At 31.2% G+C, this 242326-nt stretch overlaps 26 protein-coding genes, 4 non-coding genes and 1 pseudogene across 59 annotated transcripts; 17 read left to right on the top strand and 14 right to left on the bottom strand.

The window, feature by feature from the left end:
* Nucleotides 1-1691: 1691 nt before the first annotated feature.
* Nucleotides 1692-4484, top strand: LOC140667651 (chymotrypsin-2-like; annotated as a pseudogene).
* Nucleotides 4485-6658: 2174 nt separating this feature from the next.
* LOC140667807 (chymotrypsin-1-like) lies at nucleotides 6659-9298 on the top strand. Its single transcript, XM_072896070.1, has 4 exons — nucleotides 6659-6788; nucleotides 7869-8182; nucleotides 8298-8549; nucleotides 9098-9298. Exons 1-4 carry the CDS (start codon nucleotides 6746-6748, stop codon nucleotides 9245-9247), a joined length of 759 nt encoding a protein of 252 aa, XP_072752171.1. The 5' UTR covers nucleotides 6659-6745; the 3' UTR covers nucleotides 9248-9298.
* Nucleotides 9299-12548: 3250 nt separating this feature from the next.
* On the top strand, nucleotides 12549-19683 carry LOC140667792 (odorant receptor Or2-like). The gene is made up of 7 exons (XM_072896052.1): nucleotides 12549-12835; nucleotides 13094-13363; nucleotides 16066-16534; nucleotides 16666-16765; nucleotides 18674-18793; nucleotides 18906-19061; nucleotides 19579-19683. Exons 1-7 carry the CDS (start codon nucleotides 12718-12720, stop codon nucleotides 19639-19641), a joined length of 1296 nt encoding a protein of 431 aa, XP_072752153.1. The 5' UTR covers nucleotides 12549-12717; the 3' UTR covers nucleotides 19642-19683.
* On the bottom strand, nucleotides 14420-14491 carry Trnaa-ggc (transfer RNA alanine (anticodon GGC)). The gene has a single exon. It is a non-coding gene; the product is annotated as a tRNA-Ala (tRNA).
* On the top strand, nucleotides 14720-14791 carry Trnaa-ggc (transfer RNA alanine (anticodon GGC)). Its single transcript has one exon. It is a non-coding gene; the product is annotated as a tRNA-Ala (tRNA).
* A 1612-nt stretch (nucleotides 19684-21295) lies between the features above and the next one.
* Nucleotides 21296-26527, top strand: LOC140667650 (odorant receptor 10-like). The gene is made up of 7 exons (XM_072895787.1): nucleotides 21296-21611; nucleotides 21870-22139; nucleotides 22991-23459; nucleotides 23563-23662; nucleotides 25578-25697; nucleotides 25810-25965; nucleotides 26465-26527. Exons 1-7 carry the CDS (start codon nucleotides 21587-21589, stop codon nucleotides 26525-26527), a joined length of 1203 nt encoding a protein of 400 aa, XP_072751888.1. The 5' UTR covers nucleotides 21296-21586.
* A 2434-nt stretch (nucleotides 26528-28961) lies between these two features.
* Nucleotides 28962-32276, top strand: LOC140667804 (odorant receptor 10-like). Its single transcript, XM_072896066.1, has 7 exons — nucleotides 28962-29127; nucleotides 29980-30448; nucleotides 30552-30651; nucleotides 30738-30788; nucleotides 31240-31359; nucleotides 31472-31627; nucleotides 32127-32276. Exons 1-7 carry the CDS (start codon nucleotides 28962-28964, stop codon nucleotides 32187-32189), a joined length of 1125 nt encoding a protein of 374 aa, XP_072752167.1. The 3' UTR covers nucleotides 32190-32276.
* Nucleotides 32277-41007: 8731 nt separating this feature from the next.
* Nucleotides 41008-44712, top strand: LOC140667811 (odorant receptor 49b-like). The gene is made up of 6 exons (XM_072896075.1): nucleotides 41008-41270; nucleotides 42010-42478; nucleotides 42599-42698; nucleotides 43045-43164; nucleotides 43723-43878; nucleotides 44585-44712. The coding sequence occupies exons 1-6, from the start codon at nucleotides 41183-41185 to the stop codon at nucleotides 44639-44641; spliced, it is 990 nt and encodes a 329-aa protein (XP_072752176.1). The 5' UTR covers nucleotides 41008-41182; the 3' UTR covers nucleotides 44642-44712.
* Nucleotides 44713-46345: 1633 nt separating this feature from the next.
* On the top strand, nucleotides 46346-57419 carry LOC140667648 (uncharacterized). The gene is made up of 13 exons (XM_072895786.1): nucleotides 46346-46456; nucleotides 48067-48336; nucleotides 48651-49119; nucleotides 49239-49338; nucleotides 50195-50314; nucleotides 51236-51391; nucleotides 52186-52229; nucleotides 54395-54543; nucleotides 55520-55988; nucleotides 56229-56328; nucleotides 56710-56829; nucleotides 56912-57067; nucleotides 57334-57419. The coding sequence occupies exons 1-13, from the start codon at nucleotides 46414-46416 to the stop codon at nucleotides 57385-57387; spliced, it is 2250 nt and encodes a 749-aa protein (XP_072751887.1). The 5' UTR covers nucleotides 46346-46413; the 3' UTR covers nucleotides 57388-57419.
* Nucleotides 57420-58691: 1272 nt separating this feature from the next.
* LOC140667806 (chymotrypsin-2-like) lies at nucleotides 58692-63988 on the bottom strand. 2 transcript variants are annotated; one of them, XM_072896068.1, is made up of 6 exons: nucleotides 63697-63988; nucleotides 63317-63489; nucleotides 62123-62196; nucleotides 61630-61943; nucleotides 60123-60377; nucleotides 58692-59660 (listed from the first exon to the last, which is right to left on the bottom strand). In XM_072896068.1, the coding sequence occupies exons 3-6, from the start codon at nucleotides 62184-62186 to the stop codon at nucleotides 59472-59474; spliced, it is 822 nt and encodes a 273-aa protein (XP_072752169.1). In that variant the 5' UTR covers nucleotides 62187-62196; nucleotides 63317-63489; nucleotides 63697-63988; the 3' UTR covers nucleotides 58692-59471. The 2 variants fall into 2 exon arrangements, with proteins under 2 accessions (XP_072752169.1, XP_072752170.1); XM_072896069.1 differs by lacking the exon at nucleotides 63317-63489.
* A 165-nt stretch (nucleotides 63989-64153) lies between these two features.
* Nucleotides 64154-69469, top strand: LOC140667791 (uncharacterized). Of its 3 annotated transcripts, none has more exons than XM_072896048.1 (4): nucleotides 64154-64474; nucleotides 64882-64959; nucleotides 65045-65194; nucleotides 65274-69469. In XM_072896048.1, the coding sequence occupies exons 2-4, from the start codon at nucleotides 64897-64899 to the stop codon at nucleotides 66783-66785; spliced, it is 1725 nt and encodes a 574-aa protein (XP_072752149.1). In that variant the 5' UTR covers nucleotides 64154-64474; nucleotides 64882-64896; the 3' UTR covers nucleotides 66786-69469. The 3 variants fall into 3 exon arrangements, with proteins under 3 accessions (XP_072752149.1, XP_072752151.1, XP_072752150.1); XM_072896050.1 differs by having other exon boundaries at nucleotides 64882-64988; XM_072896049.1 differs by lacking the exon at nucleotides 64882-64959 and having other exon boundaries at nucleotides 64155-64474.
* An 84-nt stretch (nucleotides 69470-69553) lies between these two features.
* On the bottom strand, nucleotides 69554-78353 carry LOC140667786 (uncharacterized). The gene is made up of 10 exons (XM_072896034.1): nucleotides 78195-78353; nucleotides 77400-77435; nucleotides 75526-76668; nucleotides 74813-74995; nucleotides 72499-74619; nucleotides 72249-72317; nucleotides 71367-71846; nucleotides 71064-71276; nucleotides 69834-69971; nucleotides 69554-69675 (listed from the first exon to the last, which is right to left on the bottom strand). Exons 1-10 carry the CDS (start codon nucleotides 78274-78276, stop codon nucleotides 69638-69640), a joined length of 4503 nt encoding a protein of 1500 aa, XP_072752135.1. The 5' UTR covers nucleotides 78277-78353; the 3' UTR covers nucleotides 69554-69637.
* A 2495-nt stretch (nucleotides 78354-80848) lies between these two features.
* On the top strand, nucleotides 80849-88939 carry Ars2 (arsenic resistance protein 2). 5 transcript variants are annotated; one of them, XM_072896039.1, is made up of 16 exons: nucleotides 80849-80985; nucleotides 81432-81577; nucleotides 81687-81980; nucleotides 82423-82617; nucleotides 83901-83967; nucleotides 84044-84291; nucleotides 84376-84551; nucleotides 84617-84742; nucleotides 84872-85113; nucleotides 85255-85395; nucleotides 85482-85727; nucleotides 85820-85990; nucleotides 86088-86350; nucleotides 86455-86730; nucleotides 86921-87043; nucleotides 88191-88939. In XM_072896039.1, exons 2-16 carry the CDS (start codon nucleotides 81459-81461, stop codon nucleotides 88267-88269), a joined length of 2766 nt encoding a protein of 921 aa, XP_072752140.1. In that variant the 5' UTR covers nucleotides 80849-80985; nucleotides 81432-81458; the 3' UTR covers nucleotides 88270-88939. The 5 variants fall into 5 exon arrangements, with proteins under 5 accessions (XP_072752140.1, XP_072752142.1, XP_072752141.1 ...); XM_072896041.1 differs by having other exon boundaries at nucleotides 81684-81980; nucleotides 84629-84742; XM_072896040.1 differs by having other exon boundaries at nucleotides 81684-81980; nucleotides 84620-84742.
* Nucleotides 88940-89052: 113 nt separating this feature from the next.
* Nucleotides 89053-118776, bottom strand: LOC140667788 (uncharacterized). Of its 2 annotated transcripts, XM_072896042.1 has the most exons (9): nucleotides 118415-118775; nucleotides 99602-100636; nucleotides 94993-95236; nucleotides 92654-93089; nucleotides 92108-92235; nucleotides 90897-91016; nucleotides 90354-90371; nucleotides 89700-89847; nucleotides 89053-89263 (listed from the first exon to the last, which is right to left on the bottom strand). In XM_072896042.1, exons 2-9 carry the CDS (start codon nucleotides 100628-100630, stop codon nucleotides 89167-89169), a joined length of 2220 nt encoding a protein of 739 aa, XP_072752143.1. In that variant the 5' UTR covers nucleotides 100631-100636; nucleotides 118415-118775; the 3' UTR covers nucleotides 89053-89166. The 2 variants fall into 2 exon arrangements, with proteins under 2 accessions (XP_072752143.1, XP_072752144.1); XM_072896043.1 differs by lacking the exon at nucleotides 90354-90371 and having other exon boundaries at nucleotides 118415-118776.
* Nucleotides 98135-98298, bottom strand: LOC140668263 (U1 spliceosomal RNA). Its single transcript, XR_012047149.1, has one exon. It is a non-coding gene; the product is annotated as a U1 spliceosomal RNA (small nuclear RNA).
* Trnaa-ugc (transfer RNA alanine (anticodon UGC)) lies at nucleotides 108586-108657 on the top strand. The gene has a single exon. It is a non-coding gene; the product is annotated as a tRNA-Ala (tRNA).
* A 3705-nt stretch (nucleotides 118777-122481) lies between the features above and the next one.
* LOC140667808 (ras-related protein Rab-39B-like) lies at nucleotides 122482-126111 on the top strand. The gene is made up of 3 exons (XM_072896071.1): nucleotides 122482-122917; nucleotides 123559-123668; nucleotides 123813-126111. Exons 1-3 carry the CDS (start codon nucleotides 122810-122812, stop codon nucleotides 124249-124251), a joined length of 657 nt encoding a protein of 218 aa, XP_072752172.1. The 5' UTR covers nucleotides 122482-122809; the 3' UTR covers nucleotides 124252-126111.
* A 2312-nt stretch (nucleotides 126112-128423) lies between these two features.
* On the bottom strand, nucleotides 128424-131470 carry LOC140667920 (uncharacterized). The gene is made up of 5 exons (XM_072896295.1): nucleotides 131245-131470; nucleotides 130190-131014; nucleotides 129708-130071; nucleotides 129297-129600; nucleotides 128424-129039 (listed from the first exon to the last, which is right to left on the bottom strand). Exons 1-5 carry the CDS (start codon nucleotides 131370-131372, stop codon nucleotides 128918-128920), a joined length of 1743 nt encoding a protein of 580 aa, XP_072752396.1. The 5' UTR covers nucleotides 131373-131470; the 3' UTR covers nucleotides 128424-128917.
* Nucleotides 131471-131869: 399 nt separating this feature from the next.
* Spel1 (DNA mismatch repair protein spel1) lies at nucleotides 131870-146920 on the bottom strand. Of its 2 annotated transcripts, XM_072896005.1 has the most exons (15): nucleotides 146153-146920; nucleotides 146020-146069; nucleotides 137072-137195; nucleotides 136510-136766; nucleotides 135909-136076; nucleotides 135636-135824; nucleotides 134907-135301; nucleotides 134240-134454; nucleotides 133726-134043; nucleotides 133408-133629; nucleotides 133049-133281; nucleotides 132870-132961; nucleotides 132568-132790; nucleotides 132379-132471; nucleotides 131872-132207 (listed from the first exon to the last, which is right to left on the bottom strand). In XM_072896005.1, the coding sequence occupies exons 1-15, from the start codon at nucleotides 146184-146186 to the stop codon at nucleotides 132046-132048; spliced, it is 2775 nt and encodes a 924-aa protein (XP_072752106.1). In that variant the 5' UTR covers nucleotides 146187-146920; the 3' UTR covers nucleotides 131872-132045. The 2 variants fall into 2 exon arrangements, with proteins under 2 accessions (XP_072752105.1, XP_072752106.1); XM_072896004.1 differs by lacking the exons at nucleotides 146020-146069; nucleotides 146153-146920 and adding an exon at nucleotides 137904-138062 and having other exon boundaries at nucleotides 131870-132207.
* LOC140667771 (uncharacterized) lies at nucleotides 139490-145325 on the top strand. Its single transcript, XM_072896003.1, has 2 exons — nucleotides 139490-139645; nucleotides 140678-145325. Exon 2 carries the CDS (start codon nucleotides 140685-140687, stop codon nucleotides 144738-144740), a length of 4056 nt encoding a protein of 1351 aa, XP_072752104.1. The 5' UTR covers nucleotides 139490-139645; nucleotides 140678-140684; the 3' UTR covers nucleotides 144741-145325.
* Nucleotides 146921-148090: 1170 nt separating the features above from the next.
* LOC140667770 (uncharacterized) lies at nucleotides 148091-156230 on the bottom strand. 4 transcript variants are annotated; one of them, XM_072896001.1, is made up of 15 exons: nucleotides 156101-156230; nucleotides 155038-155221; nucleotides 154752-154956; nucleotides 154480-154676; nucleotides 154161-154389; nucleotides 153929-154085; nucleotides 153604-153835; nucleotides 152714-153452; nucleotides 151672-152585; nucleotides 151409-151587; nucleotides 150764-151222; nucleotides 150482-150657; nucleotides 150148-150395; nucleotides 149487-149750; nucleotides 148091-149374 (listed from the first exon to the last, which is right to left on the bottom strand). In XM_072896001.1, exons 2-15 carry the CDS (start codon nucleotides 155175-155177, stop codon nucleotides 149200-149202), a joined length of 4314 nt encoding a protein of 1437 aa, XP_072752102.1. In that variant the 5' UTR covers nucleotides 155178-155221; nucleotides 156101-156230; the 3' UTR covers nucleotides 148091-149199. The 4 variants fall into 4 exon arrangements, with proteins under 4 accessions (XP_072752102.1, XP_072752100.1, XP_072752101.1 ...); XM_072895999.1 differs by lacking the exon at nucleotides 156101-156230 and adding an exon at nucleotides 155860-155990; XM_072896000.1 differs by lacking the exon at nucleotides 156101-156230 and adding an exon at nucleotides 155335-155784.
* Nucleotides 156119-162389, top strand: Pex6 (peroxisomal biogenesis factor 6). 2 transcript variants are annotated; one of them, XM_072896007.1, is made up of 7 exons: nucleotides 156119-156257; nucleotides 157201-157726; nucleotides 157916-158341; nucleotides 158577-158803; nucleotides 158883-159285; nucleotides 159553-159852; nucleotides 159954-162389. In XM_072896007.1, the coding sequence occupies exons 2-7, from the start codon at nucleotides 157270-157272 to the stop codon at nucleotides 160553-160555; spliced, it is 2415 nt and encodes an 804-aa protein (XP_072752108.1). In that variant the 5' UTR covers nucleotides 156119-156257; nucleotides 157201-157269; the 3' UTR covers nucleotides 160556-162389. The 2 variants fall into 2 exon arrangements, with proteins under 2 accessions (XP_072752108.1, XP_072752107.1); XM_072896006.1 differs by having other exon boundaries at nucleotides 156169-156305.
* An 88-nt stretch (nucleotides 162390-162477) lies between these two features.
* Cbl (E3 ubiquitin-protein ligase CBL) lies at nucleotides 162478-193313 on the bottom strand. Of its 4 annotated transcripts, none has more exons than XM_072896008.1 (8): nucleotides 192044-193313; nucleotides 170914-171060; nucleotides 170563-170835; nucleotides 170262-170481; nucleotides 169228-169392; nucleotides 165012-165288; nucleotides 163816-164481; nucleotides 162478-163357 (listed from the first exon to the last, which is right to left on the bottom strand). In XM_072896008.1, exons 1-7 carry the CDS (start codon nucleotides 192592-192594, stop codon nucleotides 163820-163822), a joined length of 2295 nt encoding a protein of 764 aa, XP_072752109.1. In that variant the 5' UTR covers nucleotides 192595-193313; the 3' UTR covers nucleotides 162478-163357; nucleotides 163816-163819. The 4 variants fall into 4 exon arrangements, 3 of the variants coding, with proteins under 3 accessions (XP_072752109.1, XP_072752110.1, XP_072752112.1); XM_072896009.1 differs by having other exon boundaries at nucleotides 162479-163357; nucleotides 163816-164472; XR_012047072.1 differs by lacking the exons at nucleotides 162478-163357; nucleotides 163816-164481 and adding an exon at nucleotides 166586-166724 and having other exon boundaries at nucleotides 165150-165288; nucleotides 192044-193312.
* LOC140667594 (glutathione peroxidase-like 1) lies at nucleotides 171985-175911 on the top strand. Of its 2 annotated transcripts, XM_072895682.1 has the most exons (6): nucleotides 171991-172096; nucleotides 174138-174221; nucleotides 174991-175090; nucleotides 175170-175279; nucleotides 175379-175470; nucleotides 175628-175911. In XM_072895682.1, exons 1-6 carry the CDS (start codon nucleotides 172000-172002, stop codon nucleotides 175841-175843), a joined length of 699 nt encoding a protein of 232 aa, XP_072751783.1. In that variant the 5' UTR covers nucleotides 171991-171999; the 3' UTR covers nucleotides 175844-175911. The 2 variants fall into 2 exon arrangements, with proteins under 2 accessions (XP_072751784.1, XP_072751783.1); XM_072895683.1 differs by lacking the exon at nucleotides 174138-174221 and having other exon boundaries at nucleotides 171985-172096.
* An 870-nt stretch (nucleotides 193314-194183) lies between the features above and the next one.
* Nucleotides 194184-205127, bottom strand: LOC140667777 (glycerol kinase 3). Of its 2 annotated transcripts, none has more exons than XM_072896013.1 (12): nucleotides 204857-205127; nucleotides 202512-202688; nucleotides 198468-198547; nucleotides 197703-197961; nucleotides 197294-197511; nucleotides 196749-196961; nucleotides 196548-196658; nucleotides 196178-196434; nucleotides 195741-195946; nucleotides 195461-195604; nucleotides 195235-195321; nucleotides 194184-194824 (listed from the first exon to the last, which is right to left on the bottom strand). In XM_072896013.1, the coding sequence occupies exons 2-12, from the start codon at nucleotides 202669-202671 to the stop codon at nucleotides 194727-194729; spliced, it is 1833 nt and encodes a 610-aa protein (XP_072752114.1). In that variant the 5' UTR covers nucleotides 202672-202688; nucleotides 204857-205127; the 3' UTR covers nucleotides 194184-194726. The 2 variants fall into 2 exon arrangements, with proteins under 2 accessions (XP_072752114.1, XP_072752115.1); XM_072896014.1 differs by having other exon boundaries at nucleotides 204899-205127.
* A 713-nt stretch (nucleotides 205128-205840) lies between these two features.
* LOC140667778 (lysophosphatidylserine lipase ABHD12) lies at nucleotides 205841-212066 on the bottom strand. Of its 11 annotated transcripts, none has more exons than XM_072896015.1 (11): nucleotides 211763-212066; nucleotides 210761-210908; nucleotides 210534-210678; nucleotides 208296-208414; nucleotides 208002-208107; nucleotides 207680-207879; nucleotides 207423-207558; nucleotides 207212-207329; nucleotides 206964-207125; nucleotides 206755-206882; nucleotides 205841-206674 (listed from the first exon to the last, which is right to left on the bottom strand). In XM_072896015.1, exons 3-11 carry the CDS (start codon nucleotides 210602-210604, stop codon nucleotides 206635-206637), a joined length of 1080 nt encoding a protein of 359 aa, XP_072752116.1. In that variant the 5' UTR covers nucleotides 210605-210678; nucleotides 210761-210908; nucleotides 211763-212066; the 3' UTR covers nucleotides 205841-206634. The 11 variants fall into 11 exon arrangements, with proteins under 11 accessions (XP_072752116.1, XP_072752117.1, XP_072752119.1 ...); XM_072896016.1 differs by having other exon boundaries at nucleotides 210534-210679; nucleotides 210798-210908; XM_072896018.1 differs by having other exon boundaries at nucleotides 211780-212066.
* A 1348-nt stretch (nucleotides 212067-213414) lies between these two features.
* LOC140667948 (U6 snRNA-associated Sm-like protein LSm6) lies at nucleotides 213415-214170 on the top strand. Its single transcript, XM_072896370.1, has 3 exons — nucleotides 213415-213574; nucleotides 213732-213822; nucleotides 214022-214170. Exons 2-3 carry the CDS (start codon nucleotides 213732-213734, stop codon nucleotides 214168-214170), a joined length of 240 nt encoding a protein of 79 aa, XP_072752471.1. The 5' UTR covers nucleotides 213415-213574.
* Nucleotides 214171-214360: 190 nt separating this feature from the next.
* LOC140667947 (TIMELESS-interacting protein) lies at nucleotides 214361-215884 on the bottom strand. The gene is made up of 2 exons (XM_072896369.1): nucleotides 215744-215884; nucleotides 214361-215424 (listed from the first exon to the last, which is right to left on the bottom strand). Exon 2 carries the CDS (start codon nucleotides 215379-215381, stop codon nucleotides 214416-214418), a length of 966 nt encoding a protein of 321 aa, XP_072752470.1. The 5' UTR covers nucleotides 215382-215424; nucleotides 215744-215884; the 3' UTR covers nucleotides 214361-214415.
* Nucleotides 215885-221471: 5587 nt separating this feature from the next.
* On the top strand, nucleotides 221472-228355 carry Tpnci (troponin C type I). Of its 2 annotated transcripts, none has more exons than XM_072896027.1 (6): nucleotides 221472-221690; nucleotides 222887-222917; nucleotides 225096-225239; nucleotides 225490-225609; nucleotides 226636-226767; nucleotides 227989-228355. In XM_072896027.1, the coding sequence occupies exons 1-6, from the start codon at nucleotides 221667-221669 to the stop codon at nucleotides 228015-228017; spliced, it is 480 nt and encodes a 159-aa protein (XP_072752128.1). In that variant the 5' UTR covers nucleotides 221472-221666; the 3' UTR covers nucleotides 228018-228355. The 2 variants fall into 2 exon arrangements, with proteins under 2 accessions (XP_072752128.1, XP_072752129.1); XM_072896028.1 differs by having other exon boundaries at nucleotides 221476-221669.
* Nucleotides 228356-228780: 425 nt separating this feature from the next.
* Nucleotides 228781-232881, bottom strand: LOC140667776 (NCK-interacting protein with SH3 domain). The gene is made up of 9 exons (XM_072896012.1): nucleotides 232653-232881; nucleotides 232348-232541; nucleotides 231340-232272; nucleotides 230872-231074; nucleotides 230694-230797; nucleotides 230399-230617; nucleotides 230153-230325; nucleotides 229960-230057; nucleotides 228781-229872 (listed from the first exon to the last, which is right to left on the bottom strand). Exons 1-9 carry the CDS (start codon nucleotides 232675-232677, stop codon nucleotides 229782-229784), a joined length of 2040 nt encoding a protein of 679 aa, XP_072752113.1. The 5' UTR covers nucleotides 232678-232881; the 3' UTR covers nucleotides 228781-229781.
* Nucleotides 232882-233280: 399 nt separating this feature from the next.
* Taf5 (TATA-box binding protein associated factor 5) lies at nucleotides 233281-236661 on the bottom strand. The gene is made up of 11 exons (XM_072895615.1): nucleotides 236434-236661; nucleotides 236100-236285; nucleotides 235708-235910; nucleotides 235434-235630; nucleotides 235138-235342; nucleotides 234950-235069; nucleotides 234713-234858; nucleotides 234501-234638; nucleotides 234038-234231; nucleotides 233666-233957; nucleotides 233281-233594 (listed from the first exon to the last, which is right to left on the bottom strand). Exons 1-11 carry the CDS (start codon nucleotides 236494-236496, stop codon nucleotides 233380-233382), a joined length of 1959 nt encoding a protein of 652 aa, XP_072751716.1. The 5' UTR covers nucleotides 236497-236661; the 3' UTR covers nucleotides 233281-233379.
* Nucleotides 236662-242326: the final 5665 nt, after the last annotated feature.

The following is a 242326-nucleotide window of genomic DNA, read 5'->3' as shown; positions in this document are numbered from 1 at the left end:
TTTTATAAATCGGTTGCTCACAATATGTTCTGTGTAAAATATTATAAGGATATGATGGTCAAAAATTTTAGGTTTATGAAATATGTTATATTTTGATTCAACATGATTTTACGTAAATCAATCAATATTATCTTATTTTAATACTTTTATGCACAGAATAATGGAATCAATTGATAAAAAAACATGTAGTTATCTTAAAGAAAAAATATGTAATTTCTCGTTGCAAATGAATATTTTTTCTTTAAAACAACTATGTCTTTTCCATATCCATAGCTTGTCTATATTCGAATATGCAATTTCGCCGAGACGATGAAAAAACAATTGTTTATAGAAGTTGAAGGAGGGTCAGTTTGGAAAACTTTTACATCCCTTGTGTTTCGCAGTTTCAATTGAATTATTAACGAGAGGCACACTGCAGGATCGGTTTCACAAATTTCTATGGAAACGTCCCAAGAAAATCTCGTTAAAAAAATCTACCATCAAAAAAGGCATTGCATGCACACAAGCAATGTTCAAAATATGACGATAAAACGCAACTAAATAATTATTGATATAATAAATCGAGCCTTTAGAATCATAATTCTATTATATATATTTATATTTTTTTATCGCATTTTATATCTTTTACAATCTATAATTAACAAATACATAGTACGCAATTTAATCATGATTTTACATCTAACTTTAAACTATAATTTCCAGTTCGCAAGTTTTGTTTTCGCGAGCGACCCTGCATCTATACTTGTCGTTCACATTCATACTATTAAATTTCTTATGGGAACTGCGTGGGGCTATAAACATCTTCTTGTTACGAGTATTGCATTATTGATGTGCGATATGTACATCTGTAAAATATGACATTAAGTGCAGCGCATTCGTTGCACTCAATGAGATCTGTCGCCACCCTAACGAGGGTGAGAGAGCTCTCGATATCTTAGATACCGATATGAATACATCGAAACATACAGCTCTCTTAAGCTGGCAGGACCAAATCAGCAAAATCAAATGGGACTTAATGTAATAATTATTTAGTACTTATTTTGTACTATTTTGTACCACCAAAAATAATTTTGTACCCCATGCCAATTCAGAAAAAATCGTGGCGCTGCTAACTTAATATTAAGCTAGCAGGATCAAAAGAAAAAATTAAAAAAATAAATAAAATTAAACAGATACAATTAGTACTGAATTTGTACTAATTTGTACCACCGAAAATTTAATATTATTAACTATTAATTTTATTATTTTATTACGGGCGATACATATGTCTCTAATCATAATCTTTAAATATACCTTAGATGCTTTTTCGCACTTTGAATTTTTCGCGGATTGAGATGATGTAATATATTAATCATTTTCAGATTGAGATAATACGAATCGCAGGATCAAATGATGAAGCGAAAAATTGTAATACACTCATTTATTAATTGAAATTAATTTGAAACTCGAGAACGAAAGGTGTTGTAAGTAAAACTAGTTTTACAAAAGAATCAGATAGATCGTATATCGAAAGCTACTGACAATGAGGTAGAAAAACTTTATTCATATAAACGACATATATATATCGAATACGTACTTGTTAACTCTCGAGCGTTGGCTGAACAATAATAATTTTTTCGTCTCTCTGCTTTTTGCGCGGCGGTCCTTGCTCCCACTTGCCTTCCCCCACTATGTCCTATGCCGTGTCTTCCTACGTCACGCATACCAAAGATACAAACAAGGACGCGTCACTATTTTTTACAAAGGATATTCGGCATACCTACGTATATTATTTTATAGGCATAAGGAATTTGTTATCTTACATCGTCACACAGTATTCGGCGCTCGACCTTTACAGACGTAGCGCGCTGTTGCTCTTGTCATATGTACGACGACATTCGAAGGAATAGGTATGCGTACTTTTGTATATACCGTATTATTCTTTAAAATACGATTAGCTAATTATAATCTTTACAATTAGCAATCGTTAACATAATTGATTAACTCTTATGATAAACTACACGTAAGAATATCAGCTCTCTTAAGCTGGCAGGACCAAATCAGCAAAATCAAATGGGATCTAATGGATTATTTAGTACTGAATTTGTACTAATTTGTACCACCGAAAATAATTTTGTACCCCGTGCCGATTAAAAAAAAATTGTGGTCCTGCTAACTTAATATTCAACTATCGTAATAAAAACGCCTAACAAATAAAAAATATTTTTTTTTAATTGACACGGGGTACAAATTTATTTTCGGTGGTACAAATTAGTACAAATTCAGTACTAATCAGATCAATTTTTATTTTTCATTTTTTAATGATTTTTATTACGATAGTTGAATGTTAAGTTAGCAGGACCACATATTAAATAAATATTATTAAATATTATTAAATAAATATAGAAATATTACATTAATATTTTCATTAATTCAATATTAATAACTGTAATCTCCGCAATAATTTCATCATTGATGCAATCGTAACTTTCACACAATGATCTCATTATCAACGCAAAGATTAGAATTAAATGGCATTATTAATACTAATAAATAATATATATGCAGCTGTGTACATAGTTTGACGTACATATAAATTGTGCCGTATGTAACATTGACCGTTACTGTGCTTTTCGAAGTTTAGACGCGGTCAAGATTAAAGAGTACGCATGATGAGGTTGCTAGCGTGTATCCTGATCGCTTTGGCGATCGTTGGTAAGTCAAATAACGCATATGCAATCTCGAAATAATTACTCTCCGTATATTTTTATTTATACTAACAATAAAAATAAAAGAATTCTCTCTTATTATTAATTCTCTCTTATATGTGTCGCGAAAAAGGTGTGAGATTAGATAAATTTTGAAATGTAAAAATCATTTCTAAGATTTCTGAACGAAATAATAAAATATTAAAATTACTAATTAAACAAGTATAAGATTTTTACGTATTATTACAATTTTGTTTTGCAGGTTGCTTTGTTTGAAGATTTTTTTCGAAACTATTATTAATGTTTAAAAATTAATTTTTAATAATAATTTATTAACTATTTATTAATTTAATTACTAATTAATTTTTGTTCCGTAGGAGTCTATGCGGATGAACCAGAGCGGATGGTGAATGGAATACCCACCTCCATCGAGCAATATCCTCATGCTGTCTCCATCAGAGTCAACGGAGACCATTTCTGCGGTGGTAGCATAATTAGCCCCCGTCACATCCTTACAGCTGCGCATTGCGTAGAATCTTTAGTCAGCAACCCCGGATAAAACATAGTCGTTGTTAGTGGCACGACTCTGCTCAGTTCAGGCGGACAGGGTCACAGAGTGTCAAGAATGTGGTAGCATGAGTATTACAATCCAAATCCGATAAAAAATGACATCGGTTTGCTTGAGGTGACTTGAGAGAAATCTCGTTACGTCCGTTTTATTTATGCATATATTTTGTGATTTTGCTATAAATAAGACAAAATAACGATCAATATTCCGACTCATTTGTATTTGAAAAATATATTTCAGCTGCGCCCATGATCTTCAACGCCAGGCAACAGCCAATCAGGCTCCCAACGTATGATGTAGTGAAGGGTGAACCCGTCACGATTGTAGCTTGGGGTCAAACGGGTGTCAAGCAACCCGCACACGATAATTTGCAAAAATTGAACGCAGGATTAATGCTCCAGGACGAGTGTCAGATGCGTCATCAGAATTCTATGCAAGTTGACCCGAAGGAATTCTGTACTCTCATCAGCTACGAAATTGAAACTTGCCACGTATGTAATTACGTGTATAATCCTATAATATATAGAAGTATCTGCTACTTCTATATACCTATTATTTTAGTGTTCCATTGCTTTTATTTTTAGAGATTTAATATTTTCTATCTGTAAAATATTGTGTAATTATATATGCTTTAATACGCACTTAATTACATCAGAATATTATATGACTTGAGGTACTATTATCTTGTCTAACAATAAGATAATATTTATTATTTTGTTTTTTAAAATAGAATTCTTATATATATATATATATATATATATATATAAACAAAATTTCTTTTAAAAACTGAAAGTCCTATTACTTAACTTTAATTGCAACAAAAATTATTCAAACCGAGGATATAATAAAAATATAATAATATACGTTTAAATAGTTCTTCTTATCATTTTAATCGTAAATTTCTTCAAATTATGATATGATGGAATAATTTAAAAGTAGCAAGTAACGTCAAGAAACTACTTCATATGACTGATATGTATATACCTTTTCCTGTGTTCAAAAAAAAGTTATTCCTTAAACTTTATTATCAATTCTAATTACAAGAAACGAAGAAAATAACCTTTATTTTATTATAGGCTGACAGCGGTAGTGGAGTTGTCCGCTCCAGGGACAATACACTTATCGGTCTGGTCTCCCGGGGATATCCATGTACTCTAGGTTATCCAGATATATTTACCAACGTTGCGAGGTTCATCCCTTGAATCAATCAGATAATCTCATATACATAATAACAACAATCCTTTCCAGGTATTGCTATATCCTTAATAAAGATTATTCAGCAAATGTATTAATTGAAGCTTTCTCGTCAAATATTTAATGTACAGAAAAGTTCAAAAAACAATATTTCATATATAAATTATATTAAAAAAAATAATGTTTATGTTTTCTATTTTTCCTATAGTTTAAATTTTAATTTTTAAAAAGTTAGAAATAAATATTAACTTTTAATTTTAAATATTATTCTCAATATTATATTATTTATAGTTAATTTATTTGATAAATAAATAATAACTCTTGTATGTATATACATCTCTTCTTTCAATAATATATACATGAAAATGTTATAAATGTGTTAATAATATTATATAATAACAACAATTTTAATATAACATAAATGAGTAAAATAAAAATTAATATAATTAACGTTATTAACATCTTATTAACCTCGAGAAGAAATACATTTTTCAAGATCTTATTAACTTATAATTGAAGCGATCAATTTTTTACATTCAGGGGAAAGAGAAAGATATATAATAAAGATTAATTATATGGTAAGTTTTCATTCATCATTTAAATATTAAATTCAAGGTCGCGATACGATTCTCTTGCTCTCAATACTATATTTAATTTACGTCATGACGATATCTAATATGTTTGCACATACGTATTTCTTTTGTACCATAGAGTAAAATATAACTCATTATTGACTTATTACGTAGGCGGCAGAATTGTATTGCTAATTAGTATTATCTGACGTTAAAGATCTTAATTTATTTAACATGCAATGTTTTGTATGACTGTTTTATTTATCAAGTGTGAAGAAGTTTACGAGATCGCATGTGAGTACAAATAATATGCTAAAGTTGAAGAAAGCAAGAAACTTACCGATCATAATCTGCACCAATATCGCTGTATTTTTCAGGGAAAGCTGATCTTTATGACAGTGACTATTTTATAACATAAACAAATTAATGCAAATACACGAGTTTGAACTCGACGTAAAAAAAGATATTGCTATAAAAATAAAATTACTGTAATGACAATATTTTTTCTACAAAACATAGATCTGTAATAATCTTATATTTTATGATCTTAAAATTCTGCATTTATGCAAGACAAATATTTAAAAAATACTATAATTGCAGCAAATTGTAATATTGAAAATATTAATTATTATACACGAATTAACGTTAAAAACATGAGATATATTAAATGATGATTTAATCATCGAAATATGTATCTTAAAATTAATAATATAAAATAAGCAGAAATAATTTTAATCATCATTATTAAAGACTTCTAATATTTGTCATAAATATTGTGTTTATTTCAATTTTTTAAGATATTAGTTATATATAAAACATAGACGTGACGAGAATAATAAATTTATGTATATAATTCACATTTAATATTTAATAATTCACATTTGTGATAAATATTATTCTTACTTATAACATTGTCATATGCATTGTTACAAACCTATCAGTATGCATTCTAATGTTGTATTCATTTTCTCTCTCTCTTTTTTTTTTAGGAAAAGGTGTGCTATTTATCCATGATAAATTGATAAATCTGTTAAGTGATAACAAATATGTATATATATATATATATATATATATATATATATATATACCATAAAAATATTACGCTTTTCTTGCAAGTATTTAATGAAATAGCTCTGACATATAAGGGGAATTGCAAAAGATAAAAAAACTTTCTTATATAAACTCTTTTAAAATATAAAATTTTTTAAATTTCTTTTATTCTAATTTTTAGTAATTAAAATTAACGCTTTTGATTCTGTCACACATTAAAAAATTTGCATATATCCCTGAAATTTAACTCAAATTTAATTTAAATGATATTCTACACTGTATGACAAATGACAATCAATTTATTTGTTATTACTTTATTCATATTGTATAAAACTTGAGGTCCCATGAGAATTTATCTTATGCAATGTTACTCAAAAAAATATATTGAATATAATAAAATACAAAAGTAATTAGAGTATCATATTCATCTTCTTTATTCAGCTTTAAATAATTAGAATAAAATTCCACGATAATTTCATTATTAACGCAATCGCGATCTTTACAAGATAATATCATTATTAACGCAAAAATTAAAATTAAATGGCATAATTAATGCTAATATATATGCAGCTGTGTACATAGTTTGACGTGTATATAAATTGTGCCGTATGTAACATTGGCCGTTACTGTGCTTTTCGAAGTTTGCGTAGCATCAAGATTAAAAAGTACGCATTATGAGGCAGCTAACGTGCATCCTAATCGCTTTGGCGGTGGTTGGTAAGTCAAATATCGAAAACTTAATAATAATACATATGCGACGTAACAAATTTTTTTCCTTTATAAAATATAGTTTTTTGTGTAAAAAAAAAACAAGTGTTTTGGTTTTTCTTTTTTTTCAAATATTTAACATCTTTATATTTTAATTATTATAAGTTAATTTTTCATTAGTTTTAACTTTTTAGATAAAAGATCTGAACTAACCACCACTATTTTAAATATAGATGCATTCCAATTGGCTATATAGTTATGAAATTATTATTTTTAATTAGACAAATTCTCCAAAAACAAATCAAAATTAAACGAATTTTCTTTATTATAACAGATATAAAAACATAGTTTATAATTTTTTAAAATGTACTTTAGCCACTATATTATAATATAATAAACTAAAACTTAAGTTCTTACATTTTTAATTTTTTAAAAATAATTGTAATAAATTAATAAGATTTCTACAATTAAAAAATAATACTAAACACAACATAATTTGAATAATTTTTAATTAAATTCGTAATAAAAATTTCTATAGTTATGTATTTAACTCAAAATTATCCGAATAATATTGCGTTTCGTGCAATTTGCCCCAAAAATCTTGTTAAGCTATTAAAATATATTTTACAAAAAAGATAAATTAAAAGTATAAGAACTTTAGCTTTTTTATTACATAATATTAACAAACAAATAAAAAAAAACAAATTCGTTTCCAATGAAACAAATTTTACAAAAATTTTGTTTTCTATTAGAAAATAGTAGATTTTTACATGTTTAGCTCCGTATACTTTAATTTTTATGAATATAGAAGAATTTAGCATATTTTTATAAAAATTAATTTTTTCTTATGTGTATCATTGCGAATGAGGTATGAGATTAAATAAACTTTGAAATGTATTTTTCTTCTAGGATCGCTGAGCGAAATAATAAAAAATTGAAATTAAACAATACTAACATTTTTGCGTCCTACAATTTGCGTATTTTTTTTTTTTTTTTATGGATTAACATCGCGTTTTAAAGTTTTTTCGACACGATATTATGGACGGTTAAAAATAATTTTGTGCATCATACACATTTGACGTTCCGTAGGTGTCTATGCGGATGAACCGGAAAGAATAGTAAACGGAATACCGACCGCCATCGAGCACCATCCTCATGCTGTCTCTCTCAGGACCGATGGCCAACATATATGCGGCGGTAGCATAATTAATTCCCGTTATATCCTCACAGCCGCGCATTGTGTACAACCTTTAGTTAATGACGCCAGAAAGAGACAAGCCTTAACCGTTGTCACTGGCACAACTCTGTTGAACCAGGGCGGACAGGTTCACAAGGTGTCGAGAATGTGGTATCACGAAAACTTCGATATGAAACATCTCAATTCCGACATTGGCTTGCTTGAGGTATGATGATCTTGCTTCTTTGTTAGATTCTCGATGCATATATTCTGTGATTTCGATTAATGACGAAATAATCGATCGATACCGGCTTTCATTTGTGTGTGAAAAATATTTTCAGTTGACGGCGCCTATTGTTTTTAACAACAAACAGCAGCCAATCAGGCTGCCAACAACAGGCTTACAAAAGAATGAAGACCTTACGCTCGTAGCCTGGGGTGCTACAAATTTCTTGCAATCCGTACACAACGATTTGCGAAAATTGAATGTGAGATACATGCCGGCGAGTGATTGCCAGAGGTTTCATAGATCGCTTCGCATTAATCCAGACGAGTTCTGTACTCTCGCCTCCACCGGAAGAGGAGCTTGCAACGTATGTATTATGTCTTTAAAATTCGATATTTATATAATTTTATCATTCGTCTTTATTTTTAGAGATTCAGTATTTTTTACTTGTAGGATATCAATTATATATCCTTTTTAAGTATGCTTTACACAATGTAAATTTAAATCATGCTTAAATTACATTAAATTTACCTTAAGATATTATTATCATCTTGTCTGAGATAATATTTGGCACTTTGTATCTCACACACACAAAACAGAATGTTTATATAAAACTATAAATATATTAGGACTTAATATTTAACCGTAATCAATACAATTTTTTTTTAATTCACAGTCTTAATGCTTAATTTTAAAATAAATTAAATAGTTCTTTTTGTAACTTTTAATTGTAAATTTCTAAAAAAACTATGACGCGATAGAACATTTTAGAAGCCCGAATCGATATAAAAAAAAATAATTTAAAATAATTATTCTTTTTCTTGTATACAAAAAAGTATTTCTTATTAAACTGTATTATCAATTTTATTTACGTACCAGGAACGAAGACAGTAATCTTTGCTCATTTTATTACAGGGTGACAGCGGTAGTGGAGTTATCCGCAACAGTGACGGAACGATTGTCGGTCTCGTCTCTCGCGGAATTCCTTGCGCCCGAGGTTTCCCGGATGTATTCACCTACGTTGTGAAGTTCCTTTCTTGGATACAACAGAAAATGGCACAATAAATACGAACCTCTTTATGTATTAATATATCCTTATAACATTTAATAAGAATCACTCAACACTTTATTTAAAGGCTCCTTCTCAAATATTTGCATATAATAGTTCAACGAACATTCACGAAAAAAAAAAAAAAAAAAAAAAAAAAGAAAATTTCAAATAAATTTTTAAATAATTACGACAAAAAAAATACACGTCACTTTCGCGTACAAAACGGCACTTTTATTGTTTGAAATCGATCTGAATTCAGGCAGCGATCAGCTGGCTGGTAGCACGACCTTATTACGTCTTGCTCATTATTCGATGAAGTGTCATATTGTGTGGCATGGCACTTGACGTAAACACACACTGTTGGACACAACATGACAGATGTAAACAGCAAGATTGCACGCCGCACTGTTAAATCTTATTTATGTCAGAGATCGAACTCGTAATTAGTTAAGAGCTTGATTAGAAACAGATTAAGATTAGTTGGGAATTAAAAATCAAAAATATTAGGATCAAACTCTGACAGTGCCACGTTGTCACCACCGACGCGCGCGAGACACTGTCGCGCGTATGGATCGTGTCAGAGGTCGAAGCCCCCATCCCTGCATAACACGCATGCTCCACAGTATATCGTCGATAGGAGGGATACGGTATGTGTGTCGTGTATCTGTATATACACTGTGTATGTGTGAATAATTCCAAACTATTTTCGAGGCGAGAGAGAACTCTTTGCGTGTCGAACACAATTTTGTAAAGTATAAAGGTCAGGGACGCACCTTCATATTACGATGCTCGAGGGAAAAGAGAAAAGCGTCGTAATTTTTTTTTACAAAATTGAGTCATAAATTGTTATGGTCAATCTTGATCATAATAAAGTATTTTTATTTAAAAAAAAAATCGTCAAGTATCGCGTTAGAATAATTCTCTTCTCTTTTACTATCGATCGACTTGATTTTACTTTACAACAGTAAATTAATTCACGTCGCGTAAAATATAGTTTTACTACTACTGTGATCGACATCTTTTGATATGAAATTTATTCGACGCGTAAATATAAAATATCTCGTAAAACAATATAAATGTAAACGACGTTTATAACTGCGGCCCTATCGCTTTTTGTGTCGTTTACCCTTTCTATAGTCTTTCTGAGGGTGTTACACTCGACGATTACGAATTGTGTACGCGATATTCATATATACGGATCTCTATACCTTGTAGAACACTTACAGAATTTACATGAATTCTTAATAAGATGTCACGCAACATTTAACCCTTTCACATAAGTCTATATTGCTCATGCGGAAGAAATAAAACGTTAATTCAATCTTTACATGACACTCTGTATATACAAACTACTCACAAAAATTAGAGGAACTTCTTGAAAAAATTCAGCCAGCTGTAAATTTAATTAAAAATAAAAATATAAAATTTAAATCCAAATAAAGAGTTTTGAAGTTTAAAATCTTAAAACCGCACAATTATTTTCTGGATCAAACTAACAAAAGTAAAAATATTTAAATTATATGTTATTTTCATCCATTTTATATTTAGATGTTTTAAAAACAATTTCACAATTATATTGTTCGATAAAACAAAGTTTCAGCTTTAAGAATCTTTCTCTTGAATTGTGATAATTTTTAACGGAGCTATAAGTAATCAAAGTCAACATGCTTATTTTTTATTTAATCTGTAATAACTCCGTGATAATATTATTAATGTTTTTTAGTATGCCATTAATTGTTTTTTTTATTTTGAATATTTTTAACATCTTACTTTACAGATTTAAAGTTAAAATAACTACTAATTAATTATTTTTAAGCATAACTTTCTAATAATATCGTGTAAAAAAAGGAAAATTGTATTAATTAGTGTACTTAAAAAATATGCTTCCATTAAAAAAAGAAAGAGGATAATTGTGTTTTGTAACTACATCTATGCATAAAATATATAAAAGTAACACAAAAATATACAGCATTTAAAGTTATTTAAAATTAAAATAAATATACAATATTAATCTCACCGTTCAAAAACATAATTTAAAATATTTTCTCTTTAAATTAAAATATTTTCAAAGAATGTTGAAAATCATTGCTCATAATATTAAGAAACATAACACAAATGAAAATTAAAATAATAATTAATAAATTTGTTGTCAGATATATTGTCAATGATACATAATATTTTTTATCTAATGGTAGTACTAAATTTTATTGTGCTTATAAATTATATTATGCTTATATGTGTCACTGGCGCTCGAATCGATCGACAGTCATTGATCAATAAGTAAAAGAAGTCTGCTTCTCACATATCAATTCTTTGTTTCTACAAATAGTATAAAACAAAGTGAGTTAACCAAAACCTCATAAACCTATAGTTTTATCTGTTATTTTAGTCCTTTCTTTGGCTCGCACAGAAATGTACAATCTTTTCGCTTACCTTCATGGCGTTATAAAAATTAAAAAACTGTAATATTTTCCCCCACAAAACTCTTCATCTCATGAACGTAACAGCACTCTCCATAGTAAAAGATGTCATGTTATAACAGTATTTGTGTAAAGCATTTAATCACTTTCTTTATAATACAAGGAAATATCATTTACAAAACTTTAGCTATATATGTCCCAGTGCAACACAATGTAAAACACTTGTCATCAATATAAGACTATAACGTATCCCTACAAATGTATCGTCTATAGGCTATACTGTCGTTTATACTGCACGCATGGGAAGCCGAAAGATCTCTAAGACAAGCACTGGAAGGTATATGTCAAACGCGCATGCTTCATCATTGTTCGAATAGAAGGGGTATGGAATAAGAGAGAGAACTTATTAAAATTTTAAAGCGCACGGTCACCCTAATGTGAAAACCTCTTCATTAGAAAATATGTTACATAAAACGTATAATTTCAAACTTTATAAACTAGAAATACGTGAAGAACAGGGACGTACATTGATTTCTATAGACGAAAAAGAATCGCGACAGAGAACTCTCAAAAAAAAATTAACACTCAAAATAATTTTACTGTTTTGAAAAATTTAATAATTGTAAGTATACTTTGAAAACACAAAGAAATATTATAATTAAGTATACTTTGAAAAATTTAATAATTGTAAGTATACTTTGAAAACACAAAAAAATATTATAATTAAAAATTGTCAAAATATTTTTCTATAATTAAATATTTTCTCGCTAATTAATATAATTAAATTTATATTTAATACAGAATAATATATTTGTTATAACAAAAATCAATTATAATTATTGTGTGATGTATTAAAATAATTAAAAACATTATTAAACAAAAATACAACATAATTGCTGTACGTTGACATATTGCGGCCCTGCCATGTGTCATGTTCTTTTTATTTCAGCCTCTCTACTTTCATTCTGTTATAAGAATGAGCACCTAACAATTATGACACATGCAATATTTATTAAAATTGCTACATCTTGCAAAACGACCTACGATCAAGTTTAAGAACTTCGATGCAAAACAGATATCGTTCCTTGAAGTTTACAAAATATTTTCTTGCACGGAAAAAAAAACTTCATAAGTTTTATTTGTATCTTATAATTAGTATGGATACTGTCACCAAAAGAAAAGGTCTTTGCAAAAATAACATTAGTGCTTCCGCGAACTAAAATACATGCTTCTGCATGGCATATTGAAACATATGTATACATATATATAAAATAATCTAAAAAAAATTGTGTTAGAAATAAAAATTATTTAAATTAATAAATTTAAATAATTCTGAAAACAATTAACACATATAAAATATTTTTTTGATATTATACAATTGCCTTATCTACAAACATAACGTGATTCACGCGTATAATGAGATTAATTTCATTTATATAGATTTCGAATGGGAAACTAAGCTCAATCGTGTCACGTTAAACATCATCGGCATATGGCCTACAGCTTATAGAAACGCTTACGATAAATTTTTATCGGATTTACGCATGATATTCAGTTTTCTCGTGATCGCCTTCGTCGGTGTGATTCCCTCGATACATTCACTAGTGAGAACATGGGGTGACATGTTAGTGTTAATCGACAATCTGATATTCAGTTTGCCGTTATTGACATCGGCAATAAAGCTAGTAATCATACAATGGAAAAAATCTGGTAATGACTATTTAGAGATTTAATTAAAATAATCGACTTTTCTTACTATCGAAAACGATTTTTATTCGTGACATCAATTAACTCGAACGTAAATTTGATCGACATGATATGATGTGTGAATATTTCAAAATATAATACATGTTAACAAGAACCTTACTTATATTGTTAAATATTTTTCGTCATTTGTCGCTATATTTTTAATTATGCTTAATTATGTATAAATAACACGATGTAAAAGAAAAATATAATATAAACAACTTCTAGCAAAAGATATCATACACGTTTATTTTAGAGAAAGGCTATAGCCAGTGCAGCATACTAAAAGTACCCTCAACGAGTTTTCACAAAAAACATTTGGCCTCTCATGTCCTCACTGTAAAAAAAAATTCCCTCAAAATTCCAGCTCCCTAACTCTATTATTTCCTGAGTTATCGAGAAAAACGTCATTTTCAGTTTTTATTTTTCTTTTCTGTAAATATTTGAGATAATCTCATATGAATTTTTTCTGAATAATTATCAACAAAAAACAGAAAAAAATATTTTTTTATTAATCTCGAATAAAACTCACTTCTAATTTTCACAAATACATCTTTTAAACAAACTTTTAATTAGTAAATAATAAAGAGGCAACAGGAGCGAGGAGATGTGAATATAAAATTATAAGTTTTATATATAGATGATATGTCGCAATTGTATTGATATTAAGTACATTAGTAACATTCTATAGAATGACGGAAATTACAATAAAGATTTGAACGTTTCGATTCATGTTTTGAATCCTCTTCAGTATAATATATAAATTAAATAAATGAATTAGAAATAAAAACGAAATTAATGATAAAACAAACATGATAAGTTATACTCGGCGATGTGAGCCCATGCGCCGATGTTGATGCGTAAAGAAACTGCGTAAAGAAATTAATTCTTTTCACGAAAGAATTTTTAATTAATACCCAGAGTTACATATTTTTCTAGATTCTTATTTTTGAGACTCCTAAAAAACCCGCTCTACAACCCCCCAAAGAGGTGTAGACGAGAAAAAATATCGGGGCGAAGTCGCTGAATCGGGAATTGAACCCGAGTCTTTCGCTTGCCGGGCGACTGCTCTTACCACTGAGCTATTCAGCCTCACACCGATACTTCACTCGTCTATTTGTTTATATAAACCTCCTGATAGATAAATCGAAGACCGTGCATAGGCTCACATCGCCGAGTATAACTTATCATGTTTGTAAATATTGGAGCCGAATATAATTTCAAATCATTTGAAATCACGCGGGGCTGAAAAATCGCGGTCTTCGATTTATCTATCAGGAGGTTTATATAAATAAATAGACGAGTGAAGTATCGGTGTGGGGCTGAATAGCTCAGTGGTAAGAGCAGTCGCCTGGCAAGCGAAAGACTCGGGTTCAATTCCCGATTCAGCGACTTTGCCCCGATATTTTTTCTCGTCTACATCTCTTTGGGGGGTTATAGAGCGGGTTTTTTAGAGGTCTCAAAAATGAGAATCTAGAAAATATGTGCTCTGGGTATTAATTAAAAATTCTTTCGTGAAAAGAATTAATTTCTTTACGCAGTTTCTTTACGCATCAACATCCGCGCATGGACTCACATCGCCGAATATAACTTATCATGTTTCTTTTAAACAAACTTTTAAATTAGTAAATAATAAAGAGGCAACAGGAGCGAGGAGATGTGAATATAAAATTGTAAGTTTTTTATATATAGATGATGTTGCAATTGTATTGACATTAAGTACATTAGTAACATTCTATAGAATGACGGAAATTACAATAAAGATTTGAACGTTTCGATTCATGTTATGAATCCTCTTCAGCATAATATATAAATTAAATAAATGAATTATAAATAAAAACAAAATTAATGATAAAACATCGCATAATAAAGGCGTAAGACATGTGTTAACATAAAATCCGTGATCGGATTCGCATGATTAAAAGGATCACTGCCTCAGAACCGATGTACATATTTATCACATGTTAGTTGTATAAATTATATATATATAAAACAATCCAACTTATTCGGCTCTTTTTTTTCTATTTTTTTTTCTTTTTTTTTTTTGTATGGCTTTTAAATTGTTTTTGCATAAAAAATATTTCTATCTTGCAGTATAATTATAATTATTACAATTATTACAATTACTATTATAATTATTGCAAAAAAATAAATAAGTATCCGTTCTATTATCAAAAAATAATTAAAAAAAAGATTATCCATTTTTTTCATGTTACATCAACTCAAAAAAATTGAAAAAATTGAGTATTGAAACATACAAGAAAAATATTTTCTAAATGTTTGATGATTTTAAACCTCGGAAAAACATGTTAAATAGGCCATTTCTTAATTTTTATCTTTTTAAAAAAATCGAGTTTTTATTAAGATTAATGAAAAAAAATTTTTTTTGTGTTTTTCGTTGATAAGTATTTAGAAACAATTCGATATGGGATCATCTCAAATATTTACAGAAAAGAAAATTAAAAATTTAAAATGACATTTTTCTCGATAACTCGGGAAATAATAAAGTTAGAAGCTAAAATTTTGAAGAATTTTTTTTACAATGAGAAAATGGCAGGCCAAGTATTATTTGAAACTTCGTCGGGGGCACTTTTTGTATGTTTATCCGGTTATAGTTTTTTTAATAAAGTTTTGAAACTAGAATATAATTTCCAATGTTGTTAAAGATCTTATCCTGGCGTTGAATATGATCAGCAACGATTGGCTGAAAGCCAAGAGCGAGAAAGAGCAGCGTGTGATGATAAAATATGCACGAAGAGCGCGAGCCATCCTCATCTTCGGATACATCCTTATGACTATAGCAATCTGTTTATTCGTGTTTCCACCTTGCTTCGGATTATCGTTGAGATACGTAACGAATATCACCGATCCGGTCAAAATCCTGCCGCTGCAAACATATTATCTTTATGACAAAGATCAGAGTCCGTACTACGAGCTCACTTTCATGGCACAAGTTTTGCTACTAATAATCTCAGCTCTATCTTACACCGGCGTGGGTAATCTACTCGGACTACTGGTATTCCACTTGTGCGGTCAAATGGAAAATTTGAAAGGACGATTGATCAACATGAGACAACGCAAAACATTTTACGATGATCTCACTTTCATCGTCATGGATCATATACGGCTAATCAAGTTTCGTGTTGAATTTTAGTAGCAGCGCAAGTTATAGAATTTAATGTGTTCATCTTTTTACACATCTTTCATGAGATCTCAGATATTCACTAGATTTGATAGATCATCTAATCCATATATTCCTCTTTCAGATATTTCAACATTATTGAAAATACATTCACTTTTTTGCTATTTACATTGCTGCTTTATTTTGGCACTCTATTCTGTCTATATGGATTTTTCATCGTCACGGTAAGTCGTAAGAGTAAAAATTCTAGTCTGTTTCTCTCAGATAAAATAATAAATTGCAACATAAAAAAGACAAACTAGTGTTTTAAAGACTTTGTAGAATACAAGTCCAGTTGCAAAACGTAAAATCTCAGAGAAAGTAAATTTTAATTACATTTTATATTAAAAATTTTTCTATTAAGCATAAAATAATATATTCAACGTTTCTTCAAATTTTTATTTCTAATAGCACATTATGTTTGAAATATTGTTATATAACCTATTTTATATAAAATTAGCAAAAAATAGGAAAGCACTGGTAAACATGATAGAAACGCTTAAAAGATTCTGGGAAAGTAGGTGATATTAGGTACAGATAAAACAAAAATTCTAGTATTTAATAATGACAGGAAAAAAGAGAGAAGAATATGGAAATGGAGAAAAAAGAGGATTGAAGAGGTAGAGAATTTTAAATATTTAGGATTCATATTTAATAGGAAAGGAACATATAATGAATACATCAAAGAATTATATCGGAAAGATAAAATAGCGGTAGGTAAACTTTGGAATTTAGGCGAAAGAATTTGTAAAGATGATTTCAGCAGAAGATGGATGCTATATAGATATTTACAAAGTGTAATGTCTTACGGAGTTCAAATATGGGGATGCCAAGAAAAAAAGGAATTAGAAAAGATTATGTTAGATTATATGAAATGGATATTTAAATTAGATTTCTGCATATCAAGGTACTTAATTCAAAGAGAATTAGGATTAGATGAACTAAAAATAGAATGGGATATAAGAGCAAAAAGATTTGAGGAAAAGATAAGGGAAAAGGAAGAGGATAGACTAGTTAAATTTTGCTGGATAGAAAAGAAAAACATGAAGGAGAAAAAGTTATATAGTCAGGAAAGAGAAAGATATTATAATAATTTACGGTGGGGTTTAATGGCTATAGAAAATATGAGAAATAATAGGATAAACATAGATGAAAAGATTAAAAAGAGGAAAAAGGATGTTCAATTGCAAACAGAAAATGCTAGGATAAGAGATGCGAAATACAATAAGAAATATAAAGAAATAGGAAGAATAGTTTTAGCATTCCAAGTTATCTAAATAGGGAAATTTTAGAAAGAGACAGATATGGAGATAAGGTACTTGGGTTACTTAAAATAAGATGTGGGAAAATATTAAATATTTGAAAGAAGAAGAATTTAAATGGTGTAGATTCTGTAAAACAGGCAAAGACAACTTGGAACACTATGTAATAGAATGTTGTGTAGTTAAAGATTAGTTTCGTGATTTAAGTAATAATGGAGAGGAAATATTAGCTAAGATATGAAACGAAGAATTGTATAAGAGAAAGGAGAGATATTGAAAAAACTGTGGAAAGAAAAAGAAAAGAGGAAAGAAAAAGATATAAATAACTATGATTAGATAGCTGTTAAGTTAAGCTGCAGATGTTATGTTTTATGTTATATGATATATTATATTAGATTTAATTATTGTAAAAGATATGAACGGGTATGGATGGATGAATGAAAATTTTTGTAACCACCAACCACACACAAGTCCCTCCTTGGCATAAGCTGAAGAAATAAAGAGATACCTATTTTATAAAAAAATTTTATATAAACTATTTTATTATATACACGGAATCCATAAAGATCAGAACAAAATTTATATAATGTGTTACATAATGTCGAGTAGGTAAAAAAATTCATATAAATTAATACTTTATTAAAGCCGAAAAGTCTTTATTAAAAAGTTATCAAGTTTCGAAATAAAGATGTTCTGTAACATCAAATTATAAACTTGAAATGATATATGAATATTCTTTTAATGTTTAATGAAAAAAGTAATGCAATAATTAATTAAATATCTGACCAAAATAATACCATACTTTGTATTATTATTTCTGATATTGCGTAGGTACTCACGGAAGGAAGAGAAATGTCAATGATACGTTTGTTATTTCTTTTATCTGCAGTGTTAAACACTAGCGGCCATATGTGCTTGTATTGCGTAGTAGGCGAGATTTTGGTAACACAAGTAAGTAAATTAATATGACAGTAATGAAAATGTAGAGCAAAAAAAGAAACAGATGATAATGAGCAGACGCGATATGTGATTGCATGTATTATCTATTATTATTTATGAAAAGTGCGAAAACATATATTACGCAGCGTATGATTACAAATGGTACACATTGGAGCCGGAAAAAGCAAGAACTCTGATCCTGATAATGATACGGGCCAACAAACCCCTGCATATTACAGCTGGAAAAATATTTCCTATGACAATGTCAATGTTTTGCAACGTAAGCATCCCTTTTTAAATTTTACTTTAGTATTCATATTTTTTAGTATGTTGTTACTTTGTTTTTCTGTTCTTTTGGATGTTTCTAACATTATACGGTCTTATTTTGTACAGATTTAAAGTTAAATAAATTAATTTAAAGTAAAATAATTTCTAAATTAATAATTTTTAAGCAACATGCTAGTAATTTTATGTAGAAAAAGAAAAGTTGCACAATATATCTATATGAACATAGAGTTCCATTATACAAAAATGACAATTGCAATTGCACATTCATGCATAAAAATATATAAAGTAACATAAAAGTGTTTAAAATCATTAAATTTTGCTCTATAACATTTTTTTATATCTCTAATTATTTTAAAAATATAGCTCTGTACGGGACATTATGTACATATATATGACGACATAATATTTTAAATATATTAATAAACACTTATTGTATGTGTATTGTATATTCTAACAATAATGACACATGCAATATGTTATAAAATAAATATATTCTTTGTAAATTTCAGTTAATAAAAACTTCGAGCGGCTACATATCAGTTCTTCTCGCTAGGCAAGGTTTACAAAACTAATTCAAAGTATGCAAAAAAGTCATAGATTATTATATATTTAAATAAGTAGAGAGAGTATATATATTCAACATAGTAGAAAGAGAAACATAATGTAACGTGATACATGCTGTAAGCATGTAATATAATATGTAGTCTATTACATATATAAGATTATAATAAAAACTCAAAATACATATATAATGTTATTTTTATCGGAAAAAGTTGTCATATTAAAATATTTTCTCTAAAAATGAAGCTTTTTTAATTTTTTTAAATCACATATGATACACATAATATTAACAAGTATAACATATATAAATGGAAATTAAACTAATAAATTAATAAAGTCTTGTTCTTATATACTATTAGTGATATACGATACATGTGTCTAACGGCAGGAATGACCGTACTGTGTCACTGATGAACAAATTTAGCGACAGCTTAACTGCTATTTACTAACAAATAAGCATCTGTTTTGCAAAGCAATTCTTTATTGTATCAATAACAGAAGAAATTAAACAATAATCCCGCTAATATTTCCGAAAATCAAAATTCTCACCATCTATAAACATTCATAAATTCAGTTCTTCGTTTGGGTTGTCCAGAGAGTTTGGCTTGTATAATTCTTCCCGAATCCCCATTGCATTAAGTAATTTACAAAGTTACAAAAGTGCAACATTATTTTCTACAACACAAACGTTCTTCATCTCACGAATGTAACACTACCCTTAACAATAAAAATCTACGTATTATAACCATAGACCTAAAGTATAGATTGCGCTATCCCTATTTTAGCCGTAGGTGAGACTGACTCCACAAAAAGAGCGAGATAGCAAGTGGCCGCGAATTATTTCTGTCTCCATCTATCATATGTTTTGATGTTAACTAAAGAAAACAGATATTGACCGCAAATTCGTACTGTCCTTTTTCCACACTAGAACTCACTTTTGAATTGCATTGCGCAGTCTATTACTTTAGGTCTATAGTTATAACTCTATTTGCATATAGCATTAATCACCTTGTTAACACAAGAAAATATCATTTACAAAACTTTAGCTATATATATGCCAGTGCAACACAATGTAAAATACTTGTCACCAAAATAAGGCTATAACGTATGCCTACAAATGTATCGTCTATAGTGTCGTTTTATACTGCACGCATGGGAAGCCGAAAGATCTCTAACACGAGCACTGGAATGTATATGTCAAACGCGCATGCTTCACCATTGTTCGAATAAAAGGGATATGATATGAGAAAGAGAGAGAAGATCTCATTAAAATTTTAAAGCGCGCTGCCACCCTAATGTGAAAACCACTTTATTATGGGATATTACATGGGACGTATAATTTCAAACTTTATAAACTAGAAATACGTAAAGAACAGGGACGTACATTGATTTCTATAGACGAGAAAGAATTGCGTGAGAGAACTCTCAAAAAAAATTAACACTCAAAATAATTTTGCTAATATTTTGAAAAATTTAATAATTATAATTATACTTTGAAAACACAAAAAAATATTATAATTAAGAATTCTGGAAATATTTTTCTATAATTAAATTATATTTTCTCACTAATTAATATAATTAAGTTTATATTTAATACAGAATAATATATTTGTTATAGCAAATTCAATTATAATTATTGTGTTGATGTGTTGAAATAATTAAAAACATTATTAAACAAAAATACAACATAATTGCTGTAACATTGACATATTGCGGCCCTGCCATGTGTCATGTTCTATTTATTTCAGCCTCTCTACTTTCATTCTGTTATAAGAATGAGCACCTAACAATTATGACACATGCAATATTTACTAAAATTGCTACATCTTGCAAAACGACCTACGATCAAGTTTAACAACTTCGATGCAAAACAGATATCGTTCCTCAAAGTTTACAAAATATTTTCTTGCACGGAAAGAAAAACGTCATAAGTTTTAGTTGTATCTTACAATTAGTATGGATACTGTCATCAAAAGAAAAGGTCTTTGCAAAAATAACATTAGTGCTTCCGCGAACTAAAATACATGCTTCTGCATGGCATATTGAAACATATGTATACATATATATAAAATAATCTAAAAAAAATTGTGTTAGAAATAAAAAATATATAAATTAATAAATTTAAATAATTCTGAAAACAATTAACACATATAAAATACTTTTTTGATATTATACAATTGCCTTATCTACAAACATAACGTGATTCACGCGTATAATGAGATTAAATTCATTTATATAGATTTCGAATGGGAAACTAAGCTCAATCGTGTCACGCTAAACATCGTCGGCATATGGCCTAGAGCTTATAGAAACGCCTACGATAAATTTTTATCGGATTTACGCATGATATTCAGTTTTCTCGTGATCGCCTTCGTCGGTGTGATTCCCTCGATACATTCGCTAGTGAGAACATGGGGTGACATGTTAGCGTTAATCGACAATCTGCAATTCAGTTTACCGTTATTGACATCGGCAATAAAGCTAGTGATCATACAATGGAAAAAATCTGGTAATGACTATTTGGAGATTTAATTAAAATAATCGACTTTTCTTACTATCGAAAACGATTTTTATTCGTGACATCGTTAACCCGAACGTAAATTTGATCGACATGATGTGATGTGTAAATATTTCAAAATATAGTACATGTCAACAAGAACCTTACTTATATTATTAAATATTTTTCGTCATTTGTCGCTATATTTTTAATTATGCTGTATAAATAACACAATGTAAAAGAAAAATATAATATAAACAACTTCTAGCAAAAGATATCGTAGACGTTTATTTTAGAGAAAGGCTATAGCCAGCGAAGCATATTAAAAGTATCTTCAAGGAGTTTTCACAAAAAACATTTGGCCTGTCATGTCCTTGATAGACTTTTATTTTTTTTTCACCGTGTTGCACCAACTCAAAAAAAATTGAAAAAATTTGAGAGTATTGAGACATACGAAAAAAATTTTCTCTAAATGTTTGATGAATTTGAACCTCGAAAAAAACACATGTTAAAAAGGCCATTTCCTAATTTTTATCTTTTCTAAAAAATCGAGTTTTTATTAAAATTATTAAAAAATATTTTTTTTGTGTTTCTCATTGATAGTATTCAAAAAAAATGGATATGGGATCATCTTAAATATTTACAGAAAAGAAAATTAAAAACTAAAAATGATATTTTTCTCGATAACTCAGGAAGTAATAAAGTTAAGAAGTTGAAATTTTGAGAAATTTTTTTTACCATGAGAAAATAACAAGCCAAGTATTATTTGAAAATTCGTCGGGGGCACTTTTTGTATGCTTATTCGGTTATAGATTTTTTAATAAAGTTTTAAAACTAGAATATAATTTCCAATGTTGTTAAAGATCTTATCCTGGCGTTGAATATGATCAGCAACGATTGGCTGAAAGCCAAGAGCGAGAAAGAGCAGCGTGTGATGATAAAATATGCACGAAGAGCGCGAGCCATCCTCATCTTCGGATACATCTTTATGACTATAGGAATCTGTTTATTCGTGTTTCCACCTTGGTTCGGATTATCGTTGAGATACATAACGAATATCACCGATCCGGTCAAAATCCTGCCGCTGCAAACATATTATCTTTATGACAAAGATCAGAGTCCGTACTACGAGCTCACTTTCATGGCACAAGTTTTGCTACTAATAATCTCAGCTCTATCTTACACCGGCGTGGGTAATCTACTCGGATTACTGGTATTCCACTTGTGCGGTCAAATGGAAAATTTGAAAGGACGATTGATCAACATGAGACAACGCAAAACATTTTACGATGATCTCACCTTCATCGTCGTGGATCATATACGGCTAATCAAGTTTTGTGTTGAATTTTAATAGCAGCGCAAATTATAGAATTTAATGTGTTCATCTTCTTATATATTTTTCATGAGATCTCTAATCTATATATTCTTCTTTCAGATATTACAACATTATTGAAGATACATTCACTTTTTTGCTATTTACATTGCTGCTTTATTTTGGCACTCTATTCTGTTTACAAGGATTTTTAATCGTCACGGTAAGACGTAAGAATAAAAATTCTAGTCTGTTTCTCTCAGATAAAATAATAAATTGCAACATAAAAAAGACGAACTAGTGTTTTAGAAACTTTGTAGAATACAAGTCCAGTTGCAAAACGTAAAATCTCAGAAAAAGTAAGTTTTAATTACATTTTTTTATTAAAAATTTTTCTATTAAGCATAAAATAATATCTCCAACGTTTCTTCAAATTTTTATTTCTAATAGCACATTATGTTTAAAATATTGTTATATAACCTATTTTATATAAAATTAGCAAAAAATAGGAAAGCACTGGTAAACATAGTGGGAACGCTTAAAAGATTCTGGGAAAGTAGGGATATGATATTAGGTACAGATACAACGAAAATTCTAGTATTTAATAATGACAGGAAAAAAGAGAGGAGAATATGGAAATGGAGAAAAGAGAGGATTGAAGAGGTAGAGAAATTTTAAATATTTAGGATTCATATTTAATAGGAAAGGAAATTATAATGAACACATCAAAGAATTATATCGGAAAGGTAAAATAGCGGTAGATAAAGTTTGGGGATTAGGCAAAAGAATTTGTAAAGATGATTTCGGCAGAAGATGGATGCTATATAGATATTTACAAAGTGTAATGTCTTACGGGATTGAAATATGAGGATGCCAAGAAAAAAAGAAATTAGAAAAGATTATGTTAGATTATATGAGATAAATATTTAGATTAGATTTCTGCATACCAAGGTACTTAATTCAAAGAGAATTAGAATTAGATAAACTAAAAATAGAATGGGATATAAGAGCAAAAAGATTTGAAGAAAAGATAAGGGAAAAGGAAGAGGATAGACTAGTTAAATTTTGCTGGATAGAAAAGAAAAACATGAAGGAGAAAAAGTTATATAGTCAGGAAAAAGTAAGATATTATAATAATTTAGGGTGGGGTTTAATGGCTATAGAAAATATGAGAAATAATGGGATAAACATAGATAAAAAGATTAGGGAGAGGAAAAAGGATGTTCAATTGCAAACAGAAAATGCTAGGATAAGAGATGCGAAATACAATAAGAAATATAAAGAAATAGGAAGAATAGTTTTAGCATTCCAAGTTATCTAAATAGGGAAATTTTAGAAAGAGACAGATATGGAGATGAGGTACTTGGGTTACTTAAAATAAGATGTGGGAAAATATTAAATATTTGAAAGAAGAAGAATCTAAATGGTGTAGATTCTTCAAAGTAAAACAGGCAAAGACAACTTGGAACACTATGTAATAGAATGTTGTGTAGTTAAAGATTAGTTTCGTGATTTAAGTAATAATGGAGAGGAAAAATTAGCTAAGATATGGAACGAAGAATTGTATAAGAGAAAGGAGAGATATTGAAAAGGCTGTGGAAAGAAAAAAAAAGAGGAGAGGAAAAGATATTAATAACTATGATTAGATAGCTGTTAAGTTAAGCTGCAGATGTTATGTTTTATGTTATATGATATATTATATTAGATTTAATTATTGTAAAAGATATGAACGGGTATGGATGGATGAATGAAAATTTTTGTAACCACCAACCAAGTCCCTCCTTGGCAGAAGCTGAAGAAATAAAGAGATATCTATTTTATAAAAAAATTTTATATAAACTATTTTATTATATACACGGAATCCATAAAGATCAGAACAAAATTTATATAATGTGTTACATAATGTCGAGTAGGTAAAAAAATTCATATAAATTAATACTTTATTAAAGCCGAAAAGTTTTTATTAAAAAGTTATCAGGGTTCGAAATAAAGATGTTCTGTATCAACATCAAATTATAAACTCGAAATGATATATGAATATTCTTTTAATGTTTAATAAAAAAAGTAATGCAATAATTAATTAAATATCTGACCAAAATAATACCATACTTTGTATTATTATTTCTGATATTGCGTAGGTACTCACGGAAAAAAAAGAAATGTCAATGACACGTTTGTTATTTCTCTTATCTGCAGTGTTAAACACTAGCGGCCATATGTGCTTGTTTTGCGTAGTAGGCGAGATTTTGGTAACACAAGTAAGTAAATTAATATGACAGTAATGAAAATGTAGAACAAAAAAAGAAACAGATGATAATGAGCAGACGCGATATGTGATCGCGTGTATTATTTATTATTATTTATGAAAAGTGCGAAAACATATATTACGCAGCGTATGATTACAAATGGTACACATTGGAGCCGGAAAAAGCAAGAACTCTGATCCTGATAATGATACGGGCCAACAAACCCCTGCATATTACAGCTGGAAAAATATTTCCTATGACACTGTCAATGTTTTGCAACGTAAGCATCCCTCTCAAATTTTACTTTAGTATTCATATTTTTTAGTATGTTGTTAATTTGTTTTTCTATTCTTTTAAATGTCTCTCACATTATGCGGTCTTATTTTGTACAGATTTAAAGTTAAATAAATTAATTTAAAGTAAAATAATTTCTAAACTAATAATTTTTAAGCAACATTCTAAGTAATTTTATGTAGAGAAAGAAAAGTTGCAGAATATACCTATATGAACATAAACTTTCATTAAAAAAAGGTGACAATTACAATTGCACATTCATGCATAAAAATATATAAAGTAACATAAAAGTGTTTAAAATCATTAAATTTTGCTCTATAACATTTTTTATATCTCTAATTATTTTAAAGATATAGCTCTGTATGGGACATTATGTACATATATATGACGACATAATATTTTAAAAATATTAATAAACAATTATTGTATGTGTATTGTATATTCTAACAAGAATGACACACAGAATGTATTATTGTTAATTTCAGTTAATAAAAACTTCGAGTGGCTACATATCAGTTCTTCTCGCCAGGCAAAGTTTACAAAACTAATTCAAAGTTTGCAAAAAAGTCATCGATTATTATATATTTCAAGAACTAGAGAAAGTATATATATTGAACATAGTAGAAAGAGAAACATGTAACGTGATACATGCTGTAGACATGTAATATAATATGTACTGTACTACATATGTAAGATTAAAATAAAAACTCAAAATACATATATAATGTTATTTTTATCGGAAAAAGTTGTCATATTAAAATATTTTCTCTAAAAATGAAGCTTTTTTAATTTTTTTAAATCACATATGATACACATAATATTAACAAGTTATAATATATATAAATGCAAAATTAAACTAATAAATTAATAAATTCTTGTTCTTATATATTATCAATGATATACGATACATGTGTCTAACGGCAGGAATGACCGTACTGTGTCACTAATGAATAAATTTAGCGACACCTTAACTGCTATTTACTAACAAATAAGCATCTGTTTTACAGAACAATTCTTTATTGTATCAATAACAGAAGAAATTAAACAATAATCCCGCTAATATTTCCGAAAATCAAAATTTTCACCATCTATAAACATTCATGAATTCAGTTTTCTTCGTTTAGCTTGTCCAAAGAGTTTGGCTTGTACAATTCTTTTTCCGTATCTCCATTGCATTAAGTAATTTACAAAGTTACAAAAATGCAAGGTAAATATTCACATAAGGTCACTCCTTTCAGAAGTCAATGACCTTGACAACATATGTCATTGACTTTTGAAAGGGGTAACCTTATGTGAATATTTACCAAATGCAACATTATTTTCTACAACACAAGCGTTCTTCATCTCACGAATGTAACACTACCCTTAACAATAAAAATCTACATATTATAACCATAGACCTAAAGTATAGACTGCGGTATCCCTATTAGCCGTAAGTGAGACTGACTCCACAAAAAGAGCGAGATAGCAAGTGGCCGCGAATTATTTCTGTCTCCATCTATCATATGTTTTGATGTTGACTAAAAAAAAACAGATATTGACCGCAAATTCGTACTGTCTTTTTTCCACACTAGGACTCACTTTTGAATTGCATCGCGCAGTCTATTACTTTAGGTCTATAGTTATAACTCTATTTGCATATAGCATTAATCATCTTCTTAACACAAGAAAATATCATTTATAAAACTTTAGCTATATATATGCCAGTGCAACACAATGTAAAATACTTGTCACCAAAATAAGGCTATAACGTATCCCTACAAATGTATCGTCTATAGTGTCGTTTATGCTGCACGCATGGGAAGCCGAAAGATCTCTAACACGAGCACTGGAATGTATATGTCAAACGCGCATGCTTCACCATTGTTCGAATAAAAGGGATATGATATGAGAAAGAGCGAGAAGATCTCATTAAAATTTTAAAGCGCGCTGCCACCCTAATGTGAAAACCACTTTATTATGGTATAGTACATGGGACGTATAATTTCAAACTTTATAAACTAGAAATGCGTGAAGAACAGGGACGTACATTGATTTCTATAGACAAGAAAGAATCGCGTGAGAGAATTCTCAAAAAAAAATTAACACTCAAAATAATTTTGCTAATATTTAATAATTATATTTATACTTTGAAAACACAAAAAAATATTATAATTAAGAATTCTGGAAATATTTTTCTATAATTAAATTATATTTTCTCACTAATTAATATAATTAAGTTTATATTTAATACAGAATAATATATTTGTTATAGCAAATTCAATTATAATTATTGTGTTGATGTGTTGAAATAATTAAAAACATTATTAAACAAAAATACAACATAATTGCTGTAACGTTGACATATTGCGGCCCTGCCATGTGTCATGTTCTTTTTATTTCAGCCTCTCTATTTTCATTCTGTTATAAGAATGAGCACCTAACAATTATGACACATGCAATATTTACTAAAATTGCTACATCTTGCAAAACGACTATGCTCAAGTTTAACAACTTCGATGCAAAACAGATATCGTTCCTCGAAGTTTTCAAAATATTTTCTTGCACAGAAAGAAAAACGTCATAAGTTTTATTTATATCTTACAATTAGTATGGATACTGTCACTAAAAGAAAAGGTCTTTGCAAAAATAACATTAGTGCTTCCGCGAACTAAAATACATGCTTCTGCATGGCATATTCAAACATATGTATACATATATATATATAAAATAATATAAAAAAAATTGTGTTAGAAATAAAAATTATATAAATTAATAAATTTAAATAATTCTGAAAACAATTAACACATATAAAATACTTTTTTGATATTATACAATTGCCTTATCTACAAACATAACGTGATTCACGCGTATAATGAGATTAAATTCATTTATATAGATTTCGAATGGGAAACTAAGCTCAATCGTGTCGCGCTAAACATCGTCGGCATATGGCCTAGAGCTTATAGAAACGCCTACGATAAATTTTTATCGGATTTACGCATGATATTCAGTTTTCTCGTGATCGCCTTCGTCGGTGTGATTCCCTCGATATATTCGCTAGTGAGAACATGGGGTGACATGTTAGCGTTAATCGACAATCTGCAATTCAGCTTGCCATTATTGTCGGCGACAATAAAACTGGTGGTCATACAATGGAAAAAACCTGGTAATAACTATTTAGAGATTTAATTAAAACAATCGAATTTTCTTACGATTAAAAACGATTTTTTATTCGTGAGATCGTTAACTCGAACGTAAATTTGATCGACATGATGTGATGTGTAAATATTTCAAAATATAGTACATGTCAACAAGAACCTTACTTATATTATTAAATATTTTACGTCACTTGTCGCTATATTTTTAATTATGCTATATAAATAACATGATGTAAAAGAAAAAATAAAATATGAACAACTTCTAGCCAAAGCTATCGTAGATGTTTATTTTAGAGAAAGACTATAACCGGATAAGCATACTAAAAGTACCCTTGACGATTTTTCAAATAACAATTGGTCTGTCATGTCCTTGATAGACTTTTATTTTTTTTTCACCGTGTTGCACCAACTCAAAAAAAATTGAAAAAGTTTGAGAGTATTGAGACATACGAAAAAAATATTCTCTAAATGTTTGATGATTTTGAACCTCGAAAAAAACATGTTAAAAAGGCCATTTCTTAATTTTTATCTTTTCTAAAAAATCGAGTTTTTATTAAAATTAATAAAAAATATTTTTTTTGTGTTTCTCATTGATAAGTATTCAGAAAAAATTGATATGGGATCATCTTAAATATTTACAGAAAAGAAAATTAAAAACTAAAAATGACATTTTTCTCGATAACTCAGGAAATAATAAAGTTAAGAAGCCGAAATTTTGGAGAATTTTTTTTTACAATGAGAAAATGGCAGGCCAAGTATTATTTGAGAACTCGTCAGGGGCACTTTTTGTATGCTTATCCGGCTATAGCTTTTTTGATAAAGTTTTTGAAACTAGAATATAATTCGCAATGTTGTTAAAGATCTTACCCTGGCGTTGAACATGATCAGCAACGATTGGCTAAAAGCCAAGAGCGAGAAAGAACAGCGTGTGATGATAAAATACGCACGAAGAGCGCGAACCATCCTCATCTTCGGATACGTCTTTATGATTATAGCAGACTGTTTACTCATATTTCCACCTTGCTTCGGATTATCGTTGAGATACATAACGAATATCACCGATCCGGACAAAATCCTACCGCTACAAACATATTATCTTTATGACAAGGATCAGAGTCCGTACTACGAGCTCACTTTCACGGCACAAGCTTTGCTATCAATAATCTCAGCTCTATGTTACACCGGCGTGAGTAATCTACTCGGATTACTTGTATTCCACTTGTGCGGTCAAATGGAAAATTTGAAAGAACGATTGATCAACATGAGACAACGTAAAACCTTTTACGACGATCTCACCTTCATCGTTGAGGATCATATACGGCTAATCAAGTTTCGTGTTGAATTTTAGTAGTAGCGCAAATTATAGAATTTAATGTGTTCATCTTCTTATATATTTTTCATAAGATCTCTGATCTATATATTCTTCTTTCAGATATTACAACATTATTGAAGATACATTCACTTTTTTGCTATTTACATTGCTGCTTTATTTTGGCACTCTATTCTGTTTACAAGGATTTTTAATCGTCACGGTAAGACGTAAGAATAAAAATTCTAGTCTGTTTCTCTCAGATAAAATAATAAATTGCAACATAAAAAAGATGACCTAGTGTTTTAGAAACTTTGTATAATACAAGTCCAATTGCAAAACAGTAGAATCTCAGAAAAAGTAAGTTTTAATTACATTTTCTATTAAAAATTTTTCTATTAAACATAAAATAATATATTCAACGTTTCTCTAAATTTTTATTTCTAATAGCATATTATGTTTGAAATATTTTTATATAACCGATTTTTTATAAATATTTTACATAAGCTATTTTATTACACATATACATGGAACCCAGAAAGATCAGAACAAAATTTATATAATGTGTTACATAAAGTCAAGTAGGTAAAAAAAATTCATATAAATCAATACTTTATTAAAGCCGAAAAGATTATTAAAGAGTTATCAGCGTTTAAAATGAAGATGTTCTGTATCAACATCAAATTATAAACTCGAAATTATATGTGAATATTCTTTTAACGTTTAATGAAAAAAGTAATGCAATAAATAATTAAATTTTTTACCAAAATAATACCATATTTTATATCATTATTTCTGATATTGCGTATAGGTACTCACGGAAGGAAGAGAAATGTCAATGATTCGTTTGATATTTCTCATATGTATAGTGTTAAATGTTAGCGGACATATGTGCTTGCATTGCCTAGTAGGCGAGATTTTGGTAGCACAAGTAAGTAAATTAATATGACAGTAAGAAAAATATAGGACAGAAAAAGAAACAGATGATAATGAGCAGACGCGATATGTGATCGCATGTATTATCTTTTATTATTTATGAAAAGTGCGACAACATATATTACGCAGCGTATGATTACAAATGGTACACATTGGAGCCGGAAAAAGCAAGAACTCTGATCCTGATAATGATACGAGCCAACAAACCCCTGCATATTACAGCTGGAAAAATATTTCCTATGACAATGGCAATGTTTTGCAACGTAAGCATCCCTCTTAAATTTTACTTTAGTATTCATATTTTTTAGTATGTTGTTACTTTGTTTTTCTATTCTTTTAAATGTCTCTCACATTATGCGGTCTTATTTTGTACAGATTTAAAGTTAAATAAATTAATTTAAAGTAAAATAATTTCTAAACTAATAATTTTTAAGCAACATTCTAAGTAATTTTATGTAGAGAAAGAAAAGTTGCATAATATACCTATATGAACATAAAGTTTCATTAAAAAAAGGTGACAATTACAATTGCACATTCATGCATAAAAATATATAAAGTAACATAAAAGGGTTTAAAATCATTAAATTTTGCTCTATAACATTTTTTATATCTCTAATTATTTTAAAGATATAGCTCTATACGGGACATTATGTACATATATATGACGACATAATATTTTAAATATATTAATAAACAATTATTGTATGTGTATTGTATATTCTAACAAGAATGACACACACAATGTGTTATTGTTAATTTCAGTTAATAAAAACTTCGAGTGGCTACATATCAGTTCTTCTCGCCAGGCAAAGTTTACAAAACTAATTCAAAGTTTGCAAAAAAGTCATTCATTATTATATATTTAAAGAACTAGAGAGAGTATATATATTCAACATAGTAGAAAGAGAAACATGTAACGTGATACATGCTGTAAGCATGTAATATAGTATGTATTGTACTACATATGTAAGATTATAATAAAAACTCAAAATACATATATAATGTTATTTTTATCGGAAAAAGTTGTCATTTAAAATATTTTTCTAAAAATGAAGCTTTTTTAATTTTTTTAAATCACATATGATACACATAATATTAACAAGTATAACATATATAAATGGAAATTAAACTAATAAATTAATAAAGTCTTGTTCTTATATACTATCAGTGATATGCGATACAGGTGTCTAACGGCAGGAATGACCGTACTGTGTCACTGATAAACAAATTTAGCGACAGCTTAACTGCTATTTACTAACAAATAAGCATCTGTTTTGCAGAGCAATTCTTTATTGTATCAATAACAGAATAAATTAAACAATAATCCTGCTAATATTTCCGAAAATCAAAATTCTCACCATCTATAAACATTCATGAATTCAGTTTTCTTCGTTTAGCTTGTCCAGAGAGTTTGGCTTGTACAATTCTTTTTCCGTATCTCCATTGCATTAAGTAATTTACAAAGTTACAAAAGTGCAACATTATTTTCTACAACACAAACGTTCTTCATCTCACGAATGTAACACTACTCTTAACCATAAAAATCTACATATTATAACCATAGACCTAAAGTATAGACTGTGCTATCTCTATTTTAGCCGTAGGTGAAACTGACTCTATAAAAAGAGCGAGATAGCAAGTGGCCGCGAATTATTTCTGTTTTCATCTATCATATGTTTTGATGTTGACTAAAAAAAAACAGGTAATGACGGCAAATTCGTACTGTCCTTTTTCCACACTGGGACTCACTTTTTAATTGCATCGCGCAGTCCATTACTTTAGGTCTATAGTTATAACTCTATTCGCGTATAGCATTAATTACCTTCTTAACACAAGAAAATATCATTTATTATAAGACGAGCACTGGAATGTATATGTCAAATGCGCATGCTTCATCATTGTTCGAATAGAAGGGGTATGGAATAAGAGAGAGAGATCTCGTTAAAATTTTAAAGCGCGCTGTCACCCTAATGTAAAAACCTCTTTATTAGGGGATATATTACAGGGGACGTATAATTTCAAACTTTATAAACTAGAAATATGTAAAGAACAGGGGCGCACATTAATTTCTATAGACGAGAAAGAACCGCGCGAGAGCTCTCAAAAAAAAAAAAAAAAAAAAAAATTACATTCAAGATAATTTCGTTAATATTTTTAAAAACCTAAAAATTGCAATTATACTTTGGAAACACAAAGAAGTATTATAATTAAGAATATTTTTCTATAACTTATATTTTCTCATTAATTAATATAATTTAGTTTATATTTATTACAGAATAATATATTTCTTGTAACAAAAAATCAATTATAATCATCGTGTTGATGAGTTTAAATCGTAATTAAAAACATTATTAAATAGAAACACAATATAATGGTCACGTACTGCGACCCTATCATATGTTATACGTTGCTATATTCGTTTCAACCATTCTTCTTTCAGTTTGCAGTGAGAATGAACACCTGACAATTATGCGTACAATATTCATACAGAATTTCTATATCTTGTACAACGACCTATCAAATAAAAACTTTGATGCACAATAGATACTATTCCTGGGAGTTTACAAAATACATTTTTTGTGCGACAAGATAAAACGTCACTAGGTTTATGTGTGTCTCAGTATGGATACTACCATGACTAAAAGATACACAGGTCTTTGCCTGTAATAATAATATCAGTGACAAATCACGCGCTATAATATATATGCATGCCTCAGCGTGGCATGCATATTGAAATTATTGAAGCACAATATCTATATACATTCATAATTTACTTTTATTTTTAATTAATAAAATAGAAGTTTCGATTTTTTTTGTATTCATTTGATTAAAATAAATGTTGTAATAGCATTCAAAATTTGGCGACAGTTTTGGAAAAAAAATTAAATAAAAATTTTCAGATAATATATAATATGTATATAAGATTATTTATATACACAGTCTATCTAAACTTTGGTGCAACTGATATAGGAAAAAATGTAAAACGTCAAATATTTGTTTTTATTTATTTATTTTTTTTTATTTAAAATACACTTTTTTTGAGTTATTACAACACTGGAAGCGATTAAAATATTTTTTGCAGTAGTCATTGTGTACTCCATTTTCGGAATTATTTTAAAAACCACAGTGAAAACCTTTTTAGATAATATGCGCAACCAATAATTAGAAAAGTGCGCTACAGGAAAAACTCTTTAAAAATCAGTTGTAAATCAAATTATGGACAGACTATATATGCGTATACATATATATGAACTATTTCTTTAGATAGAAATATTAAGTTAATATAATAGAATATCCATCAATAATAATATATTACAAAACTGTTAAAAATTTAAATTATTTTAATCAATAAATTTCTCAAAACAATTAACACAAACAAAATATATTTTTCTGATATATATTTACTATATGCACAAACTTATGGCCGAGAGTTTACGAAAAAACCTATGACAGATTTTTATCGGATTTACGCATTACATTCATCTTACTCTTGATTATTTATATCGGTTTAATTCCTCTGATACACTCGCTATTGGAAACATGGGATGACATGTTAGCGACAACCGACAATCTGCAATTCCTTCTCCCATTATTGTCGATAATACTGAAACTGGTAATGACTGTTTAGAGATTTAATTAAACCATTCGATCTCCGGAAACAATTCTTATGTGCGACATCGATACGTGAATTTGATTGACATGATGTAAAGAATAGTTCAAAAAATAAAACATCGCGACGAAAATTTATATCATTATATATTTTTCTCGTCATTTGCCGTTATATTTTTAATTATCCTGTATAAATAACACGATGTAAAAAAAAAATAAAATACAAACAACTTCTAGCAAAATGATATAGTAGATATTCATTTTAGAGAAAGTTTTGATAAGTTTTTGATGCTAGAATATAAAAAAAATTTTACGACAATCTCACCTTCATCATCAAGGATCATATACGGTTAAATAAGTTTTGGGTTGAATTTTAGCAGCGCAAATTATAGAATTAAATGTGTCCACCTTTTACTCTATTTTTCATGTAATTTCAGATATATTTGACGAATCGCTCTACCTACATTTTTCTTTCAGACATTTTGACATTATCGAAGGTACACTCACTCTATTACTACTTGCTACTTTATTTCGGCATTGAATTTTGTCTAAACGACTTTATAATTGTCACAATAAGTCTTATAAGAAGGAAAATTCTAGTCTGTTAATTTGTGTCTAGTCTAATTTGAAAATGTTCTGTCTCTCTCACAATAATAATACAATAATACAATAATACAATAAAATACAATAATAAAATGAAATACAAAGAAATGTGTGGATTGTATACTCGAGACTTCATAGAATTCAAATTCAGTTACAAAACGTAGAACTTTAGAAAGTGATATTTTTAATATGTAATTTTATTTTATTTACAAAAATATATATATTTGACGCTTTTATAGTTTTTTATTTTTATTATTAGTAACAATTTATATATAAAATATATATGCACATATATATACATATATATATATATATATATATATATATATATATATATATATACATATATATGTATATTCATTCATTTATTTGTGTTCAAATGCTCTTTTGCTAGGCAAACAGCATTTGTCTGAACACTATTTAGAAAAATAGAAATATAGATTATTTTATAAAGCAAAAATAGTAGAAAGATTCGGTTATTTTGATTTAATAGGATTAATAAGATAATTAACTGAAATATATTGAAAACCAATTCAGAATCTGCAAGTTTATAGAGACATGCTATAGATATTATTATCAATGTGAGCTTATGGGGATCAAATGTTATATATGAGCCTAATCAATCCAGTCGCTAGTAAAGTAATTATTGTTGTGTAATGTTCTTAAAATAGATATTTTAAAAAATGTCAAAATTCTGTATTTTTCAAGAGCATTATTCTTTCTAATCAGTTAATTGATGAAACAAAAAATCTTAATATAAAAAAGCATAAAGGGAAAATTTTTGCAATAAAACATATTTATCATAAACTGTCGCTCGCTTTTTAAATTTGTTATTAATTTATATTGTGAGGTGTTTATTTTTTTTATATATTATGCATTTTAAAACAAGACTGTGTATTAGTGTATTGTTTGCATAAGAGTAAAAAATATCAATGTAGTATATTTTTAAACATGCTAAATTTTTATTTTTAAATATCCATTATTTTTGCTTTACAAAATAATTTTTATTTCTATTTTCCTAAATAGTGTTCAGACAAATGCTGTTTAGGAAAATAGCACAATTTAACACAAATAAACGAATGAAATCTATTGGACCAGCCAAATAGCATTTGCCTAGTCAAAAGCTACTTTCTTAAAATAACCGTTTGCTTATTACAGATAAATATATATATATATGTATATATTATTCTATTATAGATATCAAATTATATAATGTTTAAAGAACAAAGCAGTGTAAAATTAACTAAACATTGGTCAAAATAATGCCACATTTCACGCCATTACTTTTGAATATTGTTTATCCTAGGTACTCGCGGAAGGAAAAGAAATGTCAGTGGTACGTTTGATATATCTAACATCTGTAATGATAAACATTGGTGGTCACATGTGCTTATATTACGTAGTAGGAGAGATTCTAATAGTACAAGTAAGTAACGAAATCAATATAAAAATGCGACAAAAAAATGTAAATTTTATAAATGTATGAGCGTGATGGATGATCCTATATATGGGCGTAGTCAGTGTAGAGCATTATCCCTTTCAGCAGGGGCGTTTATCCTCTCTGGCACAGACAAGAAATTTAATAAAAGTAAAAAATGTACCTCATATAATGCAAGCTACTAAATTCACAACAAATAAAGTTAGAGTTAAGTATACATTTGCAACGAGCAGCTACATATTTTGTTCTTTAAGACAACTGTGTTTTCTTTATATCAATTGATCCCTCTCATTAGTCTGTACATAAGTATTAAGATAAGATTTTTTATTATTAACAATTATATAAATATTCCAGTCAGAAATCTGCTCACTTCCTCTCCCCGATTTTCTAAATGATGTCCTTCCGAACTTGTATAACACTCGTGATCACACACACACACACACACACTAAACCGAATTCAAAATTTTGTTTATAGTTAATATTAGTTTTAATCATTCACAAATGGTGTAATTTTCTAAAGTTTTTTTTATATATTCTTTCTCATTTTTAAAAATAAATGCATAAATTTAAACTTATCACTTCTGTTAATTAAAAATTGACTTTTCTCATACCGTTCCTGATTCCTAAATCTTACAACGTCCCGTTCCGCGTAATAGATATTAAATTCCCTTATCGAAAAGAAATCACCGAACGAACTACCTAGCCCTACTGACCTAGTAAGAGCGACTGTCAAGGTCGTTGACAGGTCTTGAGCCTTGCACAGTTCGTTCGAGTCGGAAGCGCTCGGATAATAAGCGTAATAAGCGTGTTTCGATAAAGGTAGATACCGTCCTTCCGTCGACTCATCCTTTCTCGAGTCTGGACGTAACAAAATGCTTTGCAACAATTTTGCAAATCATTGTCTATAATATAAGTTTATAGTATAAGTTTATAATATAAGTAGAAATAACATATAAAAATAAAAATTAGATTATAATTAAAAATTCCTTGTCACCTATCTATGATACGCGATACATTTGTGTCTAACAGTGATAACATTAATGATGGACGTTGACAAATATACTAACTATATATGTGTCACTGGCGAACTAACTTACCGATTGCTCGACTGCTATTGACCAACAAGTAAAAAAAGGTAAAAATTTCTTATCGTTAAAATTTCTAAAATTAAAAATTCTCACCGTACATTAAGATTCATCGATGATTTTAGCTGTTCGTTTAGCTCGTCCAGAAATGTTAAATCTTTCGCTTATCTCAATTGTATTGTCAAAATTACAATACTGCAATATTGTCATTCATGACATTCTTTCCACAAACATAACAGCACTATTAACACAATAAAGATGTATATGTTAACTATATTTGTGAATAGCATTAATCACTTTCTTCTTAATACAAGGAAACATCATTACGAAACTTTAGCGAAATATATCCCAGTGCAACACAATGTAAAACACTTGTCACGATATAACAATGCAATAACATATTACTACAAATGTATTGTCTGTACTGCACGCATGGAAAGTCGAATGATCTCTAAGAGGACACTGGAATGTACATGTCAAACGCGCATGCTTTACCATTGTTCGAATAGAAGGGATATGCTATGAGAGAAAGAGATCTCTCTCATTAAAATTTTAAAGCGCGCTGTCACCCTAATGTAAAAACCTCTTTATTAGGGGATATATTACAGGGGACGTATAATTTCAAACTTTATAAACTAGAAATATGTAAAGAACACAGGGGCGCATATTAATTTCTATAGACAAGAAAGAACCGCGCGAGAGGAGCTCTCAAAAAAAAAAAAAAAAAAAAAAAAAAAAAAAATTACATTCAAAATAATTTCATTATTATTTTGAAAAACCTAAACATTGCAATTATAATTTGGAAACACAAAGAAGTATTATAATTAAGAATTCTCAAAATATTTTTCTATAACTTATATTTTCTCATTAATTAATATAATTAAGTTTATATTTATTACAGAATAATATATTTGTTGTAACATAAAATCAATCATAATCATCGTATTGATAAATTTAAATCGCTAACTTAAAACATTATTAAACAAAAATACAATATAGTTTGTACAACGTTCACATACTGCGCCCCTGTTATGTGTTATACGTTGCTATACTCATTTCCGCCTCTCTACCTCTATTTTGTTATGAGAATGAACACCTGACAATTATGACGCGTGCAACATTTACTACAATATTTCAACATCTTTTCATACGACACCCTATCAAACTTAGAAACTTTGATGCAGAACAGATATCATTCCTAGAAGTTTAAAAAATATATTTTTTGTGCAAAATACTGCCAGTAGTTTTATGTGTCTCAGTATGGATACTACCATAGCCAAAAGATACGCAGGTCTTCACAATAATATCAGTGACAATCACAAGCTATAATACATGTCTCTTTATAATGAAATTCTTGAAACACATTATGTATATATATTTATAATTTATTTTTATTTTTAATTAATAAAATTACAGACATTTCAATTTTGCCTGTACTTGTTTGATTAAAATAGTAGTAGTAGTAAAGTTTATAGTTCCCCTTGGGGTTACAATCATATACATGCAATACACAATATTAACAACACCACAACCAAAAATCCACACCATATATATATATATATATACAATGTATTAATTACCCAACAAAAATTATGAGTCAATTCGTAAATCAAAATAAACTATAAATAAAGATATAAATGCAAATAAAAATACAATAAAATAAAATAAAATAGAAAAATTAAAAAATAAAAAAATGCCAATACAGAAATTCCTTGAAGAATTTCTGTTTGGTTAAAATAAATATTGTAGTAGCATTCATAAATTTGGCGACGTTATTGGAAAAAAATTAAATAAAAATTTTCAGATAATATGTAATATGTTTAAAATTATTAATATACACAGTCTGTTCAAACTCTGGTGCGACTAGTATTTACAAAATTCAAAACGTCAATTATTTAATTTTTTTTTAAATTTGAAATCACTCCTGAGTCTATACAACGCTAGAAGCGAGTAAAAAATTTTTTTAAGAAGTTACTGTGTGTATTTCATTTTCGGATTTACTTTAAAAGCATGATCAAACTTTTGGATGTCCTGAATGGTGTCGTAACGCTTTCCTTTCATTGTTAACTTGACTTTTAAGAATAGAGAGAAGTCACACAGAGCCAAATCAGGTGAATACAAGAATATTTAAGCATTTTGAAGCCTTTTCTGAAGTGATCAAGACTCTTGCTTTCGATATTCAATTGAACTCGTAGAATTCTATTCTACAAATGATTCAGAACATCTTAATAATAATAAGTATTCACTGTTTGTGATTTTTCCATATAAATTTCTTGTGAATGTTTTTTTTCGAATCGAAGAAAACCATGGACAAAGCTTGATTCAGCTCCCTTTTGCATACGCACCTTCTTCGGTCCACTTAAAAATGTTGAAACGATCTAAACAATCACTATCATTTACACTTTTTATCATTTCGTATGTTTCGCCACCTGTTTTTCCCAGCTTATAACAAAATTTAATGTTATTCCGCAATATTTTTTCGACGAGAACCAATAAAATACTACCATATTTAATCTTAAAACAAATGTGCTAGAGCTTTAAAACTTTTAAGTGATTATAGCTGAAATTTCAAGTTTTATAACGCAACAAGTAATTACGGGAGTGCAGTACAGGAAAAAATTTAAAAAAAAAGTTGCACCAAATTCTGAACAGACTGTGTGTATGTACATATATACTTAACTAAAATATTTCTTTAGATATGCAAATATTTCGTTAATAGAATATGTATTAATAATAACAAAAGTGTTAAAAATTTAAATTACATTAATTAATAAATTTTTCAAAACAAACACATATAAAATATGTTTTTTTGATATTATATATTTACTATATCTACAAACTTAGCTTGATTTACGCTTATAACAAAAAATTAAATTTATTTATATATATATATATATATAGATTTAGAGTGGGCAATTAAACTAAATCGCTTTGCGTTGAACATCTTTGGCTTATGGCCAAGAGTTTACGAAAATGCCTGCGACAGATTTTTATCAGATTTACGTACGACAATCACATTCCTATGGTTCGTTTTCATCGGTTTAATTCCTTCGATAAACTCATTAACGAGAATATGGAGTGACATGTTAGCGATAACCGACAATCTGATAGTCACTCTTTCATTATTGACGATAATAACAAAACTGGTGATCGTACGATGGAAACAAACTGGTAATGACTGTCAGAGATTTAATTAACGCATTCGATTTTCGAGAACAATTCTTATGTGCGACATCGATTAACTCGATACGTGAATTCGATGGATGTGATGTAAAGAATAGTTCAAAAAATAGAACATATTGACGAAAACGTTACTGATATTATTAAATATTTTTCACCAATTGCCGGTGTATTTTTAATTATGCTCTATAAATAACACGACGTACACTGAGAAAAATAAATGGTTGTATTTACTATAACTTAACTAAATTTATAGTCATTTTTGGAAGCAACAATATTTTTATAGTTATATTAACAATGCGAATTATAGTTAACTATATTATTGTTATCATAGCCTTATTTTTATATGTTCATGCAACCATATATATAATTATACGTATCATAATTGTGATATATGATAAGATATAATAAGAGATGCAATAAATATGATAATAACGACCATAATTATATAATAACTATATGTATATGATTATTTTTATTAACACTATAGCAATAATAATAATAAAAATGAGAATAGTAACTATAATTAATTTACTATGCAATTATAGTTACAAATATCAGATACTTTTTTCTCAGTGTAAAAAAATACAATACAAACAACTTTTAACAAAACGATCGTGAATGTCCATTTTAGAGAAATTTTGATAATGTTTTGAAAAACTAGTATATATATATATATAATATAAAAAAACTGATATATACATATATATAATTCACAATTTTGTTAAAGATCTTACCCTGGCGTTGAATATGATCACCGACGATTGGCTGAAGATTAAGAGCGACAAAGAACAGCGAGTGATGGTAAAATATGCACAAAGAGCGCGAGCCATCCTCATCTTCGGATACATTATCATGATTGTAGCACTCAATTTAATTATTTTTCTACCTTACTTCGGAATATCGTTGAGATTCATAACAAACATCACCGATTCGGAGAAAATCCTACCAATGGAAACATATGACTTCTATGACAAAGATCAGAGTCCGTACTATGAGCTCACTTTCACGGCACAGGCTCTGCTGGCAATAATGGCAGCTCTATCTTACACCGGCGTGGATAATCTACTTGGGTTACTGGTATTCCACTTGTGTGGCCAAATGAAAAATTTGAAAGAACGATTGATCAATATCAGGCAATATAAAACCTTTTGCAACGATCTCACCTTCGTCGTCGAGGATCATATACGGCTAATCAAGTTTCGTGTTGAATTTTAGCAGCTTAAATTATAGAATTAAATGTGTCCACCTTTTTACATATTTTTCATGTGATCTCAGATATATTTGATGAAATCGCTCTAACTACATTGTTCTTTCAGATATTTCAACATTGTGGAAGGTACATTTACTTTATTGCTACTCGAATTGCTACTTTATTTCGCCATTCTATTCTGTGTATTCGGCTTTTTGATTGTCGAAGTATGTTTTAAAAGACGGAACATTCTAGTCTGTCAATACTGTCTAGTCTGTCTAGTTTCAAGATCTTGTCTGTTTCTCACAATAATGATACAATTATACAATAATAAATGAGACCACAAAAAAATATGGACTCATATTCTTGAATTCTACTCTGTAGAATACAAATTCATTTATAAAACGTAGAAATTATATTATATGTATATAAGCTCGAAATCATAAATTAACATTCTCTTAATTTTGAATAATCAAAGTAGTGTGATAAATTAAATATCTTGTCAAAATAACGCCATTATTTGTAATAATATATTGATAATATATTTGTGATAATATATTGATTTGATCCTAGGTACTCACGGAAGGAAAGGAAATGTCAATGTTCCGTTTGATGTATCTGATATCTGTAGGGTTAGACATTTTTGGCCACATGTGCTTATATTGCGTGGTAGGGGAGATTCTAATAGCTCACGTAAGTAATTAAGTCAATATGACAATAAAGAAAAAGTGCGGAAAAAAATAATAAATGTAAGCGATAAATGAATCTATCTATGGACGTAGCTAGATTGGGTTAAAAGGGGAGGCGCTTGTCCTTTCGTCCGACACAGAAAAGTAATTTACATTTACATAAAGTAAAGAAATATACCTGATGCATGTAGTACAATCTACAAAATAAACAAATAAAATTAGAGTTGAGTATATATTTTGTATAAAACGGAAAGAAAAGATTTGCAATGTTTCATGAAAATAAATATAAAAACGTTAGGAACTTTTGGAATTTTATTAACTCATTAAGATCTCACAATTTATTGCCAGCTTAAAGCCACCAGCTTAGAGAATTAATCTGTTTACCATGTTTTTTCCCGTTTAATAATAAAAAAAATTTTTTTAATAATAATAATAATATAAATAGTAGTAGTAAATTTTTATTGTTTTATAAATTTTTATCCCTTCCCCTTTTACCCCCAAATAAAATTCTGGCTACGTCCATGATTCTTTCTATTATCTATGAATTATTATTTATGATAAGAGCGAAGGCGTATATCAAGGAGTGTATGAATGCGAATGGTACACGTTGGAGCCAGAACAGGCGAGGACTCTGATTTTGATAATGATACAGGCCAACAAGCCTCTGTATATTACAGCCGGAAATATGTTTCCTATGACACTATCGATGTTTTGCGACGTAAGCGTCATTTATCTGTTAATATTTTAATCCTTTATACAACCAATCTCTCTCGGCAAGCAATTTTTATCGCATACACCTATATGCACACCCGTTACACTAAAATATTTTATAGATTACATATATTTTTATATAAAATCTCTAATATTATACCGTTTAAAATATTTTTCTACTATAAATACATTTTTATATTATACAATTTTTATGCATAATATAGTTCTTTATATAAATGTTTGTATATAATCTATATTTAGAAAAAAATTGCACTACTATCATAGATATGCAGATTATAAGCTTCTCATTGCAATATTGTTTATAAAGAATGTAAACAAAATTTCACAAAATACATATTACACATTATATGAAATATTATAATGGAATATTAGAAAATAATAAAGCAAAGATATTTTATATAAAATTATTTAATTTAATTAATCAAGAGAATATTTATCTAATATTCAAAAACGTCTTCTCTTAAAATTAGAAAATATATATAATAAAAAATATTTTTTTTAAATAATATATATTAATAGATTATATACATACATATATACACACACACACACACATACACACATACACACACATATATATATATATATATATATATATATATAATAGACATTTACTTTATTCTCTTATAATTGTCGAAATACACACATCATATGTTATAAAATAAATTCATTATTTTGTTAATTTTTTTCAGTTAATAAAAACTTCATGTGGCTATTTATCAATTCTACTTAAAAGGCAAAATTCATAAAACTGTAATTTTAGAGTTTGCAAGAAAAAGATATCACATATTATTATATATTCATCGGAATACAAAAAGAGGAAAGTAGAGAACAATGTATATTACATACAAAATTATATAGCAATTAATCGACATATATAACATTATTCTTCTCGTGATAAAAACTGGTTATTTAAAATATTATTTCTTAATAAAAGGTTTTGTAACAATTTTCCAAAGCATTGTTTATAATGTAAGTTTATAGTATAAATTTATTATATAACATAAATAAATTGATAATATAAATAGATGTAATATATATAAATAAAAATTAAACTATAATTAACAAATTTATTGCCACCTATCCATGATACGCGATACATTTGTGTCTGACAGTGATAACGTTAATGATGAACGTTGACGAACATACTACGCATGTACATGTGTGTCACTGACGATCGAACTTATCGATTACCTCGACCGCTATTGACCAACAAGTAAAAAAAGGTGTTGGTTTTTCATACATCAAATCTTTGTTTGTACTAGTAGTGTATACCAAAACGAATTAAACAATTATCCCGTAACATAACGAATTAATAATACTCGTTAAAATTTCTAAAATTCAAAATTCTCACCGTACATTAAGATTCATCAATGATTTTAGCTGTTTGTTTAGCTCGTCCAGAAATGTAAAATCTTTCGCTTATCTCAATTGTATTATCAAAATTACAATACTGCAATATTATCATTCATGACACTCTTTCCACAAACATAACAGCACTATTAACACAATAAAGATGTATATGTTAACTATATTTGTAAATAGCATTAATCACTTTCTTCTTAATACAAGGAAACATCATTACGAAACTTTAGCTAAATATGTCCCAGTGCAACACAATATAAAACACTTGTCACCAATATAACAATGCAATAACGTATTACTACAAATGTATTGTCTGTACTGCACGCATGGAAAGTCGAATGATCTCTAAAAGGACACTGGAATGTATATGTCAAACGCGCATGCTCCACCATTGTTCGAATAGAAGGGATATGCTATGAGAGAAAGGATCTCATTAAAATTTTAAAGCGCGCTGTCACCCTAATGTAAAAACCTCTTTATTAGGGGATATATTACAAGGGACGTATAATTTCAAACTTTATAAACTAGAAATATGTAAAGAACACAGGGGCGCATATTAATTTCTATAGACGAGAAAGAACCGCGTGAGAGGAGCTCTCAAAAAAAAAAAAAAAAAAAAAAAAAAAAAAAAAAAAAAAAAAAAAAAAAAATTACATTCAAAATAATTTCATTAATATTTTGAAAAACCTAAACATTGCAATTACTTTGAAAACACAAAGACGTATTATAATTAAGAATTCTCAAAATATTTTTCTATAAATTATATATTTTCTCATTAATTAATATAATTAAGTTTATATTTATTACAGAATAATATATTTGTTGTAACATAAAATCTATCATAATCATCGTGTTGATAAATTTAAATCGCTAACTTAAAACATTATTAAACAAAAATACAATATAGTTTGTACAACATTCACATATTGCGGCCCTGCTATGTGTTATACGTTGCTATACTCATTTCTGCTTCTCTACTTGTATTTTGTTATAAGAATGAACACCTGACAATTATGACGCGTGCAACATTTACTACAATATTTCAACATCTTTTCATACGACACCCTATCAAACTTAGAAACTTTGATGCAGAACAGATATCATTCCTAGAAGTTTAAAAAATATATTTTTTGTGCAAAATACTGCCAGTAGTTTTATGTGTCTCAGTATGGATACTACTATAGCCAAAAAATACGCAGGTCCTCACAATAATATCAGTGACAATCACAAGCTATAATACATGTCTCTTTATAATGAAATTCTTGAAACACATTATGTATATATATTTATAATTTATTTTTATTTTTAATTAATAAAATTACAGACATTTCAATTTTTCCTGTACTTGTTTGATTAAAATAATAGCAGTAGTAAAGTTTATAGTTTCCCTTGGGGTTACAATCATATACATACAATACACAATATTAACAACACCACAACCAAAAATCCACACCATATATATATATATATATATATATATATATACAATGTATTAATTACCCAACAAAAATTATAAGTCAATTCGTAAAAATAAATAAACTTTAAATAAAGATATAAATGCAAATAAAAATACAATAAAATAAAATAAAATAGAAAAATTAAAAAATAAAAAAATGCCAATACAGAAATTCCTTGAAGAATTTCTGTTTGGTTAAAATAAATATTGTAGTAGCATTCATAAATTTGGCGACGTTATTGGAAAAAAATTAAATAAAAATTTTCAGATAATATGTAATATGTATAAAATTATTAATATACACAGTCTGTTCAAACTCTGGTGCGACTAGTATTTACAAAATTCAAAACGTCAATTAATTAATTTTTTTTTTAATTTGAAATCACTCCTGAGTCTATACAACGCTAGAAGCGAGTAAAAAATTTTTTTAAGAAGTTACTGTGTGTATTTCATTTTCGGATTTACTTTAAAAGCATGATCAAACTTTTGGATGTCCTGAATGGTGTCGTAACGCTTTCCTTTCATTGTTAACTTGACTTTTAAGAATAGAGAGAAGTCACACAGAGCCAAATCATGTGAATACAAGAATATTTAAGCATTTTGAAGCCTTTTCTGAAGTGATCAAGACTCTTGCTTTCGATATTTAATTGAACTCGTAAAATTCTATTCTACAAATGATTCAGAACATCTTAATAATAATAAGTATTCACTGTTTGATCTTTCCATATAAATTTCTTGTGAATGTTTTTTTTCGAATCGAAGAAAACCATGGACAAAGCTTGATTCAGCTCCCTTTTGCATACGCACCTTCTTCGGTCCACTTAAAAATGTTGAAACGATCTAAACAATCACTATCATTTACACTTTTTATCATTTCGTATGTTTCGTCACCTGTTTTTCCCAGCTTATAACAAAATTTAATGTTATTCCGCAGTATTTTTTCGACAAGAACCAATAAAATACTGCCACATTTAATCTTAAAACAAATGTGCTAGAGCTTTAAAACTTTTAAGTGATTATAGCTAAAATTTCAAGTTTCATAACGCAACCAGTAATTGCGGGAGTGCAATATAGGAAAAAATTTAAAAAGAAAGTTGCAGCAAATTTTGAACAGACTGTGTGTATGTACATATATACTTAACTAAAATATTTCTTTAGATATGCAAATATTTCGTTAATAGAATATGTATTAATAATAACAAAAGTGTTAAAAATTTAAATTACATTAATTAATAAATTTTTCAAAACAAATACATTCGAAATATATTTTTCTGATATTATGTATTTACCGTATCTACAAACTTAGCATAATGTATGCTTATAATAAAAAATTAAATTTACTTATATATACAGATTTAGAATGGGCAATTAATCTGAATCGCTTTGCGCTGAACATGATTGGCTTATGGCCAAGAGATTACGAAAATGCCTACGACAGATTTTTATCGAATTCACGCATTATATTCTCCTTCTTCTTGCTCGTTTTCGTCGGTGTGATTCCCTCGATGCAGTCGATAGTGAAAAATTGGGGTAACATGTTAACAATAATTGACTGTCTCACAATCAGTCTAGGGATGTTCTCGACGACAATAAAACTGATAATCATACGATGGAAAAAGGCTGGTAATGACTGTTTAGAAATTTAATTAACACATTCCATCTCCGACACACAATTCTTATGTTCGATATCGATTAACCCGATACGTGAATTCGATTGACGTCAAGTGAAGAATAATCCCAAAAATATAACATATCAATGAAAACGTTATTTGTATTCTCGTCGTTGCCTATATTTTTAATTATGCTGTACAAATAACACGACATAAACAAAAAATAAAATCCAAACAACCTAGCAAAACGATATCGTTAATATTCATTTTGGAAACATTTTTGATAAAGTTTTTGAAACTAGAATATAATTTGCAATTTTATTAAAGATCTTACCCTGGCGTTGAACATGATCACCAACGATTGGCTGAAAGCCAAGAGCGAGAAAGAGCAGCGTGTGATGATAAAATACGCACGAAGAGCGCGAACCATCCTCATCGTCGGATACGTCTTCATGATCTTAGGATTCAATTTTCTCATTACTCTACCTTACTTCGGAATATCATTGAGATACATACCGCACATCACTGATTCGGCTAAAATCCTACCGTTCGAAACATATTACTTCTATGACAAAGATCGGAGTCCGTATTACGAGCTCACTTTTATGACACAAACTGTGCTACTAATAATCACAGTTCTATGTTACACTGGCGTGGATAATCTACTCGGGTTATTGGTATTCCACTTGTGTGGTCAAATGGAAAATTTGAGAAAACGATTGATCAAGATGAAGCAATATAAAACCTTTTACGACGATCTCACTTTCATCGTCGAGGATCATATACGGCTAATCGAGTTTTGTGTTGAATTTTAGCAGCAAAAATTATAAAATTAAATATGTCTATCTTTTTACAAATTTTTCATGTGATCTCAAATATATTTGAGAAATCGCTCTAACTACATTCTTCTTTCAGATATTTCGACATTATCAAAAGTATATTCACTCTATTGCTACTCGTATTGGTACTTTATTTCGCCATTCTATTCTGTCTAATAGGCTTTTTGACTGTCATAGTAAGTCTTAAAAAAAATTCCTTTGTCAATTATTATTTAATCTATCCAGTTTGAAAATCTCTGTCTCTCACTAATAATTATACAATAATAAATTACAATATTAAAATAAAACAAAAAATGTGTGAATTATATTTTGGAAACTTCGTAGAATACAAATTTATTTACAAAACAAAGAACTTTTTAAATTGTTATTTTTAAAATGCATAATTTTATTTTATTAAAAGAAAATAATATTCAGTGTTTTTTCAATTCTTTATTTTTATTTTTACTATATAGCATATAATAATTTATGTTTAAAAAAAAAAAAAAATATATATATATATATATACTAGGTCTTTTTACTATTATACTCTTATGACTTTTTACACAAAATATTGCGAGAAATTAATAATTTATATAAAAAAATTTCTACATTTAAAAAATGAAAATGACCTTCATAACTCGAAAAGATGACGAGTAAAATAAATTTTTGTTAGGCACTTCGTAGCAGACGCAAAGTTGTGCAAATTTTTTTATTAAATCTTTTTGTAATTTTATTTAATTGCAAAATATTTACTCGGACATTTATAAACAGTAAACCTTTACGTATATGCAGGGTGTAATTTCCAGATATTATATAATTACCAGGTACCCTTTATATAGGTAGATCCCTATATATAATATATTTTATTATTATTATTATATTTTATTATACACGGATATCAAATTATACATATATATATATATATAAGCTCGAAATCATAAATCAATAGTCTCTTAATGTTTAACGAACAACGCAGTGTAATAATTAATTAAATTTCTTCTCAAAATAATGTTATGTTTCACGCATTATTTGTGACAGTATTATTTATCTTAGGTATTCACGAAAGAAACGAAAATTTCAATGATCCGTGTGATATACTTAACATCTACGACGTTTAACATTACCGGCCACATGTGCTTATATTGCTTCGTAGGAGAAATGCTAATAACACAAGTAAGTAACCAAATAAATATAACAATAAGAAAAAAATACGAATAAAATGAATAATAACACGAATGTACGCGATGGGGATGATTCTATCAATGGACATAGCCAGGGTAGAACAGGAGAGTAAGGAAGGTGCTTGTCCTTCCCTCTGGCACAAAAAAGTAATTTACAAAAAGTAAACAAATGTGCCTGATGCATGTAATGCAATCTATAAAATTCAACAAAAAGTTAGAGTTGACTATATATTTTGTATAATCAAAAAATATTTTTTCTATTCTTCTCAAATTTTATTTTGTTAATTTAACTTCTTTAAACTTTAAAGGACGGGCATATTTTTTTGTAAAGTTTTGTAATTTAAAGTAAGAATTTTTATATCATTATTATAGTGTTGTACTATGAAAAATAAGCGACCCTTATAGAGCCAATATATTGGCTTCCATCCGGTACGATAACAAAAATAGAAAAATTCCACAGAACTATTATAAAATTATAATTATCAGAGTTCATTTTATCTTAGTTCCGAATAAGAAAAATAGCCAAAAAATATATATTCATTAAAATATATATGAGTATATCGTCAACAGATGTAACCTGTAAAAACTTAAATTTTTAAATAAAATTTGAATTTGAATTAGCAAAAAGATCCTTATGTAAAATATTTAAAGTGAAAATAGTTTTAAGCCAAAATATTAGCTTCCTGTCCTCTAAAGGTTAATGTTTATTATATTTGTATCTACTGATGTATTCTTCTTCTTTTATACTAAAGAGGGGTTTTCTTCTGTTTAATAATAGCAATAATAACAATAATAAAAATAATAATATTAGTAAATTTTTATTATTTAATACATTTTTATCCCCTTTTCCGAATAAAATCCTGGCTACGCCCATGATTCTATTTATTATCTATGAATTATTATTTATGATAAGTGCGAAAGTATGTATCAAGGAGTGTATAATTACGAATGGTACACATTGGAACCGCAAAAGGCGAGAACTCTGATCCTGATAATGATACGGGCCAGCAAGCCTCTGTATATTACAGCCGGCAATATGTTCCCTATGACACTGTCGATGTTTTGTAACGTAAGCGTCATTTATCTGTTAATATTTTAATCCTTGTACAACAATGACAAACGAATCTCTCTCGGCAAACTTATCGCATACACACATACATATATGTCTGGTACACAAACAAAAAATATAGATTACATATATTTTTATAAGATTCAACAATAATTTTAGCTCTACGTTTAGAAATTTACAATATTTTCGCTTACCTTCATTATATAAAAAATTATAGACCTCGCGAGCATAATAGCACTTATAACAATAAAGATTCTGTTACTATATTGTTTAAGACACTTTTCTACTACGAATCAGTACGTTATTATATTATAACATTACATTATAATATTATTATATTATTAACATTGTACGCAATTGTTTATCCATAAAATAAAATAATTCTTTACATAAATGTATATAATGTGCATTTAGAAAAAAACACTATCATAGCTGTGCAAATTATATGACAGATTATATGTCTCTCATTGCAATACTGTTTATACATAAAACATGTAAATAAAATTTCATTAAACACATATTACACATTATATGAAATATTGTAATAGAATGTTAGGAGGTAGTAAAACAAAGATAATTTTTTATATCAAATTATTTAATTTAATTAATCTCGAGAATATTTATATAATACATTCAAAAACATCACACTTTAATTACAAATTAGAAAATATATATATGACAAAAAAGTATTTTTTTTAATAAAACATAATTAATATTTACTATATACTCTAATCTAACAATATCGAGATACACATATATGTTATAAAATAAATATATTATTTTGTAAATTTTAGTTAATAAAAACTTCATGCGGCTATATATCGGTTCTACTCGCCAGGCAAGGTTAATAAAATTATGTAATTTTAGTGTTTAGTTTAAAAAAAGCAAAATATTATAAGTTATCGAAATACAAAAAAGAGAAAAATAGAGGAATGTGTATATTATAAAATTATAGCAAATAATCAATATTGTACTTCTCATGAAAACTGGTTATTTAAAATATTTTGTAACGATTTTGCAAATCATTGCTCATTATATAAGTAGATATAACATACATACAAATAAATAAAAAATTAGATTATAATTAACAAATTCATTGCCACTTGTGTTGTCTATAATACGCGATATATTTGTATCTAATGATAACGTTAATAGTTATAAACGTTGTACTACGCATATGTGTCATTGGCGATCAAACTTATCAATTGCTCGACCGCTATTGACCAACACGTAAAAAAAGAACGTCTATTTTTCACATAATACTTTATACCAATAGATTTTATAACAATACTAACTTTTAAAATGAAAAATAATTCTCACAGTATATTAAGATTCAACAATAATTTTAGCTCTACGTTTAGAAATTTACAATATTTTCGCTTACCTTTATTGTATAAAAAATTATAGACCCCTCCCTGAGCATAATAGCACTTATAACAATAAAGATTATGATCTATGTTATATTAATCGCCTTGTTCTTTACACAAGTAAACATTATTTATAAAACTCTAGTTATATATGGCCTTGCACAACACAAAATATAAAGTACTTGTCACCGATATACATATATGAGCTGCTATGACATATTACTACAAATGTATTGTCTACACTACCCTCCATCGAAGAATGTCCAAGACGGACAATAGAAGATATGTAAAACGCGCATGCTTCATCGTTACTCGAATAGAAGGGGTATGTTATGACAGAGGGAAGGTCTCATTAAAATTTTAAAACTGTCACCCCAATAAAAAACCATTTTTTATTACAAGCTGTATGTTACACGTAACGTATAATTTAAAACTCTGTAAACTTGAAAAACGCGAACAGGGACGTACATTGTTTTCTATAGATTAAAAGGAATCAAAAGAACTCTCAAAAAAAATATTAAAAATAATCTCGCTAATATTTTGAAAAACCTAAACATTACTTTAAAAACCTAAAGAAGTTTTATAAATTAATAATTCTCGAAATATTTTACTATAACTCTTTTCTCATTAATTAATACAATTAAGTTTATATATATTGTAGAGTAACATATTTGTTGTAATAATAAATCAATTGTAATCGGTGTCGATAAATTTAAATTGGTAATTAGAAATATTATTATTTAACATGAAATATAATTTTAAACAACGTTCGCACGTTTGCGGCCCTGACGTATCATACGTTGCTATATATTTCAGCCACCCTTCTTTCACTTTGCTATGAGAATGTAGCATCTGACAATTACGACGTATGCAACGTTTATGAATTTCTACATTTTGTAGAACGCCATGTAAAGTTTTCAAACTTTGTCACAGAAGTCATCTCAACTCCCGGAAGTTTTTTTGGAATACATCTTTCGTGTCGGAATGTAAAACAACATTAGTTTCACGTATGTCTCAAAGTATGGACACTGTCAAAGCCAAAAGATACGCAGGTCTATACAGTAATAATCAGTAATAATGGCAAACCATAATACGTGCTTGCGTCTATTGAAATTATTGAAATCTTATACATATGTATACATTTATAATTTATTAGTATTTTTAACTATTAAAACAGAAATCTGGATTTTTTTATAATTGTTTAATTAAAAAAGACATATTAAAATAACATTCAAATTTGTATATTAATAAAAAGAAATTTAAATATAAATCTTCAAATTATATGAATATAAGATCAGTTAATAATTATTTTCTTAAAAATGTGAATGTTTTATTAATATAATCTATAATAATTATAAAAACTTTGTAAACAAATAATTATGATTTTGTTCAATTAACTTTATAAGACAATTAAAAACATCACACATATAAATTATACTTTTTTGATATTATTATATATATTTTTCTTTTTCACAAATTTGTCGTAATTAACAATAAAAAATTAAATTTACCTATCTATAGAATGGGCAACTTATTTGATTCGCCTCATGTTGAATCCCTTCGGTATATGGCCGGAAAATTACAAAAGTGTCTACGATAAATTTTTGGCGGACCTACGTGCAATTTTCACTTTTAGTTTTCTTATTTTTGTTGGTGCCGTTCCATCGATACATTCGCTGGTGAAAGTTTGGAGTGACATGCTATTGATGATAGACAATTTACAATTTACTTTGCCATTATTAACATCAATAATAAAGTTAGTTGTTATATGGTGGAAAAAAGCAGGTAATTAAATAACATTGTGAACTAGTGAGAAAAATATCTCTACACATATAATATAATTATCAAAAGAAATAAAATAAATAAATTGTAAGAATAGAAAATTTATTTGTATATATTTATTTAAATAATAATAAATGATATTAATATTATTTAAATTCTTTCTATTAAATTGCCTATACATTTAAAATTTTACATCATATATATATATATATATATATATATATATATACACTGACTCATAGATAAATTATAATTTGAAGCAAATAACATATGCATTTATTTATCCTTTCTATAATTATTGACAATTATTAGTTAAAAGTGTACTATCTGATTAATAATTTTTTCAAACATACTATTTGTATTTGTGATGATATGAATAATTCTACTGAAACTTTGGCATGATTTAGGTATAAACAGATAAAATTAAAAAATGCAATAGTGTTCGTGTTAATTCGAAAGAAACTTTTTTGTTCTACTTTGTTTTGTTTTATTTTATTCGTTATATTTTTAATTTTTTATACTTTTAATTTGTTTTAAAATAAAAACAAAATATTAATTTAGAGAAAAATACATTTAAACGGTACGCAAAATTCATAAAAACTTAAATAAATTGTGTAATAAAAAAACACATATAATTAAGCTTTTTCATTATTTTGCTTCACTAATTAAATATCTGTTTAAGTTTAAAGCTTTATTTTAAATTATCACAAATATTAATACAATAAATATAATTAAAATTAATTACAATATATATTATGTAATTAAAATAATCATTTTCTTCTTTTTTTAAAACGTTGGAATAAGTACATATAAGAATAATCATCAAAATTGTGAAAGTAATCACAAGAAAAACTTCATGAAAGTATTTTCTAGTACATATTTCTAGTACATAGTTTCATATGATTTTTGTTCTTTTGCTCATATGTTTCAATTTTACATATTCTATCAATAATATAATACTTCATTACCCTTTTGAAAGATCTTGCAGCGGTCATAAATATGATTTTTGAAGATTGGAAGAAAGTCAAAACTGATAAAGAGCTGCACGTCATGATAAAGCGAGCCCGTAGTGTTCGAATTCTTACGATGATCGGATACACCTGCGTGTTTTTTGGAGTCGGATTACTCATAACTTTACCTTGTTTTGGAATATCTGTGAGATATACAACAAACGTCACCGACTCAGACAAAAGCTTACCTTTACAAACCCATTACTTCTACGATAAAAATCGAAGTCCATATTTCGAGTGCACGTACGTAGCACAGATTTTTATGATGTTCATAACTGCATTATGTTACAGTGGTGTGGATAACTTATTAGGATTATTCGTATTTCATTTGTGTGGACAAATGGAGAATCTTAAAGAAAAGCTGATTAATATTGGACAATTTAATAGCTTTAACGACGATCTCATGTTCATCGTGAAGGATCACGTACGGATAATCAAGTTAATTTCAGCATCTTGACATTAAATATCTAATCTGATGTTTTAATGTTACGTTTAAATTTATATTTTCTTCAAAATTGTATTATTATTTTTCCAATTTTTCAAAAGTGTAACATTGCAAATTTCGTATAAAAAATCTAGTATATTTAAACAGCTGCAAGATTTCACACAATAAAATTGTTTATTAATCTTAAAGAAATAAATTCATATACATATTTGTTGAAACTTTTTTTCTTATAGATGTTTCAATATAATTGAAAGAACTTTTACTCTGCTGCTGCTCGGACTATTACTTTATTTCAGCACTTTGTTTTGTTTATATGGATTTCTAATCATAACAGTAAGTTATTAGAAAAACAGAAAATTCTTGAAACTTCTTATTTCACAGAAAAAAATTTAAATAAAGTTATCAATTAAAATATTTTCTTAATAATTTAATTTAAGTATCTTCAAATAAATAATTCAAATAAATAATTTAATTTAAGTAATATCTTCAAACCTCAAAACTTTCTAAAATAAAATAAAATGTAGGATGATCAAACAAACCTGACGTTTTCAAAAGAAAATGTAACTTAAATATGTATTTCTTGTTAGATAATGATAGAATATGAAATGTCATTTAATATATTATTTGATTTTATTCATTTTTTCTTAATTTTAAAAAAATTTTTCACATATAATACGCAACATTTTTATTGATAATATTGATCTTGCTTATCAGGTATTTACAGAAGGAAAGGAAATGTCAGTGTTTCGTGCTATATATCTCGTATCGACTGCGATAAGCGTTGGTGGCCACATGTGCCTGTTTTGTGCAGTGGGTGAAATTTTAGTAACACAAGTATGTGTCAATGATTTATTGTAATGCATTGCAAAAAAAAGAAGAGCCCATTCCATATTCTACTATAATATTATTTATAAAGTGCAAAGGTATACATCAAGCGGCATACGAGTATGAATGGTATAACTTGATGCCAAAACAGGCTAAAATTTGTATCCTGATAATGATACGAGCTAACAGGCCTCTTTACATTACGGCTGGGAAAATGTTTCCTATGACAATGTCAATGTTTTGTAACGTAAGTAATTTAATTATTTATTACACATCTTCTAATTGTTTATTCTTTATTAATCTTATTATTATAAAGGAACAACTCTTATTGTTGGAGCAAATTTTTCTCAATAAATTAAATACGTTATTAAAAACATATTACAACAATAAAAAATTAAAAGCTATTTAAGTAAAATATGATATACTGACAGAGATTCATATCTTCGTAGCAATAATAACGTTACATTACATCCCCATTATATTGATATCATTTTAAACATTTATTTATTTCAGTTAATCAAAACATCAGCCGGTTACATGTCGGTTCTATTGGCCATGCAAAGTTAAAAGAAATAAATTATATATTTATCTAACTAAAGGAAGAAAAGGAGAGAGAGAGAGAGAGAGAGAGAGAGAAAAAAAGAGAGAGAAGATTATAAAAAAATTATATAATTATTTTATGTATATTATATTGTATATTGAAAAAAAAACTTATATACAGGTCTCGCAAATAAACCGACAAATTTCTAGAATGTCTTCTAGAGTTCATTCTAAGCATAAAAGTTTATATACACTATATAGATTAATTTCACTCAATTATTGAAATATAGACAATTTTATTAATATAGTAATAAAAAATACCACACATTCACCCAATTTTTATGTACATTAAATATTATTCTTTTAATCATATTAAATGTTCAAAATGTCCATCTTCTGTTTGCAAACATACTGCTGTAATTCGTTGCACAATAGACCGCTGTCAATTAATTTCGTTTAATGCAAACAATATATAGTTATGTGTGGTAGCTTACCTAACCACTATTGTTTCAATGTCAATCTAATATCTGTGGTGACACACTGCGTATCTAATGGAAATTGGGGGGCTACTTTGAACGAGGTCGCTGTCAAAATTTTGCGTTGACAAGAATTAAATTTTTCATACCTCGATAATTGAGCCGAATTGATCTATAATGTAAACTTTTTTGCTTATACCAGTATTGTATATATTATCTTACATATAAATGCTGAATATATTTTTTCAAACATCCTTTGTATACATATAACTATTCAGCATTCATATGGTAGATAGTACACACAATGCTGAAAATCAAAATAAAAAAGTCTTTGTAAATATAAAAATAGAAATTCAAAGTGAAGTAAAAATTAATCGTGTATTAATATCTTTAGCTACAAAATTAATAAACTACTTTACATTAATAAAAAAAAATCGTATCGTGTGTCGTTGGCTTTAAAATATGAAAACATTTGTGAGTATATTTTTCTCTGTTACAATGTCATAGGACAGAACATGTCTCGTATTTTTACTGCTACGTATTATCACAAGTATATAATATGAATATACTGATAGAGGATAAGAGTAGATTAAAAATATCTAGAGATTTTAAATTATTTGTATTTTTACACAATTTCGTGAAATATTTTTCATATTTTTCAGATATGTATGTAAGAAAGTAAAAATCTCCTTAAAAATTCTAACTTTGCTTTGTTTAAATGAAATATTAAGAAATTAAAAACTTACATATATATAAGAACAAATTATTAATTAAGTATTATTATTTAAGTACATGCAATATATATTGTATATATATATATATATATATATATATATATATATATGTATAAACCATGCACATAAGAAAAAGAGACATTGAAAAATATTTAAAACAAAATAACTAAATTAGAGGCTCTAAATATTATTGAATAATACATTAAGGAAATAGGCAATAAAGAGCCAATGTAGATGTAGAGCGTAAAGTATTTTCAACCAATGATTCAGTTTATGCTTTATTAGTAATCCATATGTTTCAGACTCCTTTCGAGCCTTCTTCAGTGACTTTATAAAACAATAAAACAAACTTATAAGAAAAGAAATAAAATGAAAAGCTGACAACCGATTAATATATCTACATTGTACATATATGTACATTAAATGGGTATTACTTGACATATCTCAACCGATCCTTCATAAACGTCTAAAATAAGAAGCCTCCTAAACGGTGCACATAGTGTAAGGAGAGATGCACTAATCAGACAAAAAACATATTTACCTAAACTGTCAACCAACTAAAATGTAAAATTTATAAAACAGAGGCAACTCACTCAGACGTAGAAGAACAGCAGAAATAAGATGAACAACCGTCATACAAATGATAAAATTTGTAACATTAATTGGAATAAACAATCAATGTCAAGAAAACATAACAGCGAAAATATTTGCTTCCAATGGTCCAAAGACATATACCAAAACAAAATCATATCTTATTGTTAGATAGATTATTAACAAACAAGACTCTTTATTGCTTATTTATTTCCTTAATGTATTACTCACAATCAGTGAAAAATATTTTTTTTCTTTAAAAGAACATTTTCAAAAATGTTTATTATATAATCAAATTAATTATATTTTACTATTTTACTAGATTACTTTGATTTATTGTTTGATCGTACTGATCAAGATCTAGCATCGCTTGCGCAATAAAATCCGTGAAGTCGCTAATTCTAGTAAAAACATCAGGAAAACCAATTGCGCATGGTTTCGTCCACGAGAATATACCTATTAATATGTTGTTGTATACTAATGGATCACCACTGTCACCCTGCGAATATAATGCAAATAACATTTTCTTTCACAATCGACAATAAAAAATCACAATTTAAAAAACAAGTTTTTACTTAAAAAATTGCATAGCATCAAACTTCTATCAAAAAATAGTTTACGCAAAAAATTAACTAAGAATTCTATTTTTTAAGTAAATTTATAATTAAAAATTACAATATCTATTAAATTTTTCAGATTTTTCGAAATTTTTGTAAATGATAATTCGTGAACGATAGGAACACATTTTTATTATATTTGAATCTTTCGATGCAACAAAATTAAAGATAAAGAACTTTAAACATGTCAAAATTATTTATACACGTTCAGAAATAATACTATTAATAAATGATTAAAATAGTTTGATAAAGGTGTAAAAAGGATCAAGTTTCCGGCGTCCACAAGAAAATCAACTTTCGTGCAAAGTTTAATAATTTCAAAAATAATTTCTTCGCACGTTTACCTTACAGGCACCGACACCTTTCCCCTCCAATGTGCAAATTTGCGAATTAAAAATAGTAGTGTTTTTGTAGTGCTCTTGACACACTTCATTATCGATAATCGACACCGAAAGCTTCCGCAAATTTTGTGACAACCAACCGAACGGATGAGTTCTGCCCCACCCGCTAACAATGGCACGTTCTCCGATAGTTGTGTTACAAGTTGCCAAGGAAATTGGCTCAACATGAGAAAATGATAGGTGAACTTTCTTAGCAAGCTGAAAGCATCAGTCACTTTTACTTAAGCGTCTGCGTCATTTTATACAATATAAATATATATATGTGTGTGTGTGTGTGTGTGTGTGTAAAACGGAGTTTGTTTCTGATAAGAGTTGTCAAATCTCTTTCATAATCTTATCACTTGTTAACGATAGTTTTAATTTAACTGTACTGTGTGTCCCAATAATTAAAAAAATTACTGTAATACTTATTTCTCAATTTTTTAAAGGCATTTACTGTATTGGATATTTTACACTTTATTATTCGCATATCGCATCAAATATTATTTGTAAAACTGTTACAATAATAACATTTCTTAATAAAATAATACGTCACAATAAATATGTATATAATAATATATAAAACTTTCAACAGAAATCAATCTCAAAATTTTGAAATATATTGCTGTGATTCATTGAAAAATAATAAAAATTGTAAATAATTAAAAAAAAATCTGCAAAAAAATGTATATCAGATTAACAAATTAAAATGATTAATTAATAATAATATTAAGACTTATTATTAATTAATCATTTTAATTTATTAATCTGATATACATTTTTTTGCAGATTTTTTTTAATTATTTACAATTTTTATTATTTTTCAATGAATCATAGCAATATATTTCAAAATTTCGAGATTGATTTCTATTGAAAGTTTTATATATTATTATATACATATTTATTGTGACGTATTATTTTATTGAGAAACGTTATTATTGTAACAGTTTTACAAATAATATTTGATGCGATATGCGAATAATAAAGTGTAAAATATTCAATACAGTAAATGCCTTTAAAAAATTCAGAATTCTACAAAATAAATTATCAACATATTTTTCAGTTAATTTCATAGTTAATCTTTTTAGATACTTGTTCGAAATAAATATAATTCAATTTACAAAGTAAAACCCGTACTTAGATATAACAATTGTTACGTATATTGATTAAATCAAATAAATACTAAATAAATAGTAGATTTATGCTACAAGTTAACTTAACACAAAATAAATAATAATACTTTCTAAAAAGTGCCCATTATTAATGTGATTTATATTATATTAGCTATGTTATTAAACAAATATTTCTAACAAAATAATGCTAATAATATAAAAAAAATGTTTTAAAAATCTTAAATCATACCTTTTTAGAAATATATTATAATATAATCAAATCAGTAAGAATTTACGCTGAAAACGTATGGTGTTTTCATCTTTTCTCTCGATTTTAATTTATATAAAAAAAAGCTCACCATAATTACGACTAGATCGGCTATCCAAGAGCTGTCAGGCCCGTATACATAATCAGGGTGGCATTTGACACTCTTGACGGCATACGTTTCGCCCTTTTTGAAATCAACGCTTCCAATGCGTACCCCGAATTCCTCAGTAGGCTCGTCTATCAGGCCGCATACGCAATGCGCCGCGCTCAAAACGTATCTGTCATTAATAAGCACACCGCTGCAGATGTGCACGTTGTAGTATCTTAAGGATACCTGATAAGGAAACTCGGATTCCCCGGCGGCTACTCCGCCGATTAGACGTCGTACACGATGTGCTCCTACTCCTGGGATTCGGGAAATGATTCGCACGACATATTTATTTTATTAGAGAAATAAAAGATTATTTATATCCGTTTATATCTTTGCTTTTAATTTTTTGTATCGCAGTAAAAATATTCGTGCTAAAAATAAGTGTGCTATCTTTTTCTCCACAGATTGATAGTAGATTTACGTTCTCACTTACCAAAGCTGATAACGTCCAATATTAAAGTAATTAATAAACACAGGACGATGGGGTTCATCATCATTTTTTAGACGCTGTGAAAGAACAAAAAAATATTGTCAACAATAAAAATAATTTTTGCAAAATTTTTATACGATTCTCGGCCTCTTGAATCGCATCTAATTTAACTGAAGCTAATTTAATATGAAATAATCCAATCAATTATATATTATTTCTATTTCAGATACGTTTAATGCATCAGTGTATTTAATGTTCAATTAATTTTTTTATTATCATCATACGCAATTTTTATTTACGCTAAAAATAAAATATCATAAATTCATATTGGATATGTATAAGATTCGTGTTATAATTCATTTTTTTCCATTGTCGAAATTATAACCTGTCTGTGTATTACAAAGAAAAATTCCTCCATTATACATATATATACGAATTATTACTTCGAGTCTCGCGTGTATCATCGCAAATAACTGTACTATACTTACTCATGCCAACAATCTCATGTATCAAACAGTCTACAATTACGTTAACGTATTCATTTAATGGGTTTAGTTAGAAGGAAAATTCATAGAAACATTGATATTGTCATTTAGTTCACTAAAATACAAGCAATTTAGCTTAAAAGAAGATAATGTAATAAAATAATTTTAGTAAGTGCAAAGTAAGTCTGGAATTATTAAAAAATTTTATAATCTTGGGTATATATAACGTTATTTAAATGAACATTCTTCCAAAAGTATAATACAATTTAAATTGATGAAAGATTCTATAAGAATTATTTATCACCCGAGATAAAGTTCACTATCATTGATAAAGAAATGACCAAAATGTTTGCTTATATCAGAAAAGAAATATTCCGTCTAAGATTAATAAATAATTATACATTTTATTATCTTTTTCTGTCATATTTGATAGTTGCGTCATATGACGAAATAGTGGAAAGATATTTTATTTTATATATATAAAACAACTGTATGTGTGATAGCTAAAGATAGTAAATAGATAACACGACTACGAATTATGACGGAACAAGATCGATGAGAATTTAAATCGCACAATTATTTATATAAGTTAATAATTGTGGGATCTATTTCGTTATCTTATAACGAGAATTGTTTTACATTTTATGAGAGATTAATTGTCCATATATAATATGTCTATATAATCGATTGTAAAAGTAAAATTATACGGTACCAATTATTTTTCCTCTCATTCAATGGATTCATTCATGGATTCAATATTCAATACCAGAGTCACAATATACAATGCATTGATAAAAGAGAGCAGAAAGAATTTTAAATTAAAGTCAGCTGATTTTCCCTTTCGTTTCTCGACTCGCATCAAAAATTTCTCGCGCGATCAAAGATCTATCCAAGAAATATAAATAATAAAATTATTAAAAAAATGAAAATATTTTTATTTATATCATTAATTTCAAAAATTAATATTTCATATTAAACTACAATACTTAAATATAAAAATTTATAAAAAAAATTAATCAAACAGAGTGACACTTCTCGCATTTTACAACATTATTTTAAAAAATACTCTCGACATGTTTCTATCACTCTTACCTGACAGAAATGTCAATTTTCAGCGGAGCCTAACACCTTCTTCCAGTCCGTCCTCCTGGATATGAGGCAAGACAATGACGAATCACTGAAGACACCTGCTTCGAGAGAGAGAGCATTTATGGATGGCTGTAATAATTGTCACGCGTGCGTATATAAACATATATAATATAAAGGTGCGCACAGCGCCCTTGTGACGACGTGTGCGTACGCGCCGCGCGTGACGTATGTCGTACATGCACACGTGCACACATACATGACGTATGACGCCATGATACGTGCGCGCACACACACACACACACACACACACACACACACACACACACACACACACACACACACACACACACACACACACACACACACACACACACACACACACACACACACACACACACACACACACACACACACACACACACACACACACATGAAGCACGTATATAGGCACGTACGCACGCACGCGCGCGAGCGCGCGCGTTTGTACGACACATTATCCGCCGTATCTGTTCTGTACGCCAACGCGTAGGTAGTGCATCCCGTCGTCGACTTCCCTGGCCTTTGGCACATTCGCCATCTGCGGAGAATTCCCGATATCCAGGAGGGAAACGACTCGCCCGCGCGCTCGAGATCGAGAAATAATTATATTGTCCGGAGCGACGCGACGCGCGTGAAACAGGTTGAAAGGAACGGAAAGGCTCTCTCTCTCTTTCTCGACACACGCACAGACACCGCAACCTATATTTTTGTACCTCCATGAAAGGGCCATGTAACCTATGTCGTGAGTATCGACGAACGATCGGCTCGTCCTGTCCGACCCGGCGCGGCAACAGGTTCGCGATTCCTAGTGCGAGGCCTAACCTCTGGCCTTCGGATGTGACTTGCGGTCACACGGACCGAAAGAGTCACCAGGTGACGTCGCGTTTCGAACCTGTTACCGCGTTTGAGGTTATGAGAGGAGATACGGTTCTTTTTTTTTTTTTTAATATTAATATTATTATTATTATTGTTATTATTATGATTATGATTATTATGTAAAATTTCTGGCTGCACCCATCGTGTACAACGCTTTTTCCTTGTCTCTTTTTATCCGGGATTTGTTTTTTCTTTTTGGAATATAACTTCGTCTTGATCTACTTTCGTGGTACAATGTACATACGTAAGCGAATAAATTGATTTCACTTTCAGAGTGAAGTGTAACAAATGGAAGGTTTTAAGGTGAAAGATGAACCGATGGATGCATTAGCCATAGACAGTCAGGTTATGGTAAACCATTTGTATGAAAACGGCAGCAGGTATATAACATACCGCTGGCGTTGTCCAGAGAGTCTAACGTAACGATTACTTTAAGGATGAGAACATTGTGAGCGTCGTGCTTAAGGAGGAACCTGGTGACAGATTTGATCCCGACTACATGGAGGATATTTGCTCCGGCACTTTCGAGAAGGGCACTTTATTCCTGCCTATCGAAAACAATGAGGTGGATTTCTCCAACGAGATGGTAAATATATAATTGTAGTCACTAATTTGTTATTCACGAGTTACGCTTACTTTTCTAAATACTATGTAAATTCTTGCAGGTAAAGTTAGAGTTGGAAGGAGAATCTACTAGCCACCAGAATTGGGCAGCGCAAATAGCGAGTGCAAATTTGTGTGACAAGGAGGATGGTGTGATGCAACGATGTTTGGCTAATACAAATTTTATACAAACACAGGACCCTGATAAGCATGGATTCTGTCAAAATGGTCAGCAGACGAAATTTTATAAAATACAATGCTCAATTTGCAAGAAATGGTTTCTGAACAATGATTCCATGGTGACGCACCTGAGAATGCACTGTAGCGGAAATCAATGTGAGGTTTGCCAGCAAAGTTTTTCTGACAACTCTAGCCTGCACGCCCACATGTTAACACACGTTGGAATGAGTCCGTTGGAATGTCACATCTGCCAAAAGAGATTCGCATACAAGTGGAGCTTGAGAAGTCACATGCAATTACACGTATTGGACAAACCGTACGATTGTGACGCGCTGCAGCAGGCTTTCATGAAGCGAGCGGGCTTAAACGATCAAATGATGGACGAGAGATACTTTGAATGTGACGTATGTCACATGACGTTCAAGGAGAAACTCAATTTAAATCGACACATGTCCAGTCACGCGACGGACAGGCCCTACAAATGCGCGGTCTGCTTCGAGGCGTTTAAGGAGAAGGCAAAACTGAACATGCATCTGCCGCTTCACGCGGTGAACAAACATTTCAAATGCACGCTCTGTCATAGATCCTTCGCTCAGAAAACGGCGCTCAGCAATCACATGCTGGCTCACAGTGGCGAGAAACCGCACGCCTGTAACATCTGCGAGAAAACGTACAAAAGGAAATCGGAATTGATCAGGCATACCATGGTACATACCGGTGAGAGACCTTACGAGTGCAAGGAATGCCTGATGACCTTCCGCGAGAAGGCCAAATTAAATTCGCACATGCTCGTTCACACAGGCGAGAAGCCGCACGAGTGTCAGATCTGTCACAAGGCGTGCGCGCGAAAATCGGATCTGAACAGTCACATGCTAATCCACACCGGCGGTCAGTACGACTGCAAGGTCTGCGACAAGATCTTCACGAGGAAGTCGGATCTGAACAGACACACCCTGATACACACCGGCGAGAAGCCGTTCGCGTGCAATATGTGCGACATGGCGTTCCGGGAGAAGACGAGATTGAATTCGCACATGCTTTTACATACGGGCGACAAGCGGCACGCCTGTCACATCTGCCAGAAGACGTTCAAGGAGAAATCGTCGTTGAGGAAACACATGTTAAGTCACACCGGCGACCGACCGTACGAGTGCTACGTGTGTCACAAGGCCTTCACGCAGAAAACTACTTTGAACAGCCACATTTTGGTCCATGCTGGCGAGAGACCCTTCGATTGTAGTACTTGTCAGAAAATATTCAAGGACAAAGCAGCGCTGAAAAAGCACCTGTTGATGCACGTTAACGAGAAAACACACGAATGTCTTATTTGTATGAAGAAGTTCACTCATAAAGCAGCATTAAATAGTCACCTATCCACGAATCACATATCCTAACTACACGGATCTAGTCTATTACGGCTTTCTGTTTCTTTACATTGAGCACCGTACGTTTGTAGTTGTATAGCATATTTCCATGATTACATTTACCTGTATCTCTGTTTTATATGCCAATAGGTCCGATAAAGTCGTATTTTTTCCTGTGTATGGAGAAATAATAAATTAATTTCTAAGTAATATCTCTGACCAATACTACATACACATTTTACGCTCCTACCTGAAAGATGAGTGAAATCTTCTAGAACGTTTATAATGTATTAAATTACATGTATTAAATGTAATCCGAAAACGGATATATAAAACAAATATCTTTTTCTTTTTTTCAAAAATTGAAAATTTTAATAATTTTTTTAGAAAAAGGAAGAAATAAAATACGAATCGACCGTGCAGATGGAAATATGATACAAAAAAATATGCCTATATAATCGTAGAAAGACACATCAAACACGAAAATATCTTTTTCTAAATTTTTTTCAATCTGTGAAACTGAAATTACTACTAGTTTAAAAGTTTAGAGTATCTTTTACAATTAGTAATATTCATTACTGCTTATTTTATATTAATAGCATCACATTTTTCGTATCTTTTAGATCGAAAAAAATTTGGAAAAAGTTGAAATATTTTTATATTACATTTGATATATGCTTTTTTATTTATATACAATAGATATCTTTTTGCATCATATTTTCATCTACGCATTCAATTTGTATCTTATTTTTTTCCTTTTTCTAGAAAAATAACTAAAATTATCAATTTTTAAAAAAAATTAGATATTCAATGTATTAAATGTGGAATAACAGTGATGAACTAAATTTTTTATAAAATAAATTGTATTATATAATATTAAAGAATAATTATTATATCATCTCATATATTCGAAAAAGATAAGGACAACAAGTATCACAGATAGAAATAACATTGCATATCATTTATTTGATCCATATTTTAAGAGACATGATCAATATTATTATATTTAGATAGACCGATAACATATTTGTTTAGATAGATAATTAACTGGGTCTGTTCATGTTTCTTGATAGAGAGTTGAAGATCCTGACTACCCTGAAATATACAATGAAATTATTGTACATGTATATATATATATAATCTGAAATTATTTCTTTTTTCTTACACAAGATACATTTATTAAATTAAAAATTGAAGAAACAATTGAAATTATTGAGCATAGAATTATCAGATGATAATTATATTGATATTAGCTAATTGTAAAAAAAATTGCAATATTTTTAATATATATATTTTTATGAAAACTTTTTGCTTCAAACATCAAACTGCGATTGTTTATACGTGAACGGTGATAAGTAAAACGTCTCTATTCAAACATTTTGATAATAAGTTTAATTATAATCACACACAGAAATTTAAAAATCAAGAATTTTCTTTTTGTACTACTTTTATTTTGTAAAAAATTTTATACTAATCTCAAGCAAAAGTCGCGCAAACGACTCTAAACATTTTAATACATACATTGGTAACCAGTAGAAAATCCCCCTCTATTGTAGTTTTCACCACTATAGGGTCTATATCTATTATCCTGGTTTCTTTGAAGTTGGCCTCTATTTATATTACCTCTCATAGGCATTTCATTCCCAGGCGATATCAGTACATCTAGGACTTGTGTAATTAAAATAAATTAAAAATTTATTATACACTATTAAAATGTCCAACTTATAAAATTCACAATATAAACACAAATGATACAAGTTAAAATTTGATATAACATATCAAAAAGAAAGACCTGGATTCTCTCTTAATTGAATTAAAAATTGAATCAGTTTTAAATATTATATTTAACTACTAATGCATATCAAGCATCTTGAAATATGAGATAAAATTGAAATATAAAAGATAATTGTAATTTATACATAATATATAATATTTCAAACAAATAGCGAAGGTTTACCAAAAGCACAAGTTTCATTATTTAACAAATCGTGCGAAATTATATAAAATAAATAAATATTATAATGGTTACCAATAAATATAATAAACAAGGCTTACATTGCGCGTTATACAGTTGAATCAATAATATTAATACGATTGAAATTAGTATAATCTTCATGATGATTGTAACAGAGGATTCTTTCTAGCAGACTCACGACAAGCCTTAAAAACGACTAATCCTATACGCATCTAACAGATCTTTTTATATATTACTTAATGATCTATAATTACTTGGGTGTTATAAGAATATTTACGAATAATAACTCTTTTTATACATACCTGGTGGACAATATATTGTTTATTCATAAATTCGAAATTTTAACCAAGTATCATTGCTTGTGCTTTGGAATTTAGATTCTTTATTTTGTATCGCTCGAATAATATATTTAACTAGAAATATATTTCGCTTAAAACAAAATTAATATCTTAAAAATAATATTAATTAATATCTTTTTTAACAGGCCATCCTATAGAGTTATCATGGAATAATACTACAAATTGATATGTATAGTCAATTATCGATCATAACGGGTAATTAGTGTTTACGTAAACAATTATTCGCGTGATTCTTCGAAGTCTGTTTATTCATCGCCAATCAAAGAAAAAATGTACAAATAGACATGTAAACATAAATGAAAAAATTTCCTAGCGGAAAAATTCTATTCATCATCGTATATCGCAACGAATGCAATATTATATATATATATATATATATATATATATATATATATATATATATATATACAGATATAAGAAAAATCAAGAAAATATTTTATAATTATTAAGTAACAAGACATCAACTAAATGTATATTATATTTTACAATTAGAATTATATTGTCAACATATCTGTGCATTTATTCCATTTTGCATCTTCTGATTGAAATTAACCCTTTACGTCCATAGGATAATGCCCTGACCAGCCTGTAATGACATAATATTTTAATATTATTTCTATTATGACTATTATGTTTCTAATAAAATATTATGCTACAGTTTATATATGCATATATATATATATATATAAACTAAAATTTATATATTTTATACATTTAAAAGATAAGAATAATCCTAAAACTTACTTCTAGCACTACTACTACTACTGGAAAAGGCACTACTGGAAGACCAAGACTCCTCATGATGATGAGATTCGCCTTGGTTTTGCGTTTCACTGGAAGGCCAACTTCCGCTATGATCTTGGCTAAAATGACTGCCGGATCCTGAGAACAAAGTTGTGCAATGAATTTATTTATTTGATTTTGATTACAGACTTCAGCAGAATCTTGTTTTTAAGACATGTTGCAGTTTGGCTTAAAGCGAATTAATTTCATTTGAAAATATTTCGCATATTATAAATATTGTGCGAATATCATCTCTTTTTAGTACAACATGTTGATGACATTTATTCCAATTGTGTGATAATAGATAAGAGGTACGTTGAAAAACATCTTTCATTGCTATCACAGATAAATACGATAAGTTAATTACTGGTGGTATAGATTGTATAATAGTTTTCATAGTCGAAGAACGGAAACGGATATCTGGCGCTTACTATTAATTCAAATGCCTCCTTCTCTTATTTGATTTATGCATCATTGTACGATAGATCGCATTAATCACATGTGTATTTCCAATCTCTTGTATGCAACCGCGATTGACCTTGAAGCATTTCCGACTATAAACAAGATACACTGTTGTCTCTCTTGCTTCGTTTCAAAAAAACGTGGACAAAAAAATGTTTTGTTTAAGCGATGAAGTTAAATTAGCCGTGGGAAAACTTGAGTACCATTCATAAAACTTCATTCATATGATCCACTTGACGAGAAGATATAAACGTCGAGAAATTATGAACGCATCGTTGATTTGATGTATAATTGCCACACATTCTCTCAAATCATACGTTTTGATCTCTGCCTAGAACTCTACGGTTTGTTAACGCAACGTTGATTATCTAACAATAAGTATATTTGATCAGTGTCAAGTTATTATTTTTGATAAGTTTTATCACTTGTCAATATTATTACATGCAACTTTCATAATTAATAATGTTCTTACAAAACTAAATAAATCTTGGAAAATTTGTTGTAACTTTCAGATGATTGCAAGAAAGATTGTACACTAAATCGTTATATTCTCATAAATTAAAAAATATATTATTAATCTTTTTTTTCAAAATAATAATGTTCTTTTCCTAAACAAATTGCATCTTTAGATTGTTCCAAGAATGTGTACATTAGATAATATATATTTTTATATAAGAAAGACAATATGTGCATACAATTATTTATTACGTTTATACGTAAGGAACGAACCTGCTGTTTGGGGAATATGTAAAGGTTTAGCATGGGCAAAGCTGGAAGCTTGAGCATTGCTAAAAGCTCCAGGGTAAGCTCCACCAAAAGATCCTGCCGATGCGGAAGAACCTGCACCGAGCTGACCGGGATTTATTCCAGTTCCAGGATTACCGGGAACACTGCCGACGTTTCCTGAACTTCCACTAACGGCTCCGACACCTCCACCAATCCCTGCAAACACATCTCCCGGATGCTCACCGCTGTTCGTAGGTTTGTAGCTTCCGCTACTAGACGTTCCGCAACCAAAAATACCCAACTTACATTGTAACGGATCGACACCGTGAGGATTTCCGCCTGTAGGATAAACTCCACCACTATTTTCCTGCTGTGGCGAAACTCCATGACCAGAACCACCTTTTACACCACCGCTCTCTGACGTTCGGAATGCAGGGTATCTGTTAGACTGTCCACCAGCGAAGGATGGCTGGCTTGAGCCGCTGTTTCCACTTCCGAAAAAGGGATTGTATCCTTCAGGTTTCCTTCCTCCCAGTGGAATTACACCTTCGTTAGGATTAACGTCGTTATCATTTTTTTTCTTGTGAACAGCTAGGAAAGGATTCCCTTGGCCGATAGGCTTTGTATTTCCTTCACCATGAGGAATCACATTTTTGTCGTTATTAACATTACTATAGTCAGGTTTAGCAGTGCTCCAACCGGAATCAAGGAATGGATTTCCCTGCCCGATCGGTTTAACTGTAGTTCCGCTATTCCAGGGATGTGAAACGCCGCTTGGAGTACCGTCTTAAAAATAGAGAAAAATATTTAATATCCAATATTTTAATATTTATTTTATATATATATATATTATATATATTATATATTAAAAAATTAACTCGATACTTGGAAGAATTGCTTTAATATTATTTTGAGTTATCTCATAATTTTACTTTGGTTAAAGTTAACAATTTTATTAAACTATATATTTTTATATAAGTTTCATATAAGAATCAAATTTAAATCTTTATATTAAAAATTAAAAATTAAACATTTTTATGAGATAATTGCAAAAAAAATTTATTGCAGTAAAAATTTTCCTATATTTTTTTACTTATAAATGTTACAAAAATTAAAAACAAAATGTTATTTATAAATAATAAAAATAACATTTTAAAAAATTTGTCAATATACACTATCAAGACATACCTTTAGTTCCAAACAAAAACGGATTTTCAGAATTCCATTGTGCAGAATCTTCAGGTGTTACTCTTGCGCCTGTAATTGAAATTAAAATTAAGATTTAATTTATTCAATTGTTTTAAAAGTTATATATATATATCAGCGTGTGTATGTGTGTGTGCGTGAATAATAATCTCGTATTACATATTATTTAAGTATTTACACAATAGTTTAATAGTAATAAATTACTTTAAATAATTGAATAACACTTTGGTACCTTGATTACACGAACTGTCTCCAATTCTACATCCTATACTGGTTCCAGGATGAGCTCCGATGCCGTTAATAGGTGAAGTTGATCCATGTATATCCTCAATATTTGGAACATGACCATAGCCAGTTCCAAGGGGAGAATATATTTTATTAACACCGCTAGGACCATTTACAGTTTCAGGATGTTCGCTAGGCATAACTCCACTTCCGTCTCCAGGTTTTCTACTAGGCCAACTTCCGGTTCCGCTACCTGGTTGCCTAGTAGGCCATGTTGTATTAGCGTTTCCAGGCTGTGCTCTAGGCCAGGTATTACTTATTGTTCCAGAATGTCCACCAAATGTAGTTCCACTTCCAGGTTGATTGCTAGACCCAGTTTTACTTCCGCTTCCAGGTTGCTTGCTAGGCCAAGCACCAATTCCGGCATCAGGATGCGTGCCATGAGGAACAATTCCATAAGTAGGCCCGGTACTTCCAGGTGAACTCTTGACTCCGGAATAACCCGAAGTTCCTTCATATGTTGGCGTTGTTCCAACTATATAAGGAGTGCTGTGCGTACCATGGAATGTCCCGAATGCGTTTGCGTTAGCGTTCGCACTTGCGCTACTACTTGCTGCATGAAAACCATGTTTTAACCCTGTTCCGTTGTATGAACTGCCGAGCGATCCTGGAATGTTTGTTTGACCAAACGGAGACTTGGTTACGCTCGTTCCAGAATATCCGTTAAGCGAGGTTCCACTTCCAGGTTGTTTGCCAAGCCAAGGTTTATTATCAGATAAAGTTTCAGTTTCTTTACCAGGCTGTCTTCCAAATGTAATTCCACTTCCTATACCAGGTTGTTGGCCAGTTTTACTTGCGCTTCCAGGCTGCTTACCAGGCCAAGCACCAGTTCCGGCATCAGGATGCGTGCCATGAGGAGCAATTCCATAAGTAGATCCGGTACTTCCAGGTGGGTTGACTTCGGGATAACCCGAAGTACCTTTATGTGTTGGCGTTGTTCCAACTTTATAAGGAGTGCTGTGCGTACCATGAAATGTCCCGAATGCGTTTGCGTTAGCGTTCGCACTTGCGCTACTACTTACTGCATGAAAACCATGTTTTAACCCTGCTCCGCTGGATGAACTGCCGAGTGATCCTGGAATGTTTGTTTGACCAAACGGAGACTTGGTTACGCCCGTTCCAGGATGCCCATCAAGTGTGGTTCCACTTCCAAGTTTGCCAGACCAAGGTCTATTATTAGACGAAGTTTCATCTTCTTTACCAGGCTGTCTTCCAGATGTAATTCCACTTTCGATAGCAGGTTGCTTGCCAGGCCAAGCATCAGTTCCGGCATCAGGTTGTGTACCATGAGGAGCAATTCCATAAATAGGTCCAGGTGAACTCTTAACTCTAGGATAACTCGAAGCTTCTTCAGGTGATGGTGTTGTTCCAAATGTATAAGGAGTGCTGTATGTATTATGGAATGTCCCGAATGTGTGATGTGCACTAGCACTTGCGCTCGCACTTGCGCTCGCACTTGCGCTACTACTACTTGTTGCATGAAAACCGTGTTGTTTTAGCCCTGTTCCGCTGTATGAACTACCAAGTGATGTGGAACTTGGAATGTTTGTATAATCAAACGGAGATTTTGTTGTGCCGTCAAATCCAGTAGTAGAGTCAGGAAATCCTGCATTAGCACCTGAGATTCCTGGATTATGCCAAGTCCTTCCACCTGCAGGCTGACCGGTATTTAACCAGGGGTTGATTCCACTCGGTTTGGTGGTACTTGGATTATTATAAACGTCGCTTCCTGTCGGAAATCCTGGTAATTTTCCAGGATTGAATGTATTACCTTGAACTCCAGATGAACCAGAAGTACCAGATGAACTAATTCCTCCGGACGGTCTTTTGGTGTTCCCGAAAGTATTTGCTACATTCGATGGCCACGTATTTTCAGGTTTGTTATAATCAGAAACACTTCCTGGATCAGTGCCATCATTACTATTAGGATGAACTTGAATTATTCCACTATACGGCGTTTGAGTGTCTACTGGTTTATTAAAAAATGGATTTTTCTTCCCAAAATTAGATGTTCCGTCATGAAAGGTACTGCCAGATGTTGCGCTTGCTCCAGCGTAAGCATTAGTACCTGCACATACAATTACAGATAGATATCTAAAAAATTCTGAATTAATGGAAATTTTAATATTTCTAATATAATCATATAAAAAACAAATTATATCTAAAGTTATTGTATTTTTATTTTTTTATGTGGAAACAATACTATATTATTGTAAATAAACTAACAAAATGTTATTCTCATAAATATCATAAATACACACTTTGTACTCCATGTTGACCATAGGACCAATTCTGATTTCCCTTTGGACTTCCGAAACTATTTGGAGAAGATATACCCCTTCCTGTTTGTGGTACCACAGAAGAAATATCACTTGGAAATTCACTACCTTTTGTTTTATCAATATTGACAGGTGTTGCACCCAATTTGAAAGGATCTTGTTTGCCTAGTATAACATCAAAACATATTATTGTAGAAATATATAAATTTTGTTTTATTTTTTATAGATTTTTTTATATGTATGTTTATATATTTATGTATATTTATAATATCATATATGTGCATATATTTGTTTCAATTTTATTTTAATTTTTTAAAGGAGAAGGGTCAATAAGGATATTTTTTGATGTCCTTATTATTAACTCTCCTCCTTTACATTAGAATAATATAATGAAAAACTTTATGAAATTTAAAATAAGATTACTGTGTATAAAAACTTTACAAATAATATAGCGAGAATAAGAAAAATGACGTAATACATCGCATTGTAGTTTTTATTATCATAAAACGTATTATCGTGAAATAATATATATGTTTAAGATTCGCAACATATAAGTTTTCATTTTCGAAACTTTGATATGAGTATGTAAAAAAATGCACAAAATGATAATACTTTATTTTATGATAATTATTCCCCCCCCCCCTCTCTCTCTTTCTGAAAATAAAGAAAGCGTAATCAAGGACAATCAGATATACCGGTAGACGTGGTTCCATAATTTGGATTCCAAGGTTTACCACCGGATGGACCATTCCAGCTTTGTCCAGGTTTTGGCGTTGTGCCAAAGCTTGCGTCGTGTCCAGTACTCCAGTTCGGTATAGATTTCGGTGTGAAGCTTCCGGTAGGTCCACGGCCGTTGCTCCAGCCTGGCGCAGGTTTCTGCGATAAGTCTACCGGCGTATTATCAAATCCAGTGTTCAACTGTTGTTCCGGTCTCGGTGTATTTGCAGGTGCATTATCGTGTCCGGTATTCCAAGGTTTCCACGAAGACGACTGTCCGCCAGTTGGCGTTCCGGATCCAGTATCCCTACCTGCTCCAGGTTTTAGTGTTGTTATGAAATTTTCAGCGGGTTTAGAGATGCCCCATGTAGGCTTCGACGAGGAGACAAAACTACTCGGCGTAGTTCCTCTGTTCCAGTTCGGCCAAGAGCTCGATGCTGTAGGCAACGGTTTGCCGTACGCACCTACAACTGCACCTGCAGCTGCACCTGCAGCTGCACCTGCAATTGCGCCAGCATATCCGGGCTTTAATGTCGTATGAGTAAACGGAGTGTTCCAGCTAGATCCAGGTTTCGGTGTACTTCCGGTAGCAAAGCCAGTTGAGGCTGCGTGCCCGGTTGGCACTGAATAGTCGACACTGCCAAATTGACCAGAGGGTTTATTATCTTCAGGTCCGTCATCACCGTACACGACTGTGGGTCCAATCTTGTATACGGCGGGTGGATGCAATCCTGGTTTATGTTCTTTATTAAGTCCGCCCGCGCCATGATGACGTGTCCCGTCGGGCTTATATTGACCATACTCGCATTCATATCCGTCATACTCGTCTCCCTCCTCCTCGGGCTCGTCACGTTCCCAATAATCGTCATTTTCCCATTTGCATTCATTATTTTTACAATCCTTCTTATTATAACCATGATCTGAACCTTTTATTCGGTCACTGCCAACACCGTAGGATTTTGCATCGCGATTAGCATCGTTGTCATGAGATGAGCCAATATTGTCGTAGCTACGAATCCCCTTGTGTCCGTCATAGACTCCGGAAAAGTCCCTCGCTCCTCCAAATGCACCAGCATTACCTAACGCAGTTGCACCGGCTCCAGCGTAAGCACTGGCTGATGCTGCATATGAAAAACAAGTACCATTTTTAGTAATAATATACATATAGACATGTTTTTTAATTTACTAGATATCTTATTATCTGTTTTCTTGTTTTACTTCAAGTTTTACGACTTATAAACGGGAGTGACGTCGTGATTTGCGTTGTTATAATTTTGTTAATTAATTAAATAATTATAATAATTATTATTAATAAAATAATCTAATAATAATTTTATAATAATAATTTAAATAATAATATAATTATTATATTAATATTTTCATGTTAATTAAGCAATTATAATTTTCATATATATTTGATATACATTCACTCTTTGCTCGTCCATTGAAATATAAAATCTTAGGGTTGTTACGATAGGTAGCGAGGTTGAGAAATTGACATATCGATAAGGGAATAAGTCTGCAGAAAACATAAAACTGATCGAAAATTCCACGATAAATTCAATCTCGAAATTTTAAAGACAAAAGATGCAAAATATAGAGCAACTTGTTTTTAATAAAGAATATTTTACGTTAATAAAAAAAAAATAGTAATCTCTATAGATATATAACAATAATCCTCTATATGTATATATACATATTATATATATATATATATATATATATATATATATATATATATATATATATATATTATGACGCGGTCGTATGTGTGACAAGGACGGCCTTTAATATTATTTATAAAGATGATTTCACTATCGTGCACACATATAGAAAGGATTAATATACGTACCAAAGGCGCCACTACTGCCTCCATTTGCGCGTACACCTGAAATTTAAAACACATCATAAGATTTGTCACAGAAATTACAATCCAAAACTACAAATTAAAATTCTTAAATTCGATCAGAGACGAAATATATACTTCTAAATAGCTTGATTTATTGATTCCATCAAATATGTTTTTCAAACGATATAATTTCTTTAAAATAATATATACATAGCCAATTTTGAAAAAATAAATTAATAGTACATATTCTTTTCTATATATATATATATATATATATATACATATAAGAAAATATTTATAAGTGGAAAAAAATATATATAAAAAAATATATAAACTATATATATATATAGTTTATATTGTTTTTTATATATATTTTTTTCCACTTATAAATATTTTTTTTTTCTTTCAATCTTTGAATTTTCTCAATAAATATTAAAAAATGCAATTTTTAACATTAATATAATTTGTAATTATGTATAGAAAGATTAATAATTATAAATATTTATTACATCGTTCATACACTAGGACGCATTCAACCACTGGGACATTTATCTTACTCGATCAAAGACAGACTATTCAATTAAAATCCTATTTTCTAATCTATTTTTAAGATTTATTGAAATCAAAACAAATACTTTTGTTTCTCTATGTTCTTTAACTTTTAACAAAAGAAAAAAAACGAATCAAAAAAATTCCTTAACATAATAAAAGATAACAAGTGTAAAAGATCGACTTTTCCACATGACGATTTTTGAAAATATGATTTAGGACGATTAAATTATTCGTACGCGAAATTACCTGACCCGACGAAAAACGTGCATACGACGAGGATCACCGTCAGGGAGCACTTTAAACAGCCAACAGGCCGAATTTTGATCATCTCGGCGGAGGCCGGTTCGTGGATGTTGCTTTACCGGTTGCCTCGTGTACACTGCAGCACCAGTTGCCAAGAGCATCCTAAAAGATCGAATGCTCATACATATATATATAAGGATACCCCCAGCAGAGTGTGTGTGCGTGAAAGGGAATCTCAGACGCCGCGAGGCAAAGGCAGCATCCTCGCGGCAGCAGAGGTATACATACATTGTCGGACAATGAGTAATTATGTATATATTGTTGCCCATCATCGAAGCGAACGTGCGGCGATATAATAGAAGCATCACGACTGGTTTGATGAGACGGTCCTGAGCGAAGATGACAAGACTACGTCATCGTTCTTTAGGAGTTTCCCCGGAGGAGAGACTTCGATGCTCGTCACGTCAGACGTTTACACATCCTGTACAGGGTATGCGGCAAGATGGGAATGCAGATTTGCACGTTACCTGAGAAGAAGTGATCACGCGATTCTTATCCGGTTGCTGTAAAATATAAACAGTGATTTTGAGATAATAATGAAGTAATAATTAAATAAAGTGTTTGTTGACAGTAAAGATTAGTTACCTGACACGAACTTGCAATATATAATATATTCAAAATGACGAAATTTGTTTTTCCTTTTAAAGAGAATGATAAGACGTTTCTAACACTTTGACAAATAATGAATTTCAATAAGAGATCTCTATTTTTTAAATCTTAATATTAATCAAAATGCAGATTGTTTAAATTTTGAAAAATTTTCATATATCGAAATTTCATGCTGTTTATTATTAAATGACTCGTTAATGAACGTCTTAATGATAAGAAAAAAAATGACTATTTGTAAATAATATCACCGAGAAAAATATACTTTCAAATCTTCTCCCCAATAAAAATAAATCAATTTTTACAGTCTTTAATTTGCTTCATTAAATTGATTATTTGTTCAAATTGATTATTCTTTCAATTATGTTTGTTTTGCTAATGTTCGTTGAAATATTCATATTTAAATAGAAATCAATATTTATCTCGATCAGTAAAATTTATACTATTTTATCTCATAAAAGTTCTATGTATTTTTATATTAATTATTTACATCTTTATTTGTATATTAATTATTTATATTTTTATTTGTATCTTGTAACATTTAAATACCTATTATCTTTATCAGATATATAAATATACTCTAGTCTCGCGTATTAGAATATCCTGTGGGACAATAAAGAGACTGGTCTCGACAAGAGAAGACTGGTTTTTTTTTCGGCGAATCATTTACATCGAAATGCGTGTGTCAGAATTCTTCTCGCATTGTATACACCGCGAACTTCTGCGCAATACAAATATCGCAAAACTATGCGATCACTATGTGTGTATATCATGCTTGCGTATCATCATAATACAAGGCGAAACCTACGATTCATTGTGTAATAATAATACCCGTGATCGCGCGTATTTTTAGAAACGTTCGTGTGTTGTAATACATCATGCCTCCTCCTAAATACCGATATCCTGGATATAAAGTACGACGGTCGTATAACCAGAAAAGTGGATAGAGGATATATGAAAAAAAATCTCTTATCGATGCAGAAACATGCAGAAGATGTTATCTCCGAACGAAGATTTCTATTGACTCATTAGATCGCGTGCTGCATCCGCGTTAAAAAATTAATCACACGAACCACGAAATTCGCGATACCGGATGCGAGAGAACATTCTTTTACAGAATATGAATAATAAATCTTACAGAACGTAATAATTTCTGTTCAATAAAAATAAAATTATCATCGCGCACGTAATATGTTCTCTCTTTATCATTTTAGATTCCTTTGTTTTATTTACATATCAGTCCAGTAAAAAGTTGATATATTAAAAAATTCTAATGTATTAGGCACAAAAGTATAATCATTATTTTAAACATGTATTATGTGAATAATTTTTTTCTAACAAAATCATATATATATTTTATTCTTCTTAATTAAAATGCAAATAAAAATTTTTAACAGATGTCCATAGTGTAAATATTTACTGCCATTATGTCTATCAGGTATTATAATTAGATATTATAATTAGATTTTTGGTCAATAAAGATAGGTAGATATTTTACGAGTTAATTACAATATTATACCAAGATTTTACGATTGTTACCTACCTACTCATCAATATAAACATGTCAATATATATGTCAATGGTATAAATATATTATTTGAAACAAACCTTTTTACAGATTTAAATAAAGAAACTAACAACTTTTCTTAAATATTCGATAAATGCTGTATGTATTTAAATTTCTCGTATCCACGCAATGGCGCGTAGAATTGATAACGGATTATTAGGACGCCGACATGCAAGTGATCGTGGAACAGATCTCCTTTGTGCGCATGCGCGAATAACGTCACCGTCCACGTGACTGATCTTCGCAGGCTCGCATTCAGGGTGCGTTCGAAAATTATATCCCAGAATTGGAGTAGTTTTTAATCGACCAATCAGGACACAGAAATCTTGACTTCCGATTGGTCAATTAAAAGCTACTTTATTCTATAGGTAGGATTTCCGAAAATACTTGAGATGTACTCACGACGCTCGACGTTTGCGTTCCTGCTCATGCGCAGTTCGTTTGTCCCGATAATTCGCGAACGTAAGTGCAGTAGAAATCGGCTGACGTAAAGGGGGTTAGATATTTCTCGAATTCCACCTGAATACTCAGGTTCTCGTCGACTGATAGATATCTACAACGGTAAGCGAACTTGTGAAATTATCTCCTCCAGCGTTCTATGTTTTTTGTCTTCTGTATCGTACTCCCTCGACCACAACACAATACGCAAAATATCGCGTGGCACACATTGGTTATACACAGTGATAATTATGTATATCGCGCCTTTTCGAGAAGATACCGTTCGATTTTTGCCTGCATTTTAATAACTGAGGGAACTGAGTACTTGCTCGTGTAAGGAAGACAGTTTCATCGTTGACGATCTCCTTATTTACGAACTTGGCGAAAAACTAATACCGAGGCACAATACTTTCCTTGTAATTTCGCTCACATTAACCTCTAAATATCTCAAATCACATATATATATGTATATAAAATCTTATAACTGAAAGCATCTTTACAAAAAAAAAAAAAGAAAAAAAAATATATATATATTTTTTTTTTTTAATCTCTCTGTATTTCTTTTTCAGGTGTAGACGTTCAACACTCTGCAAAACATGGCAGACTCGGACGATGAATATGATAGAAAGAGACGTGATAAGTTCAGAGGTGAAAGGACAGAGTCGTATTCACGGGAACGCAGAGATGACCGTAGACGTGACGATTGGGTCGATAGGTATATACGCGCCATGTTTTCTAATTATTTTGTTTCACGATGAGGGTAAATAAAATTCTTTTTGTTGTCAGTATATTAGATCTGCTAAGAATCTTCCTTTTTATAGTAGAGAGTGGTCGAGTCGTCCTAGACAGCGTCCGGATTATCGCGAGTATCGAGGTGGGGGAGGTGGAGGACGCGATCGTTACAGTCCGGCAAGATCTCAGGACATACAACCACCTATGAAGAGAATGCGATTTGGCGACTGGGATGACAGACCGAGATATGGCCACGATTATTATGGTGGAGGCAGCGGCAGTGGTGGTGGTGCTGGCACTGGTGGTGGAACTTCATGGAGTCCAGATCATTACCCTCCTCCTCACCATGGCAACCATCACTATGGCAACCACAGCAATAGTAGCAGGTTTGTTTGTTTTGTTATGTTCAAGTCATTTTTCTCTTTTGAGCTTTGCTGGATTATGATGAATAAGTAAATAATGAGGAGAGCAGGATTTATGAGGATTCCACCAAAACGGAGTCGCTTGACTCCAAGGTTGTTAGCTAAATTGAGGTAGTATCATATTCATATTTATAAAATATAAAAAGTTTGATGGAACAGAATTAAATAATTTTTTCTTTTTTTATAAACCTAAATGTGTTTAAATGTGAAGATAAAACATATAAGTGTACAAATTTAATAGTACAAATTTTAAATACAAAATGTCACATCCTGTACATATGTTAAAACTTTACTGATTGTATAGTGACAACTGTATTTATGCTGTTTGGTATATATTGTATTAATTAATAATATTTACATATTAGTGAAATTATATTTTGCATATGGTGTTATATCATTTTTTCAGTCGGGAAGTAGCTGGAAATTTCAGTAATTCAAATGTTGAAACTCAGCCACCTATGATGTCATTCAAAGCATTCCTTGGTACTCAAGAAGATACCATTACTGATGAAGAGGCTATTAAACGCTACAACGAGTACAAATTGGAATTCAGGAGACAGCAACTCAATGAATTCTTTGTCGCTCATAAGGATGAAGAATGGTATATTAATATTTATATTATATTATTCTTCTTTTTCACTCTTAGGGGGGTTGCATTATTATATATTATAGATGATTGATTATCGCGACATTTTTTATGGATGATAAACAGAATTAATTCTACAGTGGCTGAAATATTCTTGCTGAATCTATCAAACTAAACAACATCATTAAAATTCAGAATTAAAAAAAAATGGATACTTTTAAATAATGTAGGATATCACATGGATCTCTGTCCACGCATGTACATATATTGCTACATGCCTGGTGGAGGTAGATAATTTAATATATATAATCTTTGACAAATTGCAGACACATACTCTGATACTGTAGCTAATTTCAAACAATATGACCAGCTCTGTCTATCCCTACAGCCTATCGCCGTCATCGCCTTATACCTTGGGTCATCTCGCTCGTTTATTTTCTCGTACGATATTTTATGAATTTCGCGTTCCGCGCATCGCTGAAGACACGAGGTGCCTGTTAGGTAGCTAAGTAAATTGCGAGCTGGGCGCGCAAAGCCCAAAATATTGCTCGCACATAGGCCGCGTTCTAAACCCGCTATTTATTTGTCGAGTACTATACTTGTCTATAAAACTCTGAATCGACGAGAAAACTGAATGCGAGTAGAAATATGACTGCAGGTGAGGCTTCATACTGTAACCGACAATGCATGGTATTAACGACCATGCTTCGGATATACATATTTAATTACGATTATATATACGGATTTGGATATGAAACAAGGATTTGCATTTAATTAAAATCGTACAACTTTTCGTTTCGATTTTTAATTTATTACAAAGGACGACATAGCTAACGAGTTTGAATACTTTCTACTAATATCTCATTTTTTTTTTCTACCTGTCTACTTTCCTCTACATACTCTATTGAGAGTAATACTTTTAACAAAAGTTGTACCATAGGTAGTATGTCATAATTAATACAAGATTCTCTTGTTCAGAAATTTTTACTTTATGAATGCATGTGTATGCACAATATGAGGAAACAAGATATCGAGTCTTTTGGTTTAATTTATTATACAGCATAAAAAATTATTTTGCAACATTTTGTATACCTCATATTTGCATATGCCGTTCGTATGTGGAAGAGAAAGCGCTGATTTTCATCCGCGTTGCATCTTTTAAATTACAGAACTAGCTGCATCACTGAATTATATGTACGTGTGTTCCTATTCAAGACTCGTATAAGATTCGTATAGTATTATAACACTGAATTGCTTTGTGAGCATTCATTCACTATGCTTTTTCTATTGATCGCCAGGTTCAAAATAAAATATCATCCTGAGGAATCAGTGAAAAGAAAGGACGAACAAGTAGCAGCACTTAAGGTAGATGCGATGCTAAAATATATGAAACATCATCTTTTGATTTTAGAATATTTATCTAATTCTATTCTTATTGTAGAAACGTGTGGAAGTTTTTCTGGAATTGCTGAATTCGGGAGAGATAGAAAAAGTGTCTGCCGACGCCGATCAGGCGGATGCATTACTACATCTTTTAGATGCAGTAGTTATTAAATTAGAAGGAGGAACAGAAGAGGATTTACAAGTTTTGAACATCAAGCCACCTAAACCTATAATAGCTAAAGACTTCTTGAAAGAAAAAGAAGATAATAAGAGCAAACCTTCTGTAGAAAAGAAATCGGAGAATAGGTATTACATAACATTAGATAAAATTTTAATTAAATTGAATCAGTAATATGTTCTGTGATTATTTCTATATTTGGCTTATTTCAGTGATGAAAACAAAGTGGACGAGCATAGTGAAAAAGGCTCCAAAAATGATGAGACTGCCATGACAGAGGTCGAAAATTCGGAAAAAGATGAAAATGCGATATCTGACTCTGATAAAGTAAAACAAAATGATGATGAATGTAAAGACGTGGAAGAAACTGTTGATGACGATAAGCCTCGTATGTATATCTCAACATTTGACATTCTTTGAATCCCTTCAACATTACAGTCTATCTTATTACAGCAGAAAAATCAGAGAAATCAAGAAAACGTAAACGTACCGAAAGCAATAGCAGCAGCAGTAGTAGCAGTAGCAGTAGTTCTTCTGGTAGTGACAGTAATAAACCAGACACACCGAAAACGGAAACTCGTAAGTACAACTAAAAAGATATTTCTTTGTATAAACTCTATCGTAATTGTTATCTTATAAGTTTATATTAGATTGTAGATGTATATTTATATTATATTTATTTTACTCAAATTATATAATTATCATCAGCTGCCAATGAAAAAATGGAGACTAATAACGAAGAAGGTGAAGAAGGCGATGCTAAAAAAGAGAATCAAGAAATTAAAACAAAAGTAGAAGTTACAAATAATAAAAAATCCACAATTGAGCCAGAAGCAGTGATTGATTTGGCCAGTGAAGATAAAGAGAAGGAACCTAGAGCTCTGCACAAAACGAGCAGCATTTTCCTTCGTAATTTAGCACCCACAATTACCAAAGCAGAAGTTGAAGCGGTAGGTTAAAACATTATTAATTAATTTTATAAAGGCTTTATTTGTGAATAATTCATATTTTCTCTTTCACTTACATACTCTGTTCCTTTATATTATAATGATATAATTATTAGCATTTAAAATAATATATTTGTCAAACAGATGTGCAAGCGATTCCCTGGATTCTTACGCGTGGCTATAGCGGATCCGCAACCAGAGAGACGATGGTTCCGCCGTGGCTGGGTTTCATTCGAGAGACAAGTGAATATCAAAGAAATCTGCTGGAGTTTGAACAACATCAGAGTGAGTTCAGTTAGAGGAGTGTGCGCTGTTATTATTAAAAAAGAAATTAAGAATACTTTTAAATCTTTTTTTATTTTTTTATACAGTTACGCGATTGTGAACTTGGTGCTATAGTGAACAGAGATCTATCGCGACGTATTCGATCGGTGAATGGTTTAACGTCTCACAAACAGATAGTTCGACACGACATTAAGCTCAGTGCTAAAATTGTTCACAATTTGGATAATAGGGTAGGATTATGGAAAGAAGAAAAAAAGGACGAAGGTGCAGCGAAGCAAGAAGACGAGAAAGAAAATAAAACTACTCCAAGTAGTAATGAGGCTGAGCAAGCTGTAAGTAAAATGTGTAGTATATATTACAATGAATATGCTTGTGGACTTAAAAACTTGGTTTATAATTGAATCAAACTTTCTGCGTCGTCTAGGCTTTCGGATTGTCATCTAAAAATCCGGTATTGAAAAATATAACGGACTACTTGATAGAGGAAGCTTCAGCCGAAGAGGAAGAGTTGCTAGGTATGTCGGGTGAGCAAGAAGAAGGTCAATTAGGTGGTGACGGAGATAGTTCCATTGAAAGAGATCCAATTCTAATCAAGGTAAATTAAACAAACAAAAAAAAGTATAAAATTATGGGATTGCTTGAAAATAATTTTGTTTGTGAATTTTATACATGTTGCATCTTTATTTCTGCAGGTATTAGACAGATTAGTGCTGTATTTACGAATCGTTCATTCTGTTGATTACTATAATCACTGCGAGTATCCAAACGAAGACGAAATGCCAAACAGATGTGGAATAATGCATGTAAGAGGATCACCACCCACCGCCAAAATTTCCAGCGCTGAATTATCAGAATATTGTCGTAACTTTGAGAGCAAAATGTCTGCTTTTCTTCAACCGGTTGCTACCTTATCCACTGAAGAATTTGACAAGCTAGGCGCAAAAAATGCCGAAGCGTATCCTTTTTTTTTTTTTTGACAAATGTTTAAAAAAACGCGAAAGACTAACCTGAAAGTAACGATTCATCACATAAAATATTTTTTTCTTAATATATAAACAGTGAAGTTGAAAAATTTGTTCAAGCTAACACCCAGGAACTGTCAAAGGATAAATGGTTATGCCCCCTTAGCGGAAAGAAATTTAAAGGACCTGATTTTATTCGCAAGCATATCTTCAATAAACATTCCGAGAAAGTCGCTGAAGTGAAAGCAGAAGCTGAATACTTCAATAATTATTTGAAGGACCCAAAGAGGCCTCAACTTCCAGAACATCCTGGTAACAAGGCTCCGCTGAGGGACGGACCACGCGAAAATTTTTCGCCCTATGGTTGCAGCTCGTAAGTGTACAAAAGTCACCGGCAATTGAAAATAATTAACGAGCAGATCATCTATATATACACAATCATTATAATATGTACATTATAAAGAAAGTGTTAATTTATTTAAACACATTCGTTTATTGAAAGTCTACGAAAAATTTGGAAGGAATATTGTCAAGATATTTAATGCAAACATCTGTGTTTCCAGATTTGGAAATTATGGTGGTGGATACGGCGGTAACAGGGGCAATTATGGTTCCGGTTACGGTGGCGGATTCGGTGGTGGATTTGGAGGTCCGCGTTCCAATCGTGGCGGATTCAATCGAGGACGGTAAGATAATTCTTTCTTTACATTATGATGCAAAGCATCAGTAAAATTTATCCTTAATAAAATGTACGGTCTATAACTAAAAATTATAAAGGGAATTTACACTGCGTTGGCACATATCAGCTTTTTTGACAGGTTGATAAAATTCGTAGTGAAATTACAAAAAACAAAATTTAAAATGCATTCATATCACAAGTACAGTTTCTCGGTTTGATCGGGTTAATAGAGTGAACGTAGTGATGCAATATTTTACAGGGACGCTCCGGATTCTGCGTCAAGACCTATTATTAATTATAATGACTTGGACCAGTCAGGCATGGACATGTTTTAAGTTTTGTCGAATTCTAATATAAATTTAACTTCCCACAGAACAAAACAATCATAAAAGCGCTGTAAATTGTTTTTGTGCCAACGTATGATGTGTAACAACATCATTAATAAAAAGAGAAAAAAAACGTACCATTAATAATAATAAAAGAATTATTACAAAATCAGCACAATCTTTTGCTCAAGTTTATAATACAATTTAAATTTATTTAGACTATGCACTGAGAACTAAATTATGTGCATAGAAATAAATAAAAAGAGAAGCAAATAAATATGTACCTTTATATATAGTTTTTTTTATTATTTTTTAATAAAGAATTTAGAGTCACAGTAGATAGATTAATTTTTATACAACGTTGTTTAGAATGAGTCCGAAGATACGCTGATGTTGTAAATTTATAACAAATAAACCTATTTGTACGTTATTTTAATATATTTGTTATTTTATTTTATCCCATTTCCGCTTGAATCCTATGTCCGGTTGATCGTATGTCATGCAAAATTGTATGATGTAATATATTGATCCAATCGCATATGTGGCACGAAAAATAATAATTATTATTAATAACGCATTATAATAATATTTTTGCAAGCTTTGTTGAGAATTACTAACTCAAACAATTATTTAAGCCATAATTTTTTTTTATTTATTTTAATATACGTGTGTGGAAGATATAAAAGCCAAAATGTTACGCAGATATGCAAACAAAATAATATAAAAATATATATATAAGTTAATAATATAAATATTAAAAATAATATTCTAACATATCGATATTATCAATGTTCTTTTAATTATTCTAATAAATGTTTAATATTGCAGTGGCGGCGGTAGCGACTTCCGGCCAGTCATACATTATCGAGACCTCGATGCACCTCGAGAACCGGACGAATTCCTGTAAGACGATGAAATAACGTCTACAAGAAATATCGACGAATATAAAGATATATGGACGCCGCTTAAAGGCACTTGGAATTTCAATATTTCCTCTGTAAACAACATTCACACAAGTGTATGTTTTACGTATACCTGTGTATATATTTACAATTACTAATCAATTTTTAATTCAAGAAAATTAAATGAACCATTCAATTAGAATGTTAAGCAGAATGTGTGCGAGTATCGTCGAATATTTAAAAAAAAAACAAATCTAATCAGGAAGTAACAATATAATAAGAAACTTATATTATTGTATTTTACATATCACTTAATTTCACACACAGTGTTTCTAAATTAAATATTCTTCCGTTTTTTGCCAGCCTATAGTCGACAACAGTAGGGAATAAAAAGAGTAAAGATACTTCTATTAGTAAAATATGCACTGATAGAACAGACAAACTATGGACGTGTAATATATAATATATATAATATCAGTATATTATATGTAGTATATATTATATTATAATATATTCTAGGTCCATAAAACTTAACTTATTTTACATAATCTTTTCTTTTTGTTTTATGAGTATGAGAAATTTTGATTCATATAATCTTAACATTTATCATTCACGATATATACGAACGGAATATAGAATTATATATTAGTGACACAATAAAAAAGATTCTGAAAATTCGTCGTATTATTTTTTTATAATTGTAAAGAAATTTTAATCAGGAAAAAGGGCAACAAAAGAAAGATTGGACACTTTCAATATTGTATTGTTATATTTTTACTTATATAACACACTATATACACATTACATACATTTATCTCTGTATAAAATACTGCGTTTGATTTTCTCCATTGGCAATGTTTTTTTTTTTTTTGTTTCTTCACTATTTTTATGTTTCTTCAATATTAAGTGAACCGATCTTTACAATGTCTCTCATCCGTACCATCTCCGCAATCGTCGATCCCGTTACACTTCATTGCCTTCGTAATACATCTGCCGTTTCTGTATAATATAATTGTTACGTGTACAAAACAGCAATATTATCGACACATTGTGATTTAAAATTCTTTTCTATTCTTGTAAGAAAAAATATGTTTCTTTTCGAGATACATCAAAAAAAATCGAGGCGCATATTAAAAAATTAACTTTGTTTCAAATAAAACTGAAATATAATATTATATGTAAAATATTTTATTATATATAATATATAACGATATTATAACTAAAGAATTTAAAATTAAAATGTGTGTTTAATATATTTATTATATTATCATTTAGTTTATTTCAATATATTAAGAATAGAAAAGAATATACTAGAGGCATTTAAAGAGTACGATTCAGAAGATAGGAGATTTAATTTAGGGAAAATATTCATATCATGTATATCTTTTTTTCTTAATTATTTCTTATTACAAAGAGATGTATATTAATGGCTTACTGGCATGTAAATTCGTGTTTATTGCATCGCCCTTGGCACCCGTGAGGCTCATCTGATCCATCGCTGCAGTCCGATAATCCGTCGCAAAAACGAGTTTTTAATATGCATTCCCCATTACTGCAAGTAAATTCGTTGTCCAAAGGGCAAGCTAAAATGAAAATCATTGATAAACTTTAAGCAAATATTCTAAATCATGTGACTCCAAAGATTCGATAATTTCAAACGACAAATTTTTAAGCATGTATGTGATTATCTCACTTGATATATTTTTACATTGTACTCTAAAAATTATTTTCCCAAAGAATGTCAATTGAATTTGAAAATATGTTTGACATATTTTCTAATTAAATTCTAGCTAAATTTATACACATATATTGAATTTTCTTCTCACATTTATATAAAATGTACGGAAATCACTTTCTATCATGAATTATATTATATTCGGCATATATTCGAGTCACAGATTTATACGTCACATAAGCAAATCGTTATAAATCACATGCAACATTCTTGAAATAAAAATTGGGTTAATTTCTGAATATGTCAATAGCATTTAAACGAAACATTTTTAAGCATTCATAGGATGTGTAAGCATGCAGACTTTCGTGCAAAATACTCGTGCATTTCAAATGTACAGAATACAAATGTACTCACACCAACCGAGATTACGACCTACGGAAGGAAAAAAAAAAAGAAAAGATATGAGAAAAGAATTTACGTGGGTCAAGCGATTTATAAGCAAGACTACAAATGTACAATTTTTCACTCAATTCTGCTTAAAATTTTGCACAAAATGTCTTGCAAATCTCTTTTTTTCTAGTCACGTACCTTAAAAAAAATAAAAAACAATGAAAAATAAAATATTAAATAATAAAAATTAAATTAAATATTAAATATTATAGAAAATATGCTTATAGAGAACATGCTCGAAAAAAAAAAAGAAAAGAAAAATGACTCTTTTCGGAGTTATCACTTTTTAACGTAACAGAATCTAAACTGAAACAATGCTCGATAGATGTAAGCCACTGTGTAAAAATTCAGCAGAATTTCTTTTCTCGATTACAATTAATCGGTTCCATAAATACATTCTACGAAAATCTCGCTAATCCTTCACCCTATTACAACGACATTTCGTTTCGTCAAACATTTCGACATCGACGTCGTTATCGCGAAAAGAAAAGGAAGAAAAACTCTCACCTAACGTGCAATTAATCTCGTCGGTTGCGTCCCAGCAATCTATCTTTCCGTCGCATCTCCTCTCCAACGGAAGGCAGGAGGTCTCGTTACCGCACTGAAAATGCGTCTCCAGATTGCAGACTGAAAAAGAACGTGTAGTATCACCTGATAGTATCGCATTCTACTTGCTTCGTGTACTTTGTACTCGGAACACCTATATTAAATATCGCAAGAGCAATGTTCTCGTTATTAATTCAAGCGAGCAATTACGCGTGAATTGTTCGACCGGACATGCGTATTTACATGTTCTCATAAATACTATACACGTGATTATGTGTTAGAAAACTGGAATTTATTTCAACCGAAATATTTCGTGGAAATAAGCAGATGAATAACGATAATAAAAATTCAGAACCAAACTCGATAATAGATAAACGATATAATAATCACCCCTTGTCAAACTTTTTTTATCTAATAATATTGTACAAAAGAAACAATATGTAATATTATTTTTTTGTAAAAGTGCTTGTATTATACTGTAGAATCAAGCTATGATTGAAGTATTCTTTCCTTCTCGGAAAGAATACTTTTATTATAATTGATTATATAATTTATATATAATATTTTATAATTTTTTAACTTGATCCTAAATTTGATAATTCGTATACCATTTTCTAAATCTTTCCATTTCGATTGGAATCTGGTCGTTATATTTTGCGATTATGACTTGAATGCGAATATGCGATCATATCGATATCAAAAAAAACTAGTAAACCGAAGCCTCGCAAATAATAGCAAAGTAGAAAAGCCGATAACAGAAAGTTATAGGTCACACCGAACTGGGGCAATGCAGTATGTTTTAACGAGAGACAAAGTCGCGCGCGGATAGCGACTTACGATGCTCCACGATATGTCAAGATCGAGGTGATTAAATAACAGTCTCACTTATCTAATTATGATTATTGCATAATTTGATATATATTGAAGAAAGTGTATATTTAATTATTAATTACTAATTATATTACATATATATAAGAAATGATCAGAACATTATCAAAAGGATTCTTATGCCAAATCTCTTTATTGAAGAAAAATCTTATATTTATTTCAGGACTTTTTTGCCAAAATCAATATTTAAAAAAAATTCAAAACTTATTCTTAATATTGTGAAAAGTTATTTATTATAAACCTCGAGAAAAGATAAATGCGATTTTTATCTTATTTATACCTACCACAATCGTACTCGTCCGAATGATCGTAACAGTTCATATGCCCATCACAACGCTTTTTCAAAGGGATGCACAATGTATTGGAACAAGTCCATTCATCGTCCAGACAATAATGTTCGATCTCCACGCATCTTTAACAAATAAACCGTTGAAGATAATGAATGAAGAATCAATTATAAATTTTAAAAACTTTCATGTCTGTACGAAAATAATCGATAATTACACAGCTAATATTAATTTTTAACAATAATAATTTCTACACCTCAATCATAAATAGAATAAACAAAATACATATTACTATAATAATAATTATTAAATGATAATTATAAGATTATTACGCGAATTATCTGCATTATTAATTTTTTAATATAATTTGCAATATGTTTTGCAAGATACTTTCCTTCAAAATTTTACTACCAGCTCTTTATGGAGCTAAAAATGTTGATGTAAAAACATCCACTCATACTGAGCTATTATTGGGCGATCTGGCAATACTAACAATAAGTGAACAATCCCGACTCTATCAATCAAAGATAAGCATCGACAAACCTGAAGGCGTCTACGTCGAGGCGATGGCACTTTTGCTTATTGATGATGCAGAAACCGGCGCATCCGGTGGGATCATCGCGATCGTGGGGACTTCTGCATATCGGCACCTCCTCGTCGACGAGGGCAACGCACACCTCACCTTCGAGGCAATCGTCGCAATACCTCGTCGCATTAGCGTTTCGACTCGAATTAACTTCCGCTTCCACTTCCGAAGTCGATGGTGAAACGCTCTGCGGAAATGACGTGACACCGTTTAAAAAGGCGGCCATGGTAAACGCGTCGACGTTCATCGTCATCGTCGTCCTGGTGGTTGCGATCAGATCGGGCTCGTCGTTCGGAATCACGGATGTGATCGGTTCGCCGGATGTAACGTTCTGCTCCGTCAACTTCCTCGTCGACTTCAGGTACTGCTGAATGATCTGGAGTTTTTCTGGCTCTGCGAAAGAAGAGATGTATAACAGCCGGTGTATCAGTCATCAGGATTGAAAAAAACTCGTTATTACGTTGTGAGAAAAAAAACGGAAGTATAAACTAAATATATCACGCTTTTACGAGGTTCACCAGACACGTCGGTTTTTAACTCTCGACTGTTCAAAATAAGAAGTAATAAAATATAAGGGAATTTTTGAAAGCCCTTTTTAGTTAAGTAATTTTCTTTTTTAGTATTTTATGCACAATATTTATAAATATATATATAAATAAAAAATTACATTTATTTATTTTTTTTTAATTTATTATAAAAAAAATAGTTCTCTTAATCAAATTGTCGTTAAAGAAAACATTTTCAAACATAATATTATGGAAAAACTTGCTCTTAAACGCTTTATATTATTAATTTATTCGACAGAATCAGGATACATTTTAAGTAAGATAATTTAAGCAGCGCAGAAACAAATCTCATGTTCTTCAACATTTTTCAAATTTTTTTAATTCTATCTCCTATACTGAGAATAACAATCAATTATTATGTGGAAGAAATAAAAAAAAGTTCTTTACGTTTTTCACCTGAAAATTCACGCAAATGGATCTTTTTCAATTTTTTTCTTTGTTCAAATCTTAAAGAATAAAAAGTGCCAATTTCGATTCTTTTATGTTCTTTTATGTAATTTCGTGTATTCAAGGACTGAAGAAATGTTGAAAGACGTGTCGTTTCTCGCACAGAATTTACAGGATTCGCTAGCGTTGCACGGTCATCGACTTTTGCCGTTTTTCATCGCGCGACCGCGCTTCAACGACGATCGGCGAAGGAAAACGTTCTGTTGACCCCGCGGTTAAATTCATCTCATCGTTGGACGAGCAATTGTGCTACGCTTCGTCGAATTAAACCTCGGCCTCGGCTGGATGCAGATATTTTTAATTGTCCGAAACGATAAGGCGACGGCACCGGCGCGAATGCATCGTTTATTCCCGACCAATATACGGGGTTCTAGCACGCAATCTTTGATAGAGCGAGATGAAAAATTTATGAAAGTTGTAAAAATATCGAGAGAATAATAACTTCCCATTCGTGACATTACAATGGAAAAAAAGAGGGAAAAACGCTGGCGAAATAATTTGCGATCAAAAAATTGCGAGGAGATAATGCTTGCAAATCAAAGTTTTACTATAAAAAAAAGTCAATCCTTATCTCCATAAAAGTTTACAACGGAAATATCGCAAAGATAATTTAGCAACACGGAAGACGAATCATCGTTTGCAAATCAGCATAAATGCAAGGAATGAATTACGCTCCAATAATAAATCAATTTGATAAACGCTTGATTTGATTGATAAACGTTTCGATCAATCGATTAACCTCCGCAGGCTGAATAATATTTCATTCTGACTTCTGACAAACAAATGTGTATTTAGTAGCTCGTGAACTCATTTCTCACTTTGTCAAATATTCATCGAGCTACTGTCGCTGTACTTTAAATGCAATAAAGGATAATTTCACATATGTAAAATAATTCAATATATTTTCTATTTTTTTTAATATATAAAATTCCACAATATTTTTAAATTAATTAATAGAGGACCAAAAGATAGAAAGAAATAAGCTCTTATCGCGAGAAGATATTAATAACAATAAGAGTCATTCCTCATTTTACTCTTATTTTCAATAATTATTCATTTGAATAATCCTTTATTTAAGAAATAAATATAATTAAAAAAATGTCATATACAATAATTTATAATGAGAAACTAATGTGAAAAATAGCAGACGCGCTTTTTTTCAACAGTCCAGTATAAAAACAACATTAGAAAAATTCACAAAAGTTCTTAAAGAGTTTATAGTTTAAAGAATTTGCTGCGTCAGAAGTAAAACGACGTACAGAAATAAATAAGGGTTCACCCACCGAAGACGATGTACAATGCGACCCCAGCGACTCCCAGCAGGATCAGCACGACAATCAGCAGGGGTATGAGCGGGTTGGAGCATCCGGATGCCTTAAGGGGACGAGCCAGGTGTAACGTCCAGCCACGACGATGCTTGTCAAGACGCGCCGGATGCGGTGGCGGCTCGTTTCTGACACTTCGACGTAGATTAACGCGATTCTGCGAGGTCGGTGTGTGCGTCCGCGCCGGCAAGGAATAGGCCCTCTGAAGAGAAATGAAAAACAAAATGTAACGAAAGCAACCCGGCGCTAAAACGCGAATGCGAATTTACGAGGGGAACATAAATCTTAGGAATGATCTCGTGAAAAAAGGCGGGAAGAAAATGAAAGGAAAAAATATTCCTTGAGAAACACAAGAAAAATTGATTCGAAAGTTACTTTTTTATTACACAAACAGTGTGATAGAAAAGTAAATATTATTAGAGTCTTAAAAAAACTCCACTTGTGCGCATTCTATAATTGAAAGTAACGTTTACAAACGTAGCTCTTCCATTTTTATCAATAATTATTTGGCAAATTTATAAATTATATATTATATACGTAGAAATAAAAAAGAGAGAGAGAGAAAGCTATAGAACTTTGCAAAATCAAAATGATAAATATATTAATAAATTATAGGAGAAAAAAAATTATTCCCAACATCCCCTTTCTGTTCAGTTTTTTATATTCAAAATATAGCACCTCGAATAATCCAGAATGACAGCTGATTAATAACTAACTATATTATATTGTTTTGAGAAACATCAGCTTCACTATAACGCGCTTTCGTAATTTTTGCCGTCTGCCTCTCTGGACGTTACGCGGTTCGCTGACGACGAGGCTTACGCCGGGCTATAGATAGACGTTTTCCACTTCCGTTCCGTTTTGTTTCTTTATGTCGGTGCCGCGCCAGACGGCGGCTGTTTCTTCTTCTTCTTCTCTCGCGGAGGCTGTCAGCTCCGATGAGGGTTGGCGAAATCGCGAACGACCGGTGGAGAAGTCGCCGACGTACGAACTCTTGAGGTACCAAAACACGCACTCCCAGTATAATTTCTCTCACCATCAATTCGTGTACTTTATTTATCACCCACTTTAATCACCAGCTCATATTGGTCTATATTTAATTCCCCCGTGTTGACTAGAATTTTCAGTACGACACAAATATCCCGTGAATATATTTCTTTCGATATTTATTAATCTAGTTAGATATACCGCGATAATTAAATTTGTTTCATATATCCCTTATTATGGAGGTATTTTCTATTATAAAAAATAATAAAAAATTTAATATTAATTGCTTTAATATTTTATAATTTTATAATTATTTTAATATTATAACAAAATTTTATCTAAAAAATATCTTTCACAGGTATTATAAGTATTATAAATTATACAAGATATTATGAATATATGAGAACTCTATATATATATATATATATATATATATATATATATATATATATATATATATATATATATGTTTTATTTAGATAAATATAATATAAAAAATATAATTAAAATGCGTTAAATACATTATAAAATATTTTTATAATTTTACTTTAATTTTTATAAATTGCAAAAATTTTAACTTTATAATGATGATAATTCAACACTGCTCGGCCACGGCTATGTTTCTCAGCTTCGTTAAAGCGTTCGCGGACGGAAGTCCAGAGAAAACTATCTAAAAAGCATAACACAAACTAAAAGACGCTCAAAATAAAGTCACACCTGCGAATCTATTCTTAGAGAGCGGCCTTTGAGTAATCCTGATATCATATTTATTTTTTAGATGAAAGGAGAGAGAGCTGGCTTGATCTTCTTCAAACGTAATGATACGTTTAAAGTTTTAATAAAAAGAAAAAGATCAAACTCTAATATTTTTTACAGACAAATAATAATATAACTCAAAATGTAAGATAAAATATGCAAAATATTTCGCGCAGTTAAATTAATGCAATTTCTAATTTATATTAAAATTTCCACAAGAAAAAATATTAGCACATAAAAAATTTTCAATCATTATCAATAAATATTTGAGAAAACATATCGTGTTTTTTTAATACTACATAATAATTCTATTCAAACAGGATTATTCTACGATATTAAAAATAAAGAAAATATATTATAAGATAAAGAAAATTTATACAAATAAAGAAAATAAAAACAAAATAAAAGAATCAAAGAGATTAATTACTACGGAATTCGACGATAAAACGAGCTTTACCTTCATTTAGGGCTGTTCAACTCTCTCAATCGCTGTTGATTAAAAACAATCACATTTAATGGCACGCGATGGAGAGCGGTTTAACGATACCCCGATACACTCCACGGAATGTCAAAGATGCCAATCGACCCGCTTCTGTCACGAAGCTCTAAAAGCCGAGGGGGGAACCGCACTTTTTTCTCTCTCTCTCTCTTTCTCTCTTTTTTTTCGCTCGCTCATGCGTACACTTGGCACGCGCGGCGTGCACGTGTACAGCGGTGACGTAACCAGACGTCGTTGCCACTCATTTATCGTGCTTTGTGCATACACATGTCTTTAAACGCTAATTCGTTACCGCACAATGGATAGACTCGTAAAAAAGCAATGATAAAACTCTAAAACTGAAGGTTTAAAGCACGAGTACATTAATGATCTAATCCATTTTTTTGGAAACTTTAGAAGAATTATTTCTGAATAACTTGTCTTGCTTTTAAATAAAATTTGTAAAGTGTCTTCAACAGATACAATCAATGTGTTGATAAGAGAATTTTTATTGAAAATATTTCTTGTCGAGAAAATCATTTTAAAAATATCCTTTTCTTTCCATACATTTACACACTGATGTTCTTTCTCTTAAATTAAAGTATTAATAAATTAATGTTTTTATTTAATATATTTAATTTACTTTATTTATTTATTAATAGAGATCATACTTCTGCTTTTAAATTATTTTTATATATAATTATCTCCTCTATAGATGTATGTCCTCAATTAATTAATATAAGATATTACACGCGATTATTATTAATTTTTACGAGAAATAAAATCCGACAAATTTTACGCAAACATTCGTTATCGTTCACGATATTTCTGTAATAAAAAAACGCTGCAAGAAAAATGTTACGTTTACATTGATCTTATCCAAGAGAGCGCGAACGCAGTCCCGACTACCAAAAATTATACGTTCGAGATACCTACTTTAAGGGTATTCGCAAGGGTCAGCTTTTAACTGTAGTGCAATGGAAAAACCTCGCCCTGGAGGAATCGCCTTTTAGATCACGGTAGTCTCTGCGCCAGGTAAGTATGCCTTCCGTGGCGCGGGACCTCCTAGTACAACTTGTTGGACGAATTTCTAGAATTTCTAATGCGAGAAATTTGTATCCGAACGCGCCACATAGCGGTTACATCGCTCAACTAAGTCTTCTGGCAGCGAGTCGTTTAATCGAAACTAGTCGAGCAGTGATTCTCCGACTCCTCTACGCCTAACAATAATTCTAAATTCTTTGCATTATTATATTACGTTACAATTCGTTTAAATAATTAAATTTTAAAAATAAAATTAGTAATTGTAAAATTCAAAGAGCCTTCATATTTTTATCTTCTCGCGAGCTAGAAAATAATTTTTAATTCACGTGTCGTGAAATAAAATATGTGAAAGACATTTGTATAAGAATACTACGCTGCATTTATAAATTTAAAAAACATATAGACAAAAAATAGGAGACATTTTCGTAAATATAATTCCTGAAGAGGATTCTAATTCCGTAGAATAAAGCGTTTTTTTCTCAATTCTACATTTTACATATGACCTTTTAAAAATAAAATTATTAAGATTCAAAAAATTTTCATATTTTTCTCTTCTCGCGAACTAGAAAATGATACTTTTGCTACCAACATATTTTAAATTTTAATTCACGTGTCGTGAATTAAAATGTACAAAATACATTTGTTTCTATAAGAATACTACACTGCATTTATAAATTTAAAAAACGTATAGACAAAAAATAGGAGACATTTTTGTAAATATAATTCACCTGAAGAGGATTCTAATTCCGTAGAATAAAGCATTTTTCTTCAATTTTACATTTTACATACGACATTTTAAAAATAAAATTATTAGGATTAAAAAAATCTCATATTTTAATCTTCTCGCGAGCTAGAAAATAATACTTTTTCTACCGAAATATTTTAATTCACGTGTCATATAAGATATGCGAAAGTCATTTCTTTATGTAAGAACAATATACTGTATTTATAAATTTAAAAACGTATAGACAAAAAATAGGGGACATTTTTGTAAATATATAATTCACTTAAAAAGAATTCTAATTCCGTAAAATAAAGCGTTCTTTTTTTCTTCAATTCTACATTGCGACATTGTGTTTAAATTTTAAAAATATTAAAATTATTAAAATTCAAAAAGTCTTCATATTTTCATGTTTTTTCGAGCTAGAAAATGAAATTTTTTCTACCAAGATGTTTTAATTCGCGTGTCGTAAAATAAAATATGCAAGAGTAAAAATATTAAATTGCATCTATTGTATATAAATTTAAAAGCAGATAATCATAGATAAAAAAAATAGAAGATATTTTCGCAAAACAATTCACCTGAAAAGGATTCTGATCCTTGACCTCGGTATAGAATATCGGTGATTCTTTGCCGTACCAGCGATCCTGCGAGTAGATGGAATTAATTCTCATGTCAGTCCCATTCCTCGATACTCCCAGTAGTAACTTGTCCTGACTCTCCGTCACCTTGCCTAACATCCTGTCGTTCACCAGGAACTTAGTTGCGTTGTCTGCAGTTCGCGGGTGCAATTCATTCTCGAGAAATGCAATCGGAGAATTCTTGACGCCGATATCCCCGAGACTCGTTCTTTTCACGATTGGATAGATTTTAATGTTCTGCGTCCTTAGCAGCGATTCCCGGAACAGAAGATTGGACGTAAAATCCGACTCCTTGTTTCGCTGATTGATCTCGTTCTCTCTTAAGATCGCATCCTCGCTACCAGCCATCTCGTCCAGTTTCTCGCAGGAGTTTGCGACGGCCAATTTGCTTCTGCAATGCTTGCAGTCCTTTTTCCTGCGTCTACGATTCGTTCGCTGGCGATCAGACTGCGCCGATGGATCTCGCGACGAATCCTTCTCCCGCGGTAACGAGGACACACTTTCAAGGACACCTTCCTTTTCAGGAAGGGATCTTGGAAGCTCGCGAGGATTCTCGGAGGCTCCCTCGAGGTCATCTTTGTTCGTTCCAGAAGAGGAGATCGCGCTGTCGTGATTGGTGCTGATCTCAGCCGAGGAAGCCAACGTCGAGTTCTGTTGAAAGGATTTGTCGAAAATCGCAGTAGCCGCTATCGACGGTGGTTCATTGATCCAGGTTTGCCTGCTGGTGAGATCGGCCGATTGGCGTTCCTTGGTCTCTCGAGTCTCGTCCGGGAACGATATACGTTCGGAAAATTTGCAATCGGTGGAGATGTCCTCATACACGTGATTCTCGGGATGTGTCCTGGATACAACGGCAGGATCACTTCGATCGATCGTGTCATGAGGTTGCCGATCGCGAAAACGAGACTCGAGTGTGGACTGCTCTTCTTCTGCGCGCGATTGCTCCTCCTCGTAACCTTGGTTCTCCATCTGAAACTGAAGAAAAGAAGGGCAAAATTAGAAATTGAGAAATTCTTAATTCTGCTGTGCCGTTTAATTAAACTTTGCGGAATCAATCGCGTGACAATTAATTTATTAACGGTTCTGCGACGAGTTTACTTAAAAAAAAAAAAAGGTTGAAATATAATTCAATATTTTCGTTACAGCAAGTGCATGCATGACTTGCTTTTTATCTTGTTTACAAAAGTAAGTTTAATACGTTTTACGATAATTTATGTTATTATATGATATAATTGCGTATTTGATTAATGCCTTTTCTTAGAAACATGCGTATGAAAAGCGAACTATAATTGTTTCTACAAAAATATCTGCACGTGTATTTCTCGAACAATTTTAAGCTATAATAGAGAGCTTAAAATTGTTTGCTATCACTGCGTGAAAGAAAGGGAAAGAGAAAAGAAAATAGAAGGACATAAAGCTCTGTATATATATATATAGAGGGGAAGATACGAATCGAGCGTCTCTTCGTTGGGGAAAGCATCCACACGATTGTCGCAATTATCGCGACTTGACTCTCCGATTGATCCCTGCTGGAGTCGTGACGTCATTGGCGAGGACGCCCGTGGGATCACCCGTTTATTCTTCATTCATCTGTGGGATGCTTATAGAAATACGCTAAGATTTCCGCAATCTTACACGTGCCGTACACGCCTCCCCGTTTCATCAAAAAGAATAAACAAAAAATCATCCTCCTCGCTATCCATCTTCATCCAATTTAACATTTACGATAGAATATTTGTAAAAATCGATACTTTTCTCGTAATCATTTTGAAATTAAATAATTATATCATATAAATATAAATATATATAAAATAATCATATCAAATATATATCTTATATGACGTAAAAAAATTATATATTTTTATTATAATGATTATATTATTATTTATTATATATTATATTATTATTAATGGTTATCTCTCTCTCTCTCTCTCTCTCTCTCTCTCTCTCTCTCTCTCTCTCTCTCTCTCTCTCTCTCTCTCTCTCTCTCTCTCTCTCTCTCTCTCTCTCTCTCATTATAATATATTATTAATATTTATATAATATACATGTGTAATATATTGTATTATAACTACATCAAACATTTATTCTTCTAACTCTATAGTTTAATTAAAGAAATCAAAATCATTTAATTTTGCTTAATCGAACCGCAGGTTTTTTGTAAAGGATATATATAAAGATATATTAAAAAGTACATAAAATATATGTAAAAAATATAAAATTTATATATATATATATATATATATATGTATATATATAAAGATCTTACAAACATGTATGCATCCATATATATATATATATGACAAATAATTTATTTTCGTCAATATTAATCCTTTATATTGGATATGTGAAAAGCATTTTGCCTTCAATTTCAATCACGCGTCTATTTCTTCGTTAAATTTCCATTTTCAATCGTCATTGTAACGCGCGTTCGCGTTTCGATGATGACAACGAGCAGCGCTATTCGCGAAGGATGCGTTTGCGCGTGGTCGATATGACACAAAGAGCCCATTCACTAATAAATACAATTAGCGGCGTCGCCGCGCGCAGTATCGGGATTATTTTGATTGCGTCATCAGCGCGGCGGGCAGATTCCCGTTAGATTAATAATCCCGCCGACGGCCGTATTAGAAATCAATCCGATTAATTCCGCGCTGATTCACAAGCGCATTTTCATGACGCGTTCAGAATTGAAATCGCAGAATCGCGACTTTTATCATACTCACATGATTCCGCAACACGCACGTACCGCCACCGTCATCGTCTCGTGCGCGATGAAAATTTTAATAAGCAAAGGATACCTACACCGTGGCATACATTATTCACGATCGTTATTGCGAATCGGCGGTTTACATGTCCGTGAGAACGTGCTTGCTTGATTTCTTTCAGTGCGCGAAAAAAAAACGGACAGGATATTCCAGATCGCGACTTTCCTCCAATGATGAAATGTGAATAAATAAATGGAACTTGATTTGTGCGAAAGAAAATCGAAAGATGTGATAGATTTCGCTTAAATAAAAACAATTATTTATTGACATTGATTATTAATTGATACAATATATCTCGAGTTATTTGATGATTGATTTAACGTGCGAATATATGTTGAAAAAATAATATTACAAAATTAATTTCAAACTTTTGATCAATAATGTAATATATAGGGCCTGATATGAATAAACAATACAAGATGACATTTAACATTTCTCTTTGTCAAAACTTTTGTTTTCCTTGCTATGAAAAATATTGAGTTTATAATGTATTTTCTTGACATTAAAATATTAGTAAATATTAAAAATATTTCATGCAAAATATTAAAATTAAAAATCCCATTATAATGCAAAAATATTAAAAATCCTATGGAAAATCATAAAATGAAAAATCCTGTTAAAAATCTAATACAAAAGTCATACTCGATAATTGACGAGAGTTATTTCCTTGTATTCTATTCAATTTATATCTTCTTACAATTTATTTTATACATATACATATGAGGTAAGAGAGAGAGTTATAGCTATGTGTTTTACATAGCTTCAAATTGACGTGAGATAAATGCCGTAGACTTCGGACAAACGCGCCTATTGGATAGACAAAGCATGTGGACTAATTTTATAGTCTACGTGAGCAAGCTCGCTTACATATCGCATATATTTCGACCAGTCACATCAAAGCACATTCCTCAACGAGTCAACATGATACAATGGCTATTTTTAACATTTCTCCACTCTTTCTCATTGAAAATTATTACTTTAGATGCACATCTTTCCTCTTGCACTCACATTTTTCTTCTAATTATCTATATAATCCAATATTAACAGCATATACGAACTAGAAACAATTTTATATTATCGGATTTTTTTTCCTATAAATAATTTTCGATCAATATAATAATATATTGAAAAATCATAATACAGAATTAAAAACATTTTTATTTCAGTTTTATATAAATTTATTATAGAGTATATAATTAAATAAATTAAATAGCGTATATATATATATATAATTATTGATTATATTAATCTTGTCTCACGTTTAATATTACAAAAATATAAATCCAATTTTATAGAGATAATTATTAAAATCCGTACTGATAAATACATAAATAGACAATAAAAATACAAAGGCAAATCTGTACTGTATATAGAGATAAATATACTAATTTATATCAATCATGCAATACAGATATTTCTACCGATTTAAAAAAAAAAATAATAAGATACACTGAACATACATGTATGACACGTTTGTCTTATTGCATTTATAGAATTGCTGCGAACCGCACGATGCAATCCTCTCGCAATTTTACTCAAGTATACACAAGGAAAAGACCGAAGGACGAGGCTTCTCCTTTTCCACCTGCGTTTCCTGCGATAGACATTCAATGAGCTATCATTAAAGTCATTACGTGCGATTGCAGCTTGCCAGGTATATTTTTCGTTTCCCCCCGCTTGCCTAACTTACAAATCTTTTTTTTCACGCAAGAAGGCATCGTACGCACATTGTATATATATATATATATCATATTATTATGACCACGACTGGTAGTCACTATGATAAATTAATATTTAATTACAATAGTGAAGAAAAACTATTTTTTTTTTAATTTCTTTAATTTATCTATCTTCCTCTCTTAATCATTTTCAAAGATTTATTTTCAAAAAGAAATTCGATTAGAAGAGAAAGACCACTACATGTCACAAATTATTAATTATATCGATATAATCAAAGCTATAATTAAAATTCTACTAAATTAAAAAGAAACCTTTCAAATTTAATTTGATAAAGCCAGGTTGAAATATATGTAAGTTGTTATAGAATCTATAAATGAAATTCGCGACAATTCTTGAGCACCCTATATCGACGGTAAGGAATGTATTCCACTTTCACTGTATCGCGCGTATACATTTATGACGTGATGATGTTACTAAGTCACATTGTGCATCAACAAACGGATAATTACGAAATATCAAGAATAATCACGGTTTTAATGGCGATCCGCTCGCTCGAGAGGCATTCAAATAAACACTATGCGAATTTACACATTCCATTGTCACTCGCAATGCACGCGAAGAACGAACCGGAAGCCAGGGTCACTCTTCTTTTCAGTCTCTTTTTTTGCCCGACTGCAACTCCGGAAAGTTACGTACTGGAGTAGCTATGAAAAACGCGAGTGCCGATAATTAAAAATTGGCAATACTGACCCGCTAATTATTTTTTTTCTATTTAAAGCAGGAACAGAAATAAAAGGCCTCCTTCGTTTAAGGTTCGAGATCATTGAAAGCAGCAGAGAGGAGGAAGAAAATTAAAATTAAAATTCTGCCTGCAAGATTCAATTCGATCTATAACATCTTTGGAATAAAAATACTTTTGCTTATCTCGCCCTTTTTAATCTCTTGTGCAATGTCATTTGACATGTGTATTTAATAAAAGTTTACCGTAACAAATTGCCTAAAAATTCAGACACATTTTTGTCTGAATTGTCAGAGATCTGAGTGTTTGAAAATAATTTAAGATAATTGTCTTCATTTTTTTAAAAAAAAATGTCTGAAAATTTAGACACTCTTCTAAAAATTCAAACAATGCGTAAAAAACCTTCTGTTCTTCTGCAGTTATATTTTTTACAGTGTTTAAAGATAAAAGAAAAAGGTTTGCATTGATAGAGGCTGCTAAAAAATGCATCACATTCGAGTAGATCGATTTATAAAAACCCGTTTTGAAGCAATAAAAGATGTGCGTTATAATAATATACAGACAATATTATCGGCAATATTATCAATAAAGTGGTAGCATGCAGAGTGTTAAGGCGGTATATCATGGAAGGCTGTAGGCGCCGATCGGTCGCTCGACTATACTAATGGTTAATTACTTCTCATATACGTTTATAAGGATGCCGTCTCTTTTTACGTCAAGTGGTGTCCAATTTATCGCGCGGAACGAGTTAAACGACCGGCGAAGAGATGCCTTCGCCTGATGAAGAAGCCCGTTTTCCCGAAGTCGATCATTTTTTTGTCGGATCAGCGATCACAGACAGATCGTTCACGGTGTCGGTATCCATTTCCGTAGATGGTTGAATGGGCCAGTGATCTCGCAGAGACAAGAATTAACTATCGATTCTTGAGAGAATAATATTTGCTTCACATATATGTAACTTTATTTAAACCTTGTTTAAATTTATTTAAAGACTCCTTTTTTAAAAACAAAACAAAATTATCTTTTTAAACAAAATTCCGTGATGTATACTTGTATATATTCTTGTGTAAAAATTTTAAATTATTATTTAAAATGAAATTAATGTTAAAAGGCTTTCGCATCGATATTGTCTTAAAGGAATCTATTCTTTTTCTACCAAGAATTTATGTGCTGTTCTTAAGAGACAAATTTTCGCAGATCAGAATTTTCGCATTTATGTCAAATTTTTCTCAATGATCAAAATTATTTCCGGTATAAAATCGGAATAATTGGATCGGTCAATCAGAAACCATTCATTGCAGCGAATACACGTGGACGCACATTCGCGTGTTAGAAAGTTTTGCGTAGAAGCGACTTGAGTTGCGTTGAGGGTCGTTCTGTGACCGTGAGACTTTAGAATACCCTTAAAATGATTGTGCGGCCGGTGTGTAATTGTGTGCGTGCACGTAACATGGGCGTCGAATATGCAAGGTAATGACGAGAAAAAGTATCATTTTATTCGTATTACGCGACAGATTAACATATATATAATAGAAACATTTCTGGAATCTAATCAGATTTTCCCCCAAAAAATCATAATTTTTTTAAATTGAAAACTTATAAAAATTCGAATATCTATTTCATACAAATTTGAGGATTTTAGATACAGCAATTTATGCTGTATTTTGGAAAATTTCTATGCGAGTAATTATCATATTATTGATAATTTTAAACTTTTTAATGTGTGTTGTATCAATTATTCCTGATGAATAATTTATACTATTAAAATTAAATTACTACAAAAATAAAGGTATATGTAATACATATATAATGAAAGAAATTTTTTATTTTAATGTTACATTTTTTTTTTAAATATACGCACTATTTTTACGCATTCATCAATTAAACTAAATAAAAGAGAATTGCAATAAAAATTTATTTTCCAAAACAGGCTAAGAATAAATGGCAGTTTTAGGGGATTCTTATAAAAAATTCTGTCGGCGCCCATGTCTTACGTAAACCTGGTTATTTGGTCGCACGTGTCGCGCCATATGCCGCCGTGCGTTTTTACCCCGCAGCTACGCACCGACGTTACGCACCGATCGTCATTATAAGTTGCATCGAGGGCCGAGAAGATAATTAATCGTAGGCACTTCAGCTATAGTACACACGTAGTTACAACCTTTCGACAATACGTAATATTATCCGCCTAATGAATTTATTTGCCGATACCGGATACGCAAATACATAAAAGTCTCGGACAATGGGAGTTATTTGCGAAAGCGAGAATGAATGTTGCACCGTGTAATATAAATCAAGAATCTAACTCGTATGTATACAACGAAATGGCAAGTAAAAGAGGCTGTTACAATAGAGCCTTATAATTTGATAATTTACTGTCGTAAGAAACGCTTGCCAAAACACTAGTCCGTGAAACGGTAATTTGCAATTCCTATGAATTATGCAACGAATTTATATAGAATGTCTTAGATATATTCAATCACTTTTTATGGATTTTTCGATGGAGTTAATGTTCCCTTAATTGTCAAAACTATCAAGATGTCAAAAGTCGAAAATTTGCGATCTCTCTCGACATTTTTCTTCCAACTTTTCTGAATATTATTGTATATTTTTATATTATATTATATTTGTATTATATTTTTAAAATATAATACATTACACTTCTGATCTATCTAAAAATCTAATTGAATTCCTAATTAAATTCAACATCCAAAATTTTTATGTTTGTATTGATTTGTTATAATCTGCGTTTTTATCGCCCTATTTGTACAATATTTGCAATTATTTTATTTCTATTTATGACTTTAATTTTCTTTACGTATTTATATTTTGATTTTATGTAATTTTGATATTTTATAATTTTATAATATTTCGGCACATTAAATTTCGCGTTTGTTTTAGTTTTTAAATTTGAATATATTTATTTATTTGTATTTTATTATAGTTATTTGCTCTTTCAAGTCCCTGTATACTTTGATTTATTATTTGAAACCTATTTATAAACATATATTCATACCAAAATTTTTAGTTGTACTTTTTTCGAAAATAATTTTTAATAATTTTTTGCAAACTACGTTTACGATATAGTCTCTCTCTCTCTCTAATCAAGAGCAAGCAAGATATAGGAAGAAACAAGAGGAAAGCTGGTTGTAGACACTTGCCCCGCGGACAAACTCACGTCCGTTCGACTCGATCGCTCTACGAACGAAAGAGCAAACCGTGAGTCACCCTCCTCTTCCTCTTCCTCCCCCTCCTCTCGGAATTATTGTGCGACGCGCACATTATTGCGAGATTCTTCGGAAATGATATAACGATACGGCCCGCGTTCCGCTATATCGAAAAAACACACAATGGTGCATTATGCGAGAGCGTGGTCCGCCCCGGTATAAGGCCTTCGCGAGTCCGTTCTCCGTAATCCTTTATACGCTCTCTATAATCGAACCTGTTTTTTACTGTTCGAAAAGATTTAAAGCAATTGCCGGCAATAAATAGTTACATGGACCTGCCGAGGAAAAACCGGAGCTTCGCAAAATTTTGTTTTTTATTTCTCTCTTGAATATGATGATAAAATAGCATTAATTGATGACAGTGCCAACAAGTGTTACTATTAATTTATAGCGTTCGAGATATGAAGACATCGATGAATTTTTCATGTATCGCCAGAAATTGTTTACTTTAGGTCTTACTCCAAGAGCAATAAAAGTAGTCACGATCGCAAGACAATCTACTCTCGTCTTGGGGATGTAGCTCAGTGGTAGAGCGTTCGCTTTGCATGTGAAAGGCCCCGGGTTCGATCCCCGGCATCTCCATTTTTTTTTATTCATTTTTATTATATTCATCAAAGATATGCTTAAGTAAGTGCAAATATACTCTTGTGCCCTTGATTCGCCAATAATGTAATATTTTTGTAGGATAGTTTTTAGAGAGACAGAAAAGATCATAAAAAAAACAGCAACAAATATAATTAACTAATACATTCTTTATTTGCGAATTGATTTAAATCTTTTTATCAATATATATATATATATATATATATGGAAAAAAAAGAATCAAATTAACTTTTCCTTTAGTATGCGATAGTTAAACATAATAGATAAATCTAGAAAGAAAAAAGACGAAACGTGTTTCGAGAATTCGTTTTTAAACAATTAAAAAAAACTTTAATAAAATTAATTATCAATATTTGAGTTTTGAAATCCACAAACTTATAGCTGCAAATTTATATCTAGAATAAAATTCCTCGATTCTTGTTTTATTAAAAGTTTTCTATCGAACATGATTTTCTATTGAATACTTTAAATTAATTGAATCTTATTACTTAAACATTATTTTTATCTATATAAAAAATGTGAATAAATTTAATAAACTAAATATTAAATATTAAAACATGAAATATATGTGAATAATGTCATCCATCTCATATTTTAAAAATTCATCCTCTAATTATCCATTTTAATCAACGATCCTATTTTCTCTCTGTTCGACGAATTCGCGCTTTCAATGAATTCGGAATTTATTTGTTCTTAATAGAAATCCGTAATTTTCGGCAGAGTAACTGCACATAATTCTCGGGCAGCCCATTCGTAAAAAAATTTTCGTGTAATCTTCTCGAGAGATTCCCGAAATGATAATTTCAGAATCCACACAAGTACAAACTCATTCGCGTTCACAATGTCAATGTAACGTCATTGACCAATTACCATTACTGCACACGCAGCTCTCTTTCCAAAACTCTCTCGCAAACGTAGCCAGAGCACTTTGCGGAGAAGAAGGAGACTGATGAAGGGAACTGCGTGTGGGAGGGAGTGGAGGAAGGGCGGGCTACTTAACGGTCGCCGGAACGAATCTCGAAGGCCCTCCGGGGCCTTCGGCATGTGGCTTATTATACCCGCTAATAAGCGCAGTATATCGCGTCGATTATCCGCTAAGTATAGGGTCCAAGCCAAAGGGCTATCGGAGGCTATCGGGCCGATGACTGCACGTCACTGGCATGCACGTAGCCGTAATTCATACGGTTCGCTATAATGGCCAGTCGCGCGCACATCTCTCTACGTTGTATATACATTTCTGGCCGCCCACCCCTCTCGCCACGAGCAAGACAAATAAATCAGAAAATTTATATCTGTACGGCGGGTCCCCGAAAAGAATCGCGCCGCGGAACCGGACGAGACGTTACTCGCGCGCCAGGAGAAAACCACCAGTCTTTTAGGATATCACTGTAAAAAGTAACTGCAAAGTTTCTGAACACTGTAAACAATTGCCTAAGAATTTAGATTTTTGTCTGAATTTCGAGAAAGCAAATCTCGATGTCTAAAAATAATTTCAGACAATCTGTCTTAATTATCAGAGTTTTTTTTCCGAAAGTTCCAAAAAAATGAAAATTCTGAAAATTTTGTCTAAAATTTCGGACGAAAGAGGAGTGCCTCAATTTTCAGGCAATTTTTCAGAAATCTGAAAATTCAAAAATGTATCTGAATTCTTGTGCAATTTTTTATAGTCACTATAAAAAAATAACTGCAGACAAAGTGTCTTACAGACACACTGTCCGACCTTTCATAAACAGAATTTTTAGAAGAATGCCTGCTAATTTTCAGATCTAATTGTAAGTGTCTGAAAATAATTTCAGATAATTTGTCTTAATCGTCAGAATCATTTTTTTTTAAGTTCAGAAGAATGTCTGAAAATTCAGACACTCTTGAAAGTTCTGTCTGAAAATTTTGACAATATGTTAGTAAAAATTTTCATCCTTTTGAACTTTTAAAAAAATATTTCTGATAATCAAGATAGATTTTCTGAAATTTCTTTAACACCCAGATCTGAAAATTCAGACAAAAATATTTTTAAATTCTTCTAAACTTCTTTCAGACAAAAAAACGATAATTAAGACAGATTGTCTAAAATTGAAATTAATTTAATTGAGATTTGGAAACAAAAATGTCTGAATTTTTAGATAATTTTTTACAGTAATCTCGAATTTTTAAGTCGCATAAAAATTTAACGCGATTCGTTTATGTACTCAGTCCCTCCTTTCGTAAAGAGAAAAATAAACTCTGCATGAAATCACAAGTTCAAGACCTTGTGAAATTCCAAGACACATAAATAGCTGTCAATAATTAAGTTATTTATGTTTCAATTTCTGCCTAATGCAAGAGCGAGGTCACAGTAACGAAACAGTAGCCTTTATAGGGACTGATATAAAATATACGAAGATTAACGTTGTACGAAGAACTTTAATACAAAGTAAAGCAGAACCGATACGTCAAACTGATAAATATAAACAGACTTGCATCGGAGGATTAAACGGAGATTTAAACGGAAACAGATGCCCACATAGCGTCTGTGTACTCTAAGCATATCCGGTTAACGTGCTCGATATCACCTCTTATCGGTTGCATATTGCAGAACGCGCCTTGGTGCATCGAGCGATACTAATTTTAACGTTGGTCCGATTATGTATGTGTGTATATTATGTATGTGTGTGTATTCGCCCTAAACGTGTAACACGCGCGTAAAATCTTTAAAGGATAGATATTTGTCGTACAGGATGTGCGTCAGACTATTTAATTTCATCCCAATACAGTAGCTTATACAATTGTAACATTTTAATTTCTCTTTTATATTTCTCGAGGATAAACGCAATATTTTACTATATTATCGAAGAGTATATAAAGTATCATGTTTTATAAAACTATTTATTTCGACTTTTTTAATATACACATCTCTCTTTTTTTATGGTAAAAATAAAAACGTCTTTCTTTCGTCATCATTTGAAAATGATGAAATCATTATTTCTCAATCATACGCGCATAAAATGTTAAAATTGAATAGAATAACATGTTTGGATTCTTTTATAATATTTTCGAATGAAGCAGATTTGATTGATCTGAGAGTAATTAAATTCTTTGCCATGTTTGATCGAAAATGAGTTGTGAATCTAATTAATATAAATAATACATTAATAATATAAATAATATAAAACACATGCCATTTGACATTATTTTAATGTTAAATTTTTTGCCCTGCTTATCAATCAAATTACTCGAAATATTTTATTAATTTATTTAATAATCCACATCTCAATATTTAGTAATCCAAGACGGAATTTATGACGTCATTAATCGCTCCCAAAGTGATTAAAATTGCTTCACTCGAAAACGCTGGAATAAAACTGGAGCGTGTCCTTCAGGAAGAGATGCCTCTCTTCCTGGACTCGAACGTATTTTTTTCCATTATCGGGTCGCGAGCGGAATTCTTATGCAAATAGAGAGACATCGTCGCACTTTGCCTTCGGTAACCGCGGTGAGAGTCGCGCACAAAGGGACGCCAACAAACGTAGGTATACCGGCCAGCTGACAATGCCACGGGAAGAAAAGACCGGGCTAGTCGTCATGCACGAACGACGTTACACCCGAGGGTTTTATTTACACCTGGCGCGTATGCCTGCACTTTGTATCACCGATCTACGCGCCCACACGTACATTCATTGGGACATTCATTTCTGACATGACACTCGAATTTTTTCTTTTTTTTTTTTTTTTTTTTTTGTCAAAATTTTTTTTCCGCAACAGAAAACTAAAAAACCCCTGAATATTATTCAATATATTGTCGAAGAGAGAGATTTTTTTCTGATAGGAATGAGACATTAGACTTGCCAAGATGATCAATTAATTGTCTAACCATTGAATCGATTAAATATATTATTCATATATGATATTTTATATTTGTTACAATAATTATGTAATCTGTCAATTATTATAAATTGATACTTTTTCAGCGCATTATTTTTAAATAATCCTTTATGTCATTGCTCAGATATTCTTCACTGTGAAAAATTGTCTAAGAATTCGAATACATTTCTGTCTGAATTATCAGATCTTGTTGAAAGTTATTGCAGACAATTCTTAATCATCAGTCATTTTCTAGGAGAATGAAAATTCAGACACTCATCGGAAAATTCGAACGGTGTGTCTGTGAGAAAATTACAGACACATTGTCTGCAATTATTTTTTTAGCGTTATCGAAATTTAATTACGGCAGCATTAACAACAATAACGAACCAATTCCCAACGTTAGCGTTAATCAACTTGGTTTACGATGATTGCACCCGTTAACATCAATATAACGCAGAGGTTTAAGCGCAAATTCGAGGTATAATTTCGACAATTAGCGAGGCCGGCTCGAAATATCGATTTCGCCGTGCAACCACTAAGGATATGCCCTTTTTAATTCGATGATTCGGCCGACCAAAGTCTATATAGCAAGAGTCGCTGAGCGGATATACTGCAGGCAATTTAACAGGCGCGATATAAATAGGCGCCGCGCCGCTCGGCCGAATTCAGGAAAAGTTTGCCGCGGACGAAGCAGTTCGGAAGTGCAAAACACAGAGCACCAGTGTTCCCGAGTTATTTTATTTAAACCCATGCAAACTTCCTCTCGCTATTACTCACTGAACGCTTTATTTTGCAATTACAACCATAATTACCAAATATAAGCAAGATTTATAGAAATTTCTAACATGTACAATTAACCCACCCTATTCTCCGTATAACCTTGAAATCATCGTATTATTTTATTAGCGGTACAATTATTTAACAAAAATTAATTTAGATTTTATTCGGCGAATATTGAAAGATCCTTTTTTCTTTGTCACAATATTAAATTTAATATATAAAATATCCTCTGTCGTAATTAAGACTCTAATCTAATTTCTGTTGAAACAAAATTCATTTATAAAAATTAATGAAATAATAACGCGTTTTGCTATTTATTTCACAAAATATGTGTTAAAGTTTTTTAAAAAAAGTTTTGCAATTTTTAATATTAAATACTTTCATCGTGAAAAAGAAATCGACTACAAATTGATAAATACAAATGAAATAAAATTTTAAATTCTATAAAGCATGTATCGCATATATTGCAATTATAAAATTACAAAGCATGATTATATTTAAATGCTCATGATTTACATTGTAAATGACGTGGCAAAGTAGGCCATAAACTATCAAACTATATTTTATAGAGAAGTTTTGCTGCATAAGCAGAGAAGAAGAGATATAATGTAAAGAGAGTATGATACGCTTTGGCCATGATATCGATTATGCTACTTCAGATTATATACTTGCTGCCCTTAAAGTTAAAACTTTCAATTGCATTAAACGTGAAGACTATACACAGTACGTTTTACTCTGGTAAGAGGCCATGATATAGAAGACTAAAACATTCACTGAAGTTACAAATAATTAGACATAATTCTATGAAATTGTAGCATTAAATCTTTTCTTAAATCTCGAAAAGGATCGACATTGCAAACATTAATACAGTTGTATCAACTCTTATTATCGTATAGTTCGATATAATAACTGGATATAACATTTACGGAAAAATATTGTATTTTTCTCAAGGCATAAGTTTTTTGATAAATTAAGATGCATTCATTGCAAGTTTTTATTATTGTCTTTGAGAAATAAAAAACAAAAGTAATCTGAAAAAATTAATTTAAATTAAAATACAATATAATGTCAAACACATTCATATAAATTGTATTTGTAAACATGTTATGATTCTAATTTTAAACATAATGATACGTAATTTTTTAATTAATTTTATGTAATAAAATATATAATGTAAAATGTAGATAAATATTTTAATTACGTAATATATCAAACCTTAAATGATCAATTATCTTTATTTCTTGATTCTAATATATTTTTTAGTATCGATAATATCGAAATCAACTTTGAATATATTATATTACGTTTTATACAGAATTTATTATACGTAAAATCACAACTTAAAAAAAAAATGTTCAGTCTCAGATATTTAGAATTATACAAATCATAAAAGTTTTAATCCTCGATATATATATATATTTTCTGATGTATCATATAAGACTTATCTAATACATTATAAATAATAATTATTAAAGTTGTCAATTCTATAATTAATTAATATTGTCCAAGGTTCTTTACAGACTATGAGATAGAATAAAGTCTCAGCCTTGACAGCATAATCATAAAATACAAGTTTAATGTAAATTTATTCGCTGTGATTCCTGATTTCTCATCAGTGAATAGCATGTGATTTACATAAAAGACTATACATATTGCTAATAATATGTATGTGCAACAGAAGCTTAGTCTCCTAAGGGTACTCATTGTCAGTACAGAAACATTGTCTATAACTTGTTATTTTAATCAATATGAACAAATGGTGGCAATTAGAATTATAAAATTTTAATTAAATAGTTACATTATTCTTTTAAAGTAAAACCTTTTATTATGTTATTTCATGTATGTATGTAATAAAGATGTGTATGTATGTATGTATTATTTTATTAATAACTAATAATAAAAAATTATAAAATAAATAACACTAAAATCAATGAAAAAGTATATACGTATTGCGTGTATAAAAATTCATAATACATGTAATGCTGTAAATAATCATTATTTATATGCATATATATCGGTAAAGGGAGTAAATTATTTTCAAACGTATGTCTCAAAGAGAAATTAATTTACGCAAGCGAAATCAAACTTCTCAAATATAAGATAAAAGAGATTTCATGTATGTTCAAATCGACTACGATATTAAAAATTCCGAAAACTCTCACAAGAATCTCTTATAATTTATCATTACAGCGTGACAATCGATTCGAGATCGCATACACGTGCGAAACAGTGCTTCCTTGTTGAGGCCCTTCGAATTTTCTTTGCGTGTTTCTACGGTAATTTCATGACGACAAAGAGAGTTCAACACTTACGAACTAACAGCGCGTAAAATCTGATAGACCATCGTGTCAATAATTGAATAATAAAGTTATGTCCAGATTTTTATCGTTCGATGAAATATCACGTTTGATAGAAAGACCGCTTCTTCCAAGGAATTTCTTTAGTAGATGATACTAAAAAAAAGCATAATTTCTAATATCAGCATATATTCTTTAAAAAAAGTAATCCATTCAACAAACGCACAGTACATATGCGTTATATAAAGTAGGTTTCATAGCGTAGGGTCAACGCTTTAGTTTTGCGTAACGCGGACATCTACGATCGCTTACATTATTGAAGTAATCTGTTTTTAAAATGGATTACAATTCGCACGATCTAAACGTAAATATTTCAGTAATTTGATATATAATAAAAAAGAAATTTAATTTTTATGTCATTTATGGATTAGATTTATCTATTTATTGATATATTATTTATATAAATATTATTCTTAAAACACAGAAAATGTAGACTGTAGTTTGATTTGGCTATTTGTATTCCTGTTTCTACATAAGTTTCATTTCCGATGTTAATTTTCTAATAGCAATTTATTTTGAGATCTCTTCATATAGATAAATTTTTCACTGATTTACTGAAATACAATAAAAACCTCAATCACTAATCAACTAATCGGAGACAAAATAGTCAGATAATCAAACAATAATTATATGTTTTGAAATTTAGACAATTTATTTATTACGTTTTGTGAAAGAAAATATCTATTAATAAAACAAAAATTATAGTAATAATAATTTAACAGTTTTGTTATACTTAATTTTTTAATTTAGTTTTGCACTCCTAACACACATCTTTTTTGACGTAATTATTTCAATTGTTTTTTTAATGTTTTATATTATCTAATTGTAAAATCTATTTCTCGAAAGCAAGGAACGCTTCAAAATAACTGAAAAAAATTTAAGTATTTAGAGAAACATATTTTTCTTTCTTATTCATTTCGCGTTCATTTCTACTCTAGCGTTGTGTTATCGATAATACATGTATACATATATACATATATGTAACATACATCTAAACTATACTTATATAAACTCTATTCATATTGTTATATATTGTTTATTTTTATTTTTGGATACATTATTTCGAATAAACAAACGTTCGATTAAACAGTACTCTATTGTAATGAAATGCATATTAATGATCAACGATAAAAAATATTTTTCTTTCGACGAATAAAGGAATCGATATGGAGAAAAAAATCGATAGGCTTGTTACCGATGAACAAAAAACTCATACCATTCTAAACGTGATAGCAACGTACTCGCAACGCGAGACCGCGATCGAGGCTATCGCCCGGAAGCATGGAGAGATTAATGTTACGATGAGAAAAACGTGCGCTCCTTCTCTCGACGCGAATTGCGACAATGCAATGGGCCGTGGAGACCGTATAGTTGCATTTTCCGATGGAGCAAACGCTAGAAAACTTTCCTCACCCGGAAGCGATTTCACGCTCTTTACGTGATATAAATGTACAAAATAATATATACCTCTATTCTTTTTTTATTAAACAAATTAAAATTGTTCCTGAGTAGATTAAAGAAAATATACATGTAATATAATTCTCATCAAAGAGAATAAGTTGAATTTACACATTAACTTAGAAAGCATACATATACCTCATCAAAATATATCGTTAAATAAATAATAATAATAAGCCGGAATAGTTGTTTGTTTTATTTGTTACGTTAATATTTTTTTTAGATAAATGATTGATCTGTAGAAACATTGCAGTTATTCAATTATATTGAAAAAAATTGACCCATTTTTATGTACATAGGTTTTTTTTTATTCAAAAACGCGCGTGATCGATTAACCGTCAGAATTGTTGCACAAATAAAAATTTTCTTTTAAAAATGTACTGACACACTTGTTTTGCTATTTTTACTTTGTGTTCAAATCGACTAAAAATATTTATAGACTCTGATACATTTTTCTCTTCTCATTGAAAAATATTGCAAGATCTTTTTTTCTGATAAAGTAATTAATTTACATTCGACAGATAAGTAATAACATAAATTATTACATACATTGTTTTTTATTTAATTTGTCAACATTTTTGAACGACTGAGCTATATTTGTGCTAATTCCATTAATATATTATCTCTAAATCTATTCAAGAGAATGCATGCTACCGATTCATATCTCGTTGCACTTTCTAGACTCATGAATGAAAAAGCCCAGCGCGTTTAAGCGGGAGAATAAAAAAATAAAAAATAGAAAGTGTATAAAAAGTGCATAACGCGCGTGCGTAATAAAATTTCGCGCGCTTTATCGCGCGCAACGACTTAAATCGCCGTATTTATGCAGTGGTAAATTTTGTCTATTGTAAATGATGCACCTTTTAAATGATGAGTTTTTGTTTATCGATACAACCAGTACGACATAGCCACTTGCTTAACGATCTCAATCTTTCCGATCAATTAAAAGATTTATTTCTATGAACTTAAATGGTGCGTAATAAAATCAAGGTTTAAATCATACACAAGAGATTGATCGCAATTGGTACCATTGGATCTCTCTTTCTAAGATGATGTTGCAACTTACTAATGTTACTAAATCGCGCACGAATGACTTAAAATTCTCAACAATCGATTGTGACAATTAAAAATGATAAATCAAAATAAAGATGAGATTTTCAACAATTGCAAGATCGATTCCCGCTTCGAGATATAGAAATATCGCAAAATAAATATACACATTTATATAGATTTTCTTTATTTCGTTCATTATTTTTTCAGACAAATTCTCAGACGGTATTTTAAAAAATTACGAGGCTTACCTTCAACTCCTCACGAAAATATCATGTTCGCCGTCGACGCGAGTCCTCTGTGAAGCGCGAAATTCGCTGCCGGCGTTTCTTATGCCTTTACCTCCGGAAGAGAAGAACAGACGAGAGAGAGAGAGAGAGAGAGAGAGAGACGGATAGATTTCTCCCGAGAGTGAGCGTCCGAGCGAAACGAGCGAGAAGCCGCCGAATGTGTCATCCGATCACATTTTGACGAGAAAAATTTCGTTCGATGCGGTGACAGGCGACGCGACTTTGACCGGGGAGTGTTCGCGCTCGCACGAAAAACCCGGACTCTTCTCGACGCGACCGGCCGGCGTCGCGTGTTGCGTACGAATGGTCGCGCGGCGCGGCGCGGCGCGTCTTGCGACTCACGTCGGTCCGTCGTCATGTACACAATCCCCGGCAACCAATCGGACGCGCCAGCTGACCAATCGCGCGCCCGCCGCCTGTGCGCCGGCGCGATTCACCAGGCAACGGCGTGCAAACGAAGATCCTTCGTGCTGCATATCAATACCGACATATAACTCTATCGATATATTCTGGTAAATGGGAGAATTTCGATTCCACGCACACATATATGTACATACATATATTTTCCAATAATAAGCTTTGCCTTTTTTTGGCTTATATATGAATACACAGCCAAAAAATCGTTCAGAAGCTTTTTAAAATTTATATCTTAATATGTAATATTTCTTCAGTAACACATTTTAATATATAATATATCGTTTAAGCGATACTGAAGTATCGATCGTTGATACGCGATAAAAGTAGATAAATTACACACACATATATATCATATGTATATACAGTCAAAGTTCCTTATTCGCGGGAGATTCCATCAAAATGCCACGAATATAGAAAACGTGAATATTCAAAGGAATGATGTAAAATGTACGGCAAAAAGTATAGGGGATGAGTCCCAAGAAAATTAAAAATTACGAAAAATGTTACTACAAAAGGTAGTCTTTTATTTCAAATTAACAATTAAATATTCGTCACTATAATATTCAATATATATATACATATAATTACGTTTTCCGAGAATACGTTATTAAAATTGCAAAAAATTATTTAAATATTATTAAACAGTTGATTAGAAATTGCGGTTTTAAAAAATTTGGTAATTTTTTTATATTTTACATTTCACGGCATAGACTCGTCAAGCTTATTCATCGCCATTACAAAGATAATAGAATATAGAATTGAAATTTTGACCACAAATACGAAATTTTCTAGTCACGAATAAAAACACTACAAATTTTTACTCCGAATAATATTTATTGCGAATACGAAAATACATGAAAAATGAACCCGTAAATAAGAAACTTTTACTATTATGACATTTTTAAAATATTTTTAAAAGATGTTCTAATATATATATCATGGATAAAAAAATAATAATAATAAGTTTATCCAATTATTAATATGATTAATTATATAAAGGGACAGATTCAATAGATTATAAAAAAAAATTCAATGTAAATATTATAAGATTCGATAATTTAAGAAATTTAACGCAACGTAAAATTTAATATGTAAGTTTTAAAACAGAACGATATAAAAACCAGATTGATCAACTTCACGATCAGCAAATTTCTTACTTAAACGATTCTTTAACCTTTCATAAATGATAAATGTCTTTGAAAGCGCACATTTGAATTTGAAAAAATCTATTATTTTCAAAACTTTTTCAATTACTGTCTAATTATTAGAGAAAAAGAGAGATATAAAAAGATTCTCTATTCTGTAATTAGAAGCACAGTGTAAACATAGATTAACAATATAATATTTTCTTTTTTATCCTTTATAATACTATCTTTTTATGCGTATAATACGTATAATATTTTATAATACTTAGAACTAAACGAAAAATAAATGCAACTGAATAAAGTTTGATAAATCACTGCAACTGGCGTAGGTTAAATCACCAACAAAGACTTAGTTAACTTCATGGACGCTCACCTCGATAAACAGGTACAACGCGTTAAAAAATTAATACATTATAAAGTTTTTAAGAGACATTGATTCGTAATAAGCATGTGTCAAGTAGAACATAACACTCATAGTGCGACAGTATAAACGATATATATATACGTAGAGTGTATATCACATGGATAATACATTTGATAAAATTCAGTCAAGATTTCATTCCATTGCATTGTTATTAAAATATAACACAATTTATTGTTTGTAAAAATACTTTAGCTTTTGGAAGAAATATAAAATATATTAAGAAATTTAAAATTCTAAGCACAAAATCAAAGTATTATTTGACACGTGCCTTTGCCAGAATTAAAATGTCTACTTGTTCTCTTTGGGCTCATTAATAGATTACAATTAACATTAACAAAATAAGTTTTCTTTTTTAGTCATACTATATTGCACTCTTTTCCATTTGAATTAAAATGTAACAAATATAATACACATAAAAAGTTTATTAACATAAAAGAGAAAAAGAAATAAAAACAAGAAAATGTAACTAGAAAGAATGTATGTACATACTCCGTGAAACATACATTGCAGTAAAAAAAAAAAAGAGAAAGTGAAGAAAAAAGTGAAAGAGATAAAATAAGTCTATTTGTTTAACTACGCTTTCTGCGTTTTCTACATGCATAATGAAATATTCAAAGTTCGAAAAGAGAGAAAGAAAAAAGATGCCATTCGTTTATAGCTCTCTTTAAAATATTTTATCGGCTGTATTTTTCTTTATGTTAATTTTTTAATAATATAAAAGAGATACTATGGAATATATTACGCACATACGAATGGTAAAGAAGAGTGGTAAAATTATACGTATAATTATTAGAAGTACATAATAATTACCACAAGATCATCAGCTGATCCGGCGATGCGCGCGTGATCGCGATAAGAGATTCACTTGCTTTAAGCTACAGCTACATTTCCTGAATTTTCTGCGATTAAATAATATTGTATGTATGTCCGTTGTATGTACATACAATATATTCATATATCCAGATCTATAAGAGATGAAGGAGCAAAGAAAAGAAACAAAATGTAAACAAGAGAGCGCGAATAAATTTTTGAACGCTTGTCAATGGTTGTTTGCATGCTGTCACGATGTGTCATATGTGTGCCATGCGTGTGTGTTATGAAAGTCCAGTTTTTTGTGCATGTGCAGTTTCCAGAGAAACAACGACGTATCATATAGACCCAATAGCACACATGTTCAAAAGATGTTTAACGGAAATCCAGAAAATGTTGAAACATGTTTTAATATCCTGTAGATCTCTTATAAATATCTTTTGAACATGTGTGTTGTTAGAGGATAATATCATAGGTTTTTATATTTTTTTACAATTCTTTATAAATATTTAGTACGAAAAAGTACAAAGAAACCATTTAATACTGTTACACATATTAAGAACCGAGTAATATCGCCCATTGCCTTTGTGTTGGCTTGATAGAAAGACAGAAAACAATAATATATCTCTTCTTTTATTATCGGAACTCTGCTATCCGAGAATTTGGCGCCAAAAATTATCATATATTTTTATTACAAATATTAATAAAACAATCATTTCTTTTAATAGAATTAATAATCATTTAATAGAAATAAGATCGTAATCAATATATTAGTATTTACAATAATTGGATCAATTTATGTCCATTTATTTGAAACTTAAATTTATTTAAACTCAACATGTATTGCAGTCTGCAGCTCTAAAATTAAATTTAAAATACGAGTTGCGACTTTATAGTGCTCATCGGGCATTACGATCTGTCATCTATATACATTCCATTCAGTACTTGCATTGTTGTATATAAAACATGAAAATTATTCATCTTTTGATGGTTCAAAATTAACACAATCTCCTCTACGTTCTCATTTCTTTATATTATCATCTTTTTATGATACTATACCAAAGTGCCATGCTCGAAAAATGATTTAAATTATCATGCATATATGATACATAATTATCGTACGGATTCGAACGCTGCGCAGTTTTCTTTTTACAGTTTTCTTTTTTTTGCGTTATCCCGTCCATTAGGATTTGACAGGTGGCGCATCGCGCGTCTCGAATCTGGCATCACTCGATCGCTGCTCGCAGCAGCTGGATGTGCGCAGTAGCCAGTGCCAGTGGCCAGCGCGCGATCGGAGCGCGAAGTTTGTGAAGTTTATACGGAATCGAGTAAATCAAGGAAGGGAAAGAGAAGGAGATACTTCTTCCGCGTGTAGTGTATGATCGCGTATAATTGTGCGAGGCTCTCCGATGATCGATGTCACGATCAGCTGTGCCGCTCTGTCAAGTCACGCCGATGTGAGGGATGCGCGAGGCCTGCTGAAGGGCACTAATTAACGACAATTTACAAGAATAATAGCAACGAGCGTACGATTCACAGGCGCCTGGCGCTGTAACAAGGATGGTAGAACCTCTCTTCGATTATCAGTTTCGACTGATACTGATCGGCGACAGTACGGTCGGCAAGAGTTCTCTCCTCAAGTACTTCACCGACGGCAAATTCGCGGAGGTAAAAAGGAAAATTAAATCACTCTTGACTCTTGACAACTCTTGCCTCGCGAATAACAACCGACCGCGCATATAGGCTGCCATTAGGAATGTCTGCTATGTGTTATCTTTTTCCCCGTTCTTGTCCCCGTTGATTTTATGCTTCGACTTTTTTGACGTCCAACCTCAAAGTCCAATTAATTTACAATGCAAATCATCCCCGTATTTTGCTCCAATTGAAAATAAAACTCACTACAACGTTTGACGATTTAATTAGGTTAGGTTAGTGTGCCATTGTGTTTCAACTTGGACGTATTAGAATTATTACATATTTAAGTACCACTTAACCGTGAACTGTATATTTGTTTTCTATTTTTGAATTATGCCTTCTCTATTTCTGCGTATCATTCTTTAACTCGTTATTAAGAAATTGCATCATCATAGTTTGCATATTAATATAATTAAGGAACGATTATCACACAGAATATAAGAGTTAAATTGATTATCACAATAAATACAATGGCTCCTTCTCCCTGAAAATAAAATGGAAAAATTTAAATATAATATTGTTTATTGGAATAACTCATAAAGTGCTACGATAACAGTTAGGAAGATAGCAATAAACAAAAGAGAGATTTCTTTTAATATTTTGTTCAATTTTAGCTGTCAGATCCAACCGTTGGCGTGGATTTTTTCGCACGATTAATAGAAGTTAAGGATGGAACGAGGATAAAATTACAATTATGGGATACAGCTGGTCAAGAGAGATTTAGGTATATAATTTTTATGCGTATTAAAAAAATGCCAAATTGATAAATAATACATTTCTTGCTGTACATTCTTGTATTACACATTTTTATACACTTGCTTTTAATTCTTATTGTGAGATAAATATCAAGTATTTTTATTTTCTCTAGGTCAATTACAAAATCTTACTACAGAAACTCTGTAGGAGCCCTTCTCATATACGATGTATGTAATAGAGCAAGTTTCGAGCATATTCCTCAATGGATGATGGAGGCTCGCAGACATATCGAGCCACATCGTCCTGTATTTGCTTTGGTGGGCTGTAAATTGGATCTAGTAACTAATGGTGGTAGACGGGAAGTCTCGAAGGAAGAAGCCAGAGCGTTTGCCGATGAACACGGTGTCCATCATATTGAAACCAGTGCGAAGACTGGTATAAATGTCGAAGAGGCGTTTCGAGCAGTTACACAGGAAGTTTATAATAGGATACAAACTGGCGAATACAAGGTAGAGGATGGTTGGGATGGCATCAAAACTGGATTTGCTAGGCCTAGTGGTTTAGATTTTAACCTAGTTGAGGCAGAACCAGCAAAGACTTCGTGTTGTTAAGTTGCTATTTTGATTTGCTGAAGTAAGTGAAAAGGAGATTTCAGAGAATGCAGATGGGATAGTTATTTCAGGGAAAAATACATTAAATAAATGTAATTTAATGAATATTATATGAACATGTTGTTATTTACTTGTATATGTGTTACATATAATTCAGACTATAAAGTTATTTATTGCATTAATATATATAATAGATTGTTTCTATTATTTGCATACTATTTTAATATTTTATCAAGTAGCAACATATAGACACAATTCTTTTTACGTGTGACAAATAACTTTCTACTGCATTCTTTTTTTTTTTTTTTTAGGAAAAAGACTAACAATTATTATTGAAAATTACACACATGTATGTATAATTTTTGTATATATAGTTTGCATAGATCATCAGATGACTAATAAATTCGTACAATTTTCTAGAATAATTAAATATTTATAAGAAATATATAAACGAATTATTTCCTCAAAATATAAATATTCTAAAAAACTGATTCTTTAAGAATTATGAATTGACAATGAAAATAACACCATTTATGCACACATTTTATTTTTGAATGGCGTGCAAGTCTTACCCATTATTTAAAACTGTTGTGCCAAGTTTGTACTGTAAATTTAAAAACATGTCGAAATAATAGCAATTTGAAGTAGTTTTTCTTCTCTTGAATTCAAAAGTACTTGTTCAGATAAATATTATGCATATATTAAGAGTCCAACAAAATCAAAATAACACAGATTGCATAAACTAGCCAGATTTTTACAACAAAGTTGAATATAATAAATTTTAAAGTTCCCTACTTAGACACATGGCTTATTTAGCGATATATGAGAAATATCATAAAATTAAAATTTTAGCAATTTGCCAAAACATATTCCGTAGATATTAACTCTGATCACAACACGTCGGATTTTGATAACAAACCAATCACAGAATTCATTAACAGAATGTGCATAGGTAGCTTTATAAACATGAACTTTATTGGTCATCTGATATGTTAATATTACAATGTTACAACATATAAACATTGAATTAGGATTGTTTTTAACTGTTTTAAAAGACATGCAACATTACGTAATTTTGAAACTGTAAAAAACATTTGCACAATACTGGGTTGTTTAAATGTGATTCTTGTCAATCATGGATGAAAAATGTTATTCAATAAAAGACAAAGACTATGCAGTTTCTTCAATTGATTTTTTGTGAAATATTAAAAGCTTATTTCTAAATAACAGTATATGAGATTTATTATTTATACTATATAGCGCATTATCTTGCGCAAAGAGAACAAGATTAAAACTGGTTTATTAGGCAAGATATAAAATAATAGATGTACAAAACAAGCAGAAACATATTTCTCTCTTCTTCACAATTTGATTCTTGATAAATCGTTATTGATAATGCCAGAGTTTGTGAAAATATTGAATTGTAATATACATACTAAGCATACGCAGTGTTGATGTTAATGTGGTATTGTTAAGTCGCTTGCTTCATGTATCATATAAACAACTTAAATATAGCACCAAAGTATATAGAAAAAAAATATATAGTAATATATATATATATATACATTATATATATTTTAGATTGGAATATGCGATTTTTTATATAAACTGGTACACTATTTTGAATATACCTATTTTATCTGGGATTTTCTGTAAGTTTTACAAACATAGAATATTTTTCAAACTCTCAGAATACACACAACTTGAATACAAAACCAACATTGTATAATTTGTATTTAATTCGAAAATGTCATACATACATAAAAATATTTCTTCAAATTTAATGTTAATATATACATACAATGCGTAATATTTTAAGTAAATCTTCACAGTCTGTAAGTAGTAATGAATGAAATTACATTGAGAGAGTATAATCTTTCTTTACTACATTTTATACTCATCTGCTGTGTAAAAAAAGAAAATAAAAATTTGTAGATAATTTTATAAATACATACATTGAAAAATATTACATAGCTTGCTAATATTGTTAATAAAGCCATACAATCATATAAAAGTAAACTTATTCTCTTTTCTATATCAAATTACGAATATTCCTCGTTTACAGAAACGTAAAGAAAAAAATAATTCTATAAATACTTAATACATTAATATATATATTACACTTAGAATTTTGTATTATATCAATATCAAGCGAAATTTACTAAACTTTTATTTTTTTTAAATTGAACTATGTTCTTTCTCTTTATAATATTTATTTATTATATTCTAAAAATGCTTTTATATTTTTTGTTCGGTTTTTTTATTTACTATGTAATTGTATATATTGAACACATAACTCAGAGATATCTGAAAAAGATTTATTTACACATTGTACATTCCTTATAAATAACAGAACCACAAGCAACAGTGAGTTATATATAACTATATGCAATTTTTATAGTTTAACATAATTGAAAAGATTTATGCAATACTACATTTTTCGAATGCGATAAATTCTGAACGCTTCATTACGAAAGTAAAAGTTGTCATGGCAAAGATAACAATATCTTTGTAGTCTCAAAGTTTCTAAGAATAAAATCTTCAACGTTAAGATATATGAAAAAAGAAAAAAAAAAATTTTATAATGTAATTACTTATCAAATTAACTTGATTAAAATAATCAAGTAATTATATTTTTACGCTCATTTCTCACCTCAAAGATTTATATTGCGTTATTTATTTTCTTATATATTAAAGATGCAAAATTTTTTAAAGTGAAAACAGGTATACATATATGTATATGTATGTATTAGAAGCTACTTTGTCGTATTTTTACTCGTTTAAGATTTTATACTTACATATTTCAGTGTTTAACAGAATTGAAGCCATGTGATTTGTATGAACACCTAAGTAAGTCTTCTCTGAAAAATTTCTATAGCTACAATAATAATAATTTAGATAGATATTTTTTTAATACAAACGTCAGTTTTATAACATAGCTTTTACAATACTATCCTTTTTAATTAACTGCTATATTTATATATACTGACTACACATTACATATTCTTATCTAAATAATATATATGTGTATGTGTATGTATATGTATATATATGTATATGTATATGTATATATATGTATATGTATATATATATATATGTATATACATATATGTATATATATATGTATATATACATATATATATATATATATATATATATATATATATATATTCAACTCATCTCTCAATATATAAAAAAAAAAGATCTAATTACAACTATAAAATTCACATTACAGTCTCTTAATCAAATATCTGTACACATGAGTACACAGTTACTAATTCAATAATTATATCTTATATAACTTATTCAAAAAATTATAATTAACAAAAAAATATATATTTATATAGAGTAACAATATCTTTTCATATATATTAATGAATTATAATCTAAAGATTTTCATTGTTCCTTGTTTAATTTATTACAAGTTGCTAGTATCATCTCATCTTGGAAGAGAAATCTCTCGTTCTTTTTTTATTGATTATATATTTAAATCTATATCTATATCTAAAGTGACTAGAAATGTTTCTATATATTTTCTCTTGTAAACATACACATACTTTTTTTTGGCAAGATTTCTGTGATATAAATGTACGAAATAGTGAACAATTTCTGGAAATATTCTATATCTAACTGCATATAATATACGTGTTTGACGTTTACACACACATCATTGATTTGTACAATTTTAATGTAAGCAGCTCAATTATATATCCTATATTTACAAAACAATTCATTGCATTATGTGCTATATACACATAAACGTAATAGATTTATAATTTAAAATTGCTCAGATGGCACCAAATTTCTTATATTACTGCAGCTTTAAAACATTTATGCCATCAACATGTAACACTGCACCGAATATTATCAGAATTATAGTCCTAATAGAATTAGTAACAAATGTATGAAACTACTGCAACTGGCATATCAACTAGTTTTATATGAAGCTTTATGATATTCTAAAATACTATGAATAGATAATGAATCTTTTTTTTAGTATGTCTGAATTTAAATGCCGTAAATTTCGAAGTTAATACAGAGAGGAGAGGGGCAGTTTTAGAGCATATATACAAGATGTTCCTTACAATCTACACAATAAAACATTTCTTATATAAAACATAAGCACAACAATCACTTTTATATATATATATATATATATATATATATATATATATATATATATATATTTGTGTGTGTGTGTGTGTAAATTTATCTCATTATATACTATTAAAATATTTGACTTTTTTTTTTAAAGTGGGTTTAAAACCTACTTTTAATGAATCTAGAAAGGGATAATATTATTCAACACAAAATTAAATATAATAAATTCTGTTTTTGTCTGATGTACAGATTTCACTCTGTGTAGATCAAAATGGAACATTTGCTATATACCTTTTACACATACTATACTAATAAATAAATTTTAAATAGCAAAATTTGAGAGAAACACATTCAGGTGCCTTTAGATAGTGAACATGATAGTTATATTTTGGAATGTTTCAGGCCCCTTCTCAGCTATCTAAATTACTTTTGCAATTTATAGACAATATAAGAGAAAATATACTTAACGATGGTAACATTTACTTTCCTGTCATTATATATTACTTTTATATAAATAAAAGATACGCACGCGCATCTGAGTTATGTAATAAGTGAGGCATTCACATTATAAGGTATCACCTATTATACCTTCATTACTGTGTTCTAGAGATTCACATCCGAACAACACATATTCTTCTCGTGACAACCAAAATGGATTACCTTCAATATATTCTGGCGGAGTTTTATCTAAAACAAATTTTTTAAAAATTACTTATTTATTTTTATTTTCAAACAAAAATATTTTATTTTATTGTTTATATATTTTTTAATGCATTTAAACATGTTTTTGTTTTTTATGCTTTTCTGTCGGTTTATAATCATACTTATTCACTATTATTATTATTATTATTATTATATTATTATTATTATTATTATTATTATTATTATTATTATTATTATTATTATTATACGTACAGAAATATATACAAAATCAAGATGCTTACCAGGATGCACAGCTAAAGGCACGTATGTAGATCCCATTGCGACATTCCAACTATGCGTTCCAGGACAGCTTTTCACTTCTAAAATCTTGCTATACTCTGGCAACAGTTCACGTAGATCCTTGGTAAGCCTTAATTCGAAACCCGAAAGATCCGTATTTCCTCCAGTAAGTAGAATATGCGAAAGGCAATCGTGCGTTATGTCTTCCGGTAATCCTGACGTTACATCTTTTATAACTTCAGGCAAGCGGAGACTGATGTACATCATTTCAGGGGCTATATACAACTCTGGCCCTAGAGAGACTCTCTACAAATAACAGTATTTTTTGCTTAATACATTTTTAAATGCGCGAGTTGCTAGGAAAATTTCTTTTTCATTTATACGGCGTATATAACTGTAATATATATATGTACCCAAAATTGTTTATAATCCGCGTAGCTATCAACTCGAAGATTAATATGCTCCCTCGCTTTCTGTCCAAAGCGTTTCTCTTCATTCTTAATGTTATAGCTCAGTCTACATCTTTCTTTAACAGCCAAAACATCCAAGTAAGATATGGGAATTTGATGATATTCCTTTGGTTGCCAGTGCATAGCTTGCTTTAAGTGATAAGCAACATGCCAACCACCCACGGGCAACAATCTCCAACGTTGCGGTATAACTCGCCCTCCGATTACGACGGCTACCGTTGTACTGAGAGCACCGCTATCGATTACAACGCAAGTTTCCACGTCCAACATGGCACATGCTGCTAAAGGTTTTGGTACCAGGCATACCCTGTAACATAATTTTTAGCTGTAAGATCTCGCATGTAGATATCGAAATATTTATAACACAATTGTAATGTAACACAGAAGTAACACAGATATTACTGATAGTTAATCAATAATCGTACCTCGCTACTTTAACTTCCTGGAATAAATAATGCAACAATTGTTTTCTCAACGTGGGATGCATGGCCAATGGTTCGCAAAACATGAGTACGGCATTCGGCTTTCTCAGCGTCGCGGTTAAACTCATCTGGTGAAACAGGTGATCAATGAAGGTCTTGAGAACCGGAAACGTGCCCTCGCACAGCAACGCCTCCGCCGGGCTTACGACATCCACGTTTGGGATACCGAATACGTCAACCGTGTCGGTGCAATAGCCGTTTATGAGCTTCTGATAAATCGGATTCGGTCTATTGTAACACACAGAGTCGTTTTGATGTGTGGTCAATCTTCGCTTCTCCCTGTACAGTTTCACTGGGTTGCAGAAAACGCAGAACGGCCCGCTAGGTCGTGGAATCTTGGCGGTCGCCAATTCCGACAATTTCAACAGCTTCAATCTCTTCACCAGCGACTTTGTGTCAGACTTGGAGCGGGTGCTGCTGCTGGGTGCATTCTGAGTCTGCGCCTGTTCCATGTGAGTCTTATTGTTGTACTTGGGAATGCCGAACATCGAGAAGTGTCTCCTCAGTCCAAAATTTGGCGTGATCACCCATGTATACTTATTGCCAATCTCGATCACCACCTTGGCACTGGAACCCTCCACGCAATTTCTCTGACAGGTGTAACCGCTGCAGTGGTAGCACTTCGGGAAGGGCGCGTTCTCGCCCAGCGTTATTACCATGTGCAATCTGTAGCACATAGCCTTGAAGCTGACGCTAAGTAATTGCAGACATTTTATATCCGGGAATCTGAAGTGTACCTTCGAAATCAACTGCAGCCATTTCATCTTCCTAAAATAATACAGAACCATCCTGAGAATAGAAGAGACATTTGCTTCCGGAATAACGATAATATGACACTTGGACTCTTTAAATTGGCCGCTTAAGAAATATCGAATCTTATTGAAAAGAAGGATAGTAAATGAGTATCGGTGTATCTGACGTTTGACACTTTTGGCCACATAAATCTCGTCGGAATCATTCCGATTTTGACGTAAACCTAACCCTAGCCTTTCACTCACCACAGATAATCCGTGTCCGACGTTTTCCTTAAATATTTGCAGGTGCTACCGAAAGCGATAATGTCAGGTACATCGCAGTATAATAAAATCTTAATCCAAATCTCTTCCGGGAAGACCGCGGGATCCATAATTGTGTGTTATTTGATAAAAACGATAGAAAAATGTTACACAGATCAACAGTAGCACTTGGTACAGGCCCTCAGACTTCAGACACTCCCCAGGAGCAGCGAATACGCTAGTCAAGTTCAAGGTTACAATAGCGGATAAAACGTGAATCAATATGTTATCTACAGACGGTATCAATTAATTGTACAATATTTCACTAACAATCTCTGCAAATTGCAAAATAAATAATTTAATAATCAGTCACACTCGAAACAGAAATAAAGACAAAATTTAAAAATACATTAAATACATATATTTTTTATATAAAATATTTTCCCTTTTAATAAAAATTCTACAATATTTCAGGGGAAGAGAAGTGTATAATTAATAAGTGAAAATGTTTACCATAATAATACTGCTCGAGTTTTTTTTCTTTCTCTCTTTCTTTTAAAAACATTTCCAACATAGAGATTTCTACAATTTTTATTTAATAAATTTATATAAATATAGGTACATTTTTTTATAAAATATTTTTCTTTTTAATAAAAATCTTATTTTCGGCAATTTGGGAAAAGGGGAATGTATAATGGATAAGTGAAAATAATACTGTTTGTGTGTTAACTCCCTCTCTCTCTCTCTCCTTCTTTTAAACATCCTCAAAACACAGGGGATGTTTTCTACAATTTTTAAGTTTTCTTAAGAAGAAGCGTCGAGTAACGCTTTGATGTAAGGATTCTCATGAGAAAGTACCTCTCTCTTCAATGATGATACCTCACTTTCTAAATCAGCATCAGATAAAGATGTTGGATCTAAAGTTTTACACTTTTTGAGGAATTGCGAAATGAGTGTTTCAGCTTCCTGTAACAATATTAGAAAAATTTAAAGCTTATATCTCATAAATGTTTAAATTCTATTTCTAATGAATTCTTAAACTAGTAACACATTATTCTGTGTATAAATGATGTTATATTTATTATTTCACTTAATCATCAATACTATTGGTTAACAATAACACAAAAAAAATAGTACCTGAATAATTTTTCGTTTCTTTTGAGGATTATTGGATCCTTCAAAAACTACGCTTTGATAATCCTCAAGCTCCGCTTGCTTTCTTCTAGCAAACTAAAAGAAAGAAGAAAAATTATACATAACTTTATATATAATGTAAAAGTTTACAATATTCATCAATTATATTAAACATACAAATCAAATACATACCTCTATCACGTCTGGTGGAAAATTAGCCATTTTAGCGACATGAAGTCCAAAACTTTGGTCACAAATCCCTGGTTGTACTTTGTAAAGTAATGTCAATTTGTTATCTTCAACAAGAGCAGTAACATGGTGATTCTGTATAGTAGGTATTTCTTCGGCTAATTTGGTAATCTCGTGAAAGTGTGTAGCAAACAAACAGTATGATTTAATATCTCTTGCCAAATGTCTGGAAAATGCATTTATATACAATAAAATGTTTTTTAATATTAATCTTACATAATAATAATAACTTCTCGTATACTTACTCTGCTATTGACCATGCAATACCACAACCCTCATATGTGGACGTTCCTCTACCCAGCTCATCGATAATTACAAGAGAGTTACATGTTGCTGTCTGAAAATGAAATATAATATTAGACAAAACAAATTATTATTTTTATTATAATTTTTTTTTAATGATTCTCATAATAATATAAATTACTTTCAAAATAGCAGCAGTTTCTATCATTTCCATCATGAAAGTCGACAATCCTTTCAATTGAGAATCATCAGCTCCTATTCGAGCCAATATACAATCCAATAACGATACAGTCGCTTTATCGCAAGGAACAAAACTACCGATATGTGCCATTAATACAGCTACACCGACAGATCTAATATAAGTACTTTTACCTCCCATATTTGGACCAGTAATGATGCAAAAATGATACTGATCTATAAAGAATGAATCAAATAAGAATTCTTTGTTGAATTTTTCTTTATAAAAATATAATTCGAAATATAATTCACAGATAAGAGATTCCAGCTGTATTATTTTTTATGGGCATATTGAATTCGTACCTCGTTTAAAATCAATATCATTGGCAATATAATCTACTCCTTGTTGCATCTCCAAACACGGATGTCTGACTTTAATGAGATTCAATTCGCCTTCTTCACTCGAGATCATCTCGGGACGCACGTACACCTTGTTAGCGCTTACAGCGGCGGAAGCAAATGCTGTGAGAACGTCGAGGCATGCCAGCACACCACCGATAGTACGTATTGTTTCGCTATAACCAGCTGTATAGACAAAAAATTAATAATAATAATTATATTAATTATATATTAATATTATATTTCAGTATACAATTTTTGTCCAAATGATAAGAGACAAACCTGCGATTCCCACAATCTCCGTAATAACGTCTTTCTGTCTCTCCAGATATTTATTTCTGGTGACTATAAAATCGTCGTTTAATTCGTTCAATTTACTATTTCGGAATCTTATACCAGATTTATTAGAATCCAAAATTGTATAACGCTTATTATTCCTAAGTATTTTCTCTTCCTTTAACGTGATACGAAAATAATAGCCCAATTGTTGATTAGATTCTAACTTTAGCATTTTCCCTGCTTCCATGCTAAGATCATCCGCCGCTTTACCGAGTTGTCGCTGTATCTTTTCCTCTGTTTCATCCATGGCATCTTTTAATTCTATAATATCAAAATAGATATTTATATGTATATGTAATAATATAATTATCTTTATTACATTTATTTTGTAATATTTGCATTAGAAACTAGATAGGAAGAAAATCTATGTGAAGATGTGTCAATGTATTTCTTCTTTCTTAATCTTTTTTTATGACAGTTATAGATTCTTTCTTTTATAAAAATTCAAGATTATCACCTTTTAAATCATCCGCAAATCCTGGATTAACCATAAAATCTCCCTTTTCAGCAGCATCTAAATCGATTGTTTGCTCCACCAACTGTTGAAATTTATCCATATCTTCTATCAGTTCTTTTAATGGATCTATTATCATTGTTTTCAGTGCTGTCACATTTACTTCTAGTAAAAGTTGTTCTAATAGTTTTGGCAAATATGATACGCACAAATAGATTCTAAAATACATATGTATAATAAACACTTTAATATTGATTTTAATTAGTGTTCCAAAATTATTAAATGTTCTTTTGAGAACGCATTAGTCTCTGGTTGATTTGGAAGATTTTTTCTTATAAAATATCGATATTAAATATATAATAATTTTCAAATTATAAGATTTCGAATTATAGATAAAAAAAAAAAAAAAATTTTTTTTGCAAACTAAACTTTGTGAAGTTAAATAAAATTTTAATTAAAGACTTAATTACAAAAAAATATATGGAGTTGGAAATTGCAAAAAATTAATGTCTCTCAATATTTTCGCGAACAAAAAATCGACTTTAAATTGATCAGAGAATTAAAAGAACATATCTACAGGTTTTGGAACATCTCATATGATAGTACATATTAAAATTTTGCTTTAATCACAACAACAAACATTACTTTTGCATAGATGACGATAACTTACTTGTAACAATCTTGTAATGCTGATTTTTTTCTAGCCAATTTTTTTGCGAGTTGTTGCAAATCCGGTATACGTTTTAAATAATCATCATGAAGAACGGATCTTAATTCGTTATTTTGTACTAATAATTCAACGATGTCATGCCGTTCCTTTATTAGAGATAAGTCTCTAAGGGGTTGTCGTACCCATTGCGTAATCAGTCGATGCCCTTGTGGGGTTCTACACTTGTCTAATAACGTTAAAATGCTGGCTGCAGGATTTCCATGCAAATTAGAAGCTCCATCAATCTGTGGTTCTATATTAAGAGCTTTTATCGCCGCGGAATCTAATCTTATGTATCGCGACTGTTCCACTTGTTTTATACTAAACTGATTCATATGGCCTTCGTCCGATGTTAACTAAAAAAATAATTACTACATAAGAATACGTCACAGCTAGAAAATATATACAATAGTCATCTTTAATCATAAATTTTGATAATTTAATCATTTTTTTCTTCACATAGAACATTTAATATGGAATCATTATTTCTTTAGTTCTTTTTGTATTTTCAGTATTAAATAACTGGAAAATGAATGTTTTTTTACAGTTTGTTAAGTTCTCTTTCTCTTACTTATACTCATTAATTCTTGTTTTTGTTAGAAAGAAAAAATCATCGCATTTATTAATGAACATATCAAAATTCGGGATAAAGATACGACATGTATATAAAAATATCTTCTAAACATTTACATCTAAATATTTGATGAGAGCAGAAGTAGCAGACATAGCTAAATTTAAATTAACTTCAGGAAGTGATTGTGCATTCTGCTTTTGTCCTTTCTTGAATTTTATTAGCGTATTTAAGTCATCTATGATTGAATCACTGGAAAATTCACTTTTCTTTCTTAAGGTAACCATTGCATTATTTCTTCCTATTAGCTAAAAAAAAGAATGTTATACATTTTTAAAATTTTTACTAAAGTGCATTTTACATATTTGATATTATTACATATTTTTACATACTTGTTTAAGAGTTTGAAATTCATAACTGCCTTCTCCTTGAATTAGTAAACACTCTTTTGGAGCCAGAGTTACAATGAGAGATTCTAAATTCGAAAATGACTCGTTATCTTGAAACTCGGCAACTAAAATTAAAGTCGAAACGACATCCACACAACTTAATCCAACGACCTATAAAATATTAACAATTAAGATATATTATAAATTGATATAAAATTGTATTTTAATGTCATATTTTTTTATTCTATATGTATATATTATACATAACTTTGAAATATATATTCTTTTGTATATATATATATATATATATATATATATATATATATATATATATATATAAAATTGTATTTTAATGTCATATTTTTTTATTCTATATGTATATATTATACATAACTTTGAAATATATATTCTTCTGTATATATATACACACACACACACACACACACACACACACACACACACACATATATGTATAATAATGTAATGTAATATATTCTAGATTATGAAAAATTACAATATATTAAAAAATATATAATTAATAAAATCTTTTGTTTAAATTTTTTTTAATATAATTTATGTTATACACAGTTATTTATATACTTACTCTGGACTTTCCTTCCGTACCCAGTTTCACAGCTATTACAGATACACCGACGGCTATGTCATTATTACCGAATAAAATGTCTTCAAAATGAGACAGATTGCCGGGTGAACCTTTGTATTCCAAGACCCAGTTCTGATTTTTAGAGGAGCCTTGATTCACATAGACTTCAACCCTGTATTGCTTAACTAACAACAAGTCGCGCACAAAAGTCTCGAAATGGCTTTTATTGAGAATGACTCCTTCCGTCTTATGCGGCTCTGAAGGAAAAAGATTATGATTTTATTATTAGTTGGAACTTTTTATACAATTTAAATTTATATATAATTTATACAATTATTTATATAATTTATATAATTAATATTGTATATATACTCTTATATGTAAAAAAAATAAAATAATTTATTTTAGTAAAAAAAAAAACGAATAAAAAAATGAGAAGCTTTGGTTCAAAAAATATCTGTGTATATAACTAAAATCAGAATATATTATTTCCAAAAAATGATAATAATAAATAATTTGTGTCAGGATTCGTTTTTTAGTTAAATTTCTAAATGATGTTTACCAGCTCCGATCATTTTACAAACAGACGTTGTTTTAAATACTTCTTGTGCAGCAAAAAGAGCATCGCTTCCATGCAATGTATAATAGTCTGACCTGTTGAAGATTCGTATCGTCGTGTCAAGTTTCTGAAAACATAAAATTATCATTATTACATACATACATGTATGCAGACTCATTAATTATCAGTCAAGAATTTTCGTCAGTTTTTTTCTAATGTACAGAAAAAGTTTGTATTATTGAAAAATGCTATATCTTTTCAATCAATTTTCTCCCAACTCTCCGAGAAATATTTCGTATGACGAATTGAGAGCACATGATACGTCATTCTGCGTATTATATATTAAATCTGACGCTATATAAATTGTTTATCCTTGACTTATTTGCGTAATGTTCTAAAGAGATAAGAATATAATTTTTTAAGATAATGTAATTGTAACGGTTAATATACATTTTTATATATGAAGATAACTCTCTTCTTCACATATAATTTGACACATTTAAAAACATATCTTGATATTTTATTTAAAAATATTATGATACATATGATCATATAATAGTATATAATTATAAAAATATATAAATAAACAAAATAGTTATAATAAAGGAAAACATTCTATCGCACGAAAAGATTATTTGATATAAAATGTTTTTGACTTTCACACTATATCTCACTTTTTATTTTAATTAAACACATCATACTTTTACGATTATTTGGTATTATGAAAAATCTTGTTTGTGAAAAGTATATTATATATTTCATATTTCTCCCCGAGAAATTAAAGAACTTGTAACGTATCTATAGGTCATGCCTATCGAGGGGTCAGAGTGCTCACAGGTCGTCGCAGCTTCGATGCGTGCGATTTCATAGAAGTTTGGAATTTGAAGACACACGTTTTACATTGACGCCGAGACGACGCCAAAATTTTGCGAATAACTGCAAAATAAAAGTTTTGATAAATTTTACAAAAATTCTCTAATCGCGATATTATTTCATTTTGTGATTCAACAAGATTATAAGAGAACGTAGTTTTCATATATTTTATTTAAAATTATGAGAATATGTATGTGTTCTGAAACTTGAAAAATCCTTTATCATACAAATTTCTATAAAAATTACATGAAATAATGTTAAAATATAAATTAGAGTCAACTATACATAATTTATTTTCATATAAAAATCTTATAATTATTACATTATTCATAAATATTTATAAGTAGTTTCTTAATAATGTATAATTTATATAAAAAAAAGATAAAGCAAAATGAAATATTAATTTAATAAATAAATAATAATAATAATAATACATATCTGTAAAAATATGAAATAATCTTTAACATAAATCATTTAATGAGAGAGAAAGTATATTGATACAGCTGCTTCCCATCTTATACACTTTAATCTTTTAATGGGGAAACCCAACAGTTTCAATGACACCCATATATTGAGGTCATGATCGTGGAAATATTATTCACCCTTAACATGATAAAAGGTCATGGTTCATATACTAGGAAGGTCAGTAATTTCTGTAATAAGTAGGCCATCTACTCCTCTATTGTCTTCCCGAGCAAATTTAGTTCTTCGCGCATTTTTTTCAGAAAAGTAATTTTCTTTCTCTGTTGTCATATTTCCAATAACACAACCACGAAGAATACAAATATTACGATCTTTACGTAACGGCAACCTTGAAATTATTCAAGGTGTTACCGAATGAAAGTGAGTCTCTGATCGTTGTAGGTGTTACAAATTCAGAATGATTTAATCGATGACACATCAAACCAGTATGGAAAAAGGCGGTTTATATCCGCTACCTGGAACTTATTGAATTATGCTAATCGATGTATATATAAGCACAATGTATCATTTATTTGTTCAAGAAGGTATGTTGCGTATAATTAATTCAACAAGATATCCATTCAAACATGATCAATTTACAAGCATGTTAAACGATAATTATATTCTGCCATTTCCTATTTTATAATAATTATTGTCCTTTTTAAGGTGTCTGTGTTCTTTGTAAAAAAAAAAAAATCTCGCCTGTATAATTTATTTCTGTGCAATTAATTTTCACATCTGATTATATATACAGAGAATTACGAGAATTCCATATAAACGTCATTTATTTATATACATGAAGAATATTTTTTTCTACAATGAAAAATAGAAATGCGTTGTAAGAGAAATTTATTTAGCTCTTGAAAGAGCAATATAGAGGAAAACAGATATCAACAATATACATGTGATAATAATATATATGTATATAATAAATACATGAAAACTGATGAAATAGGAATATATTCTTATACGCGTCCATGACAGAACGTCAATCTTACATTACCGAGAATTGTGTACGATAAGAACGAATCTCCGGTCTCTCGGCATGGATAAAAATAAAAGACCGCTAATATATGTATAAGTGCTCCAGGAATCATCGATGGGAGGAAGGGGGAGAGAACATAAATGGATTTGCGGTAATCTACTTCAGCTATACGTGAGCCTACAGTGTTAGTGAAAACATCTCGACATTAACAACTGAATTTGTAAAAATTTATAAGCGTGTCTCTCTTCCATTATAAGGTAATAAAATATTATATTGCTTCCGTAGCGACAAGTGTGAATGAAGTGTGTGCGAATAAAACATGTCGGTGAATGCGAGACGTTAAATTGCAAGCTCTAATCTTGCGACAAAAAAAGAAATAAGTCACAAAACGTGCGGATTTGTCATCGTCTCGATACTGCTCTTGTGTCATCATGAAGGAAAGGATGCCTTTCTTATTTAACATAGATCATTGCATCACCTGCATGAAATTTTTCCTTGTAGAATACTTCACAAAAATATGTTTTCCTCTGTGTGTGCATATTTGTTTTAAATATATCTTTCAACAAACTAAATTAAGTATCAAAACTTGAATAATTGATATATAAATGTAAACTATGTTTTATAAAATTAGGTTCTTTTATCTTTACAATATTAAAACGAAAGTTCTAATTCGGAAATTCAATGAATGCTATAATAAATTGTAAATTTAATTTATATATACAGGGTGTAAGTAAAAAAACATATATGGCATATAATGACGGATTCTTTGGACAATTTGGAGACGATTTTTCCTTAGCAAAAATGTTGAGAAGTCAATAATTTTAGAGTTATAAGTTATTTAAAAAAATGGGTTTCTGGCAAATTAAACATTTTAGAGTTAAAAGACTAACATATTTACATTCTTCAGTTAATTTCAGGTATAGTTTACCTAAATAAAATTTTAATTTGAGGCTTAGTTAAAAAGATATGTAATGACAAAAATTGGAAGAGTGCAAAAAATAATGACCTTTTTCGACATTTTTGCTGAGGAAAAATCGTCTCCAAATTGGTCAGAGAATCTGCCATTATGTCATATATGTTTTTTTAGTTACACCTTGTATATATGTGTAATGTATTGCTTTTTTTGATTTATCAATTATGTCTTTTTTATGAATCATCTATGTAATTATCTTTAAATAGCTTTTGAAAAATAATAAATCTGAAGAAATTAATATTTGCAATAATAATAATAAAAAGAAATAGAAACAAAAAAATATAGTTATCTATAAATTTATTTATTTTTATTTCAGAGATCAAATGGGAATTATGACGATAGGACAGATAATCTTTTTATCTGTACTGTTTGCTCAAACATTATCAGCCCCAAGCGGCTGCATAGAATCCTGCGACTTCTCTCAAACATCCTTTCAGAGCCGCCGTACGTCGGGCGGTTATCAGGATCACGCGGGTTTAGTTCAAGGTAGCACGAATCTGAACGATTACAATTACGCAAGACCGGGAAATTGGACCGAACGTAATCAGTACAGCACGGATGGCGGGCACGGCAAGGTTCACGAAGAACGGGGACAGTATGTGGAAGGGTCGAAAAGAGTACGATACTACAAGAAGAATTTTACGTCGGCTTATGGCACGGGTAATGTAGACGGAGCAACGGATTTAAGTGGCCAACACAGGTATGATTCGTTGTATATTCCGAGTAGCCAACATCTCGAGTCCCAAAGTACGCAATTGGGTCAGACGGTTACGAAGGAGAGCGGATACAGCAGGGCGCACAGTCAACAGTCTACGAGAATCGACGGTCAGAGCGAGAGACTCGAGGATTTTGGGGAATACGGCGGACATTCGCAACAAGGAGCTAACGTTCAAACGATCGAAACTACGCCGGATAATTGGAACAGAGTGAACTCTCACAGGACTGACGGCGGACACGGACGCGTCTTTGAAGAGGAAGGCCAATACGTATCCGGACCGAAAAAAGTCCGTTACTACAAGAAGAACTATACCTCAAGCTACAGTACATCAGACGCTGGCTCGGCGACAGCTGACTTGGATAAATTACACAGTGAACTACAGAAAAACGTGCATGAGGAGCTTGACAAATTCAGACGAGAGTTTCATCATCAAGCTGCCAGCACTACAGGTCAGGAAGCGGTCCATAGCTTTCACAGCAATGATCTTCAAACCGCCGAAAGCGAGAACACTTATGGACACCAGCATTTATCAGGTTACCGGCGCGTCCCATCCACTGACACTATTCATCACTATACCGATCAACAGCATACGGAAAATGTTGATACAGGGAGACTGTATCCTATCCCGAACACTTACGGCACGGAGAGCCAAAGGACCTACCAGAGTCACGAGACTTATGTATCTCGACCGCATCCCACTCCACAATCAAGTCACCTGTCTTCCAGGTATTCAGCACAAGTTACCGGAGGTAATTACCAGAGTCATTCGCATTCGGGACATAGTCAAGTAGACGAAATTCAACGAGAGATCTCGGGCGCGCATCAATCCGGTATAGCGCAGAATCGGCTCGTCACCGAACGCGTGTACAATCCAAATCCAAATCCAAATTACAGCGTTTATCCCGGTAGACGAGATGAGACCAAACATTATCAAGAAGAGCACTGGCAAAGATCTTCGAGCCATGGGGGTTTAGCTCCTGAACGTAGTGCAGATCTCACGTTGCACGGAGTTGGCAGTAGAACGCATTACGATCAGGACGCATATAATGAACAACGCAGTCGTTATCATAGCACAGCGCACGGATATAATTCTCGTGCCGGAAGCAGTTACAGTTCTGGATACGGATTGGGGCAGCAGCTTGTCGCTGGCGGATCATCTTTAGACCTGGGACGAGCAACACACGGTGTCGATTGCACCGAAGAAACTCATCAACAATATCAAGAGACCAGCCATCATAGAAAATACAAACGAGACGATCATCACGTCCAGCAAGATCAAGAGTTCGAGTCAGACTCTAAACAACTGGAGCTTACAAACGCGAGTGATCAACAATCAGAGGACTTCACACATAATGAAGATTTCACGCAGCAGACAGAAAGTCAATTTGGCCAGCAAACTGTCGACGATCAGCATCTAAATGATTTTACACAGCAAAGTGAACAATTTACACCACAGACACAAGGATACACACAACAAACGAATGATGAATTCAATTTTGGGCAAGTTATTGATAATCAGCATTTAGAGGATTTAACACAAAATAAACAGTTCACGCAGGAGACAGAAGGTCAACTCGAATTCGGACAGCAAACTTTAAATGATCAACATCCGACACAGAACAGCAAACTTATGCAGCAAGAATCTAATGATCACACGCGACAAACAAATAAACTCGATAATGGACAACAAATTGTTGGCAATCAACGTTTGGAAGATTTAACACAACAGAATGAACAGAATGAACAGTTCACGCAGGAGACAGAGGGTCAACTCGAATTCGGACAGCAAGCTTTCAACGATCAACATCTGACACAGAACAATGAACAAATGCAGCAAGAATATGATGATCTCACACAACAAACGAGTGGTAAACTTGAATTCGGTCAGCAAACTGTTGGTAATCAACATTTTGAAGATTTAAAGCAACAAACTGAACAATTTGAAACAGCAGGATCCGACGATTACACGCAACAAACGGTAGGTAAATTGGAATTTGGACAGCAAAGTGACGATACTCAACAATTAACGCAGCAAACCGAACATTTTGCGCAACAAGATGCAAGATCTGAAGATTTAACACAGCAAACGAACGGTAAACTAGAATTTGGACAACAGACTGTTAATAATCAACACTTGGAAGACTTAACGCAGCAAACTACCGGTAAACTACAATTGCAATCGATAGATAAACCCGCCAATCCAAAAAATCAACATTTTGAAGAATTTAACAATGAAGATTTCTCTCAACAGGCTGCAGGACACAATGATTTTACGCAACAGACAATGGGACAACTAGAATTTGGACAACAAGAATCCAGTAATTCAAAGCTCGATCATCATTTGGAAGATTTTTCTCGGCCGAATGAAGATTTAACCCAACAGGTTAGAAGATTTGACGATTTCACGCAGCAAGGACCCTTGAAATATGGACAAAGAGAGCAATCGCAGAAATTTAGCTGGCCGGAATACAATACTCAACACTCGGAACATTTTACGCAACAAGATGACTGGAATACAGGTGATTTTTCACAACAATCGCATCAATATCCATCCTATAACAATAATAATAAACAATCAGAATGGCAATTGGATATGTCGCAGAAAACAAATCAAGATTTTACTCAACAAACTAACGACGATCGACAATTTTCGATAAAACCGGCACCAAAACCAAAACCAAGACCGCGATATCAGAAACATGACTCCATTCCACAAGGAACAGATACAAATTTTGACGAGATTTTTGAACCAATCGAAGTAAACCCGGAGGCTGATATAGATAATTTCCAGGAAAAAACTGCTCAACACAGCAGTCGTCTGACACATTCCAGATCCGATCATCATAGATCAGACACTCCATACGCCCAAAGTCAAGGGAGCAGCGTATTTGACAACGAGAAAGAAAACATGGATCGTTTGCATTGGGTACATAAGTCGAACGATGCTACAGTAGGCCTGCAATGGCATTACACTTATCATCCAAGCGACTTAACTAACATCGAAAGCTCGCACAACAGTTATTATCCACATCAAAATGTCAACTCGCAGCAAACAGACGATACACAACAACAGCAATCGAGACCGTTTGATTTTAGCCAACAAGAGACACAAGATAAGCATACACTTGAAGATATGCGTGTTTCTCAAACATCGCAAACTCAACGTAATGAACATGATCAACAACTAGAATCATTTCAACAAACTGAGAAATCTCACTTTGACGGTCAGTTTAATCAGAATTCTGAAGAAATTCCCTTAGGGGTAATACCTCTAACTACAGAACAGACAGAACACAAAATAGAGTCGCGAATCTTGCAAGCATACGGCGGAGGACCTTACGATGGGTCGCGTAACGAAGACACTTACAGAAGAGTCAGGCTAAATCCCAGCGCTACTTTGCCACCCATAGCAGGCGAGGATCCATGGGATATCAGGGAAAAGCCAAGGAATATAATACCATTTACAGTAGTAAATACATTCCCCACAGCAAGTATGCCAAATGTCAGGGCCACAACTACAACAGAAGCAACAGAGACTACAACGCAGATAATGGAGACTACAACAGAGGAAGCATCACCTTCCTTCTGGAGTAATCTTGGACATAAAATAACCAGAACATATGATAAAGCTAAGGAAAAAGCTAAAGAGTACTTTGGTTAGATGTCTGTCATATTTTTCCTACTTATTTAAAAATTACTTATTTATGCGTAACAATATTTTTGGACAGTAGTAAATACATTGCCTGCAGCAAGTATGCCAAATATCAGTGCCACAGCTACAACAGAAGCGACAGAGATTACAACGCAGATAATGGAGGCTACGACAGAGGAAGCACCATCCTTCTGGAGTAGACTTAGACAAAATAACTAGAACATATGATAAAGCTAAAGAAAAAGCTAAAGAGTACTTTGGTTAAATATCTCTAGCATATTCTTCTTACTTAGTAAAAATTACTTATTTATGCGTAATAAAATTTTTCTACTCTGATTTTTGATACATTGAATTGTTACATCGAATTGTTATTTGGGAATGACATACATATATTTGCAGTTGTCGATAATATCAAGAAATATATAATCATAGTATCATACATTTATGATTTTAATTAATACCGTCTTAATTAGTATTATAAAAGATTTTATTGTACTATAAGGTACTTTTCACATTTTCTGTAAGCAAAAATATATTAATATCAAGTCTGTTTTATATAATATCAGTGTATACATAAACAAATTTTCTATTCTATATATGAAGTAATTTGTTACATGGCATCTATATATTTTTCTCGCGAAATATTATTATTTCATCAATAATTCAAATACAAATACAAGTAAAATTTAGTAAAGCTACAGATATAAATAAAGAAAAGTTAATTGTAGTCATACTTTTATTTTCTTTTTAATACTATTAAAAAAAAAATCTCAACGAAAGAAAAGATCAAATCTACAGCAATATGTTCTTCATATATTAACAGAATAAAAATATTTTACATAAATAGAAATCCAACAATCTTGTTTGTAAACTATATTTCTAGATTAACATTTAATTACGATAAAAAGTGTCAAATATATTTTTATTATATAAATCTTTATTAAAGCTAAACGATTTCTATACTTTTTATTTCTCAAAATCAGTGTAAATTTTGTAGATTATTTCAAACTTGAAAAAGAATACTTGAAAAATATAATGTTTATATAAAAATAGTAAAAATGGCTTCTTTTGTATAATTGTTATAAATAATGTTTTCTTTGAGTATTTTGAATATATAATCTGTCAATAATATAGAAAAAGATGTCGATGAACTAACATTAAGAGAAATATAAATTAATAAAAAAACACTTATAAAGATAGCTACCATTAATAAAATTAATACGTAAATTATAGAAAATAAATATTTCAATGATTATAAAATTTACGTCATAATAACGTGTTTGCTTACCTCTGGAAGATTCTTAAAAAATCTAACAAAGCTCTGTTGCGTGGGAGGGTCTGAAATAGATAATTATATTGAGAAATACAACACGATAGAAGTGTGCGGTATAGAATGTTGGTTAGAGACCCTTTTTTCATACCCATATTAAACTGTTGATTAGGTTGCACTGCCATTGTTTGTAATAAAATATAGTACAACACAAGCAGTGAAACGAGATGCAATGAGAATTGAAAGAGATCACTATCGAGGATTTATTAAATCAGAAAAAATATTTTCCACTGAAAACACACTCTTTCTTCAACGTACACAATCTCACTTCGATTCGCGCTATTTTTACGAAGCTGTTTCCCTGTTTCTGCTTCCTTCGCATTTGAAGGTCTAGCTCGACGATCATTGGCTGCGATCTAGTAAATTCAACGATGCTGTGCGATCGAATCTGATTGGTCTATTCAGAATTGCGTTCAAAAATCTATCTGTCGAATCAAAAAGAAGTCTCAGAGGGTCACATTGTTCCTCTTTGTCCTGATTGGTGAGCAAATAGATCAGATTAAAGTATAAATAATATTTGCAAAAATAGAGGGAAAATGAAAACGTTGCAAAGAATTATTAGAAGCGATTAAACTATTAAATATTCCATCAAGTTTGAGAAAAAATCCAATGATTCAAATTGGACGACTTTATTCTACGTTTCTTGAACGAAATGTTGTTGCTGACACGAATAATAATTCCCTCAGATGCTACGAGTGAAAAATACTTTAGCTACATTAATTTGTCGCAGAATAATTTTAATGTTAGTTTCAGTCGATGACTTTTGATTATCATTATTATTTTATCTGATTTTCTGTTATATTGGATTTTTGCAAAACTCAATGATTTTAGACACTGTTCCCAATAGAATATATATTGTTGTGTTTTAGAAAAACAATAAAATAGTTATTTTTAAATTTTTATACAAAACTTCTTGATTTATAAAGTAATCATTTAAAAATATCATAATAGTTCTTTAGTTTTTGTTATATATTGTTTTATAAATATGTCAAGTGCTTCAAATATTCAAACATTTATAAACAGGTATTTGGAAATAAATTATTTAAATGTAAATAAAGTTGTGCTTAAATACACATTAGAAATTTGAAAATATTATATAAATTAATTAAAAAAATATTTGGCATAATGCAAAAAGTAATAATGATAATCTGTGTTTGCTTGCAAAATCAACACTGATTCTTTTATTAAAGAGAACATTATATTAATAATAATTTTTCGAATAACAGGGATTTTTGTATAATACCTGAAATTTTTGCAATATTTTATATATATAATATTTTTGTAAATCTTTTCCTTTATATATATATATATAGTAGCACCAAATGTAACGGTCAGACTTTGTGATCTTATAGAAAATATAATTCTAAAGAAAAAATTTCAAAAATGCTTCCTTAAAAAGTTATTTTCAAAAATAAAAAATGTGATTTTAGAAGAATTTTTGAGCACTAACTTTTAAAAGAAACATTTTGGATTCTTGTTTATAGAAAACTTTTTATTCAGAATTAAATTTTTTATCAGATCATTTTAAAGGCTGGCTGGAACGTTATGAAAAGCTATGACTATGATATAAGATTAGTTTTTTTATATTTTTGAGCGTTAATTTTTTAAGAAAACATTTTTATACTCATTTTATTTTCAGAATTAAATTTCCTATAAGATCACAAAGTCTGGCATTTACATTACATTTAACACCACCTGGTATTTATATATTATATATTATATATATATACAAAGTTATATGAATGTATGATTTTAATAAGGTTACAGATATAGATTACAATATAACATACATTTTTTTTTGCAATCAAAGATAAATCAGAATATCCGTTCTTGATGTTATTGATTTTAATAAATGTATTTTACAATGTCTCAACTGTATTTTTTTTTTTTTATCTTAAAGCTTTGTACGGGATCTTATCTGAAAGTTGTTTTCGTGTTGCATTAAAGTAAGAGATAAGGCATATTCTCATAAATTCAAACAAGAACGATAGGTTGTCGATTATATATATATGATTTAACATGTCCTATATAGTGGTATATGGTAAATACATAATTTTTATTCATAATTTATTCATATTTTTTGGACAACCTAAAGTCCTTGAGTATCTTTATAAAATCTATGATTGGAACACACAAATTGGAAATTCCCATTGATCGTGTCTTATTTACGCGCGCATATATTTATATATATATATATATATAATCTAACTTATAAAAACTATAATACATAAAAGGCCTGTTTAGTGGACATTCGAAAACAAGCCTGCACATATTCAGATTAAAAAAATTGGTATCACTTTAGACTTTTGATAATACATAATCCATTGTAATTATTATTGGTTTAATAATTTTACATATAATTAAAAGTGAATGAGGTGGAAGAAAGGAAGATTCGTCTAGGATAAACAGTTAATAATATCGTTTATCCAATATATTTCCGTACATTGTGGAAAGAATATATGAAAACGAAACGGATTCGCTTCGACATTGCAACAGAATCAATTTAGCTTGAAAGTTCAAAATTTGTTGAAATATACAAGAATTATATATATATATATTTTTTTTTAATTATCTATACAAGGTACTCACAAACAAATATGTTTTCTTCGTACATACGTCCTTTCGCATGTCATTCTATCTTGCAAATTGAATGAGCCAAATACTACATCACATTATACCTATATTGTACTATTCATTTTTACAGACTCGACTTTTTTCTTTTTTTTTTTGTAAAATTTGCATTGAGTCGTATTATACAAGTATTATGTAGCAAACTCATACAATGTTGTGAGAGATAACAAGATACATTTCCAAAAAATTCTTCTGTCATATAAATCTTCACATACCTCGTAAATTTCCGAAACATTTGTGAAGGGTTGTCAAACTCTCTTTACAACAGTGGTCCTTAATAACGTTGATTATGTGCAAGCAACACGAATATCGATAAAGCCTCCACGAAGCAGGCCGCAAAGTGCATTTCGTGTGTATGTGTTATAACTGTGTAGATACATATATTTATCACTGTAATATTAACTTTTTTATAATAAATAGCATAATAACATTAATGTCTCTTATTACACATTGGTTCTTTACTAAATATGTGCACACAATAGTACATATCATCAGATAGAGCAAGCGTTATCGTTTGTTAAGGATGTTGACGAAAGTCCGAAATCTCGCTTGCGCCTCCGACATCTGCGCTAGCGTTTCCTCCATCATATTTCTCAATTTTGCCAAATTAGGCATCTTTTCGCAAGACTCGACATTTAATAGTTCTGTGAAAAATTGTTCCCACGCAGCCTTTTTAGCGTACCTGTAATAAGGAAAAAAAAAGAAGTCAATTTTTTAAATTCTTGAGAATAATGTGTGATTCAACTAATTACACAATATGATTATACTTGTTCATGCATTTATTATTTATATACCTTGGTAATTTCGAAGCAATAAACCAACGACCGCCTACGTTAGATACTTTCATATAATTGCCAAATAGCAAACAATGACTGGTCGCTGCTAGACAATATAAATCAGTCTGATATGTCCACGGTCTTCCGGTTTGCATCTCGATACAAGTGAAGTCTTCCGTTTTTATGACTTGCGTGAACGTTGTATTTTCCGGTAATAGTTTCATATCTATACTGCATCCAAAATCTATCAACTGTATTGTTGGCCTTACATCTTGCGTAGGTCTATCAATAATGATTATAAAAACATTAAGAACAACTTATAAATGTACATAACTAAAAAGATAAATCTTGCAATATTAATTATTTATGTATTTATATTCTATTTGAAAAACAGTCTCTCTCTTTATTCTTATATATATATATATATATTTTACTATTAAGTAATGAAATTCTTTTCTTTAACAAAATATACTATCTCATGATATAGATTTTTAAGATATTTTAAAAGATATAATTATTAGTATTGTTTTAGTATTATTCTTAACAATTCCTATATCTTGCATAAATTTAAATTGAATATTGAAAATTACAATTACATATCATGAACGCGTATTAGATAGTCAATAACTGTGTAGTTTATATCTAATAAAAAAAAAAATAATAATAAAGTAATACTAACAGTCGCATTACTAAAAAATTATCTGGCTTTATGTCCCCATGTATGATTTGGCAATTATGTAAGTACTCCACGATTTGAAGCATTTCGATTGTGAAGAAAATAGCTACAGGCTCCATCAGAGGCTTGCCAGTGGCGATTTTTATCTGATTCGTCACTGATAATAATGTTCCAAACTTGGAAAATTCTGAAACTAGTACACTTCCATTGTTGGCCACATATGCCATTGTTACATCCATAAAACCGCGTAACTGAAAGAATATATTAACATGTATAGAAGAAAAAAATAATTAAAATATAAGTGCATTGATGAATAAAAGAAATGCATATCTGTTACCATGTGTGGATTTGTAAGACGCGCTTTTATCTCTCGTACGATATAATATTCCCAGACCCAAGCGGGTCTTTGCGTTTTAAGAGCAACGGTTTCGCCTGTTTGTAAATTGACTGCTTTAAAAACTGTTCCATACATTCCTTTCCCAAGGCACTTTTCCAAATCATACGCTTCTGTGCCTGCACAATCGTAAAGACGGCAAGTATGAGAAAAGGAAAGTTGTTTGCAAATATATTTCAATATGACGCACAAAAATCTTTAAATCATGATATAAAAGATGAATACCGAGCGTAATCATGGTAGAAGGCACGAGTTTATTTAAATTGGTATCTATTTTTGTATATCCATCTGCATGTTGAGGTTGTGGAAACTTAATTTTCTTCAATAGGCCTGTTATTAAATTCTTGTCAAATGGGTTTATATCTTTCGAAGGGAGCTCAAAAGACACCTCCTCCTCGTCCTCTTCCTCCTCTTCTTCCTCCTCCTCTATTTGTTCCATAGGTTCGTGTTCCTCGCACTCCATGGTATCGATCTTTACCTCTGACTTTTCCTCTTCGTTATTAAATTGTAAATTTATAGACTTTCTCAAATCGCAATTGTTCTGTATCTCAGATGTTATCTGATCAACATTTCGTTGTACTGTGCGCGGACTTTGAGCATGTACAGCTTGAATTTGCGCACGCAATTTTTGCTCATAAGGCTGATTCGTAGACAGCAAGGCTTCGTTTGATTCCTCCTCTACAACTTTATAAACAATAAATCTTTATTTTTCTTCAAAAGGAATAACTCGTATAGAATAAGATATTTAATGACTATTGTTCAAATTCAGAAAAGAAAACGGATTTTTCAAAATGTATATGTGTTAAATACAATCATAAATAATAAAAGATGTGTGCTTATTATTAAATATAATAAAGATATTATATGTACTTGTGTCCACAGATTGTTCTTTAATAGGAGCCATATCTTCTCTCGTTAATCCAAAAGTCAATCCAGTAGTTTTAGTAGTATAATTCGTGCTACCTGAACTGCTTGAAACGTATTCCCGTGTGGACTCCAATATTACACTCAATTTATCATCGCCTTCCACATTAGGTGATTCCGCAATTCTATTCAACATAAGTAAAGTTCAAACTATAAATATTTTTCAATATACACCTGTAAAAAAATGTCTGAAACAGATTGATACGTACGGTTGGATAGTATTCTGACTTGAAAATTGTATATCATCTTTCATTCTGTAGGATGGCTTGAAATGATTGGTCATTGGCGTAGAACTTGTTAAGTGCGTGTTAAAGGCTTCCGTATAACATGTTTCGTTAATAGTTGAAAGAGGAGTTATACCTAGACTTTCGTCGATATAAAGATTATTCTCGTCTAATTTGGGTACCATATTTTCTTCAAGCGGACCGTTATAATCCACGACAATAGCATTCTCTTTGTCTTCCGCACTCTCAAGATATTTGATATCTTTACGATTCATCCCAGGCGACTTGATGTATGGTAACTCGGGTGGCATTCTGTACGGCTTGCTCGTTTCAATGTCGGGATCGTTATACGGCGAGAAATGTAATTGTTTCTGTGGCTCTATACTCTGTTGTAGCATAGTTGGAGCTTCCATTGATGGCGGATATTGTTGATATCCGATGTCAGTAGGTAACATGTTTCCATAAACAGGATGCTGAATATGCTGCATATGTTGATGCATATGCTGAGGCTGCTGAGAATGCAAAATATGTTGATTGTGCGGAGACTGATGATGATTGTGCGGAGACTGATGGTGTTGATTGTGCGGAGACTGATGATGTTGATTGTGCGGAGACTGATGATGTTGATTGTGTGAAGACTGATGATGTTGATTGTGTGAAGACTGATGATGTTGATTGTGCGGAGACTGATGATGATGAATGTGTGGAGACTGAGGATGATGATGTGACATTTGACTGTGAGGCGCTTGCAAATGCTGCGGATGAGAGAGAGACTGATGATGCACAGGGTGCATTTGCTGATGCGATGGAATCATTTGGTGCTGTTGCTGCTGATGATGTTGCGGATGATGCTGTCGAGGATGGTGTTGGGACTGTTGCGCTTGATGCTCATGATGTTGCTGCAATCAATAAGATTTTATTGCTTTAGAGGTTCAAATTTAAATATTACTTTAAATTTATATATTATCCGACATACATATATTTTGTGCAGAAAAATAGAGCATTACTTTATGAATGTTTTCTATACCTGCATCTGATAATGATAACTGTTTTGCAGACTGTGATTTGCATATCCAGCATGTTGTTCTTGACCCGAATAACTATGATGCTGTGCATAACTTTGATGATTCTCTTGATCGTTATAAACTTGCATGTTGTATCCCTGATGATGAGGCTTATTACTAGACATCGCGTGTTGTGTCATAGAGCTATCCATGTGTATATCGAACGGCATCTTGTTTCTTGAATCTACTATTCTAGGTGCCACGGGATGGCTACGATAGCGCATGGTCGTGTCTGGGGATTGCCACAGACTCTGCACGACCGAAATAGCTTCCTTCGTGTTTACGGTAAGACTCTGTCCGAGCAAGTGCTCTTCGGCATCGGCGGCCAAGGACGAAGTATGATGATGCATAAACTGGTTCGACGATTGCAATTTCCGCTGCGCTAATTCCGCTTCTATTCGCTGTGCCTCAAGTCTCTCAGCTTCTAACCTTTCCAATTCTCTCCGTTCCGCTTCCTGACGTTGAGTTTCTAAAACCTGATTCTCAACTTCATACTGTTGTCTCTGCAATTCCTGTTGCTCGGCCTGAAGTCTTTGTCTGCTGATCTCAGCCTCTCTTCTCTGCTGATTAAGCTTCTGCTCCTCTATTTCTTGTAAGTGATACATGTTCTCGTAATTGTTCAACTGAGATTGAGATTCACCATCCGTCTCGCGTAAACAAGCCATCGACATTTCATGTTTATTCTCCAAAAGTTGGGCTCCTCTGTATTAAAAAATCGTTATATTATATATGATTATCATATGCATTAATTAACGATATACTACATAAAATGTATGATAATAATAATAGCGTATATTTTTTTAAGATAGATACACATACATTAAATGATTTTTTTGTTCTTTTTTTACTATACCTTTCGAAATAAAGTTGCGCTCTAATTTCCTCCATACTACGATCGACATTATCAGCATAGACTAACTCTTTGGGATAATGTTGTTTCTGTACAATATTTGGATCTACTATATCTGCTACATATACCGGCACCCTTATATCATCATGACATTTACTACCATCACAAAAAGCTATATGATTTGGGAATAATTTAATTTTTTCCATGTCAACATCCTCACTTTGATCTTCATGAACTAGAAACGTAAAGAAGCAAATTTTGATGAAATTATTAACTTTCTTAACTTAATAATTTACTCTAGTTTGGTCTACTTTATTCTCATCCTTACTCTTAAAACCCGTTTTTACAGTCGGAGCTATTAATGGCCCTCTCTTGTGTCCACTATTCCATGGTCCAGGTTTGATGGTATTCTCTTTATGTACTGAATCCTCTATAGGCACATGATCCAGTATGCTAGAGCCTTTCATCTCTCCAGGTGTGTCATCCTATTTACATATTTTATTACATAAATTATTTTTAAAACAAATTATATTATACTATTATAGATAGATAGGTCTCACTTGATATATTGGTATTTTAGAATTGGGCTTTGCATTAGAGGCTGAAATTTGAGGTACAACGCCAGGATAGTAATCGCGTACGCGATGACCCGTTCGTATGCTACCGACTCTTTTACCGGCCCTTATCGCTCTTAATGAACTGAAAGCCTGTCGTTGTTCGAACAACAAAACATCATTTTTTTCTTCGATTCGACCGAGCGTCTTGCGTGCCACGGCAAATTGAAAATTTCTATGGAAAACATATAAAGTTTTACTATCCATTATATCCATAAAATTATTTAAAAAAAAAATAAATAAAATAAAACAAAACAATACATACTGATGAGCGTGACTCAATTCCTCATATGGTTCTGCATGAGCAGACAGTCCCATTAAGTAAACTTCGTCAGCTCGTTTATCATCCTCGATCTGCTCCAATTCGAAAGCCCAGGCCCTGTACATGTCTGCCACTCTAGTTCCAATACCATTGTTATGCAGCAACTGATATAATTCTAATGGATTCTTCTGCATACTTATCTAAGAGTGAAGCTAGCGTTAATATACACAGCTCTCTGTACAATTATACTTACATATAAAATATGTATTACTCACATAATTAATCCATAAACGTATATATCTACGATCTTGATGATACTTGGTCTCTTTCTCGAATGTCCCTAGACATTGCTGCAACAATCTTCCGATTTGGGCTTCGTGCCCATTTTTTGGATAGCTCTGCTCCACCCAGAGAATATATTCGTACCAATTCTCCAGTGGATCATCCCCTTCGTAATTCTTAACCGCATCCTCGTAGATTCTAAATAAAAATGTATACAGATATACATAGTTAAAAAATTGTACTTAAAATAAATATTTAACACTTTTCCAGGACACTTACTGCTTTTCCTGCAGCAACAATTGCTGCGCGTCCGCGTCCTCCTGCGCTCTCAATGCGGTCCCGAGTTGCACGGCATTCCGTCCGTACCTTAACGGCTGGATATTTTCCTTGCAGAGCGCAATCACCGTCGCGGGATCCATCACCACTGACTCTGTCGTTTATCGCTCAGAGACTTCCTTATACACTGACAAAACAACAAAAAGTTCGACAATTAACGCAAACAGTAGCAGAGAATATTCAGCGGCATCCCAATTGATCATACGATTGTACACGTATAAAAATGTAAACATCCTTTACTTTACGACTGTCAAGTTAGAGGACCGCATATGTACATGATACGAGCGAGAGAATGTTATTGCGGCGATTGCGTGGACACGTATTTCTCGGGGGATCGCCGGGATTACCCGGTCGCGACATCAATTTCCTCGAATTCCCTTCGCGAGGCAAGTATCGTATAAAGTAGACCGAGTCCCGAGTCGCACACTCGAGTCGAGAACCAACCAGACTCTCAGACTCCCATCGCGCGTCGTCAACACCCTCGCTTACCGCAGCTTCGCATAATAATACAACAGTACGCCCCCCGCGCGTTCGTAGAACCGGACCTTTAAATTCCGGAACTGATATATACGTTGCCGAGAAAAACTGCAATAAAGGACGCTATCGGGGCGCGCGGATTAGGTTAGGGTTAGCCTCGCGCATTAACGGCCGCCACCAACGGTTTTAACTGTCTCCTCTCCACTACACATGCTGTGTAGCGCACGCACGCACACACCACACACCACACACACACATACACGTAAGCACAATGATAAGTAGGTGTACCCGTCCGTAGGTTACCCGGAATATCGCGTCGCGTCGCCCCGCGTCACCGCCGGCAAGTGGCGGAATCTCGATCGAGCCCCTTGCGGATCGATTACGTGTCAGATCCAGAGCGCGAGATCAACCGTCAGTTGGCAGTTGGCCGCGCGAAGCAGCCGCGAATTGTTAATGTTCACCGTGACGTCACCGACGTCGCGCCTCGCGAGCGGCGAGCCTGGCTATTTTCCAGCCGCTCGAAATTTACCGATAGGCACACAGCTGTTGCGCCCGAAGGGGCCCGTTCGCGTGATCTCCCTCGAGGACGACTCTCTCTCCCACGCGCCGCTACTGTTCCTATAGTAACCTCGGCCGAAGATTGGTGCCGAAATTGGGTACATTGTTCAGTGACTCTCAACCGAATGGTAAACGAAAGCGATGGCGCATTTTCGTATTTTTTGAATTCCGCCAACGTACGTTCAAAATCTCTCTGTCACTATTTATTCCGTTAAACACGCATTTCTGATAAAACATCGAAACAGCCCAAAGATTTACTCCATAATTACTCCACAGAGTTTTCTCGAGTTCTACTTTCAAAACTCTCTCTCTCTCTTCTCTCTCCCCCTCTCTCTCTCCTTGTCTCTCTCTCTCTCTCTCTCTCTCTCTCTCTCTCTCTTATCGTGACTACGATTAAAAGTAACCTCTAACACGCGATGATTCGAAAGATTACGAAGCTAAATGGCGTATATATGTGTAGGTGCTTTTAAAAAAAGAATTGTTATTTTAGGTTGTTCTAATTGTTTAAAATTATTTGTTTTATTATTATTTAAAATGAATTGAAATGGAATAAATTTAAAATTAAAGTAATTATTTTATTTAAAATTATTTTTATATCCAATAAATGGAGAAAATAGAACAAATCTTTATAGAAGTACAACATGCTACTTTTGCATATTTGAAATAAAATTCCTTGAGCGAAATACTATTTAAATTTCCGCGTCAATAACCATGAATCGCGAAAGTATAGGGAAGAAATTGCAGAGGATCTGGCGCGAAATGAAGATTAATATAAAATGTAAAAAGCTATAAAAATTGAATTTATTATACGCATTTTTTCGAGAATATGAAAAATATTATAAAATGCATGTTCTTTCGCTTTAATCTGATACCCAAACAAAACCTCGACATTACGTAAAGATTATTGAATTATTAAAAGAAAACAATATTTTTGAAAATATTAATACTATGTAATTTTTATTAATACTGTAATAATTTATAGTTTTATACTATTAATAATTTTTTTAGTATTAATATTATTAATAATTTTTTAATATTATAATTTTCAATTTCTTTTCTCTTTAATCTCAGGTCCGATGTATTTTATCAACATATGAAAAGTGACTGTGTAAAGCTAATATAAAGGATTCAGTATAAATTATGTATAACACACGTGGGAGAATGCTGTCTACACTACTGCTTCACAAAAAGATCATAAGAGGAATAACCAGCATTTTGATGCGAAAAGATCCGCGTTACGTGCTGAGCTACGCTTTCCTGGAGTATCTATATTGTAGATTGCAAAGAATGTTTAAACAAAATCTTCGCTGGATTACGTTGCCAGATGTAGTTTTTAAATGCATGCTAAACGATCTAGAAGATATACAAAGTAAATACATTGACTTCGATTCCTGTGCGTTAGCAAATACACGACTTTCAAAGAAATCGCCAAGTTCCTGGTTTCACATATGTTCGATGACTTCATTGACAAGATATAAATTAATGATCGTATCCGTATCTGATGCTGATGAAAATACTATCCTAATCTCCGAAACAATGCGACATAATTTGCAAAACGCTCTTGGCTCTGAACAGTTGGACAAATCGTGTTTTATATGTAAGTATTTATCAGATCGTATTTTTAATTTTATACATATATATATATATTTTTTAAATATATATAAAATTATATTTAAAATATAAAATCGTATAATTTTCCCTCACGATTTTTAAGATTACGTCGTAACCGATTATTGAATATTATCGAATTTTGCTAATATTAAAAAATAAAAAATTTATTTTTTAGTGCCATTGAAAGATGACGTAGTTGAATTTGCGAGCGAGGCGAGAATATCCTTAATCGCCAATCCGTATGCTTGCGCTACCAAAATGGTGGATGTCATGTTGGAGAATTATTTTTCACGTCCTCGATATTTACGTGTAAATGATGTATTTAAGATCGACGCGAGAGAATATGCGCAAGATCGACTTTACTCGTCAGGATCACCGGCGATTTGCACGATGTATTTTACAGTTAAATCCTTGAAAGTAAATCACCATGGATGCAACGATAATATTAACGGCTGTTATGTCGTGCGTGGAGAGTCAACACTCATCCAAGAGTCGCGGGTTCACGATTATATCCCGCGGAAACATGTTTCTACATTTCCATCAGCTTTGACAGAACCTTTGGAACATTTAATATTCTGCCTCACACCGTTCCTAAAGAAGAGTAAGAAATAATTAACACTTTTTTATAGGAGATTGATAGAATAAATAATACTGTAATCGCTCTGGTATTAGCGTTTTCGAGTGAAACAGATTTAATTTCATCACTCTGAGAGCGATTAAATTCAGTTTGCCATGAACAAAAAATTACATCTTGTTTGATGCTATTTTGAGAGTTGAAGCACAAAAATTTAATTAATAAAAAACGCTATATTTTTTAATTCTCTTAATCGTTTCAGATGTACAATTGTCCATAAGACCGGTGTTCCTCGTAAAAGGACCGAGAGGCTGCGGCAAACGCGAATTGGTTCGAATCGCGTCCGCGGAAATGGGATTGAACTTCCTCAGCGTTGACTTTGCGGAGGTGCAAACTCTAACGGCGGCGCAAACTGAGGCTAAACTTCGCATGACATTACATAACGCACAACAATGCGTGCCATGCATATTGTATTTGAATAATATTCAAGTGTGTAAGAGACGACAGTTCATCGTCAAATTAGTTTGCACTTTTTTATTATCGTAGTTTAATTGCTGTAATTTCATAGATATTCGGCAAGACTGCCGAGGGCCAAAAGGACGAGAGGATTATATCCGCTTTTTCGGCAGAGATCGCAACATTATACGCTGATAAACATCGAAGATTTCCTCTGATCATCGTAGCCGCCTCGGACGAGACTGATCTACCCGCGGAATTGCAACGAATATTTATCGAGACGATTCACGTCAGGCATTTGAATCAGAATAAACGGGCGGAATTGATGTCTTGGTTGCTATCCGAGAGGAATCTAACGACCACCGCGGATCTATCGAAAGTCTCTGGTCTTTGCTCAGACTTCAGATTCGCGGATTTGGTGGCATTGACGTTACATGCGACTAAATTTCGATGCAAATCAGAAATACCGTCCGATTCTAAAACTTTGACACAAATAGATTTCGATCGAGCTTATGGTATAATTGCTTTGTAATTAAATTAGCAAGATTAAAAAATATTCAAGTACAAATATTAAGAAGTGTCACAAGACGTGAAAGACGTTCTTTAGTAAATTTTCTCAAATTATACAATATATTTGATTTATCTTCTAAATTGAGTGTTAAATTTTGTTAAATATATTTTGCATAATAATTCATTCATTCATTCGCAACCGCATATTAATCTTGCTAAGATAGACAAAATCTCACGTTTTTCTTTTACTACAACCTTAAATGTATTTTCAGAATATATGCAGTCCATGTATTCTGATATTAAAGGTGCCCCACGTGTGCCGGAAGTTCGCTGGGATGATATAGGCGGTTTGGCGGAATTGAAGCACGAAATTATTCGTAGAATTCAATTGCCATTGTTGAACGCCTACGGATTTGGACAATCCGGATTACTGTTATACGGTCCACCCGGCACTGGGAAGACTCTTCTCGCCAAAGCTGTAGCGACGGAATACCAATTACATTTTTTATCCATCAAAGGTCCGGAGGTGTTGAACATGTATGTCGGCCAGAGCGAGAAGAACGTAAGACAAAGTACGTCATCTAGAAGAAGAAAGCCATTTTGTAATAAACAAAGAATTATTTACTCTCTAAGAGCAAGATAACGCAAAGCTACTCTTATTATTGTCTCGCAGTTTTCGAGCGTGCGCGTTCCGCGGCCCCCTGTATCGTCTTCTTCGACGAGCTAGATTCATTGGCACCCAATCGTGGCAGAAGCGGCGACAGCGGCGGTGTAATGGACCGCGTGGTCTCTCAATTACTCGCCGAGATGGATGGCCTCGACGAATCCGGCGGCATATTCATCATAGGGGCCACGAACAGGCCCGATCTCATAGATCCCGCGCTTCTTCGACCCGGAAGATTTGATAAGATGCTCTATGTCGGCATTCATTCCGACCACGCGTCCAAGCTCGGTGTTTTACAGGCACAGACGCGGAAATTCAAATTATGGAATAACGGACGAGACCTGAAACGGGTCGTAGACCAATTGCCCGACAACGTCACCGGTGCCGACTTATATTCCGTTTCTTCCAACGCCTGGCTGAACGCTGTACGCGAAGTTGTCGCAAAGTATCAGGAAAGCAAAAAGGGTTTTTCTGAAGAAGATACGATTAAGGATAGTATTGTCGTGGAACTGCAACATTTTTCGGACGCTATTCGCGACCTGGTACCGTCCGTTAGCGACGAAGAGATAGAGAGATATAACAGAATGCGAACAGAACTGTCATCATTGTAATTCTAGAAAATTGTCTTGAGATATGATATCTCTATTAAGAATCTTAAACAGTTATGATGAGTAATATCATAATCCGAGCTGATTGTCCACGATGATAGACTTTTCTTACTGTTTTGATCTCATTTCTCGTGCCAAAGTTTATAATTAGTTAAATATAATCAATCGATATATTATGTACATGTATTTCTCAAGTGGTTCATCCTTCATGATAGGGATAAAGATACAATCTAAGTGTAATAAAATAACGTGCACGATATTATAAACGACATGTTATTTTATTTCGAGAAGTATGTAAAATAATTTGTACAGCGAATAATTAAAATGAAGGAGGAATCAATCTCTACATTCTTCATCTTCGATTATCGTATCGTCGATTTATATTATTCTGCGCGTATTGTGCCCAATTATACATTATCCTTCCGTCCATTTCTTAAAGGCATCGAAGTGCCTTGAACGATCCTGATCCATTATACACAGTACACAGCGACCAGAATATACAATGTAGAAAAATAGGACAGCTAAATTCGCGGATCCGTCGAGTTCGCGGGTGAAGGGTGCTGAAATATTCTTTCAGAAGGTGGCGGTTGACGCGTTAGGTGCATAATAATAGGAATAGCGAATAAAATTGGGATGTATCTCTATATCTATTTCGGATTCTCTCAGAACACTGATTTTTGCTTGAATTTGCGTAGGATAAATTGCGATCCGTTTTTTTTTTTTTTTTTTTTTTTCGCTTTAACAGCACGGCGTTTCGTCAACGCACGCGTATCTTTCTCTCTTTCGCAGAAAGAAAGAAATTCAACGAGAGCGAGAAATCTAAATATCATATCTAAATATATTAGTTATGTTACACGACGATTCGTCATCTCATTTGTGTATGTATATGTGTTTAAAACGCATTAAAGCGGATTAAGCACGCTGTTCAGACGATATCATAGATCGTGTATATACCTTTGGTAATCGCGAGGTAGTAATCAACTTCCAGATCTGCCTGTTCTTTCGTAGGGCAAAACGGTTCGGTGCATTATGATTGAGCGTCTACTGCAAAAGACATAAATTAATGTAAAGCGCGTTGATACGTTTCGGTGTATGTATGTAATCAATACGTGTATGTTACTTTCGATTCGACATTACTAACATTCAACGAATTTTTATTCATCATTCAACCAAGTGCGTCTCTCTAGTTGGATGATTATCATCTGTATTATTTCTATTGTTTATTATTTTCAGTTGCATTCTATCGTTACAACCATGTACGATGATAAACGCTATCCATACACGCTCGTCGAAACACTGATTCACACATTGCACCAAAAGTCATCGTAAAGCTAAAGTAGATTTTTTTTTTTTGATATTCGGTCATTTTTCCGCGTGCGACGATTTCATCTTCTTCTCTAAGTCAAAATACTTATAGTGTGATGTAAAGCCGTGTATTTACGCGCGCGAACATAATATCACATTCGATAAAAAATAGGCTCATTTCTCTAAGTGCGCATAAGTTGTCAGGTGCGAGCCGAAAAATGAAAAAAACGTCGCGCGGACTCAGATCTAGAAGGTGCCAAATCTTACAAAGGTGCGTGCCCTAACTAGGCTATATCGTGTCTCGGAGATAATCTCTCGGTTATATAGTCTCTCTGAGAAATTAGGATCATCAAAAATTATCAGAGTGTTAATCAACAATTTTATACTCCTGAATCGTTACTTTGTTACTCACTTTTTATCGTCTCCGAGGTATATCTCTTCTTGCGCGTTGTATTTGACTAAGCAACGCTAATGTGGAGGACATTACATAATGTACATTAAATAGTGATATACATACATACATACATACATACATACATACATATATATATATAATATATATATATATATATATATATATATATATATATATATATATATATATATATATATAATAACTATCTCTAGAGTTGGATGAGAACGTTATATGTATATGCATAGAGTAGGGATTACAAAATTAGATGCCAGGCATTTTTCTAAACGTACTTTCGGTCAGTACTATCGTCATACATGTATATACTCGTGAGCAAGGAGTGTCTAGCGAATCGATGCTCCATAGAATATATGTATCTTAAACGGATAGGTGAAACGGATCGTATTGCCTTCGTAAGTGGTGTGTAATTTCTAAACACGTCGGAATGACACGATATCAGACCTGCGTGTTCGTTGTTTATCCTTTCGTGAGATACGCTTATATATTACAAAATGTGGAAAACGAACGACCGAGAGGAGACCTTCTTCGAGGAGCGCTTCCCGATGTACGTTATGTTAGAAGCGAGTTCTCTTTGCGAATTAATGTACAGTTAATCCTTATCCTTAAGTAATATCGAGGAACGAAATATAGTGACTACGCCAGTGAGAGGTACTAGATTAGGAAAATATGTAAGGACACACTAGCATTACTGCACTCGCTAAATATGGCTATTTCGTGAAGGAAATACTTCGGCAGCCGCAAATCGCCTTTTGGTCGGTCGTCGCCTATATTTACATCTGTCGCGCGAACGACGGTTTTTGCATCTCGATGACATTTGGAGCCTCGTCCGTTTGTATTTTTGCAAAAGGGGGTTCCACTTCTCAACGTGCTCCGTTTGTGCATGTGTTTCTGTCATTTGTTTTAAAGTGTAAAACGACAGCGTATCGTCGAGTCCTCGTAATCGACGTAGCGAGAACGCTTGATGAAGTATCCACATCAGAGGTGGGACTTGTACGAGTCTGCGCGTGCTCCCTGTCAAAAGTATCGTCTGGCGGGTAAGGCCGGTCATGAGACCTCGGTGTCCGATCCTGCGATTAGATTAATCATGTGTGTAAATACAATGATGAAGATTGTCTTAATGTTATAACATTACTTAAACAATTGAAATGCTTTGTGCATGACAAGCGCCAAGGATGACTCAAGTTACAGTCATTGTAACCGAGATAACACGAGTTCTAATGAATGAAGCACTTACTGTGCTTATTCAGCATATGATTGCGAGTTGAGATAACCGAAGGTACTTCTTTAAAGTGTACTCTTCAACTTGAAGGAAATTATATGACAAAACTATTTATTTTTACGTTTCATATCTTTGACTAATTATTATTCGATATTTTCTGCTGAGTAAATTTTTTAAATTTTAATTCGAATATTAAATTCAATTTTTTAAAGCAATTTTAATCATGTAAATATGTAAATACATATATGTCATTCTAAGCGCTTTGTATTTTCCAGCAAATTCGAGATATTATATATCGATCTGTACCTGGTCAGGAAGACTTTGTGGCAAACTCGTGTAATATGTCGCATGCCATCTCAAGATCATTCCTGGTGATGCCGAGCGCCCTGATCACGGCGTCCTGCGCGAAACCGAGCGCCGTCAGTCTCGTGATGTGTTCGACGTTGACGTTCTCGTACGCCGCCGATTCCGGAGACTTGATCATTGGACCACAACCACCCCCGCCGCCTCCCGGGTCGTCCCTCGCCATCATCAAGGCCCTTAGACCGGCGGCCCTGCTCGCCGTCAGGTTCTTAACTACCTGGTGACTCGGACCGCAGATGACAAATGTGTTCTCGTAGTGATGATCCTGACGGATACCAACCGCCTCCTTGCCAGCGGCGGTCTTTGGCGGTCGTGGCGCCGATAAGGGCGGCGGCACCGGTGGTACTGGATTACTACTGGGCCCTTGACTCGTCGTCGTGGTCGTCGTCGTCGAACCGGTCGCGCTGACGCGACAAGCCTTCTCCGGCAACGTCGGCGGCGGCTGCGGTTGCCGCTGCGGTGTGCTCGCGTGATTTCCGTGAGGACGACGTGCCCCATGGGTCCTCGTCACCGCCGTCGACGGCGGTATCGGCGGGATAGGCGGCACCGGCGACGGCGAAGAGGCGCGATGCAGCATGTCGTACCTCGCCTCCGTGTTCACTGCAAGCACTGTGAAAATTTTGGAACCTGGACATCGGAACACATACGCTTATCTCTGCGTATGCAAAGTCATTACGATTTATTACATTTACTCCAGTAAATTAAATGAGACGCTCCCTTCATAAAACAATATGTAATAAGTGCTATTTATAACTTTTTTCTATATTATAATATATGTATATTATAAAAAAATATGTAATCTGTATATTATAAAAATCTTAAATTCTTATAATTATAAATAAAATATAATTTTATAAATAGAGACAATATATTACAATAATACATTATAATGTAATAAATTATAAATAACAATGATAATATAATTATAAATTGAAGCTATCCTTTAATAAAATTTTTTACGTTCGTAAAAAATATGCTTCAATCAAAACATTGAATCATCGCAATAAAACGCGATAAAAACCACGGATTGATTTGTACATTTTTTTTATAGAATAATTAATTCGTTTCTTGTATGATCCATTACACGATATACTTATGCAAATTGAAAACAATTCTCGAGACTCTGTTCTTCTACATACCTTTGTTATTTTGTTGAGTGTTGTCGGTGTAGTTTAATATGACCGTGACCGCCGACGGCGGCGGCGGGGCATTTTCTTTCGGCACCGTCAAATGACGACCGTTCCTGAGATGATTGTTCGGCGTAGGCGACGGCGAAGGTCTTCTAGGCGGTAACGGCGGACTCGGGACGATTCTTCGCGGCGGCACCGGCGAATTCGTGGGACTGGAATCGTCCTCCTCGTCCGAGTCGTCGCATATGATGAGACCGCAGTTGCCGTTGCACAGCTCCATTATGTCCTAAAACATCGGCGATGGGAAAAGAACGGGTTAACGCTGAATTCCGTCGTGCAACGAGAAAATACTTACTTTTTTTTTTTTTTTTTTTTTTTTATTTTTTTTTTTTTTTTTGCGCAAAGGCCGAATCATGTAAATCGACGACCCTAATTATGTACTTCTATCGTAAATGGAATCTAAATTCGTTATACGATAATGAATAAGAATGAATTGAGATAATTGCATATATATATATTTTTTTTTTTATGCAAACTAATTAGTATTGTTCAAGGTAAAGAAATTTAGATCTTTTCAATATCGACACAAAAAATAATCAAAAAATTACGCAGTTTTGTATAAGACAGAATAAAATTACGCATGGAATTAATTTCATGTCGAAGGAAAAAAAACAGAGAGGCTTTAAAATAATGAATGAAATCAATCAGAGGGGACACGCAGACTGGGATTTATAATTATTTTCATAAGCACTGGGTGCTTTTAAAATCTTTTTTTTTTATCGTAATGATGTTATCTCTACCTCTCAGATCATTTATTTTATAGTACTATACATAAAGTTTTTTTTAGCAATATGTGTGTGTTAAACATATTTTATTCTAAATAAAAATTCACAATATATAAGGAAAGCGTAATAATCGCGATCACACAAATTTCACAAAAAGTAATAACTATCTTTATTTTATGTTTCCAATAAAAAAAAAAGACGAATATTCTTTACAAAGTTATTTTTTGCGGTTAAATTGTTTTTACTGTCTCAAAAAAAATTTGCGTAGATTACGATTGAGATAAAATATTCATGATGATTAAATATGATTTATCAGAGAGAATTTAATCGCAAGTTTCTCAAAATTATGACGCGATAGGGAAATTTAAAAATCGAAATTTTTCTCGTGTATGGAAAAAAGTTATTTTTTATCAGTGTGTAATTAACGGAATGGCAGGTATGATTGAAATAAATCAGAATCGTATTTCATATTTTAGTGACAAGAGATATCGTTTGTACGGCGTGTCATCATCGTCATCCGAGATGGAAAAATCTCTGCAAAGAGAGAGAAAAAGAGAAAGAGAGAGAGAGAGAGAGAGAGAGAGAGAGAGAGAGAGAGAGAGAGAGAGAAATACACGTCGCACTTTAAAAAAGTGGAAATTGTCAAAGGGTGTGCCGGTTGATCTTCTTTCATCCTTTCGTGAATTGAACGTGACATTATTAATTATCGCCACGTGATTAGAATAAATATAATGAGCGTAATTACAAAGCGCAAAAGCGTAAAAACAGATGGTCATAATGCATGTTGTTGCCACTTACCTGCGATTTGCATGTGCGATGCTACCCCCTCTTCCCGGACAGGACATTTATATTACCGATTAGTTTTTTGGATCATGCAGCGGGTAGAGAGCAATGTGACCCCAGTATGTGCGGAGAGAGATAACGTTATGAAATAAAACTAAAACGATCATGCGAACGATTATAATAATAATAATAATAATAATAATAATAATAATAATAATAATAATAATAATAATTAATATTAATAATAATAATAAAGATTCTCGTTTCGAGAGACAACTCCCCGGGAGTTTGCTACTCCGGAGGAGAGCCAACGAGAGGGATATCGTGCGTATGCAAATACACACAATGTGCACAAAAGTAACTCGAACGTGTAATAATGATAATACCATTTTTATTTGTAAAAAAAATTATTCTCAAGTCCCTAGTATTTTACAATGAATAGCAGATTACTACTCTCGACGGTCGTAGACGCTAGAGTTACGTTTATTACGAAAAATTGGTCCGGAGCTACGCAATCAGTGTGAAAGAGAGAGAAAGAGAGAGAGAAAGAGAGAGAGAAAGAGAGAGAGAGAGAGAGAGAAAGAGCGCCTCTTCGTCAAATCGCTAATTAATTAACTAAACGCGAATTACACTAAATTGAATTGAATAACGATCCGTAATAAAGTAAGGAAAAATCCTTCACGTAAAATTTACGGAGGATCAAATTGACAATCCGACCGACATCGAATCGTGCTAAGTTTTTTTTATTTTTTTTTTCTTTTTTTTTTTAATCGAGATTGCATACATAAATTTTTTTAGTTGCATGCAATATACAACGCGTACGAAAAGGTGCCTTTAGTTTAGTTTCTTGCGTTAAACGTACGTTATAATGAACCACAGCATCGGACGCGATAGCACAGGAAATCCTCTGGACTTTTATCTTTTTTCGATACAAAAAAGTACGTATACGGAATAAATAATAAATTAATATTTTAATGTAAGAAAATAATTAACGCTGGAAACGACGGTCTCCGTGTATTAATGGTGACGTTTTTTAACGTGACGTTACATTCGTGCCTACCGCCAGCAGGTACACAATACATTTGAACGCGAGTAATACATAATGATGGTGTGAACGATGGCTCCTTCCTCGAAAGTTCGTCGTTGATGTTACTTTACTTCATCTCATCGCATATATTCCTCTTTCTTATCGTGAACGCTTAAAAGCTACATTTAGGATCTTAATAATACGGAACATTTATGCGTACTCTCCTTTTCCTTTCAATCAAACAATTATTCCTTATCACAATACTTGGAGAAGTGTGATAGCAAATGTTCAAAAATTTCACTAATCATTGCACAATCATGAGAGAAATAATGTGAACGATTCAATGTGCAATTCAAATGCAATTGAATCGTCGACAGTTGACGATAATATAATAAATTACGCGCATAATATCTAAAATTTGTATGTAAGTTGCAGAAGATAATTTCGTGACATTTAATCGTTCTTAATTTATGGAAAATCTCAAATTATGCTCATCTGTCTCGTACTATATCGAAAATTACAAATGCACTATTTCAATGATGCAACATATTAAAAAATTTTTTTGCTCGAAATCGTAGGATTCTCCATCCTCTTTCTCTCTGTGCTTTATATATATATATATATATATATATATATATATATATATATATATATATATATATAAATTTAATTATAAGCCACACGCTATTTCATATCATCGTCTAAGAATCACATACAATCGTATGCACAAATAATATGTACAAATATTCTCAGGCACCAACATTCTTTCGTATGCACATACTTGAAAAAAAGAGCGCTTTTAAACGCATATGCACATGCATTATGAATCTCGTGAGCCAAAAAAGATTTTTGCGGCGTCAGTAAGTGAATGTAATGAACCCGCTTTGTGGCTGGATGCGAACCCATATATTATGCCTAATACATTTCTCCGTAAATTTACATTAAAACGTTATAGAAACACGGTCTAAATCTCTCGATACGATAATGCCTTATCAAATATCTCTATATCAGATATTGTATATAATTGCTCGGAAGCTATGGCTGCGTATGCGTAAAAGTTGTAATGATGTACAGCGGTATAATGGGCCAGCGTACAATAGAGCCGCCTCGTAGCTTCCAATGAGGGTGTGAGAAAAGCGTGTCTTACCTGAGCGCGAGGCCCCGCGTAATTGATGAAATTTGTAAATTATGCGGCGTACAAAACGAATCTGAAAACGAGTGTTAGTTGCGAGAATGCGCGATAGATAAGGCTGATCGATCGAGCAATCGCTATCCGTATATCTTGCGAACACGTAAAAAAGAAAAAAAAATGAAGACAACAAACTCTATAGAAACACTATACTGTAGACACCGTGTAATTCCTGCGCAATTTGGTCCCTTTCGATCTCGGAATAGATCAACGTAAGTAACTTCTCCGGTATCATATAAATGTCTGAAACTACTATTGCGTACCTGCCACAAGATGTACAATGTACAATCATGACGATAAATTCTACGAAAATGACACGTGGCACGTGTATACGATCGCGAGTTCTCGTGTGAAATGTATGAGGCATTCTCGAGAATGAGAGCGATGTTATACATAGAACACATTTAATAATGAAGGTAGATGCTATTCCTAGTCGGATACCTCGGTGTCGGGGTCGAGATCCCGCGTGGGAGTCGATGCATTACTGGCGGACGCCGAGTGTGCTCCAGGTCGATGCGTTCTTCGCGGGTCGAACGGATCTACGACGATCTGCTCGGTGCCCTTAATCTCAGCTCGGCAAAACGGACAACCCTGTCCCTCAGAATCCTGCAAGCAGCCAATTAAATGTTCATTAACTGTTAATGCATGTCTATCCATCTATCTCGCTCTCTCTCTCTCTCTCTTATTTCTTTTATTATATATTCTCATATGAGAGAATATTGAATATAAATAAATACAGAATGTCTATTCAAATCTTGTAAAAAAATATCCTGATTTTCCAAATATTTTTGTTCAAAATTCCAGATAAAGAAAATATTTATCAAATTTTTTTAATACAATTTTCTAAAATAAATTTTTTTTATTGCACGCGTTTTCTAATGCTTTTCACTCATAGGAAGAAAAAACACAAAACCACTTATGTTTCAAGTGCTACATTTGTACTGAAAAAAACTGAATAGCTTTCGTTAAGATAAATTTATAATTTCTATAACATTTTCATTTTTTATCATTAAAAATTAAAATAAAGAATATATACTGCATTTAATATTTTGTTAAGATATTGGAATGTATGTATTAATAGAGATATATATTTACAATTTACAATATAAGAGCAAAATTATGAAAAAAAGAATTTTTTTAAATTCCTCGAGTCCCAATGAAAATTCCTTAATTTCTCCAGATATAAAAAACATTACTTGCAAATTCCAGGTTTTTCATGTTTTATCAAAAAGTCTATATCCTGTAATAGCAAAATAATTGTTTAACAAGCGGAAGATTTAATTTTTCCTTCATGTTACATAAATTGAAGAAAATTTGAGCTTAATGTAAATCCTATCGTGAGATTTAAAACAATCATAAATAAAAATGAAAAAAAAAACTAATCTCACGTTAACGAAATCAAGTTATTACAGACACATACATTGTCATGATCGCTAAGCCTACAAAATGACGACACGATGAGATTATATTACTACCTGCCAAGCTGTAAGGCATGGAGTGCAAAGAAGATGCCCGCACGGTTCTATCCTTACATCCTTATCGTGCTCGGCGCAGATCTTACACAGTTGGAATGTGCTACCCATCTCGCAGTACAATTCGTACTGTTCCGCAGTAACTTTTATATGCTCCTCCGGCGTTGGTTGCACCGCCCATGTCAAATCCGGATTTATATTTCGGCCGTCCGGGTATAAGTAGCTGAAAATCGAATCTTTTAATTATTATTTGTACTTTTGGAGAAATCTTTACTGATTTCTGATTGACATAAGATATACTCACAAGCCTTCCCGGTAGCCGTCTAACAACGCCTGACACAGACTCTTATTATGCGGTATAGTTTGAAGAATATCACCATCAGAAGTGACGTAACCGATTGCCCACTGTCCCAGCCTCGTGCAACTTAATCGAAATACATAACTCCCGGGCTTGGTAATGCAATATTTCTGCAAACGTGCCTTCACTTCGTCGTACGTGAGGAAAGCCACGTAACCAGGATGCGTCACAGCCAGAATCTTCCAGTTGCGTAGGAGGGTCGACCATGGTTGGAACAACCTTGAAAGTCACAACGTATAAGGGTAGTGCAAACTATCCCCAACAATAATAAATTGCGTGTAAAATATTTATATTTACCTCGTGAATACGTCGAATTCAAAGTTGGAGATGTAATCGTTGCATGTCAAATCTATCGTGGACTTCAATGCCATCGCTTGGAGTCCCGAACTGATGGGATGTACTTGATTCAATTCGTGTCTGAATACCTTCCACGGTACTAATGTACTGAAAAAAAAAGATCAAGGATAAATCAAAGATTGTTATTTTTGGAATATTAAAACATGTTTAATTAATCAATAAATATACATATATTATTTAATGAATATATATAATAGTTAATATAAAATTACATAATATATAATAATTATATTTTATATATATATATATATATAATATAATATATATATATATATATATATAATATAATATATATATATATATATATATTATTTATATATATATATTTATATTATATATACATATATATATATATATATAATAGCTTATCTAATTCTTATAAAAATGTATAAAAAATTCCTACAATAGAAATGAGCAATTTATATCTATTTTATTCTATTTATTCAATTTTATTATATTTATTTTTATTCTATTTATATTTATTTTAGATTTATATATGATAATATGTGTCATTATAATACATGTACAGCGTGTCTTAATTAAAATTCTTTCAATTAAAATTTCCATTAAAGAATTTTAATTTGAGTCTTTTGGTTAAACAAAGATAATATTAAAAATTGAAATTTTTCCTATAAATAATCAATTTCCTATAAATATCAATATTTTGCTTCGGTAAAATTGCTTTTCAAAATTCATCGGAGAATTCACTGTAAAAATTAATATTGCGAGATAACTTGAATATATGCATATTTATATAAAATATAAAACCTTCTCCTCACAATACAATTACATTTTTTATAATTCATGTAATAAAAGTGTGTAAAAATAATAAAAATCCTAATAAATCTTAATAAAAAAAAAAAAAAAAAAAAAAAAAAAAAAAAAAAAATAAATTATATAAAAATCATGTAATAACATAATTACAAATTACATCATTTTTGCCCAACGTTTCGACCCAAAGCTTACAATTAGTATTAGAAGCGCATTACTGCGCATGCGTGCTAACGGCCGTGTCGCATTGTTGGAATGACTTGTCAGTATCAGACGACATCTCGCAGCGTTCGGGTGTGTGATTTCTTCAACGCTTCTATTAACGTGCTTTGTGTAATCACACTTTTCAGCGGTAAGTTAAAAAACGATTAAGAACCCAATCATTCAACGCGAATTATTAAGCTCGAATACTAATCTACTCTCAATTGACCGATTGGCTGGTATGCAGATACACGCAGATCCTTCTCGTTATTTACTGCGCATTATTTGACGCAAAATACGATTCTGTCTCTTGATCGTTCGATTTTAATGACGTTTGAGATGTTGAATTTTGCGTATTTCGAGAATGTCGACGAAGGAAATATCTCGCAGCCGGCGAGATACATGTACTTCGCAGTTAGCTCTCTCGCAAAAACGCTCATCAGCTGATCACCGCGAATCTCCATGAGGTTACCACCGGCGCACGATAGGTGGCTATCGATTTGCAGAAGTTCAGTCCGCACTGACGTCGAGAAGCTCACGATATTCGAGTCGTTCATTGAGAAGAATATAACCGGGTTAATCTCGAGCTCTTGTCTTGACAATGCGACGGAAAAGTATCGCAATTAAAACAGAGGGTTCAGCCCTTTTACGAGGAAAATCTACCATTTTTTTCTTTGTTTTAATTATAATAGAGAAAAAGCAACATGACACACCGACGTGTTATTTCATTTTTAGGTCCATACTTAATGTATAAAAAATAAAATTTTACCTCCACAAATATATTTATCAAAGACTATTCCCTATCAGATTATTACAATTTTTGATCGAAAATTTCGATACATAATTTTTCTATGATATTTTAAAGGCGAATTAAAAATTGAAACCTGAGAAATTAGTCCTTAAAAATATTGAAAACATTGAATTATACAAATATAATAAAAATTATATGATAAAAAAGATTAAAAATATAATAGATTAGAAAATCTATAAATATATGTAGGGAATAATCTCTAATATCATAAAAAATACCATTATCACTATTATATTTAAATTTCACAGTGCACTAATTTACAAAAGAAACTTGAAAGAAAAAAATTTAAGAACTTTCGATACCGTAGCATATAGATGAATAATGAATGAATAAACTAAGTTTCTAAAAGTTTCTAAACTAGATAAAAGAGATCAAATTTATACGCCGATAAAGAGCATCTTATTTATTGAAAAATAGAAATATATCGTTGACATTCTTCCTCTAAAATATTTATTATATTTTATTATATTAGAAAAAAAGAAAACATTTTAATTATTTTATATATATATATATATATATATATTTCATAGTAAAACATTAAATGTATAAGAAAATAATATTTTTTAAAAGATTGAAAATTTAAAAACATATAATAAGTATATACATACAGAATATTTCCATTGCAAATTGATTGAATGACAAATCGAGGGTCTGCGATATTCGATATTCTGTCGCGTCAATTTATTCTTTAGTATCTTATTTTGCACATTGAAATTGCATAGTCATCGTATTTCATTGACAATTCGTGCGACTGTCGAGTCGTTTTATTATTCGTGTTTATGTGTTGAACAAATCGTCCCTCGATTGGTAGATATTCTCGTCTTGGACTGTTACATTGTTGAATTATGAGTCATTTGACTTGATTGTCAAATAAAGAACATCAGTAATAAACTTTTATATCTTCTCCTGATTTATAAATCTTATGGATATATTTAAAAAGCAAGGAGACTAGAATTTCTTGTATTATTCGCAATTTTTTCTTTTTACCATGCACCATCACTTATATTTTTCATTGTGATATAATTAAATGATGATAAATGACGATTCATTAATCTGAAATTTACGTGATTATTTCTATTAATGACTCATAACAAATCGATTAAAACTGTTTTTTTTTACACGTTCGAAAACTAGTCTATGCTACTTAAATACTAAACTCGTTGACCATCGTTTTTCAATAAATTATTGCTGACTGTGCGAGTGTCGGGATCGTATAAATACATAGATATTTAGAGTTCGTATGTTCTCGTAAACGCCACGAATGTCGATAATCGTGAGAAAAAAGTGTAATCGCGAGATATAGAGCTCTTGAATAGTTCACGTTACTTTCGAAGTCAGTTCGCGAACACATTCTACAATATTATATATGTTATATCGGCAGTTTCAGGAACGGGACACACACCGGAAATGAGAATTATAAAATTCATACCCGCCGGACTTACCCACTTAGTCCGAAATTTCACAGGCACGTAATTTGATAATTGTCTCCCCTCCCTCCGTCAATCCTTCTCCCTCCCGTGTCTGTTTCCTCTCACCTAGCGATAAATATTAATCTGCCGGTTATAAATAATGCCAATCGCAGTCGAAACGATCCGTAATCGTTTCCATAAAAAGAGCGAAACGAGCGTAAAAATTCTCCGTGAATTATTTAGGAATGGATTTGACCCAATTTTTTTAGGAGCCTCGTTTGATCTGATTATCTTTTGTAATAATTTTATAATTAAATCATAAAATTATTATTCGAAAGTACCTAAAATTTGAAGTATCGTTATTGCTTTCAATATTCTAATTAATAATATAATTAAGAAGACATTATAATTATTGAATATCGTTTTATCATATCAGTAATTTTATTCGTTTATAAATAATTGCAATATGTTTCGAAAGCGATTGTTATGCATACAGCACAGTGTGATGTTAAATATTACTGTTTTACCAAGCACGCGATATTCTTTTAACGCAATGACCAGAGTCTAATCAAAATTGAATTGATTTATTTCCGCAAGATTTGTGACGTTTTAATATCATAATATTAATATAGTAATCCCCAAAAACATAAACTTGGAAAATTCGCTATTTTTAATTTACTCTAAAAAACACGAGAGATTTCGACTAACGTAGATACACAGAAAACGAATTAACAATATCGGATTGCGAAAATAAAATGAAAGAGATAAGAGGCAAGTGTATCGTTTATGCTTTACCGTTTCAAAGATTCAATCTCGCGATTGCAGTTGCGGCAGCGATGAGTGGAAACAAGGATTACAAATCGGCCACATCGATCTACGATTTCACGGCCAATTCCATCCGAGGAGAGGAGGTTCCTTTGTCCAAGTAAGCATGAACCCGACCGTATCGTCGATATTGTGTATGTTGTCAAAGGGAATGTAATAAAACATCTGTCCATCGACAGTTACCGAGGCCACGTGTGTCTGATCGTAAATGTCGCTTCGAAATGCGGCCTTACCGCTACGAATTACAAGGAACTCAACGAATTATACGACGAGTACGCTGAATCTAAAGGTAAATCTCCGCCAAAGTCAAAAGTTGCGTTTTCCATGTAATAACGTTTTCAAATATTCCATTTTTTTTTTTTTTTTTTTTTTTTTTTTTATTCGACAGGCCTACGAATTCTGGCGTTTCCCTGCAATCAGTTCAACGGGCAAGAGCCAGGAAACAGCGAGGAGATTTGCAGTTTCGCCGATCGCCAGAAAGTAATTCTTCGAATATAGTTATTTTTTCGCATAAATATATTTACTTAATTTATACCGAGTACAACAGACAACAATTAATAATGCAAATACGTCAAACTGTCTCCTCTATCTTTAACAAATAAACTTCTAATACTTGTGTTTCATATATCTCTTACAGGTAAAATTTGATTTGTTCGAAAAAATCGACGTGAATGGAGATAAAACGCATCCTCTGTGGGCATATCTGAAAAAAGAGCAGGGCGGCTTGCTTGGCAACTTCATAAAATGGAACTTCACCAAGTTTATCGTCGATAAAGAGGGCAAGGTCGTCGAACGACATGGTCCTAATGTGGATCCGCACAAGCTGAAGGGTTCTCTGGAGAAGTATTTTTGAATCTTTTTTTTATCGAATTTTTTTTTAAATCAATATTCTGTATCTTTCATACATAAAATATTAGATTCTGCGACACAATATGTGAAAACTTATTTTTTTTATTTCTTTACAATATGCACGCAATAAAATATTCTTAAATTCTTCCAGTTCTATTATATAATATAAATATACGAGATGTCTAAATAACTGAAAATTAATATTTTATATTTGCATTTCGTTTAGTATCGTCTATGAGTTTTGTTTAAAACAAATATGAAATCTTTATTTTTATTATAGAAATTATTTAGATTATTGATATTAGATTCTCGTTTTAGTTTCTACAAGTTATCATCAACAATTGTATCAATTTGTATCTATTTTACATAACAGGATTATTTTGTAAAGATGATGTAGAAGAAGAATAAAAATGTTTATTCTAATGAGCACACATTTATTCAAGATCCCATACACAATTGAATTATATATTTTGTAAAAATTTAGCGTAAGCAAAGTATAGTTTTTTCCTTTCGATATTAGGTGTGCTTTGTTTCGTCTGAATAGAACAATTACTGACTTACACTCGTATTATTTCCGATTTTAAAGTTTATTTGTATTATTGTTAACAAATATGAAAATATCTTGCGAGAATTCTTTTTTACATCATAAAAAGGCATTTAAAATAATCGGTTTTTAGTTTTGTTCTTTTTTTTTTACTATTAATACATTCAACTTTACCCAATCAACTGTTATATGTATTTTTGGTATCAAAATACCAACTTTATAAAATGATAACAAATAAAGTAATTATATAATCAGCTTATCGCGCATGAAAGAAATGTCCTGTTAAATTCTACTCTTTGGTTTACGTAAAACAAAAAATCGCGTAAACAATAATTGAATCATATTTTATATTTATTACCATCTTAAAAATTAAAATATATATCGGATCATTCATTACAAAATTGAACTGTAATTGCGTGCGTATAACGAAAGGTTAAATCAATATCAAAACATCATTCCAATTCGATTAAAGTACACGCTTGAGAGACAGAGAGAATTGTCAATTAATTCGGAAACTTCAAGCTGACGCATCCTCCGGCGGAAGTAACCGGTACATTTGTTCGACTTTCAACACAATGAGGGAATACGACATATGAATGTAATTTCACTCGGCTGTATAACACGCCCACTCTCTTTCATCGTGATAATTAGCACGGTGACGCGGTCACTTTCACGCGGCGTTTTACGCGCGTTTATTTCGCGACCTTGTCTGTTTACGGTGTCTCTGAAGCGACACTTTTAGCTTAATTGTACCTTTTTAAGCGTTCTCCCGCGTGTTATTCCCGCGCGGCGGTCGTTAAAGCGCAGGACAATTTATCATTAGATTGCCTTAAAAAGACAAACGCGCAGACATCACATCTATCAATGTAAATATATCTTTCAATGTGTTTCAATTTCGAGATGCGACTTATACTTTGTCGTTTTTTTTATTGATAACCCTTTAACCATTCTATTTTAACGAAGCATCAGAGCATGAGAGATAATTCAGCACGCTATCTTTTAGCGTATGGAGAATTAATATGTGAAGAGAATTTCCAATCTCAATTTATAAATTTATCTCTTTTTTGTTTTGGATTTTTTTTTCTTTATATAAATTTATTTATTTTTATTGTAAATACCGAGGCAATAATAGTTTCTCGTGATTAAAAAATTGAGGATTTTTCGCAAACTAAATTTCTCGAAGAAACGCGGTTATTATTTAATAAAATTTTACTTTTTGGTTTCTGAGAATCTATAACTTGAGTTATGTAACTCCAGAATTTCGAAATTATAACATGTCAAGATCTAATTAAGATATTTCCCACTCTCTATTAAATAATCATTAAATTTATGTTTTCTCAAAAAGTTTGTACATCTCGCTCGTCTTTTTGTTTTAGATTTTATCCTTGTAAATTTATTTTTGTTTTAAATGTCGAGACAATAATAATTACTCTCGATTAAAAATTGATTTTTCGCCAGTTAAGCTTCTTAGAAAGACGCGATTATTCTTTAATAAAATTTTACTGTCTTCTAACAATTAAAATTGAATCATATAACTCAGAATTTCAAAGCTATAATATTCCACAAGATTTAATTAAGATATTTTTCCTTCTCTATATCAAAAGTGAAATCGTTAAATTTCTGTTTCTCGAAAAGCTCGTATATCTCACTTTTTAGATTTTTTTCTCTTTATAAATGTATTTATTTATTATCGTTTATATACCAGAGACAATGATAGTTACTCGCGATTAAAAATTGAAGATTTTTCGCAGGATAAACTTCCTCGGAGAAATGTGATTATTAATTATTTGATAAAATTTTACTGTCTTCTCTTAGACTTGAATCACATACATAGCTCAGAATTTCGAAACTATAATATTCCACGGATTTAATTCACCAGATATATATATATATATATATATATATATATATTTCCCATTCTCTGTATCAAGTAATCGTTAGATTTATGTGTCTCGCATATATCTCGCTCGTATATTCGGCTCATCCGTCCAACAATCGTGTGCGTAATTTGTCGTGATGGTTAGGTGGACGTAATTTGTGCGAGATGCCAGGTGTCGACAGCGGCACAAGGGTAAGCGTGACGCACGTCCTGAATTCGTATCCCCGCGCCGACGCCGGGTCGGCGACGTCGTCGTCGCCGACGACGTCGACGTCGTCGACGACGACGACGACGGCGATCAAAATGGGTCATGTCCTCCATCGTTGGACCGTAATCTCTCGGGTCTCTCGTACTAAGCGTTCCATAATGCACGTGCGCACGCGTGTGTGCGTGTACGTATGCGCGGACGGACGGTGCACATGGTTAATGTAACAAAACCAAGTTGAAAGAGAAAGAGAGAGGGAGAGATACTAATGCTATAATTAGTCGTCCTTGCCTCGCCGACCGATCCGAGGCTCGCCTCCATTCATAGAACACCGCTTTTCCAACGTCGTCTCCTCCAACGTGACGTTTCATTTCTCCTCGGGGGTAATCTCGTTCGCGGTTACAGGGAGAGAGAGAGAGAGGGGAGAAGAGAGAACGATCGCGATCTTTCTCGAATGCCTAACCTCCGAATATATTAAGATACATCCTAAAAATTGCGAATGGAAAAAAATAAAATAATTATTAATTTATATTTAATAATTAATTTATCGATTTCCACGTTTTATTTATCAAATATCCAAAATTTGCGACGCGACGCAAATGATTTTCTCGATGCGAGAGAAAGATTGATTCGTCTAATATAAAAGAAATTAATTCTCTTATTGTTAATCGATATTGAGACATATAGTAAATATTCCGTTACAAGAGAAAATATGCAAACTACTAGAATTGATAAGACAAAATTATTATATACGTACAGCAAATGGAATTTGCGAATAAAAGAAAAAATAAAATAACTTACTGATTTCCATATCGTTTTTTTTTTTTTTTTTTTACCCAGTGTACATAATTTGCGACGCAGTACAAATATTTTTTTCGATGGAAGAGAAAGATTGATTCGTCTATAAAGGAAATTAATTTCTCCTGGAATATTAGTCATATCGAGATATATAGTAAATATTCTGTTACGAGAAAAAACCCAAACTACTACAATTTTTGATTAGATAAAATTGTTATATGCAAGAAAAGTATCTGTATAAAACGACGTAATAAAATTTGAAGGATTTCCTTCGATTATGACACGTGCGCACAATTTTATCGTACAAAAATGGCGCGTTACTTATTAAGCTACTCAATTCGAGATTCTTACATAACCGATCGATAATCCTATCCTGAAAAGAAATTTTCACTTCCGGCAGCTCTCTCATATTATCTTCGAACAATTTCCCTCGTGAGAGCTCCCGCGTATTTCGATTATATTGTCCCGTTAGCACGCGAGATGATATAACGTCGAGATAAAGAAAGGTTTCCCAAGCACATTTATGGGAAACATGGGCTCAGAGGTAGTCTCGATATGTCACCGGCGAGACCTTTGAAGGTTGAGAAACTTTATGTAAAGACCAGGTCGCGCCTGTATTACAGGGCGAGGCCCGTAAAGCGTGAGAGATTAATTTTTCTCCAAGTATATGTATATCGATTTCAGAGGAAACAAAAAATAGATGGCTCAAGTAAAAGTTATAGGAATATCGGCGGTAATGTTTATAAGTGACCCGGTAATGGTTTTTTTTTTTTTTTTTTTTTTTTTTTTTTTATATATATATTATATATAAAATAAATGACGGCACGGAGAGGCAGCTCACGTCATTTCCGAGAAATGTCAATGACGAACATTTTTCCTCTTCAATTATTTCTTCGAATCTTAATTACTGTACCAGTCACTTAAATGTCAAACGTGGATGAGAAAAGGAATTATAATACATTTTAATTATACCATCTCTCGTAAGAGAATCTAAGACTCTTTACATTTCCAATTATCCTTTACGAGCTTTAAAATAATAATAGAAAAAGGGGAAAAAAAAAAAAAAAAAAAACAAGAAGAAACCCGATCTCTGATTTTTCACAAAATGATAAATGCATAAAATAACGAATACTCTCTACACTTATCTATGTGAATCGCCAATTTATTCGTGTTAATTCACTTGCTTTTCAGCGGAAACATGAAAGCACGAGATAAGATTGATCGATAACGATGACGTAAAATAGCCTCTGCGAATTGTCGTTTTATGGCAGCCTTTAAGCAGTCGATGTTGACGTTGTCAATATTAACGGAAAGTTACGCTCTCCGCGGGGGACGCACCTGGTTTTCCAGGAACACGTCACACATTGTCCCGTGCGATTGATTATCAGCAAAGTTCAGCCGTCAAAGGCGTCTAATTTCAACCCTTAACCCTTTTCCGCCCACGTTGACGTATAGAGGTATATATTTTCCATCCGCCCCCCTCCCCCCCCCTCCCGGACTACCTTCCTCTTCGCAACGGCATCCCCCTCGTGTAAGATCCATCGTCCAGATGCAATTACGCAATACGCAGTAAAAATACATCTGTGGAAAATGTCAGTGGAACATGGCTGGAATTATGTTTCAAGGATGCTGCGTCCGTTCAAAAGGTTCTCTGCATGCTCGCATGAACCTCTGTGACACGCGTTGTCAGCCCCTAGCCCCCCCCTTCTCTCCCTCCAGACTAACGACTTCGTTGTCCCCATTAAAAACTACGTTTATCGGCGTTTTATCGAACGGTGTTCTACTTTAGGATATTTCCGCTCTGACATTTCCGATCCCATCGGATGTAAATGTCGCCGCGATTTTAAAAACGGATCTTGTGTATACGCCAAACGTATAAAGTCACCTTGCATCTCGATCATCTGATCTATCTGAATCCCCGAAGACTAGATTTACTCCAAATCGTTGATAACGGAATGCTCCGATTGAAATTAAGGTCGAGAGAATACTGAGAGATATCTTATCTAACTGCAGAAAAAGAGAGAGAGAGAGAGAGAAAAAGAGTTGAAGCGAAAGGGAAAAAAGTTAGTTAATCAGTTCTGTATCTCGGGAGCGATATTTATTTATCGGAAAAAATGCTCGAAATCTAGAAACAGCTGGACAAACAAGTATGTCAAGACTCTTTTGTATTTATCGATATACATCGAAAGGGTTAAAAAGAAAGAAGAGGAAGAACCAAACGCGAAAGAGCAAAGTCGACTACGGGTCGACGCGCGATGACGCTTAATCGGCTCGATCTTAGGCAACTTTAATAAGAGACAGCTCAAGTCCGGCCGATAAACGTGGGCCCCGGTGTACATGTTGTGTGTGTGTGTGTGTGTGTGTATGTGGACGGACTCCACCTCCGTGCTCGCCGATTCATACAATTCACTCGTTTAATTCGCCTTAATCGCGACGTCACGTCCCCTTCCTTCCGCTTCGACTCACGTGCGGATGTGAGCTTAACTCGCCGGCCGCCGTCGATGACGGGGAGGGACCCGGTCGGCCGCCTTTCGGTCCTGTCGCTTCGACCGTATGTACATATAAATGTGTATATACATATATGTACACATGTGCACGATCACGCGTGACAGAGAGATGTATCGGAGCGTGTTCACACGCGAGCGAATCGCCGACGCGCGTGTCTTCTCGTCCAGGAATTTCCGAGAAGTCCAAGTATGTAAAAAGAAGATACATACATCAACATCGCAGAGTGTCTGAATTCCCTAATTTTCCCTAATTTTTAAAAAAGTTTCTTGATTCAAAAGGTCAGGTAAATAGAATATTTTAGATATTTTTTTTTATATAAATTTCTCTAAAATAAATGTTTTATCGCATGCGGCTTTTAACGTTTTTCTCTCATACAAATAAGGAAAAATACAGAATCTCTTAAATTTGAAGTAGATTTGTAAATGTAATGAAAAAACTGAATAATTTTCATGAGATAGACATTTTTCACTTGCATGAAACTTTCATTTTATTATTTATTTAACATTAAAAATTACAAGGGATGCACTGCCTTAAATATTTAATATTTTGTTAAAACATTGATTGTATTAATAAAAATATATTATATATTTTATATAATATATTATATATTACATGTTTTACATAAATTATATAATTATAATATATTTTAAACGCCAAATTAATAATTTGACTGACTGTTTGTAATATGAGAGTAAAATTATATCAAAGAAAATAAAAAAAACTCTCTGAATCCAAATAAAAAATGCTATAAGACTTCTCTAATTTTTCCAGCTAAAAGAAATCCTGAGAATTCCATTTTCATGTTTTTCAAAGAGATACCTTATATCGATGACAACCTAAGTCTCCTAAAGTGATGGCACTCTTCCCCTCGCTCTATTTCTCAGTAATTAAACGTCACACTTTATCAGACCTGATATAGATTAGTTAATTTAGTCGTCAGAAGCTTCTGTAGTCTGAGTACATTCTCTCGTCGCTCGTTTGTATGTTAAATCGACTTGTAGTTTTTGTTCTTTTTTGAATGGCTTTTTTTCGTGACTCTCTTTGGCGAATTACTTAATTAAAATGGCGCTGGATATGCTGTTTCCTAGAATATTACGTCATTCTATAGTTTGTAGGTTTCTAAATCTGATTAGTTTTTTATCATATGTGTTTTACCATGTTTCTGTAATTTTCAATGCATATATCAATGTTTTGCGAGCCAATCTTTCAGATTGTAATTTTTGTCCATTTTAAAAAATTATTTTCTCAAAAACTTGTAACAATATTATATCAAAACTATGAGAATAGTGTTTGCCAAAGAACAGTTTTTCTAGCAAATACATCTATGAATATATATTTTCATTTGGAACTTTTAACTTGGAACTACTCCAAAAACAAAATATTTTTCTTCTAATACGAATGAGTTCAAATAGAGAAATATAAAAATTTGAACTCATTCAAACTGATAGAATATTTATCCTTGATAAATTGTGACGATTGGAATTCAATTTTCTATATTTATAAGATGACGAAAAAATTGAGCTCGTTATAAAAAATATTGTATACTAGTTTAAGAATTCTATTCTTTGCAGCTTGAATAATACTATTGTAACGCATCGGGAAATTGGAAAAAATATTTATATATTAGCATTTTATACGTAAAACTGAAATCTTGTGAAATATGAAACTTGAATAGGCATTTCTAACATTATAATTTACGCTCTCAAAGTTACGCACATCAAAGATATCCTTATCAGATCAAACATAGCTACAATTTGGCGAGGGAAAAGTATCTGACGTGTTCGAAAGAGAAAAATGAAAGAAGAAGAAATCGGAAAGAAACGAGAGAAACTTGCAAACTTTTATTCGAAAAAAGTCGCACGTCTCTCTCTCACTCTCTCAATTAATCTCTCCCGACATCTAAAAATAAAAGATTATTCGGTAAGCTAAAAACGAAATCTGCTCTTGCTTAAAAGATAAATATTTCATACTCTTAGAAATCTAGATGATATTTTCAATCCCCTTCAAGGTAAGAATTTTTCGTAAAAAATTTACCAGGCTAATGAGATTCGTGTGCGCGTTTCGAGTCACGAATGATATTCCCTCCTACCCTCCCCACTTCTATCCGACCCCGTTTAGTCACCGGAAGATAAAACTTGGAGCGATCCGGGGGCATAGCTCCCCGGTTAGTTACGAGTTACGACACTGTCACAAGGCGTGTTGCACACGGCTTTTAAGAGAGCCCGGCATTGTGTACGCGCACGCCGGGACCGGATGTTCGCGGATCATTTGACCGGAAGCTGAAGGTTCGCGCATCGGCGTAATCGAGGCGGCTCGCTCGTATGCTAATCGCGCCGCAATCATCCGCATCCTATGCGAGCGAAGCCGTTTCTCCGTTGGAGAAATATTGCATGCATTTGCAATGGAATTTTTGCGACACGTGTTTAATATTTTTTTTTTTTTGCACCTTTCGCTCCAGAATAAATAAAGTGAGATGCCTGCAATATGTATATTATTATATGCAATATCTTAAATGTGTATTATAATGTATTCCCCAATTTAATTTTTTCATAAAATTATTTCTTTTTTTTTTGTGGTCAAAATTATGATACTACAAAAATTGGGTTAAGGTAATTTAGGAGAGACATTTGACTCTCGACGTACTAATACAAAAAGTAATAATGCATAGGTATACCTAATATTTAATTTTTTGCTTCACAAAATTTGAGAGAGTAAAATACTTTATTTTATACATGAAACATAATCATTTAAACGTGAATTTGCTTAATAATATTCATGAAAAAGTTAGTTTCTTTTTATTACCTTAATTTGAATACTGTTACGTAATTTTAAAATATGTACATTCTTTTAAAAATACAACTTCTCGAGATGAAATAGAAATACTGTCATATAAAAACCATCTAAATTTTCGTACATAAAGACAAGTCCTGTATATGTATTCCGTTACATTTTTCATTAGACCTACTTTTAACATTCTCTACAATCTACATATTGTATAATTTTATTCATTCATATCGTTATGATAAAAACCAAGATAATGAGATTGCAGTTTTTTGTAATATTGTTAAATTATAAAAATGTCGGCAAAATTCTCCCTAAATTATGGTTTTACGGTTCATTCATGACAATATTTTTATTTCATCTCGACCGTTGTATTTTTAAAAGAATAATATATTTTAAAATTACACAAAGCGTTCCAATTTCTTCCATAAATATTCGCACAGATTAAGGTAATAAAAAGAAACCAACTTTTCTCACGAATATTATCAAATAAATTCACTTTTAAGTAATTATGTTTCATAATACATATATATAAAGTAGATATTTTTTTCTCTCGAATTTTGCGAGGCAAAAAAATTAATATATTAAGTATTTTTCCTATCGTTTCTCCTTTTTTTTTTTTTTTCTTCTAGTCGAGCCGAACGTCACAGATGGAAAAGTGATCTCGGTATCCTTGAAAACTACATGAAAATAATTTTGCGTTCGCACGTCGTATACGAGGGTTCAAGCATCGCGACGCGCATGTCCAAGGTTCGATGTCGTTTCGTCGAGCGCGTGCACGAAACGACGACGACGTACGTCACACCACGCCGACCAAGCGGTCATTCATGAATTGAGACTCGTTTCGCGCGAGTCTCTCGCCGTTTTATTTATATAACCGGCCGCGACATATAAGTTGCCACGGTCGCCGCCGACGCCACGCGAGATCACAGAGACGGTATATATTTTCCCCCGGCGCACATTTTCCCATTAATACCGAAAGAGCGCATCCGCGGGGATAACGGTCGATACTGTATCGGGGACGATCCGCGCGGGTGGTCGCAAGGTCGCCGGATGTAACGCGTGCGTATGTATGTACATATGCCGGAAACCGAGTTTCGCAAGGTGCGAAGATTTCGTCAAGAAGCAGCGTAATGAAATCATTCCTGAAACTAGAGTACAAATATCCAAAAAAGTCCTCTTTCGTTTGTTCAAAGATTTCTTTAGCATCAAGACCTTATGCAATAAATTTCTAGAATTTTAATAAAGTAATTAATACAATAATATATTGTATCATATAATATATAAAAAGTACATCTAATGTAAAATTTAAATACAACATATATAATATATAGTATAATATTGTATATATGTATACTATACATATAATATGTAGTATATATTAACATAATAATTAATATAATAAATATTAATATAATAATTAATATAATATATTCAGAATAATAATTAATCGCATAATACTGTTCATATATATTAAACAATCGCCCTTTTTTTTTGTTAGATACTTCGTAGCATTTCTTGACGAATAATCTTTCATTAAAATCATATCTTGAGAAAAACGGGATTTAAAAAATCATTAATCAAATGAATAGCGAAAAATATAAAATTATTGGAGAACGCTTTGGAAATTACATGTGCGAGTAATAATTTTATAATATGAGCTTTATCGACTTTCTTTTTTTCTTTTGTATCTTGTGTTTGTATGTGTGTGCTGCCGTTCTATTAATATTCCTCGATATTAATACTTAACGACTTACGGTGAAATCGATAGAAAATTAACCCTCGACTACTATAATGAGGATGAAAATCTGATCCTCATGTATATATTTCCAATTATTTTATAAGAAAATTATACACAACTCATTATCGATTATTTTTTTCTGTCTTCACAATTTTATATCCATACTGTGTGAATCTCATATTGTTTATAAATATAATTTTATATTATTTATTATTTATATTTTCAATAATTTTTAAATCTCAATTATACGATCCGAGAATCGATTATTAGCTTCGCGAGAGAAAAAATTGTCGACGCACGATGAGCTTTCCGTTCCGGAAAAAAAAAGTACCGTCATAAAAACGCATTGATATAATCTTCTTGTTTGTTCTCGAGCATATATCTGTAAAGACAACCTTACGGTGCATCCGCGAACGCAAACTATGACAAATTTCTCGACAAGTAACGGCAAGTTCGACAAACCGGACGTGTCGAAGCCAACATCGAGGGAAGAGGGAATCGTCACACCGGAAGTTATTTCATGCTAATACAACGGCACATATCTGTCAGCCTCGTATACGACACGCAGCCAACAAGAGAGTGCATTTACCGTTTCGAGCGCGATGACACGACATACGGTACCTTTCTTTGTAACTGTGTATATGTATAATACATGTGCACGACGATAGTGCAAAACCGCAAAGTTCGACCGACACCGGATAGAGCATCCTCTCCGCCATTTATTACCGCCGAATGCATTAAATCGCGACGTCCCGGGTCAAGCACACGCGATTGACGTCAGAGAATCGCGACGGCGACGATCTTCTCTCTTCTCCCTCGACTTTCCGAAAGCAACACCGAGATATGTATTCCGAGATACTTCAACAACACGCATATACATAATACAATATTTACAGGATGTATACAAGTTTTACATACTATAATTTTTACATATTAAAATTGCTGCAGAACACATGCATTCACGTAATTCTTTTTTTATATATTAACAATTTTTACAAAGTACACGCATATAAATAATTCTTCTTTTATTTCTACCGCATGCAATAAAAGTGACACATTCAAGCGCGTCATGAAATTTTAAACGAGCTTTAATAGGAGGAAAATATTGTATTTCACTTCTGACGGCCGGCGGTTAAAAATAATGGACAATAATATTGAAAAAAATAGCAAAATGCTGCGCGAGAAAAACTTGATTGTCTATTTTCGATATTATCGATAAAGAGAAAAATTCATTTAAAAATTTTTTATACTTTGAAAAAAGTATCATAAAATTTACATTAAAATTAATTACTGTTAAGGGTCGACAGGAGACACTGTGGAGAACCTCTCGCAGAGACTGATTCGTAATTCTCACATTTTGGCCAAAATACAACAAAGATCGCAATAAAATTTTGATATTTGTAATCAACAAAATCCTTTTCATCTACGTATAGAGTGATTTTTTGGAAAAAAGGTCGATATAAAATTTCTAAAAAACGTACTGCTGAAAGCGAGTTGCCGAGAGTCAGGTGTAGCTGTCCCCCCAATTATAAATTTTTAAGAGCAAAAATGCAAAATCCGACTCTATACGTAGTTTCTTATTTTTGTAAAGAATATATTAAAAATAGGTTCATGAAGGAATATGACTTTCTTGAGGCTAAATATTAGAACTACGAATATCGCTATCTGTACTTAAAATACAGCTAACGAATCGATGTTGGTAAGACACCTCTTGCTAAGACGAGACAATGAGAGACAATAAGGTTGTCCTTATCTGTCTCGAAATGCAATTATATTTGTGCGTGTACAGACATACACCAACACATTGAATGAGAATTTATTTCTCAATGTTGGTGATAGTGACGCTGGAATTTTCTCGCCGGTCCTGTCGACCCTTAAATCTAAAGAATACCAAAGGAACAAATATCAATCGATGCCTTGCACCACATTTTTCTTTCTTTAAAATTTCAATACGTATACAATATAGTATTTCTCAGGTACAAAATACCATTGTATTCCTTGCCGAAAATATAATTAAATAAAATAACTATATATAATGTAAAATTGTAAAATAATTTCAAAATTATATATAAATTATAAAATTCATAAAATAATTATATACAATTATCCAACAAAAAAAAAAAAAATAATTATCCGAAATACAATAGTATTAATTTTTATACGCTAATTATATATAGGACATTTCGTCTCGTGTTAAGCGCATAACATCTGTACGACTTTTTTCGCGTTATTGAAATAAAAAAGGAAATAGAATTCTTGGAACTTCTGAAATAAAATTCTTCATTTCCTTCTCTTCTCCTCTCTTCTCGCACGCGCGAGCGCGAATTCCACGATACACCACCACCTTGCACGACGCACGTGCAGGCGTCGAACGTGGCTTCCGGTCGATAAAACGCATTCTCTATAGAGAGTCCACGGACTCTCGTGTGCACACGAGTCGACGTGTCCCGCTTTTCGGTGCACGATAATAATGTCAATATCAACGATAGACGTCCGGTGTTGTCTCGCTCGCTCGCTCGGTTCTCCGTTCCTCCCCCCAGTCTTTTCTCTCTTCCCCTCCCCCTTGCCACCCTTCTGCTCCCCTTCACTTGTCCTCCCCCCCTCTCTTTACGCGCACGATTTTAGGTTAGGTGCGTACACGTGCGAATTGTACTCGTGCATCTCTTTATTATTTGTTTTTACGCACATTCACCCGAAGGGCACCTAGAAGTTTGCAGCACGTGGGCGGACAAGTTGTCATGCGAACCGTGTCAAAAATGCGGGGAAAAAAACAAAGGTTCGAAGAAAGAGAGGGACAGAAATCATAGTAAACGAGCGTGTAATAAAAGATAAAATCGATATTATATATCACCATTGTTTCTAGCCCTCTGCCATTTGGTAGCGCTAAAGTTTGAAATAAAATTTATATTTATATAGAAATTTTTGTTTATTACAAACTGCTCGCTATATCAAATCATATTTTGACAATAGAAATAATATTTTGATGTAGTCCCTTTATAATAGTTTAAAACTTTTGAGCGAATAGACTTTTTTAAAAGCAAACAAAAAATTGATTCCTAAAACTTGTACGTGTTGAAAATTATAGAGACATGGCAAAAATCACGGTAAAAAAAGATAAAAATAAATACAATAGATTTAAAATCCTACAAACACATAGAATAATCTAATACTTTTAAAAAATATTTTATTATTATTGTATTATTCAAATTATATAATTTACATTTAAAAAAGTATCGCACAAAAATATATTGCTGATTTAGCATATTAATAAAAAATTAATGTACAAGATTGAGTTTCTAACAAGTAAACTAATAAAATGGACCAAATTTATATCGGTTCTGATAAAATGCAGCATTTAATAACTGCAAAACTAGACGTTAGTTTGAAAGATTTATATCAAATATCTTTCCTCTAATATATTTTACTAGAGAATTTGTTCACTTGACGTGAGATGCAAGAGATCGCCAAGTCTCTTAATCAGTCTATCGCGGAAAGTTTTGTCATCATATTCATCGTTGCGTTAATAAATTTGTCGCAATAAAATATACAACGTGTATGTATGATAAAACATATCAGAGAAAAAGGATTTAAAGATTTGATGTGTATTATATACACTCATCAAAACTAGATCCTTAAACATTTATATCTTCTGTATCTTAGAAAAGTTAGATGAAAGTGTCAAGCCTGAAGTATTATTGCCGTAATAATTCTCGAAGGAGACTTTAGTCTTCGAAACTTTCGTAGGAGTCGATGAACCCTTTTTGAACTTTGACGCAAGGTACAATAAAGTTTCGGAGATAATATATAAGAGCGCGCGTAGGAGCTGCGAAAATTCGCGATGCTTGTAAAAACATTGAGAGTAAACTATATTTCCTTAACACCACAGGATTCTCGTAGCTCAACAACTGCAAAGTTGCTGGCTCGAAAGCTGATGGACTTTCCTTGTAATTCGATAAACGAATGAATGAACGTAGTTTGGAAGCTTTGGAATCTTCGACCCTGAGAGCCGAACATCATCACACGAAAGTTGACAGTGTTTTTGTACAAGATAAAAAAAAAGTATTAGTTTTGAAATAGAATAATTCTGAGATTCTGAAACTGCGAAACTTTCCAAGAAACGAAATTTTGCTTGAACTTTAGTTACAAATAGCCTCGAAATTCTAAGAGTCATATAAACGTTGCACAAAGATACTCGTGAAGTATCGAAATCAAGATAAAATTTATTCTTTCATGCTTTAATAATCTTTTCGAGAATCGTGAAATTTCTTGTATTCTATACTCCAACTTGTTGTGAAATAATTTTTTTTTCATCCCAACTATAAAAATATAATGCAGGTCCAAAGCAATTAAACATTATAGGAAAATTGACAATGTCGATAAAATGTCAAGATAAAAACGTCATTTTCCACGTTTAATAATCTTTGAGAATTTTGAGATTCTCAAGCATCGTGTTCGAAAATTTACCATGGGATATCAAAAATTCCACAGGTCCTTCCTTCTCATATTTTTTGCCGAAAAATATTCCAATTTCTTGTTCCCTCTCCCCTTCCATCCTTCATCTTTCGATTTTCATCTCTCTTCTTTTCCCGAATTGCTCGATTTCGAATTATTAAAATATTTAAAAGAGATACGAGTATACATAAAAATGATTTAACTATGCAATCTGATTATGATTTTGAAAAATAACGAATTCAGTGAAAATTATGGTTAATGATATATCACATTGTCGAGTACTTTAAATTTTTTAATAACTCAAAGTCGCGAGTTTGAGTGGACTTGTATTACTTGACATTTGATCACTCTTATGTACAAATTCAGAGCAATATAGGATTACAGTTAGCAGTTTTTAAAATAGTAGATAGAATAAGATATATAGAGATTTCAACAATTCGGGAAAAGAAGAGAGAGATGAAAATTGAAAGATAAAAGACGGATGGTAAAGTCTTTATTTCTCAAACCTTTTTTTGAACTTGTACCAGAATCACTTATACAGGGTGTCCGGTAACTGGTGAAAAACCTGCTAATGACAGATTCTTGAGATCATTTGGAAACGATTTTTCCTCAGCGAAAATGTCGAGGCATCAATAATTTCCGAGTTATAAGCGATTGAAGAAAGGTGCTTTTCGCAAACTAAACTTTTTGAAATTAAAAAAATTATCAAAACTACATTCTTCAATTAATTTCAAATAGAGTATATTCTAATAGAATTTTAATTTAAGGCTTAATTACAAAGATATATAATGATAAAAATTGGAAAGAAAAATCGGCTCCAAATGATCGCAAGAATCTGTCATTAACAGATTTTTCACCAATTACCGGACACCCTGTATATATTTTTCTCAATGAATTTTGCACGCATATATAAAGTTATATTTATATTATTGTTAGAATAAATATTATATTGACACGTGGTTATATGTACTTTTGTTGCCACTATACTGACAGTTTACTAATGTCATCTATCGTCTGTTATACATTAATTTACATAACAATAAACGTATAAATTTCTTTCGAATTTTGACTAAAAATCTGACGTAATCTCGACCTCCTAGGCAAGAGCAAGAACATTTTACGAACGTGAAGTCCTCAATGAAAATTTCCCAACAATCCCGCGATTCCCGGAGACGGGAAATATACTAGAATCCTCCGGAAGATTCAACGTAAGTCTCGCTCGCAAAAGAATTCTTCGCGATCGAAAAAAAAAAAAAAAAAAAAAAAAAAAAGAAGAAGAAAAAGAGTTAAACGTACCTGTTTCCGAAGCGCTCCTTCCAAAATTCAGCCGCGTCTGCCTTGGTGATGCGGAATTTATCGCCGCCAAACAGCCCGTTGGGAAAGATCGCCTTCAGCTCGGACAACATGTGACTGAAGACGAGGCTGAGCTTGGTGAGGTTGCGACGATAGTGAGACGTCTCGTCGAACATCTTCTCCTTGCCCTCCTTGAACAACTTGATCGCCTGCTTGCACTTACGCATGAGATTGTTGATGAAGACGCAAAAGTGCTCGTTGCCGTGCAGAACGTGCATTTGGTCCTCGTACTTGCTGTAGATGAGCCTCAGTCGCTGATACGTGTCCGGCAGGATGTCGAGGATGAACGGCGGCGAGTTCTTGAGGTTCATCCGCTGATGCTGGCACAGCTTCACAACTTTGTCCATTAGCTTCCAGGTCTTATCGAGGGTACGTTTGTCAGTCGACAGCTTAGGCGGCGTCATCGCGTCCGCGAAGCGACCGTGCAGTTTCTGGAAGATCGAGCCGACGGAGTGGACGGCGCGAGCGCGGCTACTATGTCCGGACGACGACATCTTGACAGACGGATGGACGGACGTATGTATGTATGTATGTATGTATGTATGTATGTATGTATGTATGTATGTATGTATGTATGTATGTATGTATGTATGTATGTATGTACGTATGTGCGTGCGTGCGTGCGTAATATCTTCTCTTCCTCGTTCTCTCTTGGCAGCGCGCGCGCGCGCGCGTGCACACGCTCACACACACATATACACCCGTTCGTTCCTTCCTCTCTCTCTCTCTCTCTTTTTTTCTTTCTTTCTTTCTCTCTTCCTCTTCTTCTTTTTTTTTTGATTTCAACACCCTCGTTATATTATATATATATATATACTTGAGGTTAACCCGTGCACACACACGCACACACACGGCACTCGGAGTGTACGACGGATGATCGGCCAGCACCACCACCGTCGAGCATATCTCAGCGGGACGCGGCCACCGCGGCCACGACGGCAACAACGTCCCCGCGAAGCCGCGGACAACACGGGATGCAACAGCAGCACCGGAACCTCGCACGATACCGCATCCTAATTTATCTCACTTGGCCACGCGCGCACGCACACACACACAGAGCACATACATGTACAAACACGACCTGGCCAGAGACGCGCGACGGGGACACGGGGCCCCCCCACAAGCCGGATGCTCTCCACGACGACTCGCGGCGACTATCGATGATACTGACACTGACGCGGACCGTGTGATGCGAAACGAGCGGGACCGAGTGCGAGCACCGCGAGCTGTGAGCCAGAGCGCGCGACGAGCTGCGTTCTCTCCCTACTTCGCGGATTCGCCGCCACGTGGCGCTTTGGCGCGCGATTCAAATGCGAAGTTTGTACTACGTAGAGAGTATTAAATGAGAATAAAGAAAATTCTTTCTTCCTTCAAATTTATTTTATAACTAATAACATAATAGATTATTTATTTTAATAAATACTGTATTTATTATATATTTTATATATATTAATTGGTTATAAATAATGTTATATTCAAATAAGTATAATCTCTAATAATATTCTTTATTCAAACAAATAAAAATAAAATTCTTGCAATAAGGCAGAATAATTGGAATATTCCATTCTTATATCCTACTTTTTTTCAAATTTACTTGGCTGGAATTTCTCAATTTTAAATTCATATTCACATCAGAATAATATAGACAGTTTGACAGAAAATATTTGTCAGCAAAAAAATATTTTGCAAAAAAAAAAATTACACTTTACTTTGAATTAATTCCTTTTTAATCAACAACATTACATCAACCGATTCGAGATGTGAGCAATTGTAGGTATCGTTAATATATTACAAGCTTGCTGTCTTTTATTAGCCAGTGTTTTCTTTAATCGCGTAAAATCTAAATAATTATTTTATTGAAACAATTGCTCTTCCTTTTATCTTTATCAAAATTATAATAATAATAATCTCCATCTTTGTCAAAGAATTGTTATTTTCTTTAAATCATTTAAGATAATAAATCGTATGAACTATGCTTAAGAACTTACTTCAGCCTGAATATATTCATTCATAGTATTATTAACAATATAAAAGAGAAAAAAATTAATAAAATTACGTAAATTTAGTAAAATTTACATCACAATAAATGGAGAGTAAATAAGGAGATGTCTTTATTTTGTATGATACATATAATTTAAAATTTTATACGTAAAGATGCATTTTAAAAATAAATAATAAAAAAATGTTAAATTATGTGTGTATGATAAAGTAAACTTGTATTCCATAGAATTTGTGATATCATTATTTTAAAGAATATAAAGTGAAATTGTATAGATAGAGGTGCATTATAACGATACAGCACTTTAGAACAAGCACTTAGACTGCACTACTAATCTAGAGAATAAATCAGGATATTTTGTGGATACATTTCTTTTTGATCATCGAATATAGTGCGTCATTAAAGCGCACTGAAATCTATGGAACATATCTATAACAGTTATAATCCATAGCAATTTTATCTTTCTAATCATTTCATAATACAGTATTCATCGACATATGCATCACTCACATTGCGTAAACACTCACAGTTGAGCAAATTTTAAAAGTCACTTCACTAAACTTTCTTCTGGAATCAGGGCTACCTGCCAGCTAGAGTAACTTGTGCTTCGATAATGTTTATTTGCCGTCACCGGTTTGTCATATAATCACTTAATTGTAACAGAATAAAGCTTGAAAGTAGAAAGCAGCTTGCAGGAATGGATGCTAGTATACAATATCTTTCATCTGAAACATTAAGACAATATTATATATTGTGTATACAATTGTACACAATGAAAAAAATAGGAAACGATAAAAACAATTTATATATTTTTTATCATGGATGAATATCATCAAAGGTGCTTATATAACTATCCAGATATCAACATTTAAATTATATTAGAAAGATTTAAGAGAAAAATTGTGTAATTTTTTCCTATTTATATTAAGTATATATATCATCTTCAATTCATTTTAATATTTGTTTAAAAGATTTAAAAGTATTCTCGTTTAAAAAAAAGCTAGAGTTGATCTATAAATGTTCGTTATTACAATTAAATCTGACTATTTATTCAAAGAAAAATTAATTATTAATTGACATAGCAGCCTTATTCCAGACATTTTGGATTTTACTTGTACAAGAGTTTTACATTTACCTGTCATTTGGTCAGACTTTTTTACTGCAGCCCAACCTAAGCTTCTTTCCACTGCCATTTTCCATTTCTTATACCTCGCATCTCTCTCTACAAAAGAAAAAAATTGTATCATGTTTTTTTTTTAGAAATTATAAAATATATTACATATATAAAGTAAAATAATTATATATTTATAGAAAAACAAATTACGAAGAATTTAAATCCTTTAATTCGAAAGCTTGTATACCTTCTGGCGTGGTAGTCGGCAGGAAAGTATCGGTTGACACTGTTTCTACTTCCTCGCCTTCCAGATTCCATACGTCTATTCCTTCAGCGTGTCCTGCAGCCATCGCTACGCCTAGAGCCGTCATGTCGGGCATAGTTGATCTAACTGTACACATATGTCAAAATATAAATATAATTAACAATATCCAGAAATATAAAAAAGATCAAAATAGTGTACTATTACATAATCGTATTATTTCACTCATAAATGCCGTTATATGATTTACAACCAGCATACTTACATACTGGTGTACCGCACAAGTCGGCCTGCAGTTGCATAAGGAGATTATTAGTCGACATCTTCCCGTCCGTGTTTAACTTCGTTAACGGAAATCCACAATCCTTGTGCATCGCCTCGAGGATATCTCTAGTTTGAAAACAGACTGCTTCAAGGGACGCTCTGATTATGTGTTGCTTCGTGGTAAATGCGGTAAGCCCACAAATTATTCTAGAAGAAAAAACATGACATTTTGTTCAAACATATATGCATACATAAAAGCATATATTTATTAATTCATCCAGGATTAAAATCTTTCAAATAAACAAAACATTTTCATTATGTCATTAAAAATAACACTATTAACATATTTTCTAAAAAATCCAATTATAACATTTCAGTTTTTATGTTTATATATCTAGAATAAGAAAGAGAAAAAGACGCGTAGGAATTTGTGCCTACCCCCTTGCATCTTTTCTCCAATAAGGTGCATACAATCCCGTGAAGGCGGGCACAAAGTAGACATCCCCTGTGCTAAATACACTTTGCGCCAAGTGCTCGCTTTCATGGACGTCTTTTATGAGTTTCATGTTGTCCCGCAGCCATTTAATGGCCGCACCTGCAACCGCGATCGAACCTTCCAACGCGTAGACAGGTGGATTCTTCGGACCTAACTGATATGCGACAGTCGTAACCAATCCATGAGATGAGTATACTCTCTGAAAAAAATATCAGTAAGATAAAATATGATTGATAGGCATTTTAATGTAAATTGTTAGGGAAGTGTTGACCAAATAAAATCTTTTTATATGAATATTTTGATATTACGTACGGTATGTCCTGTGTTACATAGGAGGAAGCAACCACTTCTGTATGTGTTTTTCGCTTGCCCTTTTTTCAGACAATTTTGTCCTACTAAAGCTGATTGTTGGTTTCCTAAAATCTGATACAATCAGAACATGAAATCAAACAGAAAATGTAATAGAGAAACGCGCATTTTCTACTTTATTATTTTTCGCAAAATCTTACATACACCTGATATGGGAATGCCAGAAAGAGGAGGGATCGAGATTTTGCCGTATATTTCAGAGCTGCTCCTGATCTCCGGCAGCATTTGCATAGGAATGTCGAAATATCTGCATAATGTAGGATCCCAAGAGAGCGTCTCTATATTCATCAACATCGTCCTCGACGCGTTCGTTACATCGGTAATGTAAAGTCCACCGTCTTTGCCCCCTGTTAAATTCTAGAACAAATTCCAACATTAATTACGTAATTTCTTAAGCCGTAAGATTTCCTCAACCAGATACGTTATTGACGAATAACTCGATGATCAAGAATTTGTTTTTCAAGACGCTAATTTGTCTATGATAAGATAAGTCGAATATCAAATAACGAGTCATGCTTATAATATACAGCATAATTCAACCTGTCACCTGATATTAACGATATTTTACTTCAACGTCAAACATTAGCAAATGTTGATTAATACAATAATCTACAAGCTCAATTCGAATCATACTCGTTAATCTCTATTAACGTTTCGCTATAATTCTATAATATCTCTTCATCATCTACCCAAATGATCCAGGTATCCATAGTTCCCACTTTGCATCGTCTCTCACGTATTGCCTTTCTTACAGTTGATAAATTGTCCTTCAACCAACGAATCTTCAAAGCGGAAAAGTACGGACTGACAGGTAAACCGCACAAAGGTTTCAAATGATTCTTGCTTTGATCCGGAAACTTTGCTATAATTTGGTCCACAATCGCATCGGTTCTAATATCGGACCACACTGAAATCAAACATTTTCTGGTAGAATCGGATTATTTTTTCTTCGAAATGAAAAAATTAATGCAGACATTTCTCTTAAAAGACAACATGTTCAATATATAAGACTTTACAAGTCTTTTTTTTTTCTCAGAGCAAAGATAATGTTCTTTCGCAGTTAAATTATTATCGCGAAACGTGAAAATCTGAACTCACCTATAGCATTATAAAGTGGTTCGCCTGTAACTGCGTCCCATATTATCGTAGTCTCCCTCTGGTTGGTGATACCTACGGTGACGATTTCTTCAATTTTCATCCCCAGCAAATTCAATTTATCTTTTACGATCTTAATGCAGGTTTCTACCGCCGTAAGGATATTTTTAGGATCCTGTTCCACCCATCCTTCCTGCGGACTGATTTGTTCGATGTCTATTTGATAAGATGCAATCTCCGCAACATGCTTCGCGTTAAACACCTACAAAAATAATTGTCACTTATTTAAGTAATGAATCGTTAAAATAATGACGATTGTCCAAGGTACATAATAACAAATTGAAAAAGGAAACATGATTTCTTTATATTTTCTAAAATATCTGTTATAAAAATATATAAACTTATTTCAATTAAAAGAAAATTTAATCGGAACAATAAAATTTTTATACGTATCCTCTATAATATTTAAAAGCAAGATCTTGAAATATCTAAAATAAACTATGTAAAAGAATAATTATTTTAAAAACAATTCTATTGACGAATATTCACGAAATTATGTAATTATTAGACAAAATTTTATTAAAATGATAAAACTGCAATTGATTATACATATCCATCATTAACGCCGGCTTTTCGATGTAAAAGTCATTATATTTTTGTTTTAACTCAACTAAATTCTAACTTGAGTAAATACGTAGAAGCATGGAAAATTATAATGATGATAACGTTATATCGGTAAGCTATACTTAATGATAAGCATTCTCTTACCACGAAACGAACAGTCCGAGTACCGACATCAATTACACCAACAAGCGGTCCTATTTTCCTTGTTGTGTTCGATATCGTGTCTGAAAAAGAAAAAAAAATCCTCTTAAATAAAAATACTTAAGCAAAATCCACTGATAATAGTCTAAAAAAATGTCAAGAATTAATGAAGAATAAAAAATATGAAAAAAGAAATATAAAGGAATAAATAAATTTGCTATCTATTATATATATGATAATTGTATATACAAGATATAACTCATTAGAGAGTTAAAAGAAACGCGCGTTATTGTTTTGTATGTAGTTACATAAAACTTTGGTTACAAGGAATTTATGTGGATCATAAGTGACAACCTTGTATTTGTGCATTCTATATTATAAGCTTGCATTGTCGTCGTTGCAATATTATTTCGTGTTTTTTTTTTTTTTTTTTTTTTTTTTATCAATTGGATTCGTAAAAATTGATTATAATCAAGCAACATCATTTCGAATTTATATCGATAAAGATCATTAAAATATACAATAAATATTAATAGCTATCTTATTTTTATTTTCTGTTGTGATAGAAAAATTAAGAATGTAATAAACGTCGGCCAAAATAAGGAAGTCTTTGCTTACATCACTTCTTGGCGAATCAATAAGTAATTACTTTCACCCTTCTAGCTCACCCTTGTATATTTCTCTCTCACGTCATCATGCTGAGCTATAATGTGTGAAGCTATGTCGCATGGCAGGGGTGCGTAAGCACGGCTCGTCTTGAATGAAGAAGCCGGCCACATGTCGAGAATCGTGACGTCATTTCGTACGAAAACAGCGCGCGCCCGCGCGATTGATTGACGGGGAAACTTACGCTGCCACGTGCGTCATCGCAATGTGCAAAATATTTATATATTTTCTCAAAATATATGTATATTTTTTTATATATGAGAGAGACGATATTAGATACTTTATATATGAGAGAGACGATATTAGATACTGGTTCATAAAGACTTATAAAATTAATTGAGAATTTATCGGATGCATTGTCACAAGGTTCCATTATATAGTGTCAGATAATCGTTAAATAAATAAACATTCAAAGAGCTAGCAGAAAAAATCTTTAAAAATCCCAAACTTCTGAAAAGAAAAAGATAATCCATGAAAAATTGAAAAATCCACGAAACTTTGTATTAGCCCTTTGCAGGGACACATTTTTCTCACCTTCCGTAGACATAGTGAATTTTTGAATTTAAATCTAGATTTTCTTGGCTTGTAAAAAAAATCAAGCTTTTAAGAAAATCAGCATTACTTTTCAAAATGTCTATTATATTATTCAATAGGTTTTTAAGCCAAATATTCAAAGAACCAGACTCCGCTTTCCTTTCAAATCGAAGAAATGTCAGATTAAAATTTCAACTGAGCCTTCAAATCCCCAGTGTGACTACAGAGGGAGGATTAATAAAATATTAAAGGAGCATTAATTTTGTAGACGTCGTAAATCTTTTTTGTGTTTCTTTCGATACTTCTACTAAGATTTCCCCCTACAATATTATTAATTCATTTCATGGATTATTATTAATTATTGTCACGATTTATTGTTATATCTCTAGATTATTAGATTATTTATTTCATAAAATCTCCAGTATTTTTCCGTAATAAACCGAAATGTTATATAATTAATCTCTTTTTTTCAAATTACTTTAATTATATTTAATTTCGATTTCTTATAATTGCTTTTTTCTTAATTTTTAGATTGTAACTTAATTTTTTAACTGTTTGTTATATAATAATTGTTGAAAATGCTTATATTATCTTTCTCTTTTTTTTCTTAATCAAATTTCACTTTTATCCCTTAAAAAAATTTGACAGTCTATCTGATACAAAATATATAATTATAATCATTAAATTATAAATACCATGATTAATCTTTTAAATTTTGTATCTTGTCATCTCAGCTTTAAGCAGTATTGTATAGACACTCAAAAGTTGAGAATCATAGATTAAAATATTATAATAGCTATATATGTACTAAAAAATATGTATAATAGTTATATATATTTATAAGACTGTTGCTTGTGCGTCATACTTTCAAAATCCAATAAAACGAGTCTCTGCGTATCTGCGATGACCTGCAGCAAAGCTTATCACTTGTACGACTCGAAAAAAAGGTATCGCACTTATTACGATATCATAAATAAATTGACTTAATGACATACAGGCTTTCGACAATGTACGCGTAATCAATTAACTGATGTCTCTCAGAATTTTCTGCATCGCTTGCCATAACGATAAAATATGCGTGGGTGTGCGTGTATCCTTGTAAGATCTGAATGATATTTGGCATAAAATACTGTATGTAATATAAATTCTCAATCAATTTTATAAAACTCCATATTCTCTCTCTTCCAATATTTATATAGCTTAAATAAATTTTCCAATGTTTATATTCAATATTTATATAACTCTATTCAATATTTATATTTTCTCTTATTTAAATTTTCAAAAATATATTTTTTTTATATATTCTTATATATTAATTTTACACGTCATCAATATTCGTTAAATATTCATAATCTATATATTTCTATCAATCATTCATATAGTCACGCATAAAACTGTTTATTCTAAAAATTATGGAAACATCAAGAAGTGTCAATTAAACCAGAATTAATAAATGCTACACGTGCGAATTAAGTTTCAATGATTCGATTGCATCATAATTCTTTGATGATTTATTACGTTAGATCTTTCGAGCGAAACAAACATTTAACATAGATATTTCGCGTGTCCTATACGATGACACGTGTATCACGTTGTATTTCTGGGACAAGGACTGTGACTGTAAAAATATTGGCACTTGTACATACATATACTTTCGTACTGACGATTACGTGATCTTTAGAAGAGCTCAATTATATCAATTAAGATTATTCTCTACAATTGTAAGCGAAATAATTTTTACGTGTAAAAGTTTTTTTTTCTCGCAAAAATGTAATCAAAGAAAAATAAATTAAAATACATAAAACTGCAAGTAATAATAGCTCTATGAAATCTTCCATTGTTTAGAGAGCTTAAATATTTATTATTAACATAATTCAATTTAAATTATTGAATTCGCAAAATTTAACTGCAAAAATACATAAAATTTTGACAACTATATGTACAGGGAGAGCGACTTCTTAATCTGTTTTTGCGATAACCACGTGTTCCTTTTTTTACGTACTGTCAGTGCAACGTCAATGTTTCCTTTGTGCATTTCAAGCTACTTATCGGCTCGCGCCGTCTAAACGATTTATTTTCACTGTCATATTAAAGTTTAAATTTTTTCGATGTTGCGTAATAATATTGACTGTTGTCATATTTAACTCTGCTAATGACAGTCAAGATGATTATTAATGAATAGTAAATGCAAACAAGTGAATGACAAAAAATGTATTCTTTTTTCATTTAATTTATACTTATTGACTTATTTTTAATTTAAGTTACGTGAAAATATGTGATTTATTCGTTTGTTCGTCCATTTCCAGAAATTGCAGTATAAGAAAATCAATTGAATTGCATGTAACAAAAAAAACTTATAAGCATAAATCAAATTACATGAATCAATTTAGAAAAGTTACATCGTCATTCTTATCTGCATTTGATTATCATCGCGTACCGGCCACGTCTAAAGTCCAGAGTAACATGCATAGAATCGACTTTGAATTCCGTATTATCGCGTCAACTATTGGATTTCAAGTCAAACTGTGAAAGACGATTCCATCGATTTACTACTGATATAATTAAATTTAAATTATAATTAAATATTTGCTATTGATATAATTAAATTTAAATTATTGAGTTTGCAAAATTTAACTGGAAAAATACATAAAATCTTGACAACTATATGTACAGGGAGAGCGACTTCTTAATCTGTTTTTGCGATAACCACGTGTTCTTTTTTACAACTGTCAGTGCAATGTCAGTGTTTCTCTCGTGCATTTCAAGCTACTTATTGGCTCGCGCTGTCTAAGCGATATTTATTAACACGAATCCGACTTACCGTTATTTGCACTTGGGAAAACTCACCTGAATTCTTGTACGAGTAATACTTGAAAATACTCGTCCTTCTGCCCGTCTCCGACTCTTCCATCTCCAGCGAAGTGTTCGAAACCTCGATGGAGCCCTCCGGGCTACCACGTTCGCTCCTCACATCTTCCTCGTTTCCGTTCATATCTTCCTGCTCCATGAATCTTCTTCCTCGATCTGATAAGCGTGAAAACCGCGCGATTTTGTGAATGACACTCACCGGTGTTATTTTTCGCTCAAGACGAGAAATAAGGCCTTGCGTTTTCAGAATCGCGTGAGAAAACAAACGTCTTACTTCCTACTCGAACGCGTCATACACACACGCTCGTGCGATAGAATGCGAGACAATCGTCGGCGACCTGTTTGACAAGAGTAGTCTTGCCCCCCTCGCCTTTTCCTCCTCCCCCTCTCGCGCGTAGATATCTCGTACTCGCGACTCAAATCTCGTGCATGTCTCGGTCATGACCAGATCTCAAAATAAACTATCTTTCGAGTTTCCTCGTCTATCTATTCGGTCAACGTTTGCTTAGGATACGCCCCTTTAGTCCACGTGGCAAGTGTTGTTAAAAGAGGAAAAAAAAACTTGTAGACGGTTTTTTTCTAGAAAACTTACATCTCTCTGTCAAAAGATCATATTTTTCAATAATGAATAATTTTTAAATAAAAAAAAAATAAAATAAGACACAGAGAAAGAATAACTGACTCACAAAAATTTTATTTTTTTTAAATATGTAATTATATGATTTTTTAAATATGTAATTTGTATCTTTTAAATTTTAAACGATACAAGTTTCCGCAAAATTTTCACGAGAATATTGAGAAAGGACAAAATATTTTGAAATTTTTTGCAAAATAGATAGTCCAACTTTCGCTTCCTCAGTCGTTCTTTAAATGACAAACAAGCAATACCGACCCGATTTTTTTTTTGTGGTTTCAAACCTGTACGCACGTGGTTTTCGAACTGAACGTGAGTACTGGATTATGATGCTGAACAGAGACATCGTTATATAAAGCGAAGAAGGCCGCATATATGCGTTCGTAGTTTTCCCTGGGAAGCATCAGACTACCCGTAAGCATTCTGTAAGGTTCATCCTTATATACGAATTGCATCGTACTTTAGCACTCGCGAGAAACACTACAGTGATAAATTCATATTACAAGTACGACTACAAACTATCCAATCTTGAATATTTAAATTTTATAATAAAGGAAAAAAATCGCTTATCACGTATGACGATTATCTGCGTCTATCGAAAAACTTTTAATACAACTTTTGTAATTATTTAGTTAAATAATCGCAGCCAGGTACAAGGTAATAACCGCCTAGCGGTCGAGACGTCAAACTAAAGTGCATCGCGCACTGCATGTAACGATGGCGTTGCATGCTCCCCTCGTGGCGCGGATATTTAAGTTGCGCTCGACAAGATCACACGTGTGTTCGCTCTTCAACGAAAAATTAAAATAACATCGACATATAGATACGCGAAGAAAAAATGGCCTGTTGCAAGCTAAACTATAGAAAAATATTCTTACATCTTTCTATTTTCCTTACGATATGTAACTTAAACTCATCGTGATACAAGTTGTTCTTCGTAACAAAAGATTCGATTTTGTGATAAGTCAACTTTGAACTTTCGTATATCGATCGGCTAATATGAACTATACTAATGTGCTGAGTGTTTGTTACGAATAGTCAATTTCTTTAAGAGATTCGACTTTTTTTTTTATAAATATCCCGATAAAGTAATAATCGAGAGAGCATTAATTAGGTAATATAGATAATTCTACATGCAGAAGATTAAAATAAAAATATGAATCTCAACGCAATATATATATAAAATTTATATGAAATTGCAGACGTTCTTTACCAGTCAAATAAAATGATTAAAAAATCTATCCATACACACATGGTTTTTTAAGTATATTTTTTAACGTATATATAAATATATAATATATATGAATTGCAACTCTCTCTCTTTTGTTAACGAGATTAGACAAGGATAGAAAAAAAAAAAAATCAGTCGAACCTCAGTTAACTGTAATGTTTGTAGAAACGAAAGGATTTTTAGGATCATTCTGAGAGGTCCATTATATATCTCACATAAAATTGAACTCTTGTATATTATAATCATATTCGTAATTAATAAATTTGTACATATCAAGAAAAACATAACAGGGAACTAAAATCGCCTGGAGGAAATTCTCAGAATGATAGTAACGATACGCGTGGTACCACGTGCTCTACAAATGAAATATGACATATGAGATTGCGTTATATTGTTATTCCCATGGATATCTCCGGGAGGAGGAGATAGGAGATACGTCTCGATTAATCGAAAGCGAACCTTCGTACGACGAGGAAGGGCCCCGGGCTCATGGTTACTCACTCAGGCCTCAAACACACTCAAACTGCGAAGCGCGCAGCCGGCGAACGAGCACTCTGCGTCCTGCGACATCCCCTTCCCTGCCCCTCCCCCCTTCCGCCCTCGATCGCGAGATCGGTCGAAATTCGTCCGCCGTGGACGGCCCCGTGTGGACGACGAACGTGGCGCGAATACCCGGACCACCCTCTTCGCGGGGCGGTCGCGCGACGATCGAAAGAGAGAGAGAAAGAGAAACGCGTGTCTCACCGCTTTACCATGCTTTCGCGTTCATCTCCTGCCCTCTTCCCCCTCCCGCGCATCAGCTGTCGTCTGCTGCAACCGCCATTGTTGCGCGCGCAACCGCACCTATATATGTCGACTCGCTCCTTTATTCTTAACATTTCAGACGGAGCAAACTCCCTATTGTGGACACTTTTTTTTTTCGAATGGCATACTTCGGAAATGGAGACAGAAAAGAAATGCAGGAAGTGCAAGCAACACGAACCGAACTATGAAAATGTCATTTTGATCGTGCTAAGAAATACGGAAATGAACTATGTTAAAAATACAGAACTGTACTAAGAATAAAGAGGTTTAACTGTATCTGTCTCGTTCGCCATTCCAGCGCGACGTCCAAATTTTGATGCACACCAGACACAAAACGAATAACGAATTAATAATAAAGTTGATCAAAATTCAAAAGAAAACTTTTTTTCTATTGTTGTAATTTTTTCAAAAATATTTTTTTTTTTCTTTATCGAACCTCCGTCAACGATCGTGCAGTATCTCGTGTAAATATAAATGTAATCTTAATCAAATATATAAATTCAAATTCCTATTATTGTTCCTATATATTTCCTGTTTGTTTTGTATTCTTAGCCTATCGATATTTAAAATAAAATAATAAAAATAAATTCTTGTGAAGCAAGATGTATGTACAAGAAAATGTGTGCAAATCGTTTTAAATTGATATGTAATATCGACATATATCGATATATATATAGATAATATATATTTGATATACATCAAATTTTCTCACCCACGTTACGCTCACAACACACATACATTTTACATATTTTACATATTTATACATCAACATTTAATTATATTAATATAGAAATAAATATAAGCAGTACAATAGTTCTTACATGACACTTAAAATTATGCATTGCTACAAATAAGAAAATTGTACAAAGCAAAAAAAGTACTAGTACCATAGTTTCGAGAATGTCGAATATTTTAAATATAAATTGTTTCACATACGAGTCAAAAATGAATAATCTTCATTAAATTGTGTCATTAAACTCACAATCTTCATTAAATTTCACAATATACAGTTATCACAGTATATTTGTATCAACACATTCCCATTTATTTAACAGACAATTTTATATTTTTCATGAATATTTAATTATGAATATATTTATTTATGACATATAAAAATGTCATTGTACACTAATTCTCTAAAGTTGAATGCCTTACAAATATCACATATATAATTACATGTATATTTTTCAAATTAACTAAATAGAATTTATAAATTTTATACAGTGAATGAACTGTATAAAATTTATTCTGAGTGCACAACTGAATCTAGTTTCATCTATTTCAAAACTTTCTTTTTTTCAAATATTTCTTTTACAATTTTTATACAGTGACAACATGTAACTGATGTTTACATAAAAGTATATCTCAAATAATTTCTAAGAAAGTATGACATTAAGAAAAACTTTCAATTCCAGTTTTCTAGTCTATATAAATTATTCAGTCTGATTTCTGTTTGCTTTAGCAACAAATGTCCTGAAAATAATATAAGATTTTCATGAAGAAAAATAAACTATTGTATCTGCGCTTATATTTTAATAATATATCAAACTTACTTAATTATATTAGGTAATTCCTTGTATCTACAGATATACTTGTGTCCAAGTCCATAAGATGAATCTATTTTTATCATTTGAACACGATCTGTATCATTTCCGTGGCTATCTATTGCCACTTTATAAAGCTGAAACGGTATAATCACATGCAAAAATTTTATTTATAACAATTTATATGTAGTAATAAAAGTTGTAGATGTAGAACATACCTTCTCTGCCAAAAAGACTGGAATTACACCATCATCTTCAGCATGTAATATCATAATAGGACACTCAATCTTGGTAATATGTTTATCAGACTCAAATCGTAGGTTGTTCTTATGAAATGGTTCAACAATCATCCAATGAAACCATGGTAAATGTTTGAATAACTGTGTAAAATTATAAAAAATGAAAATTACACATTATTAACAATGCAACTTTTATAATTGACTATGAGAAATAAATATTTAAATGCCTGTGAAAATGGATGTTCTGTCAATTCATCCGCTATATTGTTAAATGGCGCTTCCAGAAACAGTGCAGTGGGTTGTATATTTTCAGTTGCCAGTAGAGCTAATACATGCGCAGAGACTCTAAGAAATGATAAATAAATAAATATTTATTTTAAGGATAACAAATTATTCCTATGTATATAAAAAAAAATCCAATTTTTAAAAACATCTTACCCAGTTCCTAAAGAATGACCCCAAACAAAAACTGGAGCTGAACCATTGACTTTTTTCATAACCCATTCGAAAACGTATTTGCTATCCATAACTACACCCTCTTCTGAGAGTTCAACTACATCACTATCGCCATAGCCTAAATTGATAGACAAAATTAATTAAGAAACGCATTTAAATTTAAGAAATATTTAAACATTTACATATAGCTTTAAGATTATAAATTATTATAAAAGTAAGTTCAAGCTTCCAATACTCACTTCTATAATCAAAACATATGACATGATAATCCATATCTTGGAAAAGCTTGTAAAGCTCGAGTCTATGCATACTTGCTCTATTGCCGCTATTTCCATGCATATATAGGAACACAGGTTGTGAGGAATTACTTAAAACTGCTTCATAAGCTTCATCTGTTGCAGGAATGGAATTATTTAATAAAGACCGTGGTAATATTTGCCTGTAAATGCACTAGCTTTTAATATAACAATACATACTATGTTATTATAATATTATAATGATACAGAGAATAATGTATCTTTTTAAATTAAAAATTTTACATAGATTTCTGTAATTACTAACCATACACCTATTTTTACTTGTTGATCAGTATGCAAATAAAAATTCCTAGCACCTTCCAATCCAACTGATTTTGGATTAGAAAACTCTACGTTATATGGCCATTGCACTGAAAGCAATTAAAACAAAATATTATTAACATAAGTTATTACATAGTTTGCATCAAATTTTAATATATTCTAATCAAAATGTTAGCTTGACATATGTTATTTTGTACATGTCTCTTCCAGATAATTCATAAATACTTTTAAATTACTGCAACTAATTAAATATAATGCTGTTTATTATATTACTTACCAAAATTTAAGAAAAGTATCTTTTTTTGAATGTTATAGGAATAATGAAAAATTACAGGTGCAAGTCCAAATATAATGAGATATATCAGTGCAGATCCCTTCATAGTTGATATTAAACATCTGTAATACAAAGTTTACATATATAAACATGTATATCAATATAAACATTTGATGATAATTCTACAAAGTTCTCATCTATAATTCAATACATCTAGTCACAAATCTAGTAAAACTAACAGAATATAATAAGAAACAATTTCACATATACAGAATCATCTAAAGTTCTTTATTCATATTCATACATTTGTTTACTAATTATATTAAATAAGTTCTTTTTGCATATAATAAAAATTTCTGTTGGTATTTCTTCTGAATATAATTAGGGATTTAAAATGAACAAACTTTTTGGTAAATAAATTCCAAGCAAAGCAAATATATATATATATACATATGATAAAAGTGTACTTTTTAAATAGTTCCAATTAAATTTTAAATAATCTAATCAATATTATTACAAAAATATATAAAGTCAGTCAAAGATTGTACCAAGAGTTATATGCAATAAATAATAGTCTCATATAGAGAAAGATGTCTTATTGATTAAAAGGTTTTGAAAGAACTTTGGATGATTCTTGAATAACTCTTATAATAATTACTGAGGTATTGTCATTGCACACTCAAGCACTTCCTAGCATTTTAATAAAGAAATAAAAGGAGGCAGCCACTAGAAGTTTCACAACTAGCAATATAAATGACATGAAAATAATAAGATAGCCACATGCAGTAGTTATTTAGAAAGCGAGTACATACATAAGATAAATGTCTCTAACGCACACATATTAAACGTAAGAGATAATACATGTATTAACAGAAAAAGAAACTAAAATATGAAACAAACAACAAATAATATGTACGAAAAATATCATATTTTTAATTTGTACCTTACGTTCATCAGTAGTCAGATTATTTTTACATTCCTATTCGCTCATAATTTGACACATATAAAGGTGCACTTGATTCATAAGATAAATATATAGAACATATATCATACTTCTTGACGTTTATGTACATAAAACTGTTTATCAAATTTAACTCTACATTTTTACAAATATTACACCACTTAATGATATCTCTTTCTTATACGTATATATATTTATATGATATGTATGTGTGAATAGATAACATAAAGCAGATTATATATACAATATTTTGTTGATGAAGCATGTGTGTGAATAATATTTATACTTATTCTTACCAAATATATAAGTAATTTACACTTTATTGTATTCTCGATTTCGTGCACCATTATTGCATTTAATTTTGCTCTATCTATTTTAATTTATGTAAAATTCTTTGTATATGTGATAAAGATTTGTCTAAATTATAGGTTTAATAAAATTGATTAAATCTACACTACTCTATATCAAATTGCATTCTGTGTAAATCTCTTACAAACTATAAAATACTTACAAACAGTTATCCGAATAAAGAACCTTTTTCAAAACATTTCCTTATCTGAGAGCGAGAAAGAGAGAGAGAGAAAAAATTAGTATTACAAAACGGAATGTACTATATTATCATATGTACATAATTATACTCTATCAAGTTACGTCACTCTCTCTTTCTCTATTTTTTTTTTTTTTTTTTTTTTTTTTTGTAATCCCACTCTTATTTCAATAAGTACATAAATCAAAGTAAGTATACTAAAAAAATAAAAAAATAAAGTCTAAAGTTCTTCTTCTACTATTTTCATGTAAAAAATATACACTTTAATCAAAATTGTTATATTTCTTAAAAAAGGATAAGTTATAAAGATTAACAGATTGTGATGATGTAATTGTAACATAAAGCTTGTGTTTTCAAAAATAAATTTTTTTTTTAAATTTTATACAAACAATATTAATATATTCTTTTATTTTGTCATATCATGCTATCATATATGGTTAGCCTGTGTGAAATAAATTTTTTCATGATTGATTTTGCTGTGACTCACAAGAATAATTGTACGATATATCTTACATTCTATAAGATGAATTTCAGACAATTATGCTGAAGATTACAATCCACATAAATTTTATCACAAACACAAAGATATATATCTTACGTTATTTCATTTAAATAAGCTTGCAAACTACATTTATAATACATATAGTGACATCGATGAATACAAAAGACAAATAAATACAAAGATAAATACAAATAAATAAAAATAAATATATTCACAGTTATAATAACTTACATTCCTGTATACCAAATCTCAAGGATGACGATTGGCACTATTGCTGCTAATAGTAGGTAAGTTGACATCATGATTGTTAGTGATTACTGGATGTTTATATAGTATTTTCCTGTCGCAAGTCCTCTTTCAAATTTAATTCCAGAGACTTGTTATAAGAATTTATTTCTATCATTATATTATGTTAAATATATATATAATAATTAAAATATAATGAAAAAGTACAATACTTATATATTTTATAAAGTATACATATTTTGTACATATCTTCAATTCTTTAATTGTATAACAATTCTAATAGAAATATAATTTGAACGCTTCATTTCCATCTCTTTTAATGTTCTCTATATTTAAAAGAGTTCCATATAATAAAATGACCTATAATATAAATGCAACTTTTATATATAAATATTAAAAAATATTGATCCTCTATTGATGTGATATAAAAATTATATAAAAATAATATACATTAAACGTTTAGCAATTTTTTTTTAATATAAAGTATTTCTTTTCTATCACATATTTTATTCATATTTTTGTGTATTTAAAAAAATACATCCTATGGATTTTAAATAGACAAAATTTTCTTATAAATTGTATATGACACGCTATTATTCTACTTATTGAAAAAATTTTTCTCTACATTATTTCCTCTCACACGACACATAACACTTGGTAAAACTTCTCATGTGAAATGTTAGTGTCTAAAGCATGTGAAAGTGACAGCACAAGTATACATAAATATAGATTAGTAAAAAAAACCTTTGTTCCTTGTATTATAAACCAACACCTGCACAATAGTAGTGATGTTATGTATCGATCGGGAATGTGTTCGGGTTTTTTTTTTTTTTTTTTTTTTTAACGACCGAGGAAAAAAATGGAAGAATTCGTATGCAGAAATAATCGTTCATGCAGATTTGATGAAGCGAAAGAGTACCTTTTCATCAAACGTTTCTTCGGTAACCAATATACCATTTTATTCCGGAATCAAAAATAATATTAATCACAAAGCACCTCTATATTCCGAGAAAGATATTATCAAAGACAATTTACAAAGACAAAAGATACTATTTACAATTATCGAAGAAAAAACCAAGTATATTATACAATTAACACTTTGGACTATACAAGTGACATTTACGCGACAATTGGGAGAGAGAACATTTTCGAATCCTCTTTAATGTGCACTTAAGTATTTCGCGTCGTGTTTAATGATATTTGACGATCCGTACCTAACGTATGCACACACCTTTATTAATATACTGATTCACTTAATACTGATTAATAATAATACAATTAAGAAACGTAGATCAATTGACATTCCACTTGTAGTCCTCGATGATCCTCGAGCTCGACGGTCTCGAGTAAAAGCGTATATACAGCTGATAAAGAGGAGGATGGGGGCGGTGGCAGGAGGGAGGAAAAGGGGGTGTGTTTGGGTCTACTGCACCCTCTACACTTTTTTCTCCTTTTTCACGTCGACAGGTACAGTCGGACCTCTTAAGCCTCGTCTACAATGGCCGTAGAACGTAAGGTCGCAAGCAAATTGACCAATGACAGTCAAGCATTTTCGGAAATAGGTTGTCCTTTTCTCTCATGAAGACAATTCGGAGGGGTAAGAGAAAAAGAGATAGAAATATATGCTCTTTGTTTTTCTTTAGTAGACCCTTATGTAATTATATATATGTATAAAAAATTATTCAAATATATAGAATGTATAAAAATTAGAGATAAAAAAAGATAGACTCTTATCTATCAAAATTGTAGAATATATATAATTGATATTGGTGTTTCTTTATTTTTTGGTTTTCACAAATTAAAATTGGTAAATATTTATCTTTATACAGCCGAATGATTTCGATAATTACATGCTGATACGTACTATGTGTGATTGATCATCGATTTGCTTACGCGCGTTACGGTTATGATTAAAACTTTTTTATGCACAAAGTCCTTTAAGATAATCTTAAATATAAAATACTATGAATACTGCCCTAGGGCAAGACGATGATTGCACAAGACTTTTGCTTTTGCGCACGAAAATTACCTCTTATATAGAAGCTTATTATTAACATATACACATATAGATAAAGTTTTATTTATTTATTTATTTTTTTTTTTTTTAGATAAAGTTACAAAATACATTTTGCATTGAAATTGGTAATTTACGTTACTGCATATGCAATTTGTTTCTGTAACTATTACATGTTGCTTGTTATAGCAATTTATTTATATGTTTGTCGCTCGCATGACACAATTCAAAATAAATAATCGAGTGAGTAATTGTGAATGACAAAACAAACTCGCGGCTTCAAAGGTCGTCTTCGTATACATATTCGATTATTTCTACCAAGATTTTAAAATATGTATTATTCACGGGTGAAGTTTTTGTGTTTTTTGTGATAAAAAGAGAAAATGTCGGAGATTAATTTCAAAATTTGTCGAAATAAAAATTTAAAAAAAAGCACACGTATTATCGTATAAAAATTATAAATATGTGTAAAAATTATAAGTAGATATGAGTTAATGCATATTGATTTTTTTGCTACGAATTTCTGAATACGAAAGCACCTCGTAAAATGCCGGTAAACGTTTTTAATTTGACGCTACATATGTATGAAAGCTTTTATTTTGACATAAGCCGCGTTCGGGGAGACGCTATTAGTGCGAAGGGCATCGTTCTATCTTTGTTATTTACTCAAAGTTGAATAAGGACAGTACAAGTTTAATAGCGCTAAATAGAGTCTGCCCGAAATCTCTGTTCCTTTTGATCAATCAAGTACTTCATCCAAGCACTCCTTTCAAACTATGTAAACGCGGTTTAATTTTCATGGAAGTAGCATTTTAGTCATTCTATTGGTGTTCATACATAAACATTTCGACCAATCAACGTAGTGCTAAGAAAAGTTTGGACCGCCCGGTATCACAGATGTTGATTTGATGAGAAACCGGTTTTTAGATTAGGTTAAAACTGTTTTTGAATCAAAATATCTACACGTAAAAAGAATTAATTATATATATATATATCAGCATTATTTACAAAGGTACGTAAAATATCGATGAGAGTTATATTATTATTTATAATTATATGATTATTCATCTCTTATTCACTATCATTGAGAATTATAAACATGGTTTAATTGAATGTCACTTTTTGTATATAATTTCTCTATTAAATAATTTTTTTTTACATATTAATAGATGAGTCGGAAGGAAGCGTTATCTCAATTTATACAACAAATCCATGGACGACCTGTTGTCGTAAAATTGAACAGTGGTGTTGATTACAGAGGTAAATGATTTGTTCTTATATTTTACCAGAATACGAATACTATTTATCTAGTTATTATTATCTTTAATTATCTTTTTGTATTTATGTCAGAATCAAAATGTTTTTTTTCTTCATCTAATTAATATCTGACATGCTTTATAAATCTTCAAATTTTCTTTTAGATCACTGTATATCCTAAACAAATACTTTATTTATTTAGGTGTATTAGCTTGTATAGATGGTTACATGAACATAGCGCTTGAACAGACAGAGGAATACGTCAATGGACAATTAAAGGACAAGTATGGAGATGCCTTTATAAGAGGGAACAATGTGTTATACATTAGTACACAAAAGCGTAGAAATTAATCATGTGACTCACGTAAACATAAATTTCAATAAAAATTAAATTTTTATTTATTAAGTATTTGAAATGTATCTTTGCATAAACATTTCTAACAGCTACATTTTTCTTTACTTCTACAATAATTATTGGTAAACGATAATTTTTGTTATATAATAAATACTTCTAAACGATATTTTAGTCTTATACGTATATATATATATATGTGGATATAATAAAAAATTCTATATTACTATATATTTTGCTTTGTTTAAACATGGTCTGTTGTTGGCTCCTCATTCGATAGTATTTCTTCTAATTTTTCAGCAATTGTTTCATTTGTATTTTCATTGATTCGCGTACTATCGACCTGAGATGCATCTGTCTCGTTATAAACTGTAGGATTATTGTTTTCATTTAGAGTTTCTATATTTGTGCTTTCGATCAATTTTGTTCTCTTAGCTTCTTCGCGTGCTTTCTCTCTCTGGAGTCTTCTTTGAAGAGCCAGCTGCTTGTTTCTTTCAATTTTTTCTTTTACCTCGTCGCTCAATTTATCCCTGGCAGTGCTTGTATCTTGTATTTGTGAATTTCGTACATTATCAGATTGCATCAAAAGTTCATCAAAAGCATCCTCATTAGATGTGCTTGGAGCTGCAGGCACAGACGCTTTATTTTGTTTTTGTTTTTCAATTTGTTCTGTTATCAATAAATCAAAGTCATCCAGAGGTACGCTCTCTTGTTGATCCTCTTCGTTATCCGAGTTACTATGGATAATTAAATCGTTATTATCATCCGAAGTGAGCATATCCAATCGATATTTTTTTATAAACACCTGCAGATCCTTCTTTGCCCCAAGTTGCTCAACTCTTGTAAGAAAATCATCAAAATGATACTTTGGAAATAATCGATAGGACCAATGTTCCAATCTTTTCATAATCCTATCAAGATCTTTTTTTTCATGTCCTTTGCCATAGAACTTGAAACCCTCGAAATACTTTTCAATAGTGTGAATACCATTGGGATCTTTCAATCGTTCTGTGTTCAATTTGGGTATAGGATTTCTAACTGTATGTGTTTTAGATTTTGATGGATCAATTCTCCGTGCAGTTTCTCCTTCATTATCGGAAGTTGCTGTTTCTCCTATCACTCCAAGACTACCACGCTCATCATCAGACTCTTTATTTTCATAATACTCCACGATATCATCATCACCTTCATAATCAGGAATATCCGCCATGATGTATCTTTTGATTGAATTTAAGCACCACTTATGCGGATTCCTAGAAAAATATGTAATCGTTAAGGACAAATAATTATAATTACATTATTACATGCCACAAAATTACTTATTACTAATAATATTATATAATAATTATAACATTGTATAGAAATTCTAAATGCTTTTTAAATAACTAATATATTTTCGAACGCAAAGTTTAATAATTTTTTTATCAGCGAAATGGAGAATCAGCGAGAAGCTTCTTCTTTTTCCAACATAGAAGTGTTTTGTATATAAAATTATATACAAATATCTAAAAACGTTGGATTTATAAATTCTTCGACACGAGTATCAAAATTTCAAAGAGGTTAAAAACCTACTTGGTGTACCGGTGTCGTCTTAGAAATCGCTGTCGTCGTGCGACTCGCAATTTCCTCTCTCGTCCTCCATAAACTTATCGAACTGGCCGTCTGATTTTTTCATGCGTTCCAAAACCGAGACGAGCAGCTTCTTATTCAGTCGATCGGTCTGCGTTATTTCACGCACAACAGACTCGTTCTTCGGTTCGTCCGGCGATCGTTCACTTTGCAATTTCCCTAACACATTATTGTCCTGCTCCATCGGAGTTCCAGGCATCTTTCCGCGAATTATCTGGCAAATATATATATATATATATATATATATATATTCAATGATATTCTCTTGTGCGTTTATATGTCGTGCAATCGAATATATAAAATATTTCGAGTAACGAGAGAGAGAATCAAGTCTTTCTTGTCACAGGAAATAATATCAGTATACATATAAATATATGTAAACAAAATGTCATCTAAGTCGATATCAGCTGGAGCGATTGTTCGATTAATCTCGATATTTCTCTCGACTTGCACGTAAGATCGAATTTCAAATTTAATTTAACATCGAATAAAGTCGATAGACTAAATTTGAAATTCGATCTTAAGCTAGATATAACACATTGACAATATACCCACTAAGCAAAAAAATCATTACTATAATGTTATTATAATGTTATTCATTAATATAATAACGTTTTCAAGTATATAGTTTTTAATGTTTATGCAATATCATTATAAACATATTTTGATTCAGAGGTTTCGATAATGTTGAAATAACAAATGCTATGTCATAGTAAATTAATATTGCATTTACGTTTTTTAAACATTATAATGTTTTTTTTCTAAAATAAATCAATAATAACTCAATAAATCAAAAAAAACATTAATATAACATTATTACAACGATGTAAGCTTAATAGGATATTTCCTAAAATATTTTATTCTCTAAATATAGGATACATAATTTAATATGTGATTAAATAAAAAATAACTAAATTTAACCAGCTAAAATTCTGACTGATTTTTTGTTTTTGAATTAAATTAAATTTATATGAAAATTCGTCTTTTATTTTAAATAAAATAATTTCTTATTTATTGTTAGTTTAATAATCAGTCTAATATTAAGAATTTTTGAGTTTATATCAAAAATTAAATTGATGAGAACAATTACACTTTTGATTGTAAGAATTTCGCTTTGCAGGTTTTACATCGTTGGTAATACAATTTGAATACGCGAAACCTTAAAAGATAATACACCACCATATAGCAATAATTGAAGGAATTAATATCCAATGTTAGAAATAATTATATTGTATAAACATTAAATAATATTAAATAATCATATTGCATAAATATTTAAAGTAACATTTTAAAAGTATTTGAGAAATAATATTTCTTAAACAATTTATAAATAATAGATAATGTTATATTATAACATTTTTAAAACATTTATAAAATATTATAAGAACGTTTATAAAATGCACATATAATCAATATTTCAAAATATTGAGTTTACAATCATTTTTTGCTTATAGGTAGACTAACAAGGAATCCAACAATCAAAAAGAAGAGTAAAACGTTTTATTTAGATTTCTGTTTGAATTTTGTCAGCATCATTAAGTAGGATAAATCAATTTTGCTGATAAAATTCTTAGCAAAATCACAAGATCTATTTTCAACCTCGATTATATCTTTTATTTTTTTTATTTTCCAGGACATTCAAGATATTAGAATATGTTTTTATTAATGCATAATAAATATAAGTCACATTCGTAAGCTTCAAAATAATAGACTTGAGCGATATTTGAAGCAGGAGATTCGACTTATATCGTGAACATAAATGAAAATCGCACGTGAAACGACTGGAAGTAATATATTATTCGGATCAGAGATTTTCACGATGACGAGAAGGAAACATACGATGCGAAAAACGATAAGTGTGCCAAGAGGTTGATTTATCGATGCCAAATTCAAAAACTAATAAAGCAGCGATCTGAAATGATCCAACTTGTCGAGAGCGTAAATATCTCAATCGCATGCGAATGCTGTTCAAGACCGAGTGTTCGTTTGTTTATCTTATAATAAAATTGGAGATCGCAAATGCGTTCGCATTAATAGTTCCGAATCGCCGATTTATCGATCACTCTCACTATAATGTCCATATAAATTTAATGCTTAATGTAATTAGATATACTTCTCTGTCAATTTCAGTTAGTAATACATCCAATGCAAATAATTACACGGTCAATCGTGTAACTGTGATATTTATCAATTTTAATGTGTTTTTCAATCAAATTTAATTTAAATGTTTGCACAAAAATTTATTTATCAAATAAAACACAAAATTAAACGACTATATTAAATGACTATTATAACTCTTTGCAAATGAAACGATTATTCTGTTCTGTCTATGTCGCATACATTTCTGTACACACATTCCGATGAAATCTTAGTGGCTAAATATAAATTAAAATGCACTAAATTAGATTGTTTTCAAAACAGATAAACAAATTGTGTTTTTGTATTTCGAAGAACGAATAATACCCGTGAAGCGTATATATTTACGTTCGGCTGGTTGGCGAACTGGCGAATGTTAAGCTGTGTATCGTACGTATAATGGATTACAATTCCTAGTCTGCCTTTATTTATAATACCTCGAGGAATTAAAATTAAAAAAATTAACAGAAGAATTATATTCTTCAATTAATTTCAGACTAACTTTAATAGATTTTTAACTCCCGAGGCTTGATTACAAAGATATGCAATGAATATTTCTGCTAGAAAAATATTTAAGAGCTCAAGTAGGCAAAAAAAAAATGATATCGCAAAATGATAATGCATATCTTTAAATCGATTAACGGATTTGGGGATGTTTCGTACGTAATAAAATTAATTAAGCTTCAAGAATGGAAGATACGCGTTTAAGCAGCGAAATATACAAACGTAGAAATATAAAATCGAAATATATACGTATACATGTACATACATAACGGTTGTTTATTGTTTTCATGCAGAGCACTGTCCGCGCAGAGATTTTCTACTGGCAAGTGTCCCATGCGCTCTTTTATGCCTCATCGCTCATCTTGATTCTGTCAAAGTGTCCGGAAATCTCTGGCACACGTTCGCGAAAATACATGAAATGTGTATCTTATTGCACACTTACGTTTTTTTTTTACCATATTAAATATAATTCCACGAATTTTAATATCAAACACTAACGATACTTAAAAAAAATTGTCTCAGTTTTAATATCTTGCAATTAATTAATCTTTAATTAATTTTAATTGATTAAAAAGGAATATAACAGGAATGAACGTTATTAAATACGTTTATCAATCTAATAGAGATTCTTCAGGAAGTGGAAAAATTGTCAGTTGTAGGAAGTCAATATAAAGATCTTTCCTTTTTTATATTGATTGTGTCAGATTTAATATTAATTAATTAATTTTAAATATATTTGCATTGCTCTGCATTTTTTCAAATATACAATAGAAATATACTGTGAAACGTGCTTCCGTTTCGAAATAAATTTTCTTATTCATTCTCATTTTAAAACAAATCAACAAATATTTGATAAATCCAAGAAATGTCGGATTTGTATGATGAATTTTACTGTATATTATATATGATTTTGGCGTAATACAACAACTGTAGAATAAAATTCTATTCCGGATAATCTTGTGTGTATATATCGTATACTTTTGCAATAAAGTGTAAAAATATCATAAGAGAGGCGATTTATCATTCACTTCCTTATAACACATTTCCTTATAAATTTAATGCTAAATGTAATTATATATTCTGTGATTTTCAGTTAGTAAACATTCAAACTAATTGCCTAGCTTTACACAGCTAGTCGTATAGCTATAATTAATTTTAATGTATTTTATTTGTACAAACAATGTATTTATTAAATAAAACTTAAAATTAAACGAGCACATAATTATTATTATAAGAGGAAATAATGTTTTTTTCAAAAGGAAAACAATATTATATATAATTATGGAATATATATATATATATATATATATACTTTATACAATATTACATTCTCTGATTACAAGTTTATAGTCACAATAATAATAAAGATTAAATTTCAAGGAAGTTTATGTTTTTGTTTTCGCAAAAAAAGTGATTCAACATAAGACGATTATTTTTTATTGAATTGTCCGTCACCTTTGCTTCTATTGTTGCGAAGGTTTTTGTCTCGATTCCAAATCGCGAGTCTGACATCGATTTATCCGGTGCACCATACGCTCCTACGTTTTACTGTCGCTTACTCTAAACCGCAGGATTTTCATTCTCTATTTTCGTACCACTGCAGTACACCGCTACGTTCTCTCGCAGGAGAGAACGGTTGTAATCATACAATATAAGCGATCTAATAAAAACTCGTTAGAATACTGCGTTTTCATATTAAATAGTTGAGAAAAATCTATAGCAATAATTTATTTTATTATAAACCATGTCTGTGCTTCTCGGTTTACTCTATACAAGTCATCCTCTTTATGCAAATAATCTTTTACAAATCGTTATTTAAATTATAAGCATGTCTTTAAAAAAGTTATATTATTGTTTATATTATTGTATATTAGTTATTTATATTATTGTATATTAAGTTTATATTATTGTATATTAGTCATCATCATTAATTTTATACTTGTATAATTGTATTCGTAATAATTACTAGTTTTGCGTGAATAATTTCTCAAAAAGAAGTTTACAAGGTTTTAAATCTCCTTTGCGAATCGTCAAAGTTCTTTGATTGACGTACCTACTTGGCTCAGGATGCAAAACAGGGTACAAATGGACAGAGATGCATATTTAATTAAATTTAATCATATTGCATAGTGACACTTTCCTTAATATTTTTTAATTAATAAGATAGGATCCATCTAAAATGAAAAAAATTGTAAGGATGTAAAATTTTTCATCAGATTTATTTTTTAATAATGCTGTTTTTCAACTAGCTTGACTCTTCGAAACGAGCGACTCTTTTTCCTTGCAAATTTCTTCCGGAAAGATATAATCTAAAAATTAAATTTCTCATAATTTTCTTTCAATTCCCATCGAAAGGAAGAGAGAAAAATCGCATATACAGAAAAAAAAATTATTCTTGCTTTGAGAGTATCTTTTATTTTATTCTCGACATGTGTAACACAAACTGCTTGTTCAAAGACATTTAAAATCAATATTCTTATTATTCACATTTTTATTATTATTATTTATATGAAAATGATTTTCACATAAATAGAGAAAAAAATATATGCACAAATAGTATATATACATTCAAACTAAAAAAATTATTATAATAAAATTAAGATAATATTATATTCCTGAGAATGTGACTATTATAATATTGAAATTCAAAATTATCGAATCTTTCTAACAAGATTATATATTAATTAATTAAATAATTAATTTTTCTGTGCTTATCAATCAATTAATTTTTTTTCTATATACGCAGGGATAAAAATACTTCCATAATGGCTAGATTTCAATACATCCTTCGCCACAACATCGTTATCGGATCCCGCGGGTGAATTCGAGACGAGGAGAAGCCTCTGCCTCTACCGCCTCTACGCAAGATCCCCGCGACTGGTACGTCGTTCGGCGTCCCAGAAATAGCGCAAGCGCCTTCCCGAAGGCTTCGTGGTCCACCTAACAGACATGGACCGGCGATTGGCTGGAGCTCGCGGGGTGCGGAGCACGACCGGCACGCAACCGCTATATCGTTCTATTCGAATATTACCGCGGCGTCGAGTCCGCCTCGCGACAGTGCGTTTAATCGGCGACCCGCGAAAGGGATTCTCTACCTCCCCCCTTTTGGAATTTTATTTCCTCGGAGACAGACGTGTCAGGCGAGATTTCCGAGACCGCAGTAATACACTCGGTGTTTTAAGTAGAATAATAAAAAAAAAAAAAAAAGCCATATCGCGCCGCCATCATGGTATGTTCTATCGATGATATTGTAAGTCGTCGCCCTGGTAAACATACACGTTTTCCTCGTACTGTCTATCTGTATACTGTATTTGTTGTATTTTTTAACCGTCTCTTTCTTTTTCTCTTTCTGATCTTCTATCGTAAAAAAATAAATTATTTGCACGTCAATTTAATCTAACCGTCTGGGTATATTTAACTATTTAGATATAATTACTTTCTCTAATCTGTTTCTCTCTACAAATCTCGCTTGTGCATCCTCTTTTTGTTTTATTTTTTATGCATCGTGATTCAGTAACGTTAACATGTATCACGTAGGTCGGATTTTTAAGTAGTCTAATTAATGTAGTAATCTAATGATACGAGCGTCAAGTATCCTAATCGATCGACCACTTTTGGCTGAGAGAAATATTTGGGAACCGCGATGTTGGACGGGATTTTGGAAAAACGTGACTGTTTCTTCAGACGGCGAGTCAGTTCGACCGCCACTTTAACATTATCTTCGAAAATAATACGTATTTATATTTTACCTACAAACTGTTGAATGAAAGAGATCTTTCTGTAGGATCGGCATATGAAGCATGTTACGATGAGCATGTTTAAAGTGGCGGTATATTTTGATTAATAAATTATTATTGATAAAGTCGATTAGAGAGAGAGGAATTGAGACTTTTGAAGTAAAGCAATGATTTCTGTAATAAACTACATAATTATTGTAAAATCATTAAAAGCGAACTTTGTACGTGATTTGCGAAGATATAATTATAATTAAAAAATCGTAATTATAATAATTTTATTATCCAAAAATCTCAATTACTCTCCCTATAAAATATTGCATGCGTGCGGAAACTTCTGAAGTTTTTCCTAGATGAAAATATTTGAAATCTTCAACTTGAAAAGTAAAAATAAATTCAATTGTTTAATTTTTAAAAATATATTTGTTGAATGAATTTTAACAGTGCACGAATGTTTCTTAAAAGTAACTGCATCAATTCTTAATTGAACGTATAATATAAATCTACTCAGAGTCTTTAACAACTTGTGCATAATACTTTCGATTAATGAGAATGACAAAAGTGTTTACTGTAAATATATTTATAAAATGTATATTTCATACTTATTGTTGATAATTTATAATTATAATTATAATTTGTATCTTGATAAGTGATAATTTATAATTATAATTATAATTTGTATCTTTTATCATATCTCTTGCGATGTTCACAGGCTGACGAGTTGCCAGCGGAACAAGTTGCCGGTACGTATTCTTAACAGTTCGCTAATCCCCAAATAAAATTGTACTAATAATTTCTTGTTACCGATATAACAAAGAGATAACATATATTTCAACAAGATCCATGAAACAAACAAAAACATTGGCCAAAAGTATTAAACAAACATATAAATCTATCTATATATCAAATTTATTCATGTAATTGTCCAGAAAATGTATTAAATGTATTATTTAATTAAATAATAATAATTATTTTATTTTTTAATTATTATTTATTTAAATTAAATTATTATTACGATAAATGTAGCATTTAATGGCTGGAAATTCTACATAAACAATACGTATACTAATCTTTAGTTCCCTCTGATAAAGGAAAGCACAAAGATGATAAGAGCGATATCACAGTTGGTTATGAACTATTTATACTCGAAAGATTGAAAATAGAAACCCTTTAGATCGGTGTAACACCAATTGACGTCGAGCCCGGATAAATTTTCATTTCGCTTTCGCCGCGTCTTTACCCGAGTTTATTTGCGCTTTAATCCGATCGGGGGCAGGCTGCGGAGAGTGTGTCTATGTATAGCTCTATCCCCGAAAAGCGCACTGGGTCTCCCAGCCCAGAGACGAGGGAGTATCTCGCGCACGGAGACGATGATCGATTCTACGAATACGCACGTGTATCGAAATGATAAAAATAGGAAGGAGAGAGAACGAAAAGTTACTCTTCAGACCGCTTGGAAGGCCAGAAAAATGGACGACAGACTGTTTCCAGCTGTTTGCGATCGTCGTTGCGTATCGTATCGCTCGAGAAGGGAGAGAAATTCTAAATTTCTTGGGGCGAGATGTGCGTTGAATCTTCTCGCGTGTGAATCAAGCTCTCCCTTTTCAACGGAATAACGTTTTATAATAGAATTTAAGAAAGAAAGAGAGAGAGAGAGAGCTTTGCATGTACAAATATAGCTCCGTACAATTCTCCTCGAGGATACCAAAAATAGACTCCAGGGCGCAATTTTTCTCATATTTAATAATAATGGGACTGAGACACGATGATAAAAAAGTAGAGTAGAAGTAGTTTTTAGTCATTTTTATTACAAAAATAATAAAATAAATTTTTTAAAGATGTCATAATATATAAAGTCCTACTTCAAACATTTTGTACAATATTTTCATACATGGTTTGTTAAATTAATAAATATTAATCAGATAAAATATTTTGCATTAGATATTGCATATTAATTAAAATATTAAATATATCGCGTATATTAATATATATGTACATTTTGAAAATATTTCGTATAAACTGTTACGCTTGGCTTATCGCCGAATAATTTTGCAATAATTCGCAGTGAAAATGATCGCAGGGAAACTATAGTTGCGCGAAAAACAGGAAGGTAATATGATATCCATAAAGTATTAAAAACTATGTATTGTAAATTTGGATCGTATAATAATTTAAAGGATCTAAATGTACAAGTTAAATTCTCATCTAACGTTGCGAAATTTAACGATATACGCGAAATCGTGCTAATCGTGTAGCTGCGAAATTTCTTAAGGGTCCTGATAAACAATCTGATGATGCAACTGCAATAGTATATCAAGCCAAATAAGTTCAGCCTCAGCTGCTTCGGGCTGACGGAAGGACGTTAACATTCGGTCTAAATCCGTATCGCCGCGGCATTTAATGTCTTTCGCCGGATGACTTATTATTGTCGGCGAAACTAATCTCGGAAAAGAAGCTATTTCGCCTTTTATTTAACTCCTTTAATAACTCTCCTCTATTACCTTTAATCGTATAAATTTTTGTGATTAAATCTGCGATCAAAATTGATCGTAATTGAAATCTGAATTTTATCTCCCAGAATGCTGTTTCTATTTTGTTCTTATTTCAATACTCTTTTCTTAATTTCTGTTATTTTCTTCCCCGATTTTAATCTGAGTAGGAAAAAAATTATACATTAGAAAATTATATAAAAATGTTGATTACGATAATTAATTATAATTATATACAATTTTTAAAATTTTATATATACAATATAATTGAAGAAATTAAAATACAAAATCTTAGTTTCAAGAAAAGAAATTTTCCTATATAAAAATTCGAATAAATCTTAATAATAAAATGTAAATAAATGTTTGAAATTTATTTATCTATTTTCTCAAACAATTATTTTGATAGGTATAAAACAATTTATATTTTTGCAGTTCTGCGCAAAGCTTTCGACAGCTTCGACAGGGACAAGAGCGGCAGCATCCCCACTGACATGGTCGCCGATATTCTTCGACTAATGGGTCAACCGTTCAACAAAAAAATCTTGGACGAACTCATTGACGAAGTCGATGCCGATAGTAAATAATAAACATTATATGGTTTAATCGTAGATAAAAAAAACAGGATAAAATTTATTTAAAGAATATTAATGATTACACATGAATATAACGACCTGTTTACTCTTCTATTTTCGACGTGTTTACAAATCTATGCGATCTTGATTGTTGTCGGTTGAATGTCGCGTAATTTATTGTATTATCCGCTTCACCAAATCATATTTATAGAATTCACGATCTCTCTTTCTCTTACACAATTCTTCGTTTATAGAATCTGGACGGCTCGAGTTTGAGGAATTCGTCACGTTGGCAGCGAAATTTATTGTTGAGGAGGATGCGGAGGCTCTGGAAAAAGAACTTCGAGAGGCTTTCAGGCTCTATGACAAGGAAGGTAGGGCAAGTTGCTCGTATAAACAATTTTAACGAGATTTCGCGTTATTTAACTAGCATTTATGTACTGTTAATGTGAAGTAACGACGTCGTTGGCAATTCGCTGATCGTTTTGGTAACGACTATCTTAAATCCAATGATTTTGTAAGCAACAAAATATAAACGCTTAGGAATGCAAAAGCAATACGACCCGCGTTGACACATTTTATCATCGCATGTGTCACTAATTGATTCGTTATAGCACTGGATTTCGAATGTCTTTTCTAATATTTAATATGTGGAAATAAAGAGTCTAGTTTTTTTATTTATAAATCTCTGATCACACGTGAGAACCCAACAACTGTCAATATCGCGATAAAATGCAAAGAGATTTCTTAAGATTTATTATTAATTCATTAGTTTCGCGCTTTCTTTTACCATAATATATTTTAATATAAAGAAGTATCTGTTGTTTTATATATGTATATGAATATCTTTTCTATATCTATAATTTATAAAATTACACGTCTCTCTGAGAGTAGCAGATATTTTGTTTTGTAAAATCAACACAATCAATCTCACAGCGAAGAAAGACATATGTGACAAACGTGTGACAGGGAAACGTCGGGATACAAACAAGCGCGTTAAGTTTGCCTCGTAAGTGAACGTAAGTAAAAATAAGCCGACTACGCGAGATTCCCAACAGAAGCATCTCACGTGGCGGCCGAAAGCCAAGAATGTCGTAACACATCTTTCATGAATTACAATTATGTCGAAAGCAGAGCGTATATATTTTATCGTGTGTAACTGGCACACCGGCAAGATAAATAATCTGTTTTACGAATAAATTTTGCAATTACATCTCTATTGTTTGTATCGAGTGAGAGATAGAAAAGCGAGGAGTGAGAACTACACGCATGAAGCTGTAGATATACGATTAATAATAAAACAATGTGTTCCGCGATTATTGTAATGATCTCTTAACAATTTTTATGGAATTTAAGTTACTCAAATTTTATTAAAATCTGTAATTTTTTTACTCACTCAGGTAACGGTTACATCCCAACGACATGCTTACGCGAGATCCTGAGGGAATTGGATGATCAATTGACGAATGAAGAGTTGGACATGATGATTGAAGAGATCGACTCTGACGGTTCCGGTACAGTTGATTTTGATGGTACGTTTTCTTCTATTGTTTTCCTTTCATATAGCACACAATATCTAAAATATATACAAAATTTATAATAATTATTTAAATGTTTTATAAATATTTTTGTAATTCTAGATTTGAACAGATTACAAATTTATCATAAATATCTTAACAAATATTTGAGAAATATTTACAATCATTTATTTACATACTATAAAAATATGTAATAATACTTATGTTAAATATAGTTTTTATTATTTTTTTTCTCTTAATGCACATGTATAGAATATTTATATATAATATTTCAAAAAAATAAATAGTAAAAGTATTTATTTACCATAACTATATATTGTGTGCTGTCTTTTCTCTTTTTTTCTTAAGGCGAGAAATCGATTTTTTTTTTTTGAGAACACAACAAAATGTAGAATCATGTCTTTTCGATTAACATAAATCTTTGAAGAGAAATCATTTTTTTTTACAAAATTTATCTCGTGATATTTTCCAACTTTAATGAAGACTGTCGTGTTTATCGCTGATGTTGAATTAAACGTTACCCGTTTTATTTTTCTGAAGAATCGGTATCCGTGCAAGCTTGAATGAAAGGAAACCGAGTGGTTTATTTATATATGAAAGAGTTGGCAGATCGAGGATGATTGAGGTTGATGCGACTGATCCTATCTATTTTTATATTCGTATTAACAAATTGCGACGATTTATCAAAATCGCACGTCCGTTTCAATTCTTGATGAATTTCATATGTGTGATGCTCATAAATATCAAAATGTAATTAGGTAGTAAAACGCTACAAAAATAGATATATTAGAAACGATGGAAACTTACTATATTTCCTATGCTGGATTAAATTGAAGATCTTTATAATTCCTGTAATAAAACACAATTTAGTGATGTATGAAATAATAAATATATGTATATAAACGAATTACTCAAAGGCAACAGAAAGAAATATCTTATTAATTATTATTAAATTAAATAAGATTCTATTAAAAGAATAAAAAAAGTATAAAAAGAAAGAAACAAAAACATTTATAATATATTTTTAAAACAATCTTTGAACTTGCAAATCAGAAAATTTTTATTACCAATCGGACTGCTAGCAGAGAGAGAGAGAGAGAGAGAGAGAGAATTTGATTTTAAATTCTATTAAAATTATTAGTTAATTAATTGAAGGCAAGACTAAACAAAAATCGCTTGCTGTAAACTTACATCAATTATTCTTTTTCGTTTCAGAGTTCATGGAAATGATGACTGGTGAATAGTTACCTTGAATGAATGGTGAACTGCTTTTGGATTCAAAGACACACGTCATGCAACCATTACATTTTGGAACTGATCATTCGCATGTTTATGACGAATTAATGCGCACAAAAAAAAAAAAAATTATTCGTACAAGTGTCCTTCCGTTTTGTGATTAGTCTCGGAAGAAAATTCCTGCCATGAACAATGCATCGAATGAATATTCCCTGCTTTTATACATACATCATACTTATTACGACAAACAAATTTTACTTTCATATATATATACCAAATTCTTGGAATTTTTTTTTCATTAAAAAATCAATATATTTATTATTAATAAAACAAGATAAAACTCTTATATTTTCTGTTGTTTGATAGTACAAATAATTCTCCTTATACACGTGCGTTTCGTTATACAAGACGAAAATTTTCTCGACTTATATAGTGATATAATCGCCTAAATAAGTGAAATTTACTCGAGCAAAACTTTTCTCATGTTGATTCACATGAAACTGTTTGATATAAAAAACATGTTCCCTTTTATTATATTACTTTTTAATATATTTTAGTCAATATAAAACTAAATGTAAAGTTAATTATGTAATCTAACATCTATTTTTGTCTATTTCTTTTTTTCCTAATTTTTAGACACGCAAAATATTTTATTTTTGATTGCGTAATAATATTTAGACAATATAGATATTAAATAGTCATGTCATTATAATTGTCATAAAATTAGTTTTCTATTGAATAGTTGGATGTTAAATTAAGAGGAAATGTCAATATCTTTTGTTTGAGAATTATCAGCTAAACTTTTTATTTATTTAACATTCAATTAATCACAATAAAATTTGAGATTCCTTTATAATTGACATGTTGAAAATTGCAAACATAACGTAGACTAACATGCTTAAAAAAATATAGTTACTAATTATAGACTAGCAAGTTTACCAATAGCACAGTGGCACCTAATAAGTCTTATAAGTAAATCCGCGAGAAAGTTTTTCTAGACTTTATATAATTAAAACATTTGTAAAATAACGGCACTGTATTTAGATGTAAAAGTATTTATACCTTATTGAAATATAATTTATATATAAACTAGAATTTAAACTAACATTTTTATGACTTAGAATATTATTCTGACACATAGATGTGGACTAGAGTATATATATATTTTTACGAACAAATAATGTTATAATTTTATATATAATTGATTTGTCCATCTTTTAACAATACACACAGAGATCAACTGTATGTTTATATTAAACTTTATCTCAATATATATATATATAATCTCTCTATATATAAATTAGTAAATATGGAGATTAATTATAACTATTAAAGATTCAATTTAGTTATATGCAAATATTGGAATGCTTTTAAATATCAATGGTCCTTGTAATAAGAGTGAAAAGGACTTTGTTATGAGTTATATATATATATGTTATATATAATTTTACACATATGAAATAGTTATCTCTTCACTCTAAATAGTTACAATTTCACCTAAATACATTGCAACAAATGACATCTTGTAGCACCGCAATCGAATGAAGACATTTATGGCAGTCGTAAAACATATCGTCGATATTTCATGAATTGTGCGCATTTCGCTACTTCTTTTACTAAGATTAAATAAAATAAAATAAAATAAGCCAGGATTAACAAAAACTCAATACATGAGTTTGATTTCTTTTCAATAAGTTCACAGATCTATTTACTTAGACGAGAGTTTGCAAATCATCCTCTTCTAAATCTTGATCAGAGGATGAAATTAAATGTCACATCTTGAATAAATGTGGAAATTCGTTGCTAATTTCGCGTACTACTTTCTGGTCTTCTTGGCTCTCTGTTGTTTCCTCGCAGAATATTCTAAGGCAAAATACAGGATGTGAATAAAATGAAATTTAATAGAAAAATATTTGTGATAAGTTGCAACACATATAACTAAAGTCTTACCTTGTGAAACATTTTAATAAATCTTCAGATCGATGACGATGCTCGTTGTAGCTCGAGGTACGTAGAACTCGACGACAAAGCTCTAAATATTGTCTACGCTGTTATTACATTAAATAAATAAAAATAAATAAAAATATTAGATATAATCTGAAATATTTTTCAATGTAAACATTTTTATCACATAATATAATACCTTATCACCCGGAAACATATCGAAAAGTTGCCGTAGAATGATGTCAATGAGAACTTTCACATCATTAGTATAAAAGAGACTTGCTATGGCATCGTTACTGAACAAGTCGATAAAAAGTTTCAGTACAGAGTGCGGCGGTTGAGGCTCATGATCAAATATTCGTACCGGATCCTCTGCAATGAATTAAAAATCAGTTTGGGCGGATCGTGTTTGCGTTGCGATATTACTTGCACTATTAAAATTCACCTTCTCTGTTGAAAAGGAACAAAATTTTTTCAGTGAAAGTCTTGGCCACAGTTCGTTCACGTAAAGCATTTAGAACCATATTCTCGGAAGTTGTAAACTGCAGATTGTAGGATAATATTAAATTTATGAACAAGTCCGGAATTTGATCTTCTAAATCTGTATCAGGTGGTGTTTCTATTAAGTCCAGGAGGAACGATATAAAATCTGGACCAAGTTGTTCTATAATTCATAAGAGAAAACATATATATTTTAATCTTGATTAATATTATTACTGTCTTATTAATTTCTTACTTACCCAAATGTGTAACTGGCATGGGTTCACCCATTGAAAAAATCATTGTAAGTAGTAAAGAGGAATAATTTAATCTTAATACATTTCTGGGATTACTCCTCATATCTCTACAAAAGCACGTAATCAAAAATTGTTCATTATGTTATATTTCATTACTAAATGTTCTAAATTTATATCACACCTTGCTAGTTCCATTGGTAAAATACTATTTAACATTATAGTTAGAACCACTGAATCCAAACTACACATAACACCAAACGATTGCAACAACAATTGTCTAATAGTCCATCTTGTCTCCATTTGATAATACTGTATCAATATTGTTACTCCATTGTATCGATCTTGCCTCAAAACATATCTTGATACATTTGCATCAGCATTGGTCTATTCAATAAAAAAAAATACATGTATAAATATTAATTGTTTAATAATAATCTCAAATGTCTATATTTATATCACATATTTAATACTAACAACTAAATTATTCATATGTAATGTCTTTAAAAATGCATATATTGATTTAAACTTAAAAAAAATTTAATTGAAGAAAATTAGAAAGAATTAGAAATATCAAGGTCCAAGTATTAAAAATGTGATATTAACATAATTATATTATAAATAAAATATTCTATTGCTTCATAAAACATACCAATATTTCTGTCAGTTCTTTGATATATTCCACAATGATAGATTCATCTTCATAAAGCATCCAACTCCTTTGCTGTGAATCTTCCTTGCATGAAGTTAGTTCGGTAAAAATTATTCTCAATCTATTAGCATCATAAGTTTCTTCTATACTCATTTTTGACACATTCAACGGTGTTTGTAGCTGATGCAACAAAGCATCGAGATAATGACTTATAGTTTCTGGCAGTAACTGTTGTAGGCCAGACACTACAACTGTCACCGCTACCTTTGACATCTCATGACTAAGTTGAGTATTTTTGCGCACTTGATCGAGCAGTTGGTAAGCGCTTCGCGAATTGATGGCTTGTAAAGACGAATTGCTCTTAACTGGCGAGCCATTTTTTGCTGATGAATTGCACTTAATTGGCGAGCTACTACATTTACTTTGCACACTACCCTGAGAGGAGCTTTTACGAACATCTGTGTTCTGTGTCTGGACTTTTTGCACAGTGTCTGAAGATGATTGCCGAGGAAGCGACTGTACTTTTTGCACAATATCTGAAGATGATTGACGAGGAAGTGATGGTACACGGTCACTTTCAGTCGTTGGTCGTTGGGTAATTGTCTGACCGGCATCTGCATTTGCACTACCATAAAGAGTGGTCCTTGCTGTTGCGTAAGAAGTATTGCTCGGTGCTGATTTAACATCCGCTTCTATATTGTCACAAGCAGTCACCGAATCTGTTTCTCCAGATATAATGTTACATTCAAAATTTGGCGGTTTAGGCGCCTGTCTCTTAGACTTTCTACCTAGTTCAATTTGCTTTTTCTTTTCTATCAGCTGTGCCAAAAGATCCTGCTTGTCGGTATGAAGCGAGTCACCCTGTTTATTATTTTCCGTTTCCAAAGTTATTATACAGTCTTCCAAAAAATCAATCAAGAACTGTGGCTGCACCTAACAATTGATTGATAAAAATATAGAAAAAAAAATATATATATATACATATATGCATAAACAAAGTCAACATACTTTCACAGTGGTAACATAATTGGATGGTATGTAGCCTAGACGTCCTCCTCTATTTACAACCTGCCACCAATTCTTCTGTTTGACGTTACGCTGCAGCAACAGAAAATGTTCGCCCACCCGGAAGCTGAGTGTCTTAGCGAACGTGGCCTTGAAGTCGTACAAAGCCTTAACTACTTCGTGTCCGTTGTCGGTGGCTACGAAAAATACAAAATACGATCAGAAAAGATATATATTTCGAGGATACAAAAAAGCCGGCTCTTTCTGGACAAGATGCAGATGTTATGTATCACGCTCTTTCAACTCACCTAACCTTGCACTGTCGTCATCCATCGTGTTTTAGAAAGTGAAACGCGTCGGTTTCACGGGAGACAACGCCCGAAGGTGACAGCTGAAATGTCAGGGAACCGCCTACTCACTTTCATTTACGCAAGCGGGCATTTTATTTCATTCACCACCGTCTCTCCTACTTGCCTATTTTCTGTCAACAGCTTTTTACGGCTTTCGGTCGAGTTCTCTTCTTGTGTGTGTGTGTGTGTGTGTGTGTGTGCGCGCATATGTGTATATATAGATGTCACTACCACAGATTGCACTTATTACCGCAAGATCGGCAGCACGTTTACTACCGCCATTCACTCGCACGCTCGAGTTGCAAAATCTTGCGAATTATCGATCGTAATGCATCAACTTGCTCGACCTCGACGTTGCTTTTTATTTAAATTTTTATTTACACAATTTTCTCATTTCGTAATAACGATTGTATGAAATGAAATAAAATTATATAGAATAAATAAATTTTGAAACTTTTCTATTAATATTTTAATAAAAATCTATTATTAATGCTAATTTTTTATCGTATTTATATAAGTGGACATAGTCCAAGTATTTATTATAAAATAATAATATATATACACACACACAAGAATAAATGGAAAAGATTTATTAATAATTGGTTACATTTGTTAATAATGATATACTTAATATATAATTTGAGTCTCTTATGTATATAAAACAATGAGTCTGAGACATAATAAATTATGTAGAGTCGAACATACCGATACCTAGTAGTAAATTTCTACGTGAAAAATGTACTGTTAAGACAGATGTACTTTTTGTAGCAAAAGTACGTAATAAATAGGATTCTGCATTAGTTTTTACATCTGGATTGTGAGAAACATTTACATCTTCTAGACTCATCTCCTCTGCTAATTTTGTGAAATCCCATAATTTCAGCGTGTAGTCTAAGGATCCTGGCAAAGTGACAATCTACTATTAACATCTGTTCGTTTAATTTAGAAAAATTAATGGATAGATCAAATACCTGAAACTAGAATATTGCCGTCTCGACTAAACGACAGGCAATGAATATTATTCGTATGGCCTGACAAGGCTGCCACAAGATGACCGTGCGCTAAATCCCATACGAGTACGCGATGATCGGCACCGGCTGAAGCCAAAAATCGTCCTTCCGTTGAAAAAGCCAGAGAAAAAATCGGCCCTTTGTGTCCGGTCATTAATCGGACTTGACTGCCGGTCACACAGTCCCATAATCTCACAGTCATATCGCTCGAACCAGTCGCGACGTAATTCGAATTTGGATGAAACTGAACTACCTATTAAAATATAGATAAAGATAATAAGAAATTATTTCGATCAACTAAACAAACAATTTGATCGATAAATGCCAACTCACATCGACATCTGAGTAATGGCCAGCAAATATTCGTAATGGTTGATGAGAATCAGTTGCCCATAGTCTGGCAGTTTTATCGTTCGAGGCACTTGCAAAGTAATAACCGTGTGGTGAAAATCTTACGCACCACACGGGAAATAAGTGGCCTTTGTAACACACGACACATGTCCATGTATGGAGTGACCATAGCCTTACTAAAACAATTATTATAAATTATTAAAATTCGTATAAATTACTTTGAGAGGAAGAGAATAAAAATTACTATTCTAAAAATTATATTATATTAAAGTAATATTTACAGATCATTCACGTTCATTATTGTCTATGCAATATAAGAAAAATATTCCTTTGTGTGTTAAAATTACAACTTTCAATATTTTTTGGATTACTTAAAAAAAAAATATATATATACATGTGAAACAAAAGTTAATTAAGTATATACAATGTAATACGTAAAACTCACTTGTAGCATCTTCTGATGATGAAAGCAAAAGATTTCTATCTGGACTAAATGAAAGGCTATAAATGGGTCCACTATGACCATGCAGATTTTTTGTAGTTTCAGATGTTCTTTCATCCATCATTCTAACCAGCACATCCTCTGTAAAATTTCTTACAATATGTATCTTAGAACAAAAATTTCAAGAAAATTTTATTTCGATTTTTTCGTTCTACCTGCTTCTCGCTCCACGTCGTTTAATAGTTCACCCGTTTTCATTAATCTTAATTTTTGTGGAACTAAACTCCAAACTTTTATACCAGAATCACCGAATCCAATAGCCAATAAACTTGAATCTTCTGCTACTTCTGCTGCCGTTACACTAAATATTACAATATAATATGATAAATAAATATTATTATATAATATTAATAAATGAATATTAAGGAAAAATAATTTACATTTACACTTACGTATGAACTGCGTTTAGCAATGTATAAAAACATATAGATGGTAATGTATCAGATCCCAGAATAACTCTTTTTGATGCTTCCCTCAATGCCTTAACTTTTTCAAGTTTATCCGCATCTTTCCTAAAAATATGATTTATGAAAAAAATCATAAAACCAACAAAAAAAATCCTTAAAAAAATTTACGTTACAGATTAGGTAATGGCATTCTGCCAACAGGTGGTGCATTTGGATCTGATTTGGTTTTTTTTGAAAATAAAGGATCTTTCTTAGCCTTCTTCTTTTTTGGTTTATCTCCATCTCCGCCACCTGTATCATCCTCTTCTTCTTCAGCTGGAGCCACGCATTGAATATCTGGTTCTTTTAAAAGTCCGTAATAGACCTTTGCCTTGTTATCTATAATGTAACAATTTTATTAATATCCTTTGTTATAAAGCGCATAGATTAAAAAACGATTCTTCTCTTAGAAATATGAAAATTTCATTACCTTGTCTAGTGGCTTCCCCCACCATAGCTCCAGATGTCGCATCTATCTGTTCTTTATTGCGAGCAACACCCTCATACATGTCAAAGTAAAGATGTTCCTGTATAATGTTTAGTAAAACATTATGTTTCTTCTCTTGCAAATGTCGTTTTAATATAGAAAGCGTATCCCTCGACATTCTAATTATAAACTGATTGGATCTATAAATAAACATCAAGTAATATATTTAAATTATAACACTTTGATCTTACATCACTATTTTTATAGACACACTTACTTAAAAGTATCAGTTAATTCATTCCCTGCCATTTGCTCTCGTTTTGTTACATTGGCTAATCTTTTCAAGTCATCTTGGTAATATTCTTCTAAATTTCCACTGAACTTTTCCATGAGCTGTTTTGCCTCTTCCGAATGATTATTGTAAACTAATTCTAGATACATATGTACTAAAACTGGATATAGTATGGTCCCTAGTTCGTGCTATTATTATATAACAAATATAGAGAGTATAAGAAAGATATTTTAATGATATAAATATATATATATATATATATATATATATATATTATTATATATGTATTATAATTTATAATTTATAAATTTATAATATTATGATACACAAGATACTTTGTAATCATAAATATGTCAATTTTTATAGCTTTAATGTACCTTATAAATGTCCAAAGCTCCTTCTACAAATTTTTTCAATTCGCTGTATGCTTTCTCATATTGTGCAGGATCTCCTTCACTTTTGTAAGCAGAAAGTACACTAGTCACCTCCGAATCAGTTTGCTGAGCTTCTTCAGCTGAGATATCTGTCAGATTGGCTTCCTTTCTAAATAATTCTTCTGTCCCCTAAAAAGAAACATACATCAATAACTTTCTCCTATCAATTAAATTATACACAAAGCTATTTATTATATTTCTCATACGATAACATTTATTATTACAACTTAGAACCTTAAGAGAGAGAGGTAAAGAATATGCAATCTTGCAAACTTACTTTTAAATTGTACTTCTTCAGGAGTTGTAAAACAGCGAGCATAGTACTTTTCTCGTTATCCATATTTATGTGATTATTAATTATTAATAAAGTATTAAAAAGGAAGATTTTTTTCTGTGAAATCTGGTGAAATATCAATAAGCTCACGAAAATTCGAAATACACAACAGAGGAACCTAACCTCTTATTCTTAAAATAAGACATCACCGTCAGAGAGAAATCTGAAACTAAAAGGCGCCATGCCCTATTTTTTTCTTGAGACGCTTCCCCCCCCCCCCCCCGCCCCGCCCCGGTACAGTGGCGCTAACTGGATCCATTTTATGAATCGATAGAACTACATGGCTGGATCTACCTTCGATGACATGGTAAAACGACCGATTGGTTCGAGTCCGTGCTATATCCACAATTGTGAATCTCAAAAGTATGAAACATTATATGGATTTATTAGTATGTTTTATATTATATATTATTAATTGCGCGTAATCTTTATCACTTTAATATATATAACAGAGTACTATTTAAAGATATATATATTGTATATATATATATATATATATATATATATTAATTAAATATAATTTTATTAAAATTATTGAAAAGTTATATTTTATCTATATTTATATTCAAATATATATAAATATATATTATTTATATATATTATATTTTATTTACTATAACATACATCAAAGTGAAGAAAGATATATATTTTGGTACATTACATAATATGCACGCGCAGTCACAATAATAAAATGTTTCGACTTTTGAGATACACAATTATGGATGTAGCAACAACTCGACCAATCGGTCATTTTATAACACATATACACAATATATACATATATATGTATATAAGCTCATGGTTGACTATAATTATTTTAGAGCGTAATTTTAATTAATAAAATTTTTCGCAATAAAACGAGACATTCGAATAATTTTTTTAAGGGGAGAATCACTTTTTTTTGGTAAAAAAAAAACGACTTTTTTAGGAATTTTTTTTAGCAAAACTATGCGGTGTTTTAATTTCATCTTTTCCGGATGTTTTTATTATATATTTATTTATTTAAAAATATTTTTTTTATTAAAAATATCGCCTGTTATTCCTGCTCATTTATGATGCCGCGTGGAGTGCCTTAATCGCTGGTTGACACGATATCTACCCTTGAGATCATCTGAAACAAAAAAATTAAACGGTGTTTTTTTCTGTATACATGTAGTTATCGCTTGAACTAGAAGTAAGCAAAAAAAATTTTTTTGGAGAAAATGGCGACTTGTCAAACTTAAATAATCGATTTTACTCTTAAAATTGGTAATTTTTTTTCCAATAAAAAAAAAGTATATAACGTATCACTTTTTCTTTAATTCACGCGATAGAGGGATGTTTTCTGAATATACAGTTATATAATTTCAAGTCAATCGATTGAATAGTTTTTTAAAAATCATGTCAACCAGTTGTAAAAAACCTGTTTCGAGAAAAACGCGTTTAAAGTTTCAAATTGAGTTTACGAAGATATATCAAGTACTTACAGCTAATCTGCTATACTAGGGCCATACAATATGTCTTCTTTTTTCTTTCTTTCTTCTTTCTTCTTTTACTTTTGTCAACACAATGAAATCTATTCACATTGAATTGACCACGCAGCAGGGAGTTCAAACAGCTGTTGTGCGCTTCAAAATATACCTGCGCGCCGAGTCGCGCGTTACGGTTTATAACTTTTACAATTTAATTAATTTCAAATTAAAATTTTACAGAAGTATTTTCAAGACCTTAAACTACAAGATTCGGTAAAAAAAAAATCGATTTTTTTGACCAAAAAAAAGAGATTCCCCCCTTAATTAGAGAAAGGTGTTAATTTTTTTATTTATTTAAGTAAAAATTGTTCGAATTACATATCGTGTTCGAGATGTCATGTTAATCGTAAAATCTCATTAATTCATTATAATTATTATGAAGAAGATAAAAAATAAAAATTTTAATTTTTAGTTAACAAGTATTTTAATTTCTATAGCTAAATATTCGAGTTAAAAAAGGTCTCCGAAATCATCGAAAGCAGGAGCAAGTAAACGAGTAAATTATTTTGATTACATATTAATAAAAAATAATCCGATTTATGTCGTGTTTGGTCTCATTTTAATCGCAAAACTCCCACTAATCTATTACAATTATTTTCAAATCGATAAATACGAAATAAAAGTTTTAATTTTTATTTTATAAGATGTTTAAATTATAGATTAGATAAGATCTCCGCGAGGCTAGTGAGTCGTCGAAAGCAAGAGAGAGAACGAGTAAGGATGAGTAAGTGAGATAAACGACATCAAAGAGTTCCGAAGTCTCGTTCGCGAGTCTTCTTCTATCTTCAGTCTTTCGTATCGTATTTCATCTTACTATAGAAAATAAAATTTTTACATTTCGCATTTTATTGATCCAAAAATAATTGTAATAGGTCAATGAGGTTTTTGCGATTAAAATGATACCAAACACGACATAAATCGGATAATTTTTAATTACATAAATAATCAAAATAATTATTTAATTAATTATTGGTCAATTATGACCTGAAATGATTCTTGGATGCGTTCCAGAACGAAAATAAGCATCGTGTGCTGTAGGTTTAAAATATGTGTTGTCTGTAATCAGCAGAAGAAAACGCAGTAGATTTCGTGTGTTTTTAAACGGGAAATAATTATAATCGCGCATAGTTTGTTCCGATCTTCTTAAATTACATTGTTTTTTGTGTTTTATTGAATTTTTTAGAATAAGAAGAGTGAGTGTGAATATAGTGTACATAAGACACGTGCTCCTTACAAGAAACAAATAAGAATAACTCGTAGTTAAAATTTTGTGTGTTTAAACCCGAGATTAATAATACGCACATAGTTTGTCTCAATTTCCGGAAAATTAGATTATTTTTGTGTTTTACTTAATTATTTTTATTATGGTTACGTTAATATGCTTATCTCAAAAGGTAATAGATGTTATTCTTGGCTTCAATAGTATAGGCTTCGAAGATATTATAAACTTCAAATGCGTGTGCAAGCAATTCCGATGGGCAGCTAAAAACGAGAAATATTGCTTTCCCGAAAAAAAGTTTTTTTTCAGAGGTAATGTTTTATTTGTGAAATTTTTGTAATTCTATTTCATTAACCTATCACAATGTATTATCTGCAAAATCTATTTTTCTACAAATATATTTATTTATTATCTTCTAAATAATATTAAAAAATAATATAATATTTTAGAAGATAATATAAAAAATATATTTTATATAAATAAAATAAATAAAAATATAATGAATCAAACATAGATAAGAAGACTCAAATGAATCATGTAAAATCAAGTAGAAAAACGTATTAGTGAAGGCCAAAGAGCAGAAAATACAATACGAGCAATTATTTTCAAACAAACATTCTTGAATTATTAAATTTATTTCATAATTAAATTTGTTTCATAATGAATACATTTAGTACAATTATTTATTTTATTTCCTTTAATAATTAAAAAAAAATTCTTAAGGACAATTGTTATTTCTGCGTTTATTTCTGTTATATGTATATTTTTATAATATGATAAAAAAAACATAATATAATTCATACAGGGTGATTTGGAACAACCCAGGTGTGCTTGCAAAGACGTATTTGTGAGAATTCTGAGATTCTTTTTCATAAATAAAATTAAAAACTTGCTCATTCAATCTCCATTAATCCAATAAAGATTAATTATATTTGTAATTATATGAAGTTTTACTAATCTCACAGACTAACGTACTTGTTGCATAGTAAATATATAAATTTTTCAGAAGAGCTAATTGCGATTTAACGGAAAGATATTGCAATATAAAACTCTATAAATGTCTGAAGAATTTTTCGATAGAAAAAAACTGGAAACATTTCAAAATCAACCTGTCAAAGAGCAACTTTGGGAACGGCTTGCTACTATTTTCGCACAAATTTTGCAACCCCAAAAGAATGTATTTTATTTGCTTGTAAAAGAGTCATTAGATAATATCGCATTTGAGGTACTGAATTGCCTAAGACAAGAATATCCTAATCATTCAATATTTTTGACACCCGTTGAATTTTTTTTTCTTGGAAAAACTATAATGACATCGACACTCATCGGAATGAAGCAGAAGGAAAATATTCTCTAAGTATAAAAAATGTAAATAATATAAGAATTGAAAAACCAATTTTAAGCTTTTATCAATATATATCCCTTTATCCTAGAAACATATGTGATGAACTACAAGCAGGCATGCATTCGTTTTCTTTTGAAAAAATTTTTACTTGTTCGGAAAGAATAAAACTTTTATACATAAAAACACAAAGAATTTCTCGCATAAATACGCATTAACCGAAACATTCTATCTTTCAAAGAAATTTTTTTTTGTACGCATTGTCACGTGACAAATGTATAGTGGGAGAAACTTTACTAGGTTTACAGAATATCCGAAAGGCTAGACTGAATGTGAGAAATATATAGTGTACATAAGACACGTGCTCTCTACAAGAGACAGACGAGAATAAATTTGCAGTTGAAATTTTGTGTGTTTAATAATACGCCAGATTAATAATATCCAAATAGTTTATTTTGATCTTCTCAAATTACAATATTTTTGTGTTTTACTTAATTATTTTTATTATGGCTACGATAATGTGCTTACCTCAAGAGGTTATAGACAAAATTCTTGGCTACAATGATATTAGCATTGAAGATATCATTAACTTCAGATGCGTGTGCAAGCAATTCCGATGGGCAGCCAAAAACAAAAAATATTGCTTTTTTAAAAAAAAGTTTTTCCAAAGGTAATTTTTCATTCGTAAAATTTTTGTAATTCTATTCCATTGACCTATCTTACAATGTGTTACTTTTGCAAAAATATATTTTTTTAAATGAAATACAAAATATAATGAAACAAACACAGATGAAAAGATTCAATTGAATAATATAAAAACGGGTAAGAAAACGTATTAATAAAAGCAGAAAAGAGAACACAAGAAATTATTTTCAAAAATTTAAAAAATTGTTTTGAAATATTAAAAATTTATTCATTTTATTATACATTTAATTAATTTAATTATTTTATTTTCTTTCAAAATTAAAGACGTTTCTTAAGAGTATGCTGGAGTACTGATCGAGATTTATTCTAACATAACAATATATTTGCTTAATATAAAAAGTTGCAATTTATACACATAAAGTAAAACTCACAGAAATGTAAAAATAATGGTAAGCTTTCGAAAATAAAGCGTTTAAGCTTTAAAACTCTTTTTTTTAATTTTGTTCATTTTTAAGGAAGTTACAGCTGGTTAAATTTTGTCTATTTTTAAGAAAATTCAAATATTCCTCTAATTGTTGTGAGGAATTTATATTATTGTTACAGTGTGTAAAATTTAATTATAATTTACAATTTTAAGAATTATTACTTACGCATTCTTTTTTGCGTTAACAAAAAGATTAATATTCTGAATATTATGAATTTTAAAAAATTTATTCCTTTAAAAATTTACTGATGTAATAACAATTCTTATTATGATTGATGTTTTATTTAATATTTTTAATAAATGTTTATAAAAATATTTTTATTTCAACTTCAGATGGCCTAATGCGAAAAGACATTATGATAGGCAGTTCAAAGAAAAGCAATATGAGTCTGAAAAGAACAAACAAACTAATGAAAGAGATATAACATTTATTGAAACAGGTATAAATTGTGCAAGATAATTCCGGAGTTACGTGCCTCAAATGATAGTCACCATAAGAAATTAACACGAGAGAAAGTAAACTTGAATAAACAATAAATTATAAATTTTGTTTGTAAAAAATAATGCAAGTTCCTTAGTTAATATACTTCTATAATATAATATCTTCTGAATTAATATATATATATATATATATA

Source organism: Anoplolepis gracilipes, chromosome 7 (genome assembly GCF_047496725.1).
Source record: "Anoplolepis gracilipes chromosome 7, ASM4749672v1, whole genome shotgun sequence".
In the NCBI taxonomy this organism is placed as follows: Eukaryota; Metazoa; Arthropoda; class Insecta; order Hymenoptera; family Formicidae; genus Anoplolepis; species Anoplolepis gracilipes.
The sequence above is the reverse complement of the archived record's forward strand: the minus strand, read 5'-3'. Positions and strand labels throughout refer to the sequence as shown.

What these genes read in the sequence shown, in the direction of transcription:
- LOC140667776 (XM_072896012.1), bottom strand. Translation starts at nt 232,677, where the DNA reads ATGGATGACGACAGTGCAAGGTTAG. An exon ending in TGACGACAGTGCAAGGTTAG is followed by an intron (nt 232,542 to 232,652) that starts GTGAGTTGAAAG and finishes TATTTTTCGTAG; the next exon opens with CCACCGACAACGGACACGAA. An exon ending in TTATTAAAATGTTTCACAAG is followed by an intron (nt 229,873 to 229,959) that starts GTAAGACTTTAG and finishes ATTTTGCCTTAG; the next exon opens with AATATTCTGCGAGGAAACAA.
- Cbl (XM_072896008.1), bottom strand. Translation starts at nt 192,594, where the DNA reads ATGTCGTCGTCCGGACATAGTAGCCGCGCTCGCGCCGTCCACTCCGTC. An exon ending in GACGGCTACCGGGAAGGCTT is followed by an intron (nt 170,482 to 170,562) that starts GTGAGTATATCT and finishes TTCGATTTTCAG; the next exon opens with CTACTTATACCCGGACGGCC. An exon ending in CACTCAACAAAATAACAAAG is followed by an intron (nt 164,482 to 165,011) that starts GTATGTAGAAGA and finishes AAATTTTCACAG; the next exon opens with TGCTTGCAGTGAACACGGAG.
- LOC140667792 (XM_072896052.1), top strand. Translation starts at nt 12,718, where the DNA reads ATGCAAAACAGATATCGTTCCTTGAAGTTTACAAAATATTTTCTTGCA. An exon ending in CATACAATGGAAAAAATCTG is followed by an intron (nt 13,364 to 16,065) that starts GTAATGACTATT and finishes ATGTTGTTAAAG; the next exon opens with ATCTTATCCTGGCGTTGAAT. An exon ending in GCGAGATTTTGGTAACACAA is followed by an intron (nt 18,794 to 18,905) that starts GTAAGTAAATTA and finishes ATTTATGAAAAG; the next exon opens with TGCGAAAACATATATTACGC.
- LOC140667920 (XM_072896295.1), bottom strand. Translation starts at nt 131,372, where the DNA reads ATGGATCCCGCGGTCTTCCCGGAAGAGATTTGGATTAAGATTTTATTA. An exon ending in TCGGACACGGATTATCTGTG is followed by an intron (nt 131,015 to 131,244) that starts GTGAGTGAAAGG and finishes GTATTATTTTAG; the next exon opens with GAAGATGAAATGGCTGCAGT. An exon ending in GCCTTTAGCTGTGCATCCTG is followed by an intron (nt 129,040 to 129,296) that starts GTAAGCATCTTG and finishes AATTTGTTTTAG; the next exon opens with ATAAAACTCCGCCAGAATAT.
- LOC140667791 (XM_072896048.1), top strand. Translation starts at nt 64,897, where the DNA reads ATGGAAGGTTTTAAGGTGAAAGATGAACCGATGGATGCATTAGCCATA. An exon ending in CCATAGACAGTCAGGTTATG is followed by an intron (nt 64,960 to 65,044) that starts GTAAACCATTTG and finishes GATTACTTTAAG; the next exon opens with GATGAGAACATTGTGAGCGT. An exon ending in TGGATTTCTCCAACGAGATG is followed by an intron (nt 65,195 to 65,273) that starts GTAAATATATAA and finishes AAATTCTTGCAG; the next exon opens with GTAAAGTTAGAGTTGGAAGG.
- LOC140667948 (XM_072896370.1), top strand. Translation starts at nt 213,732, where the DNA reads ATGAGTCGGAAGGAAGCGTTATCTCAATTTATACAACAAATCCATGGA. An exon ending in CAGTGGTGTTGATTACAGAG is followed by an intron (nt 213,823 to 214,021) that starts GTAAATGATTTG and finishes TTATTTATTTAG; the next exon opens with GTGTATTAGCTTGTATAGAT.
- LOC140667786 (XM_072896034.1), bottom strand. Translation starts at nt 78,276, where the DNA reads ATGATCAAAATTCGGCCTGTTGGCTGTTTAAAGTGCTCCCTGACGGTG. An exon ending in TTATGGAACCACGTCTACCG is followed by an intron (nt 74,996 to 75,525) that starts GTATATCTGATT and finishes ATGTTATACTAG; the next exon opens with GCAAACAAGATCCTTTCAAA. An exon ending in TGGTCAACATGGAGTACAAA is followed by an intron (nt 74,620 to 74,812) that starts GTGTGTATTTAT and finishes TTGTATGTGCAG; the next exon opens with GTACTAATGCTTACGCTGGA.
- Spel1 (XM_072896005.1), bottom strand. Translation starts at nt 146,186, where the DNA reads ATGGCAGTGCAACCTAATCAACAGTTTAATATGG. An exon ending in TAATCAACAGTTTAATATGG is followed by an intron (nt 146,070 to 146,152) that starts GTATGAAAAAAG and finishes TATCTATTTCAG; the next exon opens with ACCCTCCCACGCAACAGAGC. An exon ending in GTACGGAAGGAAAGTCCAGA is followed by an intron (nt 136,077 to 136,509) that starts GTAAGTATATAA and finishes AATATTTTATAG; the next exon opens with GTCGTTGGATTAAGTTGTGT.
- Taf5 (XM_072895615.1), bottom strand. Translation starts at nt 236,496, where the DNA reads ATGGATAACGAGAAAAGTACTATGCTCGCTGTTTTACAACTCCTGAAG. An exon ending in AGAATGCCATTACCTAATCT is followed by an intron (nt 235,070 to 235,137) that starts GTAACGTAAATT and finishes TCATATTTTTAG; the next exon opens with GAAAGATGCGGATAAACTTG. An exon ending in GCCATTACTCAGATGTCGAT is followed by an intron (nt 233,958 to 234,037) that starts GTGAGTTGGCAT and finishes ATATTTTAATAG; the next exon opens with GTAGTTCAGTTTCATCCAAA.
- LOC140667650 (XM_072895787.1), top strand. Translation starts at nt 21,587, where the DNA reads ATGGATACTGTCATCAAAAGAAAAG. An exon ending in AAGGATTTTTAATCGTCACG is followed by an intron (nt 23,663 to 25,577) that starts GTAAGACGTAAG and finishes GATATTGCGTAG; the next exon opens with GTACTCACGGAAAAAAAAGA. An exon ending in GCGAGATTTTGGTAACACAA is followed by an intron (nt 25,698 to 25,809) that starts GTAAGTAAATTA and finishes ATTTATGAAAAG; the next exon opens with TGCGAAAACATATATTACGC.
- LOC140667771 (XM_072896003.1), top strand. Translation starts at nt 140,685, where the DNA reads ATGGGAATTATGACGATAGGACAGATAATCTTTTTATCTGTACTGTTT.
- LOC140667807 (XM_072896070.1), top strand. Translation starts at nt 6,746, where the DNA reads ATGAGGCAGCTAACGTGCATCCTAATCGCTTTGGCGGTGGTTG. An exon ending in AATCGCTTTGGCGGTGGTTG is followed by an intron (nt 6,789 to 7,868) that starts GTAAGTCAAATA and finishes GACGTTCCGTAG; the next exon opens with GTGTCTATGCGGATGAACCG. An exon ending in CCGGAAGAGGAGCTTGCAAC is followed by an intron (nt 8,550 to 9,097) that starts GTATGTATTATG and finishes ATTTTATTACAG; the next exon opens with GGTGACAGCGGTAGTGGAGT.
- LOC140667778 (XM_072896017.1), bottom strand. Translation starts at nt 210,604, where the DNA reads ATGATGTCAACTTACCTACTATTAGCAGCAATAGTGCCAATCGTCATC. An exon ending in GATACTTTTCTTAAATTTTG is followed by an intron (nt 208,108 to 208,295) that starts GTAAGTAATATA and finishes AATTGCTTTCAG; the next exon opens with TGCAATGGCCATATAACGTA. An exon ending in CAAGTAAAAATAGGTGTATG is followed by an intron (nt 207,880 to 208,001) that starts GTTAGTAATTAC and finishes GTGCATTTACAG; the next exon opens with GCAAATATTACCACGGTCTT.
- LOC140667808 (XM_072896071.1), top strand. Translation starts at nt 122,810, where the DNA reads ATGGTAGAACCTCTCTTCGATTATCAGTTTCGACTGATACTGATCGGC. An exon ending in CCGACGGCAAATTCGCGGAG is followed by an intron (nt 122,918 to 123,558) that starts GTAAAAAGGAAA and finishes GTTCAATTTTAG; the next exon opens with CTGTCAGATCCAACCGTTGG. An exon ending in GCTGGTCAAGAGAGATTTAG is followed by an intron (nt 123,669 to 123,812) that starts GTATATAATTTT and finishes TATTTTCTCTAG; the next exon opens with GTCAATTACAAAATCTTACT.
- LOC140667804 (XM_072896066.1), top strand. Translation starts at nt 28,962, where the DNA reads ATGATATTCAGTTTTCTCGTGATCGCCTTCGTCGGTGTGATTCCCTCG. An exon ending in AAGGATTTTTAATCGTCACG is followed by an intron (nt 30,652 to 30,737) that starts GTAAGACGTAAG and finishes CTAGTGTTTTAG; the next exon opens with AAACTTTGTATAATACAAGT. An exon ending in ACAGTAGAATCTCAGAAAAA is followed by an intron (nt 30,789 to 31,239) that starts GTAAGTTTTAAT and finishes TATTGCGTATAG; the next exon opens with GTACTCACGGAAGGAAGAGA.
- LOC140667811 (XM_072896075.1), top strand. Translation starts at nt 41,183, where the DNA reads ATGTTAGCGATAACCGACAATCTGATAGTCACTCTTTCATTATTGACG. An exon ending in CGTACGATGGAAACAAACTG is followed by an intron (nt 41,271 to 42,009) that starts GTAATGACTGTC and finishes ATTTTGTTAAAG; the next exon opens with ATCTTACCCTGGCGTTGAAT. An exon ending in GGGAGATTCTAATAGCTCAC is followed by an intron (nt 43,165 to 43,722) that starts GTAAGTAATTAA and finishes ATTTATGATAAG; the next exon opens with AGCGAAGGCGTATATCAAGG.
- LOC140667806 (XM_072896068.1), bottom strand. Translation starts at nt 62,186, where the DNA reads ATGATGATGAACCCCATCGTCCTGTGTTTATTAATTACTTTAATATTG. An exon ending in CCGATCTAGTCGTAATTATG is followed by an intron (nt 60,378 to 61,629) that starts GTGAGCTTTTTT and finishes TGATGCTTTCAG; the next exon opens with CTTGCTAAGAAAGTTCACCT. An exon ending in AAGGTGTCGGTGCCTGTAAG is followed by an intron (nt 59,661 to 60,122) that starts GTAAACGTGCGA and finishes TTATATTCGCAG; the next exon opens with GGTGACAGTGGTGATCCATT.
- LOC140667788 (XM_072896042.1), bottom strand. Translation starts at nt 100,630, where the DNA reads ATGGAGAACCAAGGTTACGAGGAGGAGCAATCGCGCGCAGAAGAAGAG. An exon ending in AGGATCAGAATCCTTTTCAG is followed by an intron (nt 95,237 to 99,601) that starts GTGAATTGTTTT and finishes ATTTCTCTTCAG; the next exon opens with AGGGCCTATTCCTTGCCGGC. An exon ending in AAACACGAATTTACATGCCA is followed by an intron (nt 89,264 to 89,699) that starts GTAAGCCATTAA and finishes TATATTATACAG; the next exon opens with AAACGGCAGATGTATTACGA.
- Tpnci (XM_072896027.1), top strand. Translation starts at nt 221,667, where the DNA reads ATGGTATGTTCTATCGATGATATT. An exon ending in TATGTTCTATCGATGATATT is followed by an intron (nt 221,691 to 222,886) that starts GTAAGTCGTCGC and finishes CGATGTTCACAG; the next exon opens with GCTGACGAGTTGCCAGCGGA. An exon ending in CGGTACAGTTGATTTTGATG is followed by an intron (nt 226,768 to 227,988) that starts GTACGTTTTCTT and finishes TTTTCGTTTCAG; the next exon opens with AGTTCATGGAAATGATGACT.
- LOC140667594 (XM_072895682.1), top strand. Translation starts at nt 172,000, where the DNA reads ATGACTTGTCAGTATCAGACGACATCTCGCAGCGTTCGGGTGTGTGAT. An exon ending in TGTAATCACACTTTTCAGCG is followed by an intron (nt 172,097 to 174,137) that starts GTAAGTTAAAAA and finishes TTATATCGGCAG; the next exon opens with TTTCAGGAACGGGACACACA. An exon ending in GAGGAGGTTCCTTTGTCCAA is followed by an intron (nt 175,091 to 175,169) that starts GTAAGCATGAAC and finishes GTCCATCGACAG; the next exon opens with TTACCGAGGCCACGTGTGTC.
- Pex6 (XM_072896007.1), top strand. Translation starts at nt 157,270, where the DNA reads ATGTATAACACACGTGGGAGAATGCTGTCTACACTACTGCTTCACAAA. An exon ending in AGATTTCGATCGAGCTTATG is followed by an intron (nt 159,286 to 159,552) that starts GTATAATTGCTT and finishes ATGTATTTTCAG; the next exon opens with AATATATGCAGTCCATGTAT. An exon ending in CGAGAAGAACGTAAGACAAA is followed by an intron (nt 159,853 to 159,953) that starts GTACGTCATCTA and finishes ATTGTCTCGCAG; the next exon opens with TTTTCGAGCGTGCGCGTTCC.
- Ars2 (XM_072896035.1), top strand. Translation starts at nt 81,459, where the DNA reads ATGGCAGACTCGGACGATGAATATGATAGAAAGAGACGTGATAAGTTC. An exon ending in AACAAGTAGCAGCACTTAAG is followed by an intron (nt 83,968 to 84,043) that starts GTAGATGCGATG and finishes TTCTTATTGTAG; the next exon opens with AAACGTGTGGAAGTTTTTCT. An exon ending in TCGCCCTATGGTTGCAGCTC is followed by an intron (nt 86,731 to 86,920) that starts GTAAGTGTACAA and finishes CTGTGTTTCCAG; the next exon opens with ATTTGGAAATTATGGTGGTG.
- LOC140667947 (XM_072896369.1), bottom strand. Translation starts at nt 215,381, where the DNA reads ATGGCGGATATTCCTGATTATGAAGGTGATGATGATATCGTGGAGTAT.
- LOC140667648 (XM_072895786.1), top strand. Translation starts at nt 46,414, where the DNA reads ATGTGTCTCAGTATGGATACTACTATAGCCAAAAAATACGCAG. An exon ending in ATATCGGTTCTACTCGCCAG is followed by an intron (nt 52,230 to 54,394) that starts GCAAGGTTAATA and finishes TTTCACTTTTAG; the next exon opens with TTTTCTTATTTTTGTTGGTG. An exon ending in ATGGATTTCTAATCATAACA is followed by an intron (nt 56,329 to 56,709) that starts GTAAGTTATTAG and finishes CTTGCTTATCAG; the next exon opens with GTATTTACAGAAGGAAAGGA.
- LOC140667777 (XM_072896013.1), bottom strand. Translation starts at nt 202,671, where the DNA reads ATGGAGCAGGAAGATATGAACGGAAACGAGGAAGATGTGAGGAGCGAA. An exon ending in TGGATACCTGGATCATTTGG is followed by an intron (nt 196,962 to 197,293) that starts GTAGATGATGAA and finishes AATTTGTTCTAG; the next exon opens with AATTTAACAGGGGGCAAAGA. An exon ending in CTGGCATTCCCATATCAGGT is followed by an intron (nt 196,659 to 196,748) that starts GTATGTAAGATT and finishes TGATTGTATCAG; the next exon opens with ATTTTAGGAAACCAACAATC.
- LOC140667770 (XM_072896001.1), bottom strand. Translation starts at nt 155,177, where the DNA reads ATGGATCCCGCGACGGTGATTGCGCTCTGCAAGGAAAATATCCAGCCG. An exon ending in AGAACAATCTGTGGACACAA is followed by an intron (nt 151,223 to 151,408) that starts GTACATATAATA and finishes TTGTTTATAAAG; the next exon opens with TTGTAGAGGAGGAATCAAAC. An exon ending in GTCTTACAAATCCACACATG is followed by an intron (nt 150,396 to 150,481) that starts GTAACAGATATG and finishes ATATTCTTTCAG; the next exon opens with TTACGCGGTTTTATGGATGT.